At 37.3% G+C, this 255876-nt stretch overlaps 8 protein-coding genes and 1 long non-coding RNA gene across 15 annotated transcripts; 6 read left to right on the top strand and 3 right to left on the bottom strand.

Moving 5' to 3' along the window:
• Positions 1–40519: 40519 nt before the first annotated feature.
• On the top strand, positions 40520–43087 carry LOC128862092 (opsin Rh6). Its single transcript, XM_054100521.1, has 3 exons — positions 40520–41491; positions 42017–42297; positions 42377–43087. Exons 1-3 carry the CDS (start codon positions 40766–40768, stop codon positions 42495–42497), a joined length of 1128 nt encoding a protein of 375 aa, XP_053956496.1. The 5' UTR covers positions 40520–40765; the 3' UTR covers positions 42498–43087.
• A 1212-nt stretch (positions 43088–44299) lies between these two features.
• LOC128861230 (uncharacterized) lies at positions 44300–49292 on the bottom strand. Its single transcript, XM_054099196.1, has 5 exons — positions 49270–49292; positions 47163–47178; positions 46918–47116; positions 44818–45004; positions 44300–44754 (listed from the first exon to the last, which is right to left on the bottom strand). The coding sequence occupies exons 1-5, from the start codon at positions 49290–49292 to the stop codon at positions 44481–44483; spliced, it is 699 nt and encodes a 232-aa protein (XP_053955171.1). The 3' UTR covers positions 44300–44480.
• A 1523-nt stretch (positions 49293–50815) lies between these two features.
• On the top strand, positions 50816–53479 carry LOC128862061 (serine protease snake-like). The gene is made up of 4 exons (XM_054100467.1): positions 50816–51001; positions 51070–51252; positions 51313–51514; positions 52801–53479. The coding sequence occupies exons 1-4, from the start codon at positions 50908–50910 to the stop codon at positions 53417–53419; spliced, it is 1098 nt and encodes a 365-aa protein (XP_053956442.1). The 5' UTR covers positions 50816–50907; the 3' UTR covers positions 53420–53479.
• Positions 53480–56084: 2605 nt separating this feature from the next.
• On the top strand, positions 56085–71389 carry LOC128862034 (activating signal cointegrator 1 complex subunit 3). Its single transcript, XM_054100440.1, has 10 exons — positions 56085–56314; positions 56412–58081; positions 58490–59188; positions 59250–59938; positions 60746–61294; positions 61361–62237; positions 63633–64641; positions 69934–70384; positions 70452–70583; positions 70695–71389. Exons 1-10 carry the CDS (start codon positions 56202–56204, stop codon positions 71025–71027), a joined length of 6522 nt encoding a protein of 2173 aa, XP_053956415.1. The 5' UTR covers positions 56085–56201; the 3' UTR covers positions 71028–71389.
• Positions 71390–73821: 2432 nt separating this feature from the next.
• LOC128862051 (translocating chain-associated membrane protein 1-like 1) lies at positions 73822–76366 on the top strand. Its single transcript, XM_054100456.1, has one exon. It carries the CDS (start codon positions 73960–73962, stop codon positions 75058–75060), a length of 1101 nt encoding a protein of 366 aa, XP_053956431.1. The 5' UTR covers positions 73822–73959; the 3' UTR covers positions 75061–76366.
• A 953-nt stretch (positions 76367–77319) lies between these two features.
• On the top strand, positions 77320–86359 carry LOC128862042 (uncharacterized). The gene is made up of 5 exons (XM_054100449.1): positions 77320–79150; positions 79218–79327; positions 79666–79798; positions 79863–80328; positions 80381–86359. Exons 1-5 carry the CDS (start codon positions 78201–78203, stop codon positions 83795–83797), a joined length of 5076 nt encoding a protein of 1691 aa, XP_053956424.1. The 5' UTR covers positions 77320–78200; the 3' UTR covers positions 83798–86359.
• An 11841-nt stretch (positions 86360–98200) lies between these two features.
• LOC128862088 (uncharacterized) lies at positions 98201–122298 on the top strand. 2 transcript variants are annotated; one of them, XR_008454424.1, is made up of 3 exons: positions 98201–99346; positions 121763–122101; positions 122213–122298. It is a non-coding gene; the product is annotated as an uncharacterized LOC128862088 (long non-coding RNA). The 2 variants fall into 2 exon arrangements; XR_008454425.1 differs by lacking the exon at positions 98201–99346 and adding an exon at positions 102600–102968.
• Positions 104146–107355, bottom strand: LOC128862068 (uncharacterized). The gene is made up of 2 exons (XM_054100479.1): positions 106343–107355; positions 104146–105447 (listed from the first exon to the last, which is right to left on the bottom strand). The coding sequence occupies exon 2, from the start codon at positions 105402–105404 to the stop codon at positions 104637–104639; it is 768 nt and encodes a 255-aa protein (XP_053956454.1). The 5' UTR covers positions 105405–105447; positions 106343–107355; the 3' UTR covers positions 104146–104636.
• On the bottom strand, positions 108443–253841 carry LOC128862008 (histone-lysine N-methyltransferase, H3 lysine-79 specific). Of its 6 annotated transcripts, none has more exons than XM_054100387.1 (10): positions 253732–253841; positions 213459–213585; positions 156048–156585; positions 153450–154870; positions 150765–151348; positions 146634–146809; positions 141594–145997; positions 137112–137381; positions 136578–137033; positions 108443–125905 (listed from the first exon to the last, which is right to left on the bottom strand). In XM_054100387.1, the coding sequence occupies exons 4-10, from the start codon at positions 153726–153728 to the stop codon at positions 124473–124475; spliced, it is 7602 nt and encodes a 2533-aa protein (XP_053956362.1). In that variant the 5' UTR covers positions 153729–154870; positions 156048–156585; positions 213459–213585; positions 253732–253841; the 3' UTR covers positions 108443–124472. The 6 variants fall into 6 exon arrangements, with proteins under 6 accessions (XP_053956362.1, XP_053956373.1, XP_053956388.1 ...); XM_054100398.1 differs by having other exon boundaries at positions 156140–156585; XM_054100413.1 differs by having other exon boundaries at positions 156466–156585.
• Positions 253842–255876: the final 2035 nt, after the last annotated feature.

Below are 255876 nucleotides of genomic sequence, written 5' to 3'. Positions count from 1 at the left end.
TCACTTTTTTAGACAGCTCCTCAACAACCGCCCTTCATAATCTACAGCGTCTATCGTGATAAAAATTAGTTTCAGTTGTTTCTATTTCTGTCTTTGGCTTAGTTTTAACTCATCTCTGAACTTACAGCTTTCCGCTTTGTTTATTTCTGCTTACCTACGGCTAGCGAAATACAAACAAACCTGCGATTGCGATGATAAGTTGTATACACACAATTGTTCACACATACATACATACCCTTACTACATACATACATACTAAAATTGGTTTCCTCTATCAGCTCTATCCGTCCTTTGTAGGGTGAATGTGTTTTTTTTATATTATGTAAGCCCGACCCGTGCGAGTAATTATACTTTCATTGCGGTAAAGTAAACCAACAAAAACATAAAGTAAAAAAAATTTAGAACAAAAAAATTGCGTGCATATGACTGAAATTTATGAGGTTGCTGGTAAACGCACATACACGCGCATATGTTTATTTTGTATACGTATATAAGGGTGCAAGTCATTCCATACCATATTTTGCACGCGAAATTGTATCAATTGCTCTGACTAAAAAATTAAACAATTCTACCAACTATAAGTCCGACCATCATCCAGTTGGTCCATTTGAGTGGTGCTACAGATTCTTTTTTTTTTGTTGGTGTCGTTGCTTGTCAGATTTGGTGATAAGCGCTAAGCAAATGGAACAATTGCTCCAAAGCATTTGCCAAGAAATAAATTAGGCTATGTGTTGCCTAATCCGGAGTGGTTTTGCAAATATCAAACAAAGGCAATTCAGTTCTCAGTGGCAGTCATTCCAAAATGATGTAGAGTAACAAAGCATGTGTCATCTTACCTGGTGAAATTCAATTAAAAAGTTGTGCTCAAATTTCCTCGAAAGAATTTTTCACAAAAATTGTGAATTCGTAGCAAATAATTATAAATTTTTTTTTATTGTTAAAAAAATTTGTTTAGGTGTAAGTAAAACATATAGACCGTAAAAGGTATTTTATAAGAAATTTCTTAAAAAAAGAAGAAAAAAATTTATTTAGAATTAATAAAAAAATTGTAAATTTAAATTAAAAAAAATGTATTAACTTTCATTAATTTCTTATACAAGGGCCGCAATTTTCTTTTTGAATAACTGTTTTACTAAATACAAAGAATAATTTTGAGTGATGGAAATCTTTATTTCGACTTTTAGGCCCTCCATTGCTTAGTGTAAAACAAGCAATTTGCAAGCAAGACAATAAAAAACATTTAGACAATAAACATTTATAACAAATATGCTCACAGTTTTTTTTTTGAAATTTTTTTTTTCAAATTTCGTATTTATTTTTATTACGCGATAAAGCATCCCAGTCGTTTCCTTTTCGTGCTAACTGTTGCCTATTGAACACATCAAGTGAAGCCAAGCCTTTTCCGCTCGATCTTTTCCACTTTCGTCTTCTTCTGCTACCACCAGCTAGTACCCATCACATACTTTCGAAACCGGAGCGTTTGTATCCATTCGGACGGCATGACCCAGCCAATGTAGCCGCTGTATCTTTATTCGCGCTATGTCTATGCCGTCGTAAATCTCATACAGCTCATTGTTCCATCGTTTGCGATATTAGCCGTCCCCAACGTACAAAGGTCCAAAATCTTCCGCAGAATATTTCTCTAAAGCACCCAAAGGGACGCCTCGTCGGTTGTTATCATCGTCCAAACTTCTGCTAGGAACTTTTTAACTAAATAACCAAAAAATGACCTTGACTAATGGAAATCTTTATTTTAACCGTTATGCGCTTCATTGATTGTCAGTCTGCATAGTGCAGCTGCAGTTAGTTCCCAAGGGTAAAATATGATTAGCGTACGACGTCATTTACAAAAATTATAAGTCTTCTGATTAATTTTGATTAATTTTGCGCCACTTTGTAGAAGTAGATACCTGAGCAGCTTCTAAGATTCCACTATACGCTATGAACACTCACGGATCACAAAATTCGATACCCAAATTTATTATACCTAAGGAAGAAATGGTTTCCATAGTCAATATTTTTTATATCTGTTGGGCTGTACTGCAACCGTTATAACTTTGTTTTCATAACGAATGTATAAAATTCTGATTTCGGTCCATCCACCCGTCTATCTATCCATGTATTCAACCCGAAAGATCATTTGATATATTTTAAAGAAAAGTGCTAGAAGTTTTAATTTTCTTAGTCGAAATCGGTCCATAATGGCAGCGTCTCTCCAAGTGAAAAAAAAAATTTATATTATATACTTACATATAGTATGTATAAAGTATGTATAGTATGTATAAAATATTTTATTAACCTGTAGTGCTGGTGTAATGATTATTTTAAATATTTGAGTGCATAGATTTCGGCCCAGCCAAAATATAAACCTTTTTACTTCATTTCTACTCGACTTACCTGTACATTTTTGGTTGAGTTTGATGAATTTTGTCAATCATATTAGGTTCCTCATTCCAGCCGACACCTAACTTCAACCCTTTTCCAGTTGGTTTTTCAAAATAAAAGAAACTTCTACTTTACTCCGAAGGTCAAACGCTGTGCATTTCTACGTAAAGCCACAGGCGTAGGATCTACTACACTATGAGTTTCTTTAGATCATAGGTAGGTAGCTAGGAAGGTAGAAGTCGCAGTCGGCCTTTAAGCCACTTAGACCGTTTCCGATGCATTCTGATACCCCATTATCATTTTACTTGGTGTGTTTTAAGTGCAATCTTTAGAGCAAAGAACTGTTCATTATATCAGTATTCGTCCAAGGCTCGAGCGACCACCTTCAAGAAAATAATCCTAGCTTTGTCTCTCATTTTGGGCTTGATTCGTGGTGATTGACTGCCTTCTGCTGCGTAATTCGGAGTTTTTCTGTGTATGATCAAAATCTTTTTATGCTCGAAATGCTCCAATTACTAGACCTTAATTGAGTTTAATGAGATAAATTTTTATTTTCAAAAGATCACCAATTCAAATTTTTGAATATTTATTATAAATAGTTTAATTGCACTTCTGTTTTTTAATGCCTATTAACCTTAAAATAGGTTCCTTAGCCTAAAGGAATCTAATATATTCATGGGCTTAATAAATAAATAAATAAGCATCCAGAGATGACCCATCATGATCCATGAACCAGAGATGAGGCTTATTTAGGCACAGTAAATGCTGTGCCACTTTTCTAGAAATTAAACTAGGTTCTCCGATTAATAAAATACAGAACCATGATGGATGCTCACCGAAGTCGGCTCCGTTAGAACGGCAGTGAAATGCTAAAGATAGTGTTCGACGCTTTAAACTTCCTTATCGTTCCAAATTAAAACTTGTACTACTGTCAAATGCCCAAGAGCCGTCAACGACTCATAAGTCTTCTGCACAAACTCTTCGACACTCCCAGCCCTGCCTAATCATATTAACTTCTAAGCCGAGTTCTGCCAGTCCTTCCAGCGAAAGAATTTTATAGGAATTTATAGGAAGATTCAGCTACAATAAGCTACACCAGACATCAGCGCCAACCCAATATGTGTCTTCTGCCGGTATGAGGTTGAAAATTCAGTGACTTTCTCTGGTTTTGTTCCGCTTTTACCGGCTCATCAAGGAACCAGGAATGTTTGAAGAAAATTTAACCGTGTTATACACTCCTCTGATGAGCTGGCTAGACAGGGGACCCTAGGGACGGTTTCATCGAAAAACGAGAGGATCGAGACTCCCTTGAGATCCTGTGGGATACTCTTGGAAAGATGGGCCTCGCGTCAACTCAGCGAGCGGTGGCCTAGTGTGCAAACGTGCAAAGTCGCGAGATTTTTGTGGACACGGCTAGATTAGGGCCGCTCGAGGGAACTTCTGAGGCTAACAAAACTGCAGCTATCGAATTTGGTGGGTCTCCTGACCGGACATTGTCCGTTTGTGGTCCATGCAATGAGACTTGTGATTGCTTCAAGTCCTTTCTGCAGAAGCTGTCTGGAGGATGAGGTGGAATCATCTCAGCACCTTCTTTTAAGCTGCCCTGCTCTCGTCGGGCAAAGATTTGACATCTGGGCTCTTACTTTTTTGCTACACCTGCGGATATTGCGGGTTTAAATATCACATACCTGTAGTTTGAAGCAGTTAATGCGAATGTAGTTAGCCACTGTTGATATTCAGGCTCTAATCCAAATCCTCTTCTTTCAATGGGCATGCACATATAACCTTGTAAACCCTTAACCGATACAGAATATAAATAATAATTCATAGAACCCGTGCACGTTCTCCTCCATTTCTTTCATCATTGGCACATCAACCATTTAAGCTATTTTGGCCGAGGTCCCATGCACCATTACTCAATTAATCAATCCATTTGTATTTCCAAAGTATTACCATTTCATAACAGAATTTTCTTAGAATTTTCAAAAAAGAACTTAAAATTCATATATACATATGCCACATACACATACACATAATTGGAGCATTTCAGCTGGTTGCATTTAAATTATTCCAACCATTGCGCTCACATCCTGCCCAAACCTAATCACGTTTAATGATTTTTTCAATTGCTGCCTTTTGCAAAACTAATTTCTAAAACAAGTTGCTTGCAAATTCTCCATATCTCAAAGCAAAAAAGTAAGAAATTAAATCATTCACATAAGAAAACATACAGTAAATAAACATTGAACAGATGCAGCGCAGAGGAAATTTGGAAATTAATTAGTAGAAAAAACGGGAAAATCAAATAAAAGCGGCCAAGAGCGGTCAAATACAGTGAACGCATAAAGCAAATAAATCGTTGCCACACGCACATGCCACTTGAGAGTTGGTGAGTTAATAAATTGATTACACTAAAGGTGAGCACGAGACTTCGGGATTGGCGGGACTTCTGTAAGGTAAAAACTTACAAAAGGCTGGCAGAATATTAGGCAAAATACTTGGGAAAGACAGGGAAGCCGTAAACTGGGAAAGTTGGTCTAAGCTGAATGAAAGGCCCAGCTATTCCCAAAAATCCAAAAATATCCTCAAAAAGACTTTCAGCGGAATGGATGTGCATTCGAAGTCATAGGTACGAAAACAACGGGAGGATACGGAATTCTTACGACACTGAATGACAGACAATCACAGAGGCAAGTAAAAGAGTTTATCCATTCTTATAGTAAATCACTAATTAGGATCCTAAACCTGGATAGACTAACCTACTCTAACTGAGCACAAACCTAAGCAAATGTTTAAATTCATTAAAAGCCTCTATTTACAGACTCGCAGTGAAGCAAGTGGACCTCACTAGAGTTCACAGTTCCGATTTCACGCACTTTCATTGCCAACCTAGCTTGAAGAAAGAGTTGCGAGTGTATCAAGATTCATTGCAGAATCTCATTTAGTTTTAGGGAAAACGACAACTCTTTACAAATGGGGGCACTGAGCGCTGTAGAGTTTAAATGAGGTGGATTGCACTGTACATGAAATTTTCGCCAAACCGAGATGGGTAAGTAAGATCGGGACCGAATATTTCATTCCGAATCCATCTCTACTGTTGGCCACACATACTTGCACATACAAGGTGGCTCAAAATTAATCACTCTACTGAAAGAGTTAAAATTTTTGCAAATGGTATCGCACGTCAATCATATTGGCACCTGTGAATTTGAATTTGTGGTAAAAATGATTTTTATAGATGTGGCCAATAACATACCGGCTCTCAGCGATTTTAACAAAATAAGCTGGTGGGCTGACGCAGCAAGAGTTATGAAACAGTTTGTTTACTAAAAAACTGACATTTTGTTGGTGGTATACGAAAAAAATCAACACAACCCCGGCAACACCTAACACCCTTTAACAGCATCAGTAGACAAACAGACAATCCAAATTTTTACCAAAAAAAAATATGATTGATTTTGCGCCACCTTATATAAGTGTGTGTATGCTGTAAATAGAGGTTTGTTTGGTGGTACACTTGTGGGCGTGTGTATGTAAATATGTATACTCGCAATATACGGTTGAGTTGGGCATGCGGCAGCAGGCAGTTGGCACGCGCCAATTTATTTACAAGAGCTCGTGGCAGAGAAGCCAGCACTTGGCTAACAAACAACAGCCAAGAAATCGAGATGAAAAACATAGACGCACATTTGAAATATACAAAAATAACGCATTGATTAAGATGAAAAATATAGTTGCAGCAATCGGCTGGCTTTGAGTTTGAACAGCAGACCGGCGAGCAAGGCCTATGGCCCATGGAAGTACTTATGAGCAATGATGTGCTTTTTCTTTCAATTAGAAAAAAAACTTTCTTACTACAATAAAATAATATAATAAAATGGCTAACGGGCTGATAAATTCATATTTTACCCATTTTAGAGCAGTTATAAAGAAAAAAATACACTGTAAGCTACGTAAGGAGAGCACCGCTGGAATTATTTTAACAAAAATTGCTTTAATAGAAATACTCGCCAAAAAAATTGCTCTTTATTATAATAATCTGCTATACACGTGCAAGTAACCGGTGGCCCAAATTAGTCATCCAATTTTATTTTTAAATATTTTTTTCTTTCTTTTTTCGATGGAAATCTTTATTTGGGCCTTTACGTGCTACATTGCTTGCCTGTTTGTATATTACAACTGTTTAGCTCACAAGTGTCAAATATGATTGACCGTTGTTCTTTGTGATTTCTGTATGAAGTCAAGGCAATGGATATCTATTAAAGATAGATGCAGCTTTAATATCAAATTGTAAGTATTAAGTATCAAACTGCTCGGAGAGGTCCTTCCCAATTCTGACTGCACCGCTGGTGTTGAGCAACGTCATCTTACATAGCCGTATTAGTTTTGCGAGGATACCAAATTCAGACATCGCGGCATACAGGTAACTCCTTTTCGTACTGTCGAATGCAGCTTTGAAGTCGACGAAGAGATGGTGTGTGTCGATTCTCCTTTCATGGGTCTTTTCCAAGATTTGGCGTATTGTGAATATTTGGTCGATGGTAGACTTTCCCGGTCTGAAGCCACACTGATAAGGTCCAATCAGTTGGTTGACGGTGGGCTTCAGCCTTTCACACAATACGCTCGCTAGAACCTTATAGGCGATATTTAGAAGACAAATCCCGCGGTAATTGGCACAAATTGCAGGATCGCCCTTCTTATGGATTGGGCAGAGCACATTTAAATTCCAATCGACAGGCATGCTTTCATCCGACCATATTTTGCATAGGAGCTGATGCATGCACCTTACCAGCTCCTCGCCGCCATGTTTGAATAGCTCAGCCGGCAGTCCGTCGGCGCCCGCGGCTTTGTTGTTCTTTAGCCGCGTTATCGCTATTCTCACCTCGTCATGATCGGGTCGCGGAACGACAATTCCGTCGTCAACGATTGGGGTATCGAGATCTTCACATTCTCCTTGTTCTTACAGGAAAACGCCCCGGTTTTAAAACCTTCTGTAAGCCTCCGAACTTTCTCGTAGAATTTTCGGGCGTTGTTCATATTGGCCATCATCTCAAGCTCCTCGCACTCACGTATTTCGGCCTCTCGTTTCTTTTGTCGGATAATACGTCTCTCTTCCTTTTTCAGCTCTCTGTAGCGATCCCACATGGCTCGCGTTGCGCCCGAACGCAGCGTGGCTCTATAGGCGGCATCCTTTCTTTCGGCGGCAGCATGACATTCCTCGTCGTACCAATTGTTTTTCCGGGCTCGCCGGAATCCGATTTCTTCTTCGGCGGCGGTACGTAGAGAACGAGAAATGTTGCTCCATTGTTCGTGCATGCCGGTTTGTTGGGCAGTACTCTCTGAGAGCAGGAGTGAGAGTCGAGTGGCGAATCTTCTGGCTGTCTGTTGTGATTGCAGCTTTTCGATGTCGAACATTCTTTGCGTAGGTAGATGCACGTTTTTTGCTGCACAGAGGCGGGTGCGCAGTTTGGCTGCAACAAGGTAATGATCCGAGTCGATGTTGGGTCCTCGGATCGTACGTACATCTAATACACTAGAAGCGTGTCTTCCATCTATCACAACATGATCGATCTGGTTTCGTGTTTTTCGATCAGGAGACAGCCAGGTGGCTTGGTGAATCTTCTTATGCTGGAATCTGGTGCTACAGGCTACCATGTTTCGGGCCCCGGCGAAGTCGATCAGCCGCTGTCCGTTACCGGATATTTCGTTGTGCAGGCTGAATTTTCCGACTGTGGGACCAAAAATTCCCTCCTTGCCCACCCTGGCGTTGAAGTCGCCAAGCACGATTTTTATGTCGTGGCGGGGGCAGCGCTCATAGGAACGTTCCAAGCGCTCATAGAAGCAATCTTTGGTCGCATCGTCCTTCTCTTCCGTCGGGGCATAGGCGCAAATTAGCGATATGTTAAAACAACAGGCTTTGATGCGGATTGTTGCAAGACGCTCGTCCATCGGAGTGAACGACAGTACTTGGCGACGAAGTCTCTCTCCCACAACAAATCCAACACCGAATTTGCACTCCTTTACATGGCAGCTGTAGTAGACGTCACAAGGTCCTACGCTTTTCTTACCTTGTCCCGTCCATCGCATCTCTTGAATGGCAGTGATGTCAGCCTTTACTCTCACGAGGACATCAACCAGCCGGGCAGTGGCACCTTCCCCATTGAGGGACCGGACATTCCAGGTGCATGCCCTCAAATCGTAATCCTTATTTCGTTTGCAGTGGTCGTCATCAGTATAGGAAGGTCTCATCCGAGGCTTTTTTAAACTTTTCATTGGGGGGATTTTTAAGTGGCGGGTCCCAAACCCAACGCACAACCAGCTATCCTGCAATGTTTCGCCTTCTCAGGTTAGCTCACTCCCGAACGGGTGTTCGGAAGCTACCCAGAGGATACGTGGGCTAATCCCGGCCGTTGTGAGCTGCTTGAACTATATGCAGAAGAATCGTCCTGGCCATTCCCAAGTGAATGGCGATCAGTAACTTTCCCCACTTGCGTGGATTTCTACACATGGAACCATCCTCCTTTATATGAAAATGTTTTAATAAAGAAATATTTTGAAATAGTGTTGCCACATATTAAAATATTATGATTAATTAAATTTTAAGTGAACTAAAAAATTACACTATAAGTATCAAACCCAGCTATTTAAAAACACTTTATTCAGAAAAATTTGTGAATAGAGGTGCCACCTTCCAAAAAAGCAAAAATTATGCATATTTATAATATCATCTATATATTTATAAAGGGGCTTGCCACATATGTGTAAGATAGTTAAAATATTGCGTTGTGAGCATCAAGTGATGCTATTAAGAACACTTCAAAAAAATTAAATAGGGTTACCACCTATTAGTTAGTTATATTATATTTATAATAGTATCTCGCGAAATCTGAATGGAAATATTTTACTGATGAAATATGTTAAAATAGTGCTATCAAAAGAAAATTAATTTAATATAATTTAATTTGTAAATTAACTAAAAATTACACTATAAGCGTCAAGCCAACATAATTAAGGATACTTTGAATAAAAATATGTTTAATTTAGATTGCTACCTACCTACAAACGGTAGAATTACTCAAAACTAATGTCAAACAAAGCTGTTTGATAAAGCATTTTTTTAATAAAGCATTTTTTAAGGGTACAGATAAACTTTCGAAAAAAATTTTTTTTTTCATAAAATGTTAGTATAATTCTTTAAGAATATGTCAAAAAATTTTTAGAACGTAAATTATAGATTTCTTATACAATATTATAAATAGATCGTCAACCGTGACGACTCTATTCTTTGCGTTCGAGCACTGGGAGATGTATAGTTACGTTGCCGACTTTAGACGCGAATTGGCGTACACGAAAAGTTATTGACCGATCTCCCTGAAATTTTGCACACATCTTTTTTATGATATTATTTTCTATGTGAATTTACAAGTTTTCGAAAATTTTTCGAAGCAAAAATTGTAGGAAAATTCGCCCCAAAATTCATTGTTTTTAAACATTTTATTCTGCGAATTTTTTTCCATTTATTTTTAACTTATACTCGTATAGAAAGTATGACATTAATAAACACAAAAATGTGGTTTTTTGTATTCAGGTCACTGACGCCGATGCAACAATGCCCGCCGATTGAGAAGCCCCCCTTCCTGGAAGAATTGAGTGTACATCCGCCATTTTAAATCATTAAAATAAAAAAACAAATGTTTATATTATTTTAATGTATAAATAAACTGTATGCCAATTTTGAAAAAAATATATTGACTTCTTCATTTTAAATAATTTTAATGAAAATCAGGGAGAATATGGCCGTTTACAGGTATATGTCCCCTTAAGTAGGGTTACCACTTTAGACATATTTTAATTGAATTACAAATTTCCTTAAAAATTAATGAAAGCATAAGGCAATAGGTGTAATGTGCAGGGTATTTAGGAATTATTTTTTTAAATAGGGTTCCACTTAACCGAATAATTTAAAACTAATTTGATGTTGTACTTAAATAGTATACAGAAATACTGGCACATAAGGGTTTTAATAAAGAGGCAGTTTTAAACAGGGTTGGAACGTTTTTTAAAATATAATGAAATTAATAAGATGTGCTAGTGCAACTATCAACCAAAAGGTATTTAGAAATACACTAATCCCGAAAACTTCTTAATTTTTACTTCAGATTCTAAAAAAATCGCTAACAATGGAAAAAATCACATTCTAATGCGACTTTCTCAGTAACATTTAGAGCGCTTTCGAAAAAGTTGGTTTTGTTCGCGTCTAAGAGAGTATTAGGATCAGTTTTTGTTGTGAAAAGAATTTTGTTTGTAGATTACTTACAAAATAGTAAACAATAAAACAATACAAAAATAAAACAAAGTTCTGAATATTATTCTGAATAACTTCTTAGACCAGATGAAGGAAAAACTTCGGGAAAAAAGAACCAGTTTGTAACAGAAAACAATTCTCTTTCGCCAGGACAATGCACTGTATCGCAAGAGCATTTTCACAATGACTAAAATCCATGAATTCAATTTCGAATTGTGGGAGCAACCACGGTTTCCACCAGATTTGGCACCCTTTTTTTAATTTTTGCCTTTGCCATATTTTTTTTTTATTTATGTAAGAAACTCGCATTTTCTTAAATATAAATTTTGTAATATTGTAAGACATCTTCTTATTTATTTTGAGGGGCTTGAAAAATATTGTGACTAACGAAAATTTATATCGAAGGTTTGATAAAACTATGCTCTTAATAAAAAATGGGAGTAATAAAAATAAAAATAATAAGGAAACAATTCAGGAAAAACCCGAACCATTTTAATTTTGTTCTTCTTCGCAATCGAAAAGGTCGGATTCAACGATTTTTGTTAATTTATCAAGATTTTGGCAATTAACCAGCGAAATAGTGCATATTTAATATCAAAATTATCAAAATGTGATGGATGGAGCTCAAACTGGTTATTATTGGATGGGCGTCATAACCATTACTTCACATTTCCAGTCACTCCGCTTGTGCTTTCGACTTCATCGAGGAAAAGTTGTCTTTCTAGGATGAATTGTCTCTTTTCTGAAAATAATTTTCAACAGGCACTTAAAAAATAATTAGAAAAGGTCTCAGAATTTTTTTTAATACAAAATCTTATCTCTATAACGCCATTTAGTATAACTCGGCCACACGCATGCAATGCGAAATACAGATTACTAAAGCCATCTATTGAACAATTAATGAATATATTTCTAAGTGCATATTTTTTATAAATTAAATAAATCTGCGATATTAAAATGAAGAAGAAGAAAACAAATATAAACACATTGAATGACAAGCAACAAACACCCAGGTAGGCGAGTGCGTATGAGTAACCTAGAATAGAGATATTTACGACGCAATATTTCCTTTGCTATTTCCATAGCTTCCTTATGAGAGGCTATTTAACAGTTAATATTTTGCAAGCATACACAATCAGAACAATCTATGAACGTTTTAAGGCATTAAAAAACGCAGTAGCCGCGCCCCGCCAATGAAGCCACGCCAACGGCCACAAAAAGTCAACAATCCGCGAATGGTCGGCAAAAAATTGAATTGTTGAAACTGGCTGACCGCTGTTGATCGTTGCGAAATTTTTATCATTGGCACAAACGCCCAGTTGTCTGATTCGAGAACAGAAAAGACTAGCAAAAACAGTAAGAAAAACAACACTAACAAGAACTGTATATAAATGACGAGGTTATAAGTATTTACTTAATTTAGAAACATAATATGCATGCGTGTATGTATGTATGTATGTGTGTATGTATGTGTGTGTATGTAATTATGTATGTATTATGTTGGCATCTGCTGCTATGTGTAAATATGCGTAGCTGTCTATCCATGAAATTACTTTATGACTTTTAGACGCGTCAAGGCGCTATTTAGCTTGCACACGGAGCTATGGGATGGGGAGAGCCTTCGGCGCGCTCGCGTGTAAATCATCAATTAACAAATTGCAGCTACGCATACCGATAATATTGCGTATGCCACACAAGTGGCGGTGGCAGTGGCAGTGGCGGTGACTAGCGCAGACAAATACACTCGCACGCCAGCAGGCAGACACATGTCCAGTGAAGTACAATATTAATTTTTATGTGGTTTTCTATTTTGTTCATTTTATAATTTTTGCCTAAGAATGGCCATGGCTGCGCTGAGATCATACAGAGGCGTAGATGTCTCAATACAAATGCAACGCCTGAACTAAAATCCACTAAAAATTCATTCAATTACCATTTAATTTTTAGTTCAAATTGTTTGGTTGTTTTTATACACCTACACACACATATGTATGCGTGTATGTAGTGTACCAAGTGGTAATTCATGGTTGTTTTTGTTTCTATAGTTTATCTATTTTTTGCTTTATGATAATATTTATTTTGCATTGCTGCTCTATATTTGCTTTTCATATAAGGAAAGTTAAATTCACTTGACCTTTTGAGTTTTAGTAATCGAAAGTTGATTGCCAAGTATTACTTAATTTGGTGCGGAATGCTTTACTTTGCTCTTTAGAATGAAGTATTTATTGAACAAATTTTTATTGCGCAAATTGGTTCCTGCTCTACGCAATTTGGCTGAGGTCAAGAAAGTGCGCCTTACCGGCTCCAATGAGCGGCAACAAGGGAAGGGAAGGCCTACTCTACTTGGTCTTCTTAACTCATGGATTGTCGCTTCTTCTTCCGATGCGACCAACAGATACCACATTGAAACTTTCGTGACTCAAGCCATTCGTACGGCGAGGCCTAGAAAGCAGTGTCACTAGATTTTTATTCGCTAAGCCATGGCTTTATTCCTGTAATTGTCGTCACCATTGTGTAAAGGCCCATAAAGGGTTTTCTCGAACTCTCCATGTACTGTCTTACCTAAGCAATAGAAATCGACGGGCAAAGTTAAATTATGGTAGGTTGGGTTAGATTAGCTTTAGGTGGTTGTCTCCGAATATTCTTTAAATATTCCATAGCAAAGACACAAACAGGTGGCTAGTCCAGGGAATTCAGTGGGAGTTTAATATTCAAACCTATTATTTTCACAGACGTAATCAAATAGTGTGGCACAAGATGCTTGCCTCTTGAAACGAGAGCAGCTGGGAAAAGAAGATACTTATAAGGTGTGGTTTTATTCCATCGAGAGTACTTTACTGCTCGGTTCCTTACTTGGTTTCAAGTGGAACTTGTTGGAAAGAGAGGTTCTTAACACCTAAACATATTACTTTTTTATTTTTAACAGCTTAGAAAAAATGTTTTAATAAAACATGAGAAATTAAAGAGGCCACAATTCAATTAACTCCTTATCCTGTCTTGGAAAGTTGAAAACTTATTACCCCGACGCATCCTCGAATACACTGATTCTTTACTTTTGACATTTTTTTGCTGAAAAAAACTGTATTAAAATATAATTTATTGGCTTGAAACACCAACCTTAAAATTTACTTTAACTAACTTACGGCGGCCGCCGTAGCCGAATGGGTTGGTGCGTGACTACCATTCGGAATTCACAGAGAGAACGTAGGTTCGAATCTCGGTGAAACACCAAAATTAAAAGAAAAAGAGAAACATTTTCCTAATAGCGGTCACCCCTCGGTAGGCAATGGCAAACCTCCGAGTGTATTTCTGCCATGAAAAAGCTCCTCATAAAAAACCAAAACAGTTCGAAGACAGCGAAAAACTGTAGGACGCTCCATTTGTGGAACAACATCAAGACGCACACCACAAATAGGAAGAGGAGCTCGGCCAAATACTCAAAAAGGGTGTACGCGCCAATTATATATATATATAGGTATAACTTAAAATTTACCTTCTTCCATTCTATTTTTCTCTCTTTTTGTATTCCGTGATTAATTTTACATTTAGACGATATTCTCTATTTAAGATACAAATTATTTCAGAAAGACATTATAACGCATATTATATCACTCCTAGTCGGAACATAGGGCGGAAACAAATGTTTTCCAATAACTTCTGGCAGCCGCTATGTGTCTGAATTGAGTCCAGGTGGTAAGTGAAAGGACTCTTGTGGGATATTCAAGTTTAACGTGGGCGACCTCTGCATCAACTTCCTTGCGGATTCCATTGAAAAGACATTTTGGCAACATTATCTTCTATACGGAGAGTATCCAATCCAATATCGTCTTTTTATTTTGGAATTAATTGAGTAGCTTTTAGTAAGCAGAAGAAAGTCCATACTGGAGATTATTCTCGGCCAGAAGATACGGCATACCATTTCCTCTGTTATTTAAATATAAATTCCGGAAAAATATGTATATCAGGGCACTAACGCAAAAACGAACTGATTTCGGCAACTACTTTTGGTGCTTTATTTCTGGGAGCGCGCCATTTCGTCATCAGCTCATGGCATGGCCGTGCTGCCAAGTTCTCAAACGATTTCCTGGGCAAGCTCTCACATAAAATGATAGAACTTACTTACTTGCTCAATTTCGTTTTTCACAATAGCTGAACCTGGTAATCGAAGAAGAAAAAAGTTTTTTTAAGGTGCATATTGAATTCTTGAAATCTTTAAGAGCCACACCTGCAATTTCTGAGATAACTTTTTCTTTTTTTTCTTTTTGTCTTTTTGCTATTAAGGTACGCAACTACGTTTAACTTTACCATAAAAAAACATTTATATTGTAATATACGGCATGAAAAATTAGAAAAAATCTGCAAAAATCCTAAGACCGATGCATTTAATACATCAACAAGGCAGCTAACGGTTTTGTATAGCAAACAAACACTGCTCCATCTTTCCCGATATTTCATAGCAGCTGCACCATTTCTTTAGTTCTTTCCACAACAACTTTTCTCTCGTTTCATTTTTTTAATCGATGTTTCCTTTGATTGCTGCATTAATCATTAAATAATTGTATGCAAGTGTGCGCAGAAATGTAGATGTGTAGGTATGAAAAGCTATCAACAAAAATGTGCATACACATACTTATAGACATACAGACAGACATAGATTTTTATGCATACAAATTGTTAAACATTCATTTCTTGCAAACAAGCAACATCTGCCACTTGAAGTGATTTTTCAATTCTGTTCTTTTCATTTCTATTTTTTTACCATTTCTCCTGGCCGCCAATTAGGAAGGCGTGTGTACATACTAGAGATGCAAAACACAAGTAAATGAAAGTTTGGTTACATAAAATTTGCATGAAACCGTTCAGCGAATGAATCGTTTACTTGATTGAATAACAATTAATGGTACTTCTTGACGTGGTTAGAAGGTTTTTTTCCAGGCCTTGTTAGTAGAAATTCCGAAACCACTCAGATGAAAAGGGCAAGGATCTTGACTTACTTTAAATGGAGATCGACTGAGAGGTATCGGATCTTAAAATGAAAAAAAACAACAAAAATTCAAGTTTATTTGGCAATCTTTATTATTTTTGTGTAGAACCATTCCTGACATTTATTTTTTAAAGATAATCCCTTTCAAATATTAGCCGCAACTGCACCATAATTCGGCCATCTGTAAACACCAATTTTGAATAACTCGCTGGAGCACTTCGGTCGGTACCTCGTGAATAACTTTAGTAATGTTGACTTCCAATGCCTCAATCGAAGCTGGTTTATCCCCAAATCATTTAGACTTTACATGCCTCCACAAATAAAAGTCCAAAGGTGTGATATTACAGGAGGCCAATCCACTGGTCCGAGATGACAGATAATTTCTCACCGAAACGACGACGTAGTAAATCCATTATTTCACGGGGTGTATGGCAAATAGCGCCGTCTTGTTGGAACCAAATGTTGCGACATCAAAAAGTCGTTTATCGTGGCACGATAGTGTTCGCCATTTACTGTTACATAGCCAGCCTCGTCTTTGAAGAAATGATTCCTCCAGCCATAGGCCGCACCAAACGGCAAAAGCAACCCTATTGGAACAAGTACCTCCAATTTGATCACCCTTTATAAATAAAATAAGATTAGTAAAATAATTAATTAGTAAGTTGAGGATGTATCACCTCTGAGACTGGAAGAAAATCTGCCATCCATCTGTCTGGTAAGTATTTGATATTACCTCCTATCTGAGTTCAGTAAATAAGATCTATAAAGTAGTAACAACTTTGTGGAATCTAGGTGGTTCCACCTGTTTCTATCTGTTTTCTCCAGGTTTCAAATAATACTCAAATAAGTGAGAAAACATGAAGCAGGGAAAGAAAGTGCTGTGAAGTATCAGCAGAATCACTGCTCCCTACTCCCCACTCTAGTGCGGCCCAGTTCTTTTATGATTGGTGGTTTTATTGTTATTGCGGGCAACTTTTCTTTCACTATTCGTTCATGAGTGATGAATGCAAAGACTTTTTTGTCAACGCATCAACACAAACATTATAACTAAGGCTCGTACAATTAATCGTCACACCTTTCTGCTTAAATGAAATTATTTTCATTACGTCAACTACATAGAACTCCACATTGCACCCTACAGTTAACTCCATAATCCAGTTCTGAGAGTCTAGCGGCTGGAATCAGTGGTCATATTAGTACTCTTGCCAAGCTTCTAGGATCAAAGAAGGAGCAGATTATACCCTTTTTTTGTTAGATCTCAGATTTTCTTTTCCAAAGGGTTTGACAGAATCAGAGTAACTGTAGAGAGTTCCGTTGCCATCCGTACCTACATATTTATTCCTATTCTTTCAAGCCCTTTAGCCCTTAGCTAGCATCTTCCAAGTTGAAGTAATAGGAAATATGGCAGCCTATTAAATATTTGGAAACGAAATCCATGCAAATAAGCAAGCAGCTCTCATGTTGCCGGCATCACCAACGACAAATTCCAGAGCTCGACGGTCGAATCAGCATACATCCCAAATATCTGAATGCCTAGATAAGAAGACGTATACCGTAAAGAGAAGTCTAACGAACTGGCTGTTTTAAGGAATCAAAATCCGGGCTGTACACTCGAAGTAAATAACTTTGAAACCTTTACCTCTACATAAATGCATACATTTCGTAATGTTCATATGTACGAGTAAGCTCGAGAAGCAGTAGTTGTATCACGCCACTGTTACATGTCGAACGATTAACGAACATCGGACAATTGGGCCGCCCCGCTGCACATGCAACATGATTGTACAATACCGGCTAGTCAAAATACAGGTATCTGTACAGAAATGAAATTTGTGACACTAGGCTTTGTACAAAAGAACAAATATTCTCACTGTTCGTCTGGTGTGTAAGGGAGTTTTAAAATGGGTGTAAAGGGGTCTTAGAAATCTTCTTACTTCAATTCCTACTCTCACGTCCACGTGGTGCACCCTGATAAACTGAGCGTCCTCGTGGAAGGTATGATAAGAGTTAATGAGAGGAACGCTTCGGAGGGATCACTTTGACGTGTACAATTTAAAGACCTCCCGAAGATCGCAGCATCCGTCTCGGAGCGAGCGGCTGCAAAAGATGTCTGTTCTTGAAGTTGGAAGCGGCTTCACGATATTGAGTATCTGGTCATCTTGCCCGTGGAGCTCACCAGATATACCTTGTAACTTATGATTGTACTCCCCGTTTTTCGAGCTATTATACAAATATAAAAACATGAAACCCGCGAGAATACAGTCTCCAAGTGCTACCCACAGAAAGTTGGAGAATCCAACTGCTGTGTTTATATGAAAATAGTTCTACAACTGAAATCTGAGGTCCTATGTTTCATTCGGAACAAAAAGAATTGATGATTAATATTCGCCCGTATGGTGGGCTTTGTAGCAGCAACCTAATTCGTGTCAGCTCAATTCTCCAAGACTTCAATCGTCTAGTTCCACACAAAGAGTATAGCCTCCGAGCAGCAGATGTTCTTTTATGAGGAGTTTTTTCATGACAAAAATACAGTCAAAGGCTTGGCATTACTTGCCGAAGAGCAACGAAACTTTTTCTAGCTTTTGGTGTTTCATCCTCGAGGTTTCAAACCTTGGCCTGAACTAAAACAATCGATTTACTGCCATTTGCAGGAATAGAGAGTATCACAATCTTCACCCTATACAGACAAGTGGTCTTACACTAAGATATTGGCATACAGCCATAAAAGATCAAATTAACCCCAGAATTGTAGCCTCTTGACCATTGAAAGCGTCCAACTCTACAAAATTTATGTTGTGCCCCTATTGAATGACCCTACGCTCATTTCCATTTCATTAAGCAGAAGTTTGACTCAGCTTGACAGCCAAGATTCTGAACGGAAAACAACTATCCGTATCAAAATAACCTTTCATTCAAAAAGATAGCTGCACTTGTACCACCGGGTACTTGCATACAAATGTGTAAATACACAAGTTTCTATGCCTACATTAAAATAAATTCAGTATCAATATCAGTGCGCTTGCGAATTGCATTACTTACAGCCGTAACCACTACCAGTGCAAACAATTTGCCCTCCTTTTTCCCATATCTACAAACTTGGTTTTCATTTTTGATTTCTCTTTTTCTATTTATTTTATATTTCTGTGTGTATTTTTTATTATTATTTTATTATTTTGTCATTTTGATAGGCTCAGCATTAAATTAAACCAATTGTTTGCTGTCACACATGCAAGTTTTGATTCATTTTCATATTTTGATTGTGTTTTGATTACGTTTTCAATTATTCATTTCTTGCATTGAGTATAAATTTTGCCCACCAACCCGGCTGACAGCCTGTCATATTTATTTCTTGCTAACAATCAATGGAATGCAAATGCATAATATTTATTATGCCATACATATGTAACTGCATTGTCCACACACATACACACACACAATATAAGTACTGAATTGAGTTGAATGGGAAAATGAATTGTTGGTTATGTTCGAAAAAAAGTCGCCTAAGTCGCTTGCATTGAATTACGTTTCTGGAACCAGCCAACTAAGTGTTATATGACTTTATATTAAGAAATTGAAATTTGAAATTCGCCACCTTGTGTGGCAAAAATGCAAGGGTATGTATTTATTAATATTATTTATTTTTTCACAAAACTTTGATGAAGAGAGCATGCACTTGTTGACTTGCGAAAATCATCAATATTTACTCTGATAGCAAAGCCACAGCCGGGGGTTACGATTCATTAATGAGCAGGGCAAAAATCTCTCGCTTACTTCCGATTTGTTTCGAAACTACTAAAATTTCAGGTCTGAGAAACTGATTAAACCAGGGACACAGAAATAACTTTCATGAACATGAATCGTGTTATGATTACTCCGACCACTTGCGTGTATAGGGTGGTCCATTTAGTGAGATATTTTTTAAATTAAAATAATGAACAAAAATCTATTTTTTGGTATGTTATTGATTATTCGCAAGAGCAAACATTCCCACCATTTATGGAACACGATTTTGTTCATACGGCTGCCTCGGCTGGCTTCGCAATAGCGCATCCTGTTAACCCAGTTTTCTACGACTTTACAGAAGGCGTCTGACTCTCTCTCAGGAATGGCTTGCTCCGTATTATCCTTAATGTGGCGCAAAATTTCAAAAACTCCTAATGCATCTCCGATAATACAGCCTCCCTCCAAACTAAGTCTCTGGACGTGGTGGTGTTTAAGAAAATGAGGAAGCAAACAAGTGCGTAAGGAAAAGGCCTAATACGAGACTTAATTCCAGGCATCATGGCTTTACTGTGTCTCCTTTGTCGACAAGCTGAGAGAAATTGTATACCAGCTCCCCTCTCAGGAATAGTATGTGCACCTGCAAAAAGGAAGTCCCAGTAATCCCGAGAAGGAAAGGTTACATAATTTACTAAATCAATCTACACAAATTTCCTTAGGTTAAGCCAGGTTTCTCGGCTAAGACGAGACACTCGGTGGCTCTAAGGCCCATTGTGATACCTGCATTAGATTTTCATCCCCTAACTAAATTTCTTGGGTCTTTTTGAGAAGATAACTAATCCCTCCAGTCAGACATTTTGCAAATAACCCAGGTCTTCAAAGAAATAATCGTCAAGTCATTTGGCATGACTTTCTTGAAATACAGGACATTCACACATAAGGTGTTTTACCGACTCAATTTCTTCTTCATATCCACAACTCCTGCAGAAGTCATAGTGAGGTACACCCATTCTACTGGCTAGGGTGTCAATAGTGCAGTGACCCGTTATAACACCTGTGAGAATACTGGATGTTGATTAGTTGAATCCAAGCAGACATTTTGTACTTTCAAGATTCAATTTTGGCCAGAGCGCTTTGGAGGCCCTGCAGTCAGTAGTCAGAGACCACCTTCTATTGGTTTCCGCGATTACACTCAAGTCAATCGCAGTGTACAGTTCGTTTAGAAAAATTCTTATGTCCTCTACCATTTGCTGAATGTCAAACCGGAGCCTTTCCTTGCACACTCATCCGCTCTTGCATTTGCCTCCACTCCAGAGTAGCTGCGAACCCGACAAAGTATGGTGTTGTGTTGTTGGATAAGCGAGAGTAACCTTCTGCATTCTTTACCACACCTTGAATCGATATGCGCTGAGATCAGTGCCTTGATCGCTGCTTGACTATCAACAAAAATAGTAAGGTTTGCCGGAGGTAAGTCCATTAGTCTTATCGCTTTTGCTACTTTGTCTATAGTACAGATCTCAGCATGGAAGACTCTTCCTTCAATCGAAAGGCTCATAATTTATCCGACGCGCTCCTAAAACAAGTTGAAATATGTTTAATAGTCGGGATAGGGGTCTTCAAATGGCTTGAGGTCGAAAATTTGTACCATTTATTTTTTATAATGATTTTTAAAATCAGTTTTAGGTTTGAATGCATTCCGTTATTGCATTTTCTTCATATTGGAAAAGTTATGTCCCCGAATGAATCCCGGAATCCAGCGAATACTTTAAAATTATCCCGAAATCCCGATATCAAAATCTTCCATTAAACTTGGTAAACCTAAGCAAATACTCAGTGAGATTTCTACCAAGTTGCGATTTCAAAAACTGAAATCACAAATTTTGTCTCACACACCACTTCACACATCAACAGCTTGGTATTGATTATAATCGCTGTCAATCGCCGTAATTATATCGACAAAATCTTTAACAACGCGCGTGCGCGCTGAGTAGCGCTTAAGGAATGCCTGAGTGCTGGCAATGAGTGTTCGAGTACAAAATATGTAATATATGTAAAATAAAAACTACAAAAAAATGTATTTAGACAACAAAAAATTAAAAAAAAACTACACAACGCAACAAATCATAATTTGCCGACAGTGTCAAATGTACAAACTTTGACAGGCGAAGCGAATTCTTCTTGAACCACAAAAATTCAAAATACGCGGAGGTACAATAGAAAAAAGTAGCAAAAACATCAGCGCCAACATGCAGTTTAATAAAGCCAGCTGCCATGGTTGCTCACTTTGCTTAATTGGAAGCAAAAGCAATTGAACTCGCGCACCCACGCAGTAGTCACCAAACAAAAAAGAAAGGAAGAGAAAAGAAGAGAAGAAAAACTAAATATTGTACAGACATTAAAGGGGCGGTCGTGGCATGCATGGCTTGGCAAAGGGGGTTGGCGTAGCAGAGTGGCCGTACGTGCCAGCTCTATGCTGATTAATACGGCGGAAGCGTAACCAAGCATGACAAGACTTCAGCGCCCTCGACTTCGCGCACTCCTCATCACATACCTCCACAGCGCTGTCATCAGCGTCGCCGCGGTCATATTGGTTGAATGAATGGCCATTTTCAATAGTTTTCGACATTGAAAACCGACACAAAGCCCATAAACAGTTATTTTAATGCCCGTGAAACGATTTTGGTATTGTTGCTAGTGCTTGTTGCTGTTGCCTTGCCGTTTCTGCCTCCTAAATACACACAAACGTCGGCATTTCAGAAGCGTGCATCTATTAAGTTGGATAAGAAGGCAAGCGTAGCAAACGATGAGTGCCGTGAGAGGACGCCACTACGTCCAACATACACACACATACAGAACAATATAAAACGACAAAAAATGTGCGCCTAAAGTACTTATGTAGGAGTTAGCAACAAAACTGATACAAGTATGTGAGTGTGTACGTGTACTATGACTACTCTAGTTTCTTTATGTAGATCGAGTGGATGGACCACCAGCAATTTCCTTATGTAGTTTTTTCTTTGTTTACTACTCATATGAAATGTCATATGTATGTATCTCTGGTCATTTATTTTTTCAGACATTTGTGGCGAGTTTTCTCAACTTCTGGCTGACCATTTAGTGCGATTAATTAAATTAATATTTAAATGAATAAATTTGACTGTGAATTATGGCTTCATAATTTTTTGGTTCATATGGCAAGGAAAAAAGGCGACCACAATTTTTCTTCTACGAGCAATAAATAAAATAAAATATCTAAAAATAAGTAAAGGAAGATTGCTTCCCTTTTTTACTCTTATTTGGGGCATAGGGCATTGGTCGCGTCCCAGGTGGCGGATCGGATTGCTCGGCAGTTATACAGGTTAGGTTGGGTTAAATTATGGTGGTAGTCAATCAGTCCGACTAACACGCTTCGATCTTTCAGGTCCATTGTGATACCACTGTGCGTTACGGGAGCCTCATTTATTTTTCATCGTGGAACAATTTTGTGACTCTTATGAAGCGTAGGAATGGTCCCATAGCCACGTCGGACAGTTCTTTAAGAGAATTGAAGAAATATTTACCTCATAGAAAACCTGCTAGAAGCGCTCAATTGCTTTTTCCTCATCTCTAAAGCTTCTGCAATCCTCATGGGAGAAAATTCCTAGTTTCAAGGAACAGCCTTATAGCCAATAATCTTCGACATACCCTCTCTTGGAAGGTTAAGCAGTTAGGTTAGGTTAGGTTGTGGTGGCAGTTGGTCCGTATGACCAACTCACTTAGACCTCACAGGTCCGTTGTGATACCACTGTGCGTCACGGGAACCTTGTTTATTTACTTTCGTGAAACCATTTTGAGGCTCTTATGAAGCGCAGGATTGGTCTAATCCTCGCGCCAGATAGTTCTGTAAGAGAATTGAAAAAGTGTTTACCTAGACAACTTGCTCTGATTTTAGCTAAGGCTGGACAATTGCAAAGGAAGTGCTCTACTGTTTCTTCCTCCTCCTCATCTCTGCAGCTTCTACAATATTCATGGGAGAATAATTCTAGTCTCAAAGAATGCCTTCCAAATAGCCAGTGGCCGGTGACACAAGCCACGACCTTCGAGATATCTTCTCTTAAGAGGTTAAGCAATTCATTTGTTCTTTTCTTGATTATTTGCGGCCATAGTAGCCTGGCTGTTACGCATGTATCTTCGTCTTCCCATGACTTATTGGCCTCTTGGATAATGTTATTTTTTACTATTAATTTACTCGTGGCTAAAGGTATTCCAATGGTACATTTATCACTGAGCAGTTGAAGAGCAGTACCTTTTCTGGCTAGCTCATCAGCTTTACAGTTTCCCTCAATATCTCTGTGTCCCGGAACCCAAATAAGGGCATGCAAATTTAGGTATGTAGCCACTTCTTTTATAGCTAGAACCTCAGCCTGATAGACGCTGCAGTAGTCTGGTAGTCGAACGGATAGTTCCAGTCCTAATTCTTTCGAAAATACTTCAACGCCAACTTTATCGTCTAGCTTGGAGCCATCTGTATCAAACTTAAATTCCCCCCTTCTCCATGGCCTTGGTGTTTGCCACTCCCTTCTTGACGGTATACTTATCTTGAAGAGCTTGTCGAAGGTAAGTCTAGGAGTAGAATAGTCTATTTCTTGTTTGTGACTGTTCAGAGTGTGCAAAATACAGGCGTGGCCAAACCGCCGTTCTTTCCATAGCGCCATACTTTTGAGTCTAAGCGCCGATACGGCGGCCACGTTTTTCCCTACTGGATTTAGTGCAGGCAAATTGACTAGCCCTCCTAACGCTTTGTTTGGGGTAGTCCTTAAAGCACCAGAGATGCATAGAATAGCTGTTTTTTGAAACTTACTCATGATTTTAGCGTAACTCGCCTTTAGAGTAGATGGCCACCAAACAAGTATTCCATATATTAAGATTGGTCTAACAACCGAAGTATATAGCCCATTTAATGCCGACCGCTCTTTTGCAAGTATATAATGCAACGTTGGCCTTTTTTACTCTTTCCTCAATATTAGGTTTCCATGTGAGTTTCCTATCTAATATGAGTCCTAAGTACTTGACATTCTCTCTTAAAGGAATCTCTACACCCTTGAAGACCAGCGGGGAGATTATAGGAAGCCTATGTTTCCTTGTGAAGAGAATTATTTCAGTTTTTGCGGGATTTATAGTGAGTCCCCTACTCTCAGTCCAGCTCCTAAGCGTGGCCATGTTAGAGCGCAGAATGTTCATGAGGGTGTTAGGATATCTGCCTTTAACAGCAATTGCTAGGCCATCTGCGTATGCAGTGACGTGGCAACCTCCTCTCTCCAGGGTCAGCAATAGCGAGTTTACCGCCAAAATCCAGAGGAGAGGTGAGAGGACACCACCCTGAGGTGTGCCTCTGCAGACCTGTCTGCTTTGGGATAGTGCTGCCTAAGTTTGCCGTTACCTTCCTTCTGACCAGTATTGCTTCTATCAGGGCAACAACGTGTGGTTCAACTCCAAAGTCTTCTAAAGCATCTACTATAGCGCTCGCCTTTATATTGTTGAAGGTGCCTTCTATATCTACGAAGGCAACCATGGCAAACTCTTTATCTGATAAAAATTTTTCCACCAACCAGACAAGCGAGTGTAGGGCGGTTTCTGTAGATTTCGCCTTAGTATAGGCATGCTGCTTCTGGTAGAATTTATTTGTTGGTATAGCGCCCCGTATGTACTCGTCCACTATCCTCTCTAGAATTTTGAGGAGGAAAGACGTAAGACACAGGATATATACCGTCTAGTCCAGGTGATTTATAAGGACCAGAAGTGTTGATTGCCCATTTAATCTCTGCGTTTGTGACTAATAGACTTCCTAAGTTGGATTGCCTTTCATGATTAGCAGAATTACTTTGTTCCACCGGCTTGTTTCCTGGGAAGTGTGTATCTAGTAGAAGACCTAATGATTCCTCACTTGACGTAGTCCATGTATTCCCTTGACCTTGTAGATAGCCTAGGTTACATGGGGCTTTGAAAGAATTTTTCTTAATCTGACCGCTTCTGAAGTTTCCTCAATTCCTTTGCAATAATTTTGCCAGGATTCACGTTGCGCAGTTCTGACTGCTTTCTTATACTTTTTCAGTTCAGCCTTATAGGCTTGCCAGTCCTCTGACCTTCTCGTGGCCTTGGCGAGGTTGAATAACGTTCTATGGTGTTTTTGTAGCGAGGTTAGTTGCTTGGTCCACCAAGGTGGTTTGGACTTTCCTCTGGGTCTGACAGACGGGCAACTAGCTGCTAAAGAGATATTCATTGCTTTAGTTATCTGATTAACCAATTTATCCAGCTCCCCACTTGTAGTGGGGTCTTTGGGGGGCTATCTTTGGCAATAAAATTTTTAGTTTATTATTGTAAGCTCCCAGTCGTTTTTTCGTATATTTCTAAACTTACCGACTTGAGGGGATCTAATGTGAATTTCAAATTCGATGTATCGATGGTCTGAGAACGAGTTTTCGTTTGAAACGCGCCATCTCTTAACGTAGTTGGAAAACATGTCGGAAGCCAGAGTGATATCCAGAACTTCCTCTCTATTCATTGAGACAAAGGTCGGCGCTGAGCCTAAATTCAACACACTAATTTTGCTTTCTAAGATAAAGTCAAGTAAAGACTCACCTCTAGCGTTAGTGTCGCTACTCCCCCACAGGGTGTTATGTGCATTCGCGTCGCAGGAGACAACCAGGTGTTTCTTCTTCACAGCTGCCTCTTTTACGAGCACCCGAACCACTTCCGGCGGGGCGTCTTTTTCGTGGGCCATATAGGCGGAGGCAAGCCAAAAGCCGGTTGTCCCAAGCTCGATGCTTGCCGCCACCAAGTCGCCGCTACTGATCTGTGGAAGCCAGAAAATATTGATATTATTTCTAGCTAGAATGCAACTGCGGATCTTTCCTGTGTTTTGTATGGCAATTAGTTTGAAGCCCTTCACTCCGAGTCCACAGATTTTGTTGCCGCATATCCATGGCTCTTGAATGAGGGCTACGTCAAGTCCACCGGCAGCCAAGCGGACGGAAAGGTGCGCGGACGCAAGTTTACAGTGGTGGAGATTAATTTGGATCAGCTTCATGTGAATCTGTCCGTTTCGTCTCCACCATCGTGACATCAACGTCCTTCTCCGAGATCTCCCACCTTCAGTGTCAGCGAGGAGATCCTCTTCGTTGAAAAGCGGCCCCACACCGGTCAGCCTCTCAGAATCGGTTGAGCTGTGGCTGCAGACCAACCCTTCTTCCGTATCGCTACGCAAGCCGGCTTTGTCACCCTCCTCAACTGAGTACAAAGCCGGTTCGTCGCTGCGATAGATCCGAATGGTTGCGTCAACGAACCCGAACCATACAATATTATTTTTTTGCGCCAGTGGGGCGAGCGATTCTCCATTGAGGATGAGCATCACCTGTTTTCTTCCCTCTATTAGCTCTTCTACTTTCCCTACCTTCCAGTTGTGAGTTGGCAGGTCGCTGTTACATGTTTTGAACATTTGCTCGATTTTGTCTGGCTCTGCCGGCTTGGCCGGAATCCAAACCCGAGCTCGAGGTCTGCTTGGAATTTCTTCCTTACTGACCGCTTCGAGTTTGGCCCGGCCTAACCTCTCCCATCCTGGCTACGGCCAACCTGTAGAGCGTGGCTGACTTAACGTCCTCGCAGGCGATGAGCTTTGCTCTACCTTGATACCAGCCTGCGTCATGGCAAAGGGGAGGGGGTACGGGGTGTTCCTCTAGGATCTGGAGGTAAACTTAGGCGATAGCTTCCTCAATCCACCTCCATTTTTCCTTAGGAATGTTCCCTTCCTCCTCTCCCTTGTCAATGACGGCCAGTATCTCACCGCCGCCTTTTACGACCTCACTGAATGTTCACAACATCATCATTTATGGCCACCTGTTTTTAGCTTTTTGGCGACCTTTTCTTCTACGTTCTCTGCAAAACGTTGCCTTTTAGGAGTAGCACCCGCCGGTTTACCCCAGTCGGATATTACTCCCTTTGCCCATTCTCGCGATTTGGCCTGTTCTTCTCTTAGCTGTTGCTACTTCTCCTAGTTTAAATAAGACCCTACTGACCGCCTTTTTCTCGTAGTAGCTTTGCTTAGAGGGACGGACATGTTTAGCCTGTCCCCCCTGCCCTACAATGGTACTTCGCCTAGAGGTACTAAGCCCTTCTAAGGCAACCTGCCGGTTAAACATGGAAGCAGGTGCCGACCCCCGTTCCCTGAAAGAGGTTGGGGTGAAATGGGGATTGCTCGCCCTAAGCGGAGTTGATCCCGTAACTCCTGGTGTTGGTCGCTTGGAGACCGGTTTTCCCAAGCCTCCTCGTCCCCCATTGCCTCCTGCAGTACTCGTACTGGGACCAGCCCTATCGCTCAAGCCCCCTCTGTCTCCTATTACTGGCGGTCTGACCACTACCTTGCTCGCAGCTGTGGCAGCAGCCGGGTTCACCTCCGTCGGTTTTTTGGGAGGACCGTCCTCCTTGTTAGAATTATGTTTCTTTAAATTTTTCTCCATTTTTTGGTCCCACGAGTGTCGGACAAGGGAGGTCCGCCTGCACAGAGGTCCGTGAGCACAGGTAAGGCTAGATAGAATCGGAGGTCGCCAGGTATCCGGAGCACTCCGTTCACGACTGGGCTATTTTTGATCTGGGTCCCCAGCCAGGCTGAACCTCGGCACGGGTCGTGTTACACCTTGTTCCAACCAAGTTGGCAGAACTTGGTCATCGTTCAAAAAGACAGTCCGAACCATAGGAGTGGAGTGAACTCGTTTATTACTGGAATGTACGTAAACGAACCCACTGTCATCCAATGATAAGGCCTGATTAATGATTCGACTAAGCCTCCGCACCACGGCAAGGTGCCTACCCTCGCGGAGGGAGGCTAAGCAGTTCCTTTGTCTTCTTCTTATTTATTTGCGGCTATAGAGGGTATGGGAAAAAATAGAGAACCAAAACAAGCAAAACATCTGCTTGGAGGTGCTGATGGAGTTCTATCATCCATCTAGGGCCATTAGCCTGCCGGCCCTACTTAACTGATATTTGAGATGGTACCCTGAAAACACGGGTGTTCACTGGGGCAGGTAATACGGCACCAGGGAAAAGGGAATAAAATCGATAAGGGACAAATAATGTAAAGGAATGTTGACGATTAAAAATTATAGATGAAGAAACGCTGCTTGTCATTAAGAATAGGCAGAGGGAAACCTCCGTGCATATTTCTGCCATGAAAGAGCTCCTCACAAACAAAAATCTGCCGTTCGGAAGCGTCATAAAACCACAGGCCCTTCCATTTGGCTTCCAATAACTAGTCGAAGCTGGTTTACCCCTCCAAATGAAAACCCATATCACACGATCTTGGAGGCGAATCCACTGGTCTGAAACGAAAGATAAATTACCCACTCGAAACGGGCTGTGAGGTAAGTGGCGCCGTCTTGTTGGAACCAAATATTGTGGAGAAATATGGGCGGATGATTTCTCCAGCCCATAGGCTACACCAAACAGTTGTATTCAATGGATGGAATGGCTTCGGGTTGCTCTTCAGCCCAAATATGGCAAATTTGCTTATTGACATAGTCATTAAGCCTGAAATGGGCCTCTCTTTGGACACATTAGGTTGGCCTGGACGCGCGATAAGCACTTTTAACAGAGCGTGGATTTTCGATTCCATATCGCCGATCTTGAGCAGTCAAATAGTGTTTGTGCTTTGTTTGCCGCAGTCTTCACTTCTTTCCTTAGATCCTTACTGCTAGTAGTGTGTGAACCCAAGTATGTAAACTCAATGACTTGTCCTATTGGCTTATTGTTAACCGCCAGCTTGCATCTTTTTAGCTGTTTGGATATTTCCATTGCCTTGGTGTTCTCCACCAATACCTGCATGTTTTAGGATAAAGTCACTTTCTCAAATTTGAACGGTAATCTCTACAGGTCGTCTTCGTTTTCTGCTAATAACACAGCACCTTCTGCGACCTTCTATATTAATATACAGGGCTCGGCACTCGAAGTGTAACCAACGTGAGACCGCTCGCGCAGCTGATACACGGGCATCAGCTGTCTGTTAGTTGGCTAAATGACAGTCCAGAGTACTGTTTACAAGCGCGCGGAGGCATTTTGCTGAGAGTTAACGCGAAAAAAGAAAATCAGTAATGGATTTCAAACGTAATAATATAATATAATTGCATTATGTTTGGCTGGAAAATCACAACCATCGATTGTTGAAGTAAATAAAGTTTTTGTTTATCGCACCATTCCTCGTTACAATGATACTGGTAGCATCGCAAAACGTCATGGAGGTGCTCATCAAAAGACGTCACGTCAAATGGTTGAAAAAGTGAAGAAGCGACTTGAGCGAAGTCCCCGACGAATTCCAATCAATAGGCGAAAGAACTGAAAATATCTGACGGTAGCATCCGCCGCATACTGAAAAATGATCTCAAAGTCAAGCCTTACAAGATGCATAAGGCGCATGATCTCACACCAAAGCAGTAGCAAGTCAGACTTGAGAGAGCGAAGTAGATGCTTCACTTGGCCAAAAGCGGTCAATTTCCGAACATTGTGTTTTCTGACAAGAAAATTTTTCTAATTGAGCAATTCGTAAACTCCCAAAAGGATAGGGTTTATTTAACCGAGAATCTGAGGCATCGATTGGCCACCACGAGGCAGTATCCGCCAAAGGTAATAGTTTGGGCCTCTGTAACCGCAGATGGACGCTCTCCAATCGCGTTCATCGAGCCTGGCGTCAAGATAAATGCGAAATATTGTCGAAAAAGTATTCTGGAGGTTTCTTTGAAGCCGTGGGCAGACAAACCTTTCAGTGGCAGACCATAGTAGTTTCAACAGGATTCGGCACCATCTCACAAAGCTCATGTGAACCAAGAAAGGCTAAAAAAGCAACGGTCCAAACTTCATAACGTCCACACAAATTCCCCAGACGCGAATCCAATGGATTATTCTTTTTGAACCATTTTGGAGAGCAAGGTCCGAACAAAAAGATTCACCAGTCTCGAAGCGCAGAAAAAAGCCATTGTCCGCGAGTAGGCCAAAGTACCTGCAAGTCACATTCGGGCAGTTTGCGATTCGTTTCGGGATCGTCTCAAGGCCATAGTTAAGTCAAAAGGTTATCATATCGAGCAAAAGTAAATTGATTCTTAATTTTTTACATTTTTTACTTTGAATTGAAGAAAAATAATTTTCTAAACTAAATTTATGGCCAATTAAGTTACACTTCGAGGGCCGGACCCTGAATATATGTAAGTATATAGTATAATAGCTTCGAAGGCGTATTTCAAAATTTAGAGCCAAGTAATCTGAATCTTAGCCTCGAGAGAGAGCAGCTGAAAGAAGATGCAGGCAGGCATTATTACACCTCACCAGTTATGTTGGCTCTCACCGCTTGGATTTTGATCGTTAATGGTCCCATTAAGGCTCCCTCCGTTAACGAAATTTGAGGCTTTTATGGCCTTACAAACTCCATCGGCCGATTCTATTGCTAGAATAGCCTTGGCACCGAATTTACATAGCACTTCCTTGATTTTTTCCCCATTTGCCCGAAAAAACAAAAATTATTAAAACACTGGGTGTTCGCATATGAAAAATTTTTATTTGAGATAAAAATAAGAATTATTCGCTCGAGACACTTAACAGCCTGAGTTGATGTAGTTGGGTTTGTGCCCCCGGCGTAAAATTTGTATATCGATTTTATTTAAATGTGCTACACTTGACCACCCTAATGAATGTAGCAAAAAGAGAGTTGAACGCCTAATTTACATTTTCCCTTTGGAATTAATGGCATTTTGGCCCTTCCCCTTGCGCACTCTTTAAAATTTCTCTTGTAAAGTTTGTATTTAAAATATTTTACTTGGGGAGCGCCAAAAAATGATTGGATATTGGGCTGAATATGAAAGACATGTGAAGAGATATTTTATTATTCAATAGAAGTTTAATTTTATTTGCGTTTGTAAATGTTTCCCTATTTTCATCGCAATTCTACCTATAGTTTCTAAATTCTTTTCAATTAAGAAATCTAACACCCAAAACTCCAGTGTTTATCTTCAAGAGGAAATCGCTCACAAGAATTCAATGAAGAAAAATGATTTACAACGAATGAGTTTGGATGAAGTGGCACTAACTGCAGAACCAAAAAAACTTTAGCACAATGAGAGTTATCAACAAAACTAAGAAATCTGAAATATTCCGCCAGCAATGGCATCGCGGCTCATAAGCATGTTACATGAGGGCGACATGTGGAAACGAAACAGCACACGTGACAGTATTTAGGAAGTAAAGAAACGCAGAGAGCCAAATAGAAAATGCAGACCCGTTTGCGGTGATTACTAAGAACCGCAACATAAAACACCAGCCATCACCATTGCAACACATTCCGTAAGTTTGGCAAACAAAAAGAAGATATAAATTCCAGACACCCACCTCAGCGAGTTCAAGCACTCCTCAATGCCTTCTGCCTTGCACACACAGACGCACACATCCATACGTATAGTTATTTTATGCTTCTGCTTGTAGAATATAAACAAAAGAAAAAGAAAAACCCCCACGCTGTATTGAAGACTCGACAAGAGCAAAAAAAAAATACACAACAACAAATAAATGACAAACAGCTGCCAGCTGCAGCCGCCAAAAAGTTGCAACAGCAACAGGCGGCAAGATTGCAATGATCTATCCATGTACAAATACTTGTACTTGCAACAAAAATAGCAATAAACATTAGCGGCAATCCAAAAATTCATGTGGCCATCACTCGCTGTCTCGTCGTTGGCAACGGAAGAATGCCCTGAAGAGAAATACACTGCTTGCGGAACCATACCTACCCTGCAGTGTATTGAACTAAGCCCGAACTATCGCAGAACTCTTTAGAGGACGGCATTGGTTCTCAAGGTTCTGTCTGCCTTATTCCTGTATGTAGTGGCAATTGAAGCGCACTGTAGAACTGCGAACTGCTTTCGGAACCAGTTCCATATTGGACTAATCATTGCATTGAATTCTGTAGGAAAATCTTAAAAGGTAGTAGCGCCACTTGAGTGTCTGGCCTTATCAACACGTAAAGCTCTATTTTTACAGACATTTTCTGGGTTCTCTATTATCGTCTGTAGCTATGGGTCACTTTTATCTACAAACCACTTGGGCTTGTCGATAAATCAACTAAAGTCAGTCAAGAGAATCTTGCGGATCTCCTCTGGATGCTGCTTTAAAAAGTTTCTAGTGTGTGTTCTGGGCCATGACTGGACAACGGAAGAGATTATTCACTATATCTTTCTCGTTTCTGACTAGTAGCAGTCCCGCCCGCAGAAGGCCATATTCAGCCGCATGTTCAGCAGGTATAATCGTCATCATCATCATTTGATCATTTGATCATTGATGCTTGGCAGCAGCTTCTTTTTTGTAGATGTGGGTTATTAGCCCAATGATCTAACCTCTCGCGAAGCAAAACGTAGCACATCGCTGCGAAGTGGTTTTTTTTTTATCCTCCTGAGACGCCGAGATAGTGGTGAGCGTTCAGATCACAGTTGTGCTAAAGAGTGGAGATTGAAGAATCTTAAGACATCCAGTAGGTAGTGCCATTTGAGACACATTTATATAGCGAGCAGCTTGCTTCAAGTACATACACCCGCGGGCAGCCGCACCTAGATGATAAACTGATGCTGTCTAGTTCGAGATTCCCTCGCTGACTGGCGATGTGGCTGCTATCATATACCCTACTCAAAAATAAATGCTCATCTGCTACCATTCCACGACAAGGTTGACTCAGAAACACACCAGGTCACCGATCTCATCCGATCATGATTTGACTACTACGCGTTGCTTCCTCGTTCTCACGAGATAAACGTCCATGGGTACTTCTAGGAGGCTAAGAGTGGGTAGGTTTTGCAACCCGACTGTGTGCAATTACAACTTAAATATTCCTCCTTGACCTTCATAGAAAGCTTTTGGCTTGTTGCTCTTTCTATCTTGTTGTAGTTAAGCCAAATCTGCTTTGAAATTTTGTAGATGCGGGGACATTCCTATGAATTTTAAGTATATTTCTCTCTTGATTACTCCCTTTATCTGGGAATCCATACAAGTTAGATGTGTACTGGTTCGGCCTCCAAGCTTAACAACGTCTTAGAATTACTGACTATTTTGAAATTTGTCATTGATTATGTCAGTGACAAGAGTACTGCTTGGCTGCCTGAAGAAACGCATGTTTTTTGACTCCTCCGCATTTGTTTACTATATACTATAGGGCCTCTCAATCCATAATGCATCCACTTGCCAGCAGTATTCGGTAGTCGTAGAGAAAGAGGCATCTCTATAGATCTATAGATCTACAGGACCTCACAGCCTATAATACTTCCGCTACGAAGATGCTGGCGAAGTTAGGTAGTCGAAACGAGAGAGATAGCATTTTTTACTTCAAAGAGAACTACTGTCCATGTGATATATTCATTTTGGAGCTATACGTAAGATGGCAGTGGAATTCTCCCCATTAACCCTGCTTTTTTCAAGCCCAAGTGAAGGAGGAAAATCTGAGTTACCTGAGCAAGTATGAGTTTTCCCACAGCTGCATTTCTTTTTCGATGCTGCGGACCAACTGGCTAAGATGTTATTACTTCCAGACTACTGCGCATTTGGAATAGTAGCAAAAGCTGCAGGTTTTAAACTTCCTTCCACTAGTACACGTTGTCCCTGCAAGTAACCTCTGTTTGTGTGCGTGTTTATTTTTATGCTGCCTGTTCTGACGTGAGTTGCCCCATCACGCGATATGGTTGTGTTGCAATATTGCAAGTCTGCACTGTTGTAGCCAATTATGTTTGTTTATTTAATCTTATTTTTCCCTCCCGCTCTTTATGTGCATTGCCCTGTGATCGCATGCCTGGTTGTTCGCTTTTGGTCGATGTAATTCCATTCGAGAGCTAATTAATCAAGTGAGTTTGCTGAGCTGCAACTGGCCGCATACATATTTTAGGGGACAGAGAAAATTTTTGGAACTATTTTTGTAGAACTGAGTCAAACAAATATGTGCACATGTAACCGCTAGCCAATTTGGGTCGAAATCAAAGAACTTATCCAGTAGACTACCTTCTTTCCGAAAATAAGAAATTACTCATCACAAGGGCAGACAGGCCCTGCCGAGCTCTCTTCTTCTATTGCGATCCCGTACGCTCTTAAGTTCGTTGTTTTGTTTTTAATATTAAGTCTTTCTCCACACAAAACAGAGCTCGGGCACTTAATCATCTAACCTTCTCCGATTACAAAGCTTCAAGTATGTATTCCTAGGAAGCGATAGATGATTTGTTTGATATTTTCATTGGAACTTACCTTCGCCCAATCAGCATATTTCCGGACGGGAGTTTGATTGTTACCTGTGGTACTTGTCCCGGAATTGAACTTTTAATTTCGGACCAGTCAAAGTTTAGTGTCAAATATATTATTAGAAACGCATGAATACTTTTGCACTCGGAGCTGTCGTGATGTTTTATTGAAAAATCCTAGTCTAAGTAGTAAAAATATACAAACACTCTTCTAAAACATAGCTTCGGCATACAGCCGTAAGTACTTCAACATGGATAATTGAAGTGGTGCTGGCTGACATCTAGAGGTAAATTTAAGTTCGAACTATGCTTTCAATAATATTCTGACGGTATTCCAATAGCAGGTCTTAGCAATATAAATCATGCGGAAAGGGATAAGTTAAGAAATACCACCTTAAGGGGTTATACGCAGTTATGACTTTCAAAAAAATCGATTTTTTTTATTGCATTTTTGTAATGTGCATATATTCAAAAGTATACGCACGAAATTTGAAATAGATCTAAGCAATACTTTCGGAGTTATACCTAAATATGTAGAGATGCCTCGGCACGTTTTAAGGTAAGTATTGAAACTTTAAACGTGTTTTTTTTCAAAACGGCATTTTTCAAGTCGGTGTACACGATATCTCGAAAACGGCTTGTTTGATCGGTCAACGGTTTTAACTCAATCTTTAAAGATACATTTTCTAGTAATTAATCGTTCCCTTTGTAAATCTGATACTTATCTTCCATTTTATAATCAATTTACGGCCAAATTTTAACGTAAAAATCGAAATCATTTCTTTTAAAAGCTGCCATTTTGTGAAAATACACTATTTTGATTTGCCGAACGATTAATTACTAGATAATCTAATATATTAACAAAATTTGTTTGGTTTTTTGATTTCTGATAATCCAATCCTGAGTTACGATGTACGCCGTAAATCGTCTTTTTTTAAAGGAGGTTCCAGAAATCGCCTGCAGCGCGCTCTATAATCAACATTTTCATAAATAAAAAAATTTGTTACGTTCTTGAAGGATGCTTTTATAACCGCCAAAAATTTTCAAATTAAAATATTCTGAAGTTTCTTCAGGATAAATCCTTGACAACCCGTCTTTTATTTGCTTCATAACTGCGTATAACCCCTTAATGAAAAAGTTCCCGGAACAACCGCCACGTGACGCTCTAAGTCTTCTGATTCGAGTTAAACTGAGAAACTGTTGAAAACATCAATCAAGTGAAAGAAAAGAAAAGATTTGTAGGAAAAGAACTCGTGGATTTTGCACATTGATGACGCGCCGCCGCACATTGCCATCATTATTCGAGAATTTTTAATCAAAAATGAAACAAATGCCATCCAACACCCATCGAAACCTTCTGATATGGCTCGCTTCGATTCTTTTTTGTTTGATCGAGTCAAAAACCTGCTACGGAGAACGCATTTTAAAGGGCGTAAGGAAGTAATGGAATAATTGAAGACGGCTCTAATGGGTATGCCGAAAATAGAGTTCCAGAAATATTTCGAGAGTTGGATCGAACGCTGGTATAAGTGTTTGAAGGAGTACTTTGAAGGCGGTCACTTTTAGATATAAACTTGTATTTTAAATTTTCGGAATATCTTCCGGGAAATTTGTAATCAAGGTGGTATGGTGGTTAACAGAAACATATTCTGCAGTAAAAGGGAGCGACATGTTAAGAAACCAATGGAGCTTGAACCAGGGTGGGTGCAAGATTGATATGACATGCGGGGTAACAAAAGCTGACTTATTTGCAAATTGTCGAACTGCGCGTCTGTTGATACATAAAGTGCAAAAGAACCAGAAGCAATTCCAAAAACTATAAACTATAGCGAGAGTTAACAGGTGAATCCAAGAGTTTAAGAAAAAATTAGCGAAGTTGCTTGTTGCAGTGCCGATAAAAATTTACAGAAAAGCTAAGGACTATAAGGCCGTTAAGCGCCGGAGGAAAATAGTCGGAGCTGGTTTGGCTCTTGAGTTTCGTCGTGCGATTATAATGAAGATCTCTATCTCGGCTGCTGCCGTAGCTGAGTAAGTTAACGCTTGACAGCATTCAAAACTCCGGGCATGAAACACCAACTGATAGAAAAAGTGGTTCTTAATAGCGATCGCCCCTCAGAAGACAAGAGCAAACCTCCGGGTGTATTTCTGCTATGAAAAAAGCTACTCTTAAAAAACCATCTGCTGTTCGGAAGCGTCATGAAAGTGTAGGTTCCTCCATTTATGGAACAACATCAAGACGCACACCGTAAATAGAGGGAGGAGTTCGGCCAAATACCCAACAAAGGATGTTAGCCCCAATTATATATATTCGAAATTTGAAACTTTATTGACGTAAAATGGTTACAAATTTAATATTCAAAATATTGTCCATCGCTTACTACTACTTTTTCCCATCTTTCTGGCAATTCACGGATTCCCTTTGTGAAAAATTCGGTCGGTTTTGCCGCAATCCACGAATCGATCCATTTTTTGACTTCATCGTAATTACGGAAGTGCTGGTCAGCCAGGCCATGTTGCATCGATCGGAAGAGATAGTAATCGGATGGCGCAAGGTCTGGACTATACGGCGGGTGGGGTAGGACATCCCATTTGAGCGTTTCTAAGTATGTTTTGACCACTTGTGCAACATGTGGCCGAGCATTGTCATGTTGCAAAATAACTTTGTCGTGTCTATCGGCGTATTGCGGCCGTTTTTCTCGCAGTGCTCGGCTCAAACGCATCAATTGTCGTCGGTAGACATCCCCCGTAATCGTTTCATTCGGTTTCAGTAGCTCATAATACACAACACCCAGCTGGTCCCACCAGATACACAGCATAACCTTCAGGCCATGAATATTCTGCGCCGACGTCGATGTTGAAGCATGGCCAGGGTATCCATACGTTGCCCGACGTTTTGGATTGTCGTAATGGACCCACTTTTCATCGCCAGTCACAATTCGATGCAAAAAACCCTTTCTTTTGTGCCGTTGAAGCAGTTGTTCGCATGCCATAAAACGGCGTTCAACGTCTCTTGGCTTCAATTCATACGGCACCCAATGGCCTACCTTTCGGATCATTCCCATGGCTTTTAAACGTTTGGAAATGGTTGATTGATCAACTCCCAAAGTTTTTGCAACCTCTTCTTGCGTTTGAGCCGGATCTTGATCGAGCAATTCCTCCAATTCGGTATCCATGAACTTTGGCGGCGCACCCTCGCGTTCTTCGTCTTCCAAGCCAAAATCACCACTTTTAAAGCGTGCAAACCACTTCTGGCACGTTCGCTCAGATAGAGCATGCTCACCATAAACTTCCACCAAGATACGATGACTTTCGGCTGCTTTTTTCTTCATATTAAAATAATGAAGAAGAATTCCCCGCAAAAACACATTATTTGGCACGAAATTCGACATTTTCAAGTGTGGTAAAAATATTGTTGTTTACGCTTCAAATAAAAAACTTATACTGACGTTTGTGCCTTACGACAGTAGCTCTCCAATGAATGTTTGGAAATGTGGATCGATGGAATAATAATCAAGTTACGCCATCTGTTGTAAAACCGCACGAACTTATAAATAGACCTATTATATTAAATTTTGGTACATTTTCAACAGTTTTCACAGGCTTTACCTGTGATCACTAACACTTTTCTATTTTCTGACGGTCTAAATATTCAGTCCTTGCGGTTACTCATCTTGTTTTTTTCTTTGTTTTTCGTGAATCAGCTTAACAACCGATTTTTACTAAATCAATATTTTGCCTTACTGTCAGTGCAAATATCTCTGTGAAAGGGACTGTAAAACTTGTCACATCAACTTGTTACACTCGTACCCCGACAGCCCCGCCAATGTCATTTGCTGACATATTCCTGCAAGTGGCGACGATATCTATATATCTTATCAGCGCTTCTCTTATTTGCTAACATTATGTCTGCATACACTCCTAATTATGTTTATATTGTGGCATATGCGGCGATTGCGTCAAAAACTTGGCGTTGCTAACGCACGAAAAAATCTTCGTTCATACCGCCACCCTCTGCTTGTTTCGGAGAAAAGTTTAAACGTGCTCTTCTTCTCAACCCACTTCTAATATCACTTTACCAATACCAATATATTAAAAGCCGGCAAGCGCACCACATGTGTACACGTAAATGAGAGCATTCCCTGTAGGAAAATTCAGCAGTACTGAAACGGGGAACGGTCAATAAATAGTTCACGCCGTTGGTGAGTTTTACACGATAATGTCCTATGAAGTGTCCATTTTCCATTATGTGTCCCATATTGATATTTCGGCATTAGTACGAAATTAGAGCACCACAATAACAAATCAACAGATGTACAAATTTAAGAGATACACTGTTTTTCCTTTGAATCGCCTGTCTATTTGTGCTTATATCGCTTAGTGGGCTGTACAAAAAGAGCAATAGTATGCGTGGCTTTAGCAATATCTCTCTCTGAAGACAGGTGTCACTAATTGCGACAGAATAAGCACAGTGTTCATCAATTTGCAAAATGGTACTAGTCCTAATCACAATTTTTATCTTACTAGCTTAGACTTTCCTACAGAGCCCTTGCTCTTCGACACACTGCATACACATCGTAACAAATACTTAAACCTGTTCAGTATGTTCAGTGAAGAGCTTTCAAAAGCTTTCGACGGCGATGTGAGTGACCAGATTAAATGAATTATAAAATATAATTTGGCGTGAATTATTATCGAAAGCAACTTTAAAGTCAACAAAAATGTTTTATGTGTCGATTCTCCTTTCATGACTTGGCATCTTATGAATTCTTTAGTAGGATTTTCGAGCATGTTAGGTGTCATTCAATCACTTTTTCATTAGTATAATGCGCCCCATTTTCTTTCTCAACTCCTGGTAACGAACCTGCTCGGCTCGCAGTGCTATCGATCCAAATGTGCTTGTATGCAGCAAATTTTTTTCTGCGGTAAAATGGGCTTCGTCATTCAATCTTTTTGTTGTTGATTTTATTAAACTTTCTAAGCTTTTTTCATAAATTTTCCTGAAGCTATAAGTTACCTATCTTAACGAATTTTGGACTTCAAATAATTTTAAAATCTTTTAATGAAAAACTTTCGCATGGAATGTAAAAATCATGTATGGGGTGAATGTACTAAAAATACGCGCACACACTGACCTACGCACTCATTTACAAATGAAGCCATTTGGATACTCAGATGGGCTGCGCTTTCCACATTATGGGCAGTGCTGCTGGTAATTAAATATATTTAATAACTCTTCTTCTTCATTGTCCTTGAATCTAAAAATATCGAGAGGGAAACAAACAAATCCACTACAAACTCACGTATTTGTATATTTTCTGATAGATAAACCATTAATCATACTTTCTAGTTTATTTTAGACAATTTGCTTTCTCACTGCACTCTACTCAAGCGGCATGCAATTGTCTTAATCCGATTTCAGGCAAGTTCTTAGAATCGTTTCTTATTTATTTTCTTCAGAGCACAAGCACGAAACCTACTGATGCATACTTATACACATGCACTTACACACATACACATATGGCTTACACTTTGCCAATCATAAACTTGACCTTCTCACCTGCGGCCTGACCAAAGTTTGTTAGCGCTAGAGCCTATACAAATCCAAAATGCAAATGCTTATATCCACTTTCCTGGTAGGGATGTATGTATGTATTTTCATATGAGTATCTGTGCGTGTGCGTGTGTGTACGTGTTAATCCCACTTTTCAATTGCGCATTGCCAATGGAACGCCGAAAATTGTGCGCGCACTAATTGGATCAATGTAACGGCTTCCTTGCGCACAACTGCCACAGAGCTTCGTTATAAAAGCCATAGCCCATAGTTGGACCCTTCACAGAGCAGTGCGACAAGTTTCGGTGTAAAGGCGTTAGCGCGTTTCCAATAGCCAACCATAAACAAGTTGCTACGAAGCTATGGGAGCGCCGTAATAATTTTAATTCAACTATTTCTCAAAACTAATTTTCCCAAAAATTATCTAATCAACAAGCCAACGTCGCAATTGCTTAGATTATTTCGTGTGTATTTTCGTTGTACCGAGACAAAGTCTTAACTACACCAACATTATCCACCCACTTCCGGAAATCACTCACACAATGGATTTGAGTGAAGCTTTGTCAGTGGTGCCGCAAGCGAGTTTCCAGTATTTACGCGATGGGCGCAACATCAGCCTAGCCGATAGTGTCCCCGCTGATATTTTTCACATGGTCGACCCCTACTGGTACAAATGGCAGCCCATGGATCAGATTTGGTTTCAGATCATTGGTTTTATTATAACCGTTTTGGGTGTGATGTCGCTGTCAGGCAACTTCATTGTCATGTATATATTCACTTCAACGCGTTCATTACGTACACCATCTAATATTTTTGTGGTGAATTTGGCTTTTTCCGACTTCATGATGATGTTCACCATGTTCCCGCCAGTCGTGTTAAATGGCTTCTATGGTACTTGGATAATGGGTCCGTTCCTGTGCGAACTCTACGGTTTGGCTGGTTCGCTTTTCGGTTGTGTATCAATTTGGTCAATGACTCTGATCGCTTATGATCGGTATTGTGTGATCGTGAAGGGTTTGTCGCGTAAGCCACTCACCACAACAGTGGCTGTAGTACGTTTGGTGTTTGTGTGGTGTATTTGCGGCACATGGGCCATATTGCCAATGATCGGTTGGAATCGTTATGTACCTGAGGGAAATATGACCGCATGTGGTACAGACTACTTTGCCAAGGACTGGTTCAATCGCTCGTACATCATCGTTTACTCGATGTGGGTGTACGCCACACCATTAACGACCATTGTCTTCTCGTACTATCACATTATGAAGGTGAGTGAGGACGAAGAAAGAAAAACTTGAGGGTTTAAAGAATAGAACGTAAAGGGATGCAATATGTACAAAATTATTTTTAAAATTTTTCAGTGCTTAGATTAAAACTGAAATATGTTTCGCTGCAAAGTAAAGTCTAACTTCGTTTCTATAGTAAAGCAAGCTAAGCGGGGTTAGGTTAGGAGAAAAGCTGCTCCTTAAGAGCTTACTCGCTAGCCGTAGTGGTCTTACATAATGCCCACAAAATATTTTTACAAAATCCACTCAATATTTTGCCGAATCCAGTCCGTCTGCCAAAGAGTTGTAAAGTGCGAAATCAGTCACAGAGTCCCAGGCCACCACTAAAATGAAACAAACGACTTTTTCGGAACCTATGAAAGAAATAAACATTCGAAGCGTCTAATCTTCACAAAATGACATCAGTGCCCTTAAAATCTTAGCGTTACCTAGTTCATTGCTAATTTCCTCCCAAAATCCTGCATTCATATGCATATGTAATTATTCTCCATTTTCCCACCAAATTAGGCCGTCTGGGCTCACGAAAAAGCTATGCGCGATCAAGCTAAGAAAATGAACGTAGCCTCACTGCGTAACAGCGAAGCGGATAAGGGTAAATCGGTTGAAATAAAATTGGCAAAGGTAGCGCTGGTGACAATATCGTTGTGGTTCCTCGCTTGGACCCCCTACACGATCATCAACTATGCGGGCGTTTTCGGTTCAATGAATCTCTCGCCGCTGAGCACCATTTGTGGTTCGGTGTTTGCGAAGGCGAATTCCGTCTGTAATCCAATTGTCTATGGACTTAGGTAAGATTAATTTTATCAATAGAAAAATGTACCCAAATCTATTTTCTTTATACTTCCTACATCTCTGCTCGCCCTTCAGTCATCCCAAATACAGGCAAGTACTGCGCGAGAAGATTCCCTGCCTCGCCTGCGGCAAAGACGACATGGCATCTGAAGTACGCACCCAAGCGACGGCGGAGATCAGCGAATCAGCGGCTTAAATGCGCAACTCAATTGTGGAACCGAAAGTACAATAATAAGTTCAATATGCTGCAACTGGAAAATTACACTTACGATGCTTCATACCGCGGCTATGGTAGACCGATGAGATCATGAGTATAGTTTAGTTTAGATACCCATGAGTGTCATATGGGTTGCCATGAAATGAACAAAACGTCAAGCAATAACAAAACAACCGATCAAGTTTAACTGCAACGAGAAAAATAACGACGAAATAAATACAAAAAGAATCGAATAAAAAAAATCGAAAAAAGACATGTAATATAGAAAAGAATTTTAGCGGTGAGAAGAGTGTACTAAGAGAATTAGTGAAGATTTTTCAAAGTGGGTCCGAAAAGTATTTGAATTTTATATTTGTGGTAATTATAGACTCAGTTCTCTTTTGCTCTAAAAGTTTTCAAAACTTCTCTCTCCGCTAAGATTTCTTTTAAGCTGCTAAATATGTACTCAAGTAATTCCTCTCTCTCTCTCTCTCTCTTCACTATTTTATTTATTTTAATATTCTTTGAGGCTCACAGGGTTTCGGGAATTCAAAGTAGCTATTTAAAACAATTGTAATATTTAAAGGAACTGCAACATAAAAAATAATAAAAAAATAAATAAATCAAATGAAAATAAAACTAAGCAATTGATACAAAATCAGAAATCAAGAAATTTCTAATGAGAAAAAGAACGTTTAGAAAAAAATAAGTACTTCCAGTTTTCTTTCTTCATCTTCGTCTTGCTTTTAACCGAGTTCAAAAATAGTTCAGAAGTAGCTTCTTTTTTACCATACCAGCTGACGCCAATTAATAACAAGCAAACCCAAGCTCTTCTCCACTTAGACTTTTCAACGCAGAGGAGGTATGCCCATATCTCTGCCACCACTAGTATGACACCATTTTTACGACTTGATCTATCCAGTGGAGCTATTGGATCACACTATTCTATGCCTATGCCTTTGTAGAGTTCTTACAGTTTATCGTGGCCTTCTTTCTGACTAATGCGCAAATGCCCATTACAAGACAGATTTCGATTACGAAAACCTCCGCCGGAAATAAGTATAGTTGGATAAGAACTCATTGGCGGGCTTTTCAAGAACTTTGGTCAGAATGTACCCCATCCTCTAGCTCGGATCCATCTTAGAAACCTAGAATTCTTAAGAGATATTTTCACTCCGCAGCAGTTCCTTCCTAGAACTATGACATTATAGGGCGTATTGAAGAAAAATCAAGCATTTGATACCGTCATCATTGAGGTATGTATATTTTGAGATGTGCATATTAGACATTGCCGAGCTCCCAACCAGGCCTCCTTCTCTAGGGTGTTCCAAGAACATTAGACAGATATGCACAGTTCTGAGATAGATACTTGTACCAAACGATGGAGTTTACCTTTTCAAAACCGAATGGGTTGGTGCGTGATTACCATTCGGGAATGCGTAGTTTCGAATCTCCGTGTATGAAACAGCAAAAGGAACAAGTTTTTTCTAACAGCGATCGCCTCTCGATTTAAAACTGTAGATATCTGTTTTTGTGGAAAGATATCAAGATTCGTGACACAAAGAAGAGGAGGAGCTCGGCCAAACACCTAACAAAAGTGTACGCGCCATTTTCGAAAGGTAAATGTTTTAGTGAGAGCGATATTGACAACACAGATAGGCTACTGTAAAGCCACCTGCACCCAAGGAACTACACATGAATAATGAAATGTTTGCTCTTTCTAAGGAAATCTGTAGTGTCTGTAAGAAATTCGCAGTTGGACCACCCTTTAAAATAATAAGGAAATGCATTTTTCTGGCTTTTTAAGCTTTTTAGAAAGCAATTGCTAATTATTCATTATAAAAACAACATTTCAAACAGCAGACATATTTTTCAGAATAGAACTTTTTAACTTTCCAGCCATAACTAGAACTTAAATATCCAAAAAAAAACGTTCACACTCCCAAACTGGAAATGTGCGAAACTTCACCGCTGATGTGCCTCTTACACGATTCTGTGATGAAAATGAGCGCTTCTAATTCGATGACCATTGCCAATGTCTGCAAAGGTCTTCTCATCCCCGACAATACCGGAACTTCCACCACCGCCGCTTTCCTCCCTTTCATCATCGCCAACGTTACCACTGCGGTGGTGCTCGTCCAATGTGTACATTGCGGCACGTCCTTGTAGGAGTATGAAATCGATGAGACGCTTATTGCTGAAGGATTTCATGGCATTTGGATCGTTTCGTTTGCGCAGATAATTGAAGCAACAGGTGCTGAGAAATTTGGGGAGTGTTATGTGTGCAGAAATATTTAATAAATTTAGTATGGAAACTTACCGAAAATTTTTCGTGCCACATGCACTCGTACACTCATTCCCACATGAATCGCATGGCATCGAGCGCTTACTTTCAAATGGCACCAGTTCGTCCATGTCATAGAGCGGATCATCGATCAGCGTATTTAGTTTAGTTGAGCGCAAGGCCCGTGTCGTCATCGGTGTGTGCGTAAAAATAATGAAGATGCCTGTTGAGGGATGATAATAACAGTGAAGTTAACGGAAAGAAGTTAAAAAATTAAAAAAAAAAACAGCACTAGGGGCAGATATATTCGGTTGAGCCGGCGTATATGAGAAAACGTTTTACTTTCACTCGGCGGCGTAATTGCCCATTACGAACGTCTCTATGAGTCTCCAAATGCTAAAAATTATCAAACTACTGTAGCACACCCGAGGAAATTGAGTAAGTATACTTTATTATATTTCTCCGTTGGTTGATTCGCTTCGACCACATCCGTAAATATTGGCAAAAAAGTGTGAAGCCAACAACCAATTTTTTTCCTTCTGTAGAGCAAATTTGTCCCCGTTGGAACATTTGTACACTAGGACAATGCAAAATAATGTCTCCTGTACGAACTATTTTCTTGTCTAAACTTGACCATGGAAATTTTAAAACAGCATAGAGAAAGAAACCACTGGCGCGCTCCCAAATTTTTATTACCCGCAGTAAAAACCAGATCGGTTCCTCTATCTATTTTGGATTTATCGGTGTAATTAGTGAGATCACGCGGCACAGAGGTCCAGTCACTCTTTGCTTGACATCAGATGCGGCCTCAGGTCTCCTTTTGCAACTGGGTCTTGAATAAAGACGTTATGTTGCACAAGCTTTAGTAGCTCGCCGCTCCTCTGACTCGCGTTGTCCCACATTGAATGGAAATAAGTTTAGTCTCAACCGGAAGAAGAAAGAGTGCTATATACCTGTAGCGGCCTCGACCGAGTCAATAGAACAAACTTCAAACTCGATGAATAAATAACTACTTCCTGAAAGTGTATCGTATCGGGTTTTCTCTTATCTCAAGTTAATGTCCCTCACAAAAATTATTTTATTGTTGAATTATTTTATTATCTTTAGAAAACACTGAGTTCTTGGTGAACTTGGCCTTTCATAATAGTTGGGAGTTTTTTCATCCTTCTAGATCGTGCGAAGTATTTTCAGCTCAGTTTTAACGGGCATCAATAGCTTTAACTTAATATTCTATATTACAGAGGGTTTGTAGCTATGAAAACCACTATCGGGCTCCAAAAAAATAGTTGTTAGTTGACAGGAATCCTATGAAACAACGGGACGCCTGACGTCTCACGGTAGTCATAACTGGTTTTTGGTCTATCGGGGAAGAAGCAGCCAAAATGAGCCCTCACAACGCACACTGAGACATTTGTAAACAACCAGAGAAAAAGAAAACGGTTTTCCATTTCTTCTTTGAATGCCCTGCCTTATGGAACGAGAGAATGTCAACCCTGGGTAAACTACAGTCCGAGAGTGTCGAACAATTGCCTGGCTTAAAAGTCAACAACCTAATAAGGTTCTTAAACCGTACAGACTGGATATAGTCATGCTCTAAATGACCGTTAAACAAGTTGATAGCAAGGATATGACAACAAAATGGTGCGGAAACGCTAATTGAACACTAGATGAATTACCACTATAACCAACCAACTAGCATGGACTTTAGTGGGGCATTAAATTGCTAGTGGCTACAATTTAAACACCTCCTTTTCCACGCTCTTGAACGTTAGCCCATCATTGGCCCAGCCAAGGATATACCAACCAGTTGAAGTAAACTCTCCTTTGACCGCCGCAGTCACCATTTTAATATCTCGTTCAGAAAGCCTTAGAGAACTCCAGATGTCGCAAATGAGCTAAGCCAATGGATACTCTCGAATTAAGAACATCTAGCAAGATTTCTTCTTTCCTTGATTGTACTTGATTTTTTTTTTTTGCCAGCTAGTAATTTTTCAGGGTGTTAAGAGTTATATACGATTGAGGCATTTTGTCAATCTTCTACATGTCCGTAAAGGCCGTGAGAAACTTCAGCAAGCGTATTTAATTTCTTTTTTCCCCTTTTTTTTATCAACTCACAACACAATTTTTGACACTTACACAGAAAAATTAATGAGCATTGCAACTTATAACGCATTTTCAACTTCAACTCCCGTTTGGAGATCTCATGGAAGCACAAATATTCTGGTGAAATGCACCGGGATGTAATTATTATTAGCAAAATTTCCAAGGAACAATTTTCAATTTCGGACAAAACACTTCCGTTAGCTTGCAACGGCCACGGTTGAAAGGCCGCTTCCTAGCACTCAGCGTCTTATATATCCTCAAACTGGCCAACAGCTCACTTGACCAATACAGCAACTGAAGTGAGATAAACATGTAAATATAATTGAGAATGAAAATAGCAAAAACAAAAACAGCAAATAATGGGCGCTATTGGATGAAAGAAGAAAACTTGACAGTTTCCAATTCAAAAATTCAACGATGCATAAAATTTGAGCATTAATTGAAGCGGAGACACTAGCCAACTTGTTGCAAGTTTTCAAAGCACAAACATGACTTGCATGGAATACATAATCGATGTATGTAGGTATAATTTTATACCTACAATAAGAATACCCGATAATCTGCAGAAGGTATGCATATATTTTTATGCAACAAAAACGTATGGACTATGGTGGGTGTGAGCTAATGCAGAAGTATTTGTGTGAATTGTGTAGGTGGGCGAAAGAGTGAAAAGAGATGTGTTGATATTTTTAATTATGTAAGGGAATCTAAAGAGCCTTTTTAAAGTAAATTAAACTGAAGACTATGCAAAGTGAGTGTTTAGCTTAGGCTATCAAACAGAAATTCATATAGATTAAGAATATAGCGGGTGTTATGTTAAACCTATAGTACTTTCCGTAGGAATATCCATGAAACCAGCTGGGCATTTCTGTAAAGCATTCTATTCAAAGGTTTAATTCATTTATTAAAATTTTATCAGAGTGTTTACAGGGTTGCCTATATTCGACGGGCCCATGTGTTTTTTTTAAATCAAAGAGAAACACAATTTTTTTGATGTTGACGATAATAATCATTTTATTTGGTTCAAGTATATTTGTTGGCACTACTTTTTGAATATGATATCTCTCAAATGGCCGCCTTGAGCCTGTATTGTGTCCGTTTTGCAGCGTTTTCCATAGTTTTAGCTAACATTTCGACTGGAATAGCGGCTATTTCCTCACGGATGTTGTTCTTGAGCTCTTCTATGGCCTTTGGCTTATTAATATAAACCTTTGATTTTAAATATCCCCACAAGAAGAAGTCAGGTGGCGTTAAATCGGGCGAACGCGGTGGCCAGTCAAAATCGCCATTTTTCGACATCAAACGATGAGGAAACAATTTCTTCAAAAAATCGATTGCGGTGCGAGCTATGTGTGGTGGAACGCCGTCTTGTTGAAACCAGAACTGCCTCATACGCTTTCGACGAATAATTGGCATCACAAAAGTGGTGATCATATCGCGATAACGCTCCTGATTGACGGTAACAGCTTGACCATCTTCATTTTCGAAGAAAAACGGCCCAATAATCGTTTTCGCACTAACGCCGCACCAAACAGTGACTTTTTCGTCGTAAAGAGGTACCTCGGTATCGGACATGATGATTTTGTTCTTCTTCTTTTGACTTGTTTTGTTGAATGTAAATTTCAACAATTTGGGAGCGCTCGCATAGCATGTACTGTTCCATAGTAAAAATCTTCTCGGACTGTCGCTTCCAACGCGGTATGTCATTAAGCGATCTCACGTCTCTGTCAAAAGATACAGGGTTGCCAGATGGGTCCGTCGAATATGGGCAACCCTGTATATAAAGGGGTTTCCAATAAGAGGTGTTATTTGAATATATAAAGAAAAATGTTTTTTTTTAATTATAAATGATCGGATGTTTATTTCATTATAAAGAGGAAGGTATGCCGTTAATAGTAGAAAATAACATCTGGCAAATGACCATCACGACCACACTTACAGGGCAATATTCTTTTCATGAAATTTTCCATAACCGAATTGCAAAGTGGCTGCCCTATGTCCTGGATAGCCTCATTCCATCTTTGAGGTCTGGAATCGACCCTGGGCTGTTGGCGTAGACCTTCTCTTTCACGTAGCCCCAAAGAAAAAAGTCACAAGGTGCTAAATCACAATAAACGTTGTCCAGATCAATACCACCCAATTCCGGCCATAAAAATCGTTAATCATCTCTCGATAGCGCATTCCATTCAACAATAACACCTGTTATTGGAAAACCCTTTATATGTAAGTGCATAAGTCATGGAAGTTGTGTTGACGAATTGCAAGTTGTGTTACCCTAACCGAGATTTTCAGGGAGTATTTAAATACCTATCCGGCAGATTTGAGTTCTAAGAATAAATAAAATTCTTAGAATAACAGCACACTTTTGCCAATGCAATGTCTTACACTGGTGCAGCTGCCAAATTCATTAATGATTACAGCCGTTGAAAGACGTATTCTTCAATTATTGTGCCATCTTGAAAGTCCCGAGAACCACAATGTAACGTTTGATAACTTTTTTACCAGTTATAAGTTGATGTGTTGCTTGCGCTGGAATAGATACTTCGCAACGGGCACTGGGCGTGAGAATCGAACTCTTAGGTGCGCAACTAAGTTCCCGCTGTTTGTCAATAGATGCCGCCAGCAGTGTGTGTACGGGAAGAGTTGATTTTCTTCTTTCATTCGAAAAAAACGGCGGCTGAAGCACATCGAGAGCTACAAAAAGTTTATGGAGATACCGCTTTAAGTGAAACAACGTGCCGAGATTGTTCATCGGATTTTTGATATCAAGACCTGCTACATCAGCAGGCGCAGAAAAGAAGTGAGAACCAAGATGCTTAAATCTTAGTCCCGCGAGAGCTGGACAGCTGACGCAAAAAGGACTAGAAGTAATTCCGAGTTTCACGACATGTATACCCCGCGGACAGTGTCCCGTGAGGATGCCCACGAAATTTGAGAGATGAGATTTTGTCATCCTCAGAATATCCCTCGAACGCCTCCTATCCAAACGTGGGCAGAAGGACTTCGCGACCTTACACGTTCGTGAACTTGCCCAGCGCTCGCTGAGTTGGTGCAAAGCCCATCCTTCCAGGAGTAGAGCGCAGGCTGTCGAGGGGATCGCGATCCTCTCCTTTCGCGGACACACTACCTCACAGGCCAGCTCGTTGGCTGCGCAGTTTCCAGCAATGTCACTATAACCAGTACCCAAACTATCCTTATGTTGAAGAATTCTGATGCACGAGAGAGAGAGACATTCCTTGACCAGTTTCGAACGCGCCATAATAGAGCCTAGGGCCCTAATTCGCTTGGCTGTCGGAGTAAATACGAGTATTTACCTTCTTAACAGTTATTATGCAAGTAAGTAGCCCGTCAGCTGCTTCTTTGATTGTGGCCACCTCTGCTTGGAACACACGGCAGTGATCCGCTAACCTGAATTTGAGTTTGATGGGGAGCTCTTTGCAGAATACTCTTCCTCCAACCCTACCGTCCAACTTCGGCCCACCCGCGAACAGGTTAACCAGGCCCTGACCCCAAGTGTTGCCTCTGCTCCACTCCTCTCTTGATGAAATATAGGTGGAGAAAGTTCCGCTTATACTAAGGAGGGCACACACTGATCTTTTAAGAGTACTGACAATCCTTTTTGAGAGAAAGGATTTTCTTCTATAGAGCCACTATGCAATATGTACACTTGTTTTAGGCAAAGCTTTATATCAGTGCTGAGTTTAGCATTTCCAACCAATTTCGATCGGAGTGCAACCTAGTGGTCCAATTTTGTTAGATTCTTTTTTTTTTTGTACATAGCCAATAACCAATATGTTTTGAATATAGCCGAATGAGACCATAGATATAATTTTTAGACATTTTTCGACCAGCATATACCTGCTTTGAAGCACCCTGTATTAACTAAAGCACGACCGTGCACCTCATGTGAGGTTATCACACATGTGCGGTATGCACTTCTTAAACTCTGGCTTTGATTAAAAGCCAGTACAGAGAGCTAATAAATGAGACAAAGCTTGAGACATTTTGCAAATAGACATCGCAATGGAAGAGTCGATGGTAAAATATTCGAATATGCTTGCTTTCTTACTAATATTTACATCAACTATAACTGCACAAAGGATAAAATTGAATGCCGGTTTGATTTTAATAAATTCGCTTAACGGGATAAAAATGCTTAGTTCTGCTTTGTTCAATTATATAAAGGTGATGTTTGTGGTCCCTGTCAGGCGGAAGACTGCAGTTGCCAAGTATGGTCCAAATGTGATATCTTACAAAACTTGCCAGTGGCAAATATAACATTTTGTAATCGAGTAAAAGGTATTGTATGCTGTCCTGAAGAGCCACCGGAGCCTGAAAACTGTCAGCTAACATCACCAGCTGAAGTTGGTAAGTAAATAAATAAGTTTTAGAAAGCGAATATTGATACAATCATGGAAATTCTCTCAGCCTGTCACGAATTCACAAAGCATGCGCCAGCAAAATGTCCACAGCCCTTTATAGCCGGTGGCGAATTGGCTAAAATTGGTGAATTTCCATCCGCAGCTTTGATAGGTATTTTTAATTCAACGTCTAATGTAGCTGATTGGATATGTGGCGGAACGCTTATCAGTGAACGCTTCGTTCTGACTGCAAGTCATTGCACTCTCAAGTAGGTACATTACATACGAGGGATACTATTTATACTTTTAGTATTGGAATGTCAAATTAGTCAGATGCTGTATAAAGTTTGACTTTTTTTAATTTAAGCGCGCATAGAAGGTTTTGCTCGTTTCAGACTTTTTACTCTCAAAATTCTGACAAATTCGGACAAATTTCGTGAAAGCCGTGCGAGTCATTATATGAGACTTCGCGAGATTGACACTTTTTAAATTTTGAAATTTTATGCCATGATGTAATTGCAGATGAGATATGTGAGAGAATTAGAATTGTCAAATGTCGTAATTTGTAAACAAATATAAGGTCTATATAATTAAAGAAGACACAGGAAAGAAAACAGTTCTTCGCAAACAAGAAATTATAAGGAATTCCTTACAGTAACTCCAGCTCTGCATCTAATTATGTCAAATTTACTCAAGCCAAACAGCGGCACCTCAAGCAAGTATAAGGCAAGATAAAAACGAGTAAAACTACAGAGTTAGGTTAAGATTCAGATCAATTTGAGGTTTGCACTTCGACCTCATGGTCTTTTGTGCCCTTTACTCATCACAGTACCGTATCCAGACCCATCCCTTATTAAACTTAAGGTAGAGTTGTGTTGGACTGTGCGTGTGTGCCTTTCTTCTAGCTACAAATGAGATGTCTCAACTTTCTTTCCGCTATAGCGCTGCATTCAAAGAGAAGGTGTCCTGGAGTCACCTGCGATTGATCGCAGAAATGACAAGAATGAGTGTACCATATCCCGATCATATGCAGATGACTGTGTAGTCCACAGCGGCCTGTGAGAATACCAGTGAGCACTCTCAGTTTATTCTAGCGGAGGATAAATCACCCAATAGGGATTTTGTCTGACGTAACCGCAAAGCTTGGTACCACCTATCCTCCTTAGCCTTAACTCTTCAATCCTTGATGGTGTATTGTCCAATAGCACGGAAGGCCAAATAATTCCAATGCATCCGCTACTTCGCTCTCAGCTATACCCCTGTGTCCTGGAACCCAAACTAGTCAGGTGCGTTTGCGCGTTCCTACAGATTCAGTTTCTCGATACACTCAAGGACCAGTGAGGACTTAATCTCACAGGTAAGGACTTAATCTCACAGGATGGCAAAACCTTGGTGCCGCCTGGCTGTCGCTCAAAATGACAATTCGCTCATTCTGGAAATTTGTGTCTAAATGTAGTGCTATTTCCTAAAAGTAACAAATATAAATAGAAACTCTCGTATGTCTATGAGATGATCCTCGACAAAATCTTTTAATTAATGGATTTTTTTTTTACAGTGGAGTACCGGATAAAGTACGACTTGGCGATTTGGATTATAATTCAACCCTTGATGATGTTGGACTCCAAGAGTTTTCCATACTCAGTTTCAAACGCCACGACCATTTTTCATTACACCGCTACTTCGATATTATGTTATTGGAATTGAATGGCACCGTTACTTTCTCCAAATATGTTCTACCTGCCTGCCTACTCACTCCATGTATGATGAAATTCCAAACAGGACAATATTGGGCCGTTGGTTGGGGCCGCATTGATGATACCGAAGTTTTTTCAACACAGCTGCGACGAGTTGAATTGAAGCATCAAACGGTCTGTAATGAGATTGCAACTGAAATGTATGATTTGCAACGGGGTCTGCTCGAGCGTATACAATTTTGCGCTGATGGCAAAACCTACGATACTTGCAATGGCGACTCGGGTGGCCCATTACTCATACCATTTCCCCATAGCCAGGTGGAGTATCGGTGTATGTACATGGTAGCCGGCATAGTATCAAAGGGCCAAGAGCATTGTGGCGTTGAAGATTTGCCTAGTGTGAATACGAACGTTACAGCATTTGTGAGATTTATTGAAAGTTTCGTTTGGCCTCAAAAAATTATTACAACAATAAATTGAACAAATGCTAATACAATAAAAAGCATAAAAGAATATATAAGCTCGTGTGAGACAATTGAAGTTGTACTAAAGTTTTTATTTATTTTTCCAATGACCTCAACAGCAATAGCAATTTTTGAGTACATTTCTGGGCATAGAATATCTTTCCTCGGCCTATTCCTAACTTATTTTTATTTTACAACGCAGTAGACACGGTCTCTAGCAAGAGATGCGATCATATTTTCAAAAACATGGGACCATACGTAGTGGAATAATATATAAATTTTGTAAGCAGATCGAATATAACCGATGAACTGTACTTATAGATTAGCTCGGGCAATATGAATTGTTCCCAGTGTCGGGCTTATAAAAGCATTCAAATTTGATCTAAATAATAAGACTGCACTTTGATCGAAAATAAAAATTCATTCGAATATTATTCCATCTAATTTCGGGACTCATTTTAATAAACTCTTTACCACAATATTCCCTTCAAGAGAAGACTGGGCCGGAGAAGTGGTACGGTAGTTAATAAAATAGAGTCAGTGTATTTACTGACAAATCTAAGCTTAGTATACAGGCAGGTAGAGGAGTTTACTCTGAGAGGCTAAACATCAACATCCTCCTTTCGCTTGCCTAATCCCTGTGGTGTCTTTCAGGCGAAATTCATCCCCATAAGAGAAGGCTTGCTGGTCTTAAAATGACCTCTAACTACGAGGGAAGTATATGTCTACTCGGATACTGAAGCAGCTCTGAAATCGTTAGAGTCAGAAAACACTCATCAAAAACTATAGTTGAATGCAACAAATTATTAACAATTTAACAGTTTATTATTATTTATAGGGGATATATACAATATAACCCTAACTAAATTATCACTCTGGCTACTAGGCCCTTCGGTGATATCAATTTAATTTCGACGATTCCATTAATCCAATTTTATGCTTCTGTTTTTAATAGACTCGTATATGTCATTCAGTAGGGCGACAAGCTATCATGTAAACTGGATATAAACCTTTGGGGAAGTTCGGCTGGAGCCAAGTTTTAACAATCCGAAATCCAACTTTTCTTATTACAGTCACGTAAGCTTTTAGGGGGCGTGTTACCGAAGAGTCCTGCTTATCTTCTTATGCGAAGTATCGCAATAGTTTAAAATAAACCCGATCTGGGTGCGAGGCCATAAAAATATAGAAGGTAATTGCAAACCAGATGTGTAAGCTCAGGAAAGGTACAACACTAAACATTCGCCCAGATAATATACTAATACCAATTCCCTTAGCTATATGCAGACACTCTATCATGACAAGCAGGCAAACTTGACCACAATGGAGCCACCGCTACACAAAATTACAAATGAATCTTAGGAGACAGGATACGAGAAAAACGAGAGACATACTAAAAGGGCGTTGTCTAATTGGAAGGCATGCAAATGGAATGGGGTACCACATATTGAATTTTGTCGAAGCTGTCACGATATTGAAGAAGAGGTACTTGCATTGCTCTAAACAGAAAAAGGCTTTCCACGCACGGATTGGCCTTTCTTGACAGCATTGAGGGGTCTCACAAATAGGGTGCCGGAATTAACAAAATTCATAAAGCCCAGAAGTTGGTTCAGAGAAGTTTCAGGGGTGTAAAGGACTAGCTCCAGTGATATCACAATGGGACTGCCTATTCAGGCCTAAGTGTGTCGGATGACATCTAACCTACATAGCCTAATTTCTCCCAAAACTTCATAGTTCCTGGAAACTGCAATCACCCCACATGGAGGTAAAACAGTTCCTCAGAAGGCAAGTTGGTCTCCCTTCCAATTCTTGAGATGTTCAGCAACTACCTTAACATAATAATTTTTTTCACAATATCTGTTTCAGCTTTCATTATTCAAATCTAACTTATTTTAATTTAATCAACGTTTAATAATCTTATAATACGTTCACATATAAGTAGATTATCTACTTTTTCGTGCTTAACTCCCAATCCGTAATTAAAAAGCGAGATTTCTAATCCAAAATTTCTCTCCCAAAATCTGAGATTATAAAATAATCCTAGATAATAACCATACTTTGTGGCATACAACCCTGTGTTTTCTGTATAATAGATCATTATTTTTACGAGTGTAAAGAAAAACGTCAAAGTAAAACCTAAATAAAATAGATGCCGGGAAAGAAAACAGGTTTGCCGACATAATTCTAGAAAAAATTTTGTAAAGATTTTATAACTATGCGTTCATATAACAAAAGAAAAACGTGTATCCATAAAAATGTAATATGGAATTTCGCATGTGGATTGCTGCCATCATTTTTTGCAACCTCAGTCGACTTCATTTAAGGATTTCCTCCAACTCTTTATTATTAGCAGCCAATTGCGCAATTAAATTAGCTATTCCTTCTCCTTGTCTTTTCGTCATATCGTTAATAATAATTAAACAAACCAAAATCACCGAAATATTCCACCAATATAATTTCTATGAAGAAAAGCCTTTCACAACAGTATTGACAGTTGATTGTCAATTTTGCAGGTAAACTGCCATATGTGAACGGGTAGATTAATTTTATGGATTTATTTCTAATTAATGCTTATGTGAACGTACTTTTAAACAGTTCTTGTACCCCACCTTCGGGTTAAACCTTAAAATTTTAGCGACGGCTGGATTGCTTTTAAGTAAACTTTAATGCAACCCTGTATCAGCTGATTTCTGAATCCAATTTCTTATGGGCACGAAATAGATAAAAGTAATATGATTAATTGCTTACAAAAGCAGACAAAATTCAGAAAATAACTGAGATTACCTGAGATTGATTGAAGGATGAAGGAGTTCCCACGCTTTTCTTCAGCGCTGCGTGCGAATACTGATTTAGAAGCGAAGTTGCCTCAAACAGGTGCCACACAAAAATATCAACGAAAATTGCAACAACAAGAGTAAGTGCCCTGCTGTTTGCCAAATTTCACAATTTGCACACGTCAGATCCATACTACAAAGGCTCTTACTTATGTTTTTCCTCTATTTATATTTAAGAAAATTCGCGGACCGACAAACGTTGAAGCAGGTGCTCGAGCAATTGCCGGCCGAAACGCAATCGCAAGCAAAGGCACATCTGCAGAAGCTACGCGGCCTGGTGCAAGAATGCATGGGTTACGAAGAACAGCCACAGGTGGCGGAGCATGCGGCACTTTTTCTGTTCTGGCTGCTGTTGGAACAGCATGTCGTGACGGTAGCGTCAAAGATGCGTGTGCGTACCATGTTTGGTAGTATTTTCGAAACAAAGTTCACAATAATACTAAAGTGTGTGAACGATCTGCGTATACTACTGGATGATTACCAAATTGAGGATCTAAAGCAGTGGAATCGCAAATCAAATCGATACGCCTTGGACCAAAAAAGCTGGGGCACTAATATACGAGTTCGATTGAAAGGACCCTTATTGAGTGACTTACAACAATTGCAAGATCTTTCTCCCACTGCGCAATTGGTAAAAAACGCGGCCATTAATTTTTCTATGCAATGGACCAAGGAATCGGAACAACAACACAGTGTAGAGAACGAGAATGAACTCTCGCAACTACTGGAATTGTCAGTTACATCTGGCGATCCGAAGCTCGTAGCGAAAGTAAACGAGCAGCTTAGCTCAAAGCGCAGCAATATCGAATTGCAAAATGAACTCATCGAACTTTTAGGCTTTGAACGGTTTGATTTAGTAGAGCGATTACTGGATCAGCGCTCCACCATTGCTGCTCAGCTGGAGCAACATGAAAAGCGTGAACAACGCTTGCAACTTACCAAATTGGCACATCAACAACGAACCGCTGGCAGCAATGAAATGCGTCCGACAGTTGCCAAAACGGTGGTTGTGCAATCTGCACTGGAAAAAGAGTTAAGTAAACAAAATCGGCGGGAAGAGAAGAAACTGCACCGCATGTTACAAAGTATGAATCGCAACAACGATGACGATGATGAGGATGCCGCACGTGCACTGAACCCGACACAATTGCGCCTTCAACAACAACGTAAACTGCTCGAAAATGTGCAACAACAGCCAGTGTTAAAGACTACGCAACGTTTACAAGAAATGCGCGCAGCCACCAGCTACAGCAGCAACGCAATACAATACCCATATGTTTTCGATAGTCAGTTGATCGCCAAACAGCATGCCGGTTTTATAGGCGGCAATCGTATAAGCCTACCGGAGCATGCAGAGCGTGTAGATAGCAAACAGCATGAGGAGGTGAAAATACCAGCTCAGAAGCCACCACCACTTAATATTGGTAACAATCGCATACAAATTACCGACCTCGATGACATTGGCAAACTGGCATTTGAAAATTGCACACAACTTAATCGTATACAATCGGTGGTTTATCCAGTGGCATATCACAGCAACGAGAATATGTTGGTGTGTGCTCCCACGGGTGCTGGTAAAACTAATGTTGCTATGCTCACAATGGTGCACACAATACGTGCACATCTCGAAGGAGGCGTTATCAATCGCGACCAGTTCAAGATTGTTTATATAGCTCCGATGAAGGCTTTGGCTGCCGAAATGGTTGAGAATTTTAGCAAACGTCTAAAATCGTTGAATATTATTGTTAGAGAGTTGACCGGCGATATGCAGCTATCGAAAACGGAAATGACACAGACACAAGTGCTGGTGACCACCCCGGAAAAATGGGATGTGGTCACTAGGAAAGGTGAGTGAAAACGATTTTATACAGATTATATTTCTATTTAATTTTATGACTATTATATATATATTTTTTTTTTAAATTTTTTTGTTTTCTATTTTGCTTAATTTTTTTCGTGACTTTTTACATTATTTTTTCTTAATTTTTTTTTTCTTTGATTTTTTGTTATTTAATTTTTTGTTATTTAATTATTTTGTAATTTTTTTTTTTGTTTTATTTTTTTGTAATTTGTTTTATTATTTTGTAATTTCCTTTTTTAATTTTTTTTTTGTTCCTTTTTTTAAATCTTATGTTTCTAAATTTTTTTGTTTGTTTTGTAATTCTTTTACTTTTTTTTCTTTATTTAATAATTTTTGTGCATTATTTTTTTCTTAATATTTTATTTCTTTATTTTTTGACTCTTCTCGCTAAAAGGCGCTGGTGATGTGGCACTCATTAGTCTGGTGAAGTTACTCATCATCGATGAGGTACATTTGTTGCACGGTGAACGCGGGCCCGTTGTGGAGGCGCTCGTCGCCCGAACACTACGTCTCGTGGAATCCTCTCAGAGTATGATACGTATTGTGGGACTCTCAGCTACTCTACCTAATTACATCGATGTCGCCCACTTCCTGCGAGTCAATCCAATGAAAGGTCTCTTCTATTTCGACTCACGCTTCCGTCCCGTGCCGTTGGACACCAATTTTATTGGCGTAAAGGCGGTAAAACCGCTCCAACAGCTCACCGATATGGATCAGGTTTGCTATCAAAAGTGCTTGGAAATGGTGAAGGAAGACCATCAGGTTATGGTATTTGTTCATGCCCGAAACGCTACCGTGCGCACCGCTACGACCTTGCGTGAATTGGCGCAGCAGCACAAAACCTCTGCGTTCTTCCAGCCCAACGAGGCATCTAACAGCTACAGTTTGGCACTGCGAGCCATACAAAAAAGCCGCAACAAGCAGTTGGTTGAGCTATTTTCGTGTGGCTTGGGCGTACATCATGCGGGTATGTTGCGTTCCGATCGTCAGATGGTAGAAAAGTATTTTGGCGAAGGTCATATTAAAGTGCTGGTTTGTACGGCGACATTGGCTTGGGGTGTTAATCTGCCAGCGCATGCTGTTATTATAAAAGGTATGTAAATAAGAAAGTTTTAATTGTAAAAAAGGAATGGCAATAAATTTTTATATTATAGGCACTGATATTTATGATTCGAAGCACGGCTCATTTATTGACCTCGGCATTTTGGATGTGTTGCAAATTTTCGGTCGTGCCGGCCGTCCACAGTTCGACAAAAAAGGTGTGGGCACTATCATTACCACCCACGATAAGCTAAATCACTACCTTTCGTTGCTCACCAATCAATTCCCCATCGAATCGAATTTCATACAATGTCTCGCCGATAATCTAAACGCGGAAATAACTTTAGGCACCATTTCTAACGTTGAGGAGGCGATTGAATGGCTGAGTTACACGTACCTCTTTGTGCGCATGCGCATTAATCCACATGTCTATGGCATCGAATATACTGATTTACAGAAAGATCCTTCATTGGAGGCTAAGCGGCGCGGTCTTATCATGTCTGCAGCTTTGAGTTTGGACAAAGCACGCATGATCCGCTTCAACCAACGCACAATGGATTTCAACATTACTGACTTGGGACGCACAGCATCGCATTTTTATATTAAATATGACACAGTTGAAATTTTTAATGAACTGCTGAAGCCTTTTATGAATGAAGCAGAGATTTTTGCAATGATTTCTCAGGCTCAAGAATTTCAACAACTCAAAGTACGCGACGACGAGTTGGAGGAGTTGGATGAATTACGCACGTTCTACTGCAAAGTTAAAGCGGCCGGCGGAAGTGAGAATGTCAGCGGCAAGGTGAGTTGATATAAATGGGAGCGAAAAAATTGTGAGGAAAATTTATTTCTTTAGTCAATAAATAGTGAGTAGGTAAGTAAAATGTTTGAAGTACTACTCTGGCACTCTCAAAGTAGCACTAAAGCGCCGTTTTGATACCATTATAAGACCTCCAATACCTGCAGATACCTACAGCCAGCCAGGGAATGAAGAAGATTGAGGGGATTTAGGTTGGCCCACTGCCCCAGGCTGTCGAAGAAAGGAGCACCCATGTCCTTAACGCTCCGTTCGACACCTTTTTTAAAATCTTCGGTGGGCACCCGGTTCTGGCATTTTTTCGTCTTGTTCGAGGATCCTTTTTAAAAGGTTATATCCAAATCACGATAGAAAATTAGATTCTAGGAAGCTACCTCAAAGCTCAAGTCGTTAGCTGCAGGACCTGTTATCACTCAAGATTTGCTGCTGGCACCAAGGAGCGCAGTACAGGAACAGGTGGCGCGCTATTTTGAATTGAGTTAAAACCAACACACGGTCGTAGCGCCACATAAGAAGAAGAGGAAGTCGAGATCATTAAGGTTTCCATGCAATCCCCAAGTTATATCTTTTGTTTCAAGGGAATCCATTTTCATACGGACGTCCAACGGCCCTAGCGTAGTGTGCAGGGATTAATTAATATAGGAAAATTGGCACTGCATATAATTACTGATACAAATCGTAACAGATCACCGGTTAATTTCTCACGCAAGCCTGTTAAATGCAGTGTAGTTTATATTTCATTAAAGTTATTTGTTATATACTTGCAATTAAGACTTTTTTTTCGATCTACAGGTTAACATCCTCATGCAGACATACCTCTCACACGGCTATGTCAGATCCTTCTCACTTGTCTCCGATATGGCCTACATAGTCCAAAATATAGTGCGTATTACGCGCGCTCTCTTTTCCATCGTGCTTCGGGGCAACAATGCTATACTGGCTACACGGCTTCTGCAGATTTGCAAAATGTTCGAACGGCAGCAATGGGAATTCGAAACTCCGTTACGCCAATTTACTGCTATCAACGCTGAAACCATTGACAAGCTGGAACAGCGAGGCATCAGCCTCTATACGCTACGTGAGATGGAACAAAATGAATTAAAGGATTTATTGCGCAATTCACGGTATGCCGAATTGGTGTTACGTTCGGCGCGCGAGGTGCCCATGCTCGATGTCGAAGCAACGCTGCAGCCCATAACTCGCACTGTGCTGCGTATAAAGATTGACCTTTGGGCCAATTTCAATTGGAACGATCGTGTGCATGGCAAAGTGAGTGAGCTTTTTTGGCTCTGGATTGAAGATCCGGAATCGAATTTCATCTACCATTCCGAGCAATTTCAGGTGAGCTATTCAAATGATATTTTCTAAGATATATCTATGTTGGAAATCTGCTTTTACGCTAAACAGGCTACTCGCAAGTTTGTGTATGGTGGTAAACCACAACAACTGGTAATGACCATACCACTGAAGGAACCATTACCACCGCAGTATTATGTGCGTATTGCAAGCGACACTTGGCTGGGCAGCGCCACCTGGACAGCGCTATCGTTCAAACACCTTGTGTTGCCCGAGCACCATCCACCACTCACTGAATTGTTGCCTTTGCATCCGTTATCCGTCTCAAGCCTCAAAAATCCACTATACGAATCACTCTACAACTTCACACACTTCAATCCGATACAAACGCAAATCTTTCACTGTCTCTATCATACCGACAATAACGTGCTTCTCGGCGCACCAACTGGCTCTGGCAAAACCATTGTTGCTGAAATTGCAATTTTCCGTGCTTTCAATAAGCATCCACGTGGCAAAATTGTATACATTGCACCACTGAAGGCACTGGTTAAGGAGCGTATTAACGATTGGAAAAAGCGCTTTGAAGGACCGCCGTTGTGTTGGAAGGTGGTGGAGCTGACCGGTGACACGGCGCCTGACATGCAGGCTATACGCGAGAGTAAAGTTATTGTCACAACACCGGAAAAATGGGACGGTATTAGTCGTTCGTGGCAGACTCGCGAATATGTACAGGATGTGGTATTAATTGTGATTGATGAGATACATTTGCTGGGCGAAGATCGTGGGCCGGTTATTGAGGTGATTGTTTCGCGTACGAATTTTATCACTTCGCACACCGGACACACCATACGCGTCGTCGGTTTGTCCACAGCGTTGGCCAATGCGCAAGACTTGGCCAATTGGCTGGGCATTAAAAAGATGGGATTGTACAACTTTAAGCCATCAGTGCGGCCTGTGCCACTACAGGTGCACATTAATGGATTTTCTGGTAAGAGCACGCGATATATGCAACAATTTACAGTTACTTCCATTTAAAAGCGGGTTGGGTGCTTTAGAAATTTGTTCATTAAATCACTTTCATACTAGGGATAACCAATTTTCAAATATTTTAGAACTTTTTATTTACATGATTTTGAAAATCAAATCAATTTTTTAAGGATTTATATACAATATTTAAAAAAAAATAGTTCTTTCTTTTCTAATTTTTAATTTTTTTTTAACTTCTTTTTGTTTATAGTTTTTTTTTTTTGCCCTCATTTATTCTATTTATTTTTCTGAAACTTTTTTTAATTTCTTTCTTTTTTAATTTAATTTTATTTTTTTTTAATTCTTTGTTATTAAATTTTTTTTTTTATTTAAATTTGTTATTAATATTTTTAAAATTTTTTTTTTTTTATTATTTTCTTTAATTTGTTTTGAACATTTTTTTTTAATTTTCTTTTCAATTTTTATTTACATTTGTTTTTTTTTTTTTTAATTTTTCTAAATTTAGTGTAGTTCTTTCTTTTTTAATTTTTTTTTTAAACTTCTTTTTGCGTATATATATTTTTTTTTTTTTGCTCTCATTTATTTTATTTATTTTTGTTTCTTGTTTTTATTTTTTTTCTTTCTTTTTTATGTTTTTTTTTTTTATTTCAATTTGTTTTTAATATTTTATTATATTAATTTGTCTAAATTTATTTTTTATATTTATTTTAATATCTTTCTTTTTCATTTTTTAATTTAATTTTTTTTTTTTTTTAATTCTTTCTTTTTAAATTTTTTTTTTATTTTTCTTATTTTTGGTTTTATCTTTTTTGTTTTTTTTCTTTATTTCTATTATATTTTTTCATTTATTTTTTATTATTTTACTTAAATTTGTTTTTAATATTTTTTAAAATTTTTATTTAAATTTTCTTTTCAATTTTTATTTACATTTTTGTTAACATTTTTATTTTTCTAATTATTTTAATTTCTTTCTTTTTTAATTATTTTACTCAAATGTGTTAGTTTTTTTTTAATTTTTTTATGTTTTCCGTTTTGTTGTCTATTTTTTCTTTTTTTCTATTTATTTATTTTTTTTATTTGATTTTGTTTTTTTATTGTAATTAACTTTGTTATTTTTTTTTTAATTTTTCTAAAACAAATTTTTTAATTTTTTTTATCTAATTTTTGTTTTTTAGGCTGATACAATTTTTTTATTCTATTCTTTCCCCCTTTTTTAGTTATTTCTTTTTTTTTCTTTTTTCTATTTATTTATTTTTTGTTTTTATTGATAAATTTTTTATTTCATTTTTTTATTTTTGGTTTTTAATTTTTTTTGTTTTTTTTTTTGTAAATCTCTTTTTATCTACTTTTTTATTTTCCATTTAACATCTTTCACTTGTTTTCTTACTTTTTGTAGGCAAGCACTACTGTCCGCGCATGGCTACCATGAATCGTCCCACATTCCAGGCTATTCGCACCTACTCTCCATGCGAACCGGTCATCGTTTTCGTCTCGTCACGTCGTCAGACACGTCTGACTGCGCTCGATTTAATCACCTTTGTCGCTGGTGATGATAACCCGAAACAGTTCCTGCACCTACCCGAACACGAAATGCATCAAATACTGCAACAAATCAAAGATTCCAACTTGAAATTCTGTCTTGCATTTGGCATTGGTCTTCATCACGCTGGCCTGCAAGAACAAGATCGCAAAACTGTTGAAGAGCTCTTCCTCAATCGCAAAATACAAGTACTCATCGCTACTGCCACATTGGCTTGGGGTGTGAACTTGCCCGCACATTTGGTCGTCATCAAGGGTACTGAGTATTTCGATGGCAAAGTGAAGAAATATGTAGACATGCCCATCACCGATGTGCTGCAGATGATGGGTCGTGCTGGTCGACCACAATTCGATAACGAAGGTGTTGCGGTTGTGCTGGTGCACGATCAAAAAAAGAATTTCTACAAAAAATTCCTCTATGATCCATTCCCCGTTGAGTCGAGCTTGTTAGGTGTCTTGGCAGAGCATATAAATGCGGAAATTGTTTCGGGCACTGTACAAACCAAACAGGCCGCACTAGACTATCTTACGTGGACATACTTTTTCCGGCGTCTGCTGCGCAATCCAACTTACTACAACTTGGATGGCTTAGAACCGGAGCAACTGAATTCGTTCCTTTCTTCGTTGATTGAACGCGTTATTTACGAATTGGAATCGGCTGCTTGCGTGCTGCAACGCGAAGGAATTCTTATACCAACGTTCCTTGGACGAATCGCCTCCTTCTATTATCTATCGCATCGCACAATGAAACACTTTCTTGACGATTTGACAGATGGTATGAGTGCAAGTGAAGTGTTAGTGGCCATCGCCGACTCGTATGAATTTGATCAGCAGCCGGTGCGTCACAATGAGGATAAATACAATGAGTGAGTATTTTAAATCTGGAGCTTTCGATAGAACTTGGAAAATCTAATTTATTGAAATGCCATTCGGATCAAAACACCAATATTGTGTAAAGGTTATTATTTATTTAAGCCGTCGAAATTAAATGGGGATTGACACCTCGTATTACACGTTGGCTTTACACTTCGGTATCTCGGCCTTTTTTGCTATGTGGAACACTTGTGTGGTGGCCATCAGCTCAAAAGGCAAGTTATATGAAACTGCTGAACAAAGTCCAAAGAACGGCGTTTCTATGCATTACCGGCGCTTTAAGTACTACCTGAAAAAAGTGCTCGCGGTGCTAGTCAACTTGCCTCTTGTTGTTGTTTTAACAGTAATGGTAGCCCTGTCAGTGTAGGGCATATCACCGGTCATCTTCGTCTAGCTCATCTAGGGGTAGGCCCAGGAAACATGCTGTTTCGACAGGTTGGGTCCAGAGGGAGAGGGGTGTTAGATGAGTCGGTTTTAGGGGGCATGTGAAGAGGTGGTTAGTGTCGTGCGGGGTACCTTCACATGCCGGACATGTGTTTGGTATGTCGGGGTCGATTCTGGATATGTAGGAGTTTAACCTGCTACAGTATCCAGAACGTAGTTGTGCCAACTGCTTGCTGAGCAGTTTGTTGTGCTCCACTACTGGGAGCATTTGTGCCTCGTTATGCAGGTGTTGAATGGGAGACATCAGGAGGCAACCGGTCGCTGTCCGAATGGCGGTATTTTGACATGTCTGTTGCTTTACCCACTGCGTATCACTAGTTCCAGGCGACCAGACAGGCGCAGCATAGTTCAGAACCGGCCGACCAATTGCCTTAAATGTCTAAAGCAACAGTTATTTGTCTTTACCCCAAGTGCTGCCGGCAAGCGATTTGAGAACCTTGTTGCGATTTTGGACTTAAGTGGCAATTGCGCTTGTGTGCGCAGAGAAGGAGAGCAAGCTGTCAAAGGTTACACCCAAAATTTTGGGGTTGTTTACTGTCGGAATTGGTGTGTCGTCGACTTTTACCCTAAGGGACAGCTTGACGTCCTTTGTCCAGGTGGTAAAGAGGGTCGCCGTGGACTTGGTGGGGGAAAGTTGGAGATTCCTCGCAGTGAAAAAGCGAGAAAGTACGGTGAGGTAGTTGTTCACTTTGAAACACAGGCCATCAATGTCATTGCCCGACGCCATTATCGTGCAGTCGTCAGCGTATGAGATCAGGGAAACTCCCGCTGGTGGTTGGGGGAGCTTCGAGATGTAGAAGTTGGACAGCAAGGGAGAAAGGACACCACCCTCCGGTACACCTTGCTTAATCTTCCTCTGCTTTGATGTTTGATCTCGAAAAATCACTGACGAGTGCCGACCGCTCAGGTAGTTTGCGGCCCACCTCTTCAGCCCTGGCGGGAGTGTCGACTCATAAATATCATCTAGTAGCGTGGAATGGCTGACTGTATCGAAAGCCTTCTTCAGGTCCAACGCTACTAGGACAGTCCTCTCGCAGGGGCGGTTTTGGTTAAGCCCGTGGTTTATCTGGGCGCTTATGGCGGTGAGTGCAGAATCCGTGCTGATGTAGGGTGGGGCCAGGTGTTTCGTGAAAAGTGGGAGTAGGAGGGCTTCAAGTGTCTTCACTACTGGGGAAAGGAGAGTTATCGGCCGATAAGATTCCCCTTGGTTGGCGGGTTTCCCAGGTTTCAGTAGTGGGACCACTCTCCCTGCTTTCCACTTGTCAGGGATGGTGAGAGTGGCCAGGAACAGATTGAAGACCCTTGTGAGGAATCCTACTCCCAGCTTCAGCATCAGCGCGTTTAATAGGTCAGGGCCAATGGCTTTTGATGATTTCGATTTGTTGATGGCCCCCTGAACCTCATCACCGGAGAGAGTAAGTGGCGCACTGTCGTTCGTCAGTTTGTGCAGCCTTCTGGTAGCACGACGTTTGGTTCTGTCGACCGGAGGATGCAGTCGGCTAAAATAGCTCGCGCATCTCTTCGGGTCCGACGAAGTGCAACCGTTGAAGGTGATAGCCACCTTGTCGTTGTACTTCGTCGGGTTCGACAGGGACCTAACGGTGGACCAGAGCTTACTCACCCCAGAAGTGAGGTTACAGATCTTCAGGTGCTTATGTTGATTTACCAGTTGCCGGATCTCCAAATTGAGATCCCTTATGCGGGGATCCCCGGGATCGGCCTGGCGTAGGTGGTCACGCTCGTTTCGGGAAATGGGGACGAATGTCCTTAAAACTTCCAGCTGGAATGAAGCGAGCCGCAGCAGCTGTGAGCACCTTGCGGAATGCGCGTTCGCCTACGCGCCCATCAGTCGGGATGGGAAGAGCGGCGAAGGTGTCCTCGGTGAATTCCGTGAAGCCGGCCCAATTAGCTTTTTTAAAGTTAAAGTAGGACCGGTGATTCGCGGAAACAAAGTCGGCAGGTCTCTTAATCGAGACGATAATGGGCAAGTGGTCTGATGCAAGCGATAGCATAGGTCGCCACGTTATGCTATTTATTGGACCCGCGCTAGCTATTGTTAGGTCAGGCGAGCTGCTGCTATTGCCCACTACCCTGGTGGGGGCGTCGTCGTTCACAGTGCTGAATGTCGAATCGTCTATCTACTCTGCCAGTTGCTGTCCCCTACGATCATTTGGCAGGCTTGAATGCCAAAGATCGTGAAGCTCATTGAGGTCATCTACAACCAATCGGTGTTCACCTCTGATAAGCGCACCTATATCAGGATGATATCCTGTCGGGCAGCATGTGACAGGGGGTATATATACGTTAAATATTTCGAGCTCGGAATCGCCTGTCCGGACAGCTATGCCTTGACATTCTAAGGTGCCGTCCCTGCGGTCGATTCCTTCATCGATGAGACGATACTGCACTGTGTGGTGGACTATAAACGCCAGGCCACCACCATTGTCTCGCTCGCGATCGTGTCTGTGCACGTTATAGCCATCCCTGGTGATCAGCGATGACCTAGCGTGCAGCTTGGTTTCTTGGACCGCAGCTATTTTAATACTGTGCCGGCTCATAAAATCAACTATCTCGTCGACCTTTCTCGTGAGTCCGTTGCAGTTGAATTGTAGAAGCTTGAAGCTTCTCGGTAAAGTCTGTGTAACTCGGGGGGTGAGGGATGCGTGGGGTTGTCTACGTTGGACCTGCTGCGCAATCCACTGTGGTTGTTGCGGCCTGATGGTGGTGGGCGGCCGCGCCTCCGAGGGCGGCAACGTAGGCAGTTGTCCACTCACGGGTGGTGCGCATGCCGGAACATCTCCGAAAATGGCACTAGCCATTGCAAGAATTGCATTGGACTGATACCAAATTCCGAGGTATTACGGTCTGACACACGGAACAGACTGTGCGGGGGACCAGGAGCTGCTGATTTATCCCCGCACTGGGGTTGGAGCAGGAAGGAAGGGGAGGGGAGTTGTGTTGCTCCGATAGGCTCCTCACCGTGGAGGTCTGGGTTGTGGTGGCGGTTGGTAGTGGCGGCCTATCAGGGGGAGTAGTAGCCGTGGAGGCATCAGACGCCTGCTGGCGGAAGCAACATGTGGACCACTCCCTGTGTGACTTAAGGCCTAAACAGGTCTTAAGGTGGCTCCACCCGTTGCACTTGTTGCACCTAACCGAGGTAGAGTTCGGGGGAAGCCGTTTGTGGCAGACGCAGCAATAGAATACTTCTGGCCCAGGGTTGGATTCGATTCCAGCCCTGAGGAGAAGCATTTGGAGCAGGATTGCTGCGAGGATTTGCTCCTGTGAGGTAAGGGGTGGGGTGATATACGGTTTTCTAGGCAGGGCTAGTATACTGGGGCGGCAGCCCTTGGTCGGGAAAAATCCGAGTCATTCCGGTAGCGTAGAACCGGCTGCCATGGGAATGTCAACTTGCCTCTCCACGTGGCCGCCGCTTCAGCGCTCAGACTTAATAGTATGACGCTATGGAAGACCCGGCGGTTCGGCCACGCTTCTATACTACAAACTATGAGTAGTTATAATAAAGAAATCGACTACTCTTTCCCTAAACCCACATTCAACAAGCTCTTCAAGACTAGCATCCCGTCAAGAAGAGAGTGGTAAACTCAAAGACCATGGAGAAGAGGGGAAATAAATTTTTACTCGGATGGATCCAAGCTAGGAAATAAAGTAGGCTATGGAGGTTTATCAAAACAATTAGAACTACAATTATCTATCGGACTTTCGGACTACTGTAGCGATGTACAATAAATATCTTCTGATAGCTAGGCGGCCATCAAATCAATAGCTCAGGAATGCCTGTCAGCTCTAAATGATATTAGCACCGTCTTCAAAGTCAGTCTTATATGGGTTCCGGGACATAGAGATATTGAAGGAAATTGCAAAGCCGATGAGCTAGCCAGAAGGGTACTAATCTTCTACTTCTTGAAAACAGAGGCAATATTAGAATTCCTATATCTGCAATCTGCAAATTAAGGATACAAAATAATATTTTCCAAGAGGCCAATAGGTCAAGGAGAGAAGAAAATACTTGTGTTACAACCAAGCTACTTTGGCCGCAAATAGATAAAGAAAATCAGGAGAATTGCTCAACCTCTCAAGAGAAAACAATTCGAAGGTCGTAGCTTGTGTCACCGGTTCTCACCATTTTCTCGTGAATACTGCAGAAGTTGTAGAGACGCGGTAGGCGAAGAAACAGTAGAACATTTGCTCTGTAATTTTCCAGCCTTAGCTCGGAGTAGAGCAAAGTTGTTGGAAAAATACTCTGTTGACTCTCTTACGGAGCTATGGATCACAATGGTTTTACGACAGCTCTAAGTGTGTTATTGCGACAGCCTACCTGCGGAACTATCCGGTTGTGGGATAAAACATATCCTACGCTTCATAAGAGCTTCTAATAAGTTCTATGATGAATAAACACTGAGATTTCCGTGTTACATGCAACGGACATGCATGACCTTACTGAGTTGGCTATTCTAAACCGACTGCCACAAAAACCTAACCTAACATATATGCGATGTACCCTACTATATATCTAGGATCGGCCTTAATCCTTTTTGGCAGCTCGCGCTCTTCCAGTTGGTCGACAGCAGAGAGGAGACGCAAATGAAAATCAAATCAAAAATCAGTCGAATCCTGCTTATAAAATTCCTTTAGTCAATTGATAGTTAAAATTGCAATGTTAAACTTAGCTTAAAAATTCGCCACATTTACAGTAAAACTGGGGAAAATGGCTCCAAGTCTCGTCCATTCTGAATTTACACTGCACATGCATTTAGGAACTCATCTGCTGCTCAGCCTAGAGCAAAGTAAAAATGTGTACTAATACTTTATTCTACCAACAGGGAACTAGCCGAATCGTGTCGCTACCGTCCGCCCGCTCCCACCTGGGAATCACCATACACAAAGACATTTTTGCTGCTGCAAGCACATTTTTCGCGCCTCTCACTGCCAAATTCAGATTTTCTAACCGACACGAAATCCGCGCTGGACAATGCTACGCGCGTCATGCAAGCCATGGTTGATTATACCGCCGAACGTGGCTGGCTTACCACGACGCTACGCTTGCAACAACTTATGCAAAGCGTCATACAAGCGCGATGGTTTGATGAATCGGAATTTTTAACACTGCCACATGTGACCAGCGCCAACGTTTCCGTCTTCTATAATATAGAACACAATTACGAATACCTAAATTTGCCTGCGCTGAAAGAGTTGTGCAAACAGGATTATGAGCGCCTAGCTGGACCACTAAGAGATGTTTTCGACGAGCAAGAAATCGAGCAAATTTATAGGGTAAGCGGTTAATGCTAAATTTTTCACGCACATGAACTAATACAAATATCTTTTCTTATTTACTAAGGTCGTGCAAGCTGTGCCAGAAATAAGCGTGCACATCTCCGTTCAGGGCAGACATTACGAGGATATGGAAGCAGTGCGTATGTTGCCCGTAGTGCCGTCGTCAGACATTTGGACGGAGATACATCCAAATGAGGTAACAATTTTGCGCTGTCTTTCGTTTTATTTAATTAAGTTTATTTTACTCAAATAAGGAAAAAATTATGAAATTAATCATATCCCCTTCTTGTCCTTTCGCCACAAACAGGACTATGTGCTCAATGTGGAAATGAAACGTGTGAATTGGAATGCTCGTGGACAACGTGCCCAGCATGGCAATCCTATTGGTATACATTGTCCGAAATATCCGAAGGGCAAGAATGAAGCCTGGTTCCTAACACTTGGCTCTCAAGCCAACGGCGAATTGCTCGCTATGAAACGTGTGAGTGTGCGCGGTCAACGAGCCACTAATCACATTTGCTTCCAATCAATGCCACGCCGTGGACGTGTGGTATTAACGCTGTACCTTATGTCCGATTGTCTAATTGGCATAGATCAGCAATTCGAATTGCAATTCGATATCATCGATGCGAAATCTTAAAGATTTAAACGAATTGGGACACAGTTGAACTCTCGAATAGTTGAGGAGCGTGCCAGCTGGAGACTGAAACATTATTTCGAAGCAAACGCTTTTTAGTTTTCACTATACCTTTACAAATAACAAATAGTTATAGCGTTACAGTAAGTAAACGCAAACTTTAAAGTACATCTACGTCTAAATGTTACTGTAATGTATCTAGCTTTAACTAACGAATATTAATGCAAGCGTAAAATATGCCTTTTTAATTTATAATTATCCCCCATAACTTATTCATAAATATATCTTTATATTTTTGTAATTTAACTGAATTAAATTCGTACGTGAAGATGCAAAAATAATATGAAACAGCAAAAATAAACAAACATGAGTATTTATTTATAACAAAAAAAATGTACGCGTACACTTCTTTGCTCAGCAGAGCTCCTCCCCTTTTTGTGGTGTGCGCCTTGCTGTTGTTCCACAAATGGAGGGATCTACAGTTTTAAGCTGGCTCCGAACGGCAAATGGTTTTTATGAGGAGCTTTTTCATGGCAGAAATACACTCGGAGGTTTGCCATTGCCTGCCAAGGGGCGACCGCTGTTAAAAACGCGGTCTCGATATTCAGACAGGGAGAATTTATTTATACGAGTAGAACTATAAAACACCAAGTCCAAAAAACTGTTCAATATGTAGTATTTTTTCTTCCTCCATATGAAAACTTATAAACTTTATAGCTAAGATAGACACCCTGAAACTTGCGCTTGCTTTACGAACGCCGTTCAAAATCGCAGTAACATTCCTCATTACCACGATAGCCAGTTCGATGAACTGGAATGGCTGAAGTTTTCTAGCTCATTAAAGTGAAAATCACAGGACCAGTGCTTTGCGGCAGGATTTATCTATGTTCTACCAGTTGGAGCTGGCGCCGAGTCCAGCTAACCATGTCAATAACGCAAGGTGAATTTTGCTGTTTCTATACTATTCTTTTCGGCTGGTTGAATCACGGGGATCCGGCCCACTGACTTCCTGACAGAGGTAACTTTACTTGCGGTATAAGCAAACTCTGGTTCACCGTAAAATCCCTATCAAAGTTATCTAAGAATAATGGCAGTATGTCAAACATATGCATTTTAGGTGTTACTTACAACACCTTCCGTTTCCCGCATGCAGCCAGAGCCAAAGTACAGAACCGTATCAAAGTCTTCAAATCGCTATATAGCAGAACTTTCTGTGACAACAAGGAAACAATGTTGGCATCAAACAGGAGAATTTCCCTCTCCGTTCGACGGTGACTCCAACAGTTGGTTCTGTATAACCAGATTTTTTTTGCTGTTATAACAACAACAACGTTTCGTCTCCCGGTTATAAACTGCGCAGTGTTAACTTTGGTCGCCAGAAATTTATAAGATTTAGGAGACGAGAATGCTCACTGTACGCCAAGTCAATGAAAAGACTCATACAAGATTCTGCGGAAGATTTTTTAATCTTCGCACGTTGGTGGCGGGTATCGTAGACGATGGAACAATGAGCGATGGAAGGCCTCCTCATATCAAACGGAAAAAGGCTTGACTTCGCCGGTTATCACGAGCAAGTAACGACTGGTGCACTTCAAGAAGAAAAAGAAGGAGGCACGAGTTCAGACCTGTGTAAAGAAGCATTCACAAACTCTCATCCCGTGAATGCCGACTCAATTTGAGATTTCAAGCCGCCTTTAACAAATCGCACTCTTGTACATTTAGTAGAATTAGATCCTTTCTTTCCAGAATTGACCTCGGCATACCAAACTTATTCTTATCTAATTATCTCTACAAATTCCTATTTACTTCTACTCATGTAATACCCCTTTTCCGGTTCGACGACAGCCTACGTTACCGGAAACGACCCAGATTTACCTATATCTGCCACTTTAGCAGCAATCCCGAAAAACGTAGAGGAAGAAATTTGTGAAATCACAACAACAAAAGCCCTTTATCTTTGAATCGAGGCAGTCGTAAAACCACTTTTCCTGGGCTTGCCGTTAGATGACTAAGATGACAAAAGTATTTTTTTAACTATGATTTAAATGAACCTGTACTCGTCTGTTCCGTTATTACGGCACCTTCTTTCTATTTGAGTTCATATAGTCCGATGAACAGTGAATTTCGTCTAGGAACTGTACTTGTCTGTACCGTTACTACGGTAGCTCATAATTTTTATTTTTAGTGTTATATTTTGAATTGAGTTGAATTATTAAATATTTTCTTTTTTATTATTTTTTAACAGGTAGGTTTATGCGACCTTCTTAGCGAGAAGCCATTTTGCGACTTTGCAAATAGAATTTTTCAATGCTGGTGACAAAATTTAATACATATATTCAATTGTTTAGGCAACTACCAAAGCCGTCATCGAAAAACTGAAAGGATCGTCACCTTTAGCCCCTTATCAGGACTTTTTTTTTTGTAAAACCGTTAAGCTTGACTTTTATAACTACTGTGATGTTAATACCTATATCGAATAAGTGAATTAGATTCTATTTATTTTAAAACTCCGATGATTATTAATCTTATTTTATAATCTGTCGATAAGTATGCAAATATTTCAATGCATTATCAAAAAGGAATTACTATTTATGGTAAAGCAAATATTTACAATTGCATCACGCCATCCGGAATGTATACCCGGTTATTCTTTCGCTAATTATTGTGTGCTGAAAAGACAACACTATCGTTCAATTTCGGGACTATCAATATTAGTGAATTGACAGCAAAAGCAATCCAAACAATTTTCGTTTGACAACGTCAATGCGTCGAGTAAAAAAACGACGACAACGTCAACGTCAACGAATGCGAATGTCAAATTTGTTGAGGAACAGCGGTCGCAGCCACATCAGCAACTACTAAATAGCGTTGGGGTGAATCCATCACAAAAATATTTGTACGGTGCAACTGCAGGCAATTGTTTAGTGGTATCACAATGGCGATAAAACCAGGCATGGGACGCAAATCGAGTAGTAAAAATCCACCGATTTTTAGTCATGAATTTGTTATTCAAAATCATGCGGACATCATATCCTGCGTGGCAATGGTATTCGTTGTTGCCCTAATGGATGAATCGACATCACCGTTTGCCAGTGCCTTTATCTCACTGCATCACAATGTCACTGGAGAGGAGCCCAGCCGAGAAAATCCACAGGGTAAGCCATTTAGCTACGTGGCAGGCATCAAGGATTACTGTGCAATCTTCTTTTATACGCTAACTTGTATTATTATGCACGCCATCATACAAGAGTATGTATTAGACAAAGTATCGAAAAAGCTGCATCTTTCCAAATTCAAGTTATCACTGTTCAACGAATCTGGCCAGTTAATTGTTTTCTATGTGTTCTCGTTTTTCATGGGCGCCAATGTGATATTGCGAGAGGGCTACTTTAGCAAGTTCTCGCTGTTGTGGGAACAATTCCCTAATCATCCCATGTCATTCCTACATAAGCTGTTTTTCATCATTCAAATGGCTTACTACTTGCATATGCTTCCTGAGCTTTACTTCCAGAAGGTGAAGAAGGAGGATCAACAGAGTAAAATTGTGCATTCCATTTGCGGCTTCTCCATCATATGTTTGACATACACATTGAGCTTCCAACGTATAGCGTTAGTGTTGCTGACACTGCACTATCTTGGAGAAATAGTGTCGCACATATTTCAATTTATTGGTGTCCTAGATCGTGATGAAAAACTCGCCAGTGTCCGCTTCGTCAATAATGTGACTTTTGTGTTCGTTCGCTTTGCAACAATGGTGATTGGTGTGTTAACGTTATACTATGGAGTGGCTGCAGAAAATGCGTTGCGCGCATATACGGTGCTCGTTGGCCTAATGGTGCTACAGGGCTATCTAATATATTCCTTCATTACTGAAGAGCTGCGCGCGACACGCGAAGCTAAACGTGAAGCGAAACAACAACAGCAACAGCAGGTGAAGAAATCGAAGGCGGCGAAGGAGAAGGCGAAAAAAAAGAAGGAAAGTGATCTGCCCGAAGCTGATCAGAGTCCCAGTCCCGTCAAGTCGAAGACTAAGTAAGCATTCCATGGCGAATGTCAAACCAACTACGTCCACCAACAGCAACAATATAAACAATAACTTTATTAGCGACTATGTGAATGAGCATCTTTCTATAATTGCCAGCTCATTTATATACTTGGTCAATTAAAATTTCGAAGTTTTCGTGTTGAAGCACCCTTGGTGCTGCATTTTAGGTTTCCCGCACACCACAGCCACACACAAAAACACACATCTACATAAGCACAAACCTGATAAAAAATTGTATGCATTGTTATTGAGTTGGCAGTGGGAAGGGAAAGCTACGATGGCATTTGCATACATACAAACATTTCGTCACAACTCAAACCTAGATTGTGTGCTAACAATAAACACAACAACAATCTAAACAAAAAAATTTAAAGCTTATCTGCCGCTGCCGCTACTGCTGCTGTTGCTGCATCTAAGGCATATTTTTTTAATATAATTAAAAATTAGTTATTTTCACTTTATTTTTGTACTGTTTATAAGAACTTTTTTCTACAAATTCGTTTCTATAGTAAACAAAATAATAACAAAACATAAAAAAATGTAAAAAAAAATTATCGTTACTAGTGCAATGTAGCCACTGCTGCTCCTTTTCGACTAACCATTTGAATTTAAGATTTGTTTAAATTTACACAGATATTTTTCTAATAAAAGATATGAAATCTACTTAGAATTAATAAATGAAAATTAATTATTTAAATATAAAAAATATCAAAAGTAAAAAAATACAAAAATTAAAACTTCAAGATACACTCCGCTAAAAATTATATACATATATGTACGTCTGAGACTGAGACAAGCTCAACTTGCGAATTCCACTAAGATTGCGATAAAAACACTGAACCATGACAAAGGTAATAGCATAAGTACGATTTATAAAAACAAAATCTTAATTAAAATGTTAGTATCAAAAAAAATTATAAAATAAAAAACATAAATAGAAAAGCAACAAAAAATATTCTGAAAACTTTTGAAACAGGTATGCATGAACACTTAGTGTAAGAACTGCGAGAGAAGAATAATGAAATAGTTTTTAAGAGATTGTAAGCTTGCTTCAATATTTTTGTATGAATTATGCGCAAAACAAAAAAAAATCGTAAAACCAATACCAAGTGAAAACTGAATGAAATAATATTCCATATTTGAGAGTTGTTTTTTCTCAATTTTTGATTAATTTCTATATGAATTTAACAATAACACACAGCTAATGAAAATACATCGTGCAAACCTAGGGGTGTACATTGTAAAGCTACCAAGTTCAATAAAATTTACTTTGAAAAATGAAGAGAATCAAAATATATGTAAATGCTTTTTCTTTGTTGATTATGTATATATTAAGCTGGTTCTGACATAATCCTAGAACAGCAGGTATGAGGAACAAGAGTTCTACGTAACCGGAACGACCCGAACCGTTCCCACGACAGTCGGTTCTACGTAACCGGAACGACCCGAATTTATATCCGGCCAAGGACTGTCACTTCAGCAGCATTCATCGTATATGCACGGGGAATGTTTATGCTGCTATAACAACAACAACAACAACAACAAGATTTTAGCATGACAGTCGGTTCTATGTTACCGGATCGACCCGGATTTATATCCGGCCAAGGACTGTCACTCCAGGAGCATTTCCCGTCCATGTATGGCGAATGTTTATGCTGCTACAACAACAACAAGCCATTTAAAGAACCATTAGACAGTTCTAAAAGAACTAAAAAATCGTTTTTGTTGATTTTAATTTCCATTTTATAGTCTGTGCACCTTTTTTAAACAATAATTCTATTATGACGTATTTTATGTGTGTGCAGTGGCCGTCGTAGCCGAATGGCTGGCGCGTGACTATTATTCCGAAGTGCACAGGTTCGAAACACTGGAAAGCATGAATTGATAGAAAAAGAATCATGGAAAAATTGGTTTCCTATAGCGGTCGCTCCTCGGCAGAATGTGGCTAACCTCTGGGTATATTTCTGCGCTGAAAAAACTCCTCATAAAAACACATTCCATATTCAGAGGTGGCGTAAAGGTTCTTTTTTCGTTTTGTGTTGCTAATTAAGTTAGGGTTATATTGTATTTATTTCCTATAAATAATAATGATAATATTTTCCTTTTTTTTTTGATATGAATGTACTTTCAATTTTAAAAGTTTTAAGAACGTATACCGTTTTTCCGTTCCGCGTTCTCAAATAAATTCCTCATCATCGCTGCCAACCTAAACACAAATTCCAGAGAACGTTAATGTATATTTAACGTTCTCTGCGTCTGGCAATACCATGAACGCGTTTTAGAGCGCAGATAAAAGTTAATATTTTTCGTGTTGCAAAATATAAAAAAATGTAATTTTCCTATTCGAACGCGCAATTAAAGTTAAAAAGTACTTTTGTCAATTGCTTATGTGCAACAAGTGCAAACAAATTAAACAGATGCTGTGATAAAACTATTTTACAGTGCTTATATGAAGGGCAAAAAAGTTCAGCGCAAAACCATAGCAGCAAATTAAGCGTAGTGACGTCTGGTGCTTTCGGACACAAGAAAATGTTTAATTATCGTGTTTCTCTACCGCAGCATTTATTATCACCATTATCGCCATTTCATAAACAACAACGTATTGCATAGTCCACAGCCAGTGAGGCAGGATACCATTGTGTGTATTGGAACTTCAAAAAACAAGCCGAAGGCGAAGGGGTAATCTAAAAAGCGTTACGCAGTGGTCGTCAAACCGCAGCAGCCGCAGTACACCTTCCGCAAGGGTGTACCTGTGTGTGTATGCGTTTTTGTGTGCTTGTGCGGTGTAGATTAGCGGGTGGAAGTGGAGGTCGGTTGTTTGTCTTATCAGCGCTCCAAAGTGAGCCCTGACGGCAGTGGGCTGCTTATTATGCCCGCAATAGCGCAGTCAACGTACGAGTCTGTCGTTGGTGAATAGTGCCGGCCGTCGAAGGTCAGACGATATGATATTTATTTGTTTTTGTAGTTTAGACTAAGTTAAGTAGAATCGTTATATTGCGCACATTCGTATCAACGAAAGTTAACACGGCGCCGTACGCAGCGACATTTTTTGTCGCGCGGCCTTACGCCAAAAGCTGGATATCGCAACAGCAGCCGCGACATATTTGTGAACAACACAACGAGCCCTTTACATGGACATGACCGACAAGAATGCTGGTGACAATGGAACGCAATGGTCAGAAACATTGGAGTCACAAAAAGCTGCTCTTGCCGCACAACAAGAAAAGCAACTTAACTCCTGCATACAGCAACTGCACCAGCATCAGCAACGACTATACGACCCAGCAGCGTTAATGCCAGCCCATAGCAGCATTTTTGGAGCAGGTGTTGGTGCCACACTCGGGCATCCAGCACATCCAGACGGTATAGCAACTTACGCAAGTGCGCGCTTTCATCCACCACCAATACCAACTCAACAGTCAACAATAGATGCAACAAACGTATCACATACTATCGCGCACCAGCATTCCCAACATCAACCGCCGCACCTACAGCATCAACCATCACCAACGCATGCACCACCTACAGTGCTAACAGCGCCAGCAGCCGCTTCGCCTAATGTACCTGTACAAAGTGGCTTTGTGCCGCCACCATTACTGCCAGGTTCAGCTGGTGCTGTGACCGCTGCCGCTACGTCAGTTTTAACGCCAAATCCATTCGCAGTCACACAACAGTTGGATCATCTTACCTCACATTGGAATTTACAACAGCAATTAGAGTTGAATAAAATCATTAATGCGATGAACACACAGGTTAGCGCAGTTTGTACAGCAGGCGTAGGAGGCAATAATGCAGGCAACTTAGCAAGTCAGCAGCAAGCAACACGGCACATTACAACCGATGTGCCAATGACTAATGTTGGTGCTAGCAGCAGCAGCAGTGGCGATGGAACTGGCGCTATGTCTGGTGCTATTAGTAGCACAATTGCTGAGAATGTTTTAAACGCGATAAGCGCGACCCCAAATAGCAGTGTTAGTTCCAGTGTACCCGCCGTGCATGGACGTTTGACGGGTATTGGTGTAAGGATACCAGATGATGAACGATTACAACATATACAGGAGGTAGTTGAGACGGGTCTTAGGTAAGTAACGTGTGATTTTAGTTCAAGATATAAATTAATATATGCTTCTCTATTAACTTTTCTGAAGCGAGTTAGCGAAGCAGCAAATACAGCAAATCGCCGATCGCATCGCAACACTGAAGCCGGTGGAAAAGTTGTTGCTTTATTTGCGTTTGCCCGGAGAGACACCCGAAACAGGTATTAAAAAATGTTGAATGATGAATTCAGGACAACTTAGATTCAGTTTTATACGTATTGTTACAACACCAACGTTGGTAATAAGAGTTGAGCTTCCAGTAATTCATGTAGAACACCTTGACGATCTGCCTAGACTTTCCGCTATGAGAATCTTCGTATTAGAAATATATATTTAGATATTTGACAACTAGTGAAATACCATAAGTGCACAGAATAGGAAAAAGTCGTATGTGCAGCAAATTGAATTGCCGAAATGTGAATCGCTTAGCATTGATTGGGCTGTAGTCTGGATAATGAAGAAAATTAAGACAATTTTTGTGGTCTTTGTATGCTTTTAGATCCGCTGCGCCATCCGCAAAACCCATTGGGCACACGTTCTGAAATAAATCACACCATCAATTGGGTACGCTCACATCTGGAACATGATCCCAAAGTGTCTATACCAAAACAGGACGTGTATAATGATTATATGTAAGTAATACATTTATTTTTATTCGGCAACTTAATAGGCAGATATAAATATTTCTTACTGCAGCGCATATTGCGATCGGCTCGACATCAAACCGCTTTCCACAGCAGATTTCGGCAAAGTAATGAAACAGGTGTTCCCCGGCATACGACCACGTCGATTGGGCACGCGCGGCCATTCACGTTATTGCTACGCAGCTATGCGTAAAACTACAAAATTGGATGCACCGCAACTGCCACTACTTGACACTGTTGCCGCCAATGAGTCGTCAATTATTAGTAGTACAAGTAGCGCTGACCTGCAGAATGACTCGGGTGAGGGCATTGCTGGTAAAGAAACCTGGGAAATAATACGTAGCTGGGCAGAAAATGTGTTGCATGTGAAGGTTGATAGCGCGCAGGAGCTTGCGTCATGCATCAAAAACACTGTTAGCGGAGGCAATGAATTAACAGCAACGAATGCGCGGACGGCCGGTGGTGCTGTGCATAAAAAATACACACCGCGTGAACCGAAAGAGAAACGTTTGATGGCGGTAACTTTTTGTGCATTTAAGTCTAATTAAAATTTACCAATTTTTTTTTTAGGACATGGGTCCGCTGAAGAAACGGCGCAAGAGAAAACGCAAAGGCTCCTCATCGTCAGAGTCCACTTGTAGTCAACCACAAGCACAGACGCAGCAACATTCTACCACGTCGGCGGTCGATGAGCAAGCAGTCGATGTAAAACCAGCTATAAAAGCTGAGCTGGTACAAATCAAACAAGAAATACTAGAGTCGCCCACAATGCAGCGGATACAACATTTACCAGCTGCTGCGCCGCAGCTACCACAAATGGCCACAGTCACAGACAACTTTTTGCAACAACAGCAACAGCAGCAAATGTTGCCTATGAATTTGGTAACTGAGCAGCGAACTGTGTTGGCACGCGCACCACCTTCCGCCAGTGCCTTTGGAGTCGTCCAGGCACAACCTCAAACGTCACAACAACGGCAACCAGTACGCACTGCCTTAGTTGGCTTACCCTCTAGTACAACAGCCGTCAAGAATCTAACTCCGAAAATCATTGAACTGGGTGCATCCTCATCAGCTGCAGGGCCAGCTAACGCTGTACATGAGCCAACCACAGTTATCAAAGAAGAAGAATTTTTAGATGAGTATAATCCGAATATATTTTGCAAGAAAGTACGCAAAGCACAACAAACAAAGGGATTTTGGGCCAATTCGCCCACCTCGGTTTCGAGCAATGTGGTCGTGCCTACTATTACTACAACAGCACCGGCTAGTGAAGTAGTGGCTTTGTCTACATCATTGGCGGCTGTTGCAACTTCAGTTATTGCAACGTCTGCCATGTCTTCCAGCCATTCTTCGGCATGTAATCAAGATGCAGGGCTTACGCCAACCGATTTGATGGGTCCGCCCGCACAAATTGGCAGCAACCCATCCGTCAGTCCCTCAAACTCAATATTAGGCGCGGACAGTAGTGGGACCACACCTCAACCCCCAACTGCTGCATCGCCTAAGGTCTTGTCACGGAATATGCTACAGATGCGCGCTAAGCGTCAGCAAATAATCGCTGCTCTAACAGCCGAAGCGGCTGCAAATGCGAGTAACAACCTACCCGACGGCGATGCGAGTGATCTACCAGCAAATTTGGGATTGCCGCGTGAACGTGTCATAAGCATATGTAACATGGACAAACACGAATTGGACGATTACTTCGTAGCTGATGAAGTGGAGGAAGAACCGGAGGATCAAGAAACCGAACTGCTTCAATATTTTCAGACGAGAGACGCTGAGGAAAAATTGAATTCCTTAGATGCTATAAAATCCAGTAGGCATCCAACAGCCTTGACGCAGGCAGCGATTACAACAATGCCAGCAACAACAATGTCGACAGTAGTGGTGTCAACGGCGCTTGCAAAAACGCCGACGTTGGTGACGAAATCAACGCCTCAAATAGCCAAAGACGTTGGCAGGCAGCAAAGTGCACAAATAGTTGCCACAGATGGCTACAGTTATGCATCACAATTGTCAAATGGTGGTTTCACTGCCTCTGCCAGGAACAAAAAACACATGGCATTAGGCACGACAGCGACAAAAGCGGCAAACCCCACGACAACAATGGCTGTTGGATCAGCCTCAGCGTCTCTCACCTTTATGTCACAGAAGCATCAACAACAACAACACCATCAACAGCAAATGCATTCACAGACCAGAAAAGGAGCTACGCAGCAAACTCTTGCAACAAGCCACATTAACAACAACAAACGCAAAATTAGTTTAAGTGGGCCAACACTAAATGCCGCCGAAGTAATGGCGACGCGTAAGAATTGCATTTTCTTTCCCATATCACCTAACAGCAATACGGGAAGTGGTGGCAGTAATGGCACAAAAAATATTGGCAACAACACAAACAACAAATTTAAAGGTAGCAATGCATCGTTAAATACCGCAAACATGTCCAACTCCAATAACGGTAATGGTGGTGGTGGCTCATTCTTTGTCAGTCCTGGGCAAAGTGCGCATCGGGTACGTCCCAAGCCAACGTTCGCGCTGGGTAAGCAGCTGTCCTTGGATCATGATTCCAGCGATCCGATGATCGGTGCCAGCCGCCGACGCCGAAGCTATGCCAATCTTGTCATATCCGGCGGCAGTAATTCGCTCATACCGCTATCCTCGGCCTCTGCACCGCCGAGTCCGTCTGTTTTACAACAACAACAGCAGTTCTATGGCGCTGGTTTCTTTAACGATACTATGACTCAGCAGCAATGCAGCAACAATTCTGCAGGTGGTGCGGCCTATAATCAGCTTAATAGTAACACTACTGTAAACGCGGCCGATATATTGGCGGCTGACCAAAACTCGCTGGATTTGGATATGTTTAGCGCTTCTGCGGGTAGAGCTATGGAATATGATGACTTGGCACTGGATGAACTTACAACGCCACTTAATGAAATGCAACGTTCGCAATCGGTACCGCTTTCACAGCTGCAGCGCATACATTCACCAGCGTTTAATCGTAGCTTTATAAATGCGCCTTATTCTGCATGCACGTCCGTTGCGCAAACGCCAGTGCCACACGAATTTGCCGACTCATCAACGCTTTTCTCCGAGAACAGCTGTAGCGAGACCAGTGGCGGCGCTAGCGGGGGCATGAATGGCAGGCATAGTGCGCAAGTGGTAGCTGCCAAATTACTGGACGACGAGGCCGCCCTATTAGCGACTGATACAGCCGCAATGCTTGATAACTTAGACGTAGCTGAAATGTTTCCCGCAGATTTTTTGCGCATGAAATTTCCAAATAATGTACAGAGTAACGCAGCAACAACCACTTGTTCCTCAGCGGGCTCCTCGTCAGGGTACAGCAGCAGCGCTTGCACGACCTTTGGCAGTGCTGCGCTAATATCAGGTACCGGCGTCAATAGCTTACTCGGCAGCACCGGCAACACAATGTCCCGTTCGGTACCATCCACGCCTCTGCCGCATCAACAACAGAGCCCATTTGCATCGTACTTTTATGGCGGACGCCGACGTCTCGAAGAGGAGGTGCATCTCTCTCCATCGCTCACAACACCTGGCAAAACTGTGGGCGGCACGTTCACTACTACTGTTTTCAAATATGGCAACAATGGCGGTGGTTCAGTAGAAGGTAGCGGGGGCAGCGTCAACAACAACTACGACATGTCACGCTCCATGCCAACGACGCCCACAGCAACACCACGTTTTCGCTATAGTCCAACAGAGTTTACACGCGAATTTCTTAGTAATGGCAATACCAATACCATCGACAGCCTCATAAGCGGCAGCGCAAACGCCGGCAGTCTTACCGATGCTGGGGCGCCCAGCGAGGGCCTAAGTGCCGCCCTCACAGGGCTCACCGGCAACAACGATGCTCTTATTGATGACAGTTGTGGTCTATCCACGGATGCATTCGTCAACCACACTGTTGCCGACGCTGAATCAATGATGGCTGAATCTATCGAGCTGCTGGGAAATTTGTAGAATTTGCATGAAGGGGAAGTGGAGTTGATTAATAGCAACGGCAACAACAGCAGGAACAGAAACAGTAACAATACACAACCCGTAAAGTCAGAAACGTCTGATGCGCCACGATCAGTGGTTATGCAACGGTTGGCCGCTGATGAAGAGGATGTGCAAGAAGTGGTGCCTGCGAGTATTGTTGTTGGACTGTTGTTGGAGCAGGTCGGTAAGCTTTAAACAGTTTATTGCCTTCGTAGTTCTTATATCTTACCACACACACATATATTTGCCAAAAGCCTTGTAAAGGAAGAATAGAGGGTAATTATTGGATTGAAGGGGAAAGAGGTTGCAAGTGTATAGCTGACCTTATGCAAAATCCTGAGTTTGTACAATAGGAGGTGGAGGAGCTAATTGACTATTGGATAATATTTTATGCTTTAAATTCATAACAACATTAATTATTTTGGCAGTAGCCAGAGAAAAGACGACTGTCGGTCAAAATAGCCGAAGGGATTCAAACGTTAAAGAAGCAAAGGAAATTATAAGCTGAGTTAGAAGTGTAGCTTACTGAAACAATGAAATAAGAGTTTTTGAAAAGCTTAAATGTCTTGCGAAATGCGTAATAAGACGCTTTGATCGCTCATCAACAATAGAAGGACGGCCACGCTTTCCTTGTTTTAAGTAATCTGTGGGATGTTTAAGAATCTTTACCAAAGTAGTTTCACTTATTTCAGCAATTTCCCTATTTTTTACCTTCCTCACGCAAGTGGACAACTATTTTTACCATGGATTCTGAAAAGAACCTTCCGAAGTGCGTTTTTGCTTATATAACACGTGAAATAATATCAAAGTCTTCAACGTTTAACTGAACGTGACGAAATTTTTAATACTTGGCTTTAAGGCTTGATCCACTATTTATTTCGCACGGAAAAAACGCGTGTCCTAAAACGGTCCCGAGAAAAAAGTAAACAAAACTAAAAATTATCATTCCCTGCAAAATTGCATTACCAGAGCTTAAATCAGATTTGTTCGGCGTAACGTATGTGTTGGCCTAACATATTTCAGTTGTATGGTTTTTAAACTATTTGTGTCATTATTAATTTCGCTGAAGTAGAAAAGCGAAATTATAATAATAGTTGCTTTACTTTTGATTACCAGCAGGTCATGCGTAGCGTACCGACGCATTCGAGTAGTGAAGCCAGTCTGAGAGCCAGAGTTATATAAAAAGCGTTCATAACATGTAAGAGCTTTCATTATGAGTAGTGCTTTCACTTCTTTGGAAGTAGTTTGAATTTAAAAAAGCTCATGTTCAAGAAGTTTCTGAAGCTTTTATAATAGCTTTCACAAAGTGTATGAAGTTAGTAAAGATTTTAAAGTAGTATAAAGTCAGTTGCAACCTTGGAGGCAGTAATCTAAAGCTTAAATATATTGAACTGGAAAACCAAAAAAAAGTGGGGATTTTCCTCTTGCTGGGATGCTGTATAAAGGTCTCTTTTACACTTACAAGGCATTTTGACAGTACAGTTTTACTTTGGCAAATGTGTTTAGGACTCGAGAGCCAACAAAGCTTTCTCTTCAACCGTCACCGCGCCCAAAAGTGAAAATTGCCCCTTTTTTTATAACTTTAATTTTCTAATTTCTGCTATTTACATTAGGAATACCAAATACATTTTTCTTTTTTTTCTTTAATTAACCATTTAATTTTACAACACTCCAAGCATCAATGTAAACTGATTATTAGGTATTATTTTTATTTGTTATCTCCATTCAAAACTCGCTGTTTTTTGAGAAATAAATTGATTGTAAAATGTTGGAGCATGTATTTTTATACATGTATGTATATTTATTTATATATGTATGTGTAATGTATTGATTATATTTAATATGTAATTACACACTAAAAAGCTGTACATACATACGTCTACATTTATACATGTATGTATGTATGTCTGCGTTGTAGTATATGTACCTATGAAAAGTACATTTCATATAGGGAATTTTTATACAGCGCGAAATTATAATAATCCAAAATAAATTTGTAAAACGTTTTTCAACCTATAATTTCAATTTGTAGACCCATTTTCAGTTGAAGAATGTATAGCATTCGCGTTAAAGCAAAGCAAAAAAATAATAATATTGTTGGTGAACGATTACAGAGTTGCATTTTTATCGAAATTAAAAAGAAAACCTGTTTTAATTTGCTTAAAGCGGAGAAATATTAACAAAAACAAATTATCGAACTTATTGAGGGTTTCATTTGAGCGATTGCCTTATACCGTACTCGTATCGCCGGAAAATTAAGAAAATAAAATAAAATCGGTACTATCTTTTTATTAAGAAAACATTTTAAAACACTTTGCGAATTCTATACCTACATACGTACATATATTGCTAGCAGTTAAATTTCTTAACATTAATTGAAAGTTCGATAGTTCGGAGTAATTTTGAAAGCTCCAAGCTTCCGTAGTCACCGAAGGAATCGAAAAGAAATACAAACATAAATTAAATAAAAATAAATTAACAAAAACTAAAGAAAATAAATTGTTTGTATATTTGTAATATATTGGTAATGAAATTTTAGACCGCCCCATATGATCAAAATTTTTTAAATACTACATATAATGCAAAAAAAATGTGAGCTTTTATTGTAAAATTGATACTTAATTTTTATTTCAATTTTTCAATATCAACTTTTAATAATGTAAATAGTATCTATAAGCAAATTTTGTTAGTATGTATGTATGCACATTTTATATGCGTACAAAAAAAATATTTTGTAAAAATTTCATAAGCGCCTTGCGTGTAACATAACGACATTTTGTGTAGGTATGTTTCACCGATTATGTTTATCATAATTACTTTGTCCTTATTAAATAGCTACTTAGCATTTCTGTTACAAAAAACACAAAAATTTAAACAAAATTATAAAACACATCTTTCAAGTGCACCCTGAATTTTTATTGTACTTCGTTATGAAAAGTTATTGCGCCCTACAATTAAATTTATAAAAATTAATGATTTGCTTATTTAAAAAAAAAAATTATAAAAAATTATAAAATTTTGTTTTTAAATAAATTTTTTAGTTATTTTATTTTAATAAGCTTTCTAATTTGTTTAAAATAAATTGTTCAATAATTTTTAAACTTAAATCCCGAAATTCAATGTATGTATGTGTTATTAGGGTAAGCAGTGTTGAAAGTCAACCTCCACTTTGAACAACTAACGTGTTTTAAACTAGCAAAGTTTTGTTTATTTTCTCGAAATTTATCTGAAACCACATCGCTCATGTATGAGGCCAGTGAGTATACAAGAATGCCTGCTACGATCTGATCTTTGCTAATGCCATTTTTGTTTTTAAACAATACTATAGTCTCCTCAACCTGATATGTTAGAATCGCTTTGATGACTGCCTCTTTGGTATCATCGTTCACAGTTGACTGTTTAGTAGGCAACATAGAGAAAATAAATCCACCTCGGATATAACTTTCGAAGTCATCATATTCTTATGAAATCATGTATTTGATTGTTACAGGTCGGTTAATATTTGGGAATTTCTTTAGAACTGCGAAACCAACTTCTGGGAAACTATTGAGAATTCGGAATGGAAGAGTAATAGTTTCTCTGTTGGATTGTGTTGCGATGACATTTTTTGTGATGCGATATAATTTAACTAACTCAGAAATATACCGCTGAGTTTTTTGTTTTACCTTGCCCGTTTTAGATATTATTGATGAACCTCGTGAAAGCATCAATACTATGAGAAATGATATCTGTTTCTTACAAGCTTCAGCATCGGGCTGAAGTTTGGACATAAGCTTTCCTATGAACACTTGATCGAAATCTTGATAGGAGACTGCATTTATCATGCTTTGCATTACGCCATCGATTGATAGATATGTTATCATCATTGAAATAAAGTCGTCAGTTTCAGGTGATTCTGCTTCCAATACTTGAATATCAAAAGTAGAAGGTCTAGTTGTCATAGCAGATGAGATCTCCTCACCCAGATTAAAACCATTTCCTCCTTGTTCCATTTTTGTAAACTTTGACTACTTGACTCAGAAATGGATGCTGTGGAACTCACTAAAATTTGTGATGTGGATGGACAAACACAAGGGTCAATATCACACTGACAACATACACTTGTTTGCTCAGGAGTTTTCTTCAAATTCTTCTTCTTCCTCGGGATCAAATGAGCCTTCTGCTTTAGCACTCTGAATTCTGACAGATGAGTTTTTATACCAGCTGCAGATGTCTTATTTCCAGGATGTACCTTATCAAAGAAAGCTTTTTTCTTCTTTTCGTTGTCTGGTAAACTTAAGTATGTTATTCTTTGCGTTCTGTTATTCTTTAACGTTATTTAGAAGGTTTTTGTGTCTGTAGTTTTGCTTAGTTACATAAAAATTGTGCCTTTAAAAAGCTTTTACAAAGTTGAAGCACTTAAAGTATGCGTATAAAAAATGTTTGACAATTTGAAGCTTCGGCTATTAAAAAAACTTATTTCTCCGTGATTACCGTTTTTTGTGTGTTCTCTCCAGCTTCAAACTCTCCATTACACTGCTAAGTCATCAGGCAAGCCAATTAATTGTAAATAAGCCTAATAAGCCTAAGAAAATTACAATATATTTCTTTTTTTATATTTATGATGTTTTTGGGGAAAATGGCTAGAAACTTTCGATCCCATTCTGCTGGTTTCAAATTACTATTTTCGTGCATAAAATCATACAATAAAAGACTACCAAAAAATCTGTACTTCACAGCTCCAAAAGTTTAGTGTAGTCTGAGCGCTTTGCGAAAAGCTTAAAGTTCTCCAATCCTTTCTTCCTTGATTATGTTTTTTTTCTCAAGAAACGGAGTATACTTGAGCATTTATTGCATACTTTTAAGAAAAATATTTGATTGTTAAATTAGAAAGTGATTAAATTTAAATTAAAATTTAAAATTTAATTATTTAATTTTGTGAATGTATCGCTAAAAGCATCGGTTTAACTTTCAAATATGAGTAAATAAAAGCGTTCACATTGACAAATTCGTATGATGCGTCTTCAAAAGCTCAGCGTAATTTAAGCGCTTTTTGGTGCTCTGTAACTTTAAAATGTTTTTAATTCGTTTATAAAAAAGTTTCCAAAGGTCAGAATTTCACTGTTGCAATACTTGAATTTTGTGTAAAACACTTGCAAATTAATAAAAAAAAATCGGTTGCTACGGTTTGAAAATCCAAACCTCTTTATTTCAAAGTTTCTTTTTAACGCTCTGGTCACTCGACACGAACGGGCTACACTTTTTAATTTAATTTAATTTATCCATAAGTTCTTAAATTTTATAACATATCTGCAGGTCTTTGAAAAAACAAAACAACTTATTTTGCTTTAGCAACTTCGAGGCTGTTGTGTTGCATTTATTCCATCAATCATGACTGCACTGTCTCTCCATCTAAGAAATTCAATTCGATTCAAAATTTGAATATCAAAACGAGCGAAAGTCGATCGAACAGTTCGAATTTTGCTTAAAATGCAAGAATGCATGATTTACAATATTGCGCAAATTGAAATGAAATTTTCATAGTGTGCGGTCATTTTAGAGAAGGTGTGCGAGAGCAACGAGTCCGCTCCAAAAAACAGTCTATGAAAAGTTAGGTTAGGTTTTCGTAAAGCTCGAAGAGAGTGAAAATGAAATGAGAAAAGTGTTAAGCTGCAATTAGTGGTGCCCTACCTTAGCTATAATCGTAACTATAGCCATCAACTGTTCCGATCAAACATATAGGCATCACTGTAAACGATAATAGGTGCCGGACCATAGCGCCATAACCATAATTCTATTGAATTTGGGTTTTTCGTCGTAACCGTAAGCAGCTGCGATATACTTTACAATTGTTTTGATGTTTGCGTTAAAAATTTGAATATAAGAAATAAACGACGAAAAATCAATAGACTTAATGGAAAATTATCCGTGTTTTTATGACAAAATGCAAAGGTTGTCATTACTTCTACTTCAATATCAGCTGTATATGGTTACGGTTGACTAATCACCAAGTGCTGCTGCGGCTATAGTTATGGTTACGGCTATGGCGTAATGGCTACGGCAACACTAATTGCAGCTTTAGTCCTAAAGAAAAAATGGGGAGAGCAGTTATTTGTAAACACAACCAATTCAATGTGAATGTATTGTAAACTAATCCTGTAAAGTTCCCAGATGACTGATATACCGATAACAGTACCACGATATGCGCAACCTTCTTTATACTCTTAACCGATATATTCAGTAGAAAGCACTAACTTGATTTATGTTGTTTTATCAAAAATAGACAGATATGCGTCTTTTACTTCTATGTACATATGTATTACAATAGTTATTAGGCAATTTGTTGGTCTTTAGTTTACAGCGCTTTAATATGTTTAAATATGTGTAAATATTTGCTTTTAGTGTTAATAGTTTATGAAATTTCCTATTTAATAATTTTTATTTAGGATTAAGGGAAGAGACTTTTTGTGTTTATGTTTTTTTTTCTTTTTTTGCCTTCTTTTGCTTCTTTTCTCTATGTAGGCCACCTATGAATACAAAATATATACATAAATGTAAGCTTTAGGTTATTATGGTAAAACCCACACCCTCTTGCGAACTGTTTACGCAAACAAAAACTTTGTTTTTTAACTATTATGTAACAGAAAAAAATAATAATGTTAAATAAAATGTAATTATTGAGTGAATACTTATTTCAGTCAATTATTTGTTGTTATTTGTAAAAAAAAATGAAAAACTGGGCTTAATTTCCTGTTATAAAATGTGTTCTTTGTATTAAATACAAGCACACAAACACACATATGTATGTTAAGTGGTATTCTTATTGTGAAAAATGTTTAAATCAAATATTTATGCTAAACCAAGCTTTTCCCCCAACATTTCCTTAAACATGCGCGTTAATTTATGTATAAAATATTTAATTCTCCGAAGCAGCACTAAACTTAAATAATGATTTGTTTAATTATTGTAACAACAACAAACACAACCAATGAGTAAAATATTCTTAAAATGGAAGGAAATAAATAAAAAAAATATGTATGTGAAAAGAAGTTATGTGTTTGTACCTCAGGCTTATTTGAGAAGAGAATAAATTGAAAAAAAAAGAAAATAAAACGCAAAACGAAAAGCAAAATGAATTATATTAAATTACTATTCTTGTAACCATATACATGCATATACCGTTATATAAAACTAAGTATACATTGCTTATACAAAAAGAAATATTGAATGAAAAAATAAAAAAATTAAAAAATTTATACATGCATACATATATTTACCATATACAAAAACAAACAACAAACAAAATCTACGAACAAATTACAAACCGAAATGCGCAATCGTCAAATTCGCCGTCGCATCGGCGATGTAATCGCATAGCTAACAAATTTCTCAACACAACAAAAACACAAAAAACGAAGAATGAAAAGAGATGTATTGAAGTAACTTGTGGCAAACACAGAGTTACAACACGCAAATGAATGGATTTTTAATAATAAAATAAAACTCAGCAGGTTAAATATGCGCCAAAATGAAAAATTTTGAAAATCTCGAAAATTAAGAAAAAAAAAAAAACAATTTGAACAATAAAACTTACCAGCAGCTAAGAAAATAGCAAACAGTTTTAAATATAAACCAGCAAAGAACAAATCACAACAATAACAGTAGCAAGCATGCACTGCACTCTTACATACATACATACATATATACGTATATGGACATTCAGAAGCCGCCTGATAGGGTTTTACCCTACAGGTTTTACACGAAGCCCACAAAACTATAAACAAATAATGAAAAAAAGAAAAAAGCCAAAATTCAGTATGCAGTAAATGTGTTGGCTGCAATTTTGTTTTTGTTTACCTTAACTCAACAATATCAATATAGGCAACTAGACATATACATACAATAGTACATAGCTTATATACCGCAATCGCAGGCGTAGAAGCGTTAATTAAGTTACAATTAATAGCAAACACAAAAGAATCAATACCCAAACCCCTCAAATAAGTTAATAAGAATGCATCTTGATTTACCAATAAAGGGAATACAAGCAAATTATATGCACGTAAGCAGTGAAGAAATGTAATGAGTGTAATAGTATGTAAAACCACACGACGTGCATACAAATTTAGTACGCGTCTCCATACACATACACACATATTATATACAAGTACATAGTGCGTAACTAAATATATATATACACATAAATAGAACTTCTTTTTGATAAAAACAAAAAAACGTGAATGAAGTAATACCTATTCTTAAGCCCAAAGGAAATAAAAAATTAATAAAATTAAAAAACAAAAACGTTTCATATTTCATTATTGTTATACGCATTATTGTTGTACTTCTTCTAATATATCGGTTTTGTTTTCTTAGCTGCATAAGAGCTATCGACTTCGATAGCTATGATGCTAAGAACTATGCCAGCTGAGAATGGCAAACTGCGTTGAGATTGCAGTAATAGCCCAGATAGACGGCGGTGTTATTCGGGATTAACGGCTTAATTCAGAATTATCTCAGGAAAGAATGCAGCTAATGGGTATTGACGACCAGAGCCAATTCGCATAATTTAAGCGGATTAGTGGAATTTTCAATGGCAACATTGCCGGAAAATATCGGCGTGAATAAAAATAATGAGTCTTTTAAAGAGAAGAACAAGAAAGACTGGATGCAATGCTACTTGGCACTAACTCATTCGAAATTACATTGTTTTTATTGTATATTTCGAAGCAGCTTGAAAACTTGCAGTTTAAGATTTTTTTTAACGTAAATAATTATTTCTTAGTATCAGAGCAGCTAATGCCCATATTTGCTATCCAATAAGCAAATCAGCTGTTCACTAATGCGCGTAACAACTCATTTTACAGATCCATAAGTAAAAAGACTTATCTGGTTGTCAAAAAATGCCCACAGTTGATGAAAAACAATTAAATTTCATATGAAATCGTATCAAAAAGTTTAAAAAATGGCGTAAAAATTCAGATATTTCTCAATAAAAAACATTATACAATAGTTAAAATATATTAAAAATATTTGTTATTATAAATTTTCCAAGTCAAAGAGATTATTTTGTGTATTCCTTTTTTTTTTTTTGATATTCTATTGTTTCTAATTTACCATGAAAATTCTAATTTGGCACACCCTTGACTCTAAAAATTGGAAGAAGAGTGTTTTTACTTGTATTTTTGTGCAATTTTAATAAGAATTAAGTGCGCCAGTAATCCCGATTAACGCCGCCGTCTGTCTAGGTTATAAGGCTTGGCAAGTCATCGTCATGAATCGTTTAACGCCAGAACAACGCTTCCAAAGTTCATAGCGCACTGGCGACATCATCGGTCCTTATTTCTTTCAAAATGGCGGGCTAATCAGCTAAACATCAACGACATTCGGCTCAAACAAGACGGCGCTACTTGTCATACAACGCGCTGAACAATCGGTTTATTACAATATTTAGGATTTTCTTTCAGTAGTAGTTTAGTAGTTCAATTTTGAGTAGTTAGTTATTAATAGGTTTTGGAAGGGAAGTCAAATGCGTATTTTTAAACGTTAAAGTATAGTAGTGTAGTGTTGAGAGAAAGATTCCTCGGAAGATTTTTGGACCATTACACGTTGGTGACGGCGAATATCATAGCCGATGGAACAATGAGCTGTATGCCATCGTATAGACATTGCGCAGCGAATAAAGATCCAGCGGCTTCGTTGGCTGAGTCATCTCGTCCGAATGGATACAAACGCACCGGCTCTGAAAGTATTCGGTGCGGTACCAGCTGGTGGTAGGAGAGGAACGCCACCTTCCTTTCTTAAGTCATGGAAATATGATAGTAATTGTATCCATCCAGTCCATCCAGATTGAACACTAAATACTATTTTTTGCATTCACCATGATCGTTATTTGCAACAGAATTCCAAGCCGTGTGGTCTCTTGCAAAATCGAGGCAATCTTCTTTGCGAAATATATTCAATTCAGATGTAGCGATTTTAGAAGAGTGGATTTGCCGGCTGCAATATTTGCGGAGGAATTGATGTAATCCTAAGGATTGGCGGGCTTCCTCCGGTGTTAAAACCATCGCAGTTCTGCCTTTGTAGTTTTTACCATAGGAGCCAACTTGTTTCACGTAAATATCCCCAACAGTTGGACTTCCGCCAACCTTCGATGTAGTTTCGATGCGGAGGGCGCGCGTTAATAAATAAATGGTACATTAAGCCAGAGTTTCAGTCCACTATTTTATTTAATTCAATTAATAGTCTAAAAATACAGTATTTCTTACAGACTATGAAAACAGATTAATGCTAAATTAATTAATCAAAGTAAACTAAACTTATAATTAACCAGCTTCAATTGTAATGAGTAAAAGAAAAAGATAAAATTTCTTATAACTTACAAAGAGGATTAATTCATTTTAGTAAGTCAAGAAATACAGAGTTTCTTACTAACTACATAGAACTAAGAGTATTTATATAGAAGTAGTTGACAAAATTAAAGCTTATTAAACTAAATTAACAGAATATATTAGATAATTATTTAGAATTCTTACAAAGGAAGAAATTTTTTAATTGGGTATTAAATACCTGTTTCGCTCTGGAAAAGTCTAGGTCCAAAAGGGAGGCGAGATAGTTAATGTCAGACAGCGTTCTAACAAGAGGTGCTTTGGAACTATATAATGTCCTCCTAACGCCAACATGAAAAATTTTGACACGACGAAAGTTCCTGCAAGGAACATTAAACTGTATTCTTTCAAGAAGAATCGGGCAGTCAATTAGTCCATTAACAATATCGAAAATAAAAGAAACTGCCTGAAACGTACCTCTGTCACTTAATGGACAGAGACTAATCAAACGACAGCGTGAGACGTATGATGGTTTGGGGTCTGAGAAATTTAGTGAATGTAGCGTGAAACGCACAAAAATTTTTTGAACCCTCTCCACTCGATTTATATGAACTGCATGATAAGGCCTCCAAATAAAAGAGGCATAATCTAATTTGGACCGCACAAACGCGGAGTATAAAATCTTAAGAGTATATGGATCAGTGAAATGCGATGAGTGCCGTCTAACAAAAGCGAGCATAGCAAGAGAATTGGAAACGGCATAATTTAGGTGCGTGATAAAATTAAGCTTTGAATCAAAGAAAACCCCTAAATCTTTTATCACATCAGACGAGCCAAGATATGTATAATTGATATGATAAGAGGTGTTGAGGGGGTTTTGAAGCTTAGAAAAAGTGATTTTATGACATTTTTCAATATTAAGAAATAGTCGATTTATAAGGCACCAGGAAAATAAATTATTCAACTCGAACTGAAGGGCGGCTGAATCACTAGAATTTCTTATTTCAGCGTATACTTTTAGATCATCAGCATAGAGAAGAAAATTAGCGAAGGAAAAACACGAACATATATCATTAATAAACAAAACAAATAACAAAGGTCCTAAAATACTACCCTGAGGTACACCAGAGGTGGCAGTGTAGTGTTTCGAAGAAACACCATCGATAACTACAGTGCAGCACCTCTTTATTAAATAGGACCGAATCCAATCAAGGAAAGTAGAATGAAAACCGAGACAAGCCAATTTAGTTACTAAAATCGTATGGGAGATTTTATCAAAGGCTTTAGAAAAATCCGTGTATATCGCGTCAATTTGGAAACCATTCTGGAAGCCAGCGTGGCAATCATCAGAAAAAACGGATAAGTTAGTTAAGGTAGATCTAGCAGCTACAAAACCATGCTGACGTGGACTAATTAGACGTTTAACACTAAAATATAACTTGTCTTTAACAACGCATTCAAAGAGTTTAGATACAGCAGATAATTTGGAAATTGGTCTGTAATTTACAATATCACTTTTATTACCGCTTTTGAAAATAGGAGTGACTGAAGTCAGCTTCCAATCGTCGATAAATATTCCTTCGGCCAAGGATTTGTTAAAAATTAGTTTAAGAGGTTGAACCAAAGAGCGACAATTTTTAAACAAAGTTGCAGAAAGCCCGTCAACATCCGAATGGGCCGAGTTTTTAATCTTTAACAATCCCTCAATGACATCATCATCTGATAGAACAAGCGAACCAAAGTCAACTGAAGAAGAAATTTTCCCCACGAAATTATGGCGAATGGCTGCCAAATGTTCCTCCTGAATATCTTCATCAGACACGAAGTTAGATGAAAAGAAATCAGCAAATAAATTCGCTGCATCGCTGACAGAGCAAGCAGTTACGTCCCTATAAAAAACAGAGTTAGGAATAGAAGAGGCCTTTTTGATCGATTTAATATATCGCCAAAAATTCTTCGGATTACTTTTTATATTTAGCTCAGATTTGTGAATGAATTCCTTATACAAAGACTTATTTAAAGTACGAAACTTATTCCTGTGGAGGGTAAAAAAATCATAATAGCGGGTTTCGTTAGTTAACTTGAACTTCTTAAAAAACTTATTTCTCAAATTTTTATGATGTTTAAGTTCTCTCGTGCACCAAGGAATCTTATAATTTACACGCTTAAAAATTGGAACATGTTGAGAGCATATATCAAGGACTAAAGTTTTAAATATCTTAAAGCACTCAGCAACTTCAATATTGCCTAGAGATACTTCCCAATCAATTTCACGTAAGGCATTATCGAGAGTTTGGAAATCACAATTGGCAAAATTAAAGGAGGGATGAGCACTATCGGGCCTGGATTCAAAAAATTCTAAAAATTCCAAGTCTAGCTTTAAAGGAATATGGTGAACGCTGATCGGCGATATAGAAGAAAAAGACTGCGATAGAACAGAACTAATGTTGTCACTTATAAAAATCAAATCTAATAAACGACTCATACTATTAGTTAACCCATTAATCTGAGTTAGACCCATGCCCAGTAAATTATCAATAAAAAAAGATTCAGTAGGACTATTGACATTTGAAGGCGTTAGATATACGTTATTGTCTAAATATACCCAATTTATATTGCTTAAGTTAAAATCCCCTAAGACACATAATTGGTTATTCCCAATAACATCTTGAAGGGCTAATATGTTGTTCACATGCGACTTATACAAGTACTCATTACTTAAGGGTGGAATATAAGACACACAAATATAAAGAAAACTATGCGCACCGCGTATTCGCACGCATAGCTGGTCTAATACAGTATCAGTCTCATGTAATTGAACGAGTGATGCGTGACGATTACAGCGAACTGCAATCATGACTCCGCCTCCTCTGCTACATCCAGTTTTGACAGCATCTCTGTCTTTACGAAAAAGAACGTAAATGTTTGGATCGAAGAATTCAGCATCAAAAAAGTTTGAGTTGAGCCAAGTTTCGGTTATAACCACCACATCATACTCACAAAATGAACTAAGCAATCGTACTTCATCTGACTTACTTCTTAGTCCGGACGCATTTTCATAATAAATTTTTAATCGATTATTAGGCCTGGCACAGGCAACTAATTCTGCGGCGGTTGATTTATTTGCTTGGTAAGGTACAGTTCCTACGTAGTCACTTCTTTGTTTACTCGCTCTTGAAAAAACTTGAAAGGGCGTACTTTTACGCCAGCTGGCCAGAGCTCTGAATTTAGTAAGCTGTCATAATGATTTGAGAAGACCCCTAGTTTAAAGTTCACTCGCTTTAGAGAATCAACAGCCACATCCTTCTTTACAAGGGTATAGCAAGATATCATTTCGGAACTAATTGATGAATGCTTAGATACGTAGGCGATAATATTACTTGTTGTTACAGATGGCTTAAATGAAGATAAATGTAACCATTTCATTCTATGAGCAACATTTAATTCATCATTTGAGCTCGACCCAACAACGATTTTACGAGTAAGCGCTTTCACTTTTGGCTTATTCGTACCAATAGAAAGAGCGGACGCAGAGTTAGAAGCAGAAGCAGAGGCATCCGCAGCAGAGGCATTTTGTTCGGGATGTGAAGTTAATTTAGCAACGTCGGCGTAAGATGCAGTCGCAGCCGCAGCAGAATCCACCACCGTTGCTGAACACGATGCTTTGTTGGTCTTGCGTTGCTCGATTGGCTGAGCCGTTTGTTGATTAGATTTATTTCCCTCTTCTACAGCTGGGAGAGGATTTATGTGAAGAGAAAGCGAAGAAGCGGTAGATGGCAAATTGACGGCAGACTTAGGAGACAATTGTTTTGATGCACTTTTCACATTTTTATTAGCACACTTGCAAGAGCATGCAATGCGTCGGAGTTCTTTGACTTCCTTTGTGAGCATAGAAATAGCTGATACCACATCTTCGGTGTGTGATTTGCGCATAGCTTTAATTTCGGAATGCATATGTTCCGTTTTTTCAACTAAGAGCTGCTTTTCTGTTTGTAAAATATTTAGCATTGTCACCGCGCTCTTGTATTCTATTTTAAGAGCAGAAATTTCATTTAGCACGGTTAACAAAGAGATTTGCTGGTTATTGTCGATTATATTTTGATTAGACTGTTTAGTCGGCAACGGTTGTTGATTTGTGATATTCACATCTTGATTTTGTGTATTAGATAAACACGCACTTTTCGTTTTATTTGTTATGCACTCACTTGGGGAAGGGCATAGGGGAGGAGAGCGAATAGACGCCCGACGAGTAGCCTGACAGTCCTTGCACAAATATTTGTTGTTAGTGCTAAGTAAAAATTCTAAATCGCTTTGCAAAATCCCAACACAACCTAAATGGAAAAATTCGCCGCACTTAGCGCATTGAACTTTGGCATTAACTTTGTTGCGATCAACTCTCTGCCCACAAACACACGGCATTTTACAGCTAATATGCAAATTATGCTTTGTATTTCAATAAAGGAGTCACTGTCTCTATAACATTTGTTTATTATTTAGATTATGAATTTTTTAAACAATGTAATATATATTACATAATAAGAAGTAAAAAGGCACGGAGCTCGATGAAAACACGTCTATACCGAATGAGCATACACACATTTTCAACTGGCTTTTGGAGCGAATAACTGACTTGGTAACGGGCAGACTCACAAGGTTATCTTTGTGAACGAATTTCTGAGTAAGAACTCAACAAATACCCTCGAGCAATCCCCGGGCTCAAGAGTGATAGAATAAAGATTACGCGAAAAATAAGAATAACTTTGCCGTGACTTAATTCTAGATGAAGTGTGTCAAAGAACTTTGAGAGAGATAGAGTGCCCAAAAAGCGAGGACTTTTAAACAAAGTTAGGTTAGGTTAATGTGGTTCAGAAAAGAGTGCGAAAAATGCTTTAATATTAGATTGGCTTTTTAGCACAAGTGCATTATTTCGAAACCCACCTACTTTGAGGGCGATGCAATAAATTTAAATGAATAACGAGTATTGTGGGTCTTAATAGTTGGAATTCAAACTATCAATGTTTTTGACTTTCACAGCTAAAATAAGATCCATAATGTTTAAAAAATTAAGTTTATGGTTAGACATTTACAAAGTTTGGTTGAAGATGAACATTTTTCCCAAAAAATCTGCTCTGATGAAGCTCCTTTACCCTCGGCACCAATTGAATTGTATTTGGAGTGCGGGATTTCTTAACGTCGTCATTGAGAAGCCGATGCATTCACAGTGAGTATTTTGATCGAGTGGCACTCTTGGACGTTTTTTTGAAAATCAGCAAGAAGGCGCCGTGTTACAAGATTTTTATTGCGCAGGATTAAGGATAATAGAATACAGATGGTCCGGATTTTCATGCACAGCCAACACTATTTTTCCCTGCACCCCACCACTAAGAACGCAGGTATTTCTTGCATCCGTCGATTTCGGCGCACAGTCTTTGAACATCGAATAATCAGCCAAAACGACGATATTATTTGGCCGCCTAGAAGCTGCGATTTGACTTCATTCATATAATTATACATATATTAAATATGTACATTTTTATTTTCATTTTTATTCTGATTTAATAATTGTACTAAATTAATTAGTAATAATATTTATACACAATTAAGGACAAATGTTACGCTACCCATCCAGAGACGACGGTTCAAGTGATGAACAATGTTCGGACTTTTTTTTTTCGTTTAGTGGTAGAATTAAAAAAAAATAGTGGTAGATTTATGAAAAAAGTGGTAGATTTAAGGTAAAACTTAAATATGCTTTATTTATTTAACACGTTGGCTGCCACGTCGCACGTTTTCGTGCGACACCTAAATGTTACCCTGAGGCCACGTCGCACATTTTCGTGCGACACCTAAATGTTACCCTGAGGCCACGTCGCACATTTTCGTGCGACACGTAAATGTTACCCTGAGGCCACGTCACACATTTTTGTACATTTTAATATGGAATTTTACATAGAATTTGGATTCTCTGACCTGTGGTGAACATTTTGGTGTATTTCCCCATGGCCGTTGTGTATTTTTAATTGTATTTTTTTGGATAATAAAAGAGTTGTAAATTAAAATTTGTCTTTTTATTAATTCTTTTAAAAACTAATTCATTCATGAACAAAACAAATATAAAAATATATATGTATGTAAATTCAAATGGAAATCAGTAGAAAAACAATAAACTTATAATTAAAAATTCAATTTTTTAATGGAGATCAGTGCAAAAATTAATTTTTCTGGTGGGAATATTTAGGAAAATATTCTACACATAGTTGCGGTTTATTGGGCAGTAGGTGGTGGTCCTTTTCAAGCTCTTTCTAGCTGTTAACATAACACAATACACAAGCACGCCTTATTGTTTTTCCGTTGTCGTCCTTTCGATTTTCTATAAAATGTTTTCCTTTTGTTATGGGTTCTGGAGACATGAAGTCCAACAAAACATTTGAAGTCTCCTGCCGGAACTTAGTTATTGAAATTTGTTTGTTTGTAGCCTTTTTATATATTATAAAAGCATTTACGACAGACGCTCCTAGTAACAGTTCAAAAGCCACTTTGCGGTACCACTTAACACCTCTTCTGAGAGTGGTGGCGTAGGCGGTCATTTGATCGGATATATCAACACCTAATTTGGCTTTGTTGTAATCAATAACAGCAAGAGGTTTTTCAAAAGCTCGTTGCCTTCGCTTCCTGGTAGAAAACTAAGTAAAATAAACTAAAAATATCAAATACAACTCGAAAACTACAAAAAATTACTGTCGCACATTTTCGTGCGACGTGCCCCCACAACATGTTTTATGATCTCCCAGGCCATGTCGCACGAAAATGTGCGACACAAAAAAACCATTATAACTGCAAAATTAGCGACCAAAATAAAGTCGCGAGTAGTCAAAACTTATTTTTAGGCACTAAGAAACAAAAAAGAACATAAATAAGTTGTTGGCCTCAGGTGACCAAAATTGTTAAATGACACTGCTACTGAACGATCAAAATTCTAAAAAGGCTTTGGCAGCCAACGTGTTAATAACAAACATAAATATAATATTTCACATAAGATTTCGTAAAAAAAATTTGTACTTCAGTTTTTTAAAGCTATTATAACCACATAAATATAAAAAACTTATGCTTTTGGAACAAAATTTCCATCTATATGCTTGAAGCTATTGCGAAAACGTATTAAGTTTCTGGAAGGAATATATATTTCTTGACCATCACACATTTCTTTTTTCGGTTTTTATAATTTTCACGATTGAAAACAAACGTTCGGCTGCCGCGCTACTATGTGGCAAAACTGCCAAATTGCACATGTACTTACTTAAATTGCTAAACATAAACTCACTATAAATATTTTCCTCCTTGCTTAAAGCTTTCTATCCTCGAAAGATATCCTTTTCTAATATATCTTTAGTTTTGTCTTTGCTGAAAACAATGAAAGATCTCCATTCATTGTTTAATATTTCTTCCGGAAATCCAAGAAATGGAAATTCCTTAAACAAGGGTAAAATAGTTGGCATATCGCCTTTTTGAATTTTAAAAGGGTTAAAATATTCAAGTAATTTTAATCTTTCGCTTTTAAAGTCAAACCTTTTTAATAATTCGTCACATAGGCATAAATAATACTTAAGTAGATCGTTTTTTATTTCATTAACATTCACTGCATTCATATGCTTTTTAGTATTAGCATGCCGGTCTAATAATGTTACATCATTTGCAAGAAACGTTTTGCAATATTTACAGAATGCTTTAAAGTCTGCATTTTCTAACCATTCCCGACCATCTTCCCATTCCTGCTTGTATTTTTGATTGTATATTACTTAGATTTCTTTTTTGTCGGCTCATTATTATTTGACGACTCAGTCGTTGCAGGCACGTTTTCTGCAGTATATTTTCTAAAGAAGTTTGTATTTTATATTTCTGTACACAAATCTCAATATTAAAAAAGTTTACCTTTTTAGGAATTTCTCCATCTTCAACAAATACGAAAACGCAACAATATTAAATGAGTGACGCAAAATTATGTGTCAAACGTCACTGTTGCCAAAATCATTCATTGCGCAAAGTATTTGACGATATATTAAAGTGCTGTCAGCCCTGTTTCTTTTTTTAGTAGAATAAAGGTTCTAATATAATATTGTAATTCATAACATATAATAATATTTTGGAAAATAGTGTGTGAAAAAGATTGACTTCTTCAAAAGTTGAAAAAAGTGGTAGATTTTTAAGCTTGCGTGGTAAAAGTGGTAGAAATTCAAATTTTCGGAAAAAAGTGGTATATCTACCACTTTAGTGGTAGAAGTCCGAACACTGGTGATGAAATATGAAAGCGAAGTCGCTATTGGTCATGGTGAAAATATTTTAGAGCGTTGTCCAAGATCGCACCGTTCACCGACTCTCAGCGAATTTGAAGGAGTCAGCTGATTGGCTGGAGTTGCCGTCTGAATAATGAGTGTGTAACTACAAGTATAATGAGCGCGCAGAACTCGGTGGCCGAGTACCTGGTGACGTGTTACTCATTCAATTTCGCTTTTCACCATAGCTGCAGGCCAATCCTGGTAATCTATCATCCTTGGAAACTACTTCACGCCGAACGTGTTGTTTGAGAACATGGAAATATGTACCAAGGACTTCGTTTCATTTGGACTTAATTTTGCGCCAAAAACAATAAATAAAAAATAATAATCGGCAAAGTTGAATTTATTAAATAAAAATTTACATTTCTACTCCGCAGTGAAAAATTATACACTGCGCTAGCGGATGACCATCTGATTTTCAACATTTTACCGGCAGAACACGTAACTTTGGCATTGTTGTTGCAATTGTGAAACAGAATGTGATGTCATCTCATAAAAGTTAGCACTGCCGTAAGCTACAGTTTTTATTTTTATTTTATTTAATTTGTATTACTTTTCATTTTATTTTATTATTATTATTTTTTATTTTACTTTATTATTATTACTCTTTATTTTATTTGAGTTTAATCCACCTCGGCTATTGCCGGAGATTACACATTCCGGATAAAATTTTCTGGTGGAGCGTAGTCCAAGTTCTACGCCCATGCGGCTGCTATTGCTTAAGGGGGGGAAACCAGTATAGACTTATCAAAAAATCCACTTTTTTTATTGCATAAATTGTTAGTATAACTACTCAAGAATATGTGGTAAAAATTTTAAAGCGAAATTCGGATTATTTCTGATTCTATGACAACTTAAGTGACCGCCCGTCGGTTCGGCACCGTAGCGCACGGTAGTTAGAACGGCGTTTTTCTCGAAACGACTTTTTTAAGCAAAATAGATGAAAAAATATGGTATGAAAAAATGACATTGTGTTCAAGCGTCTCAAAAAGGCGCAATTTTCAATATTATTTTATCAAAGTTAGGTTCATATTCTTAGGAAACATGTTGTTAACGAAAAATAAAATTTGCGGAAATGGCTTGAAAAAATTTGAAAGTGCACTTATAAATATGAGTAAAATACCCTCCAAGTTTAAACAACTTCTGATTATTCCTTCCTTGCTCAAAAAATTCACGAATTACACCAAAAATTTCGGCCTCCTAAACCGGTTTTCTCCCTTAAATATTTAAAAATCTTCGAACTATTGCACATGTGTTCGTATGGTCGACTTCTGCATGTCTTCTAAAATGACTTCGTTGGCAGTCATACTTCTTCAAGTTTTTTATTAGATGCTTAGGCACTAATCCAGTGGAAGATATAATTATTGGAATTATATTCACTTCGCTCGCTTTATACATTCGTTTTAATTCTATGGCCAAAGCTGCATATTTTGATATTTTAGTGGAGTATGTGCTTTGGATGTTGCGATTAAGAGCCACCGCTATATCAAACACTTCGATTTTTTTATTTGCCTTGCCGAACAAGATGATGTCAGATTTGTTCGCAGCTACTGTTTGATCCGAGGATATAAATCTGTCCCAGTACAGTTTAAAATTTGAACTTTCCAATATTGCCTTTGGTTCACATATAAAATACAATAAATACAAATTTTTTTTATATATATTTTATTTTATGTTTTATTTATGTTTTTGTTCAAACATCCCGTTCTTTGGGAGGTACTTACACAACTTGACGGCAGTCAAATGTTTACACTGTTTTAATAAGTTCTTATACTATCGTACTTAATTTACTGAAGGAAATCTCTTATGATGTGGCAAGAATTCAGCAAAGCCGCTTTTTGAAGGCCATAGATGAGGTGCTTCTCCAATTTGAGCTTCTTGAGGTTTTCCTTCAGATTTACTTGAACGAGTCCGTGGGCCGATATGATCAGTATAGTAGCAATATAAAGACCTTTCTAAGTTTCCACCGCCGCTTGATGTCAATCCCCAACTCGGAGTATTTTTGATCAATGGGACGCCAATCTCTATGACAAACGCAACGATGCCAATTTATTTACCACAAATATGTCAGGTCTATTATGAGTTCTTGTGGTATTCGAAAGGATTGTTCTCATCATAATAGAGGTTCTGGTTCTGGAACATATCTGTAATAGGGTGTCTTCTCTCGTACAAAATCGCTCAAATAGCAAGTCGTAGGTGTATAATTTTTGCAACATCGTTGTGCCGTTTAGGGTAGAAAGTGTTTGTTAGTAGGGTACATCCAGCTAGAACATGGTTTAGAGTTTCGCCATGGCCGCCACATCTACGACATATGTCTTCCGGAGCATTGGGCTCACTGATGACGTACTTTACATAATTTCGCGTGGGTACTCCATCTTGCATAGCAAATATCGCACTTTCTGTTTCCCCAAAAATTCCTTTATTGATTAGCCATAATTGCGACAGTTTCGCGTCGACATGCGGGCTTTTCAATTCGTTGTAATAAACGCCATGTATGGACATTCGTGACCATTGTTCAATGTCCATTTTTGTTGTAGTGTTCCTGCTGTTAAACACGTGCATCATTCTGAGAGGTGTAAATTTGTCATCAGCTGCGCTGACTGCATGGTGAAGTGCAGAGTTTCCGGCGTTTCCATAGAAGTAATTTCCCAGTTTCAGGATCAGCTTGTCGTGCAGTGCTCCAACGTCAATTAAATCTCTACTTCCTTCTTTCCTAGACAGTGCAAATCTCAACACAGAGCTTTTAGGATGATGCCATTTATGTTTATTCATTATTGTCCGCATCATGCGTTCCAAGTTCTTCAGTTCAGTTGTTGACCATTTTACTATGCCGAAACTATACGAAATTAAACGCATTGCAAACAAGTATTTTAATGCATATCCATAGCCCGTTTTCTTAAGTATGTCGCTGAGGGGGTTCATTATTTTATTTGACTTTATTTTCATTATTACTTCCAACTTCCCGTTTTCACCACCTTCACAGCCTTCACTGGTCACAAAAACCCAAATGAAACAGAAATTAATTTTTTGTTGTTAATTTTTCTTTTGTATAATGGTTTTGTATGTTTTTTTTCATTTGTTTATTGTTTTCATAATTAATAATTCATATAATTTATTTCTTATTTTTGAACCATTAAAATAATTGCCGTAAATGTAAGTATGTATAATATTTGTTTATTATAATATTTTGCATTTATTCTTTTATTTTTTTTATATAATATATTAATATTTAGGTATGTATAGCATGTATGTATAATATATGCAATTATATCTATATATATATAATATATATATGTTTATGTATGCATTATGTATTGTATATTTTTACAAAGTTAATTTAATCAAATTGTCATTTACCGTAATTTCTTTGTTGCTGTTACCTAACTTGCATTCGAACATTGCAAATTCCAATTACTTAAATCGAATTGTAATATTTTGTTTTTGCTTCCTTTTAATAATAATAATTGTAATAATTATCATAATAAAAACCAGTATGTATATCGTATGTATGTAAGTATATGCTATGTATGTATATGTGTTTATGAATGCATTCTATAAATTTAATTAATCGTACTATAAATATACTTATTGAGTATGTGTGTGTGTGTGTTTATGTGTATTTATTACGAGTTCGCTTGTGTGTATTTGGCAAGTATTTTTTTTTGCGTTTTTGTTATTTATTTTAAACTTTTTTACATGTAATTTTGTTTTTAGTTTTCATTTTATATTCTAAAGACTGCAATTGAACTATTTAGCACAATGAAAAAGTACAGTAACGTGCACAAAGTTTTTCACAAACATGCAAAAGACTGTGTGTGGTTGGAAAATAAAGAAACAAAACAAATTATGTATGTGCATTCATATATACATACCTGTATACTTACATATAAATTAATGCATTTTGTCATTTTTTGTTTTTTTGTTTTTTTTTCTTTACATCTATGTACACTTCGTTTATTATATAAATTGTGCACAAGTAGTCGTATTAACTTTTTCTTATAAAAACTAAAGCGCACTTTCCGTGGTTTTGGTGAAGAGAATTTGTTCTATTCTAAATTATCGTGTCACATTTAGTATAAAAGTCGAAGAAGAAAAGAAAAGTAAAAGTCGTGTGCGAAGAAAAGACAGCTGAGATTTCAACACACACACATCGAAATATTTGTATGCAGGTGTATGCACTCACCTACTTATGTGTTCATTACCACGATTATACAGCACGCCAAGGATTTAAAATATTTTACTTTCCTTAAAATTCAAATTTATTACTACGTATTCACACACCTTCAATTTATTGAACACCTTTCGATTCCCATTTGATGTTCGGCAGACACTAAAATAGTTGGTCTCCCAATTTTAGTTGCGTTATTTCTCATTTTTCTTATACATATTTTATAACTTTTTTCCAAATAAATATGCTCTTCAATTGGCTGCCCGTGTGTGGTTTGCTTATTGGTCTATTCGAGTTAGGGTTTCCCACTTAATCTATTTTAGTTATTATGGTTCAACTATTTGTTAATCGTTTAGTAAATTTAATATCTTTGCACTGCCTGAATTAATTCGTTACATAATTTATATGTATATATGCTATGTAAATTCTCACTATTTACTTATTATACAGATTTCTTTTATATTAAATATTAATTTTTTTTATTACGTATTTTTACTTCATATTATATTGTTTTATTGAATTTTATATTTATTTTACAGTTATATTATTGTATTTTAAATTTTCGTTTGTTTTATGTTACTTTTATCTTATTTTAATTTATAATTTGTGTTATCTTATTTTATTGTAACTAATTTAATTTAGTTTGTTTTATTTTTATTTATTTCTTTTATTTCATATTTTTTATTTCATTACATTTAATATTATCTTATTTAATTTTATATTTTTAATACGTTTCATTAATTTTTTTATAATATATATAAAATGTTTAACATTTTTTTAAATTTTATTTCATACATTTTTTTATGAACATTTTTTTTTATTTTATCTAATTGTTGTTAACTTTTTATTTTATATTATTTTATATCATTTAATTATATTTTTTTAATTTTTATTAAGATTTTTATATATTTCATTTAATTTGTATTAATATTTTATATTATATTATTTTATATCTTTTAATTATAATTTTAAAAAAATTTTTTTTATATTATTTTATTTTGTTTAATTTAATTTAATAATGTTTTTTTATATTTAATTTTTATTAATTTTTTATTTTATTATTATTTTATTTTATTCATGTATTCTTCTCATTTTATTTGATTTTGCTTTATTTTATTTCATTTATATTGTGGTAAGTGATGTCACGCTTCGGTCGCCGTAGTCGAAAAATTTGGTGTATGACTACCAAGTGCGTAGGTTCGAATCTCCGTCCATGAAACATCAAATGATATAAAAAGTTTTTTCAATTACGGTCGTCCCTCGGCAGACAATGGCAAACCTCCAAGTACACTTCCGCCAGAAAAAAACTCCTTATAAAAAAATATCCGTTCGGAGTCAGCTTAAAACTGTTGCTCCTTCGATTTGTGCAACAATAGGAAAAGGAAACCGGCCAAACACCCAAAAAGAGTGTAAACGCCAATTATATATATGTACTTAGATATTACGATAATTCTGTTGCGTTATATTATGTTTTTGTTTTTTCTGATTTCTGTTTGTTTCTTCATTCTAATTTATTTTGTTATATTATGTCTTGTCGTGTTATGTTTTTGAAATAATTTTTAGCTAATTATTTTTGTATGTTATGCTATGTTATGTTATGCTATGTTATATTATGTTAATTCTCTTTCGTTATATTATGCTATATTATTTTTTCTGGTTTGTGTTTGCTTCTTCATTTTAATTTATTATGTTATTAAGTTATGCCTTATCGTGTTATGCTACACTGTGTTATGTCATCTTTTACATTTTTTTGAATTGGTTTTAAGTTATTTCATTAGTTTGTTCGTTATGCTATGCTATGTTATATTATGTCACGCATTTTATATTATGTTATTTTATTTGTTTGTTTGTTATGTTATGTTATGTTGTCTAACTTTTTTTTTTATTTTTACTCAGATTTGTGTTTGCTTCTTCATTTTAATTTATTATGTTTTGTTATGTTATATTATGCTTGTGGCGTTATGCAACACAGTGCTATTAAATTTTTAGAATTTTTTTGAATTGCTTTTTAGGTTATATTATTTGTTTATTTGTTATGCGTGTACTTCATTTGGTTTATTTATTTCCTTCCTTTCTTTAAATGTTTACTCTCTCTGCTAAATTTTATTATTAATTTCGAAATAATGAGCGATCCAAAATAGAATGTCTTTTTTCTCCACTTGTGCGCAAATTAATAAGTGGTGTAAATTCTGAGAAAATTGATAACTAACGTTTGTTGCATTGCATTTCACTTCTCTTAACCCGCCGTCTACCTCTTTTACTCCCAAAGGTACACAAACTGCAAGTTGGAAAAATAATTTTCCGTTGCCACATATAGCAGAGAAATGAACGGAACTTTGACCATGCATACCTACTTTAAGTGGCGAATAGATGAAGCAACTGGTACAAATAAACATATCTTGGCAGCGCTGGAATAGAGCTGCCTAAAATTGCATTGTTTGTAAATCAACGAGTTATACCAGTTTTATGAAGTATAACAATATTCGCTAGCAGCGAATCTTGCTCGATAACTCTCTATCGAGCATAGAGATAGCGAGGGGGGAAATGGCGAACAGAAGAGGCGTATTATTGTCTCACTGCGACACTCGCGGTAGCCTCAAGTACTACAATACTTCATAAAACAACATAATTCCGCCATTTCAAACTGAAATTGTGGAGCTAGATTTTCATCATTGGTTTTTTGTTTATTCCAGACTATTTTTTTAATAGTGATTTTTTTTTATTAAAATTATTGCTGAATGCCCACCATTTATCTCAAGTATTAACCAAATATGTATTTACAGTAATACATCAATTAATGATGGCGGATAGACCTCGATTTTGGTCTGCAGCTAAAGTGTTCAAGGCTCTAGCCTCGTTTGAAAAAAAATTTCAATTTTTTGTTTTTGCTTATTTATGTAGACTGAATATTCGAAAATATCGTCCCCAAACGATTTTTCGAAATTCCGAATATTTCCGGAGATATAGCCATTTTAGTGATACAACCCCTACCGCAAAACTTCAAACTTAGTTTTCAAGCAAAACAAAGCATAGGTATAGTAAATTGATATTTATACACAAAAATGTAAATAGTTTAGTTTGTGGAAGAAAAACTGCAAAAATGGTTGCCAGGTACATAATGTGCTCAAATTTAGGGTTTGAAATCTTTACAAAACCAGTTGTTCGAATTCAAGAAAGAACGCGAAATTTAGTTTGTTAGTGATGGTTATACGGTTCTCGAAACCATGTTTTACGAGATAATAGATACAGCCGGTTCTACTGAACGGATTTTGATGAAATAAAATTTAAATGACGTGGAATTGATGTATTTATCGTGCGAACTACGATCATTCAGAAAAAAATTGTTTTGAAAAATTGTATTGTAAAAAAGGGTCATCTTTGAACGTTGGCCATTTTGTCAAATTTAATTTTTTTTAAAGATCGTAGTTCACACGATAATAGTTAATGGTTAATGGTAGTAAAGGGTTAAGGTATGGGCCTTTAGCACGGCGACCATATTGATCTATTGTGCACCCTATGCTGTCTATTGACTGTTAAGTATGCTTATGAATTGTATCAGCTCCTTCTGAGGGAGTGATTGAAAGTCTTCATCTGTAAGCATGAACTTGTTTAAAAACCTTTTCCTTCTATGCGTCAACCCCGGACATTCGATGATGAGACGTTCTATAGACTCCTCACCTTCGCAGCAAAATCTGCAGGTGCTGGTGTTAGTTATGCCTAATTTATGTAAGTGTTTGTTGCAGGTGAAGTGACCCGTGAGGGCGCCTGTGAGAGTGCGAATGCTCTTTTTGTTTAACGTGAGGGCCATGTTAGCTCTTTTAGCGTTGAAACTTAGGAACTTTTTGGATAACGGCATTCATACTGAACAAGAAACCTTTTTGTCTTTTTCATTTCAGACACCCGTGAGTCCCGGAATCCATGTCGCCAGACCATTTTTTGAAGGCTGACAACTTTTTAAATTTTTTTTATTTTTTTTTTAAGTGGATCAAAAAATAAAATACTCAAAACAAAAATAAAAAATCTTTTTTCGTTTCCGTTTTACACACTTTTAAAGAAATTCCCAAAAACACCATTTCAAATGAAACGAGGGCCTCAATGCAAATACTATCGGAAGATTTATAATTCTTGCAAATAGCGTTGCAAAGTTGCAGTATACAAACAGACAAGCAATGGAGTGCCCAAAGTTAAAGTAGAGATTTCCATCACTCAATATCATGGTTTTTATTTAGTAGATAAAAAAGTTATTCCACTATTATTATTATTTTTTTTTTATAATTGTTATTTTTCTAATTTTGATTCTTATAATAATAATTATTTTTTTGTATCATTATTAGTTTTCTAACTTTACTTTTTATAGTTATGATTTTTATTATTATTATTATTATTATTTTTATTTTTATTATAATATTTTTAATTAAACAAGGGGAGTTTTTAGTGCCAGGACATACCATTGCTGTGACGGCAGCTATGATGATGCATTAGGCATTTTAAAAAAACAATTTTCTGTTACAGTGTTGGGAAATACATACATATCTTTTGAGTATCTCACTTGCCTTTTTTTATTATTATATAAGTACGTACATATGTAATCATTACATTCGGTGCTAAGTTTCGCTACGATGTATGTTTTTAGTAATATTTAATTTCAATACTATTTTTATAATTCTCTTATCCCTTTTGTTAAACTATTTTTTAATACAATACCTTTTACTGTTTTTTTCTTTTGTGTTTTTGGCTTTCCTGAATTATGCTTTATGTTTAATTTTGGTTCTTCTTTTTATTTAGCATTAGGAAACATTTATCATACAAAAGGAGAAAAAAGATATCGAAATTGGGAAAGTTTCCTTTGTTGCTGCCACTCTATGGGCTTTGTTTAATGTATTAACAGTATTTTCATATATTTCGTGTCATTAAATATTTGTTCTCATACATTTAATTCGCTGAGGTGGAAAAATTCTTTAAATTTCCTATAAACTTCTATGTGAAATATTACAATACTACAAACTTTCCGTTAGAATTTAAATGTTGTCTGCATTATAATTTGGTGTTCTTGTTTACATGGTTTTGTGTTTTTTGCTTTTTGTTGCTTTACCATTTTTTTTTTTTTTATTTCTTCAAAAGTAATCGTTTTAGGTAGGCGTGCTTGAGTTTCGGGAGTCTTTTTAAGTTGTTTTTTGTCTTTGTTAGCAATTAGCAGCTGTTTTCATTTTATTTACTTTTTTATTGTTTTTGCTTTTATTTATATGTATTTTGTCTGTGGAAAATTTATTACTAGCTTCATGGAAAAAAGGTTCATTGGTTTGTGAGTTGACACTTGAAACATTTCGTTTATTAGTTTTAATTTTAAAATATTTGTTTTTTTTTTGTTGTGTTTTGTTAATTACTTGTATAATTCGCGAAGTATATGTTATGTGTGTTTGTTATTCACCCTGAGTAGGAATGCCAATACTTTATAAGGTTTCCAATACAAATTTCTATCGAAACTCCCGTTACTGTAACGCTTGTGTTTTTCAATTAAATATCATATACATACATATACATATGTAAGTAAATGCCAATGGTTTGGAGTTTGCACATACATATGTATGTACGAGTATGTTGGTCGTGTATGTGCTAAGTAAGTTACTACTATTTCGCTGAAAGACTGTAAACTGAAAATTTGTTCCTGCTAACTTTCTAATAGCGACTGTTCAACGTTGTAGTTGTAGACTTGTGCAGGAAGTGCACTTAGCTGCGATTTGAATAAGCTTTGCTTTCTTGACTGGCGGCAAATATAATAGATAAATATGCTCATGACTTCTTCATTTCAGCAAAGTGTTCTGAAAATTTCGCTCTTCATTTACTTCCTCAGTAGAACCTCAATGTTATGAAATTTTAATGATAAGCTTTAAAGTAACCTTACGCCTTATGCCTTATACATTTAATTTAGTACGCTTTGATATATTAAAATTTTCAACGATTCGTACTCTACGTATAAAGTTCACTGAATGAAATAAAAAACGTGCCAGTGACAATCTGCAAAATATAGGGTGGGTTAGAGCTCGATAATTTATGGTATTTTGAGGAATTTTTTTTTTACAATGAAAAATAAAAAGCGATATTTAAATTGTTTAGGCTTTTTATCTGTTTTTATGCATACATATACAAAAATGAAAAAAAAAATTGTATTTGAATAATTTTAAAAATGGCGCTGAAGTTGACCCTCCCGAAAAATTTTTACCTAGACGGTGTTGTCCATTTTGGCTCTTCTATTTATCTGAAACTTAAAAACCAAAAGAATTATTAATCAGCTATGCCCTACTAGGACAAAAAAAATTTGACATAATGGCGAGGCTTTAATTTTTACACTCAAAAAATTGCTTTTCTCAGTTTTTTAATAAAAAAATTCGAAATAATTGAAATAATAATATGATTCTAGTACGAGTACGGGCGATAGCCATTGATGTTATGAGCAACGTATTAAAATTTCAGACGATTCGGTTGAATAGTTTTTTTTTACAACACCACACCGAAAAAAGTGGTTTTGACATACATAATTGAGTTTAAAGTTTTGAGAGTGACCGCGAGACGAGTCCGACTCTACCTGCTAAAATGGCTGTAGAATCGAAAATACTGAGAGTATCCTTCCAAAAATTTCACAGTATATTCTTAAAAGCCTATATTTTCGAAATATAATTTCAAAAAAATCGATTTTTTGGAAATTCTAGACCACCGGGGACCCCTTAAGTAAATATCCCCCAGCAAGTTAAGCGAAACGGATGACTGTGGTGCGAGGCAAATAGAATCCACTCATCAGCTGGTTGGTTGATCATAAACTCAACACTAATAGTCTGAGCGGAACAGATGTAGACGGCGAAGAGGTTAAACGGCTTGGTGACGATGGTAGTGCTGACGTTATTGTTTTGGTACAATGAGTAAGTTGGGTTTGGAGAAGTGAAGCCTCTTGAGAAATCTTTGCTTATTGCAAACGCTATAAACCGTTTCGGACAAACTCTCAGGCGCAACAGTTCAATTACACAGTGAAAGAAGAAACAGAAAATGGTACAGAAATTGTTATAGAAGGTTGTATTGGCCGAAAAAAAATTTTTGCAGTACTTTTTTAGTATTTTCAAGTATAATATATACAGAGGTGCTCACGATAATAGCGGAATTTTGCAAAGTTTTGACTATTTATTAATTTTTAAATTTATATTTTTTTTTTAATTTTTGTAAATTCTTTTGTATAAAAACCATATAATTTAATGTTTCACACTTTTTGCAAAATCAAAAAAAAAAATTCATCAAAGCAAGGAACATAGGAAGAAAGCCGTGATAGCCACTACAATCCAATTGCTAATGGAATGTTCTTCATCTAGCAGCGATAAAGAAATGGAACAAATTATTGTGAGCAAAATAAAATCATGTGATGCTAAGTTCGTTATTTTGCATTTTATTTGCTTTGTTTTTATTTAACACGAGGTAGCTCAACTGAAAAAATTTAATATTTGCGACTTTTACAGCCAATAATTTAATCAGCTGCTCGTAAAACTTGCAAATTGTTACTGGTTTTGCGTTCAAGTTATTTTTTTTTTTAATTTTTCTCTTTAAGAGCGAATTCTCAAAGTTGCACTGAAAACAAAATTTACCCCTCTAATGCACCAAAATGCTTTAGAGGATTCACTTTTAAAGTTAATTGATTTAACTGAACTAATCTTTCAAATTCCTTAATTAATTTATTTCTCGAATACATTTTTACCAACAAAACGAGAAAAATCTAAATTCATTTGAATTAGAGTTTATTTCCAGTTGCGCATTAGAAATCATCGAAAGCAAAAAAAAAAAATGCTGAGTAAATTCTTCCTTTTCATTTGTGGTAGCCAAAAGCATATTGTATAAATAGTATAGTCGTGCAAAATTATTAATTTTGTTAATTTAATAATAGTTAGTAAAATAAAGATAAACTGTGTAGACCAGGCATCCTTCAAATTATCTCACCTGAGCTCTAGGCTAGGTTAGGTTTCGCAGGTTGCTTGTCTAAGGCAAGACACTCGGTGGCCCTAAGGCCCATTGTGATATCTGCATTTGATTTACATTCCTTAACTAAGTTGTTTAAACCTCTTAGATCCTTAAGAAGGTAACTAAGCTCTAAGTGATTCGCTTATACGACTCAGACACATGTGCCCTTCTTACAAAGTAACTAAAAAAATTCCTAAACTTAATTTTCCAGCTATTTAGGTAGGAACATTGTGGCCAGGATTGAAAAAAGACAGTTATTCACTTTTCAATTGTTGTTGAAAGTCTAAGCGTAAGAGCGCTAAATGAATGACTTGAAAGAGCTTGAAAAGAAAGGATGGTGACGATTAACTAGCTCGCGAAGATATTCAAAAAGTCGAACATATATATAAGGAAAAAACTGTTTCGCATTTGCAAAAGTGTTTTCGCATTTCAAATAATTATAACATTCGATTAATGATTAATCCGAAGCTTTTACGAATGCGATGTTGTGCAAGTTGGACGCGACAAGAGATTGTGGGCCCTAATTAACCAACAGAATTTCAGCTACTTAGAAAAATCTGAGACATACCAAGTTTGGCTATCCGAGGCAAAATTGTGAGAGTAACTTCGGCTGGCACGTCATAGGTGATTCGGCAGCAGAATTCTGCCCCCTCATTTTACACGTATTCACACACTCGTTCAATCAGACGTTGTTCGGACGACAACGAAATAACACGAGCGGATACTACGTTAATTTTTTACGTATATCACCAACACAATCTCAGTTTTTTCGTACAAAAACCACTGTCATGACTGCGGTTACATCAGCCAATCAGCTGATTCCTTCAAAATCGCTGAGAGCCAGCTAAGCCAGGTCTGATGTTGCATTCTGCACATCGTTTCTGAAAGCCGTCAACGCACAAATGGCAATTTATTTGCCATCAGTCCTACGCTTATGCAGAGGTTTTTCAAACCAGTCACAGGAGAAAGGATAAAAAATTAAATACAAAAACTAACAACGAAAAGTACTAATGACGCTACAGGTTCTCCGAATTCTGAAGCAAGCAAAAGGTTTAAAAGTTTTTTGGAAAAGATTTTAAGCGGTTTTTAAAGAGCGCTTTTGCTGTGAGGCTACATTCTTCAAACGAATATATCCGACATTAGCAGCCCCGTTGCTATGCTCAAAAAGAATTTGTTCTTGTAACGCAATAAAAAAGGATAAATAAAGGGACTTTCAAAATGTAGTGGAAAATTCCTAGACGCTACCTCCTTTCTGTGCTATTTTTGACACTTGTCAAGAAGACAGATGTGCAATTTTCCAAAATAGAACAACGCGTAAAAATTATTGAAACTTATTATGAAATTATTAAGAAGAACATAACACAATATTCATGATTTGTTTGGTGGAAATAATCGTCCGAATGAGTCGACAATTCAAAGGTTGGTGGAAAAATTGCAAAGTTATGTCGAGCGTAGAAAAAGGACTGGCAGACCGAAAACTGGAAGTTCTGTTTAGAATATTGCCGCTGTAACGCAAAGTGTTACTGAACAACATTCAACATCGATATCTCGACGTTAGGCGGATTTTACCTGTAGACGTGCTGAGCTCATAGTAGACATTTAAATTATGTAATTTTTCACAGATGCTGCTGCCGTTGCCGAATGTATTGGTGCGTGACTACCATTCGGAATTCAGAAAGAACGTAGGTTCGAACCTCGGTGAAAGACCAAAATGAAGACCTATAGGTCCCTCCATTTGTGGAACAACGTTAAGACGCACGTCACAGAGTAGGAGGAGGAGCTCGGCCAAACACCCAAAAAGGGTGTACGCGCCAATTATAACGGATGATTTTTTAGCTATTACATTTTTAAACAGTTGGTTTAAACAGCTGACACACGTTTCGTGTTTTGTTTCACTGTCAAACATCTTCAGTTTGGTCTATAATTTAACCATGAATCGTCTTAAAAATGAACAACGCTTGCAAATCATTGAATTTTATTATAAAAATGTGTGTTCTGTTAAGAAAGTTTATCGCGCGCTTCTTCTATTTTATGCTCAGTTTAATCGACCCACTGAAGCGGCTATTCGAGCTATTGTGACTAAATTTAGAACCAAATTTACATTATTGGACATCAAACCACCAACACGCTTACGTAGAGTGCGAACTGAAGAAAATATCGCAGCTGTATCAGCCAGTGTTAATGATGACCATCAATTATCGATTCGTCGCCGTTCGCATCAATTGGGCCTCCGTTACTCAACAACGTGGAAAATTTTGCGAAAGGATTTAGGTATGAAGCCTTTCAAAATACAGCTGGTGCAAGAATTGAAGCCGAACGACCCACCGCAACGCACATTTTTTGGTGAATGGGGGAAATTGTCTTGAGCGACGAAGCTCATTTTTGGATCAATGGGTACGTAAATAAGCAGAATTGTCGATTTAGGAGTGAAGATCAGTCAGAAGAGTTGCAAGAGCTACCAATGTATCCAGAAAAGGTCACAGTTTGGTACGGTTTATGGGCTAGATGTATCATTGGACCGTACTTCTTCAAAGATGCTGCGAATCGTAACGTAACTGTGAATGCTGAACGGTGAGCGCTACAGTGAAATGATATCCAACTTTTTTTTGCAAAAAATACAAGATCTTGACTTGCATGACATGTGGTTTCAGCAAGACGGTGACACATGCCACACAGCACGCGTAACAATGGACATGTTGAGAGGCGAGCTCGGTGAACATTTTATTTCACGTTCGGGACCTGTCAATCGGCCACCCAGATCGTGCGATATAACGCCTTTAGATTATTTTTTGTGGGACTATGTTAAAGTTCATGTTTATTCAGACAAGCCTGCTTCAATTAACGCATTGGAAGACAACATTAAAGTATTTATATGTGAGATACCGGCCGAAACATTGGAAAGAGTATGCCAAAATTGGACTAAGCGGATGGACCATTTGAAGCGCAGTCGCGGTCAACATTTGCATGAAATAATTTTCAAACATTAAATTATATGGACTGTACTAACGATTCAAATAAATTTTAAAGTTTCATGCCTTTTTCTGAATTTTACGTTTTTTTTCTGAAAAACTTTTCTATAGCTCTTAAAAAATCACCCTTTATATGTATATATAAATTATCTTCGTTCGTCTTTGGAACGCTCTACCACAAAAGATGAAAATTATTTGAAGTACATTACGCTTTAAAAATGAAATCATACATTATTTTGCCCTATCAGCATTATCAGGCAATTCATCGTAGACTGCTTTTGTAGAAACTAAGAAATTGTAATCATAAAATTCGAATAGCTCAGAACGGTACATTCGAAATTCCTAAAGTAGTATTCACTGAATACATTCGGAATGTCAAATCTGAGAATTTTGTCAAATTTTTCTACGACGACCTTTGGCTAAAGGGCCAAAATTAGAACGACTAATAAAAAGAGGATTTAAAAGCAAAAAAAAATAAAGAAACTGTATTATATTACCAATATTAACTAAGCTATAAATAAAAAGAAATTTTTAAGTATATGTACTTTTATGTGACTTCTCCGGGTGTAAAGTTGTAAGAACACGCCAGCATTAATAATACAGCAGAAACCAGCTAAAACAGTAGAAAAACCAGGAATTACTCAGGCTTTCTCAAAATGCGCAAAGGTAATCGAGTTTTGGCAAAATGTGGCGAAGGAAGGATGTATACTTTATCCGATGGCACAACATATTTTTAGTTCAGGTGTGGTTAGATTGGAAGGCTTAAGGGGACAGATACCTGTAAAATTTCGAAAAAAAATAATTTTTTTTTCATAAAATGTTAAAATAATCCTTTAAGAATATGTCAAAAATTTTCTAGAACGAAATTTAAGTATTTCTTATATTATATATCGTCAACCGTGACGACTCTATTCTTTGCGTTCGAGCGCTGGGAGAGGTATAGTTACGTATTCAAACTTTAGACGCGTTTTTCTCAAAACTATATTTTTCGAAATGGCGTACACGATAAATCGAAAAGTTATTGACCGATTTCCCTGAAATTTTGCGCACATCTTTTTTATGATATTACTTTCTATGTGAATTTACAAGTTTCCGAAAATTTTTCGAAAAAATAATTTTTTCGAAGCAAAAATAGTAGGAAAATTCGCCCCAAAATTAATTTTAATTAAAGCGTTTTATTCCGCGACTTTTTTTCATTTATTAACGCCGATGCTACAATGCCCGCCGATTGAGAAGCCCCACTGCGACCTTCCTGGAAGAATTGAGTGTACATCCGTAATTTTAAATGATTAAAATAAAAAAAAAATTATTATTTTAATGTATAAATAAACTGTATGCCAGTTTTGAAAAAAATATATTGACTTCTTCATTTTAAATACTTTTAATGAGAATCAGGTAAAACATGGCCGTTTACAGGTATCTGTTCTCTTAAAAGGAAAGTTGTCCGAAAACAAGGGAGAGCAAGCAGCAATTGGCGGTGGCCGAAATAAGCAGCCCTATTTCAATGAAATGGAAGAAGAAGTCATCAGACTGACTGCTTTAGAGAGGGTTGGTTGCTTGCATCTCTCAATATTTTCGCTCAATTCTGAACGTTCGTTCGCGTCTCTCACTTTCCTCCTCCATTAACATAATCGCACATGTCATCGAGTACATTTTAATTTGGAAATTCAGCTGATTTGATGAAAAACCTAAAGATTATTTGCTAAATTTTCTTGTTTACATTGAACCAGCTGTTGTAGAAATATCAAAATGTGACATTTGAGTTTGGCAGCACTTTTTTCGAGTTCACAAAGAACCCACGATTACAATTTTTTCGTATTCGCAGGTTTCCTACGACGAATTCTATGGTAGAGCTGAATATGCAAGTACACCTATAAGTACTTCTAATGATTTCTTGTTTTTCTTCTCCTACTTCCACTTTTTACAGGCCACTATTTCCCCTTGTCAAATCTTTTCCCCTAAGCAACTGTATTTTTAATGTTAATTTTAAGGTTTTTAAATTGAGCTCAAACAACTTATGGTTGTGTGTTTGATTAGTAAAAACAAAAAAAAAAAAACAAATATACGTAAGTTATTTTCCTGAAATTCCATATTCGCAACCCGAACATATGCATCGCCCTTTTTGCAATTAAAAATTCTGAGCTCTGTTTTACCTGTTCATTTTTGACTGCAGTCACACTTTTTACATCGTCAAGCCAAATGCGCTTCTCTTCATAAGGCAGCGCTAGACCCTGTCACTTATGGTTTTAGATATCCATTAAATTATGTTGCTTTTCGCTTAACACTTTTTGGGAAACTCATTTCGTTCATTTTAACTTTCTTTTCCCATTCAAATATTCAAGCTTTTACTTTTTACGTATATTTACTTAATTTCATTTCTGTTTTCTTTTCTTTTCTTTTATTGTTTGCTTTATTTATTCATTATATTCTGTACGCTTTTTACTTATCAATTAAATTAATTAAATGCCATCATTATTTGTTGTTGTTACTGTTTTTATTCACATATACATACATACATTGCATTGTTCGAAACAACTGTTACATACGGTGTAATAATTTTATATTTAAATTTGTTATACATTTTGCTGTTGTTCTTGTATAAACTGTCATTTGATACTGCAATTTAAATTAATCAACTATTACATTTTTTCCTGAACGTGAATTGTTTGCTGGTTGCACTTAATCTAAAGTATTTTTTGTAATATAATATTTTTATTATTTTTTCAATATTTCATAAATATGTAATTGCATTAAATTATTTATTAAATTAATGTTTTTTTATTCATTAAATGTTTATTTATTTTTCCGATAGCATTTACATTATTTAATTATAAATATTTAATTAGTAAATATTTTTTTAGCTAAATTGCATACTTTCTTCCCTACTTTTTTAATTTTCGTATTACAATTTTTGCAGATTTTTTTGCTTATTTCTTTATTTCCTATTCCCCTTACTTTTTTGCGTTATTTAGTCCCGCCTGGTTATTGATTTATTATTGTTGTTTTTTGCTTAAACCGTTAACCATTAAATTTGTCAATTTGCCGTTGCATTGCTTGTGTTGCTCAACCGTTTTTGTATATTTTTTATAATAAATTTTCTCTTCACTTCGTTTCTCAAATTCATGCTAAAATTTTGTTTATTAAAATCTAAAATTAGATAAGAGGTTTTTGCTTTTCTTTTGCTTAGCAGCGTTGCGACAAAATATTATGTTAACTTAATTTAAGGAAAAAAAATTTTTTGTGTTAAAATTTTTTCGTTACACATCTTGTTACTGCAATAGCTTCGTTTCAATTTCCTTCATTTCCGTTTTATTCAATTTTTATTTAACAGTTTCAGGTTTAACCTCAAATTTTCGCTAATTATAAAATATTATTTATTTTTATATACGCACAATTTCAAATAAATCAGTACAGCAGCGAAGTTATAGCATTTGAACTTAATTTAGTTATATATGACATTTTTTTTTATACCAGATTTTTTTTAAAGATAAACGTCTAAGTGAATCAAACAATAAATTTAAAATTAAATTGGCAACTAACCGTTACATACTTAAACTTTTAACTGTGCAAAAAACTGGGTGACAATACTAAACAATTGTTTTTAATGTTTAACAAAAAGTAAAATTATAAAGAAAACGAAACAAAATTGTCATAATAAAAATTTTTTAATATCAACAACAGACTAAAATAATTGAAATTAACCATTGAAGTGCTGTCTCATGCCAGCTGAATAGGTTCCGCCGTTGCAAATGACAATAAAAAATATTAAATGTTTTCATTTTTTTTTTGTTTCTTGTATACCAGAAATTTCCAATTTGCGCTCATAGCAAAAGTATAAAATATTTGGAAAACAAAGTCGTTCAGTTACCTTACCATGTACGAAGTGAACGGCGTGTCGTTTGTGTAATTTTCATATTCCAATTGACAAATTGGAAATTAAAAATTGCTGCTTGTTTTTTGAAAGAAAGAAAAGAACTTATTTTTGCAAAACTTGAGAAAGATTTTCTAACGAGCTGTAGCGCATAGTAAGGTATCAAATGAACTAAATTTATGTTTAAATATATTATTAAAAAACAAAAAAATATAATAAAGTTACAAACATATATATATTATAAAATTAAACAAAAAAAATTTATTTTTATTTTTTTATTTACTTGCATACAAAACTGAAGAAACTTGCCGTGTGAGGTTGCCTGTCTCCCATCGGTGGGATATGGGAACGCTCGGCAACTATGTATGCAGAGTAGTTGGGGAAATAAAATACCACTTGCGCACCAAAACGAGCAAGACCTGCTTGAGGTGTAGATAGTTTTCATCTAACACCAAGCTAGGATAAGCGGGCTAGCAATCTACTTATTCGAATCTAAGTTGCTAACGAATCGTTGGACAGCCTGGACTCCACTAGGAGTTAAAGGAAAACATACATATCTATCATATATTCCGTTTCAGCCCGCATTGAAGAAAAGAGAAAGAAATAATTCGCGCACAAACGAAATTCGCACAATTACATGGTATTTACAAAATTTTTAATTTATTTAAATATATATAATATGATTTGTATTATGAAATAAAATATAAAACAATAATAAAGAAGAATATTTTCATTTCAATACTTTTTTTAGAAGTTGATGTGTTGTTTGCGTTCTCAGCTGCGAAAGAGAGCAGTTACTACGTAATCGTTGCCGACGCAAAACCCTGCGGATATTCTAACCTAAAACCATAAGTAATATTGACCTGACCTATGGGCTATTACCAAACAAATACCCATACTCCTCGAAATACGGCGTCGCAAATAGAAGTGGATCGGCCATACACTGCATAAACCCCAGAGCGACATCACAAGACCTGAACTGGATTAAATCCCCAAGGGATTGGCAGACGCGGGAGACCTCATGTCCTTCACTTCGAACGTTTAGGGGCCACATCAGCACCGCCACTCGATGCCTACGACATATTATTTTTAATCAATATAAAAAAAAAATGTTTACTAAATATTTTGATTGATTTAAATTTTATAGTAGAGTAAAGCATTAACCTTTCGGACAAATGTACGTTAAGTCAGAAATGTATTCAGTACAACGCCTTTTCAGTGCTTGGATACAGTGCAGTGGAGTTTATAAGGAGCTACAAGGCAGGGCATATTGTAGATATATTAATAATAGATTACAAAGCCTATTGTGCCTCTGGTGAATGGCGAAATTTCTGCAATATTTCGGACTGAAAATACCTAACTTCAAAACTTCATGGCAGGCAATTGCGAGGCTCCAATCGGTAGTTAAAACATACTTTGAAAAGGTGTTAACAGTACGAGTAAGTGCAGTAGGTGGCAGAAGGAAGTTCATCAAAAAAGTACATCTAAAATTTAGTGTCAAGGATTCACACGAAATAGCATTACTGTTAACTATTATTATAAGCAGTGCCTCCTGAGTATATGTCTGTAGCATAGCAAGAAAAAGTTCTGAACTCGGTTCTCGCAGCAAGCACAAAACCTAAAAGTGAAGGAATTAATGCTTTTGTAGGGGGGGTGGGAAATACACAAAAAATTGAAGGAACAGCTCGGCCTACACAAAGGTTAAGGCTTTATGCGTCATTCTATTGAGTCCTTGCAAGTGGACAGTGATTGTCTTATTGCTTTCATTCAAATGTCTTAAATGGAAAATATGAGAAAGCTGAAAGTTCTTCTGGCACAATTTATTGAAGAGACTTGATTTGACTGGTTTTATTGCTTTCAACTTTTACGGTATAAATTAAAATCAGCTGTCTGTAGGGGGGTTCTGGGGGGGTTCTCCTATTTGCGGCGAGCATCATGAGTCCTAATCTGACTCCAAACGGAAATTTTTGTATCAGGAGCTTTTTCCTGGCGAAAATACACTCGGAGGTTTGCCATTGCCTGTCGAGGGGCGACCGCTACTATTCGATTCTCAGGCATTTGATAGTTACTTTAAGTGATTCTTCTCAGGCTTTTGACAGCCATTTTGAGAGTAAATTGCATTTGTCACGCGCTTGACAACGCCCTGTGGGAGTGAAGACTATTAAATTGCCAGCTGTTCTACCGCGTAGTAACAAAACCGATATTAAATTTGTAAAATGTAAATAATTAGTGAAAGTTTCCTCAGCATTTATGCAGTTCACTACCACTTGCAGTTTTGAATACACAGAGATTAAAATTCACTTTGAACTACGAACAGAAAATGTAACTCTTTCCAACATTTATTGTGCCACGACCGCGATGGATTCTGAACGCAAAACTAGCTAATGGTAATTATGTATGCAGGTTAGTAGTTTCTTCCCTTTTTGTTTTTTGTGATATATGAGCCTACTCTCTGACACAGCTGATCACTAACTTCTTACAATTCTTTCAACACATTTCGTCTCATTAAAAAATTGGAAATTAGCTGTTTGAAAGCTCAAGCCAATTCTAAAAGAAAAAATGGTTTTGAATACAAATTTTGAAATATTTACATTATCCAAAAATGTTCAACTACTTCGAGGCCAACTTTCCACTTTCTGTCACGAAATAAACATTTTTTTTTTCAAATTTCATAATTAAAAAAATATTAATATATAAAATAAGTCTTCAACTAAACTAAAAAAATTAGTATAGTAACTGTGATAAATTTTAAACTTAAAGTTAATTAAAAACAACGCGATAGATTTTAGCGAAAACATAACGAAATTATTACACAATTCAACCATTTCACGCTTAAATTACAAATAAATATTAGTTAATGTTGATATTACGTTACAGTTTTGCCAATTGTTGTTGCCAAGTGGCTACTAGGCGAGGAGGGTAGTAGGCGGGGTACTCACTTGAAGGTGTGTCGCCAGAAAAAATGTAAATATGCTATAAAAAAGAAACTAAACTCATGCAACACTTTCGACTTAACTAACGTTGGTTGTAGTAGGCGTGGCTATGGTCGCTGACGGCGCAGCACTTACGTCCGATTTGCATTTCTTGCCATTGCTGTTACCTCCTCCTACTCCGCTTCCTCCGCCACCTTTGCTGTTGTTGCTGATGCTTAACGCGCTGCTGCTATTGCTGCTATCCATGGACCAATCCCAATCCTTGCCCTTCGGCCGGAATTTCGACGACTTGTGATGATGGTGGTGATTCGACAGATTATGCGTTGTTGACGACGCATTCGCTGAAGCGTTGTTGTTGTTATGATTATGACTCAGCGTATCAGCGGATTTAACGTTGGACTCTACGGCATGCTGCTGTTGTTGCTGCTGCTGATATTTTGGTGACTTTTCGACGCTCGTCGCAGATTTTCTCGATTCACCGCCACTGGTTTTGTTAAATGACGTCGGACCATTCGATATTGAGCTTGTTGCCTTGCCTGCCGCGTCGGCGATTGTTGACTCACCCGTTGCATTCGCCGTATTGGTAGCATCATTACTATTATTCGCATACGGCATCAACAAATCATCGCAATCGTATTCCCAATTGCGTTCACAGAATTTCTTCTTGTAATGTTTCTCCGATGAGGACTTCGATTTGCGTTGATATTTTAATGGTATTTTGAGTGTATTGTTACCATAGGGATCAGCAGTAGCATTGGCTGCACCACCAGATCCTGCGGCTGGTGGTGTTGGTGTCGGTGTCGGTGTGGGTGTGGGCGTAGGGGTGACGCTGTGCGCCGCAGCCAGAGCCGCGGCCAAAGGTGGTGTCGGCACTGTCGCATTCGGGCTAGGTGTGCGCGGTAGTCCAATATCAGAGAGTGGTGGACTTTCAATGGCGCTCGCATCGACTGGCGATGAGGCGCTCGTCTTCAGCAACGTTATGGGCGGCATAGAGGCGACATCTGAGTGTGATGACTTCATGCTACTATCGCTGAGATGATCCGATGATGAAGCGTGACTGCTACCACTACCACTGCCTCCGCCAACTCCGACGCCACTATGTTGATGCAGCAGCAGAGAATGATGGTGGTGGTGGTGATGAAGATGACCATGCATGTAGCTATTGACACCACTGCCGCCAGAGCTGGCGCTGGCGCCACTGACGCTGCTCACACTGCCGCCACTTGAACTGCTAGTGCTGCCAGCACTGCTGCTGCCACTGCCAATGGGCATGTCCAATTGGGAGGAGGTGGACGATGTGGAGAGGAAGGTGCGTGCCGCATCCGAATTGCTGCTGCTGTGCGTTATACCAGAATCCGGCGAGGTATTGCAGCTAATCGAAGATGGTACTATGTCGGTGTCTATCGAGCGACGCGTCTTATCTAATTCAGTGGAAGCAAATGCGACCAGACGATCGAAACCGGAACTCACGCGATGTTGCCAATGGGTTTCATCGTCAGCAATGACATCATCTAAATGAGCAACAGCGGTAAAGAAATGTTAAAAGAAATTCGTTAAATTTTTACTACATTTTAATTATTATTAATTAAAAAGTTAGATTTGGAACTGTAAAAGTATGAGTGCAAGAGGGATACAAGCGTTGAAAGGTGTTTATGAAGCTTTTTTTGGGTTTTCACTTTTCAGTGTGAGTAAAGCGGTCCAAGTTATGTTTTCATATTAACGTACGTATGTACATGTATACCCCCTAAAATTTGCAAGGATTAAAATGAAATTAGAAAAAAATGTGTCGGCATGTAAAGCTGAACGCCGAAGTAATTGCTGTTGAAGGACACCCATTGGTATTGAATTTACAAGAATATTTTGTTTTCGTTTTAATTTTAAATTTCAAAGTATAGTCTCTGGACAATATACCGGTCAATTTTTAATAATATCGAATTTTTTGAGAATCTGAAAACTTTTGAACAGTGGCCCCCGCAGTCGAGTAGGTTTGTGCTTAAGGAGTCCGGTTTGTGGTAGGACCCCGGTTGAACTAAGTAGACAATTGAGAGGTAAAGACCTTTCTCGCCGAATAAAACTAACGCTCTATAAGGCTCTCATCATGGCTGTCCTAACGTATGGCTCAGAAGCTTGACGATGACTACGACCGATGAGTGTTTGAGAAAAAGATTCTGCGGAAGATTTTTGGACCTTTGCACGTTGGTGACGGCGAGTATTGATGGAACAATGAGCTGTATGAGCTTTACGGAGACATAGACATTGCGCAGCGAATAAAGATCCAGGAGGCTTCGTTGGATACAAACGCCCGGCTCTGAAAGTATTCGATGCGATACAAGCTCGTGGTAGCAGGTAAAGCGGGAGGCCTCCTCTGAGTTGGAAAGATCGGGTGGACAAAGATTTGGTTTCACTTGGTGTGTCCAACTGACGTCGGTTAGCACGAGAAAGAAACGACTGGTACGCTTTGTTAAACTCGGCCAAAATAGCGTAAGCGGTTATGGCGCCAATCAAGAAGAAGAAGCACCCTGGTTCAAGTCCCACTCTCGGCATGAAGCACCAAATGATAGAAAAGCGTCACCCTTCGGCAAGCAATGGCAAACCTCCGAGTGTATTTCTGCCATGAAATATGAAAAAGCTCCTCATAAAAAACCATATGTCGTTCGAAGGCGGCATAAAACTGTAGTTTCCTTCATTTGTGCCACAACATCAAGCCGCATACCCCAAATTGGTGGAGCCGCTCGACCAAATACCCGACAAAGGATGTGCGCTGACAAATCGGCTCTCAATTTCATGTAAAACAAATGATCCACTAAGTTTACGCTTTTTTAATATTCGCGAGTTCTTTGTTAGTAACAACTCGTGCGCTACTCTATTTGATTTCAAAAAACTATTAGTGTTGCCAACAGGACGCATGCAGTTCAGCTAATTATAAATACATTAATTTTAACTAAGCCAACCCAGAAGCTAAGGAAAAGCAACCAATAACTATTTTGCAGACACTTACCAATTATCGCAAATGTTTTAATATAAAATGGGGTGTGGGTGTGAAAAAAGTTTGTAAACCCAATTTCAGCAGCTAAGTTTTGACTTTGTTATGGCCATAGCTGCGGTATGGAGCTAATATGGTATGGGAGGAATTGTTGGAAACTGGAATGTAATGTGTAGGAAAATATAAATGAGGACGTAAAATTAAATAAGAATTGAAAGGTACAAATTGTAGAAGGAAATATTTTAATTAACAGGCACTAGCAATGCGTGTAGTAGTGTGTGTGCAAATGTCATGGTAGCAGGATGATCTCGATTTTCATTTCAGATGTAAGTATAGTGAAGCCTCCATTTAATGAACCAAATAAGTTGCTTCTCTAATTCTTAAAAAATCTACAATGTGCGTGGTGATGTACACTATGCGAAATAGCTTTATGCGACAAACCAATTTTGAATCGGGAGTCCCTGTTTGCAAAATGTCACTAAGAGTAAATCGAAATAAAAATATCATCCACCACTTTTTGAAAAATCATGGTGGAAGTGGAAATTAAAAGAACTGAGAATTAAGAGCGAGATAAGACGGTTGGCTGTCAATAAAAACATCAGCCCTAACCAAAGTAGATACAAATGATGAGAGAAAAAGGACCTCATAAAAAACCATTTGCCGTTCGGATGCGGTTTAAAACTGTGTCCCTCTATTTGTGGAACAACATCAAAATGCGCGCCGCAAATAGAAGGAGGAGCTCGGTCAAACACCTAACAAAAGTGTACGCGCCAATTATTTATTTTTAACGAAAGTAGATGCGAGCTTTCTCTCAACGTTACAAAAAGAAAAATACATCAAATTTTGAGTGAAAATTCGAATTTAAAATATAAAAATAAACTGACAAAACCGTAAGCATCAGCCACGCCACAAGGCTTCTAGACTCGAATCCGCCGAAAATTATACGTTCTGAGATGATGTATGGCAATCCATCAATTTTAGTGATGAAACAAAATTTAATCTCGATGGGCCTGATGGTTTTGTCAGAAGTATTAGGGGACGACCAATGCGTCACTCCAGAAACTTCCACACTGACTCCCTTATGACCTGGAATGATTTTAACTACCCTGGCAACAATTTGTTTTAGTTCGCATAAGATGAACGCGGAAAATTACATAGAGGTCTTGAATAATGTTTTATTTAATTTTGCCGAAGAATTTCACGATGAGTCTTAGACGTATCAACAGGACAAGGCCGCAATTCGCAGCGCTAAGCGTACAAAGGAGTTTTTCGCGTCGAAAAATATTCCTGTGCTGCAGTGGCCCGCAATTAGCCCAGATCTAAATGCAATTTAGAGCCTTTGAAGTATTCTTAGCAAGTAAGTTTATAAATAGCCTATTGCACCTTAAAAAACATATCCCAAAGGAATGGGCCAAAATCGACTTTAGTGTCCTTCAGTTACTCATAAATTCGATGCCACGACGACTAATATCAGTTACAAAATAACGGAGGACATATAAGCAACGAAAACAAGCTTTTGTTAACACCCTGTAACTCACAACTGAATGAAGCAAACAAAAAACAGGAAAAAATTTTTTCAGTGTAAAATGTCACCTTGACAATGAGCATAAAACTTTAAACTGTTTGATCGATACTTTACGATATAACGATCACTACAGCCATCTACCGAGAAAATATTGGATTTCGACCCCAAAATTATATTATTTTACATCATTTTCTTAAGATGTAATATAATATTAGTTTTGCCCCAAACATTTATTTCCTTTCATGCGCTTGAAAATTATTCAAGTTTTACAATAAAAGGCTGAAATAAATCAGTTTACATGTTTTATCCTTACGTTTGTTTTCTTCTCTTATGCCGATTTAGAAGACTTTACGCGCAACAGTGACCAAGTTCACGACAGTTTGAATGCTACACTTTTGCCAAATTTCCCAGAATTTCAACCTCGAAATACAATGTACTTAAGGGGGGAAGCTGGTCTAGAATTTTGAAAAAATCGAAAAATTTTTTTTGTCTTAAAAGGTGCTTTAGGGTCTTAGAAATAATATACCAAATGAGGGATGCCAGCAAAAATGTCTAAATGCCCAAATTTTTCATTCGACGGCAGTGCCTCGCAGGTATGCCCCGAACGCTACTTACAACTTTAAACGCGTTTTTCTCGAAATCACTTTTTTTAAACTGGCCGAAGACATAACTCGAACAAATCTTTACCGATTCTTACGAAATTTTGACAATACATTCGAAATACCTTTCTCCGGAGACGTACGTAGGATTTTTTATTTATATTACATAGTTTTTTTTTTAATCAACAATTTTATGTCGTTCTTTATAGTGAAAATTGTAACTTTTTGTTCAAACGTGCACCATTTCGCGAAAAAACAAAATATCGAAAAAATCCTACGTACGTCTCTTTCTGTTGTTATACAGAAACTAAAAAAATTTTATTTTTTGATCCAGGACAAAAATTAAGGAGTTTACGTCTTCGGCAATGGACCCACTAGAAAAAAAGGCGCCTTAGGAGAACTGCTGGACAGCGGCCATTTTGAAATTAATTCAGACGAAAAATTTTGTATTTGTACCATGAAAGCTATATTATTAAACCTATTTCACAGATTTTCGATTGATTCCTTTGTTGAGTCAAAATAAATTCATAAAATATGCCCATTTTTTGCGCTCTAGACCAGCTTCCCCCCTTAAACTGGCATCTAAGGGACTGAAAAATGTGTCCGCTTATGAGAAAAGTGCAAAAAAAGTTAATAATACGAGTATGCTGTGGGTGGGTTGCCCGCTCAAAAGAAAAATTCTTTAAAAAATTCTTAAGGATTTATGGCATGTACTGAAAAAAGTGTTCGCTTAAGAGAGGTGTCCGTTAGGAGAGAGTGCACTGTACTTAAAAAATGGTGCAACACAGCGGTTCTGAATGCAGCTCGACCAAGCCCATATTCTATCTTTATGTATATATGTATTCAAAGGTCTAGTGTATATTCCATTATCCACTATCGGCTAGGCCTGTCTATTGAGTCAGATTGACGACTTTGGCTTAAAGATGATGAGATGGTCGAGTATATTTTGTGGAAATCTCTGGACTTGACCACATGGGTATTGAAATACCTCAACTACCTACCACTAAGATTTAAAAATTCATCTACCAAATAAATTTTAGCATTCAGTATGAAGTCAGCCTTCAGCCTTCAGATTTCATGAGTTTCCAGGGTAGGCGAAGTATTACGTGCATTTATTAACTTCTAAGTCGCAGCACTTCTTCGTTTTCTGCTACACCCATTTTTTCGATCTACAGCCCGCGAAAAGATATAACACCTTAACATTTTCATCAGTTTTGACTATTTTTCTTTTTGTGTTTTTTTGTCGTGTTCAATATTTTTTTTGTTTATATGATAAAAGCTCAGCTGAATATCTAACAAAAAAGCCATTGACATGTAGATCCAAATTTCAAACTAAGTAGAAATACAAAAATTAGAAAATTGGTAAATTTTCAACAAAATTTCAATCTTTTTAATACGAATTTAAAAAAATAGTTATGCAGTTTGATAGCTCAATAAATTTTAGAGCAAGGCGACGCAAAATTATTCATCTAATTTTATTTTTGAATAACTTTCTTACGAAATAAAGAAAGGATTTTGATTGATGGTAATCTTTATTTTGACCTTTACGCACTCCATTGTCTGATGTTTTTATACTGCAGCGGTGTAGTTCACATGGCGTACGACGCCATTTGCAAAAATTATAAATCTTCCGAAATGGTGATTAGTTCTGCGCCCCCTTATAGAAATGATATTCAGTGATAAACGCAAAACTGGCAATGTTTTTGTTAAATGAAAAATCTAAAAAGTTGCCCGAAAAAATGAGAAAATAGAGAATGCAGAGAATGAATGGGAAAAATGAGTGCGTTTTTCTTTGTGATATCTGTAGGAAGTTAAGACCATACCATGGATATCTTTAAAGATGGATGCAGTATTAATATCGAATGGAAAGAGAGGTCTCCAAACTGGATAAAGAGGCAAAGCGAATGGGTTTGGTGGTGAACGAGGCCAAAACGAAGTACCTCCTGTCTTCAAACAAACAGTCGGCGCACTCGCGTATCGGCACCCACGTCACCGTAGACAGTTATAATTTCGAAGTTGTAAAAGACTTCGTTTATTTAGGAACCAGCATTAACACCGATAACAATGTCAGCCTTGAAATCCAACGTAGAATCTGTCTTTCCAACAAATGCTGCTTTGGGCTAAGTAGACAACTGAGCAGTAAAGTCCTCTCTCGACAAACAAAACTAACACTCTACAAGACTCTCATCATGCCCGTCCTAACGTATGGCGCAGAAGCTTGGACGATGACAACATCCGATGAAGCGACGCTTGGAGTGTTCGAGAGAAAGATTCTGCGTAAGATTTTTGGATCTTTGCACGTTGGCAACGGCGAATATCGCAGACGATGGAACGATGAGCTGTATGAGCTTTACGACGACATAGACATAGCGCAGCGAGTAAAGATCCAGGGGCTACGTTGGCTGGGTCGTGTCGTCCGAATGGATACAAACGCTCCGAAAGTATTCGATGCGGTACCAGCTGGTGGTAGCAGAGGAAGAGGAAGGCCTCCTCTGCGTTGGAAAGATCAGGTGGAGAAGGACTTGGCTTCACTTGGTGTGTCCAATTGGCGCCGGTTAGCACGAGAAAGAAACGACTGGCGCGCTTTGTTAAACTCGGCCAAAATCGCGTAAGCGGTTATCGCGCCAATTAAGAAGAAGAGAAGAAGGAAAGGTCGAGGAAGAAAACATGCTTATAAGACAATCAGAATACTACAATATGAGTTGGAAGTTCTTTTTCTCAACTTTTCTCTACAGATTTCATATTTATGAAAATGGGACCGAGAAAATTTATTTATATGATAATCCATATATCAAAGAATGTAACTGAAACTAAGAAAATTGTTTTGCGTGAATTTATAAACAATTACAGATAAACAAATTGAAAAAATCGTCTATTTTCAGGAAAAAATTCATTTTTCAACAAAGTATATTACATAATGTATAAAGATGGGGCATGATACTATAAGGTTTTTGGGGTTGCTGATTACGAATCTGAGGTCAGATTTGAGAAATTCAATATGGCGGACCCCAAAAACTCCCTAATATCAAACTTGGTGAGTATCCAACAAGTTTTCAAAAAATATGTCCGCCATTTTGTATCCGCCATATTGAATTTCTCAAATCTGACTCAAGGTTCGTAATCAGCGACCCCAAAAACCCCCTAATATCAAATTTGGTGAGTATCCAACAAGTTTTCAAAAAATAGGTCCGCCATTTTGTATCCGCCATATTGAATTTCTCAAATCTGACCTCAGATTCGTAATCAGCGACCCCTGAAACCCTTAAAATTACATGCAATCATAAAAGCGGTTGGTAAGTAAAATGTGTGCTTCAAAGGGTTAATAGAGATATATTTTGAAATAGTGTGTAGTGAAATAGGTGGTAACCTATCAACATTTTTTATTTAAATAAATTTGTAAGTGAACTGAAAAACGGCACTATAAGTCAAGCCTAGTTATTTTAGAACACTTTAAGCAAAAAAATTTGTAACTAGAGTTGCCACCTTCGTAAAAAATAAAAATTAAAATTGTCACATATATGAACGATAATTAGCCACAATATGAGTAGCAAGCGAAGGGTGATTAATTTTGCGCTACAATAAAGTGATTTTTTCTTTGGCGATCTTGCTCACTTTCTCCATATAATAAATCTAGAAAGAAAATATGTCAAAAATCAACGAGAATTTAGATTTTGTGCCTCTTCAAACTTGCTGCTTTTTATACTAAATTTAATGGACTGTAAAGCTGCGTACCAAATTTTTTTTCAAAAATTCCTAATAAAAATGTGTTTGAAATGTTACGAAAATTTGTCGAATTTTTATAAGGCTTGTACCAAGCTTGAAACTTAATATGGTCTTTAAATAGAATCAAATATGTTTTTATAAAAAATAATTGAAATTAAAAAATTAATAAATAAATAATCAGAACTTGTCAAAATGTTGAAGCGTTATATTTTTGTTTTTGTGGGCTGTATCTATCTAACTGTGCATTCGGAGTGAAACAGTCGATGCGTTTCGAATGCGCTCAAAATTTTTACCAGAGTTCTGTCATAGCAAGCCAATTGGTTTGCTTACTTAGTGCTTGTAGGTACTATTATAAGATGATTGATTTTAATGCATTTATTTTATTATCATATTATTTTATAAAGCAAAATCAAAAACAAAACAAAAATTTAGTTATTTCCAATGTATTTTTGGTATTTTGGATTATTGGGTAGAAGCCAACTGGGGAATTATCTTCAAGACCAAGTTCAGAACTAGATTTTTCTCAAGTTGAGAAACACCATTTTGGGCATTATATTGAAAAAGCCTTGATTCGAATTGAGTTGAAAATTTAAAAAAAAAATCTGGATATTTATGGAAATACCTTAGTTCTCAACTCAATTTAAAGTTGGTCTAAAAGTTTATTGTGTAAATTGTTGAGGATATACAAATACTACTTCGCCACATTTCGTTAAAAGCACGGCACAAAACATCTAAAGAAATTTTACAAAAATAAAAAAAAAATTATTGCAATTTAAAAATTTATTGTAAATTGAAAATTTGATATATTAAATCCATTTAATCCAAAAATTGCCTATTTTTTAATTTACTTATTTAAAAATTTCTTATTTTTTATTTTATTATCTTATATGACCATATTTAAAATAAATATGGGTTACCCAATAAAGTTAAAATAGACAATAAAACAGACTACACTTCTCAAAAACTTCCATTGATTTTCTTTCAACTGCTTCCGAAAAAAGACAATACCTAAAACAACTTTTTGCTGGTTTTGAATATCTTCAATACAAAATCTGTCATTAATAAAAGGCCTTTAACTCGTAAATTCAATCATAAATATAAAATGTTAGTGATTATAATTATATTATATAAAAATGTAGATACTGTTCAAATGGCATATCTTCTGTCAAATATTTATGGGCAAAATGAAGGGAATGTGAAAAAGTTATAAATGACTCAATGCACTTATATGAGATTGTCCATAGTAGCCCACGGAAAAAATGTGATTAATCTGACTTTACTGTATTTGTATTAACCCTTCTGCATAAATTGCGGCAAAAATGAAGGAAATCTGCACAGAATTATTCATTTAGACTTCCAAGCAGAAAAATAATGCCTTTGGTTTTTTGTTGATTTGATGGTGCCCACAACAGGCGGTTCTACGTCATATCCGCCCAAGCATTGTCAATGAAGCTAGTTTACAAGAACAACTAAATACGAGTACTTTTAAGCTCTCAACAGGTTTAGTTTTGCTGAAAATTCAGAAAGCTGATATAGCAGACGGTCCTGGATAGTCATAAACCATAAAGCCAAAGACGAAATAGAAATATAAAGTAGTTCTTTTCCACATACCGAAAAATTCAGCAAGCACTTAACACTTTATGATAAATGTAAAAAATATGCCGTCAAATTTTCCAAGACGACTTTTAAAAATTAGGAAAACAATAAATTTTGAATTTTTAGCAAAAACATGGAATACAATTTCGTCTGGTATCTATTGCAGGCTCTATTTTCCCCCTACGAACTAAGGGCATATATGCCTTTATTTTTCTACTGGGTAATTTCATGGCGAAAAGATTTTTAGAGGTGGTCTATGTAGCAGACCGTTATTGGGCTCTCAGCGAATTTGACAGAATCGGCTGATGGGCTCACGTCACTTGGGATGTGTTTAACAAAATTTAGCTTGTGTAGCTACGAATGCCATGCCATGAGCATTGGCTGTGTTGGTTGGTTTTTTTCGTATATCACTAACACAAGCTAAATTTTGTTAAACATATCCCAAGTGACGTGGCAGCCAAGTTCCGCTCAACAAAATTTTTTTCCACCATAGTTGATAGCTATGCAAATCTTGAAAACTATCATCTTTGGGCAGAATTTGGTTGTCGAGTACTCCGGTGACGCGGCAACCGAAGTAGTGGCACAATTTTGTTTTTCACCATAGCTAATGGCTAAACCTGGTAAATCTATCATCCTTGGGATAATTTTGAACCACGATTTGTTTATACTAAAATGATTTTGAATATGCGCAGAGGGTTAATAAAACAATGAATGTAATAAGAACAAAATTAATGTAAAAGTTAATAAAAGAAACCCAAACACCCTGACAGTGGAACCCAATGACGGAAACACCAAAGAAATAAGGCGAAAAAGGAAAAATAAAAAAGCATTTGTGTGCGTTCACATAAAAAAGCATTGAATAAATTTTAATGCATACAAAAATTTTGAAATTTACTTAAACCAAATATGTAGGAAAGTGCAAAATAAAGAAATATCAGAAGAATAATTTTATCTTTGCACTGAAAAACTTAATAACTAATTAAAGGCATTGTTTTCGTAAGTAATGAATTCAAAACTAAAAAATTAACAATAAACTTATTAGTAAAAATGATGCTTAACCGATTTGTGTTTGTTTTTTTAAGTGATCTAATAAAATAAAAACTCATTGTTTTGAAGAAATTTTACTAAAAAAATTAAAATATTACAAATTTAGCTTAAAATGGGTTAAACATTTTGAAAACCATAAAAATGTATCATCAGTAAAACGGCCATATAGCACTTGAAACAACAACAATAACAGTTACACAAATAGCGGACAGAACAGCCGAACAGTAAGCAACAGCACTGTTTAGTAGTATTTAGTACCGTCGAAAGTGCAATTAGTAGTAATTTTATAGTGAATCTGCGTTATGTAGCTAGGATTGTTGGCATTGCAATTGTTTGTACTTATGATTATGAGTATAAGTGGTGGTGGAATATTTCGTGGTGGTGATGGCTGTGTTTTTTTAATTGTCGTCCAATATTGTTTTACTATTACATTTACTATAATTTGCACCAGTTCAGTTTTCAAGTTTTTTTTTCAGGTACAAATGTTTGCATACCGAGCTATTTCGATTAAATTTTTTTTTTTTTTTTTGGTTAGGTTAGACTATACATAGTTTCTGTTTCTATACAATTTGTGATTAGGGTGCATACGGTACGTTATTTGTTGTGCTGGTGACTATCGCTATCGCTAACGGTAACGGTAGGTAGGTGGTTCGTGGCGGTTGGTGCTGTTTTGGTAATAATTGTGTTGCAAACAATCAATCAATTCTTACCATCATCACCGGCGCGTCCACCCACAATTGGCGTCATCGTCGTCGCCGTGCGCTGCTGCTGCTCGTGGTGTTGCTGACGTGACATTGCTGTCGCTGATAACTGCAACGGCCGTTCATCACTACCAGCACCGCCACCGCCACTACCACCGCTCATTATCGAATTGATTTCAGGACTCATTAGTAATGGTTCGAGTGGCAATTTTACATTACGTCGGCACGATGGCGATATAGGCTGTGACTGTATTGGTGCGCTTACACCCGATGAGGATGCGCTGTTGCTGCTGCTACTAACTCCATTCATATTCGCATAATGATTATTGTTGCTTAGATGTTGTTGGTGTTGCTGATGCTGCTGCTGCTGTTGGTTGTGCGTAGAGACACTATCGTTGTAGTGCGCCATTTTAGCGGGTCGTGGCTGTTGGTTATTTGCCATAGGTGAAGCGCGTTTCACACCGACTATTGTTTTGGAATAAAAGTGAGATATTGGCAGTTAATAAAAATGGTTTGGAACTGGTGTGAAGCAAAATGACTTACTTTCCACCTTGTTGGGCGTGGCATTATTGTGGCCAGATGTCTTTTGCATTTCGTAATGATGCGATGGACTGTGGCCATATTGCTGTTGTTGCTGTTGGTGGTGATGGTGCTGTTGTTGCTGCTGCTGCTGTTGCTGATGATGGTGTTGATTATGTAAATCGCTATTGTTATTGTTTGTGGAAACTGCAGCGGCACGACGTTGACGTTCCTCGTGCTCCTCCTTGTATTTGCGTGAAGCCATGACATGATCCTGCAGCGAAGCAGCCAAGCCTGCGAAGTAAAATATTTATTGAAATTTATGAGAATAACAGAAAAAATAAAAAAAAAGTATATCAATTTCATTACAATAAAATATAAGAGAGTCCGAATTAAATTTTAGGCAGAATTTTCACAAAGCGACCGAATAACTAATCATAAAACAAAACTGTTTAATCAGGTATATTCCTCAATATCGAAATGCCACTAAAATCGACTTGCACCAATCATACGTTAATTTCCCATAAAATTATCAATGCATTTGAAGATCAAACCCTACTCAGGGGACAGACTGATTTGCGAATTCATTTTCTTAACCCTCCGTTGGACACCATTTTTAAAACCTTCGGTTGGGCACCCGGGTCTGATCTCCTTTCGTGCTGTTCGAAGATCAACTCTAAAAGTTTATATCTATAAATCGATAGAAAATTAAATTTTAGGAAGCTGCCTGGCAGCTCAAGTCGTTAGCTATAATATAAATATGTTAAATTCACGTCCAAAGCCGAAAAAGCCAGTCTAGCCAAATCCGGGTGCCCAACAGAGGGTTAAAGCAAAACCTTTAATGTTCGCGGTTGATGTGAGTTGATTTTTCGAACCCGTAACGCGACTGACCGAAGTAATATTCAAATTGGCTTTGAAAATTTTCACCCTGGTGCACATCTAAATCTTAAAAATTTGTGTTATGTCATATTTTAGGAGGACTAGCCCTTATATTTTCAATCTGGATGGTAAGATATTGAAAAATAATAATAATGACTGGGCTGATTTTCGATTAGAAACGAACTTTTGTGGTGGATGTGGACTATATTGTGTCTAAAGCATCTTCAAGGATTGGATTTATGCGTAGGAACTCCCAGGATTTCTCTGATCCAATGACTTTAAAAGCGCTATGTGTACCGTGAGAGCGCAGTCATCAAGATTTTTGTTGCATAAATAGGAACCCTTGTTATGAAACTCGTACACATAGATCGCAAAGAATTTTCACTAAGTTTGTATTATGCCGATTTTGTGGGTAGGCGCCAACTGTTAGGCTTGCAGGGCTTATCTGATAGAAGAAGTTACTTTTCAATAATGTTTTTACGTAATGTGCACAATGCTTTAATAGACTGTAGTGAAATTTAGGATTTGCTATACCTCCATTATCGTAAATGTTAATTGAGGCAGGTTAGAATTTTTATGGAAATTCTATGTTTTAGTTTAAATGCATTTAACTCAATTTGAATTTATTTAAATTGTTTGGCTATCTAGTAGTCTGTAAGTAAGAGCCTTTCTTCTTATTTTTAAGTTATTAATAATCTTCTTCTTCTTCTTGATTGGCGCGATAACCGCTTGCGAGATTTTGGCCGAGTTTAACAAAGCGCGCCATTCGTTTCTTTCTCGTGCTAACCGGCGTCAGTTGGAAACACCAAGTGAAGTCAAGTCTGCTATTACCAGCTGGTACCGCATCGAATACTTTCAGAACCGGAGCGTTTGCATCCATTCGGCGACATGACCCAACCAACGAAGCCACTGGATCGTTATTCGCTGCGTCGTAAAGCTTACTGTTCCATCGCTGCGATACTCGCCGTCACCAATCGCAACATCGCAAAGATCAAAAATCTCCCGCAGAATCTTTCTCTCCAACACTCCTAGAGATAGATGTTGTCATCGTCCAAGCTTCTGAGACATACATTAGGACGGAAAAGATGAGAGCTTTATAAAGCGTTAGTTTTTTTCGTCGAGAGAAGTCTTTACTACTCAATTGTCTACTTTATCCAAAGTAGCACTTGATTTTATCAATTAATTTATTAATAAATAAACTAAAACTAAACTTTCATTTTGGATTTGTTCTGCTGACATATCTTACAGCTGAATAAAATGCTAAAACTCTCAACGTATAGAAAACGTAGGAGGAATATCTAATTTCCAACTCTAATTCAGTGGTGGCGGCAAAATGTTGAAAAAGGCTAAAATTTTGCCTTTACGGAAGGATCAAATGTAGATTGGTGCAAAGTTATAATTCAGCAAACCTGTCACCCGAGATTTTGCGCATAATCAAGGGAGGAGCGGTCCTCATAAGAGAAAAGAGACTCAGCAACTGTGAAAGGGACCTGCTTAACGGGTGCTGGTGTACAGCTCACAGGATCGTTTTAAAAGTGGCCAACAAATTAGAAAGGTCACACAAAACGTTGGGCAAGTGTTGTTTTTAATATTAAATGTTCAACGTTTCATCGAAAGCTCACGCTTGAAAAACGTTTGTTTTGAGCGATACAATTCTTAAACTTAGCTCAACTTAACAACTTGACGCTTGGGATTATTATTTTCGCAAAATAATTCATAATATAAAAAGATCAGATTTTTTTTTTTTAATTTTGTATTTAAAAAGTTTATATTGTTAAAAAAAAAATAACAAATGACTACTAGCCATTGGCAAGCACGATTCGTTTATGTGTCGTATGTATCATAAGCATGTCAAAACCTGCCAGCAGCGATCGGGTTGGTGCGTTGGCACTACGGTACGTTTCACACGCCACGTCAGTCAAAACGCGTGCACACCGCACGCGAACGCTGTTCTTCAAAATCATTAAGCGGTGGATTGGCAAAATGGTATCATATTTTCAGGGACGAGTCCTACGGCAGCCGGGTTAAAGCTAGCCGTAGTAGCAACAGCGAGTTATAATTCAACATTTTCTGTAATGACGAAAGGAAAGAAGAAGAATTCCCTATAGATAGAGCCCGAAAGGTAAAAAGAAGAATTCCCTATAAATAGAGCCCGAAAAGTAAGAAGAAGAAGAACCCTTCTATGTACCTTCTGCTCAAATATGAACGAGACGTTATCAATAAAACGGTCCGCGGATGACATATGGCAAAAATAAATTTTTTGTTTTTTGGTAGGACTGTTATAAGCATACATGGCAAATTTCAGCGTGATATGTCACATAGTTTGATTTCTGTGCTACTGTAAACAAGTCAAGCTCGAGAGTGTTCTTCGCATTTAACGATGGAAATTCAAGTTGAACAAAGAATTTGTTTGAAATTTTGTTATTCCAACAAAATTTCGGCTTTAAACGCCTTAAAAATGTTGCAGACAACCTATGGGGACTCTGCTCTATCGCGTGCACGTGTTTTCCAGTGGTACAAATCGTTCAAAGAGGGCCGTACATCGGTTGAAAACTTGCCTCATGAACGTCGTCCAGCAACATCAGTAAACGACGAAAACATCGGAAAAGTAAAGGAAATTGTGCTTGAAAATCACACAAATCGCAAAATCAGTTAACGCTGAATATTATTTAGACGTTTTAAAGCGTTTGCGCGAGAACATTCGTCTTAAAAGGAAGGAATTGTGGGACAACAAGTCATGGTTCTTGCATCACGATAATGCACCAGCTCACACATCACGTCTTGTTCGCGATTATTTGAACAAAAATAATGTTGATATCGCTCCGCAAGCACCGTATTCGCCTGATATGGCTCCATGTGACTTTTTCCTGTTTCCCAAGCTCAAGTTGCCGCTTCGTGGAAAACATTTTGAGCCAATTGAAGTCATAAAAGAGAATTCGAAGAACACACTCGAGCTTGACTTGTTTACAGTAGCACAGAAAACAAACTATGTGACATATCACGCTGAAATTTTTAAGCAGAAAAAAAAATTTAGTTGAAGTGGAATTGTCATTAATTTTTGATAATTTGTTGTGTAACAAAAATCGATTTTTGATACTTAAAAAAAATATAGCCAGTTTTAGGGTCCATTAAATTTTCTTATAAGAAAAATTAAGTTGAAGTGGCTCAAAATTTTATTGATTTTAGATAATTTTTTCCTCTGATGTATTTTCATATTTTCTCCGTATAACCAAAATGTCGTGCATTTCTTACATCAGAATCTATCAGACAATCTTCTTAACTGTACACAGCTATTTCCTAAGTAATCCTTCATTCTTTACTGTTCCTTTTCGAATTTCCTGTCCTTTTTTCTCTCTTATTGTCATGGGTATCACTAAATACTGTAATTCATTATAAGTATAAATCTGTCTTTGATTAAGTTACTTGTTAAATTTCGTAAGTTAGTGATTTTTACTCCGATAAAATTTCTCAAATGAAATTGGCGTCTATTTCGATATGTGTTTATGTACAGTCTCCTTCTCTCTCTCTCTCTCTCTCTCTCTCTCTCTCTCTCTCTCTCTCTCTCTCTCTCTCTCTCTCTCTCTCTCTCTCTCTCTCTCTCTCTCTCTCTATATCCTCTTCACTCACCTTCCAACGGCGGATTGCTACCATTCAAACGATTTCCTCTCCCATTATTACGTTCCTTAGCGCTTGACTTATGAGAGTGCGATTGCTGGTTATGGTGCTGGATCTGTTGCTGATGATGTTGCTCCTCGTTGAAATACGCTTCGATGCAGCCTTTCATTTCGGCGCGTGGCAAGCTAACCGGCTGATAGTCGCGACCACGTAAACCGCTACCGGCACCAGTAGCATTACCGCTAGCAGCATGACGGGCAGTCGTCTCCCTATTATTGCCACCAACCCCACCCATAGTCATTTGCTGATAAAGCGATGGATTCTGCATGTCACGCGCAACATTGTAGTTACTGTTGTTGGCGCGGCCACCAGCCGATGATGTTGCTGCTGCACTACCAGTCGCTGTCTTATGATTATAGGCGACATGTGCCAGCGTAACTAAATTATGTGTGGCTTGTGTTGGAGGCGGCGACTTGCGACCACTGCTATTACCCATAGTGCGCGGCGAGACGTCTGTGGCGCTGCCTTGCACATGTGTTAGTGGTGTTTGCTCATCGAAAACACGCACGTGCACACGTTCGGGACGTTGCGCGTTCGGATTGATCAGCAAACGTTCGTGCGTAACGCGGTCCATATAATTGTTGGCGTTGACACCACCGGTGCTACCACCTGTACTGGGCGGCGCACCTACAGTGCTCATATTTACCGCCGCATTAATGATGCTCTGATGCGATATTTCTAGCGTGCGCTCAATTTCACCATTCACCAGATCACCAATGGTTTTCGTTGAGAGTGGCAAACCAGCAGCTGCACCAGCAGGCGGCATTTGCTGATTGAGTTTCTCTTGCGAAAGATGGCGACGCAGTGCCATTTTTGCTGGAGATACCTGTGTGTAATCTGGTTGTGATGAGTTTGAGCTTGGACGACTGGGTTGTAGCAACGATTGTTGACTACCGCCGCTGCCGCAACTGCTCTGATGTGGTGGCAGAGGTTGTGAGACCGCAGATTCGCGGCTATTGCTGCGCTCTAATGACATAAGGCGATCGCGCGTCGGTGGGTAATACATAATAGCCGAATCCGAGTTGGCCGAACTGGAGCGTGGTGCGACGACCACTTCCTCGACGAGTTGTTCGCGACTATTTGAACGTTGCGATGTATTCAATACGAGATTTTCCGCGGTGACGGTGGGCGCTTTGAATTCGAGTTGCGGCATTAGATGTTGATGATTGACACCAGAATGATGTTGAGGTGGCGCACCACCAGCAGCAGCTGCTGCGGCGGCCATCATCATTACTTGCTGTTGTTGTTGCTGCTGCTGAGCAGCATATTGCTCAAAACTTGCCGCGCTCACTGAACTGCGACGGCGATGATGGAAGGCCAAGTCGGCTGCTGAGTTGCCAGCGGTCGCAGATGGGCCGAAGTGTGCGTGTTGCTGCTGTTGATGTTGCTGCAAGTGTGCTAAGTGTTGTTGTTGCTGCTGCTGTAGGTGTACATTGTGCTGCTGTTGCTGATATTTTGCAGCGCTGCCTTTCTGGCCGCCTGCAGCAGCGGAAGACTGTTGCTTGCCGCCGCCATATTTGCTGGCCCCTACACCGCCGCTGCCATATTGGCTATTACCTGCGGACGGTGGTGGGGTGATCGGTGATATGGTCGTGGTAGCATTCAAATGTGTTGGCCCCTGAGTGGCAACGGTGATGAGGTTACTCAGATTGTTTGGTGGCAACGGTTGTGGTGGTAGCGACGGCAAATGGTTGTGGTGTGGATGCTGCTGATGATGTATTTGCATTTGTTGATGCGGATGTTGCTGCTGCTGCTGCTGCTGGTTCATGTTGTTCATAGCAGCCGCTGCAGCAGCTGATGCCGAATGCTTGCTACGCTTCGGCGCAGGCGACGACTGAAGTGAGCCTGGCTGTTGTGCAGCTGTCGACTGTGGTGACACGTGCACACTCAAATCATGCATGTGGGCTGCTGGCAATTGATGCGCGGCCGCTTTGCGATGCTCTTGGTCCTCATTCAGCGCTGAGGTGATGATGCTCTTAAGACGATCCTCGAAGTTAGCCACTTTGGGTGATTCCTGTATGCTGCCGCCCGCTGCAGCAGACATTGCGGATTTTCGCGCTACGCCGGGCAGCTCACATTTTGGCAGAAGGCCAGCAGTGCCACGCAAACCGTTACCAGTTGCGGAAGGGGACTGCTGCTGCTGTTTACCTGCCGCTATGGGTGCTGGCATCAAATTACTATCGGCCACATATATGGACACCGATGGTAAATGCTTTTTCTTAGATGGAGTCGCCGTTACGGCATCCTCATGATATTGCGCCAAATTGTTATTGTTGTGGTGATGGTGGTGCATTTGTGTTGCTTGCAGCGGCAACAGTTGCTTGCCGCCAACAGCGCCAGCACCAACCACAGCATTATTGTACGTACTACTTGTGCCAGTAGTCGCTGAAAATTTACCCGCCTCAATCTGGCGTCCTGTCTCCAGTATCTTTTGTGCCAGCACCTCGGGATTACTCTCTTCGATTTTGCCAACATCCGGAACATCGGGCCACTCCTGCGAGCGCGTACGATGATCGCGACTGCGACGCGTGCCCTTGGAAGCCGAATGTCCCGCCGACTTGCTGGGCGTAGAAGGCGCGCTATTCGATACAGAGCAAGCAGTGGTTGCGGCATTTGCTGCCATCATCGTCGTCAGTTGCAGCGGTTGTGCCACGCCAATCATGTTTGCTGGTATCAGCGTAGCAGGCAGCATAGCCGGCGCACCACTTGCTGCGGTCGATGCATTTGCCAGTGTCATGTTGGTGCCCTGTGCAAGCAAAGCCGCTGCAGTGCGGCGCTCTTCGGCGGCTTTCTCTAAAAGTGCGGCTTCCTTTTCAATACTCGACACCTGAGCATACAACTTCTTGCGTTGCGCTAACGTGTTGGCGATCTCTTTCAGCACCAGCTCGTGCGCAGCGGTTTCGCTCAGTTCATTCCCACTGCCACTAGGCAACTCCAGCTTGGTTCGCCCATTAGTGCCGCAGGTTTTTTGATATTCCGGCAGGTGTTGCAGGTGCTTCTTCAAAAGACGTTTCTGTTCCAGCTCACAAGCAGTAACCTGTGATTGTATCTTCTTGGCAATTCCCTGCAATTCCTTGTGTCGACCTACGATCTCTTTTGCCTTAGTGATCAAATCATTCGGTGAGGTCACATTGATTCCCAGCTCATTCATGCGCGCCTTCAGCAACATCACGCTATCATCGATTAGCACTTTAATCTGCTTGTCCAGCTGGCTTGCGCGATTCTTAATGCGTTGTTTGCGCTCCTGCTCCAGTTGTATCTGACGCTTAATATTCGGCACGAACGCTTTTGCCCTCATCTGTTCGATCATTGCCATGTATTGCGTGCGGAAGACGTCCAATAAAATTTGCAACGCATACGGCGTATCCTGCGGCGCCTCTGGTATTTCCAATTCTGCGTGTGACATATTTCGCGTCAGCAGCGAAGTCAGCTGTTGATCAACGCAGCCCGGTGCGGCTGGCAATTTCTTGCTTAGCACCTCGTGTGACGTGCTCAACAGCGTTTGCTTGTGCAGCACATCCAGACCGGCGATCTTCAACGATTTGCGACCGCGTGCCCCCTTCTTCATACGACCCTTCCGACCGCGTATACCGCCACCACCACTGCCAGCGCCAGCATCCTCTTTCGAGGAGGAATCTTTGCTATTCGCTGCGGCGGCTGCGACGGCGGCAGCCTGTGCCGCCGCCTCACGTGCAGCAGCAGCTGCTTCACGCTGTGCCGCCGCAGCAGCAGCGCTCTTGCTGGCAATCGCCGCCTTCCGCGTAAGCTTCTTGCGCTTCTTCTGAGTGACAGTGCGTGCATTTCGCGCTGTCGTTGTGGTAGCGCTACTAAAATTATTATTGTTCTCCTCATCATCGGACTGCGACGACTTGCCCTTCGAGCTGCTGCACCAGTCAGACCAGATTTTGCGTGTGGTCGGACCATTGGCGGTGCCGCCAGTTGTACTGCCATTCGCCGCTTCGCCATCGCTCTCCGTAGACGTATCCACGTCCATGTTGTTCCGTTGCGCTTGAGATTGAGCTTGCTGTTGTTCGCGTTGCTGCTGATTTCTAGTGGACTTGGACGCTGTCGTTGTCGACGTTGTCGTCATCGTCGTTGTTGTCGTTGATGTTGACTGATGGTTGTTGTTGACATGCGCTGCAGGCGAATTGGTACGTTGCGTGTTATTATTATTGCTGGAGGAGTTCGAGGATGACGAGTTGGCAGCGGAGGAGTTCGAGTGTGTGGAATTTGAGTGTGCGTTGTTGTTGCTATTGCTGTTGTTATGGTTATTGTGGTGGTGGTGATGATGGTGATTGTTGAGTGCGTGATTATTAGCCTCCCGTTTGGCACGATCGCGTGTGGTACGTGTGGAGCCTGTAAGAAAAGAACCAAGCAAAAAATGGACACTTCATTAGCAAAGTATTTATTAGGAACCAGTTGATAGCTGAAGAAAGCGCCTATGATATTTTATACAAAACCGGTACACGACATCAAAGGGTGATTTCGTTTTTAGGATTACATAGAGATAATACAAAAATTTAGTAAATTAAAAAATCTCAGGAAAATGCTGGAAGAAACTAAATAAAAATGAGCGGATGCCTTTAATGATTTTGTACTGAATTGAATTTGATTCCTTGTTTTGTTTTTTCTTTTTTTGTGTGGTGACTGTGTAGGATTTTCTCGGTGGCTTGCATTGTGTACTTTTTTTTTTTTTGTTTTTTAGTGGTAAAATTTGTTTTTTGTTTTTAAACGCAGCTCAAACCGGTGGACCATCAATAATTCGAATAATGCGAAGTTTTCATTCCTCTGTATCTACATTTTTTTTTGGCCATAAGTTTCTTTGCCCATTAAAGAATCTCATCTTTTAATTCCAAATTTTGCATTTCATCTCTTTTTTTTTTTTTTTTTTTTTTTTTAATTTTGTCCCCCACAATCGTTGACTGAAGTAGTGGCAGCCAGCCAGCTATACTGTAAAATTTGTCGCTTTTGTTTCGACTTTTTTGTACTTACCGACATGATCGTTTTCAGCACCTTTTTGAGTTTTCAAGCGTTGAAAATAACGCTCCAATATCGTACGATCAATCGTATGCAAATAATACGATACTGGTTTGCAAGTCCACGAGACCGAACCCTTGAGTGGTGGTATTTCGCTGACATGCATTATTGTGCCGATGTCGCTGAGATTTCTGTGAACGAGAAAATAGGAAAAAAAATATTATTTAAAAAGTATGTAAACATAAACATTACAACAAAAGCTATATAATGCAAACTTTCAAACTTTTCGCAAACTTTATAAAAGTTCGGCATATTTTCATCCAAATTTCAAACTTTTTTATCACAATATCGAGGACAGTTCTGGGTATAGCTGACAAAATATAAAACTAGAGTTCTCAGAAAACTAACAAATTTGTTACTTACTACTGAGAAATTTAGAAAGTAAGCATACCCTGTTTTTACAAAATGAGTTCCGCGTATGAAAAACGATTTGAGGCAGTGTTCCTATGTACTTTACACACTAAAAGTCCAAAAATTTCAAGTGCATCTGCATCAAAAAATTGTATCTGAAGAACTCGAAGACGTTCATAAAGAATTGGGTACAACGATATACCGAAGTCAAAAACCTTGACGACTTCCCCGAAAAAGGCTAAAAAAAATACAAATTTCCAAAGCAAGATCAGAAGATCATTGATTTGATTGACAAATTCGAACTTATCGTTGCGTATCGTTGAAGCAGTGAAGTGGTGTTAATGTAGCCAAAAACACGATTCCAAGATGTTTACATGCAGAAGACCACAAATTCTGAAGCACATTGAAAAAAACGGCTGCTGTCATTATCACACATTGTAGACTTGCACAGGCGTCGGCAAATTCCGAATGGAACTAGGCAAACGTAATATTCACGGATTAAACTCCCTTTCCGGCGAATAGTTGCATACGTCTATGCAGGTACACTTTTAATAATCGACAACTTCAACGAACAGGTACCATAAGTATCCAGTTAGGGTCATGTTTGGGACTACCTCCCCAAAAATGAATTTGGTCGTTTAGTTATGTTTACCGCCAATTTGAATGCTGTTTTTATTCATCAAAGTCATTTACCAAAAACCATTGTTGCCGTCAGCTGCGAATATGTTTGGAAGAACTAGCTAACTTTGGATTTTACGATCCCAAGTATCGAAGCCGAAGGTGTGTCGAGTGGAAACAGCAAATGGGATTGAAATGTTGGATTGGCTTTCACAGTCGCCTGATGCCAACCTTATTCAAAATGGTTGGGCAATATTCAAACAAAAACTCAAATTTATGGACGTTCAAGCAGGTATCAGGGCGAATTATGTTTCCGGTTAAACGGGTGCAAACGGGGGGGAGTTTTTTACTCTCCGGACAAACCATTCCTGCGACGGCAGCTCTAATGATGCATTACTCCTTTTAAACCTCCATCCACAAAAAACAAAAAAAAAGCAAATTCAGCTGATTTGGAGCTCTACAACTGGGGCAGAAGTCAACACAAAGTATGACTCAAAGATGTGAAGCTATTACAGCTAATGGTGGTGACTATACATTTCATTGAATGCATTGCGTATTATAAATATTATAAGTCCGTATAATGCCGTTTGTGAGAATCTAAGTGGGAAAATGGTTCCTAGTTTCAAGTTATGACGGTCACGCTTCTATTAGACAGACTGTATAAGAAAGTTTGAACTGGCTCAAAATTCACTTCTGCGTGCTCAGAGTTTTAGAAGTTCTGATTGATATGAAAGGAATTCTATATACACAAGGGACAAATATTTCTAGAAGCAGCCGCGATGAGTGGAATTAGGATCGTTCAAGTAACGCGACTCTCCTTGGATTGATTAACCAATTAGTAATCTGTCTTAAATCACTATGAAAAAATAATTCTGGCAGAATCGGTATTTACCCCACTGGATGCAATCAAGAATACAATCTCCTCAAAATATCTACGAATTGCGAATTGCAGATGGAGGGATCGCACAACCTGTAAAGTCAACCAAACGTTATGACCCAACATTGGCGTATATGAAACGTGGGGATACCTGCAAACCCACGGCGGTAATAACTGGCTTCTGGTTTATCCAACATATACTGCTATAGTTAATCAATGTGTAATCTTTCAAAAGTGTTTGAAAAAAATTTTTGCCAGATTAGACAAAATCTGATTAAAAAAAATATAATACCAAACCATCAATTTGGATTTAGACGACAGCATTCAACTGTGCAACAAGCCCACAGAATTATAACCAAAATACTAAATGATATGGATAATAAAAGGTTCTGTATAGCTGTCTGGCCGCCGTGGCTGAATGGGTTGGTGCGTGACTACCATTCGGAATTCAGAGAGAGAACGTCGGTTCGAATCTCGATGAAAGATCAAAAATTAAGAAAAAGTTTTTTCTAATAGCGGTCGCCCCTCGGCAGGCAATGGCAAATCTTCGAGTGTATTTCTGAAATGAAAAGGCTCCTCATAAAAAATATCTGCAGTTCGGCTTGAAACTTTAGGTCCCTCCATTTATGGAACAACATCAAGACGCACACCACAAATAGGAGGAGGAGCTTGGCCAAACAACCAAAAAAGGGTGTACGCGCCAATTATGTATGTGTGTGTATAGCTGTCTACCTGGATATTGGAAAAGCTTTTGACAGGGTGTGGCATAAAGGACTACTGCATAAGCTAAGCGAAATATTACCACGGAATCACTTCACCATTCTCAAAAGTTACCTGGAAAACCGACATTTTTTTATTAAGTTTGAAGACGAATGCTCATGCATGATGCAAATGACAGCAGGTTTACCTCAACGTAGTGCCCTAGGGGCTCTATTGTACCTGATATTTACAACAGATATACCGATCCCAAAAACAAAAAATTGCATTATAGCCACATTTGCGGATGACAAGGTTTTAATGGCATCAGATAAAATAGAAAAAAAGCTACTGGCATTCTTCAACAAACAATAAATAACACTGTATCATGGCTCGATAAATGGGGAATAGAAGTCAACAACGATACAACGGAACAAGTAGATAAATATACAAATAGAGAGCCGTGTTTCTTAGGCTAACAATTAAAAACCATGAAATAAAAATCCTTCCTAGTGCAAAGTACCTTGGCATAACCATAGATGAAAAACTAAATTAGAAACGACATATAAAAAACAAACGAAATGAAATCAAAAACAAATTCAGACAGCTATACTGGCTGTTGGCTAAAAATTCAAAACTGCCCTACGGAAGGCGAGGATGTTAGCCCTTGGCAAACCGCCATTTCAACCAACAAATCAAACAACTCGTCCGCGTAATAGATTTTGCTGGTAGTTCACGCATCTCTTACTATGATTTTCGAAGACGCAATCGTGTAGCAGTGGGCTTTGAGGACCAGCTAGCAGACAGCGCTTTCATGAGCCATGAACTGATGTTTTGTTTTTATGACACAAAATCGACCTCGACCTACACAACCTGTTATATGATCCGCATGAAACTAACCATCTATTAAATTGTCCTATTAACCCGACTTCGAATAGGCTCATTTCTTGGGCCAACGGTTGGATCATATCGATGACAATAACTGATCAACAAACTGACCCAGATGAGTTTTGTTAAGCTCCCACAACAATCGAGATCCCAGAAGCAGATCACTACTGAAGCCCATAAAAAGAGTTCAATAGGAAGTACTCATATAAAATTAAGTTTTATAATCATAAAACTCATTCGAGGAAAAAAATAGTGATAATTGTGCCAACAGCATAGGAAGCGCGATTTGTCATTACTTCTTGAGATTGTAATACAAATGGCTATATGGCGTGGCCGGCAACTATTAAATAAATCTTTACTGTGATTATAAAGACTTGATCAGCTTTTTTGATCAGCGTTGGATCGTAACAGTTAGTGTCATAATCGGTTTTAGAGCTATTTTTGAAAGTAAACAACAAATTTCGCAACATTGATAATATTAACGAATCAACTTTAGAAATTGTTCTATACCTAAAAACGCAATCCAAGAATAATTTTCTATTCGTTTAGCGACTCACCTTTGGTTTAAATTCTTATTAAAACCATGAGAGTTTCTATTTATCAAAATCTGAAATTCTATTTCATCCAAAAAAATATATTGCAACACTTTCACTTACCTATCAGTTATGCGAAAATTCAGCGGACAAAATGATTTCGACGATACAATACGTGCACCGTCACGCAAATCTGCGAAACGTTCCTTCAGCTGATGATCTACATTCGGCCCGAATGCAAAGTTATTTACGAAAACCAACGAAGATGAAGTAATTTTCTCACGATGTTCATCGACTAAAAAATCGCCTTTAATTAATTTATAATCGCAATAACGTTTCCCGAACCACGCCATAAATTGCCGAAAATACATATCCATACGTTCGGCATAACGGGCCGGCGTATCCGCCTTTTCGATGCCCACGCATGCCTTAAGCGGAAACGAGCCAGCCATTTGTAACACGACTTGACCGACGCCGGAACCCAAATCAATGAATGTATCATCGTTTGTGACATTCACATGTTTGATCATCTGTTGGACGAGTTCGTATGATGTTTCACCATAGACCTCGGGCGAGAAGGGTTCGTAATTGTTGAGTTTATCCGGATCGAGTACGGCAGCATTATAGACTAATTGCAGTATATGTCTGAGTAAGCTGGGATGAGCGAATTTATTCAGACGCTCAGCGGGCAGTGAAGTTCCTTTTTCCTAAGGGAGGAATAGAGAGATAGGGAGAGAAAGAAATATTTAGATTAATATTCATTTTATTATTATAATTTTGTGAATTTTGTCATAGATATTAAATGAAATTCTCAGTCGCGGAAGAACTTCTCACAAAAAATTCTAATACTGAAATTTATCTGATATTTTCTCGAAATTAGTTTTCTATTGATTGAAATCAAGGCATATAACAGCGTACATTGTACCTGACACTTTCATTGTACGTGAAGTTTAAGGGAAGGTGGACTATCAATTCAAGCTTTAACAGATGAGGTTTTTTTTGTTAATTTAAATAATGGAAACAAAGAAGTGCTCTTAGAGCTTAATTTAAAGCAACCACGTGACCACTTGAATGCACTCAACGATTTCTTTTGGATTCAAACTTTTCTGAAGAGATCCATAAGCTATGATCAGATTATTTCAGTAAAGTAGTAATTCATAAGTTGCTGGTATTTTGGAACCTCCAGTAATAGGGGAAGTAAAGCCTTCAGTAAAAAGACCACGAAATAAGACATTACTTTGTATCAATAAATTTCGTGTTCTGAGTATCTTTCAGGGATTCTGTTGTTAGATTACAGATCGCGGATATATGCTCAAAAATGTATTTGTATGGAGACTGACATTCTTTGAAGACGATGGATCAGTACAAGTCCGTCTTTATGAAGTATATAAGAGTTGCAAAGAGGATTCGCTAAACCCAGAATTGTTCTCAGATCCATAGGCCGATTGGCAGTCAATTGTGCTTCGTTTGGGCCCCACGCATGGCTTTGTCGGGACACAGTAGCTTTCTTTTGAAACTGCTTAGCTGAGAGTTTGCAGAGAACATTCAATGTTTTACAATAAGTTTAATACTGTCTCCTCGACGTTGTGATCAGTTTTGTTATTAGAAGATTTTTACTATGGTAATTGCGGTACAACTGAGCGGACTTAGGTTGGGTTAGGATATGATAAGGCGCCTATCCACACACTTAAACATAAAGCGAAGAATAGGCTGTTGCAGCACTACTCGTTAACGTATAAAAGAGAATTGGAAGCTAAGAAAGGAGATCTTGAACGGTTCCGATATAATATATTCTTTAGGGAAACATTACCTGTCCAATATCTTTACCTCGTCGTCTACGAAACAGTAACTACAATTGGGACTAGAAAACAGGTTGAGTTTGACCGTATTTGTGTGAAAAGTCTGTGCAAAAGTAAAAACTACTTAATAGTTTGGGGTAAACCTTTTTTAGTTTTCGACATAGTCTCCTTTTAGACTTCTACACTTCGTCCAACTCTGTTCTACTTTGTTGATCCCTTCCGAATAATAGGATTGTCCAAATATGTTTTCTACAAGCCATTTCTCCAACTTGGGGAACAAATAGTAGTTAGAGAGATGTGAGAGAGCCAAATTTGGAGAATAGGAGCGATGTGGAATGAGTTGGAACCCTATTTCCATTCATTTTGTGACCACAACTGCTGAAGCGTGAGCGACTTCCTCAATTCAGATGAGTCCCAAACATAAATAAATAGACCGATCTTCCCCGAGATGCAACTAACTAAACATAACTTCGATACGCGCCAGTAATGCCATCTCTCTGACTTTGCACGGACTTTTCACACGACCCTCGTATACGAGTATTACATCAGACAGTGTTTAGTGCAGACCACATCACTAATGCAAATTGCGACAGGATGAGCTTCGAAAGCTTCATGGTGTTCAAACAGCATTTGATAGTATGACTTAAGGCTCAGTGACAGCTAAAGAATACCATCTTTGATCGAAGAGTGTATTATCTGTTTATTAGACATAAAATTTTCTGCAATGCCGCTGAGACCAATAAAGTAGCCCCACAATTAGTTTTAAGTGAACTCTCAATAGACTACAGCTTTGATTTATGCCTAGCTAGCGGAATAACTGTGGACGTTTTTGATACCTGCAATACACTACAGTAATCGGGCAGCCTAAATTGTCTCTTCTTATTCTTCTTAATATGAGCTATGAGCATGTTTAAGACCTAAAATTTTACCAGGCTTTATGTGCAGTTTGCCAGTATTTGAATATGATTTACAAAATTTAAAATTAAGATCGAAAGTATGCAATACTTACCAATGCAACAATACTGTCTACAGCCTTGTTGAATCGATCGACAAGATTTGTCATAGTCTTGTAGCAGGCAGTGTCAATTTGATGGAGATTAATCTCTTCGAATGCGGATGAGATGCTCGGCAATTCTTCGCACACGAACTTGATCGTGTCGATAATATCGATGCCATTGTCGTGTTTGTCCTGACCGCTGCCAACTTGTAGGGGCCACGCGAAAGTGACCACTTCAGAGGAGCCAGCAGGAGAACGCAACACCAAATCTTTGACTTGTGGTGTTGCCATATTGTGTGTCTATTTGGCGCTGCAATGTTGACGTTGATAATGGCGACCGCCGTTCTATTTTACATATGCTCAGCAAACGAGCCGGCCAATCAGCCAGTCAGTCAATCAGTCAAATAAGCAGCAGGCAGCCAATTGGCAGTGGTTGCTATGATTTAATAAATTTTTGTTTTTGCTTTTGCTTTTTTGATGTTGTTCTTTGTTGTTTCGCTTTAAGGACTACGATGTGTGTAATGATGCAGCGTTGCGATGCGTGCGGAGAGTGAGTGATGCGAGCGTGTAGGCGAGCGGACGAGCGGGTGGGCGTACGGGTGCGTTGGTACAGCGGTTGGCGCGTGTCAGTCGACGGTGCCTGAAACTTTACTCCACTCAGCTATGATGATAATTTTGCGACTTTCCGACAACTGCACCGGCTACGACAACCGAAACCCAACACCACCAACAACAATACCGACGACACACCGCCACCAACACCACCAACGACACAATGGCGTTGCCGGCGATTAGTGTTACGTAACGTTATAAGAGTTACCAAAGTGTCAGCGCAAAACCAATCGCTCGGTGTATGCACTTTGGCTTCGAGTAACGCACAAGGCTTTGAAGCTGTTTCACGGATTCACCACCTAACAGCGCGCAGAGGATTCAATTTTCAGGATGCGCATGGATTTTATTGGAGAATTTGCTCCGAGCCAGACGAAGTGATGTTAGGTAGATTGATTGTATGCCGACGCTTAGCGCTTTTGTGCGTTTGGTGGAAATGGCGCGCGATCTTTCTCTCTCTGTCGCTCTCTTTTCCTTCCTCTCACTCTCTCTCTCAATGTCAAAATGCTTTTCTGCCACTTTCGTACTGTGGGCTGCGCTTACTGTTGCTTTTACTGCGTGCTGCTTGTTTTTCGTGGGTGTTGTGCTGATTTTTGATGAACTTATTGTTGTAATTTGTACTTTTTTCCAACTTTTTACTTATTACACTTTTTAAACCTAATATTTTATTTCTTTTACTTCGATATATATATTTTTATTTTTATTAAATTTTTTCATTTAGGTGTCTTATGTTCAACTCAATTATGTAGGTATGTGTGTGGGTGTCATTTAATAATTTATGAAAACGAGTGATTGGTGGTGATACTGAGAATCTGCTTCGCTTGCTAATGATTACGAGAGTAGAAAATAAAACAGGTTAAACGTTTCAAAGAAAACAAAAATAAATAAATAAACAAAGACACGAATATCTTTGTATCTAACTAAATATAAAAGAAACAATTTTGCGGAGAAATAACAACAGCAACCACATTTTATGTACTGTAAGTTAGATTGTTGTGTGAGTTGAGGTAAGTGAAAGTAAGCGCTCTGACGCTGGTGATGATGTGGATGAATGGCGGAAGGAGTCGTAGATTTCGAGTGATGAAAATCGTTATTTCAAAATGTTTAACAAAGTGTTGGCACAGCTAGAATTGTAATTTTATACAACAGCCGAATGAAATGTGCAATTTTAGTGCATCTCAAGTTACTCTCACTGTCAAGTTCAAACTGAACACCTAAGGGATGAACGTGATTTCAGATTCAACTAAGCAGATAACACATAAATATCCGATTACATACATTAGTCGGAGTATGCAAACTGCTTTCCTCAAGATAAGTTACTGTCGATAAGTAACTGCGAATGTTTATCATAACTTAGTGGATGATGGGCAAATTCGCTCAGCTCTCTAAAGAAATTTATACTGCAGAGTTAAAATTGTACATTAACAGCGATTACCGACCAAATATTGTTAGTGTTGTTGTTGTTTTAATATCATTAAATATGCCGCATAATTTCTTGGCCGGTGACCAATCGGTTGTGAATGATATTTCATTGAAATTCTTAAAAATTAATAAAAGATATCATTTATTGCATGAAACTAATCCAAAACTGCAATATTGCGACTACTTTGAATGAGTTACGCAGTGAAGAGAATTTTGTACTCTGCCCGAAACTGTCACGTTTCAATGAACTTAAGTATTACTTTCAGTGCTCCATAATGAAAAAAAACCCTTGGCTTACTGTTCTTTATGTATGCCTATGCAATTGTAATAATTCTTTATTTTCGGAATGAAACGCAGAGAGCACAGAGATATTACAATGTTATGCTTATTATTTGAAAGATTTGCCTTGAAAGTACATAGAAGGCATACGTGAATAATGGCTTGGCATTCTGTAGCAGAAATGCTAAAATGAGAGCATGTAACGATCAGTTAGCTGGTACCAATTCATATTTCATTCATATATTCATTCATGGCTACTATTCATTTTTTAGGCAGAGATCGAAATCTGTGCTTGTAGACCTTTGATTTTTTTTCTAGAAAACATCCATCAAAGCTTGTGACAACGATTGTGGCAGTTTCTTGCGCTCGAACACATTTAATTCCCTTTCTACCATTTGCTTTGTTTTCTTTACACCTATGCAGCTATCTGTTAGTCAAGTGTTGGTCAGTTGTCTGTTTTTTTATATGATACGCATTGTTTCAATAAACCGATTTTCGAAAATGATTTTGGTGGAATATGGAGGAGCGCATGCGCATGAGCGAGTATTTTTTTTTTCTTTTTAATCTTTTTTGTTTTGAAAAAAGAGTTCTGCGATCTTTCTTTTAGCATAAAAATTAAATAATTTTTTCGCGAACAAATTGTTATTATTATTTTATATTAGTGTTCATTTCGCAATAAATTTATATGTGTTTTTGGTTGCGTATGTACGCGCGTTACAATTTTTTTTGGTTAACGAACTGTTTTATTTTACGTTATTTTATTAATTGTTTGTTCTCTATAGTTTTTATTTTTGTTTGGTTTTTTTTCAACGAGAAGTACGAGTAATTGCAAAGTAGTCTGTAAAAGAAAGAAACAGAAAGGGTAAACACAAATAAATAAGGCATAAAATAATTCATAGGAAATATAATATAAATATGAATGCTGCATGTATGAATACGATATGTGAATATCAATATGAATAAATATTTAGCCATGAAGAGCGAGTACTAGCGCAAATAAATGAGAGCGCAATTATATTATGAGGAGATAATAAGGCAATGCGAAAAAGGATACAACATAAGAAAAAAATAGTTTTAAAAAATTTAAATGAATTACAATAAATCATATGAAAGGGTTATGGAAAATCAGATGAAAGTTAGAATTTTTATAAATTTAATTTTTTCCCCAAAATACTTGAAATACATGTTTACCTATAATTAAAAAAAAAAAATTTCAATAGTAATAACATCATATACGTAAATAGTAACAAGTATATTTTATATGTTTTCAGCACGTGACTATATATAATCTAAAGGTAAATAAATGTATAAGTAAGAGAATTTAGTGCTTATTATATTTAAGATATAGAGAGCTGTGATTCTTAATTTTGTTATTATGCAGATAAACAGGGAATTTACGTTTTTTTTTTAATATAAATATTATTATTATTTTTCTAATATAAATATTTATTTTTAATAAATATTAAGAAAAATAGAAAGAAAAATATGAAGAATGATGTGAGGAAAATTTTGAAAATTAAATAGAAAATATAAATAAAATGTTTTATTAATTAAGACAAGAAAGAAATAAAAAAAATTATAAATTAAGATAAAACAACACGATATTTTATATGAATTGAAAACTAAAAACTTCTAAACTAAAAAAAAAAATATAAAAAAACAATAATAAATGTTGTAACTTCAGATGAAACAATGAAATATTTTATGTGAATTGAAAATTAAAAAATTCTAACGAAATAAAAATTTGTATAAATTAATATAAAACAATAATTTATGCAAATTGAAAATTAAAATATTCTAAATTTGAAAAATTAAAAAAAAGAGATACAATGTTGTACAAATTAAGATAAAACAGGATATTATATGAATTAAATTAAAAATATATATATATTTTATGTTTTTTTTATTTTTTTTTTTTTTTATATCACCCCTTTATTTATTACAGTCTGTTATATATTAACAATATGTAATTTTTGTACAATTTGGATCTATTATGTTCTTTTACCAATGTAAGAAGAATCTGTTATAATTCTTTTTTTTTTTTTTTTGTTTTTTGTAATTACACTGTAAATCTTACAGTTAGATCAGTCGGTGTGAGTTGCTTTAATCTTCGTTTGATATTTTCTGTCGGTACTATTTTACGCATTTGTTCGTTTTGGTGGACTGACAGTCGCTGGATATGCTTAGTGCTACATTTTGTGATTGTTTCTGGGATATTGTCTATGTTTAAGTCACGATGTATGGCTTCATTGGAAATGAACCAACGAGCATTTGTTATATTTCGTAATAATTTGGATTGTGTTCGCTGTATGAGCTGAAGATTAGTGTTTTTAGCCGTTTCCCATATTTCTAGTCCGCTATTAATATTTGAAGTGTAAAGGTCGCCAGTTTTTCGTCATTGTTTGATGTCATTAATACAGTATCATCCGTAAACGTTGCTATCATTGCATTATCTGTTGTCGGAGTTGGCACATCTGCGGTGTATATTAGATATAAAAGAGGACCTAATACACTGCCTTGCGGTACTCCAGCTGTCATTGGTAGAATATCGGAATATTCGTCTTCATATATACAATTTTCGATCAGTTATGTAGCTCTTCAAAATTTCAAAGTAGTTTTGTGGAAAGATTCGTTTGAGCTTATGCAAAAGTCCTTTATGCCAAACTTTATCAAAGGCTTTTGCAATGTCCAGGTATACAGCTACCCAATATTTTTTGTCATTCATATCGTTAAGTATTTTGTTAGCAACCCTGTGGATTTGTTGGACTGTTGAGTGTTGCCGTCTAAATCCGAATTGATGGCTTGGTATCCCTTTTTTTGCTGTCAAAATTGGTTCTAATCGGTTGAACAATATTTTTTCAAACACCTTTGAAAGTATAATATTGGCAATAAGCTGATGGGTCGATATGAGGCAGTTTTGGTGGCATCTTTTCCTGGTTTGGGTATGGCGGTAATTTGAGCAATTTTCCATAGTCGTGAGAAGTATTTAGTCTCTAACATGCAATTAAATATATTTCTTATGAATTGCAATGCTATTTCAGGTAACTCTTTTAAAATTTTTCCGTTTATTAGATCATATCCTGGAGCTTTTTTATCGTTTAGCTGTCTTATTTAATTTTTAATTTCGCTTACGGTGGACTTTCTTGTTTTAATTTGCGGAACGTTTATTATGTTATCAGATTTAATGTTAATGTTTTGATTATCCATTTCACTTGTAAATGTGTCTAAGAAGTGTTTGGCTAGGGTATCGGCTTTTTCTTTGCTTGTTATTGTCCATATTTTATGTAAAGTAAAAAAACATTTTGAGTTTAAAAACAATAAAAATAAAGAAATAAGGTTTTTTATAAATTAAGATAAAACAACAAGATGTTTTATGTATACTAAAAATTAAAAAATTCTAAATTTAAAAAATATTCAAATAAAGATATACAACTTTTTTAAAATAAAGATAAAAAATATATATATTAGGTCGAAACAAAAGTTTCATTTAAACTAAAAATTAAAAAATTTCAAATTTAAATAACATATTTCTAAATTTCAAAACAGCGTAAAAGAATTTAAAAATGTGCAAAAATATTAAAAAAAAATGTGTAATTACAAATAAAGGTTATTGAAAAATGGAAATACAAAATTTTATGAATTAAGATAAACTTTGTAAATTGAAAAATAAAAAAATACGTAATTCAAAAAGTATTAAAAAACATTATAAGAAAATTAAAATAAAAATAGTAAAAATTATAATAAAACGAATATAACAAAGCTAAAAATCTTATAAAAACAAAAAAAAGCAGAAAAATAAAAATTGCTGAAAAACGATATAAATAAGTTTAAACCAAAAAAAATTTAAATGTCTTACAAAACAAATCAAGTACAAAAATGAGAGTCGATGAAAAACGATTAAATAAATTAAAATTAAAGAACTAAATTTTTAACTGTGGTACAAGTAAGCAATGACAACCTAAATTGGACTTTATTGCGCATTCAAAAAAAGCGAAATTTAGAAAGTATTTAAAACAGGGTTAAAACAAATATAAAAAATATGAGGAAATAAAAACTTGTGTAAAAAATACAAAAATTAAATAACAAAAATACTAAAAAAAAATCAAACAAATAAAATTTTACAAAAAAAAATTAAATTTATTTAAATTTTACAAAAAAATTGAAAGAAAAGTGGAAAATGCACAATGAAATAAAAAAAAATCAAAACCAAAAATTAAATAATTTAAGGGGTTATACGCAGTTATGACTTTCAAAAAAAAATCGATTTTTTTTTATTGCATTTTTGTAATGTACATATATTCAAAAGTATACGCACGAAATTTGAAGTAGATCTAAGCAATACTTTCGGAGTTATAAATAAATATGTAGAGATGCCTCAGCACGTTTTAAGGTAGGTATTAAAACTTTAAACGTGTTTTTTTCAAAACGGCATTTTTCAAGTCGGTGTACACGATATCTCGAAAACGGATTGTTTGATCGGTCAACCGTTTTAACTCAATCTTTAAAGATACATTTTCTAGTAATTAATCGTTCCTTTTGTAAATCTGATACTTATTTTCCATTTTATAATCAATTTACGGCCAAATTTTAACGTAAAAATCGAAATCATTTCTTTTAAAAGCTGCCATTTTGTGAAAATTTACTATTTTGATTAGCCGAACGATTAATTACTAGATAATCTAATATATTACAATAACAAAATTTGTTTGGTTTTTTGATTTCAGATAATCCAATCCTGAGTTACGATGCACACCGTAAATCGTCTTTTTTTAAAGGAGGTTCCAGAAATCGCCTGCAGCGCGCTCTATAATCAACATTTTCATAAATAAAAAATTTTGTTACGTTCTTGAAGGATGCTTTTATAACCGCCAAAAATTTTCAAATTAAATATTCTGAAGTTTCTTCAGGATAAATCCTTGACAACCCGTCTTTTATTTGCTTCATAACTGCGTATAACCCCTTAAGGAAGATATCAGAAAATAGTTAAAACTTAAATAAGCAATGACAACCACCAATTTTAAAAATGCGAAATTTAGAAATTATTACAAAAAAGAGTTATAAAAATGTAAAAGAATATATATAATAAAAAAACTAAAATTGTATGAAAAAAATAAAAAAAATATAAAAAACGACAAAAATTTTATAAAAAATTTAAATTAAAAATAAAAAAAATTCTATAAAACAAATAAAAATTTTACAAACGGCAAAACAAAACTATTTAAAAAATAAAAAAAAATAAATATTTACAAAAAATATGTATAAAAAAGTCTTACAAAACAATTTTAAGAAAAGTGAAAAATGAACAACGAAAAAAAAATTAAAACAAAAAATTAAATAAAACAAGAAAGATATAAGAATATTTAAAACATTAAAAATTGCACAGTAAGCAGTGCTGATAAACAAGCAATGCCAACAAGATTTGAAGTTTAGAAAAGTGGAAAAATAAACTAACGTACGAACTCAACACTCAAAACCCATACACACCAATTTTCGCAACATCATTAAACACAGCCCAATCTGTTCTACTTCTACTTTAGTCTATGGGAGCTTTGTCAAACTGCTATCATAAAATGCCTGAGTGCGAAAAAAGTGCTCACGGCCAGAACATAAATATTTATAGAAAACAATTATTTTAACAAAAATAAATTTTTTAATTTCATAAAAGGGTCAAGGGTTTTTGGGTCAAATTTACCATCAAACTACATTTAAAGCTACTCTTCAAGAATTTAAGCCTAATTTAGTTCGACCAAAATTTGTGAAATCGGATGTAAATCTCTCACACAGCATTTAAATGTTTATTAGCCAGCCATGTTGTTGTTTAGAGTCCTTAACTGCACACTTCATCAAAATGTATGCGCCCGCCAGACACGAGACAAATAAATTAGCAATAAACCAACAAATGAATGAATGAATGACCGAGCACAAATGTCAAGGAAAATTTTATGAATTGCTGCTGTGAGGCCAGGACAACGTGCACACACGCACACACATCCCACTGCATGAAATGTGGAAGTTTTTGGGAAATGAAAATAGAAAATGTTTTGTACTATGTAATATATTCACGTGCATATGGACGTATGTGTATGTGTGTGTAGTGGTGTATTTAAGTGGCATAAATACAATGCCGATGGAGAGCAATTTAGAGGGAGCAATGCCACCGCAGAGAAGAGCCAATTTAAAAAAAAGCTTAAATAGATGCAGGCCAATTTATGCACAAAATATATTCTCTGACACACACAGATGCAAAAGCTTGTGGGTATGAGTTACTTATGTAAGATTGTGCATATGGTTGGTATGTGCTTACACGAGTAAATATATTATATTATATAAATATTTAATTCTATTGATTGGCTTGGTACAGAACTGTGTGTGCGTGCAATATTAAATAAACAAATGTTTATAAGCAAATTTGCATAAATGCAATTTCGAGTTTACGATTTGTGGATGTATATGAAATTTGCATGACATATGCTTGCATAATGAATGCGATAATAAAGTTTTCTCTATTCTACAGGTATACCTGTGTGGACAATAGTAGCAGGGCGACACATTGTAAAGTTTTTATTATGTACTTTTTGGGTGTTTGGTCGAGCTCCTCCTCCTATTTGTGGTGTGCGTCTTGATGTTGTTCCACAAATGGAGGGGCCTACAGTTTCAAACCGACTCCGAACGGCAGATATTTTTTATGAGGAGCATTTCCATGGCAGAAATACACTCGGAGGTTTGTCATTGCCTGCCGAGGGGCGACCGCTATTAGAAAAATGTTTTTTTTAATTTTGCTGTTTCACCGAGATTCGAACCTACGTGCCCTCCGTGAATTCCGAATGGTAGTCACGCACCACCCCATTTGGCTACGGCGGCCGCCGTAAATATATATAGTTAATAAACTATATTACAAGAAAGCACCTGTGGAGAAATCTACACCGGTTATTTTTATTTGATTTTATATTTCATTTTTATTCTTTTATTTCATTTTTTATTTCAGTTTTCTAATATTATTTTTTTTCTCGTTTTTGTATTATTATTTCTTAATTTAATTTGTTTATTTTTTTCATATTTAAAATATATATATATATATATGTATATATATATATGTAGTTAATAAACTACAACAAAACACCTGTGGAAAAATCTACACCTGTGTGCCCAATAATATTAGTAAAGTTTTAATTATTTATTTTGTTTTGGCTATTTTTTTTCATCAGTTTTTTTTTAGTTTCTTTAGTTCATTTTTATTTGTTTTTAATTGTTTTGTTTTTTATTTATAAAAATATACTTAATAAAATCCAAGAAACCCCATATAATTGAAAAATTTTATATTTTGTACAAAATTTAAAAAAATACATTCAACAAATTTTCACCAAAATTCGAGATTTTGTAATCAGAATTTTTAGAGTATGCAGTTTTATAGCTCAATGAACATCGCGTTGATTGAACTTTTTTGTTTTTTTGCTGGCAGTGTTAGGAGTTTTCTCCATATACAAATGATTGAAGAATTCGTAGAGAACGACCGAACTTCGGCTTCGGCCATGTTCGCCCGCAAACTTTCTGTTCGGTCAAAAAGGAGTCGAAGTTTGGTCGGACATTTCATTATTTTGACTTTGAGTTTTAGTAACATTTTTGGAATAAAGGTATGAAATTCAATTTTTCTAAATTGCTTTGAAATATATTCTGCTCCTCCATAGAGTGTAGCTGGTGAACAATTATTCACTACTGCAAGTTAACTTTATACCGATAGACGGGGTCGCTAACAAGCTGATAATGCCGGTAAGCTATTATTGGCCCAAGGAGCCTTAACTTAGTTCCCATAAAATGTTATTTTTCGTGATGAATGCAAATTCATAAGATCTTATTTTCCAGACAGTCGGAATATTTAATAAATGATCTAACATTTAAAAAATTTTTGAAATTAAAAATCTTAAAATGAAATGCAATGAAACTGATGTTGAGGTGTAACAAAGTAAGCATCTATATTTTTTTATAACTATTCGCTCCATTACTTCTCTTTTTCAATTCTGCATCTGTCTAGTTCACAAGTGTTAAATACGATTGGCGTGTCATTAGCAAAAAAAATAAAATAATAAAACCTTCCAATAAGTCGCGCTGCTACTATTATGCACACAGGTGTGCCAGATAAACACACATTTATATTTGTGTTTGGAGCTTTGAAAATATTGAAGCTCTTTGCCACACAACACACATCATACCTGAAATTCAAATGCATTCAAAATACATTTCAATTGAAATTTACATTCCCCGCCCTGACAATCAATGAAAAACGAATAGCAACTCAAAATACTAGTAGCTAAATGTGCATACATACATACATACATAAATATGGAGACGAGCGCTTTTATGTAATAGAATTACAAACAATATGATTTCAGTACCGTTATTGATGGCTTTGTTGTCCGTTTCCAAGTCAAATACAGCAAAATTGATATTGAAATCAAATGGGTAGATTTTCTTTGGAAATATTTGGGAAAATACCTGTGTGAATAAATGAGTTTTATAATTTTTTTTTTAACTAAAAAATTCGATTTATAGTTATCTGCCAGTTGTGCCAGTATGAAACCGGGATTCACACCTAGATGGGGCAAAATACATATATGAATTTGCGAACTGCATCAAACGTGGATTTGATGATTTTGACCTCTTTTAACAATAATCAATTGGCAATTTTACGAGTTTTCTGTGCTATTTTCATGACGAAAGAGAAATAATTAAATAAATAATAAAATCAAAAGTTAAGAGGAAAATTAAATACGAATATAAAACATAACTATTTTTAACCGAAGAATTAAAATACATATAAAATAATACATAAATATAAAATAATAAGTAAACATAAAATAATAAATAAATATAAAATAGTAAATAAATATAAAGTAATAAATATATATAGAATAATAAATAAGCATAAAATATTAAATGAATATAAAATAGAAAATAAACATAAAATAATAAACGCTCTCAGAAGTACAAATGAAATCAAAAAGTGTAGTCGCTTGACCATCTGAAGTTTCAAGATTTCTCTCATCAGGCGCGGAAAATGTTATATTACATTCTACTCTATTGAGAAACTTTTCACATGAAGCCAGTTTTTACAGAGCCTTCTATACTATTATCGCAACGAAAACCACAAAAATTAAATTTCCTGATAACAAAGCCAGTACTCGACTTTAGCATTGACGCCATGTGTAGAAAGCCACACACACAAAAAGTCAAAACATGAAATGGCATGCCAAAAACTTAAGTGGCAGTCAGAGTTTATTAATTTAACCCAATAATATAAATCAACTAACGCCAAGACGCATAACAAAAAAGTGTAGGAGATGCTTGACCAATACATCTGTTAAAGCACAGTCCAAAAAAAATATAAAAAAATGAATACTAAAACTTGTTCAATTTTGTTCAGCTTAAGCTAAAAAGGAAATTCACACCAAGTTAAAAAAAGTTGCAAATCAATTTAGACCAAAAGCATCTGCCAGAAGCAAATTTTAATGGATATTTGGCCAATATTTTCGTATTTCTTATCATACGTCTTTATGGCTTTCACGCATAATATTTTAGCATAAAATCAATTTTAATACTAAGAAAAGACTAACTTCCGAAGGATATGCACGCAATTAGAATAAATAACCAAAATAATTTCGGAAAGCAGCTGGTGGTATTTTTTTTTTATCAAAAACCGTCAAATGTTTGTGGTGTTTGCTAAGTAGAAAAAATTGTTTTCTCTATTCAATATTTCTCCGTCTCAACCCCCAACTGACTTACTAAAACTAATAAATTATACACAACAGAGATTTTCTTTCAATAATAGAGGAAGAGAAAAAAAAGAAAAAAAACAGTTGTTTGCCTCATGCCTTGTGTAGGGTGGCTATTTTATGGGCACCCTTTGTCCACTTTTTTGCATTTAATATTATTATTGATTTATTTTCTTCAAACAATCGACGTATAAGGTCACAGTAATGTGGTCTCATATACTTAAATATAGCATCAGCGTCAAAAGAAAGTGGACACCGCATATTGATAAATTTTGACTATTTATTTATGTTGTAATTTCAATTATTTTTTTTATAAAAATATAGTTCATACTACAACATATATAAAGCAAAGTTTCGAACTTTGTATAAAATATGGTAAAATTAGGCAAATTTTCATCTAAATTTCAAACATTTCACTCAGAAATTTTAGAAAAATTTCGGTTATGTAGATCATTGAATTTTGGTATAATAGTAGTTCAAGTAGTTCAAAAATCGCATTGATTTTTGTAAAATTTTTCTGCTGGCGGTGTTGGGGCTTTTTTTCCATGGAAAAATGTGTAGAGTGGACATTAAATGGAGAGAATGCACAAGACGGCGACCGAAAATCAAAAATCCCAAAAATCAGTGTAATTTTTGATCTACTTGCACTTTACTCTAAAAAGATTTACTGAGCTGTAAAATTTTATACTTGAATTTTTTTCAGAAATTCAGAACTCTTACAAATTTTGAGACTTCGCTTTATATGGTTTTTGGTGTAGTATGAACTGTGCTTTTATAAAAGAATAATTGAAATTAAAAAGTAAATAAATAAATAAATAGTCAAAACTTTTTAGACTTTAGTGTAGATTGTCTTTCGACGTTGACTGTATGCACATATGTAAATAATGCGTTATTAAATTCTTAAACACAAAACCGAACGTACGAAAGCATTTTTTATCGCGCCGCCAACAAAGAAGCAAGCGTGTCCAGCATAAGCAATGAGGCAGACAGGGAAGGAAGGCTGAAAAATTGCAAATTCCGCATATAAGAAATATTAAAGCTGCTGATATTAACTACATAGCCAGTGTCATTTTATATTTATTTCACTCTTTAATAAATTTTTCATGCTTCAATTTGTAAGGACTGGAATACTCTTGCATAACTTGCATGTACCATAGTGTGGCGATAGCCTGGGCGCGTCGTTTCCACCCTCAGCGCTTTTCATATGCTTTTATACATGAATATGTTGTATGTAAGGAAATATGTGGGTTGCTTCTTTGGATACCATTGCATGACTTTGCGTGTCCAACAGCTGATTAGGGGTTGTTATCGATTTTGTAAATTTTCCGGCAGAAAAAACGTTCACGCACTTGCAAAGCCCAGAAATGTAGCATCATTTTGCAGGCCACAGTAAATTTGGCTTGTAGTGAAAAAGAAATCTAATTGTGGAAGTTTTTATATATCTATTGAAAATTGCAGCTTCACGTACTAAATATATAAGCGCAGTAGTAATAACGTTTTTTGGATAGCCTTGAAATAAGAGCGCGTACTTCTTATTCTTCTGTCGCTTGGAACTGCTGCTAGTAAAATGCGGTCCACAAATCTTTTGCGCGCCAAGTGTGGTTGTGGGTATTTCGCTATCAGCCAACTTGGCTCTGCTAATTGAATTATGTGAGAGCTCCGATTCAATCTTTGTAGGCTACTTTGAAAGATCGATGTGATTTCCGGCATCCTCAAAAGATGATCGAATATTGTTTGATTCATTAGTAGGCAATGGCAATAGCCACTTGATTCGATTCCGCTTGGGAAAATGAAACGTAATTATGATGGTTGACCCTCGGCATGCAATAACAAAGCCCAAATGTTTTCATGCCACGAGAAAGCAGCCCATAAAAGCCAACTGGCTTGACATAAAATTGTTGGGCGGGCGCTGCAGGATGAGTAAAACAGAAAATTGAAAGGAGCACCTAATGAAGATATCCGTACCCTATTATAAATGGCTATAACTTTAAACCGTTAAGAAAAGTTTGCAACTTTGTATACTGCACCACTCCCATATTTGAGAAAAATTAAATTTTTTCTTTCAAAAATGTCCGAAAAAAATATCTAGCCATTTTTTTTAACATATTAAATTTTTGTAATAATACCCTGGATTAAGCTCAGTAATCCTTGCAAGTTTCAAATGCGATTCCCATAACTTTTTGAGTTATAAGCAAATACGTACGAAGTGAAACAGTGAAAACTACCGAGATTCGTTCCCACAACAGTCAGTTCTACGTTAGCGGAACAACTCGGATTTGTATCTGGCCATGGATAGTCACTCAAGCAGCATTTCCGGTACATGCATAGAAAATGTTTATACTGCTACAAAAACAATAACCGAAATTCGTATTTAGAAAGAAAGAAAGGAAGCTTTAACTTGAAAGACCCCTACGATCATTAAATGTCGCTTCCGTTTAAAAATACAAATAAATGAAACCCTTTTTCCTGTTCAGTATAAAACACACTTTTTTTTAACAAAATACAAAAAAAAAAAAAAAACAATTGATTTTCATTTTAAAATTGTAGAGGGAAACCCGAAGTATTTTCCACAGAAAGTACAACTACAGGTGAAATCAGAAAACTGCTATATTTACTATTTTTGCGCGATCTTCCTTTGCATGGCAACGTGCAAAAAAACCGATGCAATCATCATTACAACACCTCCGGCCACAGTGAGTCATATGAAAACCCAGTATACAAATTTTAATTCCCATCAATGATCTGGCATTGAACTTGACATTAAAACAACAACAACAAAAGACCTTGGAATAGCTGAACGAGAAAAATGCAAACGAAAATATAATTACATACATACATACATATATGTATATATATTAATAATAATAAGGCGAGTCCGAGGCGACGGCAATCATTTGAAATATGGAAATATGCGCAATCATTTGCCATGTAAATGTATGTATGAATGAATGTTTATATTTTTATGATTTGCATATGCTCATGTGAAATCAGCAAACTATTTTGTAATGACTGTTCGGACGCTTTGCAGTTAATTATTTTGTTAATAAGTCGAGTTCAAGTCGAATGGACGACGTGCCCCTTTTTTACTTTATCCGAACAAAATACTGCATATTAGTAATATGAGTGCCGAGGCAATAAAAATTGGAAAAAATAGCAAAATACAAAAATAACAAAGCAAAAGAAGAAAAATAAACTACAGCACGTTTTGCAGTTGTTAACCAGAAAATTTATGGCACTCCATACGAGCGCCGGACTGGCTAAAGCGAGGCAAATTACCTCCATCTGGATAAGTCAAAAACTGCTTAAAAATAAATAAAAAAGCAATTAAGTTGTGAAACGGAGAGCGCACGATGGCCTTTAGTTGAGGTGTTAAAACAAAAAAAGACGAATATTTAACAACGATGGCTAAATTCCATCCGGACCTAACTTTACGTACATACATACGCATACATATTTTAAGAAAATTTAATGCAGGTTGGCTGGCTGGCTGATAATTTTTAGAATCAATAAAACTCAGAGACATGACCCCAAACTCATATACAGTGAAAGTTATACAAACAAAAATACAAAATTTTATTTTCTCAAAAAATGGCTGATTTTTATGATTTACAAATCTGAGCGCCATCTCCCACGGAGAACGTTTAGATAAGTATACGAAAATAGCCGCCATGCGATGTAAAAAATTCATTGTGATAACAACTAACGCTATCTCATGAGATGAAAATATGTGTGAATTTACTTTTACCTAGGGAGGCACAGAAAATTGAGAACCTTAAGGCCATTTTCCCAGCGTTTGGGTTTTTGGATTATGGCACTATGGAAGTAAATTAGCGACATGTTATCAAGCATATTGTAAGCAAAAATATTTACACGGTGGCGCTAAATTAATCATTTAATAATTAACTTTTAAATTTTTTTACTAAAATAAACTGAATTTGAATGGCGGAAATCTTTATTTTAACCTTTAAGAGCTCTATTGCGTGTTCGTTTGTACGAGGGCGGTTCAGTTTTGAATGCTTTTCTTCGATCACTTGCGCTCATCTCTATATTTATTCTTAAGTAAATATTTACGCCTCCAGTAGCAAAAATCTACCAGATTTCTTTTGGTTCGCCGCAAGTAGCAAATAGACAGCAAAAAAAGTAAATGCAAAAACAACATACATATGTAAATAATCATAACAGCACCAACAACAAATATTAATTACTATTTACAATCGAACGCAGCAACAATGCAGATTAGAGCATACAAATTCCAAACCGCCTGAATGCCAATGCATTCAGTTTGTTTATTCATATCGTTGTAGTTGTTGCTGTGGGTGTTATGGTTATTACTCAACAAGCTTATGGAAGTTGTTGTCGGCAATCAACGATTTTTTTTATAGCAATTGACATTGAAGTGCTGCTTTTGTTGCTGTAGTTGTCGTTGGTATTGCTATTCTATTTCAGCTAGATTATTCAACAAGTATGCAAGGAAAGCACGACTACTAAAACAACAATAACAACACAATAAAAACTATAGCAAATATTTAAGTAGCACTACAGTCGGCAATATTTGTGCTAATTATTTTGCCTCGACAACGCAAAGTTCTAGGTTGGTGTTGTTGTTGCTGTTTTTGTGGCAAATATCGCAGTTATTTTTCAGTTATTTTTAGGTACAACGAGTATGCATCTACATACATATTATAGCCATAGATAGTTGCATACATACACACATGCACATCAACTAATTGCGGGTACTTCTAGTTGCTGTGTATTGTGCTGCTTATATTGTTATTGTTGTTGCAATTGTTGTTTGTTGTTCGTTGATTGTTTTTTCGTTTTCAAATACCGACCTTGACACAGAAACGCTATGCAGCGTTGAAAATGAAAATCAACAAGCGACTATAAAACCAACAACAACAGTCGCGATGGTGAAGTGGACGACAAGTGAAAAAAATACACAACAAACAAATAATCAACAACAATTGGAATGAATTAAACATTTCGGAATACGCAAGCGAAATGCGAAAATACTCATAAATAAAAACGGCTTTTATTTCTGTGGATCGCCAAATCAAAACAAACAATAAAAGGGGAAAATAAATGATAAATAACTGAAGAGGAAAATTTAATTTAAAAAACAAAAAACAAACAAAAAAACAAGACGTTAGCATTAAAAGGTAGAATAAAGACGAATTAAAAGAAAATTATTTCGATTTGAATCATAACAAAACAACTCAGATAAAAACTAAAAAAAGATCGAATGATAAAAAACTAAAATAGCATTGCATTAGATAATATGCATATGTACATACACATAGCACAAAATAAAATAACATGACACAATTCAACATAACATAACATAACATGGCATAATATAAACAATCTTAACAAAACGAAAAAAGAATTTGAATAAAATAAATAAAAAAAACCATAAAATATTAAATAATTATAAATAGCATAACAGATATAAAAATATATAAAAGTAATAATAAAAAAATATGTAAAATAAAAAAACTCTACAAAATAAAAAAGATCTATTATAAAAAAAAAATTGTTTTAAATAAAAAAAAAATTATCTAGAAAATAAAAAAAAAAATTATCTATAAAATAAAAACAAATATCTATAAAATAAATAAAAAATATATTTATATAAAATAAAACAAACGTATCTATAAAATTAAAAAAAAATGTTTATCAAGTAAGAAAATATACCTTTAAGTGAAAAAAATCTATAAAATAAAAAAATATATCTATAAAATAAAAACACGTATCTGAAAAATAAATAAAAAAATATCAAAAAAATAAAAAAATATCTATAAAATAAAAACACTATCATATAAAAAAATACCTATCAAATCAAAAACTAATTATCTATAAAATAAAAAAAATATGTACAATATAAAACAAAAAGAATATCTATAAAATAAGAAAATATCTATAAAATAAAAAAATACCTATAAAATAAAAAAATATCTATAAAACAACAAACGTATCTATATCTAAATAAAAAAGATCTTTAAAATAAAATAAAAAATATCTATAAAACGAAAACAAAAAATGTATAAAATAAAAAAAATATCTGTAAAATATAAAAATATCTATAAAATAGAAAAAAATTTATAAAACAAAAAATATATCCATAAAGAATACAAACCTATCTATAAAATAAAAAAAAGTATATTAAATAAAAAAATATCAATAAAAGGAAAAAAATGTCTATAAAATAAAAATAAAAAATAGTTTTAAAAAACTAAAAAACACGCTTTTATTGCTAATCGAACTAAAAAGTAGAAAATAAATTTTAATGACAAAGAGACCTATAATGAAGTAATAGCAAATCGAACGATCAGTCATAGTCAACTACCTCAGAAGGGAATTATAACAAAAATTAAGATACAAATAGAATAATTCAAATTAGAGTTAAAAGCGTGAGATGCATTTTGCTTCACTTTCATAACCTTCTGTACATAGGTAGTTGCCAATAGAATGATTGTAATATTTACTATATCAAGCATCCCACGCTTTTAACTCTAATTTGAATTATTCTATTTGTATCTTAATTTTTGTTATAATTCTGTTCTGAGGTAGTTGACTATGACTGATCGTTCGATTTGCTATTACTTCATTATAGGTCTCTTTGTCATTAAAATTTATTTTCTACTTTTTAGTTCGATTAGCAATAAAAGCGTGTTTTTTAGTTTTTTTAAACTATTTTTTATTTTCTACTTTTTAGTTTAATTAGCAAACAAGCGAGTTTTTTAGTTTTTTTTTTTAAACTATTTTTTATTATGAATGAAAATTATTGTTATCATTGCAGTCAGTGAATTAATGATTCGATATATTCGTGTTATATTTAATTCCTTTCTTATCGACTGTGAGTCTAAAGCTATGCAGTTATCGGTCGTGATAAAGAAGTAATCGGGATGAAGAACTTATTTCGTGGAGGGAGCCTGAGAAACGGCTACCCCACTCCTGAAACGGAGAGGAAAATTATTGTTTTCATTTAGTCCGTGATTTATAGTCCTATTTAATTGTGTTATATATAATTCCTTCTTTACCGACTATATGTCCAAAGAAAGGCCAGCATTGGCCTTGACACAGAATAGATACTCTCAGCACAGAAAAAGGAGACCGTGGATTATATTGACACAATCAAAACGAGATGTAAAGTTCCAGTTTGGTTTTTTTAGTTCATTTTTGTTGTGAATTGTACTTTAATCGATAAAATTTTATAAATGAAATTATGGTCATGATAAATTCCTTCTTTACTTGCCAAAATTTTGTTCCGTAAAATAATTTCAAAATTTATGTTTTGATTATTTTATTGCAATTAACAAAATTACATCTTATATGAACGTTGAATAGAGTAAATTTGCGTGTATGAGACTTGTAGTATCTACGCATGTGTAAAGACTATACAAAGTTAGAATGCAACTACCCTGAAAACGTTTTAGCCTTCTATTCGTACTGCAGTGCCGCGTGCCCGAGCAAGTTCGAATTCGAAAGAGTAAGTCGTAGACTCCCGAAATCAGTAAGAGTAACTCGGAGAGTGCAGGCATGCGCAGACCGCGCGTTAGCTCTGTCTTTCTTACTCTTCTACAGACGATCTAAAAAAAAGAAAATATTAATCCTGGCAATCCTAATAAGGATAATGGAAAACTTTTATCAAATTATTGCATTGTCATCGGTCCTTGATAAATGTGCAAAATTCCATGCCGATCAGATTTTTAGAAGCCAGTGAAAATTAAGCTCAAAGATTCCGTTACATTCATTCATATATACATACAACCCGAGCTAATAAAAGTATGTTAAAATAAAGATTTTTCATTTTACAACCAAATTCACCTTACTTTTTGCCCACAGGTAAAAAAAGAAAATATTAATCCTGGCAATCCTAATAAGGATAATGGAAAACTTTTATCAAATTATTGCATTGTCATCGGTCCTTGATAGGTGTGCAAAATTCCAAGTCGATCAGATTTTTAGAAGCCAGTGAAAATTAAGCTCAAAGATTCCGTTACATACATACATACATACATACAACCCGAGCTAATAAAAGTGTGTTAATAAAACACCTATAAAATGAAAAAAAAAATTCTTTTGCATTTCTAATTTATTGCTTTTAACCTTTCCAAACATTCAAGCCAAGTGCAAACTAGATAGCAAGTTGTGAGACACTCTAGTAAAAAAAAGTTGAAGTGGAAGCTAGCACAAATGTAGGTATTGTGATACCACATGGATCAAGTATCCAACCAAATTTGTGGTGTCTTGTATCATAGCACAGTTAGTTAATCACCTAGATCTTCAAAAACAAAAAGCTGAGCCATCACAAATCCTCTGAATCATGAATTTTCGTTTTTTTTTCATAGTACGGTACCTCTGGTTGTTCACCTAACTCTTTAAATAAAAAAAAATGGAATTTGACTTACTTTTCTTAGGATTTTAGAGGTTAACGGAAATTTCATTTTCTTCAAAATCTGAATATTAGGAATTTTGATATTATATATTACACCTTGCAACAGTAAAAACTATCACATGCACGTGAAACTATAGATTTTAAATAATAATGCTGCATAATCAGTTTCTCGCTTTCTCATAAATTTAATATTTTAAAGGACTAAAATTTTTCAAAATGGCTTATACTCTCTCTATGATATCAATGTGGATATCAAATGAAGCGAGAATATATACGGCTTAACAAAAAAACGACTTCGCAGGAAAACGTTTTTCTGATGAGCTTTTGTGAATAATGTGGAAAAATTGTGGCAAAATTTTGTGAACGAAATATCTTGGAAGGCGTTGTTAAGAACTTTTGTTATACTGTATTTAATGAAATGCGCTTGGTCTTCCAGCAGAACTCAGATCTGGTACACAATTCGAAGACTAATCAAGGGTAGCTACACCAGAGTATTTCTGCTGAAGAATTGGCCATCGGGAATCCTTTGAATAGCTTTGACTTATAGTCAGATTTGCTCATGTCAGAACTCTTAACCTAAGCGTAATGGACTTAACAACAGATCGAGCTCGAGAGTCCACTTTGCAAGTTTTCAGTAGATTAACTCTTTCCATATGGATTTAATTTTTAGCTATTCCATAAAAACTAATATTTTTATTTTTACTCGCATAATCTCGTAATTGTGTATTTATTTAGAAAAAAACTAACTATCGTTGGTGGCGAGATTTTGTAAATCAGTAAATTATTTAAACTTTTAACATTTTATATAATTTTCATATAAAGGGAAAGGCTAAAAACTAACTGACTACTTTCGGCGGCAGGTAATCAGAAATAATTTTTTAAATTTTTTTTTTTTTTAATTTTTTTTCAAATTTTTTTTTTTTAATTTTTTTTTTAATTTTTTTTTTATTGTTTTTTAAAAAAAAATTTTTATTTTTTTTTTTTTTAATTTTTTTTTCAATTTTTTTTATTTATTTTTTATTTATTTAATTTTTATTTTTATTTTTTTTGTTTGTTTTGTTTTTAATGTTATTTTTTAATTTTTTTTGTTTTTAATGTTATTTAAAAATTTTTTTTTTTTAGGTTTTGTTTAATTGTTATCAATGCCCTTTTTTAAGCAAATTTTGCACGAGAACGTATTGTATTAGCAGCTTATGTGTGATTCTTTTCAATTCTTGTATAATCTTTTTTGTTTACATACTAATATACAATCGATGGACATCTGGCTCATGTTTCTTGCTCAAGCACTTTCCGGTATGAAACTTTATTTTTATTTATTCATTTCTTTTTGTTTTTCACCGAAGCAAAAATAAACTTTGTGGTTACTATAATTCAAGCACCTATGCATGTATGTATGTACGTATGCACATTAGGTTTAGCCCTCATGCACGCACTCTCCTATGCACACACATATCATATGTTCCTTTTTGTTTTTGTTCTTTTGTAGGTTGTGGCACTTTTCTACCACTGTTTTGCTCCATGTTTTTTTTTTTGTTGCAAATTTCTATATACGCACCTACTTAAGGAAACTGCGTTGCATTCATAATCACCGCCCCCAGTTATCGCCCGCTACAGTGCTTTTGTTTCATTGTTGTTGTAAATAATGTTGCATCATCGCTATATTGTAATCACAAAGCGTGTTGTAATGCACAGCGATGTATAAGGAATGATTTTGTAATACGTTCCTCCTCTTATCTCTTTCTAGCACAATGATGAGTGCTGCTGGAATGTGTTGTTGTAAGCAGGTATTTTTAGAAACGAATGAATATTTCCATGAACTTGTGTAGAGTTGTGGAATTTAAGAAAAACCTCAGAGCATTCATGAGTAATCGCAACGTACATTGAATATTAGGTAGAAATGGCGAATGTCTGGCAATTTATGAAATAAATCGGAACATTTCGGCGAAGATTTCAAAATTAGTGGTCCCCTTTATGTGTACCAAATTAGTTTCGGTGTTAGCAAAGCAGATTCAAATATGAGTTAACCAGAGTTAAAAATGGTTAGTTCAGTTATAACATAAATGATGCTTTGAAAAATACTGCAGTAATCCGAATGCCTGTATGGCTATTAGGCTTCATCATCATCTGCTATTACTTAAATACTTGCGAACTGCGAAGAAATCTCATACACTCTTCTTACTCTATTGATAATGGATTTTCATTCTAGGTAGCTATTCTACAATTTATTATATTTTTATTTTTATTCGCATTATCCCGTAATTGGCTGACTTAATGGGTTCATCATCATCTCTTATTGCTTAAATAGTTTCGAATTTCTCTGAGGAGGAATCATAGATGAGGCGAATCGTGATTTTCTCTTAGACACTTCTTATCCTATTGATAATGGCGGTCCAGAAAAAGAAAATTGGAAATTGAAAATAAAAAACTTTGACAAATGTTGGATACGAGCAGCATTTAGCAATTTAACGAAATAGCATTTATTAAAGTGAAAGCTCTTAATGAGGTGAAAACTTTTGGTGGAAGTGCATTGAAGTATTTTTTGAGCGAAAGTTTTTTTTCTAGCGAAAGCCTTTTTTCTAGTCAAATCCTTTTTTGTAGTGAAAGCCATTTTTCTAGTGAAAGCCTTTTTTCTAGTGGAAGTCATTTTCTAGTGAAATTTTTTTTTCTAGTGGCAGATTTTTTCGAGTGCAATCTTTTTCCTATTCAATGCTTTTTTCTAGTTAAATCCTTTTTCCTAGCAGAATCCTTTTTGCAAGTGAAAGCTTTTATCTAATGAAAGTTTATTTTTTTTTAGTGAAAGCCTTTTCTCTAGTGAAGTCTTTATTTCTAGTGAAAGCCTTTTTTAAGCAGCAATAAGATTAGCCTAAAGAACAAAGTAATCTGAAAGCGCTTTTTATAGTGAAACTTCTTTATTCAGTAGCGAAAATTTTTATATTCAGCGACAGTTCTTGTTTTAGTAGAAAGTTTTCCCTCATGACTTTTTTCAAGTGGATTTTCTTGTTTTAATGCAGAGATTTGCATAATGAAACCTCTTTTTTTTAATAAAAAGTGAACATCTGACATATCTTAAAGTTGGCGCGAAGAGCAAATTGATTTTAAAGCTTTTTTTCTAGTGAACTTTTTACTATCAGTGAAATATCTTATTTTAGTGTCAGGTCTTGCTCTAATAAGAAGTGAGCATTTTAAAATTTTTTAAGTGAAATTTCTTGTTTTAATGCAGGCTCCTCTCCTAAGACGACACTTGAATATGTCTTTAATCGAACAACCATTGTAATAATCACCTCTTAGTCGCTTTTCTTAGTCTTATTACTGACTTTTTCACATTTTCACAATATTGAAATCTGAAATTATTCATCTTCAGCACCGCCAGAATAAAGCTTAGGGAATAGAAGTGGGTTTTGCACGTTCGCTCGAAACACTTTCTGGACTGTAAGTGACTCGACTACAATAAAATTGTAACAAATTCAATATGCCGTATCTAATCTCAACACTAGAGAAGCTCGCACTCAGTTTGTCACGCAAAAATACACACCGGAGCTCTCACCAAAGCTTATCGAAAAAACAAACACGTCTAATATAATTAAGTATTTGCAGAAATGTGTATAAATAAGGAAGGGGAAACTAAACAACAGACGCGTGTAGTTAGAGCCAAGAGATTCGAGTGTAAAAAAAAATTACGTGCCTCATGGCAGTGGGTGTGGAAACGAGGAGCTTGAAGCGTGCAGATCAGACACGTTTTAATGTGTCTATGGGAATTATTGCTAATCATCACAGTGACCTAAATAAAGCTTTGACAAAAACAATAAAATAATGAAATGAAAAAAGAATATGGCGGCGAGCAGTAAATGAAAAAAGCGCCAATGAACACCGAGTAGTAAAAATAACAAAACGTGTGGGAATGTTGGTTGACTACAGTGTTTTAAAGTGACAGGAGGAACAGTAAATGTTTGAAAATTTAATGAAAACATAATAAAAAGAGAAAGAAATAACAAACATTAAAGATATGAGAAAGGGCAAGCATATCGGAGCTGCAACCAAAACCAGCAGCTGCCAACTTAAAATACGATTAAATTAAACCTGAAACTCCCCTTTAGTTTAGGTAAGTAAACACAGCAGCACAGTTATTTGCTACAAGTAGCAAGCAAAAATGCAATAAAATCGCATATTTAAAATGCATTTCCCTACAGTATACTCAACAACCATGTGTCATGTGGCATGTGCCACTACAAGCAACAACTGGTAGCTATAAAAAAAAACTTTTTACGGCAGCCAGTCAAACACCTGCAACGCGAACACGAGGCAAGAGACAAGTACGATCAGATCAGCGCACCGTAAACGGGAGTTGAGTTTGAAGAGCCAAAAGAGAAATAAAGTAGCCGAGAAGTGAAAAAGAGAAGAAAGCACCAGTTTCATTATAACCGCACGAGCCAAATGGACAAGCCACAAACTGTCGCCCTTGTTCGCCTGCCTTTCTCTCCCTCCATACAATCAAATCAAATGGGCTCATAAATATTGAACCACTGACCGCATGCAACTTTAAAACAGTACCAAAAATACGAAGCAAAGCAACAGCTGAGTAAGGACTATGGCGTAGAACCCTCCCTTCGCCTACATTCTCTTGCTTCGTAGCTGTTCGCCCCGCAAGTGGCTTCTGTGAAAGGAGTCACAAAGGGTTACTTTTAACGTTTTTATTATCCTATTCATTGCTTTATTTTTGCCTCTGAATTAGTTATTCACCCCACGACGAAGCTCGCTATAAGGTAACTGTCCAAAAACCATACGCAAACGGCTGCACCATCTGTTGATCAGCAGATCGTGCCAGCAACTCGCTTTTGACTTTTTCTCTTTTCCGCCCTTCATTGCGGTTACGAGAACTCACAAATAGGTGCGGACTTCGGTGTTGCCCCCAGTACTAAATAGACCATGGAAATTTCAAAAATAAGGCATATTTTGCTGCTACTCTGCTTATTGTTTGCTTTTGTGCATTCGAATGCCTGAAACTGAATCGAAGGTCCACAGCATGTGCAGAATTGACAGGCTAATGACAGTTTGAACGATATTTCATGTACGAAAAGCTCCCTTAAATAATCGAAATCGATAATATGGAATGCAATTTATAGCCTTCATGATAATAGGAGCGAAAGTGTGCAACTTAAATTTGCTAGTTTTGCTTTTCATTCGCTTAATTTTGCAAAACCTTTCAAGCGCTTCAGCTCCTGGTGAGACTTGGCCTGTCAGAACTGCAGTTAGCTGATGAGTATCTGGTCAAGCTGCTGGAGTTGGTCCAAAAATTGGAAATGCATTGAACGAGCTTCAGTTTGTATTAAAAAGTAAATAGGGAGAGGCATATATGTATGTATGTTAATATGTATGTGCAGCTTACTTGTGGTTAAAGAATATTTAGGTTTAATGCTGCTGTCTGTATAACCTAAACTGCATTTGTAGGTACATAAAAGCTTTCATAAGTGTGTCAAGACTTCAAAAGCTTCGTGAAAGCTTAGGCTGCGGCCGCGTAGATCGCCACCACCACTGCCAATGCCCCCATCCTCCTTCGAAGGAGGTTATTTTGACAGTGGCAGCTCTTTCCTGCTGGAAATCTTGGCAGAAAGTCAGAATCATATCTCCCAGGAACAAATTGAATCACGTTACACTTGAACATCGTTGGAAACTATTACAAACTTATTTCCAATGTCAATGTTGTGTAGTCCAAACGCTTTAAAACATAAATAATTGGAGTTCTGCTTGGTGTTTGGCCGAGCTCCTCCTACTATTTGAGGCGTGCGTCTTGATGTTGTTCGACAAATGGAGGGATCTACAATTTCAAACCGACTCCGAACGGCAGACATTTTTTATGAGGACCTTTTTCATGGCATAAACACAATCGGAGATTTGGCATTGCATGCCGTGTCTAAATGGTTTATTGAAAGGAATTCAAATCCATATTTTCTGGCAAAACGCATTCTCATCTCGGAGACTATGTTAACAAGTGAAACTGACTCATCTGGAGATCGGTAAATCGGCAGAAGACCATCCAGCAGCCAATCATCCTCAGAGAGTGGCAGCTTGGTGCATGTTTTGGCGCATCACTGGCGCATTTGTCTTTGAAAATACTACCGGAAACTCCATTTCCTTCAACGGTGAGCGCTATAAAGACTTGATAAACGATGTTTTGTGGTCGGAAATTGAAGACATGCACTTGCCTGGTTTTTGATTTCAGAAGAATGGCGCACCATGCCATAGAATCCATACATATTACAGTTCATCTTTTGCGCGAAAGTGTGAAAGTTTTTGTTATTATACCAACATAAACATTTCCCATTCAATTACACTGGGAATGCGGGTAGATTGACAATCCGTGGTCGGATATTAATCCGGATGGTTCCGTTAAAGTAGAACCGCCTGCGTTGAAAACGTAAAGCTCGGTAATCGGGTTATCTGGCGTCTCGGTAGTTGTCAATTGGGCATCTCGAATATGTGATTGAGGAGCCGTTATGCTTTTTTTGTAGAGTACATATGTACATATTCTTCTTTTAAAGCAGTACTCCTTCCGACAAATTGTGGAATATTGTATTGATTCATTCAAATGCCTCCCTAGCTGGCTCTGCAATAACCCTTCGTACCAGCCCAATTTTCGAAATCCAAGCTGCAGTTTCTTGCTCTAACTCTCGAATGGATCGGTCAATATTTGTCCTACAAATCCGGGTTGTTTCTGGATTATCCATTTAACATAAGTTTTTAACGACAACTCACGCAAAATTTTAGCGGGTAATCGCCATCGCCAAGATGAAAATTAACTAATTATGCTATCACTCCACAATCGGTCCTTAAACTAAAGTCATAATTTTATGCATTATTTGATTGCCCCACGAAAATCCCGCGCGAGTTTTTCATTTATAAAAATAAAATAAATAAATTCTTGGCGCCTACACTTCTGCTTGGTGTTTCGCTGAGCTCATCCTCCTATTTGTGGCTTGCGCCTTGACGTTGCTCCACAAATCAAGGGACCTACAGTTTTAAGCCGACTCCGAACGGCAAATGGTTTTTATGAGGAGCTGTTTTTGCAGAAATACGCTTTGAGCATTTTCCATTGCTTGACGAGAGTCTTCCATTTACCTGAGGTAATTTTGATAAACATTGAACTGTTTGCCCTATTCTAACTGGGACGCGATTTATGTGCTTATAAGTGCAAATATGTATTTTATACACTTTATTTTATGCCTTTTAGCTGATGTAAAGAACAGCCATTTCCCTCCACAAATTGTTGTAATCGAATAATAGCCGGTTAACATTAAAAGTTCTAAAAATTTGAGTAAATTGCGGTTTCATTCAAACCTGATTTCCAAAAAATCAGAAATTTACAAAGTTACGCCACACGTCAATTTCCAGTCAACGATGCCTACCTTCAGTTAATTAATGATTTAGGAAACTTATAAACCCACTTTTTAAAATTAAAGTCATTTTCAGCTTGCACAGACATAAAATTTAATGCTTTAATCTCTTCCCATCTGGCATAAAGCATTAAGCTCACAGAAGCGCCAATTTCTGGTACACAGCTGAAGCCAGCAAATGTATGAATATTTCTCCTACACGTGTTGGCCATTAAGGATTAAATATTGACAGAACACCCAGCGAGATTGCATCACACGATTGGGTGGTGGCAAACGAATAGAGGAAGGAGACAATTCTTATTACCATCATAATAACAACAAAAAATGAAAGAAAAATGTGCTGTGTTTGCTGTCAGCATTTTCCATCATTTTGTTAACTACATTCCTTCCCCACTGTCACAAGCACTAAGGCGAATACAACCCACCAAGCAGCGGTTGGTGTTACATGCCAACACTAAATTATAAAAACAACAAACATCAACCATCAAACCCTTGGTGCCATGTTAGAACTTCGTACTTGTGTAAGTATTAGGGAATGTACATAGTAGCCTGCCTATTTCATTTACGCTATAATATTGAGGCACTTTAATGACATTTTTTCTCTGCTCGGCAATCTGAAGTTATTTCTATTGCAACAAAAATGGCTGATGTGCGTTTGCTTTTTATATTTTATTTTTTTTTACCCACAGGCACAAAAACTACTAATGCCATAGCGACCCAAGACAGAAAACACATCAACTCGAATATTCTTGCCAAAAGCACTTCTAGTATGGGTGGTGGCACTTCGATTCTATTCCCAACAAAAGTAACCGAAAAGCAGGGCAATCACACCACACGGACACGGATCACCGCGGAGGCGTCCTATGTTTTTGTGACGAGTGTGCACTAAGTTGCTAAGCAAGCTGACGTTCGGAGATGCCTTCTATACATAGACCGTAGAATTTTAATAAGTTGTGATAGCAGCGTCGATGAGCGCAACATCGGACTGGCGGTCATTCATAAACTTCTACCAAGGCAAAACTCAAACTTTCTCAGCTTATCGCTAGCGTAGAGTGAAAAGTTGAAGGGTGGTCCAAATACTAGCATAGTTTTAAATAAGAAAAAAAAACTCAATTTCATCTATTTGTGGAATACGAACTCATTCATGTGCCACCTCAGCCGAATTCCCAGTAATGCATTCTTCCTAATCAATTGTACCCGACTTGATTAACAGATTTTGGGTCCATCTAAAGAATAGTTAGGACGAGAGTCACCTTAAAGGTCTGAATCTTTTCTGGATTATCCGTATTACATCGATCTCTCCTCAAAAAGTTGGACTGTTTTAATTACTCAAAAAAATTTATCGATCTTAAATCGTAACTGCAAAGTGGCCTATTGCCATTGCCAAAACGGCAGACACGATTATTGAACTTCGAGCCCAAGAGATTCATTCTTTCGATGGGCTGTGTGACATTGTTCGCAACCTGCTTAAACTAGCGAGCATCTAATTTTCCATTTCAGTCCACAAAAGATTGGTTAAGAAAAGGCGTCTCCAGCGACATTTTCCCAACAAAAAAACAATGGGTCTATGATTGGCCACCGAACCAAATGAACAACACATCACGTCTTATTCAAATCCCTTTTGCGGCTATTAAGTAAATTTGTTATCATAGGCATTGAAGAATTAAAAATACATCTGACTAGAAATGTGTACTGTATTATATTTTAAGCCAAATTCAACGCTCAATTCTAGTTGCCAAGCACGGACATTTACAGAGAAAGTGCTCAAGTCTCCTTCTGGAGCCCCACAGCTTCTGCAATGGGGGTTTAATGGTAAACCCAGCTTTTCCGCGTGTGTGCCGATCGTCCAATAACCGACAAACATAGTTATGAGTTCGGAAATTGAATGACGTGAAGTTCCCAGGACCTTCTGAATCCGGCGTATATTGTACTGGGGTTAAAGGGTTTTCAAAATAGCACATGAAGAAATGAAGCTCCATCTTTTCTGAGCTTTCCTGAGAAATAAGTTGTGAAATTCTCCTTTAAAAACAGTCAGGGAGATGCTGATAACCGTGTAAGAGATCTCTGAGACCAATTCAGTTCCCTTCCTAGCAAGCTCATCAGCAATTTCATTTCCCTCTATGTTCTTATGTCCTGGAATCCAGATCAGAGAAATGTTACCTGCACACTCAAGAGATTTGATCTCATCCTCACAGGAGTTAACTAGTCTGAATCTGCCAACTACGTCGTCAGAGCCTTTTTTTAATTTTTTTATTTCAATTTAAAATCCGACGCCTCTAAACTGATCACCTTTACATACTTCACTACCTTTTCTTCAGTTTCTATTCTACCGTTCTTTTTTCTATATCCTAGCTTTTTTTTTTTACTTGTGTAACGAATTGTTTTGTTGTCGGCCTCGCACGGCTTAGTCGTACTCGGGACTCAAGGCTTCAGCCCCACAAAGTACTGGCTGGATAATTCGACTCTCTCAAATCAAGAACCAAAAAGTTGTTCATAGACCTCACCCATTAGCGAGCTATTTATTCGATGGTCTTTCGATCAAGTGCTGTTGTTGGTCTTGCACACGGGTCTAATGTAAACTTTTAATCTTTTCCCTATCTAGTCATATACGCGTTCCCATTACATTTTCGGTTTCATACTACTCATACTTATATCCACTCTAGATGATTGAGGTATTCTTTAAAAAGAAAAACTACCCTACTACAGACACTCTTTGTTGGTTAAATCCTTTCAGTACTTCCATTGGTCCTTAACCAAATATTAAATTCCTTCGCCTTCCTATACTGCGTGCCCTTCTACCTTCTACATTCCTCATTCAACGCTCTGCAACGAATTCTTTCCTTCAATTGACTATTCTTCAACTCTTATCTTCGCCCCGCAATTCCACCTAGAGCTGAGTTCTTTACTCATTTTATTTTTCTCGTTCGTCCTTCTTTGGCTGCGGTATTTTTGAGCGCACTAGCCGCCGCCTCAACTCGAATTCCTCATTTATTACTTTCGTCTGGTCTTATTTGCACTTGTCCCTAAAAAAAAGGCCTCTGCCACTATCTGCTACTCTTTAATACTGTCTTAGTTGGTTTCAACATTTCTTCGTCTCTTTCATTAAAAATCCCTTTCGCCCACCAGACATTTCGTACTCTATTGTGCTCGTCGCTGTCATCGTCTTCATTGCGCTGGCATCTTTTCTACGACGCCTTTCACAACTGCCATTTCCAAACAATTTTAATGACATTTCCAGAGACTCCTCTCACTCACTAATCCACATGGTGTACCATGCGGTGGGTGGTTAACAATTTGCTTTTTTTTGAACATTTTTTCTTTTCCTTTTTCTAAAAGGTTCAGCTATGTTTCGCGCTGCGACTGACAAGCGCTTTGGGTTGAGCTTTGGAGACGCGCATAGCAATAGTTGCTGGAAAGCACATGATGCGTATGCCAACAAAGGTGTGAGCGAAGTTCAAGCTTCACAAACAACCCAGCTCCTCTTTAGTGGGGCTTGAGTAGAAAACTACATTCTTGGAGGGCATCAAATACTCGGAGCATTTACAACATGCCCGAATACGAGTAGTGGAATTCAAAATGGAAAGAGAAAAAACAAGAAGCAGCCTATACTACTTACATGTCGCATATAAACCACCCATCTGCTGCTGGTGGTCGCTGCTGCCAACGTCTATTTTCCTTCCTTTAAAAATGGGAGCACGCGTCGTTCTCGTTTCGTTTCAGTTTTCGCTTGATAGCTTGGTGAATATTTTTTTGTTGTTTTTGGGTTTTACTGTTCCCTTATTACTTTTAGCCTGCCGTTCTGTCATAGTCAGCGACAAAAAAAAAACTGGGTGGGCACCGAATAGTTGATGTTGGTCTTATTGAGCTGCTTACATACAGAAGCAAGATGTGGGCGGTGGGTCTTGGGTGATACATACATACCTATATATGTATATATATATTAAAATGAGCGAGCGTGTATATGTACTTATATGTATGAATGTGTTTGTTCGCAGCTATTATGCGCGCCGTCATGAATGTTTCTATTGGCTTTAAAGTAGTCGCAGGTGTACGGGTTTTTGTGTGTACGCAATTTTGTACTCGTATAAATACACCTACATACACTTTACTTTATTTACATTCTCACGAAAAAGCAATTCAAATTGTAATACCAAACGAAAAGTTCTAGAGTTGAGTATGCGTGCGTGTATATACATATGTAACGAAAATGTAATGAATGTTTCTAAACTTCATGAACTTTGCACGTTTCGCATGCCCTTTTACCCCTCGTGAAGCACCAACGGCAGCAGCCCTTTTCTTTCCAACGAAAATAGAGCAAAACGAACCTGCAAAACTCTGATACTTCTCTTCTACTCGACTCAGCTAACTTTGCTCCTACCCATCTCTTCATTTCCCCCTGAGCTGATGCCATTTTTTGCCCGTCCTCTTTTGCTCGTTTTCTTTTGTCCGCCTTTTATGCTAATTTGAAATCGATTTAAGCTGCTTTCAGACGTTTGTGCGTAATTTGGCTACTTGTTCATGCACTCACACTCATATGGTATACTCGAATGTGTGTATGTGTGAGTGAATAGAAAATATACGTTTTGATTGCCTGCGTTGGTAGTTTTTCAATGGCTTTGACTTCATTGTTAAAATTTATTTTCATCACAGTTTATTCTTACGTTCAAAGTTGTCTAAAAAGTAGCTATTAAAGTTCGAATTCAAGACTTCTTTATTTCACTAATTTCACTTCAAAATGCTGAAAATGTTCTAATTAATGGAAACCAGTCAAGAGGCGGATCCCGTGTGTTACGCACGAGCTTACTAGGCCGGCCATGGGTCCAGGGTCCAGGGTTCAATGTTCACTGTAGACATTAAACATCAAAAAAGTTCTTCTGAGTATATTTCAGCAAGGAAAAAGGTTCGCATAAGAAATCATTTGACCACATTCCGTTTAAAGCTGACTATCAATTAAATTTTCCAAACATGCGATATTTATTTAACTAACGTAGAAAATTTACTAAAATTGAATTTGTTTATTTTTTTTTTACTTGAATTGAGTTTTAATAAATATTAGGTGAATAAAAATTTCAAAGCCTTTTCCGCTAAATGTCTTCAGTAAGCCTTATCGCATGATATATACCTCGTATCGGGTCATGGTATGCCGACATTCAGAGCGGGCATTCAGCTTATGTAGAACTAAGGTGAAAATCTAAGTTAGCAAATGCCAAAAAGAAGTGTGCTGTTTATGGTTCCTATAAAGAGCTAAGGCTAAGGGAGGTTTGCTCCCACCAAACTATGGTGCTACGCTAGACGAAATCCTTGTAATGGTTACAGAATACAGAGGTCAACATCAGACCGTTAACCAGCTCTCCGCGATTTTAGAACAATCAGCTGATTTTCTGACGTAATCGGGTTATGACAGCGGTTTGTTTGGCAAAAACCTGAGATTGTATTGTTGATGAAAAATAAAAAAATCAAATCAATATCTGCTCAGGTGACGCCGTTGCTGACTGAACAACAACTGATAGTTGTTCAAACGCCACGGAAGTTACTCTCATAATTTTGCTTCGAATAGCCAAACCTGGTCTTCTATCATCCTTGGTACCAGCTATTCTTTTCTGGTATATGGGTGGTATATGGGCGCCGAAGATGAGGCACCACACTCTGGTAGGCCAAACTGATGGTAGAAACTGATGATAAAATCATAGAAATTGTGTAGTAAGGCCGGCATATGAACATTTATTCTATCGAACAGATACTGGCATGTAACCAGCAAACCGATTGGAATCATATTCATAGTCACAGAAGAAAACTCGATGAAATCAAGAAGAAACTCGATATATGGATAGCCCTTAAGTTAATGCATAGTAATCTTTTGAACCGAATTAAAGCCTGCGATTTTTTGCTGCACCGTAACGAAGTCGGCTAATTTTCTGAGCGATTACCAACTGCTGTTGAAAACTGCGTCACGAGCGAAAACAACAACCGAAAAATATTGCGCTTTAATCGCAGTAAGCCTACTTAAATAAGCGCCAAACTCGATTTAAGTGCCGAGAAGGTTTTGCTGTATATCGACAGTCGGTTCTAGGTTACCGGATTTATATCCGGCCAAGGACAGTCTCTCGCTCCAGCAGCATTCTCCAAACATGCATGGGCTACGTATAAGCTGTTACAAAAACAACAACAAGGACGTCCAAAACGTAAAATTTGACTTCTAGTGTCCAACCACTAATCAGATTGAAACAGGCGATTGACCAGACTTGGCGAGAGGGAAGGGCTTTGTGTCCCGTCAAGACAATAACAGACGAAACGTATTCCAAAAGCTCCGAGAACTTCAAGAGCAGACTTTGTCGCTTCCGCCGTATACTTCAGACCTGGCACCAACTATTTTTTGCAAAACTGTTTTCAGTGTACAAAACGGGCTTGTGAAAATGAGCCGCTTAAGTTAAGTTTGAAACGAAATTTTTTAAGTAATCGTCTGTTTAATCGCGGGATTAAGAGAAATTGCCTTTAAATTGCGCAAAAGTTTGCCAAATAAATCGGCTAAGCGTAAATATTATCATTTTATCGTTCAAATAAAGCGAAAAATTTGCATTTTTCTGACATATAAATTCTATTTTTCTTTGTAGACGGCTATAGTGATCGATAACTTGAAATAATTTTATTTATTTTATTTTATTTTTTTCACTTAAAGCAATGTATGGAAGTGCTTTGATATGTGCCAAACAAATACGGTTTATTGGAAGTTAAGACATGCGCCGAATATATAAAATTTGGCTTCTCCCAAAGCAAAACTCTTCAATTGTTTCAAAAAAAAAGGAACATGTTTTTTTCTGTTTTTTTTCTTTTACTTGCTTTTTTAATCACCTAATTTGCAAATGCACTTTTCTGCACGCACGCCCCCGGGCACTAGTTCTTCACATACGCACACACATGCGTGCGTACATAAAATAGGGTAGTGAACAATTTAAATACAATATATAAATACATACGATAGAATACGACACATGATGGAATACTTATATATATTTTTTTCTAACTTTTTATCTGACTACATTTCAATTGAAATTAGTTTGCTAAAACTCGAATGCAGGTTTCTCATTTGAATATTATTGTGTGTATGTATGAGTGAAGAAATCGTATGAAATTGTAAGCCGCGAGCAGACTTCAAACATATGAATATGAACCTAATGGAAAAAGTTCGTTTAGTAATAGAAAGCAAAATAAAAATGAAAATCATATGAAAATTAAAAAGTATAATAAATATCAAAAAAATATATAAATATATATTACAATATATATTCAAATAAAAAACATAAAATTAGCCTTGTCCGCCCGGTAAGCCAAATGCAAAATATAGCGAAGGATAAAAATATAGGTTTTACGCAAACAAATAAGGATATGCGAAGGAGAGTGCTAAGTGTGTAAAAGAATGCAGTAATACTTCTTTGAGGTTAAATTTTGTTTTTGAAAATTTTTTTATTAGATAAAAAATGATTTGGGCTGATGGTAATCTCTATTTTGATCTTTACGCGCTTCATCACTACTCTGTTTATTTACTGTAATTGTTTAGTTCACAAGTATCGAATATGATAGAAGTACGATGCCATTTGCAAAAAATATAAATCTTCCGATTTTGCCCCATCTCATAGTTCTGAGCACTCCGTTCTATAGCTTCAAAAAAACTGTAAAACGAAACGAAATAAGTAAAACGAAAGGGTAAACAAAACAAAACAAAAAAAAAAACAAACATTAAAATAAAAAAATAAAAATAAAAAATAAACAATAAAACAGTAAAAGAAAAAGACGAAAAAAGCAACAAGCAAAACACAAAATAAACAACAGAAAAAAATAAAGTAAAAAAAAAAAACAATTAAATTGGAACAAAAAACAAATAAAATTAAAAAAATAAATAAATATAACGAAATTAAAAAAAAAAACAAATAAAAATAAGAAAATAAGCAAAAAAAAAAATAAAAAAAAAAAATATGAAAAATAAGTAAAGCAAAAAAAAAAATAAAAAAAAAAAATATGAAAAATAAGTAAAGCAAAAAAAATTAAAAAAAATATGAAAAATAAGTAAAACAAAAAAACCAAAAAAAAAAGTAACAAAAAAAAATAAACAAAAAAAAAAAAAAAAACAATAAACAACACAAACAAATTCTGAGTTTACATTTCCCATTCTTCTTCTTCTTGGTCGTTCGTTCTTCTCCTTTTAATGTTCGCGCTTACACACAAACAGTATTTTGATCTTAGCCATACGGTTGTCAGGTCATATTATTTATGTTGTCATTAAATTAGAATCTCTTTGCCGCGTTTAGTTTGCCAATTATTTTCAGACCTCCCATTATTTGATGTTGTCAAAGCCAAGTATAATAACAGCTGAGTTTTGGCATCAATCGTCAATTATAACTAGCTGACTTATTAGGATAGAGAGGTGACTTATTACACCAGCACAAAAAGTAGTTCAAAGGAATACATTACATGATTTAAGTGTTCGATAGACGGACTTTGTCTTGACATAATTCAATACTACATACATACGCCCCAATAAAGTGTTGACTCCAAACACTGTGTGGCGTATAAGTACACGGGTTTTCAATTGAGCTCAAGCAGTGAAGCTTCCTCACCATTTGAAGCACCGAAACTTCTTCGATTGTGAAATAAATTTTCACAACATATCAACTTGGTCAAAAAGTTTCCGGAGCAACCGCCAGGTGACATTCTAAGTCGACTGATTTGATTATGTTTTGAATGTAGTGACTGGCCGTTGCATCGAAACCTGATGAAAACATCAATAAAGTGAAGGAAAAGTTGATCAATAACCGCAAATTAATCATCAAAGAGTTGACAGAGAACTCGAACATTGCTTATGGATCTGCGTTCAGAACATTGTAGTTAATGATTTGAATTTCGTAGGTAATTCTGAATTTCATGCAAAACAGGAACTGCGTTGATATCGCCAAATACATGATTTCCAAGGCTAAATTCTACCCAAATATGAATGCCACACGCAATCCAGATATCAGGCGAGTGAGTGGAGAGCTTCGACTGAACCAAGACCGAAAAACCACGTCATGTTCAATCAAAACAGAAAGCGTTGTTCACGGTTTTTATGGGTTGCACCACAAATTTTTGCCAGAACGTCAGAGAGTTTATTATTTTTATTAATTGTTTGGTTGCTATGAGACATTTACGTGAAGCAATTCGCCAGAAAAAGAGGCGTTATGGGAAAACAATTCGTGGAATTTGCACCACGAGCGATAGGAATACTATACAACATAGCCATCGAGTTCATCTGATATCGAGTCAAAAAATCACTATGGGGAACGAATTTTAATAGCCGAAAGGAATGGAACATCGAAGTCAGCTCTGATGACTAAGCCGAAAATAGAGTTCCTCAAATGTTTCAAGAACTGAGTCAAACGCTGGCATATGTGCGTTGCAGTTGATGGGGAGCAGTTTGATGGCGATAATATCACTTTTGAGGAATACACTTATGTTCTCCTTTTCTGCATATATTCCGACAAATCAAGGTGGTATTATGGTTGTGCGGGTGGAAGCCAATATGCTGAACAGATTCTACAACTTCTCGCGGAAACCACCAGTTAGCATATTTTTATTCTGATATGACCCTTTAAAACAGTAGATATCCTGAAAATTTCCGTGGCAGTCAGTCAACATGTTAAGAAGGTCGTTACTAATTATATGGCACCCGCTGTTTGCACACACGTACGTTAGTATGTGAAACATATATATGGATATATGTATGTATGTATATTTTTCACCTTTGTATCTATCACATACGTATGTATGTAGGCCTCGTTGTTTACATTATGCTCAGCTGAGTGCCTGCGTGTGCGCGCGTATGTGCGTGTAGTTGACCTCATTTTCTGCACTTTGCTGCTTGTTCTACTTTTTCGTTTTTTACAATTTTTTCATGTTTTATTTGTCTTTTTCCTTTTTTTCTTCTTTACTTTTAGGCTTAGCACAGACTTATTGCAGGGCAGTGCTTATTTTATATATTTTTGTATATATTATAAATGCAAATGTTTCTATGCGAATATATGTATCTAATATGTATGTATGTATGTATGTATGTCTGTATGACGTTAATGGATGTTAAGACATTATTTATTTCCATTCCCCATTTTATTTGTAAGCAACCATTACATTGTTTGTTTATTTATTTCTTATTAACGTTTCCTTTGCTTTAATTTTCTGTGGTCTATTTATTTTTGACAAGGTGGCGTAAAATAATCATCTAAATTTTTTTTTTAATAACTTTTTTGCTAAATAAAATAGAAACGATTTTGAGTGGTGAAAATCGACTACAAGGTGGCGCAAAATTAATCATCTAATTCGGTTTTTGAATAACTTTTTATTAAATAAAATATAAATGGTTTTAGCGATGGAAATCTACTACAAGGTGGCGCAAAATTAATCATTTAATTTTGTTTTTGAATAATTTTTTTCTAAATAAAACATAAATGATTTTGAGCGATGGAAATCTACTACAAGCTGCCGCAAAATTAACCATTCAATTTTTTTTTTAATTTTTATTGATAACTTTTATACTAAATTAAGAAACAAAAATGATTTTGAGTGATAGAAATATACTGAAAGGTGGCGCAAAATTAATCATCCCAGTTTGGTTTTTAAGAACTTTTTACTAAATAAAACATTAATGATTTTGGCATATACCGCCATTTGCAAAAATTATAAATATTAATTTTGCGCCACCTTGATACGTACATATATATAATATGTAAAATAATACAATATAATTTTTAGAGGTCAATGAATTGTAATTCGAAATGGCGATATTTTTTTGGAAAAGCCATTACTTTTGCCGAGATTTATATTTTTCTTTACTGCTCAGATGGACGCTGAGTTTGTTTCATAGACTTTAATTTTGAGGTATCTCCACAGAAAAAAGTTCATAGGGCTTATATTGGACGAACTGGGTGGCCAGGATATGTCAACGAAACAATTTATCCGCTTGTTAGGGAACAAATCACGCAGTATTGGCATTGAATTACCATTAGAGGTGTTCGATTGGCATCCTACAAATACTGTTGGACCACAACTGTAAGAATTTGAATAAATCTATCCCTTGTTTACCAGTGTAACTCTGGTACTTAAAAGAAAAAAGTTTAGAAGCACCTAACTCAATCTAACAGCTAAGTAATTATTGTGCCATAAAACTCTTAATTTTTCAATAAAAAGCTTAATTAGAAGGTTTTCAAGAATTACGACCAAGCCAAAGAGAAATTTTAATACCAGATATTTCGCTGATATTGGATGTCAATTTTCATAAGTCAGCTTTCAATACGAAAAACAAAAACGCATTCAAACTTATTTTTCTGGTTTCAAAAGTCATATTTTTCACGAATTCATCTCATTCCCCCAACTGCTATGAATGCAAAAATAAAAATAAATTGAGCTCGTGCACGTGCGACTATTCGGCACCCCTCCCATGCAGCCTGAAATTGATGACACAAATATGTGATAACTTTTCAACCCTCAAAGGAAAGGGTGAAAAAATGTAAAAATACAAGAAAATCCACAAATGCCTTAAAACATATCTATCCAAAGCCTGTAAAAAAGAAAACAAAAACAAAACAAAAGCAATTAGAGCAACCCTACAGACTGAGCAAGAAAATGAGAAATAGACAGTGCACTTGTTTCCTGCTGGGATTTTCAACATTTTCCACGATTTCCATTTCAAATTACAAATTCAACAATTCATTTCTGCGACGTTTTTATGGATTTCTTTTTTTTCTTACTTTTCTTTTTTGATTTGTTTAATATTTTTGCCACAACGAGTTTCGTCCTTGTGCTAAAAAAGGCATAAAAGCCTCCTACTTATATGAAAAGCGCTTGTTACAAGCGAAAATGAGTAAAGGCAGCAGAAGAAACATTTCAAAATAACAAGGGAAAAGTGGGCCCCAATCTTGAAAGCTAAAAAATCGATAAAGCAATTAATGCGAGAGCAACGCCAACGCAGCACAAACTGCAGCTGGTAGCAACGTCAACATCAGCGCAACCATAACAACATCTCATCCCACCACCCAAATCATCACCGTACTCTAGCAGCAAGCGCCCCACCCCAAACAAGGCGAAAACCCAACAAACCTGCATACAAGTGCTTGTTAGAGAAAGAGAGAGGAAGATGGAGAAGGCAGTAGGCAACAGACAAATACCTCATACTACGCTCTGGAATGAACCCATGCTCAACAGACCGACCGACCAACCGCCCGTCCGACCGTACAGTCAATTTGTCAGTCGTTCAGCCAGTCCGCCAGTCTGCCATCCAGCCAGCGAGTAGCCCAATTCGCCCTGAAACCACTGCAGTCAGCAATATCGCTCGCTTTTAGTATATTTTCTTTCCCCTTTTCTGCCCGTACTCTCTCTCACTGCTACTGCTCGTTAGGCTCGGCGGTGTCGACCCAATGCACAGTACAAGCTGCTACCAATTTATTGTACTGGAAATTATGCTGTCATGCAGCTCAGCACAGTTTTTGCTCACAGATACAATACGAGTAGGAGCAGGTGGTGGCGGGTGGGGTGAAATACGTACTTACAGACATAGGTACATGATGTATGTATATTGTGCAGTACAATTTAAGCAATCAATGATTTGACTTTAACTTTAGGGTGAAGAATTTTTCGGTAATTTCGGTAGAAATTGGCTAATTCTTTAACTTGATTTTTCCAAAAAACTGCGTTAGTGAAATTCAATTGGTTAAATTATTAATATTATGCTTATTAAAGGGATTAATAAGGACGCTTTTATTATTGATATATTATTTAATGAATGTTCAATTACGAACTTGCGATTTATTCGCCTCGACTCTATTTGAAGTTTTTAAAGTACTTCTGAAAAAATTTGTCTGACTTTAACTCATGATCTGGCTGATTGGAATGACCCAGAGACCTATACATTATGTCAAGAACGCACTGTGAGCTTTTCCGACTACTTCCGGCCCGGCATTAGATGCTCTGGTGAGTCTACCACCACTTGGTGTTTTCATCCAAGGAGAGGCCTTGAAGGCCTTCTGCAGGCTGAAAGACAATGGGAATTGGTACGGCACCTGTCCGGCATTGAACAACAGAGAAAGCATGAACTCCGGTCCAACGATCCTCTCCGTACCCCTTGACTCCCATCAGGAGTCGTATTTGATACAGTGTGAGCGCGGCAAACACTGTTTTCGCATTTTCACGGATGGCTCCAGGACCGAGCACGGTTCGGGCTCTGTTATTTACGTGGAATCCAGCAGGACAAAACTACACGCATCTGCGTTTCAAGCGGAGGTGTATGCTATTCAAGAAGCAATGAACTTTGTTGTGGAAAACAGGTGGAGAGGCAGATCTGTACGTGTCTGCAGCGACAGCAAAGCTGCGCTCATGGCCTTAGATAGCCCTCCAACCACTTCAACGGAAGTTGAGTCCTGTAAATCCAGGCTGAACTATGTCGGTATAATACATAATATCCTGATGCTAACATGGGTTTCGGGACACGTGGCTATCGCAGGTAACAAGATCTCTGACTCTTTACCTAGAATGAGCTCAGAGGCCAAATTCTGGGGCCCGGAGGGCGTTATGCAACTCCCTTCTGCAGAACTCTTTAGCAAACGGGTTACTTTAACATATACAAGCGGGCTTGGCAGGCCAAGAGATGCTGCAGATGGACAGAACTGATGTTACCGGTCATGTCCGACGGACTATCTATGGCCAAACCCATGGAAAAGGTAAGCATCTTAGACAGTGCACTCTGCTCAGCATCTGAAGAGGAGGATGAGAGGGCGGGCCACATTCTGTGGATCTGCCCACCTTCGCTCAAACCAAGCTTGAGGTCATTGCCACTGATGTGTGTGTTACGAAGCGACAACCTTGGCTCCTTAGCACCACAAAATCTACTCAGATTTCTTCAGAGGTTGGGGAGATTTACAGAAAATTAAAAAGGGAGTCCAGGTGCAGTACAATGGATTTAAAATGTTGTCTGAGTGTTGTACCGGCTGGTTTGTCCCGACAACAAAGAAAAAATATCAAGAATGACTTTTGACATAGAAAATAAATTTGATTTTTCGACTTCAATAGCAAAAACTATTTTCCCTTGACTTCTGTTTTGCACTGATTCATAGTTATTCACTACATTAAAAGGAAATTAATAAAAACAAACTGAAAATTTTTAGGAAAAACTACAACTAAAGCAACAAAAACAAATAAAACAGTACTTTGACACTGTCAATAAACTGTTTTTATATTTTGCAATTTCTTTCGAATGTGTTGGGCGATTAACTTCGATTTACCGTTATCTATGCTTTGCAATGATCACTTTGATGCTTTCGTTTTACAATTCAGTGAGAAATGTTTGCTTTATTCAAATTTAAATACTGAGTTTTTAATTGACTGGCAAAAGATTATCCTTCGATGTTACGTAATTATTGTATTATAATCACCACTTGGGTAAAGTGTTGAGGAATTGTTTAAAATGTGTTCGATAACACGTCAGACAGTTTATAATATTATAAATCGAGCGGAAAAAGAGGGTAGATTAGAGCGAAAGCTCGCAGGTGATTGTAAATTACTGGACGTGAAGGACGCTTGATGTTCCGAAAATTGGATCAAGCCCGAGAATTTCCTTGAGAACACTTGCAAAGGAGCTTAACGAGGAGTTTAGCAAGGAAGCAGTACGTCAAGCCGTAGTGCATAACAAATATTCATCGAGATCAGTCCGCCTGTATTTTGCATTGAACCACATTTCCGAACCAGAAGTTTAATGGGACGTCGTTATGTTTTCCAACGAAGCAACGAATGGACCGACTGGAGTGTGGCGCAAGCCTTTGACAGGAAAAATTTACAACCACAACACAAATTGATTCAACTTCTAGAGCTATTAATTTGAGAGCTTTTGAAGAATAGAAATGAAAAAATAAACCATTTTCAAAACCAAAGTTTAGGAAGCCCATTTTCGCAGTCTGTAGGAAGGAATAAACTGAGAAGAATCACTGCATTCATAAATTTCAACAAATACAGAGGATTCAACTGACAGCTGTAAATCAACCGAACTCCATAACAAATGAAGCAGAAGCATTCACTACAATCAACGGTATAAAAAATAAATAAAAGTGAGACTGGAAGTTATTCACAATAAATTTAAAGACATTAATCAATTTACAAAATTTTACATACAAGCTACTTAAATAGATTTTCGAGCGAGTAAAGGTAAAAAGAATGAAAAAGCCAAGCAGCATTTCGCAATTGGCTGAAAGCTGCAATCGCATCGGGTATGAGCTTGCAGATAGAGCAGAATTTGAAGTTGCTTTGGAAAAGGAAAAACGAAAATGAAAACCGGAAAATCAGTCGTGCACAAAGTCACGTACAAAACCAAAACAAGAGAAAAACTGTATAAAGCCAGCATTGAAGAGGCGAGAAAAAAAACGGGATTGCTAGCAGCCGAATTGGAAGTTATGAGCGAAAAATCCAAAGATTACCACAGCAAGTTACAAATATGTATATGTATATCGGTACAATACAAACTACGTTCAATACTTGCGTAGTAACACCGGATTTACACACGGAGACATCTGGAAGGGAGACACTGGAAATTCTCTTTTCATGTCTCATTCGCGGCCACACGGGCAAAATTGTTTTCGGCAACATTTTGACATTTAATGCTTTAGCATCGTCTGGTTCGGATGTATTCTCGCACGCGCTTACATGTAAAGCAGAGAGCGTTCGACAACAGTTTCTTAAATACAGTAGATTCTGTTTTTATGCGGTAGATACGTTCCGCAAGAAACAGCATAAAAAAGCTACCAGTTCTATAGTAAAACTATAGATACGTTTCAAAAGTGCTAAGAACCGCATAAATCTGAAATAATGTAATAAAATCGCATAAAAAAGTACTAGTCCCATATTATTACTATAGATACGTTCCATAGATCGCATGAATCTGAAGTAATTAAATAAAATCGCACAAACAAAATATTGTATTTTTGAAAATTATATCTTTATTTAAGAAACGTCAGAATCGAAAAATAAATTAACATCAGAAGTAGAATCAGACAATACCCACATGTTGCGCATTCGTTTAGGATTTGGCGTAAAATCACTTTCGTCACTTGAGGAAATGTACACGTCTGCTCTAGATGGTTATGCAGGCGTTTCCATACTTTTAGGGTTAGCATTTCTGATGTAATCTATGATGAGTTTTTGCTTAGCTGGTTTAGAATCTTGTTTATATGTACAATTCCCGATAGGTCGACATGCATTTTTTAATTAAAAAAAAAAACCGCACTATTTCAAAACCGCATAAAAAAAGCCGCATAAAAACAGAACCTACTGTATATGAATGAAAAATGCAAACTGGTTAAATAATAAATAATTTGTTGTTTCTTTATTTAAATATATTTATAAATTGTTGTACTTGAATAAAAAAAATTAAATTAAAAATACTTCATACATAAATAATTAACTTAAAATTAGCTTGAGTATCTAGAAATGCGGGGAAAATTAGAATTCAACATAAACATGCCCCATAATATATTTTAAATTATACCTACTTTACTAGCAAAAATAATCGTGCATTTCCCAAGCAGTGTTCGGATGTTTGTCATCTTTGTTATCTTCCGTTTGCTTGAAAACCAACACATAACTCAGAACCTTCTCCCACAAAAGAAGAAAACAAATGAAGCAGCTGTCAAAAATTACTTTAAGATTGGAAATACGAATAAGAAGAGCAAAGCGTGTCGCCAGTACAGGAGACAAAACCCCTTCTCTCTTCCGCCGCCGTCCTTCACCACCGAACAAAATGTTTCCCTTCCAGATGTCTCCTCGTGTAAATGGGCACTAATGTGCAGCGGATAGCACGAAGAAACAACTACCAAAACAAAAAATGTGGAAAACACGATGAGGAAATAAAACAAAAACAAAAAAAAAACATTCTTTACAGCTGCAGATACAGATACAGTACGGTACATAAAAATGATGGCAGTTAGACCAGTTTACGTTTGGATGACAACAGTGTGCCCCGGGAATAAGGTAAAACGGAACAGTTACATTTATTATAAATTTATACCAAAAATCTTGCGTTGGGTTTCCTGTAAAAAAAAAAATGGAGAGTTAAGTCTGAATAAACAAAAAATACCAAATATGACAAAATAAAACTTCCAGGCCTATGAAAAGAGTGCAGATTGAAAATGAGCGTAAAGCCAGTAGTTTTTGAATAAGAAAACTGCGCCTTTTCGAATGGGAAAAATGTGAGTTCTTGACGCTCGAAGAAGATTGCTGCCAGGGAGATGTGAGTTTGCAAAATATTAGCACAACTGCAGAAGGCGAAAGGAACAAACTTGTCGAAGCGCACTCATGAAGTTTCAGCGTGTAAACGAAACAGTCAATTTATTCAATTTATACAAAAATCGTGCTTTTCGTTTGCTGTAAAAAAACAGGTCTGAATAAACCAAAACTACTACGTTTAATTTTGGAAGATTAAAGTTGGGTATCTGGGTTTTCTTAGTGAATAGCATCGATTTAGGCCACTTTGTAAAAGCGTTTAAATCAGAGGAATAAAATTCCTCTACATTTGAAGAATTTGTTTTCATTTTTTGTTTGTTTTCTAATTTTATTTCACCGTTAAGACGCGCTGCTAATTGTAAAAAAAGCTTTGTATCGAATTTTATGTATTTAAAATTCAAGCTCATGGCCGAAAGCTTGAACGATAAAAGCGCCAAAAATCGTGATTTTTAGGTGTCTGAATTCTTTTGCCCGCCACTGTATGTACTCCTGCATGCATACCACCACTCACACACACATAGTTAAGTATATGTATGCAGTGTATGTCGTGTGTTAGAAAGAATTTCCAAAACAGCAATGCCAGCAAAAATAGTGCACAAGAAAAATATTAATAGCAATAACAACAACAACACAACGGATAAACACACGTACAAAAGCAAACTTGCAGTCAACAACATTGTATGCTTGGAAAAGAAGTGCAGACAGCTCGGCAAGCAAGTCAAGTCAGTCGAATAGATCGACAGACGATAGATACAAAAACAAAAATTAAAACAAGTACGGTAGTAGAGGCGAGCGATTATGGGGGCAGTAACAACGACAGCACCAGACAGACAGACAGACAAACAAACAAACAGAACGACCGACTTGTGCGTGCAGAGGGTTGTGGGTGCGAGGCAGACGAAAGTGTGGAAACACACAATGGCAAACACATACACACACATATAAAAGTGTGTATACCTATTTATAATGGCACTCGCTGCCGTTATAGCGCGCGCTGCGCTACAGACACACCCACCATAACGAGACGCTGGCGGCAAATTACAGAAAAAAAAACCGAAACAACAAAAACAACGTGCAACATTTGACTGCAGGTCGCGAAGTGTGGCAACAGTGTCGTGGCAAAAGCGATGTTGCCACATTTCGAGCGGAACGTACGGCAGGCGGGTGGCACGGGCGGTAGTCAATAGCCAACAACAGCAGCAGCTCCACCAGCGGCAACGCTAATACTAACACAATAAATTGCTATTTGGAGAAGCAATCGGTATTTGTGGGAGGAATGACGAAAGTGCAGTGAGAGACGGAATGCAATGAATAAAACAGAAATCTTCTTCCTGGTATTTCGTTGGAAGAACAGACAGAATAGAGGCAAACGCACAATCGCACACATTAAATAAACAACAACTATTGTACGTGGAATGGTGCAGCGTAGCAACAACAATGCACGAGCTAACGTTTATCCCTGGATAGAGCATCAAGGCGATTGTGAACTCAACGACTAACTGACTGAAATGGCGGTGCGGCTGTGTGACTGTCGGAATGGTTGGTCGACTGCTCGGCTGTTTGGTTAAGTGCTTTCGCTGAAAGTGTGGAAAACTTTTGTGGAGCCATGAAGTAGGTAATTTATACAGAAACAAAAAACAAAAACAAACAATGCAACCATGATGATGAAGAATGTAAGTAAGTAAATAGCCAGAAAACAGGCAGGATGAAGAAAAAGGATACAAGCGCATACATAAATACCCACATGCGGAAGGAGTGTGGTGTGGAGGCCCCAAAGAATAGTTTCAAATAACAAGTTATGTACGGAATATCAAAATAAATGCGTCTGTGTATGTTAGCACATAAAATAAAATGGAGGAAAAAGGCGAGTAAAGCGCATAAATATTGTTAAATGCCCGTACCAGGAGCACTCCTATACAATGAACGGTCACAAGAAATGTGCAAATAGATGAGCGTGAAAAAGGATGTTGGCTGGAAAAATCCGGAGCTAAGGCTATTGAATGCCAACGGCTTCAAGCGTTCACCTCAACCGCCATCCTTACCAGGTTACTTACTCTCAAATCTAAGAAGAGAACAATTTCCGTGTTTGCCAGCAACTTAAGGCCCGTCTAACGCTGCCTAAAGCAGGAAAAGATTACAGGCGGAAAGTGCACAAAAAGAAAAACAAAAAATACAAAAAAAAAATATTTATATACTGTTGCGAGCGATAAAACAAATACAGTGGACATTTTATAGTTACAAAGCTATGTATGCCCGACCACCTCTTGCCTACGATTGCTCAACCATTCACTTTTATGATTAAGATCGCAACGAAATTGTCTGGAATTGAGAAATGGGAAAATTACATTAGAGGCATCGATTATTTACAAAAGGTTATGTGGCAGCTAAAACTGAATATCTCAGTGTAGTTTGCAAGGAATATTAGAGCATGTTCCATCACAAAAACAGCAAGAAGACAAGAAAAAAAAAACCAAAAAGAAGTTCAGTAAAGTGCGTGCTTGAAATTAAAGCGGAAGTTGTTGGAGAGAATATATCGTAAGTAGTGAAAGATTAATGCTCTGAAGTCAACCGTAGAAGGAGAGAAGGAGAAATATTTTGATAAACTAAGCTTGCAAGCGAGAGGTGAATAGGTGTCGAGTTTGTTGCGAGAGCAAATTTTGCAGTTAAGAAATTACAGGGTCTCCGTAAACCAATGATTGTTTTCTATTCTGAAATCATATTGTAATAAGTGTTAATAATGCAAAAATAATATCTCCTTAGAAATAGGCAAGCCAGTACGAAATCGAAAGTCGACTCAAAATTAATCTTAGCAAATCTTTAGAGCTTCGAGGGTGAGTCGATAAATGTATTATATATACATATATATATAATTGACGGGTACAGCCTTTTTGGGTGTTTGGCCAAGCTCCTCCTCCTATTTGTGGTGTGCATATTGATGTTGTTCAACAAATGGAGGGACCTACAGTTTCAAACCGACTCCGAACGGCAGATATTTTTTATGACGAGCTTTTTCATGGCAGAAATACACTCGGAGGTTTGCCATTGCCTGCATGTCCGTTAAGTTGGCCCCGCCATTTTTGAATTTCGTGTTTATTGAAATTGTGCTGCAATGTGCTATTCTTGTGCCGTATTGTGCCGCCAAAAGAAATTTTATATCTATTTTTTTTCTATTATTTTTTCAATTTTTAAATTATCAACCGTTAAGCTGGCCCCGCCATTTTCTCCGATCTGGAAAAATTAAGAAGCACTGAGTTCTGTTCGACTTGTGCTGTTTTGTGCCACTTTTTGTTTTCTCGTAATTGCCAAAATAACAGTGAAAATTTTTTTTTTTGTTTTTTCGAAACACACAAAAATTTTTTTTTGCGAAAAAATTACTTGTGCTGTATTGTGCTATGCCTGTGTAATATTTTTGCCCTCTAGAAAATTTTTTTAATGTTTCGAAAAAACAAAAAATTTTCTTTTGCGAAAAAATTACTTGTGCTGTATTGTGCTATGCCTGTGTAATATTTTTGCCCTCTAGCGTTTTTTTCTAAGACATCTAATTAATGGAGAAAAATTGAAAAATAATTTTTATATTCTACTGAGAAAACTTAAAAAAATAATGTGTCACGTCTCAGTTTTGTTCACTACCCGGTATATTTGTGTATTATATGGCGCGCCTGAAAGTTTACACTTCAAAACAAAACACTAACACTACAGATTTAGCACACATACGGCAGTGTTTTTTTTCCAAAAGGAAACCTACGCTATCAAGATGACACAAGCATACACAGTCTTCATCTATACTTGGACATCTTGGAGGGGCATGTACTCTTTTGTTTCGAACTGTATCAAACGAGCAGTCCAAGTGAGTGGACGTGCGTCAATAGTTTTCTGTTTTGTGCACCGTTATATCGGTGAAATTATAAAATTGGATAACAAATTAACATCACAATCTTAAAAATAAAACGCGTTCTTTTCTTTGGTAAGTAGTTTCCTCATTTATATCTCATTATAGCTCACTGAATTGAAAGTGCAAAAAACTTTATTCGATGAGCTATAAAATTGTATGCAATGTTTCGTCATCTGAACTCCAGCTGTAAGTCTACGTAGAATTGCACTATCAACATAAAACATACGGCATTTTCTTCGTTTTTTTTAGTAAATGAAAGACTCACACTTTTAAATTTTAGCAAAAATTAATTTAATGTACTAAAAAGCCTTTATAATGTCAGAAATGTGTCTCTGTATATATTGTGTCTGTGAATGTGTGTTTCTGTTTACATTGTGTGGGGGAATAAAACTCCACATATATTTTTATATTAAAACTAACACGCTTTATTTCCAATAAAACTCAAGATTAAGATGAATATATTAACTTGTAAAAGAACTCTAATTTTTATGTGTCTTGTAGTTGTAAGAACGCTTCTCGAATGATCTAATTCTTCGAATTCATAACGACGTTAAATTCAGTTGAATAGTGAATAAAAATGAATAATGAAATCAGTGTGGCCACACTGATAGGTATAGGTGTGTTTCCGTACGACACTTTCATCTGTGTTCCCACAATTGTGTCTTGAGTGTCGACAGAGTGACACACGTATATATAGACACACATTCAGAGACACAATATATACAGAGATATATTTCTGACATTACAAAGACTTTTTAGTACATTAAATTGATTTTTGCCAAAATTCGAAGGCGTGAGTCTTTCACGTACTGAAAAAAACGAACAAAATGCCGTATGTTTTATGTTGATAGTGCAATTCTGCGTAGACTTACAGCTGGAGTTCGGATAACAAAACATTATTAAATTTTGTGCATATATACTTACTTACGTTATTACTATTTTAGATCGGATTAAATACATCGAGAAAATGGCGGCGACCAGCGTCCAAACCAGTATTGATGTTCTACGAGAGCTTTTAAAATTGCCCACATACAAAAATATTATGGACAACAATGGCACAATAGCCCTACCGAAAGCGCCTGTCTATTTAGCATTATCTCAAGCTATGGATAAAGCATTAAGGCTAAAACCGAAATATATTTATACCATTCTCAAACTCAACAGATATAATGTACATACAGAATTATTAGATTTCTACAACATTAATCATCTACCACAAATTAAATACAATCCAAGCTGTGATGAGTCTGATGAAGATAAAATCCACTTTAATATCAATGTCAGGCCTATTTGGACCGATATACAAATGGAAGAGGTGTCATATATATTTAAAAACCGAACACGAACTGTGGGAACACTCAGGCGCAATTACTGGACAAATTATATATTTGACGAAATTTTTAAAATAACAAAAGTTAAATGCCCATTGACGTTTAAAAGGTGTAAAACATCACAGTCTGGATTTGCAGTCGTCGTCAATGGATATTGTTCTGAATGTGATGCTGAGTTCCGTGGGGAAATTGTGCATGAGCCAAAAATGAATTGTGATGATGCAATTCCAATGGAATGCTGGATTGCCAAATATGATGCATCATTTCCACATACCAAAAAAAGACAAAGACAAAATGTCAGAGGTATCCGAGCAAACAGATGAATCTGATCTCAACTATGAGTCAAATTGGCGAAACAAAAATGCACCAAAGCGGCCTCGAAGGTACGGTGAACCACGACCAAATTTCGACCCTGATCTACCAAAAACGACGATGATACCAGTCATCATCAATGGTAACTATTGCCAAAATGTCCATGACAAGGAAAAGATTTTCATTGTTAAAAACACGTGCCCGTTTGACAGCACTTGTCAAATTTTGGCTACATGTTTATTAAATAACAAAGCGTATAAAGAAATTATTGACAACGATCCTAACCCAATACATTTGTGTGCGCAAATATTGCTCCAGGATGGACAAAAGATTAAGTTTTTTAAGCAACGAGCATATCTCCTTCATGAAGTAACAAAAAGTTCAGAAGCTGGAAACATTATAACAGTTAAAGCACAAAGCAATATTGCTAACTTTTTAATTGCCGTTTTTGCAAAGACACCCTCATGTACAATATCGCATATATGCCAAATTTGTGGTAAACATGAAGAACGCACAAGCGCTGTGGTTGGCGTCAATCACAACGACATGAAATGTGGAGGATTCAAAGACCTTGAGAAGGCAATCCGTAATAGTATATTTAATCGCAAGTGTTGCAGCCAAACTCAAACCATGTCACGAAAGTATGGACCAACGCTATTGGTTGATACCGACATGGGAAGTCGCGAACAGATTACGCTAAATAAAATTCCACCAGTTTTGACTCTTGAAGAAGAAACTTATACACTTGCAGGTGTTGTTGCATATGTTGGAGCGTTTAAACTCGGTGTCATTGGACATTATGTCGCTTACATCCCGATGTTTGAGCGCTGGCTACTATTTGATGGAGACAGCAAAAATCCCAAATCATCTATTATATATCCTAAAAAGTTAGTACATGCACACATGTGCATTTATGTAATTAATAAATCAAAATAAAAATGTATTTACATTGTATTTTTATATTCCCAAAAATCATTTTTTCAATTTTTCTCCATTAATTTGACGTCTTAGAAAAAAACGCTAGAGGGCAAAAATATTACACAGGCATAGCACAATACAGCACAAGTAATTTTTTCGCAAAAAAAAAATTTTTGTGTGTTTCGAAAAAACAAAAAAAAAATTTTTCACTGTTATTTTGGCAATTACGAGAAAACAAAAAGTGGCACAAAACAGCACAAGTCGAACAGAACTCAGTGCTTCTTAATTTTTCCAGATCGGAGAAAATGGCGGGGCCAGCTTAACGGTTGATAATTTAAAAATTGAAAAAATAATAGAAAAAAAATAGATATAAAATTTCTTTTGGCGGCACAATACGGCACAAGAATAGCACATTGCAGCACAATTTCAATAAACACGAAATTCAAAAATGGCGGGGCCAACTTAACGGACATATTGCCTGCCGAGGGCGACCGCTATTAGAAAAATGTTTTTCTTAATGTTGGTGTTTCACAGAGATTCGAACCTACGTTCTCTCTCTGAATTCCGAATTGTACTCACGCACAAACCAAGTCGGCTACGGCGGCCGCCGTAACGCATGCAATTAATAGAAATAAGTGCATATCTTATTTTTATCATAGACTACAATACATTGTTTCATATACAAGCCGCCAAAAGTTTGAGCCATATTGATGGCCCCATTCTGTTATTGTAATTATGTGCACAAAATAAATTTTAGTTTTTTGTGGAAATGGAAAAAGAATTTCGTCTAGTCATCAAAGACTTTCATAAAAAATAGGAAACCCCGAAAGAAGTTAAAGGGACCATATTTCAACAAATTTATTTTTCATATAATTGGCAAGTGAGTAGCTGACGAATATTAGCAAATAGTTTTCAGGCGAAGAAGGATTTTTTTGGCACAGGTTTGAGGCGGTTCGCCATTTTTCCTATTTCTTTTTTTTTCAATAGAGCAATATTCTCAAAATTACTTTTTTTTTAATACTTTTTTCCAATAGTCGTGCATTTAACTAAAAAAGATAAAATAATAAAGCAACGAAAACAAAAACCAAAATATAGAAAATAGAATAACATAAAATAAAACATAAATAAACAATTAAACAAATAAACAAAAAAAAGATGAAAATGTAAATAAAAAAAGAAATCAACACAAAAAAATCAAACCAAAAAAATTAAAAACTTAAAATAAAATAAAACATAAATAAAAAGTAAAACAAAAACATAACACGAAAATAATGCAAAACACAACAAGTAAAATAAAAATTAAATCAAAATATAAAACAAAAAAAATTGTAATAAACAAAATAAAACATAAAAAAAAAATTTAACAAAAATAACACAAAAACATAAAAAATAAAAATATACAACAAAAAAAAATAAAAATTAAAAAACAAAACAATAAAAATTAAAATAAAAACATAACAAAAAATCAAACCAAAAAAAACAAAACCTAAACAAAAAACAGGCGGCAATTCGCAGTTTTTGGTTACAACTTTTGTAAATTTTCACAACTTTCAGCTAAAAGTTAGTTCAACTTAAACTAACATAATAAATGTATGTCTGGCTTTCATAACAAAAATTGTGTTATGCCGATTGCATGGCCATCAAAAACTTTAATGTTGTTGTAGTAACAGCAGAAGCACTTCCAATAAGTTTAGGAAACACCACTACTGAAGTAGCAATTCTTATCCGAATTCAGATGCGGGTGGTTAACGCCGTTCCATTACCGTGCAAGACGAGCGCTATCGAGGCATGCTGACTGAACTTTTGTTTTCAAAAATTAATCAGCTAAACACCGACGACATTTGGTTCCAGCAACACGGTGCAACTTGCCATAGATTTATTGCAATACTCAAGCCACCATTGACGCCATATGACCAGATTTATTAGAAGAAGTAGTTAAAAATTGGACTCATCGAATGGACCAAAAAGAAAATGAAAAAAAAAACCTTACAAGTAGCAACAATTATTGGGCAATTAATTAATTTAATTTTATGAGGATTTCCCCAGCTGTTCATAGAATTAAAATTCTACCCACGTGACACAGTCGGATGAGCGTAATTTTTAGTCTTAGCTAAAAATAATAAAACTTTAAGAACTTTTGCATCACCCGTTTAAAATCAAGCTGTGAATTCGGAATAGTAATGAAAGCGTTTAATGACGAAAGGCTGTCGCAAAACGACGTACAATCAACGCCTCGTTATATGACCAGTTTAGGCTTGGCTGTGACACAAAGCAGTGAGACCTCAACAAAAACTAAAAATAAAATTAAAAAAAGAGAGCGTAAGGGTAGAAGGATGAAATCGGCTACTAAGCAGGAACATATAATCATAGGCGCGTGTTGGGAACGTGTGTTGAAACACATTTCAGTATCACTCAACGTTTTTTCGAAGGTAGCAAAAGCAAACCACCATCAACAGTTTCGCGCTAAATTTAATTAGTATTGTACGTGCATACTATATATATACCTACATAATGATATACAGCCATGGACAGAGAAATAGCACACTTCTAATTTTAAAACGTTTATTACTGTAATGTTTTTATACACAAATATATTTGATTATATTATTATTAATATATATTAATCAGTCAATTTGTTGAAGTATTTTGAGTATTTTGTGCAAGTGATAAAATAAAACAATTTTTTTAAATATGGGTCGAGGAGTACATTGCACTCTTGAAAAAAGAAAACTTATTTTGAATCTTTTTGAAAAAGGCACCAACAAAGCGAAAATTGCCGAATTACTAGATTGTTCTAGAAAAATGGTGCATAGTGCTATTAAATTGATCCAAGCAGACAAACGTTTTTTCGCAAAACAAAAAAAATAAGAAAGCCTCCGCCACGTAAAACCACGCCAAGATTAGATAAAATTATTGTACGGAAATGTAAGGCCGATCCTTTCAAGTCCTCAAATGCCATAATGACGGAAATTAATGAAGAGCACAACCTTGATGTATTCAGTAGACTGGTTAGAAGATGTTTGAATGAAGCCAATTTGTATGGAATAACTAGCAGGAAGAAACCACGTCTTACAAAACAAAATATCAAAGCGCGGTTGACATTTGCAAAGCTCCATCAAAGTAAGGATGTACATTTTTGGAAAAGAATACTATGGAGCGATGAAACTAAGATTAATAGGATCGGACCTGATGGAAAATCATTCGTTCATCGCCCAAAAAACCAAGCGTACAACTCAAGGTACACTAAGAAAACAGTTAAGCATGGTGGAGGAAGTGTATGGCTTGGGGTGCGTTTTCGTGGTATGGCGTTGGTCCATTGGTGCGAAATATTGGCAAAATGGACAAACATAATATATTTATTTAGATATACTTAAAAGTATTTGCTTTTGAAAATATGCCTGTAAATTGCAAGATAATGATCCTAAACATTCATCAAAGGTGGTGAAAGAGTGGTTCAATAAAGAACGTGTAGAAGTTTTGAGTTGGCCGGCTCAAAGCCCCGATCTTAATCCTATAGAAAACCTTAGGAATGATGTAAAGGTTAAGATCGAGGGAAAAATTTTCAAAAATGCAGATGAATTATGGGAAGGAATCAAAAAAGAGTGGAATTCGATACCGGTGAGCAGATGCAGCACATTAGTGGAGAGTATGTCCCGAAGATGTGATGCAACTATAAAAAGTTGTAGCCAATCAACTAAATATTGAGGTAATTTATGAATCTGATGCGATTCTATAAATTTTAAAATAAAATTTCAATATAATTATAGCGTGTGCTATTTCGGTGTCCAGCTGATATAGAGGCATTGCAACAATAATGATTAGAAAGGAATAACCGGACGGACAAACATTTGTTTTTTGAAATTAAATTTTATGTTATAAATAAATTGATTGTTTTTGCAAAGAATAAAATGTTATTTATATGTTCTATAATGAAGAAAATAAAGTTAGAGGTGAAGTTAGTCTTGTGTGCTATTTCTCTGTCCATGGCTGTAGATATACTATACATACATTCAAATGTATAATAAGGAATGTAACCAATGTGAATTTGAAAATTGAAAAATAAGGAACTTGGAAAAGGAAAAATCCAAGGGGGACTAACAAAAGTTCGCAAGTCGATGGTATTTCTTATTTTTTTGAAAAAATTTTAAATGTCATTAGTTTTGTTACAGTCTTACGATTTTTTATTTAAAATTACAGAAAAATCGGTTAGAATAGAGACGAGAAAACGTGAAATAATTGATGGAATGTCAGTAGCGACGCAGCAGGAAATTTTCGTTACTCAATACTTTAAGGCTTTCGACGTCAAGTCAAGCCTGTGGAAATTTACAATGAGTTTCAAACTGCATACAAAACGGACAATCCATCTCTTGAGACAATTTGTGATCTCGGTTAACTTCACCAGAGAAAAAATTGTTGCTACTATTCCGCGGGATTCTTCTCAGGCAGCAACTGCCAAATGGTATCCTGAAAATTGCTAGTTTTTTCAAAATTTACTTTGCGGCTCATGCTGAACTCAAGAGTTGCAAAAACGCGATTTTGAGAACTGTTTTCAGTAGTGGATTTAGAGAGGAAAAAAATTTAGAGAAATTAATGGTGATTATGTGGGGGATGATAGAAATAATGAAGATTAAAAATAAATGTGTCCTTTTTTCGATTCAATTTACCGAGCTTTTGCTAGTCCCCTCGTATTTATTCCGCAAAGTAGAAGGGTGTGTGCACCACTGCTCACCGAAGCGAGAGTGGAGGCAACTGGTGTATAGCATTATATCACCTATTCATATATAATTGCACGTGTTGTTTTATTTTTTAGTTTTTTTTTTTTTTTTTCAATAACAAAAAATTTATTCTTCCTGGAATTCTTCATTTCATTACATTGCTAGCGGAAAAACACGCCCCGCTTCATTGTCAAAGGATTAGCGCGCACCAACATACAAACACACACACAGCCTGTTATCCTTATTCGCATTCGCTAAAGCTTTATTCAATACACCGAGAAAACATCCCTCACGCCGCTCCGGTAATGCCATTATTCCTACATTTCCTTTATAAACACCCGTACGTATATAATATTTATTATATTTTATTGTTATTTGTTATTCTCGCATGATTGGCATCCCAACGGGTGATTCAATTGAGGGTTAGGGTTAAGAATCCAATAGCCAAACAGCAGGTTGTTTTTTGTTGTTCGTTGGTTGCTTGATTGATAGGCAAACGAGTAGAGAAATGTGCAAAACAATTGTTAAGGAGAGAATTCAATTGAAAATAAAGCAAAAATGTTTTGCGCAAGTAATGGATGGTAACGAAAAACGATATTAAGGGCACAAATAAAGGAGCTTAAGGAACAATGTCACGACACAAGGCATTGATGAAGGGCAAGGCAATGAAGGTATTGAAGTGAGCAAGAAAAACGCACAAAAAATTTGAAGCGATAGATTTTCGTTTACCAGCTTCAGCCTTATATTCCCCGGTTAGCGTTGATTTTAGTACGGATTATTGAGTTGGTGAATGCATACATATACATACATACATGACCTAGAAAGTATTTTATACAAATGCATCATATCCCAAGCTAAACAGTTTTCCGTAACAAAATTCCTGCCAATAAAAAAAAGCACGGCCAAAGTGAGGAATTCACTTGCTGAGACGTCTATCATTCTAAAGACATCGCCGGCAATCTGTCTCAGCACAGAAACCCATCCATTTCAGAGGCGAGCGCAACCTCGAGTCAACCCTACCACTCTACCCAACCAGTTTATTTAATTGCCTACGAAAGCCGTTTTCCAATGCAGGCGTTGGGAACGAGAATGTCTATTGTTGGAAAATGCAGTCGGTCACATAATCACTGAAATCATCAGTGGTTTCGCGGAAAGAATTTTCCGTACGAAAAAGTGGGACCTGGACGCAGGCATACAAGCATAGGGGCCTGTAATGATGTGGATGGAACGGGTTCCAAACGAAGGGGAGATTTTGGTCTCCGGACATACATAGCATTGCCGCAACGGCGGTTTTGATGACGTTTTAAACATTTTAGAATTTTAGACCCTCTCATCTAAGCAGGCTAAGTCCAAGTCTAGTATTTACTCCGCTTTGAAAATATCCACTAATTTATTAGCGTCCTAGAAGGAGGTCAGCTAAGACTATAAAATGTAGAATAACGAATGCCACTTCCTGGAAAATAGTCAGCGACCACGATTTCTGAAATCCCATAGTGCCAGCCAATGCCAGGTAACCAAAACAGCATTAGAGCGTTTCGCCTTACCAGAAACTAAAAAATATCGTAGCACGGATATAAACCCGGGTCATTCCGGTAGCGTAGTACCACCTGCAGTGGGACCGCTAATAGGAGCTAGTTTAGAGTCAGTAGGTATTTGATAAGCAGGTATTACCCCATAAGAAGAAGAATTAGAAACCAAAATATTCGATCCGAGCTGGTTTCATATCATTTTCCAATAATCTTTGGTATTTTGATCTCCAAAAGTCTTTCAGAATCCTTAATTACTTTAGTACTCGTATATTTCAAGCTGCAATATATGCCGCAACAAAAGCAGCTGAATTAGCTTTGGAATTAACTCCTCTTAATACTCGGACAAACGTTTTCATTGACAGCCAAGTAGCTATTAAAGCAATTATGGATCCTTGCACTAACTCGGAATGTTTTCAACAGTGCAGATCCAAAATGGATGAATTCTGCGGAAATGGGCAGGTCATTATTTACTGGATTCCAGGACACAAAGGAATAGAAGGAAAGGAGAGAGCAGATGAGCTCGCTAAGACAGATATTCACTTGCCGGGATTGAGCATGTGAGACATATACCCATCACTCTCCTTTCTGATAACGGAACTAAATGAGGAACTAGCTCTGGAAACTCAATCGATATGGTAACACTCAACCTCGTACAAAACTGCCGGGACAAAATGGGATTATTCCAGAGCGAAGCGTGTAACACATGCAACGAAACGAATGCTAGGGATACTTTGGAGTACCTACTTCGCCACTGTCCTGCTCTCTGTAGGGCTCGACAAATGTGCCTAGGATCAACATAAGGCTGAACGGCTTGTAAAAACTCGCGACGACTACTCAGGTACGACGATTTTTTCGAAAAATCGTATCTATAGTCCGATTTAGTTGAAAAATTGGCCTTCTAGGTGACGCCAAACTCGAGACATTTCGAAAAACTGTATTTATTTTGATTGAGATTCAAACTGTGTCCGAAAAAAACTGTGGTGTCCATTTGTATGCAACCATTGCCTAGACTCGGAACTATTAACAATTACCAAACAGACTGAAAAAATATTTAAATCGAATTGTTGCCAAGTTAGAACAGCAGTAAATTTTGATAAATGTCATTTTGAAAAGAAAAAACGCATTTAAAGTTAAAAACATTAGTTGCTTCTATATGGAACATTATTAATTTATTATAAAAGTAGTGATAATGAATGACGAAAAATATAAAAAAAAAATATATTTTTTTAAAGTATCACACTAGTTGTACTCCTTAAACGCATAAATACATTTTTTTTAACAAAAAAAAAACACACGTTGTCATTCATTGAAGTCAATGAGCGAAGAAAATTTGACAACAGTAATTCGATTGACCGATTAATGACACTCGCTTGGTTGCCTATTTTCGTCAGTGCGATAATTTATTACATTTCACTTTTAAATGATTTCTTTCACAATTAAATCAAATTTTGAATAAAAGAGCGAAAAAGTAGTAAATAAAGAAAAGAAAATATGTGAAAAAAATGCAAGTAAAATATTCAGGAATATAAGTCAAAAATTGAAAAATGCAAAAATGAAAAAATGAAAAAAAAACATCAATTAAACCACGAGGTAACTAACCGAAAATACCAAGATTTTTTAAATTGTTTAGAGAGAGTGATAACAGCACAAAAAGGAGGAAAACTAGCTTATAAAATGTAATAAAAGAAAAAATCAAATAATGCGCACAAAAAACGCTCAGTAAATTAATAACAAAGGTCACTGAACATTACCGCACAACAAACCAGTTTCAGGCATGCACATATACACGCACACATACACATCACACATTGTACATCCATCCATACATATGTAGGTCCTATCACCATTAAAAATTCACTCACCAGACTACCCGTGCACACACAAGACATAAGAAAAAATACATAAAAAGAAACAAAAACATGTAAATATAACAGAAAAAGTATAAGATCTCAGAGCTAAACAAGTTTTGATTAACACATCAATAAAAATTCAGCACTGTGGTGTAAAGAAAACAGTTGCCGATGTATAGAAGGAAATGAAGCAATGAGCAAGCAAGAAGAAAAACACATTAGTCAAAAAAAAAAATAATAATAATAAAAAAAAATATACTTAGCTACTACACACCATTCCTTTTATATACAATTTTCGTATTCATAAAAATGTGCATGTGTTACATACCTAAAAATAAATTCGAAAACTGCAGCATGATCCATTAAGGGAACTTTTGTATGTAAACGAGTGCACAACGACGGTACAACATAACGGCGAAATATGCGAGCCGAGAACGGGAAAGGGTTCGAAGCACCTGCAACGAAAAGAGAGATCCATATACATATGTGTATGTTGAAAAAAGTAAGCGAGATAAATGAATTTGAATAAAGTGTTCATAGTTCAATAAGAGATAAAGATATTTGAGTAGCAATGAGCGATAATAATACAGATATTGAAAGCACCACAAAGTGAGATTTGTTTACGATGCTGAAAACATGATTGATAAGTTTTGCTTGTTTTGAAATGAAAGTTTAAATAGCATCTTTATATTTTGGCGGGAGGAAATTTGGCAACAGTGCATTACAAAGACTTATAATGAAAATACGACTTCCTTTTGTTTTTACAAATTTTTTGAATGGGGATTTACTGACATGCCGCATTCTTTGAATAATAAAACTGCACTGACGAATCCAAGATGGATTGCGACGTCGGCGCCGGTATATGTTGCTTCGAAACTTTCAAGTCCTTTCGCCTGGGGAAAGAGAAGCAGAAGTTCTCGGCATAAGAGAAACTTGCAGGATTATTAGAAACCATCCACAACAACTATCGGAAGTATATATTTTTTCAGATAGTCAATCAGCCATCTTAGCTTTAAAGTCACCTATGACCAATTCACAAATCATAAGGCAATGCGAAGAAGAATGTCTTGTGTCACCTTTCAGAGGGGCAAATTAGAAAGAAAAATGTAATGCCTCTTAGTGATTTCATCATTGTTAAGGTAAGACATATTTACTCCAGAGAAATCTACTGATTCATCACACTAAAAGTTGACAAAGAAGATGAACAACTTTTATGAAACTTCGCTGGATCCACCGACTATTACAATATATACTATAAATATATGAATGAGAGTTCGTGCAAATCCCGTAGATGGCACTACTGGCGCATATAGAGATTACGTTTAGTTAGTAGCATCTCTTGGAAGAACACACACCAAGTTTCAGCCAGATCGGTCTATTTCTTTATGTTTGGCATTCGTTTGAATGGAGGAAGTCGAGTGAAAGAAAGTTCTCTTCCATCACGACAACCCACCGGCTCACGCCTCAGCAGTTGTGGTCGCAAAATAAGGTTCCAACTCGTTTCACATCCCCCTGTCCTCCAGACTATTATTTGTTCTCCAATTGGAAGAAACAACTGGCGGGGAAAAAATTGTACTCAAACGAGTAGGAGATTGCAGAAATGAGTGGCTATTTTTCAGACTTGGTCGAATTCTATTATTTGGAAGAGAGAAGGTTTTTTCCAAACAATTAAGGAATTTTGGCTTTTTCACGCATTTTCAAATGACCCTACGTATATATATAAGTATATGTAATATAATATAATATAATAGGCGCTAATCCCTTTCGTTGGGAGTTTAGCCGAGCGCCTTCTCTTATTTGTGGTGGTCTTGATGTACATATTTCCACAAATGGAGGGACCTACAATTTTATGTCACCTCCGAAGGGCAGATGATTTGGTTTTTATGAGGAGCTTTTTCATGGCAAAAAGGCATAAATACACTCGGAGAATTGCCATTATCTGCCCAAGACGACTTTTCTAGCATTTGGTATTTCATTGCCATGCTTTCGAGCTCGGGCTCTACCGAATGGTAGTTACGCACAAACCCATTTGGCCACCACGACCGCCTAATCCACTAACAGGCCATGACAACATATAAATTTTCTTTTATTTGTTTTGTTTATTATAGATTATATTCTCATCCTAGCATAGCTGATCACACTTTCCCAAATTTTACTACCAAAACGAAGGATTTTCTATAAGATTATCTGGAAACAAATTTTTTAGAAAGTTGCATTCATATATTCTTTCACATATTGATGAAGTGCTAGTGTAAGTACGCTACTTGAAAAGGCTTTGAACTTCGTCATTCGTTCGTTGGACATCGACAAGCTAAACTCCGACTATGCAATGATAAGCAAGTACAAAGCGACCTAATGTTTATAACAGTACCTTCGGATGAGTAATGTATAAATGAGCAACGCATGCCGCTATTCCACTTTTTTCTACTACCAAAAAACTTCACTTAAATTCCTCTGCAAGGCAGGTAGATGAACATACGCACCTGACACTTGCGTGCCTAGCTATGATGCAAACCGAACAACCAACCAGCAATAGAATCTACTCATGTACGACGAGTATTGCTTAGGCTGCAAATGTTCGGAACGTAGCGGTCAAACATGTTAAGCAGCCTTTGGAAGACAACGCACACAAAACTAAAATGAAATAAAAAAAGAAGAAAAAAACGATATGCTGATGGAAAATTAAGAAAAATAAACTTGTTTTACCAATTTCTCAACGCTAAGCCACAATAAAAGTGGACTTAGAAGAGAAGTGCGCGGCTAAAATTTCTAAGCTGCAAAGAGGCAGACGAATCACCTGTTTGGCTGCCTTTGAAGTCGAGGGGTTTAGGTGAAGAAGAAAAAAATGCTAGCATACACATGAATACAACATGAACATTTTCATATATTGAAGCTTGAAAAGATGCTGCGCCATCAAGAGGCACTATTGTCGACAACATTAAATACATACATATGTACATATACATACATACATATATGGTAAAGTAACAAAGTTGAAGCGATCAGCTAAAGATGAGAGAACAATATTAGCTGTTGGGAAAACCAGTTTGCTTCTGCCAACTCAACGCAAAGCGGATCGCATACAAAACATTAGATGCTGTATTAACGTACGCGTGAACTCAAATATGCGCGCACATACATACATATGTACATATACACAAAATCTATATATTCAATACAAATGGATATTGAGGAGAGGGAGTGAATGAATCTGTGTTTATGAAAAGTACCTTAGAAAAACTTTGTATAAAAGAGCGGCAATGTTCAAGCATACGCCCAGCCGCAGGCGATCCGGATTAACAACCTATGCAGCTACTTATATGTATACTCCACAGTACAAGTTAGCAGCCCCTTGATCTTTCAAATTGGCCTCAAGAAAATGTCATTCAATGTAACATTTTCAACCCCTTGAACGACAATTTTTTTTCAGTCAGCACTGCTTTGGCAGACGATTTAATTATCTTAGTGTTAAGAGGACTTCTTGAAATAGAAACTTACGTTTTTGTTGCTCAAATAATTTGTTATTATTAAAAATTTCGTGAATTTCTTCTTAGAGCATTCACAACAATATTCCATCAGTAGGCACATAATATGAAGATTATATAACCAAAATAAGAAAAACCTGAGCTCACTGCAAAAAAGAACTGAGAAATGCAGGTTCATAACTTTGTTCGACAAAACTGGTATGCTTTTGATATAATTTTTGGATTATGTTCCAAGCGAAACATTCAAATTTGTTGTTTTGTGGAATTTTATAACAAAATTTATGAGATCTTGGATGCTTGGACTTCTTTCAATTGGTTTGGCACAGATCCCACTAAGTTAGGTTAGTTTTGCTACGCACCTTCCTCTTCATTCAAGACGAATGCACTCTTAGACCTAGTGGACCTATTTTTATATCATCGCTGAGGTTCTTATTGCGTATACTCTAGAATACTCCTAAACATAAAAAGCAGTTTGTAAGCTTGTGGAACATCAAGAAGCACATGACAAAGAACACATGGGTTGAAATGTGCCGGGTCTAACACATAGATGGCACTAGTTTTATTGCATTCACCTCTTTTCCAGTTAGTACTAACCTTAAAAAGACAGCTGTTAATTCTATTCATTAGTTCGTGAGCTATTGTGCTAAGAGTGACACTACTTTCGTCATTTTCAAAAAAAGGATCAAAAAGAATTGCGTGTTTTACTTTTACACTACTTCTTGATGGGGAAAAATACCATTCAAGCGAAGCAATGGCTTGGAAAGTGTTGCGGAAACTCCGCTCCATCATAAACAACAATAAAACGATGGTTTTCTTTTGGTTTGGATGGTTTCAAAGGTGGTCGTAGAGACACCGATGATGCACAAAGTAGTGGACGTCCAAAGAGGCGGTAGCACCAGAAAACATCAAAAAGATTCCCAAAATGGTTTTGAAATATCGAAAAGTGAAATTGCGTGAGTTAGCTGACATCGTAAAGATATCGAAAGAATGTTGGCTTTACATTGCATGACCATTTGACTATGAGAAATATCCGTTCAAGAAAGGTATCGCGTTTGCTCACTGTTGACTGTTCATCAAAACAACGCACCGTGCCACAAATCAATCAAAACAATGGCAAGACTTCTTCAATTAAACTTCGAATGGCTCCACATCCACTGTATTCGCCAAATTGGCTCCCAGCGAATACTGGCTGTTCGCAGACCTTAAAAAATTTAGCTTGAATAAAGAGGTTAGCGCTGAAACTGAAAGATAAATAATTCTACAAAAATAGTATGGAAATCTTAGAGCGGCGCTTAAGGCAGGCGGGCCAATTAGATGTCCTAAATTCAGTAGTTTTCGCGAAGCGTTGTAGGATGAGAAAAAAAAACAATTAGCCAAATGAAGTTTTGGGGATAGTTTAATATATATTTGAACTAAAAAAAAAAAATTTGTACAATCTCCAACAATATATTGTAAGCCGAGTTATCAATAGATTCCCAGAGCGCCTTGCCACTGAAGTATCCAACTTCTGTACAAGATACAACTTGCAATTTTCATCTGAAAACAAAAAAAAAAAAAAATTATTAATTTTGATGTAATTATCTTCTATGTGAACTAGAAAACATCCAAAAACTTTTTTAAGCGACTTTTTTACCCAGTTGAAGAGTTTTTTTTTCCTTGAAAACCCACTTTTTTTTCTACCTTCCCCAAAAATTCGAATTTTACGTGCTTCTTAGTTCACATCGAAGATAATTACATCAAAATTAATAATCTTTTTTTTTTTTGTTTTCAGATGAAAATTGCAAGTTGTATCTTGTACAGAAGTTGGATACAGGCGCTCTGGGAATCTATTGATAACTCGGCTTACAATATATTGTTGGAGATTGTACAAATTTTTTTTTTAGTTCAAATATATATTAAACTATCCCCAAAACTTCATTTGGCTAATTGTGTTTTTTCTCATCCTACAACGCTTCGCGAAAACTACTGAATTTAGGACATCTAATTGGCCCGCCGGCCTTAAGTGATTGAGTTCATGAATAAAGCAAATTTTGAACAAAAAAAAGTGTTTTCTTTGTCAGACCCGCGACTTTTCACCTTTAGGTTCTATGCGGATTTTTCTTGCCTAGTGTAAATCTTCCTTCGTAAATGAATTACATAAATTTTGGATGTTTGTACGTATGTAACTAAGCTCTTTAATAAAAGTACATACATACATCATGTAAGTACATGTAAGTACAAAAGCAATAAAAGGCAAAAAAGCACACACACGTACGAACAGATAAAGTAACATTAAAATACTAATAAAAAATGCGACAGCTAGGCACAAATGAAAAATAATGAGCGAGCACCGCGAAAGCGCCAAGGCTGCGACCAATAATAATAGAACTAATAGAACACAGGTGTTGAATCTGCTGAAGGTGCTGACAGCGGAGAGGCGTACGCCACACGAATGCATACTCGGTTCGGAAGGCGGTATAGCAGAACCTTGGTAAGCTCGCGCGCTCGGCCGGCCGTTAGATGAGGTAACACGCTGAGTGCCTGATACCTACGCATACGAATATAAGAGCGATTGGAGCGAGCACCTTTACACTATAGATAAATACAAAAAAATGTAGAAGAATGTGGGAGCATTGGCTCCACATTGGGCTAGCTGTGCATTACTAGGTGTTTATAATCTATAATAATATTATAATATATTTATAATCTTATTTGCAGTGACCGCCAATCAAGAACGATAAACGTTATGGGTTTCATTAAATTTCGTGATTTCAGAAAACTTGATTTAAAAGAGGTCCATGCAAACAGGGAGTGCTCACGGACAGTCTTACAGGTCACTGCAGATTGCGAAACCACAGGATTGACACATATTCACTGACTGCTGTCGTTTCTGCGATCAATCGCCGGAAACTCCAATTCATCTTCTTCACGAATGTAATGCAATAACGCGAAAAAGGATAAGATATCTCGGTCGGATGCGACCGGAAGAAAGACACATACGCTCAGCCCAACACGGCTCTATCAGATCTATTAACAAAACTGAGTTTGGATGAGGTACTGTGATGAATGGAGGGCACAAAAGACAATGAGTTCCAAACCTAATTTTCATTAAATTCAATTTGCACTTTTCGAAAAGCAATCAAAGAGTTGCAAACGACCGGACCAACACAATTAAACATTTGAAAAACTATGGTTTTTAATGCTTTGAAATATTTTTCTAAGTATAAAACAGCAGGAAACGTTTCCAGAAAAACGAAAGATCGAAAGACTACTCGCCAGATCGACAGTCTTTGATTGGCAGCAGCAGGGATTCACGGTCGACTCGCGTGGGAGAAGCCATTGGTAACAGCATCGCAACAACAACGCCGAATTGAGTTTGCTCGAGAGCACATATCCTGGATTCAAAATCAGTGGCATTATTTTTTATTTAGGGATGCAGCGCATATAAATTTATAATAATTTATAAAATAAAGCCTAATATGCATTGAAAAAGTTCTCAAATGGAGAGAAATGGGTATCGTTCTCAAGTATTTTTCAACGGCTGTACATACATACATATGTATGTGGAATATGTTCATATATAAGAAATTCACTCAAATACAATAAAATATGCTCATGCGGTATGAAATAAATATTTGCTGCCTAAGTAACCCGCATTTGTAACTAAATCTATCAAATGTCTTACATTCACGGCTACGTGAGTTTTTCCTCCACTTACGAGTGCAACATTCAAATGTACGAGCATTGCAGTTTACGTGCTTTTGTCGCTTTTCCACTTATAGTTGTAGGTGGCAGCACTAGTTATTTTTATTTTATTTGGTTTGTTGGCGCTATTAGTTGCAATTTCGTAATAAATTTGAACTTGAAATGAAATTGCAAGCAAATCGCAGCGTTTGCACAGGTTTACAACAATAGACACACACGAGCGTTAGTGTTTGCTATTCGTGTTTCCTATTTGCGTTTTTCTTCTTTCAACATTCACTCAGTTTACTCTTCGCACTTGTTTACTGAAAAATCATAGTTCAATGTTAACTGGCAGGTTTCATGTAATTACTATTAGCGATAATTACTAATTATCTATTTATTCGTTAGCAATTTGAGCAAACAAGCAGCATTGAACTGTTTCCTACTGGAATTGACAAACAAAACGCTAGCATAGTTACATATGTATGTGTGTACATACCTATATTGGCTTTGGAAAAATTTATGATTAACTGCCACTCCACTCCAATATCACGCGTAATTTTAATTTTAAACTTTTAATATTTTATTAGACTTCTTGGTAATTCGATTTCAACTTAAAGAAATTTTTTTATACCCGCACGCACTTTTGATCAGGGGTAGTAAAATTTTTTTCGAATAACGGTTGATTGGAACAGCCTAAATAAATCGATATAAATATGGGCATAGAAATACGTAAAAGAGAAGGAAAGGAACCATACAGGTGGAAAAAAGGAATTAAGCTTTGGATTAGAGAATGACGCCCAACAGTGGCTATTTACGTTCGGATCAGCCGCTTCTACCTACTGATGAATTTCACCAAAAGTGAAAGCCTAAAGGTTTAAATTTTTGCCCAATATTTGTGCTGAGACGATTTCATCTCGTCATCCATACAGCTTCTGCAGAAAGGATACCTACCCGAGAACTGCGGTCTACACGTGGCCAGAAGGAGTCGCCGCAGGCGCACCCATCCAAGAGCAGACCACAGATTCTCAAGGGAACTCTAATTCTCTCAATTTGCGATAAAGCCATCTTTAGGGTCCCCTGTCTAACCAACTCACCAGCCCAGCAATTTCCCTCTATGCTGATGTGACCGGGAATCCAAATGAGCCTAATATCGAAGCATTCGAATGCAATCGAGTACTCCCAGACTGATTTCGAACGCACAAACAACGAGCCCAAGACCCTAATTGCCGCTAGGCTGTCGGAGTAGATATTTATATCCTTTACAGTAATCATAGAAGTAAGCAACCAATCCACTGCTTCCTTAATGCAGCTACCTCCGCCTGGAAAACACTGCAGCGGTCCGGAAGCCTAAATTTGAGCTTGATGGGGAGCTCCTCGCAGAATACTCCGCCACTAACTCTTCCGTCCAACTTCGAGCCATCCGTAAACATCTTTGCAATCCTACGATGTCTAACGAGGCAATTTTTTTATTAGCGTTTAGCAGTTAACACGCATTCTGAGTATAAACCACATCAGAACGTAAGTACAATTTCTAAAAACACTCTACTCCAGCGACTTCTAGCGGGCATAGACAAACTCGTAAACCTTTCCGAGTATTTTTTTTTTTTGGCAATTGTCAAACTATGCGGCATTCAATGAGAACAAATCTTCTTGTCAACCAAATTCACATAAAATATTGAATGTATGCTGGTCCCACTAATAAACAAGGATGCATCTATCACGCGATATGTCTTGTATATATGTGTGACGATCTTGCGTTAGAAATGGACGCACAGCATTGATTGCTTATGGCACAACAACCGTTTCTGAACGGGTTTCACGAAATTCATCTTGCAAGGATCGACGGCCAAGTTGGAACTCGTTGTGCGAGCATTTCACAGTGGCCAAGTGTGGTGCTTCAACGCCAAAAGTGGAAGTAAATTGATCAATGTACTTCAGTCTCGATAAACCAACTTCTTCACAACTAAAGAAGAATTTTCCAACTCACTGAAAAGAGAACAAATGAATTTCGTAAGTGAAAATTAACACGTATGTAAGTCTATGCTAAAAAATACCAATATTTTCGATAAAAATATCGGGTTACAACTCATCACACATAGGGTTGTCTGGTCAAACCTTAGAAGTAATTAGATAAAAAAATATCACCTGTAGCTTAAAATTGAAATTTAAAACCCGCCAAAACTGTTTATGAAATAAATCTAAATGCCAAACTGGTAGTCTTACCTGTAGGCAAAATAACAGACAACAGCTGTCGTTTGCAAGGTTGCGGTTATTTGTTGTCATTTGAGGTGGTTTTTGGTGGTGGAGTGATGGGTGGTGGGCGTCTGTAACGCCTACAATGTGTTTGTAAATTATTTACAACCAATTATATGGGCTCATAGTGAATGCAAATTAAATGTTTGCAAGGCGTTTGCATTCCCACAGACTTGAATGGCGTTTCACTCACTTGGCGGTTGAATAAATGCGCGTGTATTTGTGTGTGAACTTATGTACAATACATTAAATCATTCATATACTCGTACACCTACCCACATACATACTTACATACATATATATCCATGTGTAGTGCGATGATCTTCCTATACACTTGAAGGAGAACACAGGCATTTAAGGTAAGTGGGTGCAAACGATTCATTCCATGCTTAAGATATGAAATTAAGATTTGGGCAGAGCGTAGAATAAGCACTTGAAATGCATTTAAAGGATACTTCGAAAAGTCCAAGTGCGCATAGCATATTACAAGGTGGGGAGAAGCGCTGTGAGACTCTTTCAAATGATTGCGTAGCAAATCCAGTGGTCTTTAATATAATAAAATATAAATATTAAATCCTTCAAAACCGACGTAATAAGGGGAAATGAGAGTGGATGACTTCGCTTTGAACCTTAAATATTAACTCTTAAGTATCGCTGCTTTGAAAAACAAACAAGAAATACGAGTACGTCCTGGTTAACGAAACTATGTTTTTCAGCCTTAAGCGTGCAAGCCATTAAATGGAGTTGTGCCTCATAGAATGTAGAGGAATTCTAAATACAGTAGCGGGCAAGGCACCGGCCGCAGGACAACGCTGGAAAAACTAAAGCACTGTATCTCAATGAGGTCACATCAGAGCAGCCAGTTGCAGTGGACGCATAACAGTATGAAAGTGTAGAGAAATTTTGCTACCTTGGCTGCATGATCACCCCCGAAGGCGGCTCTGAAGTAAATGTTGAGTGTATGATTAGCGAAGCTATTTCATATTTTGGCATCCTCGTACCTTTGTGGCAAAATAATAGCATCAGCATTCATACCAAATAGCGCATATTTAACACTAATATGAAATCCACCCTCCTATACGGTTGCCCAACAGAGAAAATAACCGCAACAACCACGAGACCCTTGCAAATGTTTGTCGACCGTTGCCTGCGGCGTGTTTTTTGGCTCCGTACAATATCCAACTCGGACCCGCTAACAAGTTCGACGTGGCGACTGAAATTCGAAAAGGAGGTGGCAGTGGATAGGACATCTTCTTCTTCTTCTTGATTGTGACAATTTTGCTAGGCAGGCCCTGCATTCAAAAACTTACCCGAGCAGTGCGCAGGAACGTACCATCTGGAGACGCTCCACAGAAGCTGAAATGAGCTCCCGGGGAATTAACTAGGATTTATAGATCAAACCCGTGTATGTTGACGAAGCGGCGTATATCCCTAAGGTCATCAGTATCATTCAAGATCAATGATCCAGAGTATCTAAACCAAGTGGCATTCCACGAAGGACAGTGACAGAGAAGATGTCTGACAGACTCTTGCTCCTCCTCATTCTTGCAGCTTATGCAATAGTCGAAATGAGGTATGTTCAATCTTGAAGCATGTCGGCCTAGGTGATGCGTTTTTCCTTGACCGATTAAGTAGCGCCTGACGTCGCATTTTAGCCAAATTATTTTTATAGCGTCACATACCGCCAGGCTATCAACCCATTTCGCGTTGGCTGAAGTGACAATGCTGGGAAGGACCTCTCCGAGCCGTTTGATACCAAACGAGGTTTCAGACAGGGTGACTCGCTGTCGTGTGACTTCTTTAACCTGATGTTGGAGAGCATCGTACGAGCCGCAGAACTTAGTCGCTCAGGCACAATTTTTTATAAGAGCGTACAATTGCTGGCGTACGCCGATGATATTGACATCATCGGCCTTAACAACCGCGCTGTTAGTTCTGCCTTCTCCAAACTGGATAAAGAGGCAAAGCGAATGGGTTTGGTGGTGAACGAGGACAAAACGAAGTACCTCCTGTCTTCAAACAAACAGTCGGCGCACTCGCGTATCGGCACCCACGTCACTGTTGACAGTTATAATTTTGAGGTTGTAAAAGACTTCGTGTATTTAGGAACCAGCATTAACACCGATAACAATGTCAGCCTTGAAATCCAACGTAGAATCTCTCTTTCCAACAAGTGCTACTTTAGACTAAGTAGGCAATTGAGCAGTAAAGTCCTCTCTCGTCGAACAAAACTAACACTCTACAAGACTCTCATCATGCCCGTCCTAACGTATGGCGCAGAAGCTTGGACGATGACAACATCCGATGAAGCGACGCTTGGAGTGTTCGAGAGAAAGATTCTGCGTAAGATTTTTGGACCTTTGCACGTTGGCAACGGCGAATATCGTAGACGATGGAACGATGAGCTGTATGAGCTTTACGACGACATAGACATAGCGCAGCGAATAAAGATCCAGCGGCTTCGTTGGCTGGGTCATGTCGTCCGAATGGATACAAACGCTCCGGCTTTGAAAGTATTCGATGCGGTACCAGCTGGTGGTAGCAGAGGAAGAGGGCGGCCTCCTCTGCGTTGGAAAGATCAGGTGGAGAGGGACTTGGCTTCACTTGGAGTGTCCAATTGGCGCCGGTTAGCACGAGAAAGAAACGACTGGCGCGCTTTGTTAATCTCGGCCAAAATCGCGTAAGCGGTTATCGCGCCAATTAAGAAGAAGAAGAAGTGACAATGCTGCTTACACCACGCAATTTGCTGGTTGACAGGTATGCCTACAATCTCTATATCACGAGTGAGGCGTGTGGTAGTGCTCTCTCTCGCTAATTTCTCTGCCTTATAATTCTCCTGTAAGTCACTGTGCCCTTGGAAATATTCCGCCATCTTGTTAAGAGATGATCGGCATTTGCGACCAATGATGGAATTAGTGACAACCAAACCAAGAGATTTAATAGCCGCTTGACGATCGGCATATAAATATAGTTTTTTCTAAAGGTAGTCACATTTTCCGTGACCTACCATTTCTACCTCATTAGTGGCGGGAGCTCCAGCCTGAAAACCGCTACAGCTATTAGAAAGACGAACCGAAACGCTTACTTTTGGCTTCTTACAGTAGAGGCCAAATTGATTCACTAAGTTTTGTCATTGGAGTCATCTAAACATAGTTCCAGGAAGAATGTCGCCTCTAGTTGAAGGGAACTAAAGGCTGACGCGGTATTAGATGAATGAGCATGTGAAGAGGTGTCTAGGAGATTCTCTACTTCTACAGCTACTGCAATCCAATCTAATACAATAATTATAGCATCCAAGGGAACCAATATATAGCGCACCATCCTTTAGCAGTGGTCATATTTCGATCATTAACTTCATGAACTCCTAAATTTAATCTCATTTCAATAGCAGATGAATTTTATACTTCATTTTAAAAATCCCCCTTTAACTACGTGCAGGTATTATAAGGTTTTTTTATCGAGAGTAAAAAATATGGTTTTATTTTAGGCTCAGGATGAAACTCTTTAATAATTTAATTAAATCTACTTTTTCAAGAAAACAATTTTCTCTATTTTCAGTCAGATTGTTCCCTTGCAAGACACTCATGAGCATTTTTCATTCTGAAGAGACAAGTGGCATGCAAATGTAAAGAGTGGCAATGGTTTTATTGTTGCCCAAGCAACCCTGCACAATTATGTCTATCTGTGCAAGTATGTGCCTGTATTTTCGTACAGATACAAATATTTGTATGTATGTGTTTTTAAAAATATTTTTTGCTGTGAACTGTCTACCAATCTAGCCGCCTGTCTACCAATCAAGCCTGTCCAACTAGAAATGAGTTAAATTGTCTGGCTGATGACACCAACTCCACCTTAGCACTCACCAATTGAATCACTCATTAAACTCCATTAAGTTGTAGTTGTAGTTGTTGGTTTTGTTATTGACGGCTGGTTCCACCTAAAGTACCGTTGGCTGTTTGGTTGAGTTGAAAAGTCGCATTTGCCACAACTTCAACAAGTTTTATGCATTTGCTCAGCCCAAACAAATACACTCACACATACATATATGAATATATGCAGGAGGATTTCCACATGCCTGCATACATGGGAATGTTTTCCAACACCTGTAGTCATCACACAGTTATATGTACATATACATATATACCAATGTATTTAAATTCGTATTCCCCGGGCATGTGTGACAGTGACAGTGACAACAGCAAAAACGACAAAAAAACAACAACAGTGGCAGCAAAACGAAATGTCAGCGACAAAAGTACAGTGAAAAGGTCATAAAACTCGACAAGCAGCGTTGCAATCTGTAGTATATACAGCAGCAACAACACGTATACAACCACACCTATACAACCAAACAAACTCCACTTTAAACACCAACACCAACTCCAACACAAAACTCACCAGCGCAATGACGCGTAATACATGGTTTGCCTTGACGGCCACCACAACAGCAGCGGCAGCGATAGCGCGGCAGACCTGTCATGACGGCAATCAGAGAAGAAGAAGCAGCATATGCTAGCATTTAGCAGAGTCGCATTTGTGTTGCAATACTAAAGTTATCATAATATTGCGAATGGGTGGAAGAGCAGCAGAAAACACTGCGAACGAGATATGTGCATGCATGTGAACATATACAGTGGCATGCAAAATAAATGCAACTTAAATAATTGGCTCCTTTTATTGGGTGCTTGGCCGAGCTCTTGATATTGTTCTACAAATGGAGGGACCTACAGTTTTAAGCCGACTCCGAACGGCAAATGGTTTTTTAAGTGGAGCTTTTTCATGGCAGAAATACTTGGAGGTTGCCATTGCTTGCCTAGGGGCGACCACTATTAGAAAAATATTTTTCTATCATTTGGTGTTTCGTTCACGGAGACCCACGCGCGTGCTAGACAAACACCGGAGGTCCCAGTTCGCGGTAGAATTAGTTTCCCCAGAAATTAAGTCGCGAATGATGTAGGCAAAAGCATCTTGGATCGTCTCAAATGGGTATAAGACCTCAGTCACAATTGGGCCAATATCCATCAGCAATCGAATTATAGATAACTGTATCAAGCTGCAGAACAGTCGAACACACATGGCACCACTGGGGTCTCAATAGAAGGCACAATTCATTACCAAAACCCCCAATCACTGGCTTCTAGGCGTCAAAGTCAGAAACCTAAACTGGTAACTGCAGAGGAAATGAAAACGACTAAGAGTAATTCTTTTTTCCAGTTTTAATTAGAAAAAGGTAAACTACTCGGAACTTTAGAGCGCAAATCTGTGCAGTATCTATTTAGCAATAGTTTTCAGGGCACACCCATGCCGTTCTGTGCCGATGTGTACATAGTTTTCCAAGCATCTTACAAGCGGGCGTGTATGCCATCTGTCTCAGATCAATTTTGACAGAAATCTCTGGGATGAGCGGATAGCCATTTTGTGCGGCAGCCAGACAGCGCTCAAGGCATTTTCAGGTTAAGTCCTCTCGGGCCCTTGAGTTTATCGAGAAACTGAATTTGTTAGGAATGCAAAATCGCATCCGGCTAATTTGGGTCCCAGATAGGCTTAGGCCTCGTTACCAATAGGACCCGAGTCCTTTTTAACAATGGTACAACAAACCATTAAGGAGAAGCATAGAAGTGAAGAGCTAAGGCTAAGGAAGGTTAGATGGCACCAAACTATGGAGCTAAATCCTTACTAGGGGGTACAATCATACGAGATTTAGCAAACAAATACAATTGTAATTATGTAGAGTAAAATTTGTATTGAATATTATTTAATTGTATATTATTTCGTTTATTTTAATTTTTATTGCTTTGGCACTGGTAATTAAGCGATGTATGTAAATCCTGGCCAAATTGTTAAACAACGTACTTAATGTCAATGGACAGATGTATAAAATAAAGGGGGGGAAATACGCTGAGAATACTCACGGGCATTCTCACAGACCAATGCAGAGAAGGACCAATGCGCAGAGAAGGTTCAGACATCTCGACCGATTACAGCCAGAAAAATAGCACATACGCTCAGCCTAACCCAGCTGTATCTCAAATTTAATAAGGGAACTATGAGTAGAGACCACAAAACGATGAGCAAACCTCAAATATATCTATTTATCTATCTATACGCATACCTTGCAGTTCTACCCACAAAAGTTCGACGCCAGCCTGGCCTAACTTAACATAGCTTTACTGTAAATTGTACAGGCAGTCAGTACAAAATGTCACACTCTTATACTCGTAATCTTAAGAAGCATATGCTAAGTGATATGTTTCCGAATATGTTGCTGTGGCTCTCAAGAAAAACTTTAACGTTCGCGATGTCTTCGATTTTCACTACCGCCCCGAAAGAAAGAACAGAAGAAGTAAATAAAAATATACCAATCCTGGAAACACCGCTTTTTCCAGTACATCGTGCAGAAAAGTTGCATTTTTAATACTTGCTACTGTAAATGGGTTCATACAATCACAAAATATCGTTGTAGATAGTTAAACAAGACTTGGACCGGAAATCCAGCTATATAAGTATATAAATTTGTTATTGTACTTGCATCGCGATTTCATTGCTGTTGGGCTATGCCCATGAAGTTGTATTTACGAAGATAGGTTTGCTTTTGTACGGAGATGTATAGTATACAAAAATATGCATTGAATTACCTCTAAACCATGACCTACGATAAAATACCGACTAACATATTATATTAACTCTTTGGCGAAACTTCGCTTCGGAGGCAGACAACAACGACATAAGTCGTATAATAAATACTTCACAGCAATGAAATTTTCAATTTTCAAAAAAATTAAGGCCAAATAAAGCCGCTGATAAAGGAGTTTCTTCAAAATGAACACAAAATTTTCTTGCCGAGAGGGAGCATAATTTCTTCAATACAAAGAGGACGCTAATTATATTTCTTGGAAACTGAAACTCGTCGAACCCGGACCAACTAACGTAAGAAAGGTTACTTGATACGTTTAGTACAGCTACTTTGGGCGTTTACGGCAGTTCAATATTATTTAAAACAATCCCTTCTGAAATTAGTGATGAATAACAACGAGGCAAATACTTTTTGAGTCCTTCATCAGTTCTTCAGCAAATATTTTTGCAATACATCAAGGAACAAAAATTCAGAAAGTATGGCCAATATCATACCAGGGATTTGTAGAAATCAGCTAGTTGGCTGACGTAACTGGGGTCATGACAGCAGTTTGTTTACGAAAAATATCAGATTGTGTTGGTGATATAGAAAAAAAATCCACACAATTATTTCTGCTCATGTTACTTCGATGCCGTTTGCACAACGACTGATTGGCCGAAAGTAAGAATTGGTGTGACATGGGCGGACCGAATTATGCTGCTGAGTACCCGGTGACGTGGCAGCCGAATTTACTCGTTCAGTTTCGTTTTTCACCATAGCTGAAGGGCAAACATGATATTCTATCATCAATCATCTTTTTTTCATTTAATCTGCCTGAGTTGCAGATTCACTCCTATTTCCGCTAGAAACCCCAAGATAAACATTAGTATCGTCTGATCCCTAGCAAAGTACCGCTTAATAAGTACTTGGATTGTTCTTCGATTATACCCAAATGAGCTGTGCCTATAAGCAATCACAGCAATAAACCCCGCTACCTACCGCTGGTACTAACCCAATATCTTACTCACTGATGTTCAAAATTCAGTCCACAGATATTACTATGTGCACTCTGAAGTCGACTTAGTCAGTGTTTGGTTATTTGATATCAGAGTAAGGTCCAACCCAGTACAAAAAAAACGAAAGCAAGAACGCAATCCGTGAATCAAGTTTAGGAGAAATGATCTGAAGTTGGAATGAATAGAAACAGCTCACAAAGAAGAAGTTTTCTTCATCTTGGCCCAATTTAATGTTGGACAGAGGTTAAGACAATATAAAGGGGGGACTGCTGAATGAGATCAACAACAACACGTCACTCTGGATGATACCCACTTCCAATATCGACACTTTCAGATCTCTAATATTTAGCATGTAAGCTGACCTAGTACTTAACCTGCTTAAAAAGCACGAAAACTAATAATTAGTGCGAAAAGATAAAATTTTTCTTGGCTCAGCTAATAGTTAGTATACTTCCTCAGCGCTCTCCGTTGCCCCCAAAGTTTTTATCGTCTTCGTTTACGAAGCAAGTAGAACAAATAATGCCGCCGTTACAAAAATTACAACCAACATTTACACTCTACGAGTGTATTGGCTTCTATAGGACCTTCGAACCTGGGATACGGTAAGTTTTTGCTTGCCAAAGCCTAATATAGCAAAGCAATATTGTAGACGATGGTTCGCGACAGTCGGTTCTACGTTACCGGAACGACCCGGTTTTACACCCGGTCAAGTACTGTCATTCCAGCAGCATTTCCCAAACATGTACTTCGAATTTCGCGAAGTTTTTCGACAACTTTACATACCAAAAACGAGGTTTATGGGAAACGATTTTTTGAAATTCCCACTGGAAGTGAGTTTTCGAATAAGTTTCGAAAGTTGTTTACGCTTAAAGTGATGCACTTCGTACCATGAGGATAGGATATCGAGTCAGTTTTTTGAGCGCTTACAAGTAGCTTATCTAAAACAGCTATTTATTTTGCTATATAAGTAACTAAAAGCCGACTAGGAACGTCAGATATTTTTATGAGGAAAATTTTCGTGGCGAGTGTATTTGTCCTTTCCCGCCGAGGGGCGACCGCTTTTGGAAAAAACTGCTTTCTCATCATTTTGGGCTTTTATGTCCGGATATTCGACCTTACGCACTTCCGAATGGTAGCCACGCACCAAGGCATTCGGTTACGGCAGCCGCCCAGCCATAAATAGCTTACAATGTCAAAATAATATGTGATTTATAAGGCAATCTGCCCATGGTCTACTTTATAGTTGTTTTCAGCCAAGCGACCACAATTCGAACTGTGAGATTTTCTATTCCAGCGAACGGCAAGGAATCGACTGATTTGCACATTTTGAACTGAAGCACTTACGGCTACGATATTTGCTGTACTTCACTGAAATGAAAGAGGAATGTTATAGGTAGGGCAGTTATTCCAAATTGCTTAAATGGCTTACAGTTACGATCACTGATGCACCGAGTGTCTATAGTAATTTTTAGGAATCTCCAAAGGCTGCTCATTTATGATGATAAAAAGATCTTGTGGACTTGGGCGGGGGACACAAAGGCGTTAAAGCACCACTCAGGGTATTAAAATACCGGCAATGCGTGCCGCCAAAAGCTTGTCATTCAATGGTTTTATGCTTAAAAATAAAACAGAACTGCCTCTGTTAATATGCGTTAGTTAATCCATTATTTTCTCGATAGATGGCTGTAGTGATCGATATCTCATGAAGTAGCAATCAAACAATTTAAAGTTTATGGTTGTCAAGGGGCATTTCACACTTAACAAATTATTTTGCTGTTTCTTGTTTGTTCTATTCATTTGTGAGTTACAGGGTGTTAACAGTGCAAGTCAACAAATTCAGTGCATTTTACAGTTTTTCTTTGATCAAGGCGAAAATGCCTAAGAAGGCTGTTAAAGTGCCCATCAAACGGAAGAAGTTCAAAGAGCAAAAGCCAGAGTTCCATACCAGGCGTTCTGGGCTTCACTCAGCCCCCAAATCTTATGGCTAAAGCGATTTCTCAAATTTCTTATCATTCTACTTCCTTATCAAACACTTTCCCATTTTCTTATTTTCAGATTCGTAGTTTTTTTCACAGCAACTACTCTCTATCTCTCTCTGTACTTTGACTTGCTGTCTTCTCTTGCTTTTCCTTTGGCATTTTTCCCTACAAACTGTTCATTAATTTTTTATAATTGCTTTATATGAAAATGTAATTAACAATTTCCACTCATTTACCAATTTTTCGCGCATCACCTCACTCACGAACTCTCTAACACTGTCTGACTCCCCGGCGTCAATCGGTCCTGTACCTTTTGCTGCACATTTGTTTCCGTTAATTGACATTATTATATTCATAGTTAGTATTATTATTGCGCTTTGACAAATTTGTATGATAAATTGCGAAATTAAAAATAATGAAACGAAAATGGGTGTGTCGTAATGTCACAAGTGTGCCGACAGGTAGGGCAAGGTAATAGCAATTTACCACTACATTTACGATTGTACAACATTCGTGCCAACAAATACAATTTATCATCGGTTATAATCGCAAAGTGCTGAATTTATTGTAAATATATAATTTCCAGCTGAAATTTATGGCTTTAACGGTGAAATATAATGAAATTTAAGTGTTGCTTTGTGAGCATTGCTTACGGTGAAAATAGCAAAATAAAAATAAAAAAATAAAAAAAAATAAAAAAATAAAAAAAAAATAAAAAAAATAAAAAAAAAATAAAAAAAAAATAAAAAAAAAATAAAAAAAAAATAAAAAAATAAAAAAATAAAAAAAAAATAAAAAAAATAGTTACCCAACAACACAAGCTCAGAGCTCAGAAGGGGGGATTTTTAGTCTCTTATCGCTTGACTAGCTAAAGTCACTGTGTGGTTATTTATCTGACTAACTGTTTATATCGTTGATTGTAGAACCGACTGACTAACGGGCTTGTCTGCCTTTCTGTCTGTTTATCACAAATTTCGCTGACTCGCCTGACTGACTCCATTCGAGTTGACTTGGCTGGGCTCGAGTCGATTTGCCTTAAGTTGGTTGGCATTTGGCTTGTCTCATTCATTTTCGCGTGTCAAAGTGTCATAAATTTATGGATGCGCGAAGGCAAAAAGAGAAACAATAAAAAATAGCAATAACAGCACCAAAGAGGTGTGCAAACAAGTACCGCAAAAAAAAAAAAAAAATTCCATATAAACAAGCGTTAAGTGTCCCTCTAAATCATCAATGTATCAAGCAGGCTGCTGCCAGCCACGCCTACTTAAATGAAGCGCCAAATTGTTGCGGCATTTACTCGTTTATTAATTTCATTCCCTTTTGATTGGATTTTTATTTCTGTAGCAATACGTCATTGTGTCTACATACCAAGCGTTCGAATGTCGTTTATGGCGTAATCCAAAACCCCAGCAACAACTCGGTGAACGAGTCCAATAAATGAGTGAAAAGTTTGTTGGCGTGAATGAATGAAAGCATGAATCAAAGTGCAAGCAGCACGCGTCTGCTGCTGCTAGTTGTCACGGTATAAATGTCACTTTTTTCTTATTGTTATTGTAAATTTATTTTTGGAATTTATTGCCACTTTCAGCAAAGCTGCGTTACGCCCTCTCCCGTTCATGCAATCAACGTCGCGCTGGCGGGCAAGCGGCCAAGTAGCCAAGAAGTCAGCAACCTGCTGCACAGGCCGGCAAAACGTCATTCTACAAACAACAAAAAACCAATTCCCTTCGTTGGCGATATTGATATTCTTTTTTTCTTTGTTTTTTTATTAACTTTTGCACATTTTCTTATTGTTTTTGGCGTGTTCGCAACACGTCACGAAACACCGTTGCTCAGCTGACGCCGCAAGCTGAGTGCAAGTTGTTGCAACGTGTTTTATTATTTATTTTTTTTTTTGTTTTTTTTTTTGCTGTTTGCTACTTCTCCTGTTATTGTTATTGCGATGATACCAAGTGCACGATATCAAGTTGAAATGGTGTTAATGGCAAGACAAACAGCAGCAAAAACTGTATTTCCGCAGTTTATCATAAAAAAATTATAATAATAATAAGAAAATAAAGTAAGTGCACTAAAAAGAAAACGAAAAATGAAAAAAAAGAAAATTACTACGAATCGTAAAAGTGTTGTTTGGAAAATAGAAAATAGAGAGAAGAAATAAAAATTAGGCAACGACCTCAGCGATTCATGCAACATATTTTCTTCAAACGAACGTGATTGTGTTTTTCTTTTCAACTGATCCGAAAAGAGCTCAAGGTTAGGTTAGGAAGTGCCGGCTGGCCTGTAAAAAGATCTCACTTATACCCCTAAGATCCATATCATTCTATTTAATTCCTAATGCACGTCTTCCCTTGCTCTAAATACAAGGTGATTTCCATAGTGAATACTACAGCTGTTCCTGGCAAAGCCCTCTGCGCGCACCCAGCTCACTGACTGATATTATAGCATTTGAAGGAATAGAAGCGGAGTTATTGTGTCTGAGGTGACAGTACAGGACCTAGGACGCCCAATTATGGTAAAAAAATAATGATTAGTATTTCCTAAGTAGGTAAATCAGGCGAAAAGAGTTGGTTGCCTCTGCACTATGGGCCAGGAACCCCTCAAAAGTGGCGAAAATATCAAGTTTTCGGTCGGTTTTAATGAAACTTCGCATAGAGAATATTTCGGTGTCGCTAATAAGGAATCTGTAGTTTTTCCAAATTCAAAATGGCACATCCAATACGGCAAACGACTTTAAATATAATCAGCCTATGGCTAGCTGGAGGTCTCTATGGCTAAAACTCCGTCTCGTGAAAGTGGCGATTGCAGTTAAATGTCGTTTTAAAAAAAAAAATTCAAAAAAAATTTTATAAATATCAAAAACAATTAAGAAACAGTAAAACAATTTATAAAACTTAAAAAGAAGATTGTAAACTATTAATATAAAATATATTAAAACAATCAAACAAAAAAAATTACAAAATTTAAAAACAATAAATAAAAAATTAAAAAACAGTTAAAAATATTTCTTAAACTTTGCAAAGAAGACGAATATCAAATACAAAACAAACCAAAAACAAAAATATTTATATAAAATAATATATTAAAGCAACCAAAACAAAAAAATTTATGAACATTAAGACTCAAATTATAAAACATTAAAAACAAATATACAAAAATTGCCAAAAAATGTATAAAAATTAAAAACAATAAAAAACAGTAAAAAAATTTATAAAAGTCAAATATCTACAAATTCTTAAATAAATTTATATGAAATATATTAAAACAATCAAAAAAAAATTAAAAAGAAATATATACAATATAAAACAATAAAATAAATAAAAAAAATTTAAAAACATTTTTGTTAAATATTACAAAAAATGTATAACAAGTAAAAGGAATTAAAAACAAAAACAATATAAAGGTATGTATTAATCTTCAAAGGAAGACCAAATATCAAATACCTACCAAATCATAAAAAAATGTAGATATTAACTTTAAAAAATAATCATGAAATTTTAAAAAATTTATAAAAATTAAAGAACTGTGAAACAAAATTATAAAATTTAAACCAATCATTACAACAAAAAAAAGTAAATAAAAAAATTAAACATACAGAAACATAATATTAAAAAAAAAATAATAAAAAAAAAAATAATAAAAAAAAAAATATTAAAAAAATAGAACATTCCAAAAATAGCATTGCAGTCTCCTCGTAGTACACCCTGGAACCTATATTTGTTGTAGGCGAACTGTAGCCGCTTCACAATAAATAAAACTGACAACAGATTTTTAATTCTCTAGGTCTGGCATGGGGATGAGACCTCTCCTGCGCTTCGTAGAGCAATAAAATGGTTCCACGAAAAAAAATGAATGAGGTTCCCGTCTCGCACAGTGGTATCACATCGGACCTGTTGCATTTAAGTGAGTTGGTCGAGTTACGGACAGATAAAAAAATATATTGCCTGCGGCCGCGCTATGCTAAATGGAAAACTCTTTCCGGGCAACGTCTAGCATTAGATAAAAATAGAAAATAGCCCATCCGTTGGAATCTTTTGAGGAACAAATCATCAAGGAAACAGAAGTAAAAGCCATTTAAAAACGTCATCGCGTGCCAATAACCTGTAGATTTAAAGCAAAGAAAAAAATACGCATTTAAACAGCTGTTGCAAATAACTTCAAAACGACTAAAATTAAATCCGAAACTTATGTGGCATTTTTTAAACGATTCCTCAAAGAGCTCATAAAAAGCGAAAAACAACCAAAAAACATCAAAAACAGCAACTGCAAAACACGTTCAGACAATAAAGAAGAGGTAGAGGCAGACACACAATGTAAGAAACCGTTTAGAAAACAACACTGCACAACTCCACTAAAAATTATCCAAAAATTACGGTGAATGTCAGTTGTAGCATTTATGTCACAGCAATAAACATAAAAGTAACTGTAAAATAACATTAAAGCGAACTGACAGTCGGCTGACTAAACAAGCAACAATTCACAAAATTTATAGCCAAAAAAGGGAATAGAGGAAGCGGGAGTTGAAGGAGCATGTGTATACATATCGCACCCTAAATACAAAAGGGTCACAACTCAAAATGTACCTTCTGCTCAAATATGAGCGAGACGTTATCAATAAAACGGTCCGCGGATGACATATGGCAAAAATAAATTTTTTGTTGGATGGTAGGACTGTTATAAGCTTACATGGCAAATTTCAGCGTGATATGTCACATAGTTTGTTTTCTGTGCTACTGTAAACAAGTCAAGCTCGAGTGTGGAAATTTTGAGTTGTGCCCCTTTTGTATTTAGGGTGCGATATGTATGTGTGTGTGCGCACATGCATATGTATATGGAAATGCATAAGTGCACCTATAAACGGGAGAATTGAGTGAGTGTTCCACAAAACGAAAAAATAAAACTTAAAAACAAACAAATGAAAGAATAAAATAAAGAACTCAAAATTAAAAGAACGCCTAAAGAAAAAAAACCCACAAAGAAGAATGAGAACAACATAGGCGGAAAAAATCAAATAAATCGAAAAATGAACTGTAAAAAAAGTTAAGAAACAAAGCAAAAATATAAACATATTTTGTCTACAAACTGAACTGGAAGGGCGGTAAGCCTTTGGGAAACACAAAAACCTTAAAAATATAAAACCAAAAAGAGGTGCAGCGGTGCGCGGTCGAGCCCTGAGCAAGGCTATGTGCATATGTATGTGAACACGCTGCTATAGAACTTTAATATTTAATGAAGTTATAATTGAAGTTTTTGCAGCAAATTGTTTTACGTTTTTTGTACGCATGACTATTTTTTTATTTCTACTTTCTGCTTGATGAAAACTCAAACAACAATGCGCTTTAAAATAAACTTTATTTCGTTTGTTATAGCGCAAACATGCGCATACATACACACATTCTTTATTACCACTACGTATTTCTATAAATTTAACATGTGGCACTCGAAAACAGTAAAAAGAAAAGGTAGTAATAAAAACAAGTCTGCATCTCCCGGTTTTAATGCCGCATTGCTGCATTGCGTGTCTGTGTGGCATGAATTTGTGGTTTGTGCCAAAATGAGGGTTTATCGGCCTCTACAAGCCGACTCGCCACAACTCGTCTCGTGCAACAGTAAACACTGGGCTGATGACTACCCTCACTCCCATGATTTTTTATTAGTTTTTGTGTTACTACCATTTTGTTGCACGCATATTTTTAGCGCAGTTTTGGTATTTTTGTTTCGTCTCTGTCTACATACCTCATATCTGTCTAAACATTACATACCTACATATGTATGTATATCTGTGCCTGCCTACCTGTCTGTATGTCCTATTTAAAGCTACTACTGCAGACAGGTACTAAAAATTCGCTTTTATGTTTAACCTCTTATTTTTGCAACCAACTCAAGCAGTTGCCTTAAAGTGTGAGGTTCGGTATTGTAAATACGTAGAAGAAATAAAAGATGTTCGAAGAGTAGTAATACCTGTAACCTCTATATATACTGGTTATGATGAGGTTATGAACGAACAAGAAAAAGGCACCCCTAACTTAAAGTCTCGACACAAAACTTTTGATTACTTTCAATAAAATTTCCAACAGAGACAGCAGATTGAATCATGTTAGCAACCCATGTTATGAAATATTTAAAGTCACATATTGCCAACAGCTGTGAAGTAATGAGTTTGAATGTGTGACAGCCATTTAATATTTTTTGTTACGGTCACATTGACAGCATCTTTGATCATTTTAGTTTTCCAAGCTGTGTATTTCTCTTCTTTGCAAACAAAGATTCACCCAGACTCCGCGCCTTCCCTTCAACTTCATCGTATAAATCAAAGAATCAAGAACGCGGGCACAAAGTACTGGCTTACTTCACGGCATTTTCAAAATGACGATGACATAACGTAGCAATATCCACACTAGATGATGAGTTAGCGTTACTCGGGAAGTTGAGTTAGCATCTGGAAGCTAAGGCCTTAACTACACTGTTTACTTAATCACTTTGGTTATACTACATTCTGATCGCTTTATTACTTACGGAAAACCTTACCATTTTTGTTGACAGTAAAACAGTAATCAAGATGTATTAAAGAATGCAGGAGGTCGCTCTCGCTTATCCAGCAACACATCATCACACTTTGTTGGGTGCCCGGCTAAGAGTGGATTAGTGTGCAAGGAATGGCTCTGAGCTTGGCCTTCAGCGAGTGGTAGAGGATATTACATTCCTCTAAACGAACTGTACACTGCGATTGACTGGAGCGTAATCGCGGAAACCAATAAAGGTGGCTTCTGATTACTAACTGCAAGGTCTCCAAAGCGCTCTAGCCAAAACTGAATCTTAAAAGGATAAAATGTCTGCTTGGATTCAACAAATCTACTACCAGCGTCGTCGCAGTCAGCGAAAAGGCCGTACCTCACAATGACTTCTGCAGGAGTTGTGGAAATGAAGAAGAAGTCGAGTCGGTACAACACCTCCTTTGTGAATGTTCTGCACTCCAAAGAAGCCGTGCCAAATATCTTGGCGATTATTTCTTTGAAGCCCTGTGAAATTAGCAAAATGCCTCACTGGAGGAATTAATTACCTTTTTAAAAAGATCTAAGTAGTTTAAGCAACTTAGTTAGGGGATGCAAATCAAATACCCGCATATCTGCACAATGGGCCTTAGGGCCACAGAGTATCTTGTCTCAGACGAGCAACCTGGCTAACCTAACCTATGTGCCACACGAACTTTGACACACCGTCGTTTGGAAGCATAAGAAAAAGTAGAATTGAAAACAGGGGATACTCTTGGGATTTATATCATCATAATTGATTTATAGAAAGCAGGGATATCTTAATTTTATTTCCTATTCGGCTACAGCCTATAAATTGTCTATACACTTCAAATAAAAAATTATCAACTTCTAACTTCCGCTCTCTTTCGCTAATTCTTTCTAAGACCTAATTGGTCGTTTTTCCAGTCATAAGCATTTAAATTGTCTTTTTATTCCAATTACTCGTATGTTTTTCGAACTCAACCAGCGCTGAGCTGCTTGACCATTGACTATTTGTAGATTTCCTAGATCATTTTCCACGATCACTCAGTAACAAGAATAATAGACTACCAGGGTTGGCCTTCACCTATGGTGAAAAACGAAATTGAGCGAGTAACTTCGGCTGCCACCTCACCAAGAACTCGGCAGCAGAATTCTTCCCGCTCATATCACACGTATTCACACACTAGTAGAATAATTTTTTTCGTATATCACCTACACAATCTCAGCTTTTTCGTTAGCAAACCGCGGTTTTCACCACAGTTACGTGAATCAATCAGCCGATTCTTTCAAATTCGCTGAGAGCCAGTTAACAGGATGATATTGACCAAACCTTTTGATTTTTTTTCAACATGGCTTGCATATGACATGACATATCTGGACCCGCTGAGCAATCAAAGAATTGTGTTGGAAGAAAGGTATTTCGCTGGCGCAGTCCTTCAATTTCAAACAGAACTCCACAAAAGAGTCTTAAAAGTAAAAAGGAGTATTAAAGAGTTTTTTCAGCACAAAAGAGAGCAAAAACAGCCCACAGCAAAATTTTTTTTTTTTTTTTTATTAAGTTCGAAAGGTCTCAGTAGCGGTTTGTAAAAAGTGGAAACTGTAGCTGAGCAATTAGTCACGAAATTATCTTAAAATAGAAAGGCAAAGAACGAAGAAAAATATTAAAAATCTAACAATTTTTTTTAACTAAATACATATCCCACAGTATCTTGAACAGTAAAATTTCAAACAAAACCTATTTTAAGCACTAGTTGGTTGAGGGCAACCTTGAAAAGCAGAAATCATACTTTACAGTCTAACTACTTTTATGAGTTCTCTGAAGTATTTGTTTATAGGCGCATTTTCATATTTTCTGCTGTAGCAGTTTTTTTCTCCTACCTCTGTTATTTCCACTTCTCTGTGGCTGCGGCTGTCATTAGTGGGCAACGACCTTTTTTATGGATTTTAAAATTAAATAAAAGCCAACAGCATAAAAAAACCAAGAACAGAAACAGAAACAAACAAATTGTCTGACATATGTATGTGAGTCAGACGCCATCAGTTGTGTGACGAATGGCCAAGGTAGCACTCACAGACATATAGACACGGTGGCAAATCGAAGGAGAATAGTAGTGGTAGTGAGTTAGAAAGGCACCACTGGCCGTCATATTAGTAACTCAATTGGAGTAGCTGCGAATCACGGAAAATATAATACGAAAGGGCTATGCTTGCATACATGAATAAATTGCGACCCGCCAGTATCACACAAGTGCCAATTGTGCCACTGCATCACTAAAGATGTAACTAGCGAACAGAGCAACTAATCGCATTTATAACCCAAGGTAAGGTAAGGTGAGGGTAGTTTAAGTGATTTCATACTATTACCGCAGACATGTATTTTTTATGCTCCAGCTGCTAGTTGTCGCACTCTTGATATAAGTGAAAGTGAAGTGTGCGTGAACAAACTTTAAATAGCATCAAATAATACATGTACTTAAAATATATACCAATAAGGAGGCAATATGGTACAGGGAAACAACCCCTTATAAAAAATCGAAAAATTCATAAAGTAGGTACAGAAAGTGTAGCAATAGAAAATAGGGAATTAAAACAAATAACGGTGTTTTCTTTTCTCGTACTAATGTTGCATTTATGTGTCCTGCAAAAATACTCAAATATTCGTGTTCTTTTCTCAATGTATTCGAAGGGGCGCGCGTTCTTTTCTCAAACGGTTACACTATGACCAGTCAAAAACCATTTTCCACAAAGAACTGTTCAGTAGTATTTTATATGGAAGAAAATGCTCAACATGTAAGTTAACAGCCAAATCATCGAACGTCCCTCGCAATGAATTCACCGAGCAACCCGCACGCAACAATGTCGCTGAACCCGACCACATATGCAACATAAACAAAATAATGTGAGTCGGAGCAACGGCCAGCCGTTTCCGTTGTGTCGCAAGCGTTGGAATTCTGATCGGAAATATGCTGAGTCGGTTTTACAGACCACAAACCCATGGCGTGATCTTTATGTACTTATTATGTATTTAGGTTTAGATTCATATTTCCATTTATGTACTTAGCTTTAGTCTTTTATTCATTCCATTCTTATAATCAGTTTTGTCCAGACAATTGTTTAATAAAGAACGATTGACTTTACTCCGGCACGCCGCCGTTAATATTTGATGTATTGATTTACACTGTTGAGCCACAAGGCCAATAGTCCAACAAAGGGGACGAAGTCAAGTCTCCCAACCTAAACATCCTAAAGCTAATTAGAATCAAGAAGTAGCTTAGACGTGTCAGCAACACCCGCCGCTGGACCAAGGCATCATCACTGCTCCAGAGGGAAAGTGAACCAATACCTATAACTGGCGCCCAACAGAGTTAAAACTGGAATTAGATAATCTTACGATATCTATTAAGTTGGAACACCATGGCCCTAAACAAGAACATGTAAGTGAATATTCGGTAAAAATTAGAAAAAGTATTGATGAAAAACTATTTTAAATAAAAAAAATTGTGAATAAATTGGCAATGCGAAAGTGAGCATTACGGTATAGTCGCGAAATTATTGACGTGCAAGTGCAGTTTTTTTGTTGAAAAAAAAAAAGAGAAACAAGTTGATATTTTCGCTTCATTGGCTGCTCATGACTTGGGCTTATAGAAATATAAAGATAGAGTACGACAGTGACGAAGAGCAAGAAATAGGATTTAGGCCAGGAAGAAACGGTCAATTAGGAATGGAGCCGGCATTACTAAAAGCGTTAGTAGAAGGTGCGGTAAACAGTGCGCTCCTCGAACAAGAGAGGAGACTAAAAGACGAGTTCCGAGCGGAACTTGAAACAGTTAGAGGTCAGGTTAATGCGTTAAGAATAGAGACCCCACAAGTTGAAACATACCAGAGAGTAACAATTGGCCCTAGTGTGGGATGTGAGGTGAAGTTAGACATTGTAAAATCAGTGCCTAGCTTCAATGGAAATCATGAGGAATACGTGTCGTGGCGACAGGCGGCTATAGACGCATATGAGATTTTCAAAAGATACGTAGGCAGCGAGGCGCATTACGAGGCTGTGGCCATTTTAAAAAACAAAGTAACTGGTCCAGCTCGTGCCATCCTTACGTCGCACAATACAGTGCTTAATTTTGACGCCATTATCGCTAGGCTCGACTGCTCGTACGCAGACAAAACATCCTTGCGCGTACTTAGGCAGCAACTAGAACTGGTTAGGCAGGGTGACCTAAACTTAATGGAATATTACGATGAGGTAGAAAAGAAGCTCACTCTGGTCACAAATAAAATAGTAATGACTCATGACGAGCAAGCTGCGTCCATTCTTTGTGCAGAAATTAGAGACGATGCACTACACGCTTTCATGGCAGGACTTAGGAGGCCCATAAAATCTTTAGTAATCCCAGCGAAGCCCAAGGATTTGCCATCTGCATTAGCAGTGGCCCGTGAGGCTGAAAATAGCATCGAAAGAAGCGCATTTGCTGCATCTTATGCTAAAGTAATTGAAGAAAGAAACCATAGCGGCGATAATACTAGATTTGGCAATCGTAACCAAGCTAGACAAGGCAGGGGCCAGGAAAGAAATCCACATTTTGTGGGAAATCAAGGCCAAAGCAGGGCACAGCAAGCTGACCCTAAAACGCTAGCGAATGACAAAGAGCCACAATCAAAGTATCAGGCTCAACCCATGGACGTTGATCCTTCGATGTCCAAGTTAAGACAACAGACCAATTGGGGAAAGCCACAGGGCTATTCTACACAAGACGGGGCTCGGAAAAGGCATAACACTTCAGAACGCACGTCAGGCTATAGGTGCCAAAAGATTAACAATATTACGCAACGAGCGCCTACCCAAGACGAGAAAGAATACGAAGAAATGGCCGAAACTGCGCGTGCTGAAATAGATGACGAAAGTGGCGAACCCGAGGACAACGATTTATTGAATTTTTTAGAGGTCGTTCCCGATTGCCGTTCGTCGAGCGTCAATTGGCTGGCAAAACATTAAAGATTCTTATCGACACCGGGGCGGCAAAAAGTTACATTAAACCCGTAAAGGAGTTAAAAAACGTAACACCAGTCGACACCCCTTTTACTGTGAACTCCATTCATGGGTCCAGTAAAATTCAAAAAAAATGTTCAATAGTAATTTTTGGGAAAGTTGCCACGTTTTTCATATTAGATACCCTTGACACCTTTGATGCTATAATAGGCTTCGATCTGCTCACGCAGGCGGGGGTAACTATTGACCTGATGGAAAACAGCATAAACTACGGTAATACTTCGGAAATACTCAATCACCATCCGTGCGATAACGTGAACTTTACACGTCTCGATGATATCGTAGTCCCAAATTCCGTAAAAGACGAATTCAAGAAAATGATACTGAAGAGAATTAGTGCATTCGCGACCTCTAACGAGGCACTGCCTTACAATACTTCAGTCGTCGCCAGGATCCGGACTGTAGACAATAAGGAGGTATATTCAAAGTCCTATCCATACCCAGTACGCGTGTCAGATTTTGTAAACAACGAAGTCACACAGCTGTTGAAAGATGGCATCATAAGGCCATCAAGATCTGCGTATAATAGCCCAGTCTGGGTTGTCGATAAGAAAGGAATAGATTCCAACGGAAATAAGAATAAACGGCTGGTCATTGACTTTAGAAAACTGAATGAGAAGGCCATCGCCGACCGATATCCGATGCCGAGTATCCAGGTAATCTTAGCTAACCTCGGAAAGGCTAAGTTTTTTACCACACTGGATCTTAAATCCGGATACCACCAGATTTACCTAGCGGAGAACGATCGTGAAAAGACATCCTTCTCGATAAATGGCGGAAAATACGAATTCTGTCGTTTGCCCTTTGGTCTAAAAAATGCGGGAAGCATTTTTCAAAGAGCAATCGACGATATCTTGCGAGAACAGATCGGAAAGATATGTTATGTCTATGTGGATGACGTAATTATCTTCTCTGAAAATGCCGCACACCACGTCCGCCATATCGATATAATACTTCAGCAACTTTGCGATGCTAACATGAGAATCTCCAAGGAAAAGTCGAAATTTTTTAAAGAAAGTGTCGAATATCTAGGCTTCATTGTTACTAGCGAGGGAGCAAAAACAGACCCAGAAAAAGTCAAGGCGATCCAAGAGTACATTGAACCAAAAAATGTATACTCTCTGAGATCTTTTCTAGGCCTAGCCAGCTACTATAGGGTGTTTATCAAAGACTTTGCAGCCATAGCAAGACCCTTGACTAATATACTAAAAGGCGAAAACGGCACTGTAAGCAAACACATGTCTAGGAAAGTAGCAGTCCAATTTGACGAATCTCAACGCGACGCTTTTAACCGATTGAGAAACATACTAGCATCAGAAGATGTTATGCTCATGTACCCTGATTTCAAAAGACCTTTTGACTTGACTACAGATGCTTCTGCAAATGGCATTGGAGCAGTATTATCTCAAGGCGGTAGACCCATCACCATGATCTCCCGAACGCTAAAAACGTGCGAAACTCACTATGCTACCAACGAAAGAGAGTTGTTGGCGATTGTATGGGCCCTCGGCAAACTGCAGAATTACCTTTACGGTACAAGAGAGCTACATATATTTACAGATCATCAACCTCTCACGTTCGCAGTGTCTGAGAAAAATACGAATGCGAAAATCAAGAGGTGGAAGGCGTTTATTGAACAACATAACGCCCAATTGCATTACAAGCCAGGGAAAGAAAACTTTGTCGCAGATGCCTTATCTAGGCAAGAGCTTAACGCTCTCCAAGACGAAACGCAATCAGACATAGCCACTATTCACAGTGAGATATCCCTTACATACACTATACAAACAACTGATAACCCCCTAAATTGTTATAGAAATCAGATAACTTTGGAAGAATCACGTTATTCGTTGCATCGAAGACTTATTCTATTTGGCAAAAAAACCCGTCACTTAATTCAATTTACAGATAAAATTAATCTCATAGAAACATTAAAACTTGCTGTGAACCCCGATGTTGTAAACGCGTTTTATTGCGAACTCACAACTTTAGCTGCATTTCAACATGAGCTGGTTTCAATTTTCCCGACAACCAAATTCTGGCATTGCAAAAGAATAGTGTCAGACATCACTAACAAAGACGAACAGGTAGAAATAGTCAACACCGAACATAATCGTGCGCACAGAGCGGCACAAGAAAACGTAAAACAGATACTTCGGGACTACTACTTCCCAAAAATGACTAAATTGGCTAACGAGGTTGTACTAAATTGCAAAGTTTGCGCTATCGCCAAGTACGACCGACACCCCAAAAAACAAGAACTCGGGAAGACGCCAATTCCCTCATTTGTCGGAGAAATGTTACACATTGACATATTTTCTACCGATCAGAAACTTTTCCTGACTTGCATCGATAAATTTTCCAAATTCACCGTCGTCCAGCCCTTACCTTCTAGATCAATAGTCGATATTGTTAACCCCATTTTACTTATAATTAATACATTTCCAAACACAAAAACCGTTTATTGCGACAATGAGCCAGCGTTTAATTCCGAAACGATCACTTCATTGTTAAAAAATCAGTTTAACATTGACGTTGTAAACGCCCCCCCCATTACATAGCTGTTCCAATGGGCAAGCGGAACGTTTCCACAGTACATTAATAGAAATCGCAAGGTGTTTAAAGTTGGATAAAAAAGTTACTGATACAGTTCAGGCTATCATGAGAGCAACAATAGAATATAATAAAACCATACATTCAGTAACAGAACAAAAACCACTCGATGTAATTCACTCTATACCGGACGAAATTAAGCAAAAAATCAAAGATCGACTAATAAAAGCTCAGCAAGATCAATTAGCTAGATGCAACCCGAACAGACAGAACAGGATGTTTGATGTAGGAGAAAAAGTTTACCTCAAAAATAACAAAAGATTAGGTAACAAACTATCTCCCTTGTGCACAGAGGGCGCCGTACAAGCAGACCTGGGAACGTCTATACTTGTTAAGGGGAGGGTGGTCCATAAGGACAATGTGAGGTAAACATAGGTCATAACGCATAAGATTCTTACAGATAGTTACTGCAATTCGGTTTAATCATTTCATACAGGTTCATCGGAGTGACCCTCATACTCTTATCCACAACTCACGCACGCATCACCGATTTCTCGCACGCAAGCTACATTCCGATATTGGACGGAAACGTTTTTGTATGGGAACAACATAGTTACGTGAGACATTCTACAAATTTATCTAATTTCGTGAGCATTATAGATGATACAATTAAATTATCAAAACTTTTCCCTCAGTCACACATGCGAAAATTGTTAGATGTAGATATCGACCATATTCAGAATATTTTATCTAGCTTAACGGTACACCATAGAATGGCCAGAAGTTTAGACTTTCTAGGAACAGCTTTAAAAATCGTTGCAGGTACGCCTGATGCATCAGACTTAGAAAAGATTAAACTTACCGAAGCCGAGCTCATAGAATCAAACAACAGACAAGTAATAGTAATCACTGAAGCACAGAAACAAATTAACCTTTTAACTGATGCAGTAAATAAATTAATTAAAGAAAAAAAAGGCGAGTTCGTAGACTCTCCTCATTTGTATGAAACTTTACTTGCACGAAATAGAATGTTAACCACTGAAATCCAAAACCTTATGCTCACTATAACGCTCGCCAAATCTAACATCATAAACCCCGCAATTCTCGACCACGAAGATTTAAAATCAATTTTTACCGAACAGCTCGCAGAGGTCCCAATAGTTAGTTTAATGGCAGTATCAAATATAAAAATATTTCAATCAAATAGAGTAATCCACATAATAATTGAATATCCTAATGTTAAGACTATTTGTAAGAAGGTTATGATATATCCTGTTGCCCACAATAACACCATTCTGCAAGTACATGATGACATAGTAGCTGAATGCGACGATGGAGTCCTAGCTGTGACAGAATGCGCTACAACCAACTTTGCGACGTTCTGCAAGAAATCTGCTTATGACACATGCGCCAGCGGATTACATTCCGGAGGTTCAGCGTTATGCCACACACAGCCAAGCCACTTGGAACCGATTACCCTATTAGACGAAGGAATAATCGTTGTCAACGAACTATCAGCAAGAGTAAGAGTAGATGACGGCCCAGTGATGACAATTGAAGGCACACATCTCATCACATTTGAACGTATTGCGACTATAAACGAGACCACGTACATTAACTACAATGGTGTTGTAAACAAGAGTCCAGGCATCGCGGCGTCACCATTGCTGAATATTACAGGACACGACCAAGTGCTCAGCCTACCAATGTTACAAAGGATGAATGAGCACAATCTGCATATAATTCAGAAGTTAAGAGACGATATGTTTTCCGGAGGGACTCCCAGAGTCTGGTTCATGGTTGGTGTAACACTCAGCCTTGCCTTTGGCTGTATTGGCATCATCTATCAGTGTTGGTACCGGAGAAGATCTTCCATCAAATTGCAAGAACTGGTAAAGGAGTTAAGTGTCACCGAGGACGGCAACAATCTTAAAGGGGGGCTAGTTAACAGCCAAATCATCGAACGCCCCTCGCAATGAATTCACCGAGCAACCCGCGCGCAACAATGTCGCTGAACCCGACCACATATGCAACATAAACAAAATAATGTGAGTCGGAGCAACGGCCAGCCGTTTCCGTTGTGTCGCAAGCGTTGGAATTCTGATCGGAAATATGCTGAGTCGGTTTTACAGACCACAAACCCCTGGCATGATCTTTATGTACTTATTATGTATTTGGGTTTAGATTCATATTTCCATTTATGTACTTAGCTTTAGTCTTTTATTCATTCCATTCTTATAATCAGTTTTGTCCAGACAATTGTTTAATAAAGAACGATTGACTTTACTCCGGCACGCCGCCGTTAATATTTGATGTATTGATTTACACTGTTGAGCCACAAGGCCAATAGTCCAACAAAGGGGACGAAGTCAAGTCTCCCAACCTAAACATCCTAAAGCTAATTAGAATCAAGAAGTAGCTGAGACGTGTCAGCAACACCCGCCGCTGGACCAAGGCATCATCACTGCTCCAGAGGGAAAGTGAACCAATACCTATAACTTGTATGCATAAAAAAACAAAAACGCAATTTTCAGGCCCCAAACTTATACTTTCTTACATTAAAAATTTAAGGGGTTAGAAAATTGCATACTCACAAGGCTTCTGAATATACTGAATAAAAATTTGAAAATATTGAAATTTGCAATTTTTGTGTAAATTTTGGAACTTTCATTTATACGATTTTTGCGACAAAGAACTATACTTTTATAAAAAAAATGACTCATGCGCAAGTGTACATATATTTTTATGAAAGTCTACCCACAAATATGCACATTACTGTAATATATGTATATATTATTTTTAATACTAATCTGTGAAATTGAAATTTTATTTTTGTCAATTTTGTTCAACCATCATCATCAACATCACGTAGCGATTACAGCTCAGGGTGAGCTTTAGCTTCGTCCACAATTCTCCTCTAATCTGCACGGTTCATAGTAATGGACTGCCAACTCCTAACTCGTAGCTTTTTCAGGTCGAGCCAGGTTAACCGTGAACGTCCTCGGGCCCGGTTCATTAGAGTCTGTTGTTAAAAAGGATTTTGAGGGTGGCTGTCCTCCATTTTGTTAAACATTGAATTAAATTATTATTATTGTTATGAGAGGAGTTTGCACACCGACCTGAAAAATCGATTGTGCCCCCTCAAGGATTCAGAGAAATACACTAGCTCAATACACTTTAGTATTTGCCCTATTTTATTTAGTTTTATTTCCTCCTCGGGTAAAATATGTTTACTTAGGTGTTTGCCCCGCTAACAGATCGCTGAGTACCACTTTGTCAGAACGCTTTAGAAGCTTTCATCTTCCTGTCTGCAGAACCCACAAGTTTTATTGGAAATTGTCTTAAATAAAATGTAGGACTTGAAATTTAAATCTTTTATTTGAACTAGCAAAGTATTTGGTTAATTTATAAGATCTAGGAAACTGTACAATTCAATAGTATCATACTTGTGAATTCGATAGCATGATATATCATTACCATCTACGTGGTTAGTACGAAAGCACTAATGAAATAGTTAGCTTACCAGTACCTGCTGGGCGAGCAATTAACTTCCTATTAAGACACATTCACGATAAATTCGTTAGTTGATTGAAATTAAAATTTGAATTTGAGCACCAAGAGATTTAGTGGCTCCTAAAACACTCAGGCTAAAAAGCCCATTGTATTTAAAGCTCTGGAAAGTCAAAGATAGTCAAGGAGGAAAGGAGAAAAGTATCAGTTGATTAGAAAGAAAGTAGATTAACGCGGGACTAGTGACAAACACCGGCGTTTAGTGAAATCGTTAGTTCAGTACCAGCCATGTTCACTGCAGGGGAATCTTACGAGTATGTGTGTGGGCATGTGTGTGTGAGTCAGCAGGGTGGTATGCCGCTTCAAATGGCTGACCGTTGGGTGAATGTAAACAAGCACAGCTCCGGTAGTCGTTCCAGTTGAGTAGTTATAAAATATGTGAAGTGCTTTTTGGATCGAATAGTGGAGAGGGAGCAAATACAGAAACCAAATCAGATGAGACTTCAAAAGAACTTGACTTTAATGTTGCCAGCCGGGACTGCTGGCAGCATTCACTCGCCATGAAGTGTTTGTTTATGTCACATTTAAGTTTTAAATTCGAAGTATTCTTCCTCTTCAGCTTAACGAGTGAATATTCGTACGTAAATTGAAGGTCAATTTATAGAAATACATCACAACGCTTGACTGGCTGAGCGTTCGCACAATTAAATTGCCTTGGTAATGTGAAAAATTCGAACTAAAATTGAATGACTGGACTTAATGAATTGGTTGATGACCTGTTGGTATCTCGCTCCTTTTTCTACTCTTCGCACGAGCTTAAATGGACTTTTCATGTTTTTCCTACGGCATTCAGGAGTGTATGACAGTCTATTGGACATACATATGTACATATTCCCTCTCATTTTACATAGGCATTCTCTTCATTGACTTTACGTGGTTTCCTCGCTGTTGATTAAATAAAAATCGTGATGTGCCTGTTACCGTTACACACAATACCGCAGACAAAATAAGTATGTGTGGGAAAGTATGCAAAAAGGCACGCGTACATACACATATTTTTGTATTTGTTAATGTGTAATCGACACCACACCAGAAGCATGCATCAGGGAACTGCAAAGGTTGTCATAATATCGATAAACCATTGAAATGAGATGATTAAAAACAAACAAATAATAATAAAAGCAATAAATGTAATAAAAATAATAAAATAAAATTAAATTAAATTAAAAAAATAATAATAAAAAGTATATTACAATAGTAAAAAAAAAATGTTTGAAAAAATATTACAAAAATGAAAAAATGAAAAAAGAAAAATGTCAATAAAACAATGAACACAAAAATTAAAAAAAACACATATATATAAATATATATATTGTATATATAGGTAACATAAAAAACATGTGAAAAAATACAAATAAAATAAAAATAAACAATGAAATTTAAAAATATATAAAATAAAATAAAGATTTAAAAATAAAATAAAAAAATTAAATAAAATGAAGAATAAAAATAATAATATGGGCTGGAGCGGAATCTTGCTGGAAGGTTCAACGTTCTCCATTAACGAAGGTACAGCTGAACTACTTCCCCACGCCTTCTAAGGCATTCTCCTGGTACACTTTTGCTCCGGTCTTAACCTCTTTTTCGCAGGAATGAAGAGATGTAACGCTTTTAGAAGACACTCTCTAGCAGACCATTACGGAGGCTGGATGGTGGCCACGCTGAGCCCTTGGAACAACATTTTTTCCGTCTTTAGAAGTTTTAGCATAGATTTTGTCCTTTTACTTATTAAAAGCTTCTTCAACAGTGAAGATTTTCTCATCTGTGAAAAGAATATTTTCATGGGTGTTGACCGCGTGCCACCGAAGAAGCTGCTTGCTTCTCTCGAGTCAAATTTTCTTCAAACGCGTTGTCATAAGATGACCAGTTGAGCGATGCAAGCCTTTCATGTGAAGATCATCTCTAATAAGTATTTACATGGATCTGATCGATACATTCATTTCCCTGGACATGATTTTGTACTTTCTAAGAGTATTTCTGCGAATTCTTTCGCGAATGGATTTTATGGCTGCGCCGGTTCTAACCACACGAGGACGACCCCTTCTGTCTGTCACTTCAGACATTTAGGAAAAACGATTGATCGTGCGGTAAACAAACATTCTCGAAATATTAAGTTTTCTCAGCAATTCGTAATTCTCACTTGCCCTTTCATTGCACTTATGTAAAGCAATCACTGCAATGGGACTTTCTTTAGCTCCCCACTCCATTGTTAACAAGCGAAATTTGCCACGAAACTGAGCATATTTTATGAGTTGACAATGCATACGAACAAAACCCAAAATAATGGAACTTTTTTCTGTGAATCTGTTCTCGCTGTATATACTCGTATTGTAAAATTTGCCACAGAATTTTTGGCAAGAGTAAGTAAACATTTCGATAGGTTGATTAATCTTCCGCCACCTTATATTAAACGGCAGGTTGCTTAATAGAGTGAGAGAGAGTCGTATGACAACTAGTGCCCTTAGCAGCTAGCAATTTAGTTAATTCGCACATATTTTGCTCTAAAAAAAAGACAATGAGAAAGGGTATTATTTTTAAAGACTGCTGGCTTACTGCATGATCTTTAAGCTGGATATTATTGATTTGAGAAATGGTAATAAAGAGAAACAAAAGTAATATAAATAGGCCACCTAGACATATTCACGCAATTGAGGCAGAATGCAGTTCAACTAAATTATTGTATATATTTAATACTTTCGCTTGTCTTAAAATCGCCCTCGCCCTTGGGACTGGGAAATAAATCACTTAAATGCGTGCCTGGCATACTTCATAAGCAAATTTAAAACCTCAGCGAGCGCATTAATATGTGCCACATGTGCACGTGCACCATTCGGCGATCATAATCACTTCCTCGGCACGCAATTCTGGCATTTATCAGACGGCCGGCCGCGTGCTACGTATGGCTGAACTTAATGTCCAAAGTCAGGCAGTCGGGAGAAATCTATTGGCGAGTCTGGTGCACTAGTTTTTTTTGAAAGGGAGTGGAATGGAAGGGCTTGGTTACTAGGTGCAGCAGGTCACTGAAAATGGGCCAAAATCACAACATGCCACACGCACCACTTGTCACTCACTCGGTCGGGCATAAGGGTCAAAATATGCAGACTACTTTGGCGCATTGCAAATTAAACGATTTAAACAAACAAGCTATGTAGCTGTTGCAGCAACAGCAGAAACAACAAATACGGCATAGCTCACTTTAGCGGCCTTTAAACGCAATTGCCACCCAGTAGTGGTGCCCAGTAACTTGGCATGCCTGGCCGCTTGCTGCCCTAGTTTTATGGGTCAACGCAGCCATGCATACACCTACACACATACATATGCATTTGTGTGTATGTATATGTTCATGCTTGGCCACATTGTGTCAGCAATTGTTAATATGTCCACTCACCACACAGAAACTAGGTTAATGCTTTTCGAAAGGCAAATACACCAACAGTAGAATAGACCACAGCTGGTTTTACAGGAGTGGGTGAGGGGTAAATTCTTTACAGCGGGGTGGAGAGGCAACTCCGCTCGAATAATGTAAATGTAGAAACGCAGCGGATTGTGATTTAACTATATACAACTTGCTGCCGGATATAGCACACTGACCAGTCAGCCAGTCGGCCAGTCGGCCAGCCCCCAGCACCTCTAGCCACATATATATATGTAGGTATATAAAAATATAGGAAGCTGTGTGTATATACACACAAACATGTGTATATCGGTTTGTATGTTAGGCAAGCCAAGTAAACTCAAGCATCATAAGGCGTTGTAGGAAAATCCATTCCCACCCCCATCACCTTCCTAAAGTTTTGCTAATACGGAAAATCTAATGGCGTACAAGCTGGACTTCCGACGCGGAAACGTATATCAAAAATATGTATTCGTATGTATGTATGTGTAAGTTTAAGTAATTGAATACCTTTCGCAAGCGTTAAACTCTGACAAACTTCCGACCAAGTGGAAGTTAAGAGCGGAAATGTGCTTTAATGATCCTTTTTGTTATTGTATCAATTTGCTTCCAATATTTACCTGAAAGAAGAGGAAACAAAAAATATGTAATTGAGTACAGAACGCTTTAAATTGAATATTTTCGAAATATATTAGGAATAATTTTAATTAGAAATAAACTATGAACAGCAAAAATGACTAGAAAGTAGATCGCGCGAGGAGGAGTTTTTCGCTTCAGGTGAGGTTAATTTGATGGAATTTTTTAATAAAAGCAGATACAGATACAGAATACATTTTATTCAGAGTAATAGTAGTTGCCAGCTATACATTTTTAACGATTTCTCAGAAAATTTGTGGAAAAAGTATTTTTCCTTTTTGTGAAAAATCAGTCATCAAGAAGATTTTTGTGTTTTTTTTTTTAATTGTATTGTAGTAGGAAATTAAGTGCTGCTCTGCAATTGGGAGACTCGATGCAAAGAAGGAGGAATCAGATGGAGTTTGTATCTAGCGCTGAAAAACTCTGGGCTGAAAGACCCAATTTTTTATATATTGGGTTGGGGAATAAGTTCATAGTGTTTTTATATTTTCTTTTGTATTACAACGATTTGTTTGCTATTTGGCAAAGGGTAAGTATTCATTCGATAGAACTCTTTCTGCTCTACTAAACTATGTTAATTGTATTTTTGAGTTATTTAGTTTTTTATTAGTTTTGAGGCTTAGAAATGGAATATCTAGGAGGCAAAAACCTAGGTACATTTTCGGCACCTGCTTTTCATCGAAGTCAAAAAGCTGCCGAAGGAGCCCGGGACATTTGCGACGTGTATATAGAAGGTGTCATAGGCGAGTCTACAGCACGGAAATGGTTTACAAAATTCAACAATGACAATTTTGACGTCGAGGACACGTCCCGCAGCCGAAGGCCTTCTGAATCCGACGAAGAACGTCTCAAATCACTTTTGAAGGAGAACCGTCGCCAACCCACTCGTGAATTGACGGAAAAAATCAACTGGGATCGTAAAACCATTCTCAATCACCTTCATTCAATGGGATTTACCGAAAAATTGGGAGCCTGGGTGCCTCACGAGCTCAATGAAACAAACAAAGAAAGTCGCCTTCAAATTACTTTTCAGCATCTCCGCTCGCCATCGAGCAACACGCGGTCATAAACAGCGCTTTTTGTACCGAATCTCACGGGAGATGAGAAATGGTGCCTATACATCAATATAACGCAAAGAAAATAGTCGGCTCCGGGAGATACGCCAAAGCCGAGAGTCAAGCTGGATCTTCACCCAAAGAAGGTCATATGTGTTTGGTGGGACTGGAAGGGCATAGTGTACTGGGGTATGCTCGAAAAGAATGCCACGGTCAACAAGGAGCTCTACATTGTCCAGCTAAACCGCGTAAATGAGGCTATTCGGCTGAAAAGACCTGATAGACATGGTCAAACCGCACTCCAAGAGCACGGACGGAAGGTCCTTCAGCATCCGCCGTATTCTCCGGACCTTACATCGACCGTGAAGGGCATTACCTTCGATAACAAAGAGGTCCTTAAAAACTGGCTCAACAACCTCTTTGACACCAAACCAGGCGATTTTTGACGGAACGGCATCAACAAATTTGTCAAGAGGTGGGAAGAGGTTGTAAACAGCTTAAACGGCGAATATATAATGGATTAACTTATTTATATAATTATTGTTTTTTGTTTAAAGAAAAGTCTTCGGTAACAACGCAACGAACTTATTCCCAAACCTAATACATATAATTGGCGCCCACACCCTCCATTGGGTGTTTGGCCGAGTTCCTCCTCTTATTTATGGTGTGGGCCTGATATTGATCCACAAATTGAGAGACCAGCAGTTTTATGCCGCCTCCGAATGCCAGATGACCTTTTATGAGAAGGTTTTTCATGGCAGAAATAGACTCGGAGGTTTCCAGTGTCTATCGAGGGGCTTTCGCTATTAGAAAACACTTTTTCTGCCATTTGGTATTTCATGCACCTACGCACACCCAAATGGTAATCACGCACCAACCAGTATAAGACCAATAAGACCATTCAGTTGCTTTCAGTGGGCATAGAAAGAAGCGGTTAAGTATGGCGTGTTGCATTTCAGATAAG

This window comes from Anastrepha ludens, chromosome 2, assembly GCF_028408465.1.
Source record: "Anastrepha ludens isolate Willacy chromosome 2, idAnaLude1.1, whole genome shotgun sequence".
NCBI classification, from domain to species: Eukaryota; Metazoa; Arthropoda; class Insecta; order Diptera; family Tephritidae; genus Anastrepha; species Anastrepha ludens.
Note: the sequence above shows the minus strand (reverse complement) of the source record. Positions and strands in the feature narration are given on the sequence as shown.

Coding starts and splice junctions, on each gene's coding strand:
- LOC128862092 (XM_054100521.1), top strand. CDS start 40,766: ATGGATTTGAGTGAAGCTTTGTCAGTGGTGCCGCAAGCGAGTTTCCAG. Junction 41,492..42,016: donor CGTACTATCACATTATGAAG/GTGAGTGAGGAC, acceptor CCACCAAATTAG/GCCGTCTGGGCTCACGAAAA. Junction 42,298..42,376: donor CCAATTGTCTATGGACTTAG/GTAAGATTAATT, acceptor CTCGCCCTTCAG/TCATCCCAAATACAGGCAAG.
- LOC128861230 (XM_054099196.1), bottom strand. CDS start 49,292: ATGAATTTGGCAGCTGCACCAGT. Junction 45,005..46,917: donor ATGCTCATTAATTTTTCTGT/GTAAGTGTCAAA, acceptor ATCCCTCAACAG/GCATCTTCATTATTTTTACG. Junction 44,755..44,817: donor TGTGGCACGAAAAATTTTCG/GTAAGTTTCCAT, acceptor CAAATTTCTCAG/CACCTGTTGCTTCAATTATC.
- LOC128862061 (XM_054100467.1), top strand. CDS start 50,908: ATGGAAGAGTCGATGGTAAAATATTCGAATATGCTTGCTTTCTTACTA. Junction 51,002..51,069: donor AAGGATAAAATTGAATGCCG/GTTTGATTTTAA, acceptor AATTATATAAAG/GTGATGTTTGTGGTCCCTGT. Junction 51,253..51,312: donor AACATCACCAGCTGAAGTTG/GTAAGTAAATAA, acceptor AAATTCTCTCAG/CCTGTCACGAATTCACAAAG.
- LOC128862034 (XM_054100440.1), top strand. CDS start 56,202: ATGAAGGAGTTCCCACGCTTTTCTTCAGCGCTGCGTGCGAATACTGAT. Junction 56,315..56,411: donor CGAAAATTGCAACAACAAGA/GTAAGTGCCCTG, acceptor TTTATATTTAAG/AAAATTCGCGGACCGACAAA. Junction 59,189..59,249: donor GCATGCTGTTATTATAAAAG/GTATGTAAATAA, acceptor TTTATATTATAG/GCACTGATATTTATGATTCG.
- LOC128862051 (XM_054100456.1), top strand. CDS start 73,960: ATGGCGATAAAACCAGGCATGGGACGCAAATCGAGTAGTAAAAATCCA.
- LOC128862042 (XM_054100449.1), top strand. CDS start 78,201: ATGGACATGACCGACAAGAATGCTGGTGACAATGGAACGCAATGGTCA. Junction 79,151..79,217: donor GTAGTTGAGACGGGTCTTAG/GTAAGTAACGTG, acceptor ACTTTTCTGAAG/CGAGTTAGCGAAGCAGCAAA. Junction 79,328..79,665: donor CGGAGAGACACCCGAAACAG/GTATTAAAAAAT, acceptor GTATGCTTTTAG/ATCCGCTGCGCCATCCGCAA.
- LOC128862068 (XM_054100479.1), bottom strand. CDS start 105,404: ATGAAAATAAAGTCAAATAAAATAATGAACCCCCTCAGCGACATACTT.
- LOC128862008 (XM_054100387.1), bottom strand. CDS start 153,728: ATGGCAACACCACAAGTCAAAGATTTGGTGTTGCGTTCTCCTGCTGGC. Junction 146,810..150,764: donor AATTTTCGCATAACTGATAG/GTAAGTGAAAGT, acceptor TCTCGTTCACAG/AAATCTCAGCGACATCGGCA. Junction 137,034..137,111: donor CACGCCCAACAAGGTGGAAA/GTAAGTCATTTT, acceptor CCAAAACAATAG/TCGGTGTGAAACGCGCTTCA.